A 288,358-nucleotide genomic window follows, 5' to 3' on the forward strand; every position below is an offset into this window, starting at 1 on the left:
CTCCTGGGCGCGTTGCCGGCTCAGTCTCCCCAAGGCCTCCTGCCTCAGCCGCAGCCGGGTGGTCAGCGTGACTATTTCTTCTTCCAAATGCCGGCAGTTCATTTCGCGGATCGGGTTGGAGCCGTCAGCCATGGCACCAGGGAGATCCGTTTCCCCGCGCTCCGCAGGCCTCCTTCCCTCACTCTCCAAAATGGCGCTCTGGCGTTCTTCTTCTTGCTCCGCCCTTCTGCTCGCCACTGGCTTCCTCTGCCCCTCCTTCCGGGGGCGGCGTCTTCTTCCAGCGCCTCCATACCAAGCCAGTATACGAACCCCTCGGGGGGTGGGCCATGCATCTGTCACATAGTAATTCAGGCAGGGAAGGCCCAAGACTCTTTGCGGTCTTTTCTTAAGACCTCCCATCTCTCCACGCCCTTCTTCTCCGTGCCAGCGGCCATTTCTAATGTCCATTTTACAGTCTATTAAATTTGGTCTTTTGCACATTTTCAAAAGTTGTAAATCCAAGGCACACAGAACCCAATGGCCTCGGGTCTCATCATCCTGTTCGTGACGCCAAAATTGGGTCACCCCTCACACCCAGGGCAGCGGGGTACTCGGTACCGGGCCGGTGTCCGGGGGAATGTGTGTCACAGCAGTGGTGACCCGGTCCGTGGCCCTGGGCACCCAGTATCAATGGCGGTGATGTTAATGGTGTAATAGCTTATTTGGATAGTTCGTGACGCCACTCATGGTGTTTGGCAAGTGAGATGTTGAGCCAACGCTGCATGCAGATCCACTGGGACTGATGGTATGGTGCAGCAAAGATGGTGTAGCTCTCCACAGGTGGAGCTGTAGTCCCAGGGCAGTGTAGGTGCAATGGATGAGGAGAGGCGCAGAATGGTATACAGGCTGGTACTCAGGTGTAGCGGTGCTGGAATAACTGGAGGACACCAGAGTATGCGGTTCCAAAGCTTTACTCACTGTTTGCAGTTCACACAAATGCCTGCCTCCGCACTGTGTTCTTCCGGTCAGGGCCCCAGCCAACCTCCAGGCAGGATAGGATTCTCCCCTCCACACTCCACCAATATGTACCTTACTGAACGACTCCTCCAATGCGCCTTTAGGTGCGAAGCACTCCAGTACTTAGTTACCCTGGAATGCCTCTCTCTAGGTGTTCCTAGTCTCTACTTGTATGACAGACAGCTGTAGCCTGCTTCGGGGACTCCTCTCTGCGTCCCGGCTCACTATCCAGTTGCTGTTGTGTCCCAAGTCTATGATGGGAGTAAGGCGTTAGTGGCTCACTACTCCTCCGGTGTCTGTTGCCGGACATAAAGATCCAATCAACCTCGGGGACCGGGCCCCGGCCTTTGCGCTCTGGACTGGAAGGGTTCTCTCTCTTTCTCAACCTGCATCCCACCATCCTTCTATTCTCCTTCGCTCCGATCTGTTCTATCTCTCTTATGGAATCTGTAGTCTCCAGTCTACGTCTCCTTCCTTCTGTTCCTTTCCCATGCCAGCTGGCTCAGGTCACTGAGGCAGCTGCAGCACTCCTTCCTCCATCCCTCTTCCAGGGATCCTCACTCCTGTCTGAGTGACTTCCTACTCCACTGACCTTCTGTCAGACTGACCTCTGACTGACCTGAAATCCTACACCTTCCCTCTCTTTTATATCTAACTCCACCCGCCTCCCCAGCATCTCCCGTGTTACGAAGCCAGGGACCACAAAAGGCACCCTATGACCTTTCCAGCATAAAGCATGGATGGGTCCCTGCTGAACTATCCTGTGTGTGGGGTGCAGGTGTTGGAATGTGAAAGGGAGTTCCCACCCTATCTGGATGGTGGGGTACCATACCTTAGGAGAAGGTGCAGTACCTCTGTGGCGACTGAAGCCTCAGGGGCGCCACAGTAGCAGTGCTGAAGATGTTGCAGGAAGGAGGCAAGGACACAACAGGGTGCAATTTCTTTACCTTTACTTTGCTTGGTAAATGCAGTCCAGGGTCCAGATTACAGATGGTACAGGAGCTGGTTAGCCTGGAAGAAACTCAGGAATCTCTCTGTGCAGATGGGTTGTGTAGACTCCTTCCTAGTGCTTACTTGAGAGACATGCAGTACTGTGGTACACTGAAGTTCCTCCTTTTTGTTTCCTTTTAGATCTACCTCGTATGGCAGACAGCTGTAGCCTTCTATCTCTTCTTTTGGCTCACCCGTTGCTGTTGTGCCTCCGAGTCTTAGGTGGGAATAGAGCATTTACAGCTTCCTATTCCTCTGGTTTCTGTTGCAGAACCATTAGTATCCATACAACCGTGGAGACCAGGCTCCAGATCATAAGCTCCAGCTGGGAACGAGCTCTCAACTCTGCTCTGTCCCCCAGCTTCTCTCTCCATGTCTACACACTTCAGCCTCTTCACACTAACTCCTCATTTCCCTTCCTGGCCCTCAGAGAGCACTCCTCCCCCAATTCTGGTTCAGAGCTCCCTCTGCTGGCCCGGAGTGGGAACTGTGTTGCATGTTATGGTTAACTGCCAGAGAGACCCTTCATTGCTTCCAAGCCTGACATCACCCTCCCTGGAGGAAGGCAATGCCACATATATGTGTATGGTTTTACTGTTATGAATAGGTCACCGTGGAGGAAAAACCTAAACAAGCTAAGCCCCAGAAAAACCAGAGAGGTTGGTAACTATGCAGATAGCAGATCCCTGATCCTAACCACACAACTAGCAGCAGCCGTGGAGCGTACCTACGATGAACCTAGACACCTCGTCACGGCCGGAGGACTAAATAAGCCTAAAGCAAGAAAAGGGGAAAACTAACTGCCCCAGAGCAGACCCCAAAGGAATAGACAGCCCCCACACATGTATTGACAGTGAAACAAGATGAAAACACAAACATAGGCAGGAAAATAGTCTGAGCAAACGATGGGGCCCAAACTAACTAGAAAGGATAGGAAAGGAAAGACACTGTCTGCAATCTGCCAAAAACCCTACAAAAATAATGTCCAACACTTCTGATAATAAAATTAACCCTGAAGTCACTAGACTTCTCCCACTATATCAGCACTCTGAAATATTCTGAGGCAGAGCAAAAAGAAGCCAATCTAATAAGGGACAAAAAGCAAATTGGCAAATACAGATAAGTAAGAGAGGAAATTCAGCACAGCCCCAGCCGGGGCTGGCTGACCACACAAAAAACTGAATAGACCAACAAAATCAAGAGTGAACATTAGCATAAAAACTTAGCTTGAGCTGACTGGAACAGAGCTGAGAACCAAGACTTGACAAGCCAGAAGGAATCACCAGCACCAGAATAGGGAGTCGGCTGTCTTAAATCCAGTCTGAGATTCCTGAGGTCCAATCGTCATCCTCTTTATCAGGTGGCAAATCTCTACTGATTAAATCAGTCTCACTACCTCCTGTTACCACCAGAGGGAGCCTGGAAGGAGAACTCACAACTGGTAGACCAGAAAATGAACTCACAACAGTTTACCCTTATTATGTCACATGGGAATTCATTTATTTCTATATCATAAATCCCCTGATTCAGCAGACAATATCCCTGTCTTGTGTCATCCAGACAGTAGTGACAGGAGGTCGCCCTGTCACATTACAAGCAGTGATTTAGTGACTGTGGTCAGAGCTGATGCTGATCGCTGCTGTATGTGGCTGTGAATCTTGATCCTACAGCAATCAGCACAGAGCTCTGGGACCACAGTGAGGAAATCACTGCACTCTGACCTGTTATTGCTGCTCTTACTTACCAGGTTCTGTGGCTTCACTTAGGCATATCCATTCTCAGGACAGTGCTAAGAGCAGCCATGATCAGGACTCAGGAGGAGACAGAGCTTTAGGCATTTTCCTGGCTGCCACTGTGCTGTAATCGGCCCCTCCCCCTCACTCTCAACTTTTATCCTGACTGCAGTGAGAAAGAGACAGGGGTGTTCAAGGGGCTTTGTGAGACAGACACTCCGGACTACAGAACAATGCACAGCATTATTCACTGCTGTACACCCTCTGGGCACTTCAAAAATGGACTGCAGATGCAGGGGGCCCCCTTTGCAGGTGGGGGCCCCAGGCAACTGCCTGGTCCAAACCCCGGCCCTGCCTGGTGTCGGCCATACAGGTTCCCAGGTACCTTTTATCCACAGAGGCACCCTACAGCCACTTCTCACACATTCTTCCACTGACCCCGGTCAGTATAACACACCGTTGTCAAGACCGTTACCTGTTGGATCGCCAAACAGGTTCTCGGATTCTTCTTATCCTCAGAGGCATCCGATAGATATCAGTTCACACACAGTCTCTTTCTGACCCCGGTTAGTATCACACGGTTTTCAAGACCGTTACCTGTTGGCCACGCAGGTTCCCGGATCCCTCTTACCGCAGAGGCATTCTGTACACATTTCTCTCTGACCCCGGTCAGTATCACACGGTTTTCAAGACCGTCCGCTCATTTTGGCTCGGACTCGCCAGCACGGCTTCCCCAGGCTATGCGACGTCCGAGCCGGGAACATGAGAGCTCTGTCCACACTGACAGACTCCTAGCACTCTCTCACACCTGTGCATCACACCTTCCTTAGATAGCCTGTAACCACTCCCAGTTACCAATCACATGGCTAGTCACATGTTCATGACCTCATCACAGGTCCTGCAGATTCACAACTACACACATATCTTCAGCCAAAAGGGGTACAGTGAGCCCCCTCACCACAGTGTGTGGTACATGGGTAGCCCGACCCTCCCAACTCTCAAAGCTAACCGTAGCCCAGACCCAAATGTGAACAACTACTTAAAAAAACACTCCGGGCTACATCACAGTGAGCTGCCATCCCAATGACATTTACCTTCCATTAACCACGCAACCACCAGTCACACCACTATATATATATATATATATCTGTATATTGCCATAAAAAGAGGTAGGCCAGACACATTTCTTGCACATAGGCTCCAAGCTGTCAGTGTCCACCCCTAAACTCAGTGGTGTATGAAATAACAAACTGAGCTGTATATACCTTTCTAGGTCCAGCGCTGACTCCACTGCTCCGGTGTTTCTTAACCCCTTTACCCCCAAGGGTGGTTAGCACGTTCATGATCGAGCCAATTTTTACAATTCTGACCACTGTCCCTTTATGAGGTTATAACTCTGGAACGCTTCAACGGATCTAGGCGATTCTGACAATGTTTTCTCATGACATATTGTACTTCACTTTAGTGGTAAAAATTTTTTGCTATAACTTGCGTTTATTTATGGAAAAAAAACAGAAATATGGCGAAAATTTTGAATATTTTGCAATTTTCAAACTTTGAATTTTTATGCCCTTAAAACAGAGAAATATGTGACACAAAATAGTTGCTAAATAACATTTCCCACATGTCTACTTTACATCAGCACAATTTGGGAAACAACATTTTTTTGTTAGGAAGTTATAAGGGTTAAAAGTTGACCAGAGATTTCTCATTTTTACAACAAAACTTACAAAACCATTTTTTTAGTGACCACCTCACATTTGAAGTCACTTTGAGGGGTCTATATGGCAGAAAATACCCAAAAGTGACACCATTCTAAAAACTGCAACCCTGAAGCTACTCAAAACTACATTCAAGAAGTTTATTAACCCTTCAGGTGCTTCACAGGAGCGGAAGCAATGTGGAAGGAAAAAATGAACATTTAACTTTTTAGTCACAAAAATGATATTTTAGCAACAATTTTGTTATTTTCCTAAGGGTAACAGGAGAAATTGAACCCCAAATGTTGTTGTCCAATTTGTCCTGAGTACGCTGATACCAAATATGTGGGGAGGAACCACTGTTTGGGCACATGGCAGGGCTCAGAAGGGAAGGAGCCCCGTTTGACTTTTTCAACCCAAAATTGGCTGGAATTGAGATCGGACGCCATGTCGCGTTTGACGAGCGTCTGATGTGTCTAAACAGTGGAAACCCCCCACAAGTGACCACATTTTGGAAACTAGTCCCCCTAGCGAACTTATCTAGATGTCTGGTGAGCACTTTGAACCCCTAAGGGCTTCACAGAAGTTTATAACGCCCGGGCGTGAAAATAAAAAATCATATTTTTTCGACAAACATGATCATTTAGTCCCCAATATTTTGTTTTCCCAAGGGTAACAGGAGAAATTGGACCCCAAAAGTTGTTGTCCAATTTGTCCTGAGTACGCTGATACCCAATATGTGGGGGGGAACCACTGTTTGGGCACATGGCAGGGCTCAGAAGGGAAGTAATGACATTTTGGAAAGCAGACTTTGATGGAATGGTCTGCGGGAGTCATGTTCCGTTTGCAGAGCCCTTGATGTTCCTAAACAGTAGAAACCCCCCATAAGTGACCCCATTTTGGAAACTAGACCCCCTAACAAACTTATCTAGATGTGTGGTGAGCACTTTGAACCCCCAAGTGTTTCACTAAAGATTATAATGCCCGGGTGTGAAAATATAAAATCCTGTTTTGTTCCCACATAAATGATCATTTAGTCCCCAATTTTTAATTTTCCAAAGAGTAACAGGACAAATTGGACCCCAAAAGTCGTTGTCCAATTTGTCCTGAGTACGCTGATACCCCACATGTGGGAGAAAACTACTGTTTGGGCACATGGCAGGGCTCGAAAGGGAAGTAATGACATTTTGGAAAGCAGACTTTGATGGAATGGTCTGCGGGCGTTATGTTCCGTTTGCAGAGCCCTTGATGTTCCTAAACAGTAGAAACCCCCCATAAGTGACCCCATTTTGGAAACTAGACCCCCTAACGAACTTATCTAGATGTGTGGTGAGCACTTGAACCCCCAACTGTTTCACTAAAGATTATAATGCCTGGGTGTGAAAATATAAAATCCTGTTTTGCTCCCACATAAATGATCATTTAGTCCCCAATTTTAAATTTTCCCAAGAGTAACAGGAGAAATTGGACCCCAAAAGTTGTTGTCCAATTTGTCCTGAGTATGCTGATATCCCACATGTGGGAGAAAACTACTGTTTGGGCACATGGCAGGGCTCGAAAGGGAAGTAATGACGTTTTGGAAAGCAGACTTTGATGGAATGGTCTGCGGGAGTCATGTTCCGTTTGCAGAGCCCTTGATGTTCCTAAACAGTAGAAACCCCCCATAAGTGACCCCATTTTGGAAACTAGACCCCCTAACAAACTTATCTAGATGTGTGGTGAGCACTTTGAACCCCCAAGTGTTCCACTAAAGATTATAATGCCCGGGTGTGAAAATATAAAATCCTGTTTTGTTCCCACATAAATGATCATTTAGTCCCCAATTTTTAATTTTCCAAAGAGTAACAGGACAAATTGGACCCCAAAAGTCGTTGTCCAATTTGTCCTGAGTACGCTGATACCCCACATGTGGGAGAAAACTACTGTTTGGGCACATGGCAGGGCTCGAAAGGGAAGTAATGACATTTTGGAAAGCAGACTTTGATGGAATGGTCTGCGGGCGTTATGTTCCGTTTGCAGAGCCCTTGATGTTCCTAAACAGTAGAAACCTCCCATAAGTGACCCCATTTTGGAAACTAGACCCCCTAACGAACTTATCTAGATGTGTGGTGAGCACTTGAACCCCCAAGTGTTTCACTAAAGATTATAATGCCCGGGCGTGAAAATATAAAATCCTGTTTTGTTCCCACATAAATGATCATTTAGTCCCCAATTTTTAATTTTCCCAAGAGTAACAGGAGAAATTGGACCCCAAAAGTCGTTGTCCAATTTGTCCTGAGTACGCTGATACTCCACATGTGGGAGAAAACTACTGTTTGGGCACAAGTCAGGGCTCGAAAGGGAAGTAATGACGTTTTGGAAAGCAGACTTTGATGGAATGGTCTGCGGGCGTCATGTTCCGTTTGCAGAGCCCTTGATGTTCCTAAACAGTAGAAACCCCCCATAAGTGACCCCATTTTGGAAGCTAGACCCCCTAAGGATCTTATCTAGATTTGTGGTGAGCACTTTGAACCCCCAAGTGTTTCACTAAAGATTATAATGCCCGGGCGTTAAAATATAAAATCCCGTATTGTTCCCACATAAATAATCATTTAGTCCCCAATTTTTAATTTTCCCAAGAGTAACAGGAGAAATTGGACCCCAAAAGTCGTTGTCCAATTTGTCCTGAGTACTCTGGTACCCCACATGTGGGAAAAAACTGTTTAGGCACACGTTAGGGCTCGAAAGGGAAGTAGTGTCGTTTTGGAATGCAGACTTTGATGGTCTGCTGGCGTCATGTTCCGTTTGCAGAGCCCCTGATGTGCCTAAACAGGAAAAAAAGCCCACATGTGACATCATTTTGGATACTAGACCCCCAAAGAACAAATCTAGATGTGCCCCCAACTAATCTAATGTAAATTAGTAGTGCATGGAGGTGTGGTACAATTTGAAGCAATCCTTCATACACAGGCCAGGTTTTTCGGGGCAGGTGTCGCATTGATAAGTGGTGTCCCTGCGTATTACTTTTTTGTAACACACTCGACACTTTTTTTGCGGCTTACCTTTTCTTGGGGTTGGCGGGACCACCCCCGGAAAATACTGACCTGGTACAATACGAGCACCTTCAGTTCCAGAAGTACTGGGGCCCGCTCCTTCCTGAGCGCCAAACATCAGGGCCTTAGCCACTACCTCCTGGAACTGAAGGTATGACGTATCGCTGGGGCATGCACATTGTGACAGCAGGAATGCATTGAGCATTGTCATTTGGACGATGTGCACGGCCAGCTTTTTATACCACACCTTGGCCTTCCTCAATGCATTGTACGGTTGGAGGAGTTGATCAGAGAGATCAAAGCCCCCCATGTTTTTGTTGTACCCCACTACACATGTCGGTTTGCGGACCTGTGTAGAGGTACCCCGTACAGTGCAGAGGGTACTGCCATCACCGTGTATGGTGGTCAAGAGATGGACATCTCTCTTGTCCTTGCACTTGACCACCAGCAGGTGATCGCTACATTGGGCTCTGCTCTCACCTTTTCGGAGCATCTGCCCAAGTAGCGTCTTCGGGAGGCCTCTCTGATTTTTGTGGACTGTACCACAGGCTGCGGTACGTCACTCAGAGAGGGATTTGTAGAGTGGGATGCTGGTATAAAAGTTATCAGTGTAGAGGTGATAACCTTTATCCAGCAGTGGGTGCACCAAATCCCACACAATTTTTCCACTCACTCCCAGGAAAGGAGGACACTCAGGGGGTTCAATCCGGATGTCCTTCCCTTCGTAAACTCTAAACTTGTGGATGTACCCTGAGGTACTCTCTCACAGCTTACATAGAGTTTGATTCTGTACCTGGCCCTCTTACTGGGCAGGTATTGACGGAATCGCAGCCTTCCCTTGAAGTGAACCAAGGACTCATCCACGCAGATGTCCCTTTGGGGCACGTACACTTCAGCAAACTTTTTGTTGAAGTGTTCGATGACCGGTCGAACTTTGAAAAGATGGTCAAAGTTGGGGTCATCTCGTGCAGGACACTGTGCATTATCAGTATAATGCAGAAACTTGTGGATGGCCTCAAAACGCGCCCGGGCCATGACCATTCGGAACACTGGAGTGTTGTATAAAATATCAACACTCCAATATTGCCGAATTTCTGGTTTCTTCAGTATCCCCATATGGAGGACCAGGCCCCAAAACTGCGTCTACAGGAGACCAGTTTGAAAATGATGAACGCGGGTTTTGCTCAAAAAATTGACGAGCGTACAAATTAGTTTGCTCCACCATGAGGTTAACAAAATCCTCAGAGAAAAAGACTTTGAAAAAGTCAATTTCTGTGAGGCCGGTGGTGTCAAACTTGATTCCTGATTCTGCCACAAAATCAGGAATCAGTGGCTCGTAATTTTCGGGGGGTGAGGTCCCTACGGGGAGCACTGGGTCAGCTGCGGGCATGGTGAGCGCTACCTCATCTTCTGTCCTGGAGCGTCTGCGTGGCGGTTCCGCAGGACCTGAGGAGGAAGATGAGGAGGGGGAAGAGGAAGAGGATGAAGAATCCGAAAAATAAAGAAAAGTGGGATCGCCATCCTCGCTATCAGTGTCGTATATAGCATATGCAAGTATAGCATATGCCTCCTCCATTGAATAGCGCTGTTGGGATGAATTTGATGACATTTTTGTGTAAATATGGTGCTTGGGTGTACACTTTATTGAAAACTGTATGTGTACGTGAGGGGGGGGAAGTGATTGGTGTAAACTTTCTGTAAAGAAAAAGCTGTGGAAAAAAGTCTAAAACAGCAGGCCCTAGCTGATAAGTGTCACTTATCAAAATTAGGCTGCTGGATGTGCGCACGGGGTGGCGCAAGGGGGGGGTGAAAAAAAAAAAGGAAAATGGCAGGCACAAACTCTGATAAGTGAACTGTGTCACTTATCAAAGTTTGCCAGCTGGGGGATGTGTGTGCGAAGTTGGCGCTAAGGGGGCTGAGAAAAAAAAGGGAGCACGAGTGTTGCTCTATGGACTGCGTCACCAATCAACGCTCGGCGGCTGCACAAAGGTGGGTGGAGGGGGTACAGAAAAGGGGGGATGGGGGATTGGGATGGATGAAGAGGGATTGGGCAGGGATCAACAGTTAGGGTTGTAGTTAGGTGGCACAAAAGGGGGGTGAAAGAAATGAAAAACGGCAGGCACAAGCTTGGATAAGTGACGTGTGTCACTTATCCAAGTTTTGCGGCTGTGGGATGTTTGTACGGAGGTGGCGCAAAGGGGGTTAAGGAAAAAAAAGCGAGCACGAGTGTTGATCGGTGAACTGCATCACCGATCAACGCTCGGCGGCTGCGCACGGAGGTGGCGCAAAAGTGGGGTGGAGGGGGGTAAAAATAGGGGGAAGGGGGATGGGGTGATTAGGGTGGATGAAGAGAGATTGGGCAGGGATCAGTTAGGGTCGTAGTTAGGTGGCACAAAGGGGGGGTGAAAAAAATCAAGGGGGGTCGAGGGGGGTAAAAAGGGGGTAAAAAGAGGGGGAAGGAGGGATGGGGGATGAAGATAGATGGGGGTGAAGATAGATTGCGCAGGGGATCAGGGATCAGGAACACTTACGGTTGGCGGTTTTTTCTTTCTTTTTTTTTCTTCTTTCTGCAGGGATTGTGATGCTACAAGTTGTGGCACCACAATACCCAGCACATGAGCTCTTGCTGCGTCCGACCTCTCTGCAGGAATCCTCAGCTAGAGTGAGGATCCCTGCAGACAGGTAAGACAGATCAGAGGCAGGTCAGGGGCAGGTCACAGAGCGGTCACATCGCTGCTGTGACCTGTCATTGGTGGGATCGAATGATTACATCGATCCACCAATCCCTGATCTGCCTGGTGACCATGGCAACTGCCTAGGATCAGAGCTCACAGCTCTGATTCCTAGGCAGGTCATGCCCAGGTCACCAGCAGGGTACAGCGGCGGTATAGCGCCGCTGTGCGCTGCAATTGGTGCGATCGATTAGATCGGCGATCGCGCCAATCCGGGGGGCTTTTTGCCGGTGCCTGGCATTGCCAGGCACCGGCTCTAGGATCAAGTACATCGGTACTCCGATCCTAGCCTAGCACATCATTGTTTCAGCCAAGCTGATTGTCTGAAACAATAAGAAATGCTGCGATTAGCTGTTCATAATTGAACAGCCAATCACAGCGCTCTGGATGCCGGGGGGGCGGGATCGCAGCCCGGGAGGCCGACGCCATCTTCTGTAAGGTGAGATGGCGCAGGAATTTTAATGCGATCACCACGACTTTAGTCGAGGTATCGCATTAAAGGGCCCGACGTACTATCCCGTCCACGGTCATACGGGCCCGGGTACCGTGGACAGGATAGTACGTCGGAAGTCAGAAAGGGGTTAATAACCTGCAGAGGTAACATCACATTAAGAGCACTGCAGCCAATCTTTTAGCTTAATGATATATAATCTTGGCACTGGCACTTGGCCAAGTTTATATATCATTGATCACGGATTGGGCCCCTACTTGTGCACCACCTATTTTGGAGTTGTGCCAACGTTTCTTCATTACTAATCTTTTAGCTTAGTGACTTGTGCTCAATAATTGACTACAGCGCTGTCAAGGTGACTTCCCTACTACAGCCGATCACATGGACAGTGATGGAGAGGCAGTGCTGTTCTCGCCTACCGAAAGCCTAAGTGATCATTTTTTTAAAACACAAATTTTATTTCAAATTTTCAAATTTTCATAGACATTGCTTCATTACACATGACAAGTCATTTTTCCAATAAACAGACAATAACTCAGCCTATCATCCTCCCTTTCAACCCTCCCTTAAACAAACCCTCTTCCTCTTACATTTTCAATGATCTCCCCTAGCAACTTCGCACACATGTTATGTCTAGACCACTTGTAAAACACAGATTGCCAGCATCGCCTCTGTAAAATAACACCACACATTTTTCCTTTTTAACTCCTGTCCCAACCAGGACCTTACACCTCGCCTTCGTTAGCCAACTTCAGTTTCCCCAAATTGTTTTGGATGTCTTCCAGTAGGTACCATTCTGTATATTTAAAGGGCCTTACTATTCTCCTTATTTCCTCTTCATCACATTGTCTTACTATGAAATGCCTCCATTTTTTAAAGAATTTACCCGTCAGACCCTCCTTGTGCCTTTCCGCCTCCAGCTGTTCGATTCTGAGTAAAGATTTAATCTGTCCCATCACCTCTTCCATCGACGGTACACTTCCCTCAAGCCATTTGGACAGTAAAGCCCTCTTACCTATCATAGCCAACCCATGAAACAATTTTGGTAATTTGGGCCTCTGTTCCTCCCCTCCTCTTACTACCTGTCCCTTGTTCCTATAATGAAAGATCCACAGCAATGGATCCATTTCAATTTCCACACTCCCCACTATTTGCATAAATGTTTGCAATCTTTTCCAGAATTTCTGGCTCTCTGGGCATTGCCAGATCCCATGGAATAGGTCTGTTTTTGGCAATTTACATTTGGGGCACTGAGTCACTCTATTTATCTGTTGTGTATTTGGGATGTTAAAACCATAGATTGCTCTATGCATCAGTCTATATTGAGTGTCCCTCCAACCTTCATTAATCACCTCCTTCCTCATCTTCATCCACCCCTGTAATATCTTATCCCCTGCTTCAGAGTCCCCCAGTTGTCTTGCCCATACTCTCCAGACTTGTTCTGGGCATATTGGAATCAAAACCTCCCTCAAAGCTTTATATAATGCGGAGATAGAATTCTCATGTCGGTCTTTCATAATAATTCTGTCCAAGTCATTCGTCACCTGTTCCATTCTAACATCCCTCAGTTGTGACATTAGCCCCTTTTCTATCTGTTTGTATTGGAGGATTTGAAATGTGGATAGCCCATATTTTGTCACGATTTCCTGGTATGTCAGCCATCTATTCTCCGCCTCATGTATTAGATCTGTCACCCTTTTTATCCCCTTGTTCCTCCATTCTGAAAATAGTTTGTTGTCTCTTCCCGCTGAGAAATCTGGGAACCTCCATATATCAAGATGTTTGGATATTCTCCAAGACAACTTGAATTTTTTCCTCACTGCTTTCCAGGCCATCACCGTATCTCTACATACCAGTGAGTGTTTAATGTTCCTTGGTATGTTGGCCAATGACGTGTGCAATAGTGCCCCTAAATCCCAGGGTTTACAAAACTCGCTCTCCAAACGTATGTCAGAATGCCCATTTGTCTTCCTCAACCAGTCTATGGTGTGCCTCATCAGGCATGCCAAATTATACCCTCTAATATTTGGCAGTTTAATGCCTCCTTGTTCCAAAGATTGCATCAATTTTTCCGTTTTAATTCTCGGTCTTTTCCCCCTCCATAGGAATGTCGAAAATGCTTTATTCAATCTATTTATGTCTGTGTGTTTCAACAACATGGGGACGGTCTGCATTGGGTAGAGTAACTTTGGAAAGCACATCATTTTCAAGAGATGATTTCTACCTAGCAAAGATAACGGTAGCCCTTCCCACATCTTCAATTCCCGTTCTATTTTCTGTATCAAAGGTTTGTAGTTTAATTCATATATCGATGCTGACGTACGTCCCATCTGTATTCCTAGATATTTAAGATGTGACTTTGCTTTTGGTATCCCACAGATTTCCCCCCTTGTTCCATCTGCTACCATTAATGGCATCTTTTGCCCACAGAGAAATAGTATTTCACACTTTGTTCTGTTCAATTTAAAACCTGACAAGCTCCCGAACTCCTCTATCTGTTTTATCACTTTTGGTAGGTCCCTCTGAGGATTGTTCATGAATAATATAATATCATCCGCAAATAGTGCTGAGTGCAGTCGTTCCTTCCCAACACTAATACCTTCGAAACAATCTCCTTCATTTAACAGTCGAGACAATGGCTCAATGGCAAGGTTAAACAGGAGAGGTGACAGTGGACATCCCTGTCTAGTCCCTTTGTTCAATGGGAAAGACTGCGACAGGAACCCGGGCGTTGCCACCCTTGCCTGAGGATTCGCGTATAATACTCCTATAAATGTACGAAAAGCTCCCTCTATCTCCATATTATCTAGTACCGTCTCCAGCCATGTCCACCCCACGCTGTCGAACGCTTTTTCAGCATCAAGCGTGACCATGGCTGGACATTCCTCCTTTCGAAGATCCATGTGTCTATTAGCATCCATTACCAACATGGCCCTCCGCACATTTGTCACCGCTGCCCTCCCTTTAACAAACCCCGATTGTGCCGGTGAAATTAAATTTGGTATTATCTCCGCCAACCTATTGGCCATCAATTTGGCCAAGATTTTAAGATCCTGATTTATTAATGAAATTGGCCTATAATTTGCTGGATTGTCTAGATTCTTATCACCCTTGGGTATCAATTTTATGTATGCAGTGTTGAGATGTCCCGAAATTCCACATCCTCCCAGTATTTTATTGTGCATTCTAGTCAAAACCGGCGCTATCTGCTCTCTCATTTCTTTATAAAATTCCCCATTGAACCCGTCAGGTCCCGGTGCCTTGTGTACGTTCAAATCCCTTATTACCGACTGTACTTCTTCTATTGTTATTTCCGCGTTCAATCTAGACAGCTCTTCCGAATTTATTTGCAAAAGTTTTATTTTTCCCAACAGATCACTTCCCCTGTCACCCGTCTCTTCCCCCCTGCTATATAATTTCGCATAATACTTCCCCAAAATCTCTGTAATCTCCTTTGGGTTTGAGGATTTGCTCCCGCCGATCTAGTCATATTAGTTATCAAGGTCATTGGTCGTCGTCCTTTCGCCAGATTGGCCAATAATTTCCCCGCTTTATTGCCAAATTTGTGTAGATCAACTTCCTGTTGTGATCGTATCAGATCCTCTCTTTTCCCCGCCCAAGAGTGAAATTTCTGTCTCGCTGCCTTCCACTCCTCTTTCGCACTTTGTGTCTTGTTTGCTAAGTACCACACGTATTTCTCTCTGAGGGCCTCACTTGCGTCTTGGTATTGTTTATGAGTATGCTTTCTAAGTTTAGCTACATGTCCCATCAATCTTCCTCTCAGTACTGTTTTTGCAGTTTCCCAGAACAACATTACATCCGCCGCATGTTCACTATTAGTTCTGCTATAATCATCCCACCATTCGATCAGAATTTTGGCAAATTCCTTGTCTCTAAGCAAAAACGACGGAAACCTCCACAGATAATCTGTCCCCCTCTGTATTATATCAGTGATGTCTAAAAGCACTGGGCTGTGATCCGATATCACCATATCCTCAATAACCACATCTCTAACCCTATGCATCAGAAGTTGGTCAACCAAAATGTAATCAATCCTGGACCACGCTTCATGAGGATGTGAATAGTGAGTGTACTCCCGGTCATTTGGATGATGCAATCTCCAGCTATCTTTCAAATTTGTGTCCTCCAAAAGCTTGGCCATTAGACCTTTTACCTCCCTAATCGGCCTACCATCATCCCTACTATATCTCTTGTCTTCCCCCCTTGAAACCACCGCATTAAAGTCCCCTCCAACCACCCTTTTGAGTTCTGTATCCTTTTCCAATTCCTGAGTGATGAAGTTAAAAAAAGAAGTTTGTTCATTATTGGGGGCATATATGTTATGTATACCAAATTCTCCCTGTGGACTGGAAAGCTTGATGTGGATATACCTCCCTTCTTCCTCATGGGTCTGAGACACTATCGTGTGGTTGAAATTTTTGTTGATCAAAATCATCACCCCTGCCTTGCGTCCCATGGAGCCTGACCCAACTACTTTTCCCACCCATAATTTCTGCATACGAAAGAAATCTCCCTGGGGTAGGTGAGTCTCCTGTAATAATGCTATATCCACTTTCAATCTTTTGAGGTGCCTCAATATCATCATACGTTTATGTGGTGACTTCAATCCTTTCACATTCCATGTCACTATTTTAACCATTATCCCAATTCCTCAAATAGTTCAAGTCGCCATGTGGTCTTTCATATGTGTGGTGTTGTGCTTCCTTCAAGCGTTCAGTGCGCTTATGCCGTTGCATTCCCTGTACCCATCTACCCTTCCTGTATCCATTAACAATTAACAACCCCTCAACTATCCCCCCCTTTACAATCAAACGTCTCTGCACTCCCATTTTTTCTGTGATGCTCCTGGCTCCGCTATTCCCCCTCAGCCATTTAATTAAGAATTATACGTAGTCTATCCCTCGTTAATTTGTTACGCAACTCACCCAGACAAGGCCTTCTTGGTCAGTAGTCGAGCCAACATATAGCACCCCCTCCCTCCTCTCCCATGCATAATATTTGTCATTACTGAACCCAGAATCCTTCTTCTTCCCAGCGTTGTGGATACCTCAACATCCAACAGAGAAGTTTATCAAATAAAAGTATAAATGCGAAAGAAGCCCGATCCCCCCCAGATATTAGTACTCCCCTACCCCTACCCCTCAGAGTAAGCAAAACCCCAAGATCAATAACATCTGGAGAGACGAGAGGAACCAATAAGAGGCCACTTCAACCCCCACTATCCGCCAATCTCTCCTCCCATAAATCCCTCAGTTCAGTCTTCAAACCCACTCCCCAGAATCTCTCTCAAGGCACTCCCCTGCCCTGGTTTCCCGACTTGTGTGGCGGCGATCTTGTGTGGGGTGGAGGGGGGTAAAAATAGGGGGAAGGGGGATGGGGTGATTAGGGTGGATGAAGAGAGATTGGGCAGGGATCAGTTAGGGTCGTAGTTAGGTGGCACAAAGGGGGGGTGAAAAAAATCAAGGGGGGTCGAGGGGGGTAAAAAGGGGGTAAAAAGAGGGGGAAGGAGGGATGGGGGATGAAGATAGATGGGGGTGAAGATAGATTGCGCAGGGGATCAGGGATCAGGAACACTTACGGTTGGCGGTTTTTTCTTTCTTTTTTTTTCTTCTTTCTGCAGGGATTGTGATGCTACAAGTTGTGGCACCACAATACCCAGCACATGAGCTCTTGCTGCGTCCGACCTCTCTGCAGGAATCCTCAGCTAGAGTGAGGATCCCTGCAGACAGGTAAGACAGATCAGAGGCAGGTCAGGGGCAGGTCACAGAGCGGTCACATCGCTGCTGTGACCTGTCATTGGTGGGATCGAATGATTACATCGATCCACCAATCCCTGATCTGCCTGGTGACCATGGCAACTGCCTAGGATCAGAGCTCACAGCTCCGATTCCTAGGCAGGTCATGCCCAGGTCACCAGCAGGGTACAGCGGCGGTATAGCGCCGCTGTGCGCTGCAATTGGTGCGATCGATTAGATCGGCGATCGCGCCAATCCGGGGGGCTTTTTGCCGGTGCCTGGCATTGCCAGGCACCGGCTCTAGGATCAAGTACATCGGTACTCCGATCCTAGCCTAGCACATCATTGTTTCAGCCAAGCTGATTGTCTGAAACAATAAGAAATGCTGCGATTAGCTGTTCATAATTGAACAGCCAATCACAGCGCTCTGGATGCCGGGGGGGCGGGATCGCAGCCCGGGAGGCCGACGCCATCTTCTGTAAGGTGAGATGGCGCAGGAATTTTAATGCGATCACCACGACTTTAGTCGCGGTATCGCATTAAAGGGCCCGACGTACTATCCCGTCCACGGTCATACGGGCCCGGGTACCGTGGACAGGATAGTACGTCGGATGTCAGAAAGGGGTTAATAACCTGCAGAGGTAACATCACATTAAGAGCACTGCAGCCAATCTTTTAGCTTAATGATATATAAACTTGGCACTGGCACTTGGCCAAGTTTATATATCATTGATCACGGATTGGGCCCCTACTTGTGCACCACCTATTTTGGAGTTGTGCCAACGTTTCTTCATTACTAATCTTTTAGCTTAGTGACTTGTGCTCAATAATTGACTACAGCGCTGTCAAGGTGACTTCCCTACTACAGCCGATCACATGGACAGTGATGGAGAGGCAGTGCTGTTCTCGCCTACCGAAAGCCTAAGTGATCATTTTTTTAAAACACAAATTTTATTTCAAATTTTCAAATTTTCATAGACATTGCTTCATTACACATGACAAGTCATTTTTCCAATAAACAGACAATAACTCAGCCTATCATCCTCCCTTTCAACCCTCCCTTAAACAAACCCTCTTCCTCTTACATTTTCAATGATCTCCCCTAGCAACTTCGCACACATGTTATGTCTAGACCACTTGTAAAACACAGATTGCCAGCATCGCCTCTGTAAAATAACACCACACATTTTTCCTTTTTAACTCCTGTCCCAACCAGGACCTTACACCTCGCCTTCGTTAGCCAACTTCAGTTTCCCCAAATTGTTTTGGATGTCTTCCAGTAGGTACCATTCTGTATATTTAAAGAGCCTTACTATTCTCCTTATTTCCTCTTCATCACATTGTCTTACTATGAAATGCCTCCATTTTTTAAAGAATTTACCCGTCAGACCCTCCTTGTGCCTTTCCGCCTCCAGCTGTTCGATTCTGAGTAAAGATTTAATCTGTCCCATCACCTCTTCCATCGACGGTACACTTCCCTCAAGCCATTTGGACAGTAAAGCCCTCTTACCTATCATAGCCAACCCATGAAACAATTTTGGTAATTTGGGCCTCTGTTCCTCCCCTCCTCTTACTACCTGTCCCTTGTTCCTATAATGAAAGATCCACAGCAATGGATCCATTTCAATTTCCACACTCCCCACTATTTGCATAAATGTTTGCAATCTTTTCCAGAATTTCTGGCTCTCTGGGCATTGCCAGATCCCATGGAATAGGTCTGTTTTTGGCAATTTACATTTGGGGCACTGAGTCACTCTATTTATCTGTTGTGTATTTGGGATGTTAAAACCATAGATTGCTCTATGCATCAGTCTATATTGAGTGTCCCTCCAACCTTCATTAATCACCTCCTTCCTCATCTTCATCCACCCCTGTAATATCTTATCCCCTGCTTCAGAGTCCCCCAGTTGTCTTGCCCATGCTCTCCAGACTTGTTCTGGGCATATTGGAATCAAAACCTCCCTCAAAGCTTTATATCATGCGGAGATAGAATTCTCATGTCGGTCTTTCATAATAATTCTGTCCAAGTCATTCGTCACCTGTTCCATTCTAACATCCCTCAGTTGTGACATTAGCCCCTTTTCTATCTGTTTGTATTGGAGGATTTGAAATGTGGATAGCCCATATTTTGTCACGATTTCCTGGTATGTCAGCCATCTATTCTCCGCCTCATGTATTAGATCTGTCACCCTTTTTATCCCCTTGTTCCTCCATTCTGAAAATAGTTTGTTGTCTCTTCCCGCTGGGAAATCTGGGAACCTCCATATATCAAGATGTTTGGATATTCTCCAAGACAACTTGAATTTTTTCCTCACTGCTTTCCAGGCCATCACCGTATCTCTACATACCAGTGAGTGTTTAATGTTCCTTGGTATGTTGGCCAATGACGTGTGCAATAGTGCCCCTAAATCCCAGGGTTTACAAAACTCGCTCTCCAAACGTATGTCAGAATGCCCATTTGTCTTCCTCAACCAGTCTATGGTGTGCCTCATCAGGCATGCCAAATTATACCCTCTAATATTTGGCAGTTTAATGCCTCCTTGTTCCAAAGATTGCATCAATTTTTCCGTTTTAATTCTCGGTCTTTTCCCCCTCCATAGGAATGTCGAAAATGCTTTATTCAATCTATTTATGTCTGTGTGTTTCAACAACATGGGGATGGTCTGCATTGGGTAGAGTAACTTTGGAAAGCACATCATTTTCAAGAGATGATTTCTACCTAGCAAAGATAACGGTAGCCCTTCCCACATCTTCAATTCCCGTTCTATTTTCTGTATCAAAGGTTTGTAGTTTAATTCATATATCGATGCTGACGTACGTCCCATCTGTATTCCTAGATATTTAAGATGTGACTTTGCTATTGGTATCCCACAGATTTCCCCCCTTGTTCCATCTGCTACCATTAATGGCATCTTTTGCCCACAGAGAAATAGTATTTCACACTTTGTTCTGTTCAATTTAAAACCTGACAAGCTCCCGAACTCCTCTATCTGTTTTATCACTTTTGGTAGGTCCCTCTGAGGATTGTTCATGAATAATATAATACCATCCGCAAATAGTGCTGAGTGCAGTCTTTCCTTCCCAACACTAATACCTTCGAAACAATCTCCTTCATTTAACAGTCGAGACAATGGCTCAATGGCAAGGTTAAACAGGAGAGGTGACAGTGGACATCCCTGTCTAGTCCCTTTGTTCAATGGGAAAGACTGCGACAGGAACCCGGGCGTTGCCACCCTTGCCTGAGGATTCGCGTATAATACTCCTATAAATGTACGAAAAGCTCCCTCTATCTCCATATTATCTAGTACCGTCTCCAGCCATGTCCACCCCACGCTGTCGAACGCTTTTTCAGCATCAAGCGTGACCATGGCTGGACATTCCTCCTTTCGAAGATCCATGTGTCTATTAGCATCCATTACCAACATGGCCCTCCGCACATTTGTCACCGCTGCCCTCCCTTTAACAAACCCCGATTGTGCCGGTGAAATTAAATTTGGTATTATCTCCGCCAACCTATTGGCCATCAATTTGGCCAAGATTTTAAGATCCTGATTTATTAATGAAATTGGCCTATAATTTGCTGGATTGTCTAGATTCTTATCACCCTTGGGTATCAATTTTATGTATGCAGTGTTGAGATGTCCCGAAATTCCACATCCTCCCAGTATTTTATTGTACATTCTAGTCAAAACCGGCGCTATCTGCTCTCTCATTTCTTTATAAAATTCCCCATTGAACCCGTCAGGTCCCGTTGCCTTGTGTACGTTCAAATCCCTTATTACCGACTGTACTTCTTCTATTGTTATTTCCGCGTTCAATCTAGACAGCTCTTCCGAATTTATTTGCAAAAGTTTTATTTTTCCCAACAGATCACTTCCCCTGTCACCCGTCTCTTCCCCCCTGCTATATAATTTCGCATAATACTTCCCCAAAATCTCTGTAATCTCCTTTGGGTTTGAGGATTTGCTCCCGTCCGATCTAGTCATATTAGTTATCAAGGTCATTGGTCGTCGTCCTTTCGCCAGATTGGCCAATAATTTCCCCGCTTTATTGCCAAATTTGTGTAGATCAACTTCCTGTTGTGATCGTATCAGATCCTCTCTTTTCCCCGCCCAAGAGTGAAATTCCTGTCTCGCTGCCTTCCACTCCTCTTTCGCACTTTGTGTCTTGTTTGCTAAGTACCACACGTATTTCTCTCTGAGGGCCTCACTTGCGTCTTGGTATTGTTTATGAGTATGCTTTCTAAGTTTAGCTACATGTCCCATCAATCTTCCTCTCAGTACTGTTTTTGCAGTTTCCCAGAACAACATTACATCCGCCGCATGTTCACTATTAGTTCTGCTATAATCATCCCACCATTCGATCAGAATTTTGGCAAATTCCTTGTCTCTAAGCAAAAACGACGGAAACCTCCACAGATAATCTGTCCCCCTCTGTATTATATCAGTGATGTCTAAAAGCACTGGGCTGTGATCCGATATCACCATATCCTCAATAACCACATCTCTAACCCTATGCATCAGAAGTTGGTCAACCAAAATGTAGTCAATCCTGGACCACGCTTCATGAGGATGTGAATAGTGAGTGTACTCCCGGTCATTTGGATGATGCAATCTCCAGCTATCTTTCAAATTTGTGTCCTCCAAAAGCTTGGCCATTAGACCTTTTACCTCCCTAATCGGCCTACCATCATCCCTACTATATCTCTTGTCTTCCCCCCTTGAAACCACCGCATTAAAGTCCCCTCCAACCACCCTTTTGAGTTCTGTATCCTTTTCCAATTCCTGAGTGATGAAGTTAAAAAAAGAAGTTTGTTCATTATTGGGGGCATATATGTTATGTATACCAAATTCTCCCTGTGGACTGGAAAGCTTGATGTGGATATACCTCCCTTCTTCGTCATGGGTCTGAGACACTATCGTGTGGTTGAAATTTTTGTTGATCAAAATCATCACCCCTGCCTTGCGTCCCATGGAGCCTGACCCAACTACTTTTCCCACCCATAATTTCTGCATACGAAAGAAATCTCCCTGGGGTAGGTGAGTCTCCTGTAATAATGCTATATCCACTTTCAATCTTTTGAGGTGCCTCAATATCATCATACGTTTATGTGGTGACTTCAATCCTTTCACATTCCATGTCACTATTTTAACCATTATCCCAATTCCTCAAATATTTCAAGTCGCCATGTGGTCTTTCATATGTGTGGTGTTGTGCTTCCTTCAAGCGTTCAGTGCGCTTATGCCGTTGCATTCCCTGTACCCATCTACCCTTCCTGTATCCATTAACAATTAACAACCCCTCAACTATCCCCCCCTTTACAATCAAACGTCTCTGCACTCCCATTTTTTCTGTGATGCTCCTGGCTCCGCTATTCCCCCTCAGCCATTTAATTAAGAATTATACGTAGTCTATCCCTCGTTAATTTGTTACCCAACTCACCCAGACAAGGCCTTCTTGGTCAGTAGTCGAGCCAACATATAGCACCCCCTCCCTCCTCTCCCATGCATAATATTTGTCATTACTGAACCCAGAATCCTTCTTCTTCCCAGCGTTGTGGATACCTCAACATCCAACAGAGAAGTTTATCAAATAAAAGTATAAATGCGAAAGAAGCCCGATCCCCCCCAGATATTAGTACTCCCCTACCCCTACCCCTCAGAGTAAGCAAAACCCCAAGATCAATAACATCTGGAGAGACGAGAGGAACCAATAAGAGGCCACTTCAACCCCCACTATCCGCCAATCTCTCCTCCCATAAATCCCTCAGTTCAGTCTTCAAACCCACTCCCCAGAGTCTCTCTCAAGGCACTCCCCTGCCCTGGTTTCCCGACTTGTGTGGCGGCGATCTTCGTGCCTTAGGGTTCTCCATGTGAGGCTCCTTCCCTTCCTCTCTCCTTTCAGTCCATTCGTTCCAGCCCTCCTCCCGAACCTCCCCCTCCCTCTCCCCGTATCGACCACCCCTCCTCTCCGGAGATTCACTTGTCAGGTTTCTGTCCTCCATCTCCTCCATCCATCTCTCCGCCTCTCTCAAGTCCTTTGTCACAAAAAAAGATCCATTTCGTTTTGTCACTCTCAGAAGAGCAGGATAGAGTAGCTGAAACTTTATACCCTTGCGGTACAGTGTGGTGCATATCTTGCTGAAGGACTTCCTTTTCCGGGTGACCTCTGCCGAATAGTCCCCAAAGATCAATATTTTATGTCTTTGAAGAGACAGTGGGGTCCTCCGTCCTCTAAATGCTCTCAACAACTCTTCTTTGTCCTTGTATTCCAAATATTTTATTATGACTTGGCGCGGTCTGGCTGATCCAGTCACCCCTGCATTACCCTCCTTCCCGTTCGCTCCCCATGCGCCCGTGTTTTCTCTTACAGGGCCCACTCTGTGCGCTCTTTCCACTCTGCACCTGTGTGTCAGGCCCAGCGCCTTGGGAAGCTCTGCTTCACAAATGTTATCCAGCTGCCGCATGGTTATTGATTCCGGTAACCCCACCAGTCTTAAGTTGCTTCTCCTGGAACGGTTTTCTAGATCTTCCAGTTTGTCTTTCATAGCCTGGGAACCCTCCTCCATCTCCTTCATTTTCCCCTTTAACGTTGTCACCTCATCCTCTGTGTTAGATAATCTTTTTTCCAGCTCTGCCACTCTGGCTCCCTGCTGTGTGACCTGTTCTTTAATGGGGGATAGCGCCACCCCCACCATGGCCTCCAGGGACTCCTTTATCTTGTCCGCCAGGTGTGCTGCCACTGCTCCTGCCAGGCGATCATAGTCTATGAGCACGTCCGCTAACTGGCTGCCCTGCTGGGCTGCCGGCTGCTCATGCTGCCTCCTCCCCTCCTCCTCCATCAGGCTCTGCTCACCTCCCTGCAGACCGCTGTATCCCGCGTCTGCCGCGCCCGCCGCCATTTTGTGATCTCGTGCTGCGTGATCTTCCCCAGCAGCTCCTGGCTTTAAGTGCTTGCCGCCGCTCCGGAGAAGGTACCGCTCCATATACCGGCGTCTCCTACTTCTTATCCCTCACTTGCCGCTGTCTCCCGCAGCCTTGGGGTGATCTGTGTCGGTCTTTGTAACTGAGGGGAGCGCGGAGCTCTGTCTCCTGCGTCCTCACATCACAGCGCCGGAACCAGAAGTAAGTGATCATTTTATCGGGTGGAGCTTCAATGTAACAGAGTAGAGGTCTCCGAAGAAACTTTCTGCTATGGCTAACCGAACGGTAGTTCTGTAAAATCCAAATGCTCTGAGAACAGGGAACTAAAAGGTATAAAATATTCAGGATCTAAGGTCATGAGTCATTTTTACTGTGAACATACACCAGCTATATTCCGATAATACTGTATATACATAGCCAAAATATGGAATGAAACAAGAACCCTAGTCCTTAGTAAGGGATACTCCCCAGACAATGCAAATAATGAATAGAGAACATTGGGAGCTTTAATACCCCGGTATAGAATGTCTGGATATAAACTAAAGCAGATCACTACTGTAGTCTTGTTTATCATAAAATACAAATTTTATTCATAGACAAGACAAGTTATAGTGTAACTACTGTATATCCATATAGAAATGACATTTATGAAAACAGGCGGGTAACTATACAACCATGGGGCAACAGTACAGGCAAGAATATAATATCAAAAAACGAAGGAAGCTATTAAAGAAATATAACTGTGTAATTTTATGTTTATATAGTGCAATCTCCCTATAGAAACCAGAAAAGGGAGAGAGGAAGGTAAATATGTCACCAACTGATGGACATGGAGTGTATGTACGCTCAAGATCACAGAACATGCAGGAGGTTTGTTAAGACAATGTATGACCCTAAGTGAGTAATAAACCCTCTAAAATTCATGTACGTGTAACTCCTTCCTTTTCTGATAACTGTCATGTCGGACGCTATTCACACCACAGCGTCCGGCAGGCAGCGGTAGTTCCATCTCCGTCCACTATAGCCTCAGTGGCGCCGGCTTGATTTTACTCAGGTTATTGGGGGTTAATCTAGCTGGAAATCAGGTGGGCTGTTTGGTCACGCCCACTGTCTTTAAATAGTTGTGCTGGCCTATGGGCGTCGCCGATTATAGCTTGTGTTTTATGCCAAGTGGTTCCGGTCTGGAGAGGAGGTGTTGGAAAGAGAAATTCGTAGCTGGTGGCGTATGATCCGTTGTTACCTTTTCGCCTTCCTATATTTATGTTTTGTTTTGCCCTGTTCACATTACGGTATTGTCCTGTGTGTATGCGGCGCGGTGCGGTTTAAGTTCTCCCTGTCTGTCATTACTGTGTGGGCTTTGGTGGTTTGACGACTCACTGGGTGGAGGGTGGAGGGTTCAGCTTAGGGCTGAGCAGGAGATAAGGAAAGGTTGGAGGCTCAGGCATTTGCACCATTAGCAAAAACCCTGGGTTGAGGGTCAGACAGGATTTTCCCTAGTTGGAGGGACTCCACAGGGGCCCCGGGTATTTCAGCCTTCTTTGACCTAAGCCCCGCGTAACATTATAATCGGCCGACAATATTTTGGTAGTCCATGGATTCCATGACTTCCATAAACCGCCAGTAGGCGGCGCTGTCCTTACAGGTCACCGAGTTGAAGGGGGCAGTTCAGCAGCAGGGCCTGGTTGTAGCTAATGTGCAAGCGGCTTCTGCAGGTGCAGGTGCAGAGCCGAAGATTCCGCTTGCCTGAATGATTTGCTGGGGAACGCAGCAAATTTGTCATCTTTCGGGAGGCCTGCAAGTTATACTTTCACATGCGCCCTGTCTCCTCAGGTAATGAGGCTCAGCGGGTGGGTCTGGTGTTATCCTTACTGAGTGGGGACCCCCAAGCATGGGCGTTTTCCTTACCAGCTGACTCTGCTACGTTTCATTCGGTTGAGAATGTTTTTTCAGCACTCGGGCTCATTTATGATGATCCCGACAGATTGGCTCTAGCAGAATCTAAAATCCGTGCCCTCCGTCAGGGGGAACGTATGGCGGAAGACTATTGTTCAGAATTTTGCCGTTGGGCAGTAGACACACAGTGGAACGACCCAGCGCTGCGGAGTCAGTTTATTCATGGGGTTTCAGGAAGAGTTAAACAGGCCCTCCTGATGTATGAGACTCCTGCATCGTTAGAGTCTGCCATGAAATTGGTTATTCGTATTGATCGCCGTTTGCGTCAGGGGGCGCAGGAGACGCTGCCCCTGGGGGAAAGCAGGGGTGCAAGTGTGGTTGCTGCAGGTGAGCCCACGGAACCTATGCAAATTGCTGGGGTATCACATGTTAAGCGTCGCGTTCCTGGGTTCAGGAAGCAAGGAGCATGTTTTTACTGTGGTAAAAGAGATCATTATGTAAATGCTTGTCCTGTGCTACCTAAGAAAGTCAACAGGCGGAAAACTGGTAAGCTCAGAGGGTATGGAGGAGGCCCAACTGAGCGTATGCATATCCTCCATGATGGTATCTCAATGTATGCTCCCTGCCAGGGTTATTATTGCGGGCAGAGGGCTACCAATATCAGTGTTTGTGGATAGCGGTTCCACCACCAATCTCATGGATGAGGAGTTTGCACGCACGGCCGGTTTTAAGATCGAAAAACTCCCTCATCCTATTCGTGTGGTTACCATTAATGCCGCTCCCCTCCCACAGGGGGAGATTACTGAGTTTGTAGCTGAGGTTAAACTCCACATTGGGGTCCTACATTCTGAGTGAGTTACATGTACATGGTGGTGTACATGTACATGTGGTGTACATGTACATGTGGTGTACATGGTTACATGTACTCAATAATCTCCCAGCACAAATGGTCCTGGGTTTCCCATGGTTGTCGAAGCACAACCCGGTGATTGACTGGAGAACCCAGGACATAGTCCAGTGGAGTGGTTTCTGCCAGGAAAATTGCTTGGCCACATGTGTGTCCGCCGTGAAGTCCAGCCTTCCGAAAGCATTGCTGGATTTTGCGGACGTATTCTCTGAGAGGGGTTGCTCAGAACTACCTCCACATCGAACCTATGACTGTGTGATTAGGTTAAAACCCGGGGCCAAATTGCCAAAGGCTAGGATGTTTAGTATTTCCGGTCCGGAGAGACAAGCTCTTAAAGACTAGACTCTTAAAGACTCTTAAAGACGCGGAGAGTCTAAGTAAAGGGCACATCCGGCCTTCATCCTCGCCTGTAGCAGCAGGGTTTTTCTTCATTAAGAAGAAAGATGGGGGGTTACGCCCGTGTCTGGATTTCCGGGAGTTAAACCAGATTACGGTCCGTGATCCCTACCCGATGCCTCTGATCCATGATTTGTTCAACCAGGTGGCTAGTGCGAAGTGGTTTTCCAAACTTGACCTCAGGGGGGCGTACAACCTCATAAGGGTCCGTCAGGGGGATGAGTGGAAGACGGCGTTTAATACCCCTGAGGGTCATTTTGAAAGCCTAGTTATGCCATTTGGGTTGACAACCGCGCCTGCTGTTTTCCAACATTTCATAAATGATGTATTCGCTCATGTGCTGGGGAAATTTGTGATTGTGTACCTGGATGATATCCTCATTTATTCGAGCGACCGGGACACTCATTTAGAGCATGTCAGGCAGGTGTTACAATTGCTCCGTGAGAATAAGCTCTATGCTAAGCTTGAAAAATGTGTATTTTTTGTTCAGGAGTTGCCTTTTTTGGGATATATTGTGTCCGCCGCAGGGTTTAAAATGGACGCCGCAAAGGTGCAAGCGGTGCTGCGATGGGAACGGCCTGATAATCTAAAAGTGCTCCAGCGGTTCCTTGGGTTTGCCAACTATTATAGGAAGTTTATTAAGAATTTTTCTACTATAGCCAAACCGCTCACGGACATGACGAGAAAAGGTACCAATCTCGCTGTCTGGTCTGAGGTGGCGGTGCGTGCATTTGAGCTTCTGAAAAAACGTTTTGCTTCAGCCCCCATTCTGGTGCAACCAGACGTATCTAAACCTTTTACTGTGGAGGTCGATGCGTCTGAGGTGGGAGTGGGGGCCGTACTGTCACAGGGCTCGTCCTTGAGCAATATGCGTCCATGCGCCTACTTCTCCAAGAAGCTGTCGCCTGCCGACCGGAATTACGATATCGGCAACAGGGAGTTGTTGGCCATCAAATTGGCTTTTGAGGAATGGCGACACTTCTTGGAGGGGGCGGTCCACCAGGTCACAGTCATCACTGACCATAAAAACCTGCTCTATCTGGAGTCGGACAAGCGTCTGTCTCCCAGGCAGGCTCGCTGGGCATTGTTTTTTACTCAATTTAACTTTCTGGTGACTTACCGTCCTGGGGCTAAAAACACCAAGGCGGATGCCTTGTCCAGGTGTTTTCTGGGGGGAGAACCTTGGGAAGATCCGGTACCCATCCTCCAGGAAGGTGTAGTGGTTTCGGCTCTCACGACTGAGATAGAGGCGGAGATTGCCGAGGCCCAGGAGGAGGTACCGCCAGGACTTCCCGCTAACAAGTCATTCATACCCCTTCATCTTCGTCTTAAGGTGTTGGGGGAACACCACAACTCTGTCCTGGCCGGTCATCCAGGGGTTAGGGGCACCTTGGAGCTGGTATCGCGCCGCTTCTGGTGGCCAAAGATCCGGCAGGACGTGGTCTCGTACGTGGCAGCTTGCATCACCTGCGCCAGGGCCAAGTCACCCAGATCCCATCCTGCTGGCACTCTACAGCCTCTGGGGGTACCTAGTAGGCCATGGACAGAAATCTTCATGGACTTTATCACGGACTTGCCTGCCTCGGCGGGGAACACGGTCATCCCGGAGGTGGTTGATCGATTTTCGAAGATGGCGCATTTTGTGTTGTTGCCTTCCTTGCCCAACGCGAAGACGTTGGCTCAGGTTTTTGTGCAGGAGGTGGTCAGACTACATGGAGTTCCGTCGGACATAGTGTCTGATAGGGGTACCCAGTTTGTGGCGAAATTTTGGAAAGCTTTTTGCTCACGATTGGGGATCAAGTTGTCTCATTCATCGGCATTTCATCCGCAGTCAAATGGTCAAACTGAGCGCATGAATCAAAATCTGGAGCAGTATTTGCGATGTTTTGTGTCTGACAAGCAAGAGGAGTGGTCGACATTCCTTCCCTTGGCCGAGTTCGCGTTAAATAATCACCGCCAAGAATCATCGGGAGAGTCTCCGTTCTTTTGTGTTTACGGGCACCATCCTCAATTTTGTACCTTGCGTCAGGGTGGCTCTGGGGGCGTCCCGGAGGAGGACCAGCTAGGAGTTCAACTATCATCGGTCTGGAGGAATGTGAAACAGCGATTGCTGAGCATGAGTGCAAGGTACAAACGAGTGGCTGACGCTAGACGCGTGCCAGGTCCGGACCTGTGTGTGGGTGATTGGGTGTGGTTAGCTACTAAAAACATAAAACTCAAAATTCCATAATTGAAATTGGGTCCAAGGTTTATTGGCCCTTTTAAGATTGCTGCCATCATTAACCCGGTTGCTTATCGGTTGGAACTTCCTGCGGTATACAAGATACACAACGTGTTTCATAGGGCTTTATTGAAAAAGGTGGTAGGCTCTGTGGACACGACGCCGATGCCACCTCCAGTCATGGTGGCTGGCGATTTAGAGTTTGAAGTCTCCAAGGTGGTGGACTCTCGAGTACTGCGCCGTACTCTTCAGTATTTGGTACACTGGCGGGGGTATGGTCCGGAGGAGAGGTCTTGGGTACCAGCCACGGACATACATGCGGATCGGCTGGTCAGTTCGTTTCACCGCCGTCATCCGGACAAGCCGGGTCCTATGAGTCTTGAGGGCCCTGGGGTCCCTCGTAGAAGACGGGGTACTGTCATGTCGGACGCTATTCACACCACAGCGTCCGGCAGACAGCGGTAGTTCCATCTCCGTCCACTATAGCCTCAGTGGCGCCGGCTTGATTTTACTCAGGTTATTGGGGGTTAATCTAGCTGGAAATCAGGTGGGCTGTTTGGTCACGCCCACGGTCTTTAAATAGTTGTGCTGGCCTATGGGCGTCGCCGATTATAGCTTGTGTTTTATGCCAAGTGGTTCCGGTCTGGAGAGGAGGTGTTGGAGAGAGAAATTCGTAGCTGGTGGCGTATGATCCGTTGTTACCTTTTCGCCTTCCTATATTTATGTTTTGTTTTGCCCTGTTCACATTACGGTATTGTCCTGTGCGTATGCGGCGCGGTGCGGTTTAAGTTCTCCCTGTCTGTCATTACTGTGTGGGCTTTGGTGGTTTGACGACTCACTGGGTGGAGGGTGGAGGGTTCAGCTTAGGGCTGAGCAGGAGATAAGGAAAGGTTGGAGGCTCAGGCATTTGCACCATTAGCAAAAACCCTGGGTTGAGGGTCAGACAGGGTTTTCCCTAGTTGGAGGGACTCCGCAGGGGCCCCGGGTATTTCAGCCTTCTTTGACCTAAGCCCCGCGTAACATTAACTCTCACTACATGATAGTATGATCATGAGTGGCAGAGGAGCCGATGTGAACGCAGATATCAACCATGACAAGACAGGTGGTGTCAAATCAATTGAATAGTAAAAAAAAAATCCTCTTACCTATATGTATTGTGATGCCTGGACATTACGCCAGGACGCTGACGCGCGTTTCGCTTCAAATTCCTCTGGGGGGCAGTGTGTTATGTGCTGCATGTACAGTTCAAATATCCCTCTGGGCCCTATCTGTCATGATCCAGTGTTGGATCTGGCGGTATTAAAAGCACAAAGTGAACTTTTTTTACTTTGGTTAAGTTCAAAGGTGTTTTGACTGTCCCCGGTGGTGGTTAGTGGTATTGCACCTTAGGTTAGGTTGCAATTAATTATGGTTCAGGTGCGGGGCTCTATAAATGGGTCTCAGGGTGTTCACTCACTGCTGGTGATATTTCTTGCTGAGTTGTTGGAGAGCCTGGTGGAAGGATGGAGCGGGTGAGGAGTCCTGTGCAGCTTAGCCAGGGGGGACGTGTTTCAGCTATGGTGTCTGGACGAAGGGCTGGCATGGCGTGGTGGGGTCGCAGTGATGGTGTTGGCGGGAAGTGTCTGCATGGACTGGTGGAGTGGCGACTATGGAGAGTGGCACTCACCATGTGGGACTTGGCTGCTGAGCTGGACTCAAGCATGCTTGACTTCGTGTCAGAAGCTGAACTCATCCTTGGGACTCTGGTACTGAGCAGCTGCAACTGGTGGTGGACTCTGCTCCGAGGCTGCACTAAGGTGAAGGATCCTGTTATGGTGATGGATCCAGGTGGAGGAGAAGATGCACGCAGGTGGTGGGCTCTGTTGCTAGGAGCGTACGCAACAGAGTAAAGCTAAGTGGTGTTTCCCCTGTATTGTCTCTTTCCCTCATGTGTGTTATTAGTGCAGTGGTGGGATTAGTTTCCGCACCGACCTATTCCCTAGTGAGGGTTTAGGTTCAGGGCGAGCTAGGGCGTTGAGGTACGCGTGCGGCGCCCGGTGCGAAACCGGCATAGGGAACGTTAGGAGTGCAGGGACACCTGCTCAGGGGAGCTTAGGAGGTCTCCACGTCCCCTATTCCCTATCGCAGGGCCCACCATTGTTAAAGTTACCCAGGTTTCCCCCCTTATTATTTAAATGCGCCTTACTGGAGGCGGTGTTTCCAGATATATGTATGCATGGCGTGTAATACCTAAATCCGCCAGGTGGAGGCGGCGTATCCACCTGCACGCTTTATTATTTAAATTCGCCCCACTGGAGGCGGTGTATCCAGGGTCACGTGTGTTATGGGTTCGCCTTGCGACATCATCTGCGTCCTGACACACGTGATCATGACTTTATCACAGGCCCTACAGTTTTTGTTTTTTTTTTTCTGGTGAGCCTTGGCCATGTAAAGACCGCTGAGTTATTGCTGCCGGGCCTCACTGAGGTGAGTGGGGAGCGGCAAGGTGTTTAGAGCCGCTGCAGCAGCAGTTATCACGGTCTGGGGCCTCTGCTCAGGTAACCAGGAAATCAAAATGGCGGCTTTGGCAAATGGCGGGTCTGGCAAAAGCCCCTAGAGTCGCTGCTGGGGAGCGGGACTGGTTCATGCATGCGGGCGCACCCAGGCAGGTGGGAGGAATGGTGCCCCACGGAGCTGCCTGGTATTCCCCGAGGTGAAGGGGTACGCCAATGTGGTGAGCTGACTGGTGTGATAGTCTGCGGGGTTTTACACCAAATCTTCATACCATCGAAGAAGCCGCCCTCCTGGTCGTTTGGAGGCGACCAGCGAGTGTTTTTCCTTCATTTCCCGGTCCCTTTCTCCTCCTGGTGTGTGCAGCAGGTGTGCTGCGGGGGAGTAGGGACAAATCTCTACCCTCGCCATTAACCAACCCTAGAAGGCGCAGTCCTCATGGTGAAAGGGTTGGAGGGTGGTGTCCCTTGGTGAATAGTGGGGGTGTGAGTGTGGTGACACAGGGGGACGCCTCTGTTGTCAAGTCCAGAGTGAGTTCACCAAGTTATGACAAATGTACGTGTGCAATAAACGTTCAGGTCCGGACCTGTGTGTGAACGAGCTTGTATGGGTGCCACCAAAAAACATCTTGGAAATGTGTTGTGGAGTCTGATCAGCTCTTAGCATACATACACATACATAAACTCGTTCCCCAGGTCGGCGCTGTGGAGATGAGTGGTTCCTCCAAATTGAACATGTATTGCCAATACCAGCGGTGTTTGTCATAAACCTGAAGTGTCAGGGAATGGTGGGGTGAACTCAGGGTCTGGGCGTCCCCGCTGTAGGTGTTTCCCTAATGAGGGGTGGTCTTGAGGGTCCAGAGGCCCCTCATTAAGGAGGGGGTACTGTCATGATCCAGTGTTGGATCTGGCGGTATTAAAAGCACAAAGTGAACTTTTTTTACTTTGGTTAAGTTCAAAGGTGTTTTGACTGTCCCCGGTGGTGGTTAGTGGTATTGCACCTTAGGTTAGGTTGCAATTAATTATGGTTCAGGTGCGGGGCTCTATAAATGGGTCTCAGGGTGTTCACTCACTGCTGGTGATATTTCTTGCTGAGTTGTTGGAGAGCCTGGTGGAAGGATGGAGCGGGTGAGGAGTCCTGTGCAGCTTAGCCAGGGGGGACGTGTTTCAGCTATGGTGTCTGGACGAAGGGCTGGCATGGCGTGGTGGGGTCGCAGTGATGGTGTCGGCGGGAAGTGTCTGCATGGACTGGTGGAGTGGCGACTATGGAGAGTGGCACTCACCATGTGGGACTTGGCTGCTGAGCTGGACTCAAGCATGCTTGACTTCGTGTCAGAAGCTGAACTCATCCTTGGGACTCTGGTACTGAGCAGCTGCAACTGGTGGTGGACTCTGCTCCGAGGCTGCACTAAGGTGAAGGATCCTGTTATGGTGATGGATCCAGGTGGAGGAGAAGATGCTCGCAGGTGGTGGGCTCTGTTGCTAGGAGCGTACGCAACAGAGTAAAGCTAAGTGGTGTTTCCCCTGTATTGTCTCTTTCCCTCATGTGTGTTATTAGTGCAGTGGTGGGATTAGTTTCCGCACCGACCTATTCCCTAGTGAGGGTTTAGGTTCAGGGCGAGCTAGGGCGTTGAGGTACGCGTGCGGCGCCCGGTGCGAAACCGGCATAGGGAACGTTAGGAGTGCAGGGACACCTGCTCAGGGGAGCTTAGGAGGTCTCCACGTCCCCTATTCCCTATCGCAGGGCCCACCATTGTTAAAGTTACCCAGGTTTCCCCTCTTATTATTTAAATGCGCCTTACTGGAGGCGGTGTTTCCAGATATATGTATGCATGGCGTGTAATACCTAAATCCACCAGGTGGAGGCGGCGTATCCACCTGCACGCTTTATTATTTAAATGCGCCCCACTGGAGGCCGTGTATCCAGGGTCACGTGTGTTATGGGTTCGCCTTGCGACATCATCTGCGTCCTGACACACGTGATCATGACACTATCTTAGCCAATGGAACGGAAAAGGAAACGGGCTCGACTGCGTACGTGTACATTGAGCACGTAGAGGTGGGACTTCCGCTGCCGGAACATTACTTCCAGTGTCTCGGCCATGATGCGTGTAGGAAATAATGTATTCCAGTGACATCAGATGACACGCGTCACCCCGTGGCGACACCTTCAGGAACGAGGGCGGACAGGAAGGATCGACAGCACACGCTACCCATGGTAAATAAATCACATTAGTATCATGTGATGCGTGTGTGACAGCCATGTTTAAGAAGGGGAAACTGGTGGGCAAAGTCCCAACACTTGACGATTTTCAAACCAGTGCATGGAAAGGGAATGGAAATGTGTTATAGTTATTATAAATAATACAGAATGGCAAAAACTAACATAAATAATCCAGCACCATTCCCTGTAATGCTGGACTCAAGCCCGAATTTACACTATAGAGGGGGGGGAGAGGAATTCTGATATAACAGTATCAATATAGTACAAATTAAAGAAATGGAATCTCAAAAAGCACCCCTTATGCCCATAATTGGCCACGGACACGTCACACACTTTGTAATGATTCAGTCCAATAAGTAGCTTCGTACAATTTCGGTGTCTGCGATAGTGCTGACTGATATGAGGCCCAATCTGTTCTTTACATCTAGACTCTTCTGTTTTTAAGTAAACCACTAGGTGGCAGCAACTTACTGACTCCTGTTTCATCTGTTTTATCACTGCTGATATTACCAGTTATCAAGATAAAAACAATGAAAAAAGTTAATCTTTATTTTTTTGTTACAAGTGCATTTACTTCCTTTTAGAAGATAACCAAACAAATTGATTTTATAAATATAAGCACTAGGTCATGTTCAGATCCACGTCAAGCACTCAATAGACTCAGGCCCCAATTCACCATTTGCGTTTTATTTTAAATCACTTTCCGTTTTTGGCATGTGATAATGGTTGGTGTCTTTAACATAAAATTCATTAAAAAAAATGCTGCAGGTGATTCATGGATTTGGCTTTTTTCCAACTGTTTTGCGACTTTTAATGCCAATAGTTGCAAAAATTGTGCCAATGATTTTGCGTACTCAGAAGTACACAAGGGGGGGATGGGACTGGAGTATGGTTGTGGCAGACTTTGTGACTTTTTAAAAAGTCGTACTTGATGAATCAACCGAAAACATCTGGGATCACCACACTCCGCCCATAAAGCAGAAAAAAAAGGCAAGCACATATAAAATAGACTCCAAAAAAGGCCAAAATAGTATAATGAATTGGGTGCAAACAAAATGGTGCAAAATGCACAAAACTAGACAAAAAAACAAGCACAAAGGCAGAGATGAATTAGGAATTCTGTTTCTAATGATGACTACAAATCACATATGAACAGAGAAATCCCAGCACTTGATTAAAGGGAGTCTCAAGCAATAGAAAACACAAGAATAAAGAGCATAACATTATCAATACATTCCTAAATACTTTTCATTAGCAAATCACACTTTTTTAGTCTAGTGAACTAATCACTAAAGCACATTAAAATAGCTGTCGTCTTGTTACCCTGACAGAAGCCTGCGCTAGAATGTAAGATCGTGTGCCTGTGAGCATGTGCAGTAAGAAACTCCATCTCTTTGTGATCTATCTGGATATTCTGATCTAAGGTGGAGTGGACACGTTGCGTTTTTGCTGCATATTTTCAATGCAGATTTGTCACAAAACCTGAAGGGTTTCCTGATACCAGAAAGTGAATGAGAATCCTGAAGTCTAAGACACACGCTGCTTATTTGTGCATGTCAATCCTTTCAGTGTTTTTTGCTGCAGATTTCACCCATACTAATGAGTGGGGAAAAATCTGCACCAAAATGTGTGGCGCCCCTGGGGTCCAGTCGCCACAGAGGTACTGCACCTCACCCAGAGGTGTGGTATCCCACCTTTCAGGTAAGATGGAGACACCTGACCTGGCTTTGACATTACTGCATCCACCATACACTAGGGCAGCAGGTGCTCCTAACTGCTGGCTAGGAAAGAGTGTTAGAAGGTGGGTGGAGTTTGAGGGTTGGAGCCGGAGAATAGAAGGGAGGTTAGGATCAGTCTTCCCATAGGGGAAGAAGGGGAAAGACGTGCATAGGCAACCTTCCCAAAGGGGAAGGTGGGAAGAGATACGATTGTGCAGCAGACCCCTGGCCTGAGGGGCTGCTAGTACAGATTGAAAGACAGAAAGTAGCTCCCTGAAGGGGAAAGGGATTTCCCAGAGGCACGGGTGGAGAGAGTGCACACTGTGAGGCTCTTTCCACGCTGACGGACATCAGGTGGGGGAAAATCCAGGTCACAGAAGGGTCTCGGCCCCTTAGCCTAGTGGAGTGTACAACAGGACTCAGCTAGCAAGCCAACAGCTGTGGCAACTTTAGGGGTCACAGCCAACTACCACAGTTATCTTCTCTGGAAAGACAGCCATAAAGGATCAAGGAAACGCTTTGGGTCACGTTATCCGATAGGATTTGCGGCAGCTGGCCTGGGACACTGACTGTGAGGTGCTGGAAGGGAAGGAAAATGGAAATCAGCACTGTGGAGACAGCCAGGGAAGGCATATACTGACAGGGAGTCTTGGAAAGGTGTTCTCTATCTGTTTGGAAGTTGGCTGGATCCCTCACCTGGAGGACATGGCACCAAGCAGGCATCTGTGTACACCAGAACTGTGAGTAAAGCCTTGGAACTGCACTTCACTGTGTCCTTTGAATTCTGGCTTCCACACTCACTCAGCACTGCTACATCCCTTGCTAACTACTACATCACGATCTTCTATAACATACATCTGCCCTGGACAAAGCTCTGCCTGTGGAAAGCTATTCCAACTCTGCTGCATCACACCATCAGTCCCAGAGGATCTACACTGCAGCGCTGGTCGCCTCTGATCAGATACCACAGTTGGCATCACAAACACATTACAAAAACTTTTTACCTTTCATCCGCTGTAAATATACCCCTTTTATTGGATGCCCAGGGCCACGGACTGGATCACCACCGCTGTGACACTGCCCCTTTAAGAAAGCGACCCGGTACCAAGTATCGCCACTGCCCTGGCAGGGCACTCCAAATGCAAGTATAAAACACAGCAAAAATGCACATTTTTGCTGCTGTATTTTTTCTTGCCAAGAGATATAGAAATGGTGCAGAAATTTTTGCATTAAGCACTTAACATGTGCACAGACACTAATACTGCAAATTACAGGGAGCTGAGGAAAGAAGAGGCTGCTCACACTGCTGTCCACCCTGTCTATCTGATCTTATACTGGATATAACAGAAGTGTTGAGATAAGAAGAGGTTGCTCACACTATTGCCCACCATATCTATCTGAGCTAATCATGGAGATACCAGGGAGCTGAGGAAAGGAGAGGCTGCTTACACTGTTATCCACCCTGTTTATCTGATCTAATACTGCAGATAACAGGAATGCTGAGATAAGAAGAGACTGCCCACACTGCTGTCCACCATGTCTATCTGATCTAATACTTGAAATACCAGGGTGCTGAGGTAAAGGCCCTGTCACACTAAGCGAGATCGCTAGCGAGATCGCTGCTGAGTCACTAGAACTGTGACCTTATAGCGATCTTACCAGCAAGATCGCTGTGTGTTACAGTGACCAGCGACCAGCCTCCCTGCCGGGTATCGCTGATCGTGCCCGAAATGTCTGGACATTTCTTTGGTCGCTCATGTCCCGCTGAGTCATTTGTATCGTCACGTTTGACACCTAGCCTAACGACCTCGTTAGGGACTCAGAAGCAAGACAAGGTGGGGATTAGCGTTCCCGACATCATCACAAAGGTCGCTATGACACACTAGTTCGTTGCTCTGTTGTTGGGTAGATTGGACTGTCTGACATCTCAATAGCGACCACATAGCGATGTGGCAACGATCCCTGTCGTGTCGTATCGTTGTCGGGATCGTTATAGCGTCGCTAGGTGTGACGGGACCTTTAGAAGAGGTTGCTCACACTGTTATCCACCATATTTATCTGATCTAATAATGGAGATGCTACGGGTGCTGAGGTAAGAAGAGGTTGCTCACTCTGCTGTCTTCATTGTGTTTCTCATCTAATACTTGTGATACCAGGGGTGCAGAGTTAAAGATAAGATGATAACACTGCTGTCCACCGTGTCTTTCTGATCTACTACTAAGGTAATTTATGGTTTTCTTCTTCCCAATGGCCTCACCAGCAACTACCTGTAATGTGTGAAAAAAATAAACAACATTTGTTCAATCTGTCTGTAGCACCTCCCAAGAAATAACAACTGCTTCAGTTGGGGCCACTGAAATTATTGGGCAGTTTTATATCCATTTGGCGTCCGTGAAACAAAGACGTGAATGAGACCTAAGATATTTCAGCTTTCTCCTATACTACACCCAAAAATACCAAATTAAGAAGATAACTTGAGTGTATGTTCAGGGGCATATACTAGACAATGCAGGGATAGCAGTCACATCTACATCCTGGTGTCTGATTAACCAAAAAAGTAATTTTGGCACAAAGAAAACACATTATTAAAAATGACACGTAGATTGGAGCCAATTTACAAATGTTGAAAATTATGGTTTAGGAGTTTTAAATTCAACTTGAAAATTAAATTGTAAGGAACTGATGTAATTTTGTAAAATAATATGCTGGCACTATATGAAGATTAGTAAAAGGGCAGATACACTGCCTTGACTGATCAAGGTAAGTGGGATCTCTTATTTTTCAAAAATTTGGAAATACGTTTACAAAGTCATAACTAGCATAGGTGTCATACATTTCATTCGCTGAGTTTGTTATTTACAGAAAGATTTAATTTAAGGCTGAGTTCACACGCGGCGTTTTTTTCGCGTTTCCGCGGCGGTTTTAACCGCGTGATTTTGCCGCGAAAACGCGAAAAATAAGCATCCCATGCATTCCTATGGGATTCCGCAATGCTGTGCTAATGCTGCGGTTTTTACCGCGGCGGAATCGCTTCGCGGTAAAAACCGCAGCATGCTCATTAATTTGCGGAATCGCGGCGATCCCGCACCCATAGGAATGCATTGTTCCGCTTATTTCCCGCATGTGGCTGTGCACACCATGCGGAAAGTAAGCAGAACAATTGCGGATGGTACCCACGGTCCGGAGGAGAGGAGACTGTCCTCCGGGCTTTGGGTACCATATCCCTGTAAAAAATAGAATTTAAAATAAAAAATATTGTTATTCTCACTCTCCGACGTCCCGCGCAGTCTTCCCGCTTCTCTTCACGCTCTCGTTCCCAGTAGTCCTTTGCGAAAATGCTCGCGATGACGTCCGTTCTCGCGGGATCGCGAAGTCTCGCGGTCATTCGCGCGACGTCATCGCGAATTACCGCGAGACGTCGCGATCCCGCGAGAACTGACGTCATCGCGGGCATTTTCGCAAAGGATTACTGGGAACTGATGCGCGGGACGTCGGAGGGTGAGAATAACACCGTTTTTTATTTTTTTTTACATTCTATATTTTACTACTGATGCTGCATAGGCAGCCTCAGTAGTAAAAAGTTGGTCACACTCGTCAAACACTATGTTTGACGAGTGTGACCAACCTGTCAATCAGTTCTCCAAGCGATGCTACAGATCGCTTGGAAAACGCTAGTATTTTTCAAGCTAATTACGCTTGCAAAATGCTAGTTTTTCCGCGGGAAAATCGCGGGAATTCCGGAATTCTCGCGGTAATTTCCGCAAGAGTTCCGGTACATGTGCACTTAGCCTAAAAGGAGTCTGCCATCCCCAAAATCAATATGAAAATATTAAATGTTCTAAACAGTGGTATAGAGGATAATCTCTCTATATGTGTGTGTGTGTGTGTGTGTGTGTGTGTGTGTGTGTGTGTGTGTGTGTGTGTGTGTGTATCACCAACCAATCACGGGATAATGTGGGATATTAGGGGTAGTAGTCCGGTAGCTCTGGCTGACGGGATGATGTGGGATATTAGGGGTAGTAGTCCAGTAGCTCTGGATGATGGGATGATGTGGGATATTATAGTGAATGTGGCTATGCGGAGTGGGTGGGGCTATACACTCAGCTTTCTATATAGATATAATCATTATAATTTGTTATAACTAACCGTAGTTAGTTATTATGCCCGGGCAGCGCCGGGCTCTTCAGCTGGTTCCCTTATAAAACTCATTCTAGAACTGTCCCTTTTGGTGGTGCTATATCTGAGAAAAATACTTTTAATTTGCATGCATCTTTGACATGGCCAAGAGTTTGGTGCACTTTCACTCCCCCTCATCTTGCACGTTGCAAGCCTTTCCCCACTTCTAGTTGAAAAGGTTCATTCCATAGAGCGAGCATTGTCTGAATTCAGCACGCTTGCACACTCATATACATGGACAATGCATGCGCACAGCCACGCGCACATAGGGTCGGTGCTGGACAACAGTGTGAGCAGCCATATTCAAAAAGAAAAAAGTATCCAGCTTCCAAATATACAAAAATTTATTCAAGGTATAAGAACAGAGATACACGGACATGCCAATGTGGCGGAAAGAAAAAGCAACGCGTTTCGAACATTACGTTCTTTTTCAAGCTACTTTAGAATGCACACCATGGGAAATATATACTCCCACCCACCAATCACAATTACAACACACATGGTGTATAATGGAAATAAAATTACATACCAAAAAACAAGAAAAAATCAAAAACAATTCAATACAAAACGTAATATAAATTAGACCAAGTAAATACATAAACAGTTCCAATGTGCAGAAATATACATATCAGTACTGAAACATAAGTTCTTTGCGCGCGTTCAGTCCATTTGGAACACAGGTTTGAAGCTGAAACATCCAGAAAGCTTCTCTCATCATAAGGCGTCTTTTAAGATCACCGACTCTTGAGGGAGCACATACTTTTTCAATTCCCATCACTTGAAACGAAGATATATTTCTTTGGTGTTGAAAAATAAAATGTTTGGAGGCAAAAGACATATTCCGATTAGAGCTGCCAAAAGAAATTATGTTGGTTATATGTTCTGAAATTCTTATTTTTAATTTTCTCGTGGTACAGCCCACATAATTCAATTTGCAATCCGTGCACATGATCATATATACAACATTTTTTGTATTGCAGTTAATAAACTGCTGTACATTTTTACTATCTGAAAAAGATTTTATTACCTGAGAATGTGCACAGGTCCTGTGTCTGGCTTCACCACATCGGTAAAATCCTGAATGTTGTAGCCAGGTGCGTTTATTGCTCTGGAAGTCTGAAAAACTAGGAGAAATTATATTACCTAATGTAGCTGCTTTTTTAGCAACTATGTGACAACCCTCCGACAGTATAGTTGACAATATGTCATCCTCATGTAAGATTCCCATATTTTTACGAATAATTAGTTTAATGGTATTAAATTGTGGACTAAAATTGATAGAACACACCGACTTTTTATTTTTTATATTGTCCATACTATTGTGGCCATCTGTTATATGTGAATTCAGTAAATCTTCTCTGTTTTTATTACTCACAATTTTTTTTGCCCGATTCAATGCCCAATGGAGATAACCCCTTTTTTTTTTAGTCTATTACAACGGGAGTGAATTTCTTGTGTCAGCATATGTGTATCACTACAATTTCTAAAAAAATATTCAGAATTGAGAGTCCTCAGTGGTTGATACCTTTTAATGGCTAACTGAAAAGATGGTAACACATTGCAAGCTTTCGAAACTACTCAGGTCTCTTCATCAGGCATTGACTAATACAACATCTGATACAATTTCTAGTAATCCTGGAGTTCCCCCACCGGAATTGCTTTTATAGTATGCTGAGGATGGCTACTCCAAGCATGTAAAATATTATTCCCCGCAAGTGGTTTACAATGTGTGGAGGTAATAATAGGAGAGCCTGGGACATTTTGCAATTTTAAATCTAGAAAAGAGATACACATGGAATCCAGATGGTAGGTAAAACGCAAATTAAAATCGCTCTTATTTAAGTACTCGACAAATTCCGGTATGGCAGACACACTGCCCCCCCAAATAAAGAGGGCGTCATCAATGTATCTGCCATACCAGAAGATGTCGGGCACAAATCCATTCTCTACAGTATATAGAAATCTTTCTTCCCAATATGCCATGACCAAGTTGGCAATTAAAGGCGAGTGTTTTCCCCCCATAGAACCTCCCTTACACTGGAGATAATAGTGATGATTGAACAAAAAATAATTGTACTTTGAAAGAAAACAAATTACCATAATAATGTAATCACTTAAATCATTGGAGTAATCACTATATTTATCCAGATGAAATTGGACAGCCTCAATCATAACATGTTGCGGTATGGACATATATAAAGAAATAACATCACATCCTAACCAATGAAAGTTTTTTTCCCATATAATTTTGGACAATTGGTTCAAAACTTCTTTTAAATCCCTCAGAAAACCCACTGTGTGAACGCACAGGGGCTCTAAAAGGGAATCAAGCCAATGGCTCAAATGTTCCATAAGGGATCCAATGCCCGACACTATTGGGCGCATCGGGAGAGGATTCACCCTTATCAGCTTTTTTTAATAGTAATTTCAGACATGTTTTTCATTTCTTTTAGCGCATTCCGCTGCTGAAAATTCAAATTACAGTTAATGTTATTATCATCAGATAGGGTGGACTGATAAAGTGATCTAAGATCACGCTCCATACTGCACTGGAATTTTTCTATACAGTCAACCCTAGAGTTGACTGCATAGAAATATGGATTTTTCGTTAATAAATATTGAGCCTGATTAACTGATTTGTTTGACTCCATACCTTCCTTGTTTAGTTCTTCAAGATTTTTTAACGCAAGTTGTTCCTTAAACATAAACTCACCAAATACATTAACAGGAATATTATCTCAATTACCAGCCTCACATATTTCTTCACTAAAAAAGTGTTTTCTAACTGTGAGGTTACGAATAAAACGATTAATATCCAAAAGTGTCTGGAAAAGGTCAAAGGTTTTGTCTGGTGCAAAGTTGAGACCCAGCGACAGAAACTGAAGCTGATCTTTAGTTAAATTACAAATAGATAAATTCAGCACTTTGGAAAAGTCAAAACCGTCTTTGAAAGAAGAAAAATAATTGTTGTCTGCAGTTACTTCTTGTTGCGGGTGGTCATCCTTGTGTGCACACCTGTGCTTATGCCCACCCCGCTTTTTCCGTTTTTTAAAAAATGTCTTTGCGGTTTTTTATAGTATGAATTATTTTTCACATGAAAATTTTCATTTGGGATGTTATCCTCATAATCCTCATAATACACTTCATCACTTCATTCATACTATTGTTCAACGATTCCGCGTCTGAGGAGCCGAATGACACATGTCGTTCCAAAGAATCTGTAGATCTGCCATGCTGTTTCAAAATGGAGCGAGGTGTAGATGTGGACTTAGGCTACTTTCACACATCAGTTTTTTGCCGTCAGGCAGGATCCGGCTATTTTTAGAAAAAACGGATCCGGCATAAATTTTGGAGAACTGTAGAAGCGGATGCGTTTTTCTGCCGGATCCGTCTAGCAGGTTATATCTGTTTCCTGGGGGCTGGCCAATTGGATCTGAGCATGCGCAGACATAAAAAAACGGATCCGGTGGCTGGATCCGTCTTTTTATGGATCCGGCGCTTTCCGGCGCCCATAGACTTTCATTGTGGCAAAAAGCCGGAAATGTCGGATCCGGCGCTTCCGGCTTTTTCGTCGGAGACAAAAAACGTTACAGTAGCCGTTTTTTCCAGACGTCGGAATGAGACAAGTAGCCGGATCCGGCAAAAAACGGATGAAACGCAATGCCATCCGGCGCGATCCGGCGCTAATGCAAGTCAATGGGGAAAAACTGGATCCGGCACTGCATTTCGCCGGATCCGGTTTTACAAAAAAAAGCCGGATCGCACCTGACGGCAAAAAACTGATGTGTGAAAGAGGCCTTAGTCCACCTTCCCCATTCATACACCTGATAGTCATTAACGTCACGTTGGAATTTGCTCTTTTTACGAGACATAATGGTATTTTCAAGTTTAGTTAAATTTTGCTCAATTTTCAACAATAAATCTTTGCATTTCTCAGGCTCCTTATCTTCAAACTTCTCCTTAGTCGAAGCAATTTCAGCCTGAATTTTTTTCAAATTGTCCTCCTCATGTTTCATAATCAATTGCATGAGTTTAACCGAGCAACTACTCAGGATTTTATTCCAGTCTTCCACAAATTCCTGTGAATAAATCATTGTCCGTATTTTCTTGAGACGTAACCCTCTGGGAATCATATGTTTTTGAACATAATTGTCCAATGTGGTGAAATCCCACCATACTTTTGTCTCTTGAATCATAAGCTTCTCCAATTTATTACCATTATCAGCAAAATCATTAGGGGACACCTCCCCATCTTCCACAGAAACAGCGGCAGAAAACAATTTAGTGGCTTTGAAAGCTCTGTCCGGACTTATGTTCAAAATGCTCTATATTAGATCATAAACGCAACCACCAAAAACAGACATATCACAGCCGGGGAAAAACGGGCAAAAAATGTCCAGCAATGATTCAAAAAAACTCTACACATTGATAAAATTAGCCCCAGGCAGAGCACGGTAAAAGACCAGAATGTGCAATAGAATGAAAAACCAATCACAATTACAACACACATGGTGTCACGGTCACGTGTGTCTGGACGCAGCGAGTACCGCAAGACGAACCCATATGACACACGTGACCCTGGATACACCGCCTCCAGTGGGGTGAATTTAAATAATTAGACGTGCAGCTGGATACACCAACTGGTGAATTTAGGTAATACACGTTATATATACAGTAGGCTGGAAACCCCGCCTCCAGTGAGGTGAATTTAAATAATAAAGGGGAAACCTGGGTAGCAATAACAATGGAGGGCCCTGCGATAGGGAATAGGGACATGGAGACCTTCTGTACTCCCCTGAGCCAGTGTCCCTGCACTCCTAACGTTCCCTATGCCGGTTCCGCACCGGGCGACGCACGCGTACCTCAAACCCTGACTCGCCCTGCACCTAAAACCCTCACTAGGGAATTGGTCGGTGCGGAAACTAATCCCACCACTGCACTAAACACACACAAGGGAAAATGACAATACAGGGGGAACACCACTTAGCTTTGCTCTGTTGCGTACGCTCCTAGCAACAGAGCCCACCACCTGTGTGCATCTTCTCCAACTGGATCCATCACCATAACCGGATCCATAACCCTAGTGCAGCCTTGGAGCAGAGTCCACCACCAGTTGCAGCTGCCCAGTAAACAGAGTCCCAAAGATGAGTCCAGCTTCTGCCAAAAAGTCCAGCATGCTTGAGTCCAACTTTTCTGCCAATAAGTCCAGCATGCTTGAGTCCAGTTTTCAGCAACCAAGTCCAGCATGCTGAGTGCAACTCTCAACATAGTCGCCACTCCACCAAGCCATGCAAGCACTTCCTGCTGACATCATAAACTGCGACTCCACCACGCCATGCCAGCCCTTCATGCAGACCACATCGTTGGATTCCACCAATCCACGCCAGCACTCCATGCAGACTCCATAGCTGACTCAACACCTCTGGCTGGGCTGCCCAGGACTCCCATTCAGCTCTATCTTTCACCCAGGCTTACTTGTGAATAATTAACTATCACCAACAGTGATCAAACACACCTGACACTCTTTTATAGAGCCTCACACCTGATTTATAATTACGTGCACTTAACCAAAGAAACTAAAGTATAATACCACTCACCACCACCGGGGCAACTTAGAACAAACGACACCACGTGTAATAATTCTAATGGCCACCGGGGCAATCAACCCACTTTGGCACCAAGCCAAAGGAAAAAAGTTCACTTTGTCCATTTACTTGTCAGATCCACCTTGGATCATGACACATGGTGTATAATGGCAATGAAAAATTTTCTTATTTTTTGGTATGTAATTTTATTGCTATTATGTACCATGTGTGCTGTAATTGTGATTGGTGGGTGGGAGTATATATTTCCCATGGTATTCATTGTAAAGTAGCTTGAAAAAGAACGTATTGTTCTAAACGCGTTGCTTTGTCTTTCCGCCACATTGGCATGTCCGTGTATCTCTGTTCTTATGCCTTGAATAAATTTTTGTATATTTGGAAGCTGGATACTTTTTTCTTTTTGATTCTTTCACGTGTGGCTTCACGGAAATCCGAGATTCCACGCACCACCACTAGCCGGGACAGGTGAGCTGGTTTTTCTTTCTATTGCGTGAGCAGCCATATTCTCCTTCTTGGCTCCTCTCTGTGGATGACACACTTCCAGGTGTCTTAGTAAGGGTGCAGATTCCGCACTGGGAAGCCAGGACGGAGAGGCACTCACCAACACTGTGTACCATAGGATTCAGGCAGTGCAAGTGCACACACTCACATAAGTGGGCTGATTTCAGAAAGTGTTCACTGTGGAAAGCTGGTGCTGTCAATCAGAGTGGAGGAAAACTCTCAAAATGCAAAATGAGGGGGTGAAACAATGCACCAAACTCTTTGCCACGCCAAAGGTGCACCAAATCAGCAAATTAGGAGTATAGTTTTAGACATCATACCACTAACAGCTACAGTGCTATCATGTTTTGTATAGGAGCTAAGTTCCTTACATCACTGTATAAATTGTTTAATTTTGATTTTAGGGATGATACACTATCTAAAAACTAATAAAACATCTTGGAATTTATGCATAAAATCTGCCCCTACAAAAATTGGCAGTGTTGTCCATAGGAAATTAAAGAGTACTGATTTAATTTTCAATCCTGTAATAAAAAAAAAACATTCTACAATTTGATCTGTAGATAGAGGCAACACTGACATTTCTACCTTGAACATTTGTTAATATTGGGCTTTGGTGTCCACTGAGAGAGCTTGAACCAGACGGAAGAGTCACTACTTTTTATGACATTATTTAATTAGTATATTAATAACCTTTACTGATCAGCTCAGAATCTGAAATAAAAAACCAGGAGAGTATAAAGCTGACTTTATCCTTCCTATATTGTTTTACAATGTTGTGCATGACATCACGAAGACTCGGAAGCATGAAGCCACCCACTACACAGCCCTGCTCATACCGCCTAGAGGCAATAGTGTGTTCATGCAGAATGCAACATGTTATGTCTAGAGTGTGTTTGCTGGTAACAGCAGATGTATACTATGAAGTAATTATGAAATTAATTTCTTTCTTATCGACATCATACTGTTAGTATTTCAACATTGTAGTACATAACAAAGGTCCCATTTGACGGAAGCCCAAATATAGAGTTTGTTAAATAGGTTGTCTCAACTTGACAATTCATTTTTGAAAAGGAAGTGCCCACGAAATGACTGCAATTATTGTGACACATGAATGCCAAATATTTAGTACATGGGGAGTGAACAGCTGAAGCTATTTTGCAACAGCTCTGTAGTGTAACTAAAAGACGGAGGTGCTCTCAAAGCATAGGAAAAACTAAAAGCACTCTCCAATACCGTTTTTGTCCTTGTCACCCAACACAGTCAGTGTCCTGAACCCAAATCCTTGGTCCCTGTGCAGCCAGTGTTCTGAACTTGAGTTCCTGGTCCCAATGCGGCCAGTGCCTGTACACTGTTCCTTGATGCCGCTGCGATCAGTTCATGAACGTTGCCTCCTGGTCCCAGTGTGGTCATGGCCTAAACGTTTTCCTCTGGTCCATGTGCGACCAATCCCTGATCCATTATCCTAGACCGGTGTGTCTGAAAATAAACCTAGTTCGTGTCAGCGAACCAGAACCCTAATGATGCAGCTGCAGTACTAGAATCTGCTTAGCAGTGGTACCTGGTGGCTACCTGCAGCCCAGCACGTCTCCATCATGAGGAGCGCCAGTGAACACCTGGTAGCCACTTAGCTACACTCTTTCCTAGGCAGGACTGGGCATGTGGCACAGTGGTTCCACAAACATAAGAAGCGTAACACTAATCTTGGACTCTCTCTATCCATGAGTACCATAGAAGCTTTATGGGCTGCCTCAGTGGCTTGCATACTTTGGGAAGGGGTCCCACATGTTTTAAAATGACATATGGGTTTGTCTTGTGATAACCTCCTTAAGAGTTGTTGCAATCTTTAACCCCTTATCGACCAGAAGTATTTTTGGTTTTGCATTTTCATTTTTCGCTCCCCTTCTTCCCAGAGCCATAACATTTTAGTTTTTCTGGTCAAAATGGCCATGTGAGGGCTTGTTTTTTTGTGGGACCAGTTGTACTTTTGAACAACACCATTGGTTTTACCATGTTGTGCATTCGAAAACGGGAAAAAAATTCCAAGTGAGGTAAAAATTGCAAAAAAATTACAATCCCACACTTGTTTTTTGTTGTTTTTTGTTTATGATTCTCCAGGTCATTATGAGTTCATAGACACCAAACATGTCTAGGTTGTCTTTTATCTACCATAAGTTGTGAAAAAAAATTCCAAACTTTGTTAAAAAGAAAAAAAAATGAGCCATTTTCGGATACCCGTAGCGTCTCCATTTTTCGTGATCTGGGGTTGGGTGAGGGCTTATTTTTTGCATGCCGAGCTGATGTTTTTAATGATACCATTTTGGTGCAGATACGATCTTTGGATCGCTCGTTATTAGAGTTGAGCGATACCATCCGATACTTCAAAGTATCGTATCGGATGGTATCGGCCGATCTTTAAAAAAAGTATCGGTATCGCCGATTCCGATACCGGAAGTCCCATTCAAGTCTATGGGACTTCCGGTATCGGAATAAGAAAAACCCTTTCCTGCCCTTGTACAGCCTCTCTGGGGTCTGTACGGGCCTTTCGGGGGGCTGTGCCGGCCTGCCAGGGGGTCTGTGCAGGCTCCGGTGGTCTGTGCCGGCCTGCCGGTGGTCTGTGCAGGCTCCGGGGGGCTGTGCCGGCCTGCCGGGGGGCTGTGCCGGCCTGCCGGGGGGCTGTGCCGGCCTGCCAGGGGGTCTGTGCAGGCTCCGGTGGTCTGTGCCGGCCTGCCGGTGGTCTGTGCAGGCTCCGGGGGGCTGTGCCGGCCTGCCGGGGGGCTGTGCCGGCCTGCCGGGGGGCTGTGCCGGCCTGCCGGTGGTCTGTGCAGGCTCCGGGGGTCTGTGCAGGCATCGTCCGATGGGACTACAAGTCCCATCGGGCGATGCCTGCTACCATGACAGTGATTGACACATTAGCCAATGATGGGACAGTAGTAGTCCCATCATCCGGTTAATGTGTTAAATGTAAAAAAAAAAAAAAAAAAAAAAAAAAAAATTACATGCTACATTCATACTACATACTACATACATACTACATATATACTACATGCATGCTACATACATACTACATATATACTACATGCATGCTACATACATACTACATATATACTACATGCATGCTACATACATACTACATATATACTACATGCATGCTACATACATACTACATGCTACATGCATGCTACATACATACTACATACATGCTACATATATACTACATACATACTACATATATACTACATACATACCACATACATACTACATGCATGCTACATATATACTACATGCATGCTACATACATACTACATATATACTACATGCATGCTACATACATACTACATGCTACATGCATGCTACATACATACTACATACATGCTACATATATACTACATACATACTACATATATACTACATGCATGCTACATATATACTACATACATACTACATATATACTACATGCATGCTACATATATACTACATACATACTACATATATACTACATACATGCTACATACATACTACATATATACTACATGCATGCTACATATATACTACATGCTACATACATACCACATACATACTACATACATGCTACATATATACTACATGCATGCTACATACATACTACATGCTACATGCATGCTACATACATACTACATACATACTACATGCTACATACATACCACATATATACTACATACATACAATACATTCATACAATACATACATAGACATACAGTACATATAACATAGAGTAACATACTTACCAATACTTGTCACATTGTTCCCCGAAGCCATTGTCGTCTACGGAATAAATATTAACATAACAAACCACAAAAATACTCACCCACGATCCGAAGCAGTCCACGAGTGTGTCCCACGACGATCTTGGGTAGAGAACTGCAGCATCAGCTGATGCTGCCGTTCTCTACGGGCTGCAGGAATCCAATGACGGAAGGTAGGTATCCTTCCGCACTGTATTCCTCCGCCACTTAAAAAAAAAAAGTCCCTAGTCTCACTTTATGCCATTGCTGTGTGGGAATTTCCCACACAGCAATGGCATAAAGTGAGACTAGGGACTTTTTTTTTTTAAGTGGCGGAGGAATACAGTGCGGAAGGATACCTACCTTCCGTCATTGGATTCCTGCAGCCCGTAGAGAACGGCAGCATCATCTGATGCTGCAGTTCTCTACCCAAGATCGTCGTGGGACACACTCGTGGACTGCTTCGGATCGTGGGTGAGTATTTTTGTGGTTTGTTATGTTAATATTTATTCCGGAAAGACAATGGCTTCGGGGAACAATGTGACAAGTATTGGTAAGTATGTTACTCTATGTTATATGTACTGTATGTCTATGTATGTATTGTATGAATGTATTGTATGTATGTAGTATATATGTGGTATGTATGTAGCATGTAGTATGTATGTAGTATGTATGTAGCATGCATGTAGCATGTAGTATGTATGTAGCATGCATGTAGTATATATGTAGCATGTATGTAGTATGTATGTGGTATGTATGTAGCATGTAGTATATATGTAGCATGCATGTAGTATATATGTAGTATGTATGTAGCATGTATGTAGTATATATGTAGTATGTATGTAGTATATATGTAGCATGCATGTAGTATATATGTAGTATGTATGTAGTATATATGTAGCATGCATGTAGTATATATGTAGTATGTATGTAGTATATATGTAGCATGTATGTAGTATGTATGTAGCATGCATGTAGCATGTAGTATGTATGTAGCATGCATGTAGTATATATGTAGTATGTATGTAGCATGCATGTAGTATATATGTAGCATGTATGTAGTATGTATGTGGTATGTATGTAGCATGTAGTATATATGTAGCATGCATGTAGTATATATGTAGTATGTATGTAGTATGTATGTAGCATGTATGTAGTATATATGTAGTATGTATGTAGTATATATGTAGCATGCATGTAGTATATATGTAGCATGCATGTAGTATATATGTAGCATGCATGTAGTATATATGTAGTATGTATGTAGTATATATGTAGCATGTATGTAGTATGTATGTAGCATGCATGTAGCATGTAGTATGTATGTAGCATGCATGTAGTATATATGTAGTATGTATGTAGCATGCATGTAGTATATATGTAGCATGCATGTGGTATGTATGTAGCATGTAGTATATATGTAGCATGCATGTAGTATGTATGTAGTATGTATGTAGTATGTATGTAGCATGCAGTATGTATGTAGTATGTATGTAGTATATATGTAGTATGTATGTAGCATGTAGTATGTATGTAGCATGCATGTAGTATGTATGTAGCATGCATGTAGTATGTATGTAGCATGTATGTAGTATGTATGTAGTATATATGTAGTATGTATGTAGCATGTAGTATGTATGTAGTATTTTTTTTTTTTTTTTTTTTTTTTTTTTTAACATTTAACACATTAGCCGGATGATGGGACTACTACTGTCCCATCATTGGCTAATGTGTCAATCACTGTCATGGTAGCAGGCATCGCCCGATGGGACTTGTAGTCCCATCGGACGATGCTTGCACAGACCCCCGGACATCAGCACAGCCCCCCGGCAGGCCGGCACAGCCCCCCGGCAGGCCGGTACAGACCCCCACAGGGTGCACAGCCCCCCGGCAGGCCGGCACAGCCCCCCGGCAGGCCGGCAGAGACCCCGGGCAGTCCACACAGCCCCCCGGCAGGCCGGCACAGCCCCCCGGCAGGCCGGCAGAGACCCCCGGAAGGCCCGAAATGACGGCGCATCATGATGCGCACACACCGCGCATCATGATGACGTCAGGCCGTCAATCAACTGAACTTCCGATTCCGATGCCGAATTCCGATATTGAAAAAATATCGGAAGTCGGTATCGGAATTCCGATACAGCAAGTATCGGCCGATACCCGATACTTGCGGTATCGGAATGCTCAACACTACTCGTTATTGCATTTTAATACAATGTCACAGCGACCAAAAAACCTAATTCTGGCGTTTTGACTTATTTCTCACTACACCGTTTAGCGATCAAGTTAATCTTTTTTTATTGATAGATCGGGTGATTCTGAACGTGGCAATACCAAATATGTGTATTTTTTTATTGTTTTATTTTGAATGGGGCGAAAGGGGGATGAACTTTTATTTTTTTATTTCTTTAATATTTTTAAAAACATTTTTATTTACTTTTGGTATGCTTCAATAGCGTCCATGGGAGACAAGAGGCTACCATCACCCGATCGGCTCTGCTATATACAGACGATGATCAGATCACCTGTATGTAGCAGATTTGCTGACTTGCTATGAGCGCCAACCACCGGGTGGTGCTCATAGCAATCCGGCAGTCTCCAGGAGACCTCTGGTTATCATGCCAACCGATTGGTGGCTTGCGATCACTTGACGGGGGTCACTGATGGGTGGATTTCCAGCCTGATAGCTGGAAGTGCTTGTTAATTGTCGCTGTCAGAGTTTGACAGCGGCATTTAACGGGTTAATAGCCGCGGGTGGACCACAATTCCACCTGCTGTTGTTCCAGGCACATGTTAGCTGTTCAAAACAGCTGACACGTCCCGGGAAAGATGTGGGTTCACTGCCGGAGCCCACATCAAAGGGAGGGAGTCCGACATCGGCGTAAATGTACACCCGATGTCAGAAAGGGGTTAAAGGGTATATCCGGGACTTTATGGAAAACCAAAAAATGTGCCTAACACTAACAGGCAGGTAATTGCAACTTACCTACCCGTAGTGCACGTTCTTCCCCAGAACAAAGAGGTCACAGACTGACTGCTCCTACCAGAAATTCAGCTGCCACTGCTGGCGGGAATTCCCACATCATTCTGATTGACAATCAGCTCCCCCAGTTAGGCAGCGGGGATCTGGCTATCAATCAGAATGACGTCAGAAGTCCACCCATCGACACAGCGTAGTGGAAAAAAAGCCTCCGCTCTGTAGATGTGACATCAGCAGAGCCTTCTGAATACTCGGCAGGAGCAGTCTGTGCTAAGGAAGAATGGCGCCGAGCACAACAAGCAATTACCTGCCTGTTAGTGCTTAGGTACATTTTTTTTTTTTATAAAGTCTCAGATATACCCTTTAGGCCAGCGTCACACTTGCCATATGAAAAATCGGTCTGATTTTCTCAGCCGAGAATCGCAGAAGGGTTCTCTGTATGGTGATCCGTATGCAATCCATATGCAATGCGATTTTAACATGAGCTCAAACTGCACGTGGAGAGCATACACACTACTGAGCATCATTTCCTTGTCTTGAGGCATTTCCACTGTGTGTTCCGGGATCCTGTATAGCGGGACTATGGGTAAGAGTGGCTTAATTATTACCTCATGCAATTTTGGACATCTCAGACTGCTGTTAGTAGTTTACTTTAGTTATTAGGATCTCCCTGTAATCACCTACATTTTTCTTAGGGACTTTAGGGTTTAATCCTTATCACACTTGCACTTTATCACCCGTTAGCGGTGAAATATTTATTGTTTACATTACCATTTGTATTCTTAGCGGCAGCCGTGATGTATTCTATTTAGATGAATGTATGCCGCCACTCTCCCACCTCCATACATGTATTTTGTCAGGCCCGGTTTTACATGTTCTTTGCTTGTCCTTTTCCACTCTTTCATGAACTCCATGTTTATGCCTTGGCAATATTATGAGATTGTATTTATATTTGAATAAAAAATTATATTTTTTACCTATTTTTGGATGTACACTCTGTCTTTATCGTATTCCAATATTTAGTGAATGTTCCTAGTTACTAATCCTCCTTAGGTCCCTCTGTAATGTACTCTGAGGACTATACAAGATGCAGTAATAATGGATTTTGTTCTAATTTGTATAGGATTTGAACAGTGCTTGTGTTTGAAGAAGAGGTCTTAGGGGTAAGGTTTCTCCTTGTGAAGAGTGACATACCCTCTCTGGCTTGTCAAGGTAAGGAGGCTTGTTCACCGTGCAATGCTCCTCTGGGAAATTTGATATGCAAAATGCCTCTTCAGAGAGAAAGAGGACTTGAACTCTATAACGCCATCTGTTGGAAGTAAAGATCCTACAAGTCACAATCAACCCTTTAACAAGTCTTGCAATATGACTTAGGATAAAAGCCAAATCAGAATCTCAGTTTGCAGCCACGGTGCTTCGGGCTATTGGCCTTCATCAGTGCAAAGTATGAGAACTGATTTGGCTAGGTGAGAGGCTCTGGACTGGGGTTAAGGGGTAAGGTATCTCCTTGTAGAGAGTGACATATTTACATACATGTGTGGAGAATGGACCAAAATCGCACCAGAGTAATGCATGCGACTAGTTTCTCCATACAGGAGGCATCTTGAAGCTGTCACCACCAACAAAGACTTTTGTACGAAGTATTAAATACATTTCAGTGAGCATGTTCAAATAGTTTTTCATTGTGTCATTTCTCATTATTACACATAACTTAATTTATGGACAATTATGGTTTGATTTTTTTGCTTGTAGGTATTGGGTGGGTTGTTACCGACATCTGGTGAGGATTTCACATCAATATCACCTTTAGACATATATTTAATTAGAAATTGGTGATGTGTTCAATACTTATTTTACCTGGTATATATGCCAAATCTGCCTACCAAAAAAAATTGCTATCATATTGAATTGTTTTTTACTTTAAAATGGAACTAATCTTTTAATATACAAAGTATTTTGATAAAACATAAACATTACAAAATTACAAAAACAACTTTGTGTTCCTTGTCTTTCTTTCAATATTTTACTTATGTTTATTATTTTGTTAGTATTATTTGAGATTTTTTTCTTAAACCAGTTTAGAAATGATCTCGTCTAGATATGTTCTTAGTGATCATTGTGTGCCACACCATTTGTACTACTACTACTACCACCAACATTAAGTTATGACATAGGTTAATATAGTGGAATAGTTTAATAGACATTTACAAAGTTATTAATAAAATGTCATTAGAAAATAATTATGCATGTATAGCTTGTATGTTTTCCTAATATTTTAAATATGTAGACAAAGGCTTCATTTTATAGTAATTACTATGTGACTCACATCTAGGACATTTTTGACATTTATGGCATATACACATGATGTGTCATAGATATATCATTTGTAGTTGGTCAACATATTTTAAATGTGTAAACAGAATTTTAGACAAGCATAACAAAATGACACATGGTAAATGTATTTTAAATAAACTCTATCCCCAACAAATATATATTTGCAACACAGACCATGAATTTCAAGAAAACAATAAGAACATAAATCAGCTAGGGCCATGGATTGCAGCCTGCTGCCATGGTATTGATCCCTCAATGGTCGTGAAGTAGACCACATATAATTCTCGGATCCTAGGATGTGAAGATCGAGACCTGGGTTGTGGACCATTTTGCAGGCTTCCAGAGCTTGATACATTACCCAAGGTTTTGGGTTTATGATTCTGAAGTTGGTTTGCGAGAAGCCATTGATCCATCCTGCAAGTACTGAAGGTCTTATTCTCAGTGTTTCTATCGGCTATGATATCTACAATTATAAACCGGTAGTGGCTGTCTGCCAGAGTCAACAATACTACCAAAAATAATGTTTATAATTGTAGAATCGTGACCGTGAGTTCTGTGGCTTCTTCACCCGGATGTGTTTGCCATCAAGAGCCCCAAACCAGTTATGTAACTGTGTAGAACCAAAGAAGCCATCAGCTGTCTCTAGCCAACTATTGACTGTGGCATCACATGCTGGTAAAGTTGTTCTCAGATTAGCCCAAACGTTGCCTGGACAAAACGGATATTTCACAAGCAAAATGCCTCCTAGTCAACTTGTTCTGTGTAACCTCGCTATTACCACTGATTAGCAGCTTTCTTTCAATATATAATGTACAGAGAAAGCTACCAGTAAGAAGAGGGATTTGGGGTTACACAAAGCTCAGCGTTCAAAGCACTGCTAGATCTGTAGCAGAGAAAACAGTGATTTTATCACAACTACTGCACCCAGAAAACTAAGGGATATGGTGCAGTAATCAGGGTCTCTGTCCTTATGTCATGCTGCTCTCAGATGAAGTAGCAAAAAGGTTATAGATTCCCTTTTAAAAATCGTGATTTGAAGGAGTAACAATTCAAAAGAGTCAACAGTATCCTTAGGCTAGATCATCAATGTAGTTGACAAACCACTCTATATTTATCAAAAATTCAAAAACATCAGAGCATTACACATTGTTGTAATGACTGTTCTTGTTGACAGAGCTATTATCGCCTGACCATGAGATAAAATACCTTGGTTTTGTAATTTGACCATATGTAAGCGATTGGCCAGAAAATTGCTTAAAGAGGTTGTCCACCCCCCTAACTCAGTTACTGTTTTTATCATAAATGCATAAGAATAATTCCTCTAAAGCAGACCTGGGCAAAGTGCGGCCCACGGGCCACATCCGGCCCTCTGGCTGTTTCATTCCAGCCCGCGGACCGAGACAGCCGTGGGGCTGAAAACCTGAGGTCCACGGGCCACACCGTGCCCACCCGCTCGCTGTCTCCAGCAGTGAGCATTGGTGGAGGAGGGGCCTCCGGCCACTTCCTCCACCAATCAGCATGTAAAACAGCTGATGCGATGACGTCATGTCCTCACGTCAGCTGTGTACCGCCGTAGAGTCAGCGCCTCGGAGACAGCAGCAGAAGCAGGGCGCCTGGGAACGAGACCGAGGTGAGTACAGTATGTGGTGTTTTGCTTTTTTTCATGTGTATGAATATGGGAGTGAACATGGGCTTTCAGCACATGGGGAGGCTATGGGGGTGTCATGCAGCACATGGGGAGGCTATGGGGGTGTCATGGGAGGCTATAGGGGTGTCATGCTGCACATGTGGAGGCTATGGGGGTATCATGCTACACATGGGGAGGCTATGGGGGTGACATGCTGCACATGGTGAGGCTATGGGAAGGCTGTATACTGTCATTCAATGTATGGGGAGACTGTGTTGGGCTCAATCAGTATATGGGGAGGCAGTGGGGGCCTCATGCAGTATGTGGAGAGACTGTAGGGCTCATGCTGTATATATGAAGGCTGTGTGAGACTCATGCAGTTTATGGGAAGGCTGTGTTGGGCCTCATGCAGTATATGGGGAAACTGGGGCTCATGCAGTACATGGGGAGGCTGTGTGGGGCTCATGCTGTGCATGGGAAGGCTGTGTGGGGCTCATGCAGTGTATATGGGGAGGATGCATGGGGCTTATGCTGCTCATGGGGGACTGTGTGGGGCTCATGCCATACATGGGGAGGCTGTGTGGGGCTCATGACGTACATGGTGAGGCTGTGTTGGGCTCATGCCGTACATGGGGAGGCTGTGTGGGGCTCATGCCATATATAGGGATGCTGTGTGGGGATCATGCCATATATAGGGAGGCTGTGTGGGGCTCATGCCATATATAGTGAGGCTGTGTGGGTCTCATGCCATATATAGGGAGGCTGTGTGGGGATCATGCCATATATAGGGAGGCTGTGTGGGGCTCATGCCGTATATAGGGAGGCTGTGTGGGGCTCATGCCGTATATAGGGAGGCTGTGTGGGGCTCATGCCATATATAGTGAGGCTGTGTGGGGCTCATGCTGTATTTAGGGAGGCTGTGTGGGGCTCATGCCGCATATGTAGTAGGCTGTGTGAGGCTCATGCTATGTATAAGGGGCTGTGGGGGGTTCAAAGATATATAGGGGGTGTCAGCATACTTAATTATGCTCAATGTTAAGTGATACAATTAATACTAATAAATTAATATTGGGTAGAATTAATTTCAAGCTATTGGTTCGGCCCTCCACAACAGTCATGGTCTCTCATGTGGCCCCTCAGGAAAATTAATTGCCCACCCCTGCTCTAAATAATTCTATATACCATATATTTTCTGCCACTCTCATGTAGCTTTGTGCCTTTTCGCTTCACTTCCTGTTCGGTGACAACAGCTCCACTCTCCGCATCTTCTGCTCCCTCTTGACTGCATTTCCCATTATCCTTTATGCTTGGCTACAATCAGCAGTGAGCACAATCCCTATAACACCACCTAAAACCATCCCACTCCTGCACCAGCATCACACACAACATCAGCATGCAGGCAAGTCACTGATTCAGTGCCCGGAAGTAACACAAAGCTCCAGAATACCAGCCCCCAAAAAATGAAATCTTAACAATGAAACAAAGATTGAAATTATTAAATGGCCAAACTAAAGACTCCTTATGATAAGCTGATGACAAGAGGTTCGTCCGGGGAAATACAGCGAAGCATATTTGTCGTTCCAAACGAGAACCCCCAGCAAATTTTGCAGATGTACGACAAATGTTATGAAACTTGTCCGGATGCTGTCGTAGGTCACTATAAAGACAGCAGGAGTAGCCTTTTCTGGCAATTTGTGACACAATGGGATGAACATACAATCTGCGACAAAATACCATGAAGAGCAAGAGGGCTTGGTCACCAGGACTTAATGGCACATTACGCATTTTTCTGGATAGCAAACAAACAACTTTTGGGAAAAGAAAATGATGTTTGAGCTATAATGAGTCTTTTTAACTGTTTAAGGGCCAAAGTGGGAAGATTTTACTTTTAAATCAGATGTAAAAACTGTGTGCGATACGGATGTTAGGAACGGATATGAAAAAACGGGCATACGTAACACAACATGGATGGAAAATATGTCAGTTTTTTTCTGGATGAAAAACGGATGCTTTTACATATACTCATGTAAACCTTGCCTTATATTCAGAGGATTTCCCATCCTGAAAATACAGATGGAAATTTTGATGCCATAAGTGCACATACCCAAGCTGACAAAAAATTGAGTACATGACATTTATTTTACAACTTTTTTATATCTACCTTAACAGCTTGAAGTGCTGAAAAAAAGACAGCACAAAGAAGAGGTAAAAGTTTACTACTATCCATTTTATTTATTTTTTACAAAACATTGGTGCATTATCAGATCAGCTTTAAGGTGGTAGAAAAATGTCTAATATGATAAATTTAGTATTTGCAATCTTAGCGTTAATTCTTGAGAGCAAGCATTATATGTCAATATTTGTAAATTTTCTCCAACATGTGAATGATTACTAAGTGTGAATAGGCATAATTACTTTCCTATTTACTCACAGCAAACATCTGGACACTGTAAGCTAAAAAGAACTGAAAAACATGCCAAGAACATGTCAACATTAATATAGAGAACAAATAACCTTCCTACCGTCTCATGCTATGGCCCATTATTCGTAAGAGTTTCTTATTTTTATTCACATTAATATGGGCTGAGACACATGTTACTTTATCAACAGTTGTCAGAGTGGAACTTTGGGTTAAATGTGTGTATCTTGATTCCTTAATCTTCTCCACTCCGAAAAATAACCCGTTCACAAATTATGTGATAAAAATCCATTATTTGTCCATTATTTGCTTGTAATATGATATGTATAGGTTGATCAGTTAACTCAGACATAAAAGAGAAATCATTTCCTGCATTTGTGTCATGTTTATTGTCACAAGGGTGTCACGTCCCACTGTAAGAACTGGAGTTAGTCACAAACATGCAGCTCCATTTCAGCTGCTTCTGATCTGGTCATTACCTCTTCCTATATAAACTGGTCAGACCTTCTTGCCCCTGCCGGTGAAAGATTCTTCTTCCTGTGCTGTGTGCTAAAGCTAAGTGGTTGGAGTAAAGTTGTGGTAGAAGTGTTCTGTGGTTTGCTGTAGTACATGTGTGTCTTTTTCTCATGTTCCCTGTTCTCATTTAGTTTATTTATGTATTTTACTCATTTATATAGTGCCATTTATTTCACAGCGCTTTACAGACATTATAATCACTGTCGCCATTGGAGCTCACAATCTAGCTTCCCTATCAGTATGTCTTTGGAATGTGAGAGGAAACCGGAGAACCCAGAGGAAACCCATGCAAACACAAAAACAACTCCTTGCAGATGTTGTCCTTGGTGGGATTTGAACCCAGGACTCCAGCCCTGCAAGGCTGCAGTGCTAACCACTGAGATTCCTCCCTGTCCCTATTTTCCTCCCTATTGTTGGTTAGTGCTTTTGTATGATAGAGTTTTTCTGTTATCCTTGTTTTGCCTTTGCTTCTTGTTTACATTACATTTCTGTCCCATGCCTTAGGGCCCCTTCACACAAAGCGACTCACCAGCGATCCCGACAAAGATATGAACTTGCAGGATCGCTGGTGTTTCGCTACATGATCGCTGGTGAGCTGCCAAACAGGTAGCTTCACCAGCGATCAGCACCAGCGGCGACAAGCACACGCATCGCTTTGTACCTTAGATACCAGCGCACTGGTGCAGGGAGCTGGTAACCAAGGTAAACAGTGGGTTTCTAACCGCCGCGCAGTGCTTAGAAACCCGCTGTTTACCTTGGTTACCAGCTCCCTGCATCAGTGCGCTGGTAACTAAGGTACACAGCGGGTTTCTAAGCGGCGCTTAAAAACCCGCTGTTTACCTTGGTTACCAGCTCCAGCTCGCTGATCGCTGGTCTCCTGCCTGCCACACACAGCGATGCGTGCTGGCCAGCGGGAGACCAACCATTAAAAAAATGTCCAGGGCTTTCCACAATGATCAGCGATACCCGGCAGGGGGGCCAGTCGCTGATAGGTGTCACACACAGTGATCTTGCTGGTGAGATCACTGTTGCGGCACAAAACTTGTGACTCAGCAGCGATCTCGCTTGCGAGATCGCTGTGTGTGACGGGGGCTTTACAGGTTGGGGAGGGGACAGATCAGAGGGGACAGGAGCATAATAAGGTTGGAGAGACTCAGGCGTCTCTACCTTCAAGAGCAACCCCCCCGGTACAGGGATAATTAGAGCCCTAGTTGCAGGGAAGGTTTTAGGCCCCCCTTCCTTACCGAGGACCGTCAGAGCGTGACATTTATATATTACCTAATATATGAAGAAACACACCAACCTGCTCCAAAATGTCCACCATTTAGATGCTATCCTCACTATGTCTTTCCATAATGATCCTGAGCCAATAGCCACTTTGTATCATAACATAATAACCCTGTCTCATATTCTGTTGCCCCCTCACATTATACTATGTGGCAAAACATCCCAATTTTTCTTTTGTAGGGACACTGACTCAGGGGAGTGCAGAAGGTCTCCACGTCCCCGTTCCCTATTGCAGGGCCCTTCATTGTAACGGTTTCCATGGTGTTTCCCTTAACTCCGTTTAAATTTGCCCTGCTGGACGTGGTGTATCCAGGTTCACGGGTGTATTAGAAATTCACCCTGCTGGAGGCGGTGTATCCAGTCACACGTGTCAGTACATTATCACCAACCCTAACATTTTTCTCTGGTGAGTCATGGGCCAAGTTCAGACCAGTGAGCAGTTGCTGCTGGTCCTCACTGAGATGAGTGAGGAGCTGAATGATGTTTTTAAGCAGCACCTGCAGCAGAATTATGGGTCTGAGGCCTACCCTCTGCCTCAACTAGAGGGTCCATTTGTGGCTTTGATGAAGATGCGCCTTGGAGTCCCTGCTGGGGAGCAGGACTTGCTTCTGCAGACGGACGTACCCAGGCAGGTGGCAGGAGTTGGTGTCCCCATGGTGCTGCCTGGTGTTCCCCAAGGTGAAGTGGTACGTCCCTGTAGTGAGCAGACTAATGATTTAGTCCTTGGCACTCATGCCGAAACTTCGGTAATATCAGAGAAGCCGTGTCCCCCTGGTCGTGTGGAGGAAGACGACCTGGGAGTGTATATTTCCTCCTCGCCCTCAGAAGGTACTATGTCAGCAGAGGTGATGGTTGGCGAGGTACCTGAGGGCATACCGGTGCTTGTTAACAGTGGAGCAGAAGTCAGTCCGGTGGATGCTCAGTTTGTCCAGACTCATGGTCTGAGGTGTGAGACGCCGGACAAACCCATAAGCGTCCAGGCCATTAACTCTATCCCACAAACGAATGTGTGGCAATAAACGTTCAGGTCCGGACCTGTGTGTGAACGAGCATGTATGGGTGGCCACCAAAAACATCCAGTGGAAGTGTGTTGCGGGGGTCTGGAATTCTCAGGTGATCGGGCCGTATCTGGTGTCGGCTATCCAGGGCCCGGAGACATACCAGCTGGAGTTACCCACATACTTGCCCATACACCTCTCGTTCCCCAGATCGGCGCTTTGGAGATGGGTGGTGCCTCCGGAACAGGCATTGCCAATACCAGCGGTGCTCGTTTGTCATAAACCTGAAGTTCAGGTAGTTGTTGGGGTGAACTCTGGATCTGGGCGTCCCCACTGTAGGTGTTTTTTTGGTGAAGAGCGGTCTTGAGGGTCCAGAGGCCCCTCACTGAGGGAGGGTACTGTCATGATCCAGGTTGGATTATGACAGATTTTGCACAAGTAACCTTTTTTTCCTTTAAGCTGTTTGCTTAAAGTAAGTTTTGCCCCTGGTAAGGAGTTGCAGGTGGTATCACTCACTTTTGGTGATATTGATCATTTCCAACCAAGTCTGGTGAAGGAAGGAACTACAGAGAGGAGTTCCTGGCAGCTCAGGGGAGCTCTGGTGTAATAGCTTCAGGTGGAAGCTGAATTCAGGTGTCGAGCTTCAGGGGTGAAGCTGAACTTTGGTGTCGTACTCTGTTGCTGGGAGCAATAGTAACAAAGCTAAGCTAAGTGGTGTTTTTCCCTGTTTGTTACTTTCCTTGTGTGTGTATTAGTGCAGTGCTGGGATTAGCTTCTGCACCGTCCAGTTCACTAGAAAGGGATAGGTGCAGGGCGAGCTAGGGATTTGAGGTATCCAGCTCGTCGCCAGGTGCGGAACCTGCCTATGAATCATCAGGAGTGTAGGGACACTGACTCAGGGGAGTGCAAGAGGTCTCCACGTCCCCATTCCCTATTGCAGGGCCCTCCATTGTAACGGTTTCCCCGGTGTTTCCCTTAACTCTGTTTAAATCCGCCCTGCTGGAGGTGGTGTATCCAGTCACACGTGACATTACAGTGAGGAGAGTTTTTTTTTTTATTAATATATCCTTGTGTGTGCTGGACTGTGGGGCCATTCTCGGAAGAGGGAGTTATATGCTATGTGGCCTGGGCTATATACCATGTGTGGCTGGGCTATACACCATGTGAGGCTGGGCTATATACCATGTGTGGCTGGGCTATATACCATGTGTGGCTGGGCTATATACTATGGTGCTGGGCTATATACCATGTGGTGCTGGGCTATATACCATGTGTGGCTGGGCTATATACCATGTGAGGCTGGGCTATATACCATGTGTGGCTGGGCTATATACCATGTGTGGCTGGGCTATGTTCTATGGTGCTGGGCTATATTCCATGTGGTGCTGGGCTATATACCATGTGTGACTGGGCTATATACCATGTGTGGCTGGGCTATATACTATGGTGCTGGGCTATATACCATGTGGTGCTGGGCTATATACCATGTGTGGCTGGGCTATATACCATGTGAGGCTGGGCTATATACTATGCGTGGCTGGGCTATATATTATGGTGCTGGGCTATATACCATGTGGTGCTGGGTTGTATATACCATGTGTGGCTGGGCTATATACCATGTGTGGCTGGGCTATATACCATGTGTGCCTGAGCTATATACTATGGTGCTGGGCTATATACCATGTGGTGCTGGGCTATATACCATGTGTGGCTGGGCTATATACCATGTGTGGCTGGGCTATATACCATGGTGCTGGGCTGTATACCATGTGGTGCTAGGCTATATACCATGTGGTGCTGGGCTATATACCATGTGTGGCTGTGCTATATATCATGTGGTGCTGGGCTATATATACCATGTGGTGCTGGGCTATATACCATGTAGGGCTGGGCTATATACCATGTGGGGCTGTGCTATATACCATGTGTGGATGTGCTATATACCATGTGGTGCTGTGCTATATACCATATGGTGCTGGGCTATATACCATGTGGTGCTGGGCTATATACCATGTGGTGCTGTGCTATATACCATGTGGGGCTGGGCTATATACCACGTGGTGCTGGGCTAGATACTATGTATGGCTGTGCTATATACCATGTGGGGCTGTGCTATATACCATGTGGGGCTGTGCTATATACCATGTGGGGCTGTGCTGTATACCATGTGGGGCTGTGCTATATAGCATGTGTGGCTGGCCTATATACCATTTGGTGCTGGGCTATATACCCTGTGGTGCTGTGCTATATACCATGTGGGGCTGGGCTATATACCACGTGGTGCTGGGCTAGATACTATGTATGGCTGTGCTATATACCATGTGGGGCTGTGCTATATACCATGTGGGGCTGTGCTATATACCATGTGGTGCTGGGCTATATACCATGTTGTGCTGGACTATATACCATGTGGGGCTGGGCTACATACCATGTGGGGCTGGGCTATATACCATGTGGGGCTGTGCTATATACCATGTGGGGCTGTGCAATATACCATGTGGGGCTGGGCTATATACCATGCGGTGCTGGGCTATATACAATGTGTGGCAGGGCTATATACCATGTGTGGCAGGGCTATATACCATGTGTGGCTGGGCTATATACCATGTGGTGCTGGGCTATATACCATGTGGTGCTGGGCTATATACCATGTGTAGCTGGGTTATATACCATGTGAGGCTTGGCTATATACCATATGTGGCTGTGCTATATACTGTGGTGCTGGGCTATATACCATGTGGTGCTGGGCTGTATATAACATGTGTGGCTGGGCTATATACCATGTGTGGCTGGGCTATATTCTATGGTGCTGGGCTATATTCCATGTGGTGCTGGGCTATATACCATGTGTGGCTGGGCTATATACCATGTGTGGCTGGGCTATATTCTATGGTGCTGCGCTATATACCATGTGGTGCTGGGCTATATACCATGTGTGGCTGGTCTATATACCATGTGAGGCTGGGCTATATACTATGTGTGGCTGGGCTATATACCATGTGTGGCTGGGCTATATACCATGTGTGGCTGGGCTATATACTATGGTGCTGGGCTATATACCATGTGGTGTTGGGCTATATACCATGTGTGGCTGGGCTATATACCATGTGAGGCTGGGCTATATACCATGTGTGGCTGGGCTATATTCTATGGTGCTGCGCTATATACCATGTGGTGCTGGGCTATATACCATGTGTGGCTGGTCTATATACCATGTGAGGCTGGGCTATATACTATGTGTGGCTGGGCTATATACCATGTGTGGCTGGGCTATATACCATGTGTGGCTGGGCTATATACTATGGTGCTGGGCTATATACCATGTGGTGTTGGGCTATATACCATGTGTGGCTGGGCTATATACCATGTGAGGCTGGGCTATATACCATGTGTGGCTGGGCTATATACCATGTGTGGCTGGGCTATATACTATGGTGCTGGGCTATATACCATGTGGTGTTGGGCTATATACCATGTGTGGCTGGGCTATATACCATGGTGCTGGGCTGTATACCATGTGGTGCTAGGCTATATACCATGTGGAGCTGGGCTATATACCATGTGTGGCTGTGCTGTATACCATGTGGTGCTGGGCTATATACCATGTGGTGCTGGGCTATATACCATGTAGAGCTGGGCTATATACCATGTGGGGCTGTGCTATATACTATGTGGGGATGTGCTATATACCATGTGGTGCTGGGCTATATACCATGTAGTGCTGGGCTATATACCATGTGGTGCTGTGCTATATACCTTGTGTGGCATTGCTATATACCATGTGCTATATACCATGTGGAGCTGTGCTAAATACCATGTGGGGCTGTGCTATATACCATGTGTGTCTGGTCTATATACCATGTGGTGCTGGGCTATGTACCCTGTGGTGCTGTGCTATATACCATGTGGGGCTGGGCTATATACATGTGGTGCTGGGCTATATACTATGTGTAGCTGTGCTATATACCATGTGGGGCTGTGCTATATACCATGTGGGGCTGTGTTATATACCATGTGGTGCTGGGCTATATACCATGTCGTGCTGGACTATATACCCTGTGCAATATACCATGTGGGGCTGGGTTATATACCATGAGGTGCTGGGCTATATACCATGTGGTGCTGGGCTATATACCATGTGGTGCTGGGTTATATATTATGTGGCTGTGTTATATACCATGGGGGTACATTTTAGATTATATTCTATGGGGGAGGCTGTTATATAATATGGGGGGCTACATTATATTCTGTGGGGAGGTGGGCTGTATTATATTCTATTTGGGGCTACATTATATTCTATGGGGGGCTGTATTTATTATATTCTATGGGGGGTGATTGCATCATACTCTATGAGGGGGCTACATTATACTATTTGAGAAGGCTACATTGTATTCAATGGGGGGCTGCATTATATTCTATGGGGGACTAGATTATATTGTATGGGGGCTTCATTATACTTTATGAGGGGGTTACATTATATTCTATGGGGGCTGCATTATACTAAATGAGGAGGGCTACACTGTATTCTATGGAGGGGCTATATTATGCTATATAAGGGGCTGCATTATATTCTATGGGAGCTGCAATATACTCTTTGAGGGGGCTGCCATATATTCTATGGAGGGGCTGCATTATACTATATGAGGGGGGCTGCATTATATTCTATGGGGGAGTTACATTATATTCTGTGGAATGGCTGCATTATACTTTGTGGGGTAACTGCATTATGCTCTAAGGGGTGGCTGCATTATATTCTATGGGGGGGTTACATTATATTGTATGGGGGGCTGCATTATGCTCTATGGGGTGGCTGCATTATACTATAAGAGGGGGGCTGCATTACATTCTATGGGGGGTACATTATATTGTATGGCAGGGCTGCATTATGCTCTATGGGGTGGCTGCATTATACTATATGTGGGCTGTATTATACTGTATCAAGGACTATGGGGAATACATTATATGAAGAACTATGGGGTGCATTATACTATGGGAAGTGAAAAGTACTACATGGATGACTATGGCGGTGCATTATGGCTGAGCACTATGAGGAGTGTATTATGCTATATAGAGGACTGAGCAGTGTGTTTTAATATATGGAGGACTATGAGGAGTGTATTATACTATATGGAAAACTATGGGGAGTGTATTATACTATATTGAGGACTGAGGAGTGTATTATACTATATGGAGGCCTATGGGGCACATTATATTATATGGAGGACTATGGGATGTAAACTGTAGATGTGCTGCTGATAACATGATACTGTATGGTGATCTGTTAGTGATCCATTAGTGATTGTTCTGTCCCCATCATTCTTTCTCAGACGGTAGAAAGAGGCCGGGAAACAAGTGTTGAAAGACTTCAATATTGTTGCTCACACTCATTTAAGGCCCTTTTACATTTAGCGATGCACCAGCGATCCAACCAGCGATCCGACCCGGTCAGGATCGCTGGTGCATCGCTAAATGATCGCTAGTGAGCTTTCATACAGAAAGATCTCACAGCGATGCAGCAGCGACGCAGCGCACGATACTTACCATTCACACACAGCGATCCAGACGTCCTCCCGCCCGCCTCCACGCGTCGCTGGACGTCACAGCAGGAAGTCTCAGCAGGAAGCGCCCGACGAGAAATGGAGCCGGACATTCTCGCGCGATCAGCGATGGACAGCGGGGGAGCCGGTCGCTGGTAAGTATCACACATAGCGATATCGCTAGCAATATCGCTATAACGTCACAAAACCAGTGACGTTTTAGCGATATTGCTAGCGATATTGCTTAGTGTAAAACCCCCTTTAGCGGCCTGAACTCAGCGCATGTAAATACAACAGAAATGCTTCTGTGTGATGTGCAATATGTTAGCATTTTGGGCCCCATTTTAAACTTTGCCTAGGGCCCCACTTTGCCCTGGATATAGCTAATTATATGATGAATAAATTGGCAGCACAGACCTGTCCCCTTACCCCTGACGGTTTTTGTAACACATGTTCATAATTGTGACCTATTCTGCAGATTTCTAGTACTTAAATATAATGTTTGTCAATGACAATTGAACAGTTGGTAAATAGTTAACAATAGTCTTTATGTTCATGTCCAGCTTAAAGCTGTTAGCAGAGCAGTAATAAGGGGGCATCTGGGCTATTTGGTACTAATTAGCTGCGAGGTGTAAAGAAGCTAAATGTACAAAATTAGTTTGTTATAACAATGTGGAGTGAAGTGTGTCTGTGCTGTTTCATGGGGTTTGGTGTAAAGTCTAGGATTGTCAGGGAATATTGTTTGTAAAATTACAATCTGTAATTAGCTCTGTAAAATACTGTGAATTATTTCTGCAGTTTTGTTCTGAGCACAGGGTTGAAAGCTCTTTATTCTCTTTATTTTAGTCACAGGAAGACAAAGATTCTGCAGAGACATCACATGACATGTACGAGGTCACTGCCATCCTACCTGGCACTATTAACTGTGGTAAGGCCTCCCTCCGCTCATTACTCTTGTTCCACCACCACATAGCCGCATGACTGCAGTATTCTTCACCTATGTCTGACAGTTCACTCCTGGCATAGATGTAGAATGCAGCGGTCATGGAACTATGTGGCGCAGCTAGCGGGGACTGTAGTCTGATAATAATCTGCTAAAATAATTCAGAATTTTTACCTAAACTAAATTACAAAGATTTTTTTTATTCCTTTAAGTTTATGAACAATTTTTCCCTTCAGAATACCCCATTTACCTAATTTCAACATGATTATATAGCACTCTGTGCCCTAGCAATAACGACCATGCATCTTACTTAATTATATATATTATTTTTAATTCTGAGCAAATAGTTTATAAAAGAGCTACATAAACAATGTGCTTTATGTCTACATAGATGTGAATTGTAGGTCCATGCTCTTACTATGAATACTCCACACTTGTGAAAAGGTCTTTGTTTCAGTGTCTTTGTTCAAGGATGCAAAATAAATGTACTACAAACATTCTCAGTCCTCAGCATTCTTCACATTCACCCACGGCTAAGATTAAGTCACTTGGGTGCATTCCCTATTCTCTTGTCTTTTGTTTCTTTGAACATAAAGTCACAGTTTTCTATCCCCTGTCTAGATCTGTGAACAAGATGGAATATGTGATAAGCGGAATGTGGTCATGTTTTCCCTCATGCTATCTCTGGCCCTGACACTATTTTCTTTCCAGTGAGATTAGACACATTGGAATGTAATTAAGGGTAGCTCCATTGGCATGTCTAGGAATAACCATTATTTCAAGGGTTTGTTGCCTGTTGAACTTTGCATCTGGCTTTGGTGTTAGATATTCTTTTTGTGTTTGTGAAAACAATTTCTTCATTGTTCTTTGGTCAGCTACATGGAGCGCCTGCAACATGTTGTAGTATGAAACAATTGCAAAGCTTTGTTTTTATAGAACCGATATAAGTACTCCAATTAAATAAACTTTACAGTTTTACAGAAAAGCTTAAAGGGGTGGTCCGAAACTAACATTTATTTTAATCGTAAACATCTGTCTATTTAATGTCATAATCTAATCTCTTTTCTATTATACTTTAATTAAAAATTCCCTTCCGTTCCCTCACTACGCTACCTGACTGCTTTATTTTTTTACCTATGTCCTGTTTGATGATGCTTTGTTTGAGAGCCCCGAGTGCATGCTGGGATACTCCAATGGGATGTCATCAGGGGGTCGAGGCTGCGGTCACTTTCACAGCCCATGCCTCCACCCTGAAAGAAGCATCATCAGTGACATTAGTTTCAGGAGCTGGTCTAGTCCCTGCTCTACTAAGTATACATCGGTTGTCAATTCCATCATGTGCTCTGTAGGATCTTGTGACTGCAAATTCTTTTTAATGCACAATAACAGTGTGCTAACTCACTATGATGAGAAGTGATGAATCTTTATATTTCATCCATTTTTGAGAAATTGATATGCAAATTAGGCTGAAAAGCTATTGTAGAGCTGAAGCCTCTGTAACCTCAGCTCTATTCCCTGCCCTTGTCCTGCTGACTGCTCCTTTGCCTGAAGTCACATAGAGACTGCAAGTCAAGCAGGAGGAGTCAGCGCTCAGCAGGAAATAGACCTGGAGGCTTCAAATCCACTGTGACGCTAATAACTATTTATGGACAAGTCCTGAGGCTTAGTAGTCAAGAGATCCGAGGTCAAAAGCTAGGAGGGTACGTCAAGACAGAGGGGTGAGACAAAGGCGTAGGCAGGTAACAGTCTGAGTTCAGAATACCAAGAAAGTAGCGGATCATGACAAAAGGGCAAGGCAGATGGAAGGTCAAGGGAAATCCAAGGTTGAGCAAGAAAGATCAGAATACAAGACTAGAAGCGCAGAGGAAACACACACTTCTTGAACAAAGCTACAATTGGCTGAAATCTAAGGCAGAGAGCTGGCTAAATAGCCAGGTACTTACTGTGAACAGGAAAGGAGACACATGGATGGAGCCCTGGAACACCCTGGTTCTGACTGGATGGCTAAACTGTCACTCAATATACAGTACTGACAACTAAGCACCCCCAAGCATCTGATTGGATTGCTGAGCTGTCAATCACCATACCCTATCCAAGATTGGATTACCAATCTGTCATTCACTGCATCAAGACACACTGATAAGAGGAATTGTGACATCAGTAGCCTTATTTGCATATCAGTTCAAACGCTGATTTCTCTATAACTCAAGAAAAGACTGGCCATGTAAAGGTATTGCTGGACTAGTCTTTGAAAGAGCCGCACGTGCACAGAAATAGTTTGGGGTGTGAAATTCTGTTGACAGATTCCCTTTAACATCTAGCAAACTTTAGAAAAACTAAAAGCAGAATGTCCTAGTTTACAGCCATGCTTCAAAAGCAGTAGCGTAGCTACCGGGGGGTGGCAGAGGGGGCAGTTGCCCCGGGCCCCGCGCTGTGAGGGGGCCCACCCAAATTTACACTTAACTGTATCTGGGGGAGAGAGGGAGAATCAATCATCTCCCTGCTCTGCCCCTATGTCCTCTTCTCGACCACAGGACCTGTAATGAGGTCACAGGAGGGGAGGAGTCGAGGTCACATGATCATGGGCCTCACTGACTGTATGCATTATGCAGGACTCTGCTGTGCTGGTTGTCATGGCGCGCTGGGATTGGAGCAGTAGCGTAGCTCTAATCTCTTCTGGGTGCACAGGACCTGTGATGAGGTCACAGGAGGGGAGGAGTCGAGGTCACATGATCAGGGGCCTCAGTCTCTGTGTATGCAGGACTCTGCTGTGCTGGTTCTCATGGTGCTGGATGAAGGGAAGTTTCAGTGTGGAGTCAGGAGGGGTTTACAGGGTTCATGTAGCAGAGCTGTGTGTCTATGAGGTGTATATACTGAGCAGAGTCACATGTGTTCGAGGTGTACGGAGAACAGTCGTGTGTGTACGAGGTATACTGAGCAGAGCCATATGTGTACGAGGTGTACGGAGCGGAGCCGTGTGTGTACGAGGTGTACGGAGAGGAGCCGTGTGTGTACAAGGTATACTGAGCAGAGTCACATGTGTACAAGGTGTACGGAGAACAGTCGTGTGTGTACGAGGTATACTGAGCAGAGCCACATGTGTACGAGGTGTACGGAGCAGAGACGTGTGTGTACGAGGTGTACGGAGCTGCATGTGTACGAGGTGTACGGAGCTGCGTGTGTATGAGGTGTATGGAGAGGAGCCGTGTGTGTACGAGGTGTACTGAGCAGAGTCACATGTGTACGAGGTGTACAGAGCGGAGCTGCGTGTGTGCGAGGTGTACGGAGCGGAGTCGCGTGTGTGCGAGGTGTACGGAGCGGAGCCGCGTGTGTGCGAGGTGTACGGAGAGGAGCCGTGTGTGTACGAGGTGTACTGAGCAGAGTCACATGTGTACGAGGTGTACGGAGCGGAGCCGCGTGTGTGCGAGGTGTACGGAGCGGAGCCGCATGTGTGCGAGGTGTACGGAGCAGAGCTGCATGTGTGCGAGGTGTATGGAGCGGAGCCGCGTGTGTGAGAGGTGTACGGAGCGGAGCCGCGTGTGTGCGAGGTGTACGGAGCAGAGCCGCGTGTGTGCGAGGTGTATGGGGTGGAGCCGCGTGTGTACGAGGTGTATGGAGTGGAGCCGCATGTGTGCGAGGTGTACGGAGCAGAGCCGTGTGTGTACGAGGCATAGAAAGCGGAACCGTATGTGTATGAAGTGTGCGGAGCTATGCGTGTACAAGGTGTGTGGTGGGGAGCATTCATACCTCCCAACCGTCTCGATTTTGAGAGAAAGTCTGCCCCATTCGGGAGCTTACTTTTCCCGCGGACACAAGAGTACACGGCAGAGCACCGAGGAGCACTTTAAAATTTGCACATGACGTTCCACCGAAAGTGACATGCTAGAAGCTGACCGGAAAAGAGGTAATTTCGGGAGGAGATTGTGACGGAACCATGGAGGCACCTCAGGGAATACTTCAGATCTATTACCGACAGCGTGGACAGCAGGATCGCCTTGGACTCGGGATGTCGGCCATGTGAGTGGATCATGATATGTCCTGCACTGGGAGGCTCAGGTGGGCACTGCAATGGGAGCCGGGCTGCTATAGTAACTTTATAGAATCTTTCTTTCTCTCTCTGTTTCTTTATCTCTCTCTGTCTTTCGCTCTGTTCTTTCTTTCTTTCCCCTCTTTCTTTCTCTCTCTGTTCTTTCTCTCCCTCTGTTCTTACTCTCTCTGTGTTCTTTCTATCTCTCTCTGTCTCTGTTCTTTCTTTCCTCTCTTTCTCTCTCTCTGTTCTTTCTTTCTGTTCTTTCTTTCCCCTCTTTCTTTCTCTCTAATCTTTTTTCTTTCTCCCTCTAATCTTTCTTTCTCTCTCGGTTATTTCTTTCTCACTCTCTGTTCTTCCTTTCTCTCTCTCTGTTCTTTCTTTCTTTCTGTTCTTTCTTTCTCTCTCTTTGTTCTTTCTTGCTTTCTCTATAATGTTGTCCCCTTCATATGGTATAATACAGCCCCCCCCAAAAAATAGAATCTATAGAATGTAGCCCCTTCAGAATATAATGCAGCCCCCTCATAGAGTATCATGCTGCCCCCCTCATGGGGTATCATGCTGCCCCCCTCATGTGGGGTATCATACTACCCCCCTCATATGGGGTATCATGCTGCCCCCCATCATATGGGGTATCATGCTGCCCCCTCCTCATATGGGGTATATCATTCTGCCAACTCATATGGGTATTATGCTGCCCCCCCCATACGGGGTATCATAATCATGCAACCAGGACTCACTATATAAATTTAAAAAAAAACTATACTCACCTCTCCTCCTCACTTCGACGCTGATTTAGGCGGCGGTTATGCTCTGATGTCAGGAGCTGCGCGGCAGTCAGACCGGCACACAGCGGGGACGTGATGAAGTGACGTCATCGCACACCCACTGTGTGTCAGAGGAAGAGGGCAATGATGGGAGAGGGAGCGTCATGTGACTCTCTCTTCCATTATTGCAGTGCGCTCTGGGGGGCTGCGCTGACGCCGCAATAATGGAATATATATTATTTTTGGCAACAGCGCGGTCATCTGCTGAGGTTCTCTGGTTAGGGGCCCACTCAGAAGTTTCGCCCCTCCTGAACCTAAACCCTAGCTACGCATCTGTTCCATAGCCATGGACATTAGAATTATCCATATAGCACCAAGATATTCAGCAACACTTTACAACTGAGCAGATACATTTACAGACAATAAAGACATTACAGAGTAACATACAGTTCAACAGTTACAGGAGTATTGAGGGACCTGCTCGCAAGCTTATAATTAATAGATTGTCCCCTCACACGCTCAGGATTGAAAAAAACAGATGAAAATCTGGCTTGTTGTTTTAAGGATCAAAGATCAGGATAACAGTGACTAGAAGATGCCAGCACATTACAAGGAATAGCCATCATTCAACAGTTTTGCACAGAAGATGTTCCTTCTCAAGATATTGATTTGTCATCTCAGGCATGTTCGTAGCTTCAAAGAGAACAACAAAGACAAGTGGCCATCATTGAAGCCCGAGGAAGACTCTCCAGCCTTTGAATTTGTCTCTAGGGATCACACATATAAATCTGCTGTGGTGACAATAACACTTGCATTATTTTTCATGATCTTCAAATCTTATAGCACCATCATTCATGTAGATAGATAATATAACTGATAGATATGTTGTGAGCAATGCTGTATGTCACATATTTTGTCTGATGCATTCCAGAAATGAAATTTCAATCATATTTGTGGAGCAAATCTAATTTAGAATGTCACGCAGCCAGTTCCTTCAATACAATAACTAGCCAAAAATATTTTAGTTGACAGACACGTGTCCTAACACTTGCTTCTTAAAAAGGAACAAGTGTAAATCCAGGTCACTATGATACATGCCCTCCAGCTCACCAGTCTTGTTTTAATATTTGTGTTCCATTATTATTGATAGTAAATATGCATTTTCTATGCCTAGTAATCAAAACGAATATCCAATCTGTATGCCAAGAACTAAGTGCAAAAAGCTAAATATATTTGAAAGGGTTGTCCTATTTGGACAGTTCCATTTTTTTTGCAGCGTTTCATAGTGAAAGCTGATTACAGGCTCTCTTGCTGAGCTCCCAAGCTAAAATCTGCCTGACAACCTGTTGAATTTTTTTGAATGTTGCCTGAATAGAAAACACCTTTTTAGTTATACAGATTTCGCTAAAATCTGTGTAATATAGTTCTACCTACTTGTTACCATATGTCTCATGTCCATCTACGTCTTATTGTTAAGTACATTAATATATTAGCAAAGGCATGTTTGTGTGGGGGTGTTAGTAAGGTCTGTGAATTAATTTAAACTGAAGGTCCTCTTTCCCCATGGACCATTTTTTGGGATTTATAGAGAACCCCGCCTTCCTGAGAGCATCAAACAGAGCCTGGACCTTTCCCAGATGACTTTCCCAATCCAGGCTGAAGATTATATCATCCAGTTATGCCACAGCCTAATTCTTATTGAGTGCAAGGATCCTGTCCATGGTCCTCTGGAAGATGGTCGGAGCTCCCTGTAGTTCTAATGGCATCCGGACATATTGAAGCACCCATCATGCATGGAGGAAGCCATCTACTCCTTGGCTTCTTGTGACATAGGAATTTGCCAATATCGCGTTGTTAGATCCAAGGTCGTTATATGCCTTACTGGCCCCTATCTCTAGAGCAGATCATTCACACGTCGCTTCAAATATGCATCAAATTGGAGCTTCCGGTAATCATTACAGAATCTTTATTCGTCATCGAGTTTTGGAACCTGAATAATTAGACTAGACCACCCGCTCTTAGATTCCTCAATGACTCTGAGATTCAACATACGATTCACTTCCTTGGGCCTTCGGCAGAGTCTTGACTACTGTGACAGCTTCAATGTTCCCATCTGTCTTAACCAGCAAACATGGAGTTTCAACGGGGTCCCTGTCTTGCCATGCCTTGATAAGATTGACGTGGTAGATCTGGTACACCTTACGTCATCCTGGTTTATGAACCTTGCAGTTTACTTCACCAAGCTTTTCTACCACCTCATAGGGGCCTTGCCATTAGGTGAAAACTTAGGGTCCCTGTTATGAATGGGAAACCGAGGAGGAAAAACAAGACAACAAGCTAAGTCTCAGAAAACTAGAGAAGTTGGTAACTATGCAGATTGCAGATCCCTGATCTTAACCGCACAACTAGAAGCAGTCGTGGAGGGGGTCCTACGTTGGTCCTAGACACCTCGTCACAACCGGAGAACTACATAAGCCTAAAGCAGGAAAAGAGGAAAACTAACTGCCCCAGAGCGGACCACAAAGGAAAGACAGCCCCCCACATGTATTGACGGTGAAGCAAGATGAAAATACAAACAAAGGCAGGAAAATAGGCTGAGCAAACGATGGGGCCCGGCTAACTAAAAAGGACCAATAAGGAAAGACACTGTCTGCAATCTGCCAAAAACAACCTATAAAAATATTGTCCAACACTTCTGATAGCAAAATTAACCCTGAAGTCACTAGACTTCTAAACCTATATCAGCACTCTGAAATATTCTGAGACAGCGCAAAAAAGAGGCCAATCTAATAAGGAACAAAAAGCAGATTGGCAAATACTGATTAATAGGAGTGGAAATTCAGCATAGCCCCAGCAGGGGCAAGCTGATAACACAAAAAACTGAATTGACCAACAAGCGCAAGTGTGAACATTAGCAAAAAACAAACTTAACTTGAGAAGACTGGAAGAGAGCCAAAGTCCAGGACCTGAGAAGCAGACTGTATCACCAGCACCCGGATAGGGCGTCGGCTGTCTTATATCCAGTCTGATACTCCAGAGATCCAATCGTTATCTTCCTCATCAGGTGGCAGATCACTACCACTTAAACCAACAGCACTACCTCCTGTCACCACCAGAGGGAGAAAGGAAGGGGAACTCTCAACTGGTGGAGCAGAAAATGAGTTCATGACAGGTCCCGTCTCACTTAGCGATGCACCAGCGATCCCGACAATGATACGACCTGGTAAGGATCACTGGTGCATCTCTAAATGGTCGCTAGTAAGCTGCCAAACAGGTAGATCTCTTCAGCGACGCAGCAACGATCCGGCGATCCCTGTAACAAACTCGCCGGTCGTTGGTACCTTGTTACACAGCAGCTTTTCAGACGATTCCCACCTGTGTCCCTGAGTTCAGCGTCACCAACGAGGTCGCTCATTGGCGTCAAACACAGCGATGCACACTGGCCAGAGGGACGCCGATGACGAAAAAATGGCCCAGGACATTCGAGCACGATCAGCGACATCCAGCAGGGGGGCCGGTTGCCGCTGTGTGTCACATGTAGCAAGATCGCTGGCGAGGTCGCCGTTGCATCACAAAATCGGTGACGCTTCAGCAATCTCGCTAGCGATCTTGCTATGTGAGAAAAGGGAATAAGCACAAGGACTCGGTCCCCAGGGCCAAACTGTCTCATCCAAGCTGACAAGTTGTAGACCCTGGATTGAGACTTTTGTTCTTGGAGGCAATGTTACTTTACATTAGGCATTACCTTCGAAACCCTCTCCTGCATCTGAGTGACGTGCTTGATGACGCTCCGGTGGAGCATGACTTCGGCTTCCCAGGTTTCCTTGGCTATATTAAGGAGACCACGTGGATGTCGGCCATAGAGGGGTTCAAACAGAGAAAATCCAGTAAGTAAAGGCTTGTGGAACTGTAAGGGGGACAACGAGACAGCAAGTACCTTTGTCCTGGGTCCGGAACTAGAGAGGCTGCATCCACTGTTCCCATGGGGAAGCATTGGTAAGTCGGACCTTCCCTGCTGCCTGAGGGAAGCACTAGTGAGGTGCCCCTTCCTGCTGACTAAGGAGGATGGAGAAAGAGGAAAGAGAAGCAGAGGAATTTGGCGCGAACGGAGGGCAGCGCACAGTCAGGTGAGCGGTGTGCTCCGCTCCCCGGTGAGCAGTGTGCTCCGCTCCCCGTCCCTACACAGAGTTAGTTCACCTATAACATTTGCTAAAGAATCAAACAAAACCCTCTCTAGACTTAAGGACAGAGGATATGCTAATTGGATGCTAAGGAAAGCTGATAATATTGTCAGCAGGATCGATAGACACACCCTGCTGAATGAATCTCCTTTGAGCCTTGTACACACTGGAGTTACTGCTAACAAGAAAAAGAATCGCACTGTAATAATTATGACCGTCCTATAGTTAGTTTTTCTACCATGTACAGTCCACAATTCAATAAGATAACGGACATTGTTAAAAAATATTTACCTATTTTACACAATGATAATAAACTTGGTCAAATTCTGGACAATACCCAGATACGATATATAGCCAGGAAAGCTCCTGCTTTGAGCGATATCTTATCCCCCAGTCTGTTTATTAGCAATAGTAGAACTAAAAATAATACTTGGTTGTCATATAAAGGCTTTTCCAAATGTGGACATCATCCCTGTAAAGTCTGCAACTATGTGGTTAAAACCAGCAGATTCACTTCTAGTGTTACTGGCATATCATACCCTATTCAGTCTCACATAAATTGTAATTCAGAAGGAGTAATATATGTTATTGAATGCGTTTTTTGTAACCTACAATATGTAGGCTGTACAATAGGACCTCTTAAAAAGAGAATTAGGAAACACTTGTCAGAAGCTACTAGTAGTAATTATAATATTTCAGCAGTTTCTTATCATTGTAAAACTGTTCATGGAGGTAAAACTGATAGTCTCAAAATTATAGCAATAGAGAAAGTCTATAGATCTACTAGGGGAGGTGATTTCAGGAGAAAATTATTAAATCGTGAATCCTTTTGGATTTTTAAATTAAATGCAAGAGTACCATTAGGTCTGAACAAACGACTTGATTTAATATTGCAATTAGATTGATATTTTCTTCTGTATATTTACATTCTACTTAGTCCTATTCAATTCTGGTTATTCTGATATTTTTTGTGATTGTTATTATATTCTTATGATATCTTTTTATTAGTTTTTTTTTTTTTCCTGTTTTTCCGACAAGTTTTTGTTTCAGCTCCACATTAGGCTGAGTGTTTGCAAGAGTTAACTGGTAGGGATACTCCCTATTTTCATTAATTCTTTTGTCCAACACCTGTGATTTACTAGTTTTTGTACTATTTGTAGTCGTCAGTATTGGTCTAGTGTGAACCATGAGTAAGACCCTCTAGGTCGAAACTCGTTGGTTGGAGACCACCAGAGACCCCATCTGCCTGTATGTCCTTATCCATACTTTTTTCTGTTCGATTTTAAGAATTTACAATAAATGATGTATTTTTAACTGAAGTCCAGCGCTGGAGTTTCCATCCTTTATTTTGCTTCAGTCAACACCCCTGATCAAGGTGACTCCGTGCGCAGGAGGATTATGGATCGCAACCGAGACTGGTGAGCTGACCTCCCTTCATTTTCCCTATCCTTCTATAATTACACAGAGTACCGGCGCTGTGGCAGGCCGTGCTGTAGCAGACCAGAAGGCCAGAAGGACAGGGACTGCTGTGTGGAGAGAAGCAGTGTGCCCAGCAACAATCAAGAGACAGAGACCACTGCAGAGTGTGCAGAGCCAGGTGTGCGCAGCAGAGCCAGGTGTGTGCAGCAGCAGCCAGGAAGAGAAGTGCGCCGTCCCAGGAGCATCAGCATTACACAGGCCTGCATTCGTACAGCAGCCTTGCCACCAGCAGCGGGGACCAGAGAGCGAGAGGAACATGCAGTGTGTGCCCGGTGGCTAATCAAGAGAATGGCGCCGCACGCTAAGTGTCCATGAGTGCTGCCCATGCGCCACATAAGAGGGATCTCATACAAGACTGATACTTGCGCCCTGACTTTGATAGTGAATATTTGCCCAGACACTTGTGACCTGACTTCACCTGGAATATAGTTGTAGAGCCACGTTGGGCTCTTACAGGACTGTGGCCTGTACCTCTGTCAGCCACTGCAGTTTATGGACTAGGCCCAGTGGAAGGTTACCGGAGACTGACCACGGCCGCCAAAAGATGGGGCATTGATGCCCACAGGACTTTTATGGAAAAGACACCGCGCCAGCCGTTGCCGGCACCATTGAGTTCTCAGCAGGAGTTACAGTTGGCGGAACTCCTAACACAAGTTATCTTTTTCTTGCACAGGTATATATGTTATGTGATATTGCATTGCATTGGCATTTGTACTTTACATATTATAATATTATACCCCCTTCTGTATGAATTATGTTTTGCCATTTTTTTTGCCATACTCACCATCTTCTTTCTGTATCTTGTCTACCCCCCATTAATTATTTCATGCTTTTATGAACCTTTGTGGTTCTTTTTAATCAATTGTTAACAATAAAATTTATTCATTTAATCATCAGTACACTGACCAACTTTTCATGGTCTTACCATGAGTCACAGGACTTGAAATGGTGTCTCACTTTCTCACAGTGCTCAGGAACTATTTTTATTTTTCAGTACTTAGAAGCTCCTTTCATTTTATGTCACTTGTTTTTAACGTGCCCCAACATCCACCATTTACTTATTACTAGATCTGGGAGGTTCACAAGTTTACAAGGGTAGATATGAAACAGATGCAGGAGCTCTTCATTGACAGGCAGAATCTCCTTTCTTCTTCCTGCACTGATTTCCTGTGGCTGTAACTGGATGATAACATTTAACTTCCTTTCAGATGCATACCAATAGAACTGATTGCAGCCAGTAAACTCAATAGCTCTGAAGCACCTATAACCGGGCACAGATTAGTCATTTTGGACAGTAGAGTAGGATAAAAACGTCGTTTATAATCATTCTGGTTATATTGTCATTATGGATGACATTGCTATTCAATCAAAAAACAAAACACATATAGATCGCTCCATAGATCTGTAACAAGATGGAATATTTATGAGAAGACAACAGTAGCACATCACTGGAAATTTCTCAGATAAGACCAAAGCTAGGTTCACTTTTCCTATGATGAAACAGAAAAACAGAAATCTACACGCAAGTAGACATTTTTCCTATATTATCTACCGTTGGTCAATATCTAATACAAGCACAAAAGGGGTGCCTGGACTGGGCCATCCCTATTCACTTCTGCTCACTAGGCCTCATACAACAGTAAGGGCAGTAATGCCCTGATGGCTACCCTGCACACAACCAGTAGCATTCGTTCACCGTTTAATGGATTTACCTCCTATCTTTGTCGCTGAGTTTTGATATCCACTCACTATCCAGATTCACCCCAAAATACTATAGATGCTGCATTTTCTGCCTCTGCTTTTAAATAGGCTATGAAAGTCCCTCCTGATTGTATGAGCTATACCAAGTTATGTAATTTGATAGCTGCAAGGCATTATAAAGAAGCCTACTGAGCCATACCTATTATTCTGCCTTCAGGCATGCTGACACGATGTGCAATCCAGCATACAGTATAAACCACAGCTCTGTCTTCCAAAATAAGCAGACTGTTCTCTGTAGTCTAACTTGTTTATTTGTGAAGAGTATAAAACATGCGCGGTAAAACTACAAGGAATACAAATAACATGCTTAAGTATTGGGCAGATGATCACACAGTTAACACAGATGCAGGAAGCATTTAGTGTGATGCAATTTACATAGAAAACACAGGTGTCCAATTATGTCTACTGAGCACTGACTACTATGCAGCTAATAAACTCTCTGCACAATACTGCATTCTAAGAAAGATTAAGCTTACCAGATATGCATTAACCGGATAAGGAATTCAAGTTGGAGAATTAAGATGGAGGACAGGTAAACACGTGCATCCTATGATATACACAGAAGCAAAATGGCCCTTCTTCATCCCAAAATACATTGCTTCCTTCCCACAAAGCACTGCTTCAATCCCATGTGCATTGCTTCTGTTAAAGGCACAGACTATATAATGCTATCAAAAACACTGCTATAAATTCAGCCACCACTAGATGGTGCTATAATTAACCCAGCACATAATACAAAACAGACTGCCCTATATCAGAGGGCAGAACACCTATGGTCATGTGACCCTTTTGTGGATAATGCAATCTTACGCCATGTGCAAAATGATGGCGGCCTTTTTTGTCAATTTGCGCAAAGCAAATTTTTAAAATTCAATGGGTTCAACTAACACTGAGAAATTCTATGTAAATTTGATTTGCATCAAATTGATTCACTCATCTATAGCAGCCATCAAATAATATTTGTATTATAAATATGATTTGCTGAATGATACAACCTTCCCAGTGTTGAATCAAGAAAAATATAAAATAAATGCTACTTATCCTGACAAGCAGAACAAATATGAGCATATGTTATGTTTCAAGGGAGTTAGGGGTAAAACAGGTATCTTTCATAACTTTCCGGATGTTGCACACCACAATTGTAAAGTGCACATACACATGTACATAAATAATGTATGATATCATGTACAAATTTGGGCACCCCTGGACAAAATTATTGTTATCATGAACAGTTAAGCAAGTTGAAGATGAAATGATCTCTAATGGGGCTAAAGTTAAAGATAACACATTTCCTTTGTATTTTAGGCAAAAAATATAATAAATAAATATACTATATACAGTATATATATTGTGGCAGGGCTAAGGGTCGTGTAATTGATGGGAGATATGTGCCTCATAAATGGCTTGTCTCTATAATGTAAGGCATAAGTAAAGCGTACCAGATATTATTGTTGTTGTTTGAAGGACCTGTGGTGAGGTCACAGTCAGGTGACCAGTCAGCTGCTGGGTTCGTGGGTGTGGCTACAGCCTTATAATGTGGCCTGCTCCTGAACCAGGGAGCTGTATGTGGGGAGGACTATACCTCCCAGCATGTGCTGAGACTCGCGGTCTGAGTCTGCAACCACGGACATTTATGTTTTGTTTGCTTAAGCTAGAGGCTATTTTTGGTGATACGCTGTTTTATGGTTTATGACAGAAATAAACCTCATGAACTTTGGAAGAACCTGTCTCCTGATTGTCTCCCGCTGCACCTGAGTGAGTCACATCCCTACAATATATATATACAGTATATATATATATATATATATCTTTTACGTTTTAAAAATTACAAAAGGGAAAATGGGTTGATGCAAAGGTTTGGCACCCTGCATGGTTAGTAGTTACAACAAGAAAACAAAGAATTACAGACTTTCAAAAATACTCTGCAATAAAAAATGGCAGCAATCAGCAAGTGCTGGATAACAAATACAGGGTATTTAGTCGATACATTTTTTTGCGCAAAAAAATGTACACCAAGCTGCTCCACCACGTCAAGGTAACCCCTAATAAAGCAGTCCCTATCTAATGTATTAAAAACCTGAACATGTGAACAGTGTCTAATATGAACAGGATTCAGACAGGCCGCTCCCTAGTATGGGCTTGTGGTCTGAGACAGCTCTTATGTGCACGCCACACAAGAGAGGGGTGGGGTCTCCCAAACCATGCTAAGCAAGGAAAAAACGGATTAAAAACATATGTGACATGCACAATGTGAACACGTCGAACAGACAATGCTCACACCACCCACCAACTGAGATACAACAAGAAAACACAGAATGACAGACTTGCAAAAATACTCTGCAATAAAAAATGGCAGTAATCAGCAAGTGCTGGATAGCAAATACAGGGTATTTAGTCGATACATTTTTTTGCGCAAAAAAATGTACACCAAGCTGCTCCACCACGTCAAGGTAACCCCTAATGATGCAGTCCCTATAATAATAATAATATTTATTTATATAGCGCCAACATATTCCGCAGCGCTTTACAGTTGAACAGTTTCAAACACAACAGTCATAAGTAACAACGTTAACAATACAATAATTAAAGCAAAATAAGACGACCCTGCTCGTGGGAGCTTACAATCTACAATGAGGTGGGGGAGATACAAAGCACAGGTTTGTATTTACAATGATGTATTTACAATGATGGTCCAGCCATCTTCAGGGGGTGGGGGTTAGATGGAGATAGTGAATGGGCTACACACACACACAAACATAAAATGATTTTGATTACTGAATGTGATAGGCCGCTCTGAACAAATGTGTTTTGAGTGAGCGCCTAAAACTATGCAAATTGTGGATGGTCCTAATATCTTGGGGTAGAGCATTCCAGAAGATTGGCGCAGCACGGGAGAAGTCTTGGAGTCGGTAGTGGGAGGTACAGATTAGGGCAGAGGTTAGTCGAAAGTAATTTGCAGAGCGCAGCGGTCGGTTAGGCCGATAGACAGAAATGACGGAGGAGATGTAAGGGGGTGCCGCACTGTGGAGAGCTTTGTGGGTGAGAACAAGTACTTTGCATTGTATCCTGTAATGAATGGGCAGCCAGTGTAACGACTGGCGAAGAGCGGACGCATCCGAGTAACGATTAGCCAGATGGACAACCCTGGCTGCTGCATTAAGGATGGACTGGAGAGAGTCGAGTGAGGGGGAGGCCAATTAATAGAGCATTACAGTAGTCCAGGCGGGAGAGGATCAGGGCGACAGTGAGGGTTTTTGTTGTTTCCCTATCTAATGTATTAAAAACCTGAACATGTGAACAGTGTCTAATATGAACAGGATTCAGACAGGCCGCTCCCTAGTATGGGCTTGTGGTCTGAGACAGCTCTTATGTGCACGTCACACAAGAGAGGGGTGGGGTCTCCCAAACCATGCTAAGCAAGGAAAAAACGGTTTAAAAACATGTGACATGCACAATGTGAACACGTCGATCAGACAATGCTCACACCACCCATCAACTGAGATACAACAAGAAAACACAGAATGACAGACTTGCAAAAATATTCTGCAATAAAAAATGGCAGTAATCAGCAAGTGCTGGATAACAAATACAGGGTATTTAGTCGATACTTTTTTTGCGCAAAAAAAAATGTACACCAAGCTGCTCCACCACGTCAAGGTAACCTGTCATGAACTCATTTTCTGCTCCACCAGTTGAGAGTTCCCCTTCCGTTCTCCCTCTGGTGGTGACAGGAGGTAGTGCGGTTGGTTTAAGTGGTAGTGATCTGCCACCTGATGAGGAAGATAACGATTGGATCTCTGGAGTATCAGACTGGATATAAGAGCCGACGCCCTATCCGGGTGCTGGTGATTCAGTCTGCTTCTCAGGTCCTGGACTTCAGCTCTCTTTCAGTCTTCTCAAGTTAAGTTTGTTTTTGCTATTGTTCACACTTGCGCTTGTTGGTCAATTCAGGTTTTTTGTGTAATCAGCCTGTCCCTGCTGGGGCTTTGCTGAAATTCCACTCCTATTAATCAGTATTTGCCAATCTGCTTTTTGTCCCTTATTAGATTGGCCTCTTTTTTGCTCTGTCTCAGAATATTTCAGAGTGCCGATATAGGTTTAGAAGTCTAGTTTTTTTGGCTGATTGCAGACAGTGTCTTTCCTTTTCTGTCCTTTTTAGTTAGCCGGGCCCCATCGTTTGCTCAGCCTATTTTCCTGCCTTTGTTTGTATTTTCATCTTGTTTCACCGTCAATACATGTGGGGGCTGTCTTTCCTTTCAGGTCTGCTCTGGGGCAGTTAGTTTTCCTCTTTTCCTGCTTTAGGCTTATGTAGTTTTCCGGTTATGACGAGGCGTCTAGGACCAACGTAGGAACGCTCCAAGACTGCTGCTAGTTGTGCGGTTAAGATCAGGGATCTGCAATCTGCATAGTTACCAACTTCTCTGGTTTTCTGAGGCTTAGCTTGTTGTCTTTTTTTCCTCCTCGGTTTCCCATTCATAACAGAATCACCAGCCATACCGCAGATTCTAGGGTACTCAAAAGCAGGAAAGAATTGTTAGAGAAAGAAAAAAAAAGTGTCAGAATTTTTTTTTTTAATTATGTATTTTTTCCTCTTTTTCTCTGGGGCCATAGGAGGATTTTTTTCCTAATGGAGATTAAGCAACTGTCTGATCGTGTGGAGCAGCTTGCTGCTGAAGTACAGGGAATTTCCACCTACCTTATTCAGTCACATGCTGCTGAACCCAAGATTCCTACTCCTGATGTGTTTTCTGGGGATCGGTCTAAATTTCTGATTTTTAAGAATAATTGTAAATTATTTCTTGCTTTGAACCCTAACTCATCGGGGAACTCTGTGCAGCAGGTTAAAATTGTCATCTCCTTGCTGCGCGGCGATCCCCAAGATTGGACTTTTTCTCTGACACCTGAAAATCCTATTCTGACTAATGTGGATGCATTTTTTCAGGCCTTGGGGTTGTTGTATGATGAACCTAATGCCGTAGATCAAGCTGAGAGAACCCTGTTGGCATTAAACCAGGGTCAGGATCCTGCAGAGTTGTACTGTCAAAAATTCCAAAAGTGGGCGGTCCTTACTACATGGAATGATAGTAAAAGATGTTATGGTGAGATTTCCTGTTCCCTCTGGTCTGGATGGCTCTCTGTCATTAGCCATTCAAGTTGAACGTAAAACTACACGGGAGGCGCTGCCACCTTTTGAACAAATGTCTGAACCTATGCAATGTGATGGGGTTTTGTCTAGGGCGCAACGTCGGGAGTTTAGAAGGCGTAATAAGCTGTGTTTTTTCTGTGGAGACTCCTCTCATACTATTTCTGTCTGCCCTAAACGAGAGAAACGTTTTGCGCACACATTTGCTTTGGGCAGTATACAACCCAAGTTCTTTTGGCAATTACTCTGATCTGCTCCTTGTCCACATTTTCCACTAAGGCTTTTGTGGATTCAGGAGCAGTTCTGAATCTGATGGATTTGGACTTTGCTAAACGTTGTGGTTTGTCCATGACGCCTCTGCAGACGCCCATTCCTTTGAGGGGTATTGATGCCACTCCTTTGGCGGAGAATAAACCTCAGTTTTGGACCCAGGTGATAATGCGAGTTGCCCCAGACCACCAAGAAAATTGTAAATTTTTGGTGCTACATAATTTGCATGATACTATTGTCCTGGGGTTCCCCTGGTTGCAAACTCATAACCCAGTTTTGGATTGGAAATCTGTGTCTGTGGTGAGTTGGGGTTGTCAGTGTGTTCTTAGGGACGCTCCTGTTTTCTCCACCTCTCCTCAGTCTCATGATATTCCTGATTATCTGGCTGATTCCTCTGATGTTTTTAGTGAGAGTAAGTCTGCGTCTTTGCCTCCTCATAGGATGACTGTGCAATTGAGTTGATGCCTGGGTGTAAAATTTCCCAAGGGTCGGCTTTTCAACTTATCTGTACCCGAACATGATGCTATGCGATCCTATAATAAGGAGTCGTTGGAGAAGGGTCATATTAGACCATCCTCCAAAGACATACTGATAGGGAATTTAGATTGTGAGCCCCATCGGGGACAGTGATGATGATGTGTGCAAACTGTAAAGCGCTGCGGAATATGTTAGCGCTATATAAAAATAAAGATTATTATTATTATTATCCTCGTCACCGTTAGGCGCTGTTTTTTTTTATGGCCAAGAAAGATGGTTCATTAAGACCGTGTATTGATTATCGTTCCCTTAACAAGATGACGGTTAAATATCAGTACCCGTTACCTCTGATGTCTGATTTATTCTCCAGAGTTAAGAGTGCCTGCTGGTTTACTAAGCTTGACCTCAGGGGGGTGTATAATCTTATTCGCATTAAGCACGGGGATGAATGGAAGACGGCGTTTAATACTCCGGAGGGACATATTGAGTACCTGGTGATGCCTTTTGGGCTCTCTAATGCCCCTTCTGTCTTCCAATCCTTTATGAATGATATTTTCCGAGACTTTGTGGATACGTTTTTGATCATCTATCTGGATGATATTTTGATCTTTTCTAGTGATTGGGATTCCCATGTGGAACATGTCCGGACTGTGTTCCAGATTTTGAGGGAGAGTTCCCTGTTTGTTAAGGGATCGAAGTGCCTCTTTGGTGTACAGAGGATTTCATTTTTGGGATTTATCTTGTCTCCATCGACTATTGAAATGGACCCGGCCAAGGTACAGGCCATTTATGATTGGGTTCAGCCTACTTCTTTGAAGGCTCTCCAGAAGTTTTTGGGTTTTTCTAATTTCTATTGTAAATTTATAGGTAATTTTTCTAGTATTGTCAAACCACTGACTGATCTGACCAAGAAGGGAGTTGATGTGCTGAATTGGTCTCCTGAGGCTGTCTCAGCATTTCAGGAGCTTAAGTGGAGATTTACTTCAGCTCCAATTTTACGGCAACCTGATGTTTCACTTCCATTTCAAGTGGAGGTGGACGCTTCTGAGATTGGTGCAGGAGCTGTGTTGTCCCAAAAAGACCCTGTGACTTCTAAGATGAATCCCTGTGCCTTCTTTTCTCGAAAGTTTTCCCCATCTGAACGCAACTATGACGTGGTGAATCGGGAATTGTTGGCCATGAAATGGGCATTTGAGGAGTGGAGACATTGGTTGGAGGGAGCTAGACATCAATTTGTGGTCCTCACCGATCACAAGAATCTGATTTATCTAGAGTCGGCCAAACGCTTGAATCCTAGACAGGCTAGATGGGCCTTGTTTTTCACGCGTTTTAATTTTGTGGTCTCTTTTCTTCCGGGCACTAAGAATGTTAAGGCAGACGCCCTTTCTAGGAGTTTCTTTGCTGATTCTCTTAATGTGACCGAGCCTACTATTATCCTAGGTGAAGGGGTAGTTCTTTCTGCCATTTCACCTGATTTGAGACGCACCCTGGAGGAATTTCAGGAGGATAAACCTGAGCGTTGCCCTATGGGAAGATTGTATGTTCCTGACCAGTGGAGAAAGAGAGTAATGTCTGAAGTCCATTGCTCTGCATTGGCTGGTCATCCGGGTATTTTTGGTACCAGAGATTTGGTGAGTCGGTCGTTTTGGTGCCCTGCCTTATCTCGTGATGTCAGGAATTTTGTACAGTCCTGTGGGACTTGTTCTCGGTCTAAACCCTGTTCTCGTTCTAGTGGGTTGCTGATGCCCCTGCCGGTGCCCAAGAGGCCATGGTACCATATCTCAATGTATTTTATTTCTGATCTTCCTGTCTCTCAGAGAATGACTGTTATCTGGATGATTTGTAATAGATTTTCGAAGATGGTCCATCTTGTACCACTCCCAAAGTTGCCATCTTCCGCTGAGTTGGTGCCCTTGTTTTTACAACAGGTGGTTCGGTTACACGGGATTCCTGAGAACATTGTGTCCGATAGAGGGGTCCAGTTTGTTTCCAGATTCTGGAAAGCCTTTTGTTCCAATCTGGGAATTCAGTTATCCTTCTCCTCTGCGTTTCATCCCCAGACCAATGGGCAGACTGAGAGAACAAACCAGACCCTGGAGTCTTATTTAAGATGTTTTATATCTGCTGATCAAGATAATTGGGTCTCATTTTTGCCCTTGGCCGAATTTGCGATGAACAATAGTGCTAGTTCTGCCACTCTCATGTCACCCTTTTTCTGTAATTTTGGGTTTCATCCTCGATTCTCTTCAGGGCAAGTGGAATCTTTGTCCTGCCCAGGTGTGGACACTGTGGTTGTGAGAATGCAGCAGATATGGGAACAAGTGGTGAATAAGTTGTCGCTCTCTCAGGAAAAGGCCCAACGTTGTTCCAACCGGTGTAGGACCATTGGTCCCCGGTTTAAAGTGGGTGATATGGTTTGGCTGTCGTCTAAGAATATTCCTATGAAGGTTGCATCTCCAAAATTTAAGCCAAGATTTATTGGACCTTATAAGATTTTGGAGATTCTTAATCCTGCTTCTTTTCGATTGGCTCTTCCAGTTACGTTCAAAATCCATAACGTATTTCACAGGTCACTGTTGAAGAGGTTTGTTGAGCCAGTAGTTCCTATGGCAGCACCTCCTGATCCTGTATTGGTTAAAGGCAATGTGGAATATGAGGTAGAGAAAATATTGGATTCTCGTTTGGTTAGATGGAGACTCCAGTATTTGGTCAAATGGAAGGGTTATGGCCAGGAGGATAATTCTTGGGTCTCTGCCTCTGATATTCATGCCAATAAATTGGTTCGTGCTTTTCACCGGGCCCATCCTGATCGACCTGGTGGCATGGATGAGGGTTCGGTGACCCCTCCTCAAGGGGTGGGGTACTGTCATGAACTCATTTTCTGCTCCACCAGTTGAGAGTTCCCCTTCCATTCTCCCTCTGGTGGTGACAGGAGGTAGTGCGGTTGGTTTAAGTGGTAGTGATCTGCCACCTGATGAGGAAGATAACGATTGGATCTCTGGAGTATCAGACTGGATATAAGACAGCCGCCGCCCTATCCGGGTGCTGGTGATTCAGTCTGCTTCTCAGGTCCTGGACTTCAGCTCTCTTTCAGTCTTCTCAAGTTAAGTTTGTTTTTGCTATTGTTCATACTTGCGCTTGTTGGTCAATTCAGTTTTTTGTGTAATCAGCCTGCCCCTGCTGGGGCTATGCTGAAATTCCACTCCTATTAATCAGTATTTGCCAATCTGCTTTTTGTCCCTTATTAGATTGGCCTATTTTTTGCTCTGTCTCAGAATATTTCAGAGTGCTGATATAGGTTTAGAAGTCTAGTGACTTCAGGGTTTACTTTGCTATCAGAAGTGTTGGACAATATTTTTGTAGGTTTTTTTGGCAGATTGCAGACAGTATCTTTCCTTTTCTGTCCTTTTTAGTGAGCCGGGCCCCATCGTTTGCTCAGCCTATTTTCCTGCCTTTGTTTGTATTTTCATCTTGTTTCACTGTCAATACATGTGGGGGGGCTGTCTTTCCTTTGGGGTCTGCTCTGGGGCAGTTAGTTTTCCTCTTTTCCTGCTTTAGGCTTATGTAGTTTTCCGGTTGTGATGAGGCGTCTAGGACCAACGTAGGAACGCTCCACGTCTGCTTCTAGTTGTGCGGTTAAGATCAGGGATCTGCAATCTGCATAATTACCAACTTCTCTGGTTTTCTGAGACTTAGCTTATTGTCTTCTTTTCCTCCTCGGTTTCCCATTCATAACAGTAACCCCTAATGAAGAAGTCCCTATCTAATGTATTAAAAACCTGAATATGTGAACAGTGTCTAATATGGACAGGATTCAGACAGGCCGCTCCCTAGTATGGGCTTGTGGTCTGAGACAGCTCTTATGTGCACGTCACACAAGAGAGGGGTGGGGTCTCCCAAACCATGCTAAGCAAGGAAAAAATGGATTAAAAACATATGTGACATGCACAATGTGAACACGTCAATCAGACAATGCTCACACCACCCACCAACTGAGATACAACAAGAAAACACAGAATGACAGACTTGCAAAAATACTCTGCAATAGCAAGTGCTGGATAACAAATACAGGGTATTTAGTCAATACTTTTTTTGCGCAAAAAAATGTACACCAAGCTGCTCCACCACGTCAAGGTAACCCCTAATGAAGCAGTCCCTATCTAATGTATTAAAAACCTGAACATGTGAACAGTGTCTAATATGAACAGGATTCAGACAGGCCGCTCCCTAGTATGGGCTTGTGGTCTGAGACAGCTCTTATGTGCACATCACACAAGAGAGGGGTGGGGTCTCCCAAACCATGCTAAGCAAGGAAAAAATGGATTAAAAACATATGTGACATGCACAATGTGAACACGTCGATCAGACAATGCTCACACCACCCACCAACTGAGATACAACAAGAAAACACAGAATGACAGACTTGCAAAAATACTCTGCAATAAAAAATGGCAGTAATCAGCAAGTGTTGGATAGCAAATACAGGGTATCTGGTTGATACGTTTTTTTGTGCAAAAAAATGTACACCAAGCTGCTCCACCACGTCAGAGCATGAGGCAGAGAGAGAGGCCAGAAAGAGTAAGCTTACCAGATATACATTAACCGGATAAGGAATTCAGGTTGGAGAATTAAGATGGAGGACAGGTAAACACGTGCATCCTATGATATACACAGAAGCAAAATGGCCCTTCTTCATCCCAGAATTCATTGCTTCCTTTCCGCAAAGCACTGCTTCAGTCACATAGTGCATTGCTTTTGTTAAAGGCACAGACTATATAATGCTATCAAAAACACTGCTATAAATTCAGCCACCCCTAGATGGTGCTATAATTAACCCAGCACATAAGGGAAAATAGGTTGATGCAAAGGTTTGGCACCCTGCATGGTTAGTAGTTAGTAGCACCCCCTTTTGAAAGTATCACAGCTTGTAAGCGCTTTTTGTAGCCAGACAAGAGTGTTTCAGTTCTTTGTTTGAGGGAATTTCATCCATTCTTCCTTGGAAAATTCTTCCAGTTTTGTGAGATTCCTGGGTCGTCTTGTGTGCACTGCTATTTTGAGTTCTAGCCACAGATTTTCAATGACGTTCAGATCAAGGACTGTGAGGGCCATTGTAAAACCTTCTGCTTGCGCCATTTGAGATAGTCTACTGTCGATTTTGATGTATGTTTAGGATCATTATCCATTTGCAGAAGCCATCCTCTTTTCAACTTCAGCTTTGTTACTGATGGTATTATGTTTGCATCAAGAATTTGTTGAAATTTCATTGAATCCATTTTTCCCTCTACCAGTGAAATGTTCCTCGTGCCATTGGCTGCAACACAACCCCAAAATGTGATTGATGCACCCCCATGCTTAATGGTTGGCAAGATATCCTCTTCCTGAAATTTGGTGCCCTTTTTTCTTCATATACAGTTGTGGCCAAAAGTATTGACAACCCTGCAATTCTGTCAGATAATACTCAGTTTCTTCCTGAAAATGATTGCAAACACAAATTCTTTGGTACTATTATCTTCATTTAATTTGTCTTAAATGAAAAAACACAAAAAGAATTGTCCTACAGCCAAATTGGATATAATTCCACACCAAACATAAAAAAGAGGGTGGACAAAAGTATTGGCACTGTTCGAAAAATCATGTGATGCTTCTCTAATTTGTGGAATTAACAGCACCTGTAACTTACCTGTGGCACCCAACAGGTGTTGGCAATAACTAAATCACACTTGCAGCCAGTTGACATGGATTAAAGTTGACTCAACCTCTGTCCTGTGTCCTTGTGTGTACCACTTTGAGCATGGAGAAAAGAAAGAAGACCAAAGAACTGTCTGAGGACTTGAGAAACCAAATTGTGAGGAAGCACGAGCAATCTCAAGGCTACAAGTCCATCGCCAAAGATCTGAATGTTCCTGTGTCTACCGTGCGCAGTGTCGTCAAAACGTTTAAAGCCCATGGCACTGTGGCTGACCTCCCTAGATGTGGACGGAAAAGAAAAATTGACAAGAGATTTCAACGCAAGATTGTGCGGATGTTGGATAAAGAACCTCGGCTAACATCCAAACAAGTTTAAGCTGCCCTGCAGTCCGAGGGTACAACGGTGTCAACCCGTACTATCCCTTGGCTTCTGAATGAAAATGGACTGTATGGTAGGAAACCCAGGAAGACCCCACTTCTTACCCCAAGACATAAAAAAGCCAGGCTGGAGTTTGCCAAAACTTACCTGAAAAAGCCTAAAACGTTTTGGAAGAATGTTCTTTGGTCAGATGAGACAAAAGTAGAGCTTTTTGGGCAAAGGCATCAACATAGAGTTTACAGGAGAAAAAAAAGGCATTTAAAGAAAAGAACACGGTCCCTACAGTCAAACATGGCGGAGGTTCCCTGATGTTTCGGGGTTGCTTTGCTGCCTCTGGCACTGGACTGCTTGACCGTGTGCATGGCATTATGAAGTCAGAAGACTACCAACAAATTTTGCAGCATAATGTAGGGCCCAGTGTGAGAAAGCTGGGTCTCCCTCAGAGGTCATGGGTCTTCCAGCAGGACAATGACCGAAAACACACTTCAAAAAGCACTAGAAAATGGTTTGAGAGAAAGCACTGGAGACTTCTAAGGTGGCCAGCAATGAGTCTAGACCTGAATCCCATAGAACACCTGTGGAGAGATTTAAAAATGGCAGTTTGGAGAAGGCACCCTTCAAATATCAGGGACCTGGAGCAGTTTGCCAAAGAAGAATGGTCTAAAATTCCTGCAGAGCATTGTAAGAAACTCATTGATGGTTACCGGAAGCGGTTGGTTGCAGTTACTTTGGCTAAAGGTTGTGCAACCAAGTATTAGGCTGAGGGTGCCAATAATTTTGTCTGGCCCATTTTTGGAGTTTTGTGTGAAATGATCAATGTTTTGCTTCTTGCTTCATTCTCTTTTGTGTTTTTTCATTTAAGAGAAATTAAATGAAGATAATAATACCAAAGAATTTGTGTTTGCAATCATTTTCAGGAAGAAACTAAGTATTATCTGACAGAATTGCAGGGGTGTCAATACTTTTGGCCACAACTGTATGCCTATAATCATTGACCAGGGGTGCCCAAACATTTACATGCCACTGTATACATAGAATAATATATAAGCCTACATTAATAGTCCCTTGGTGAGCTACCTAGTATGCTGGACAACAGGGGTGTAACTATCAGGGTTGCAGAGGTCGCCACCATAACAGGGCCCAGAGGTTGAGGGGCCTGCCGACGCCAACAAATACTCTAGATGGATGTGCATCCTCTTGCGCACATTCAGCTGAAGTTTATAGCGGCGCAGAAACCCATCGAGTCCTTGCGTGGCAATACTCGCTGCTGTCCAATCAGAGGCTAGCAGTTGACATCAGTGTGCACATGACTGAAGTGTATGGCAGTGTCGTCATGTGCTCCCGTCACTTGAGTGCTGAAACCAGCTGCCGGCTTCAGAAGAGGGCCCGCACGGCGATGGAGCAGAAGGAAGATGAGTACAATGTTTTTTTTTCTATGTGCAGTTTAATCAAGAAGATTATAATCCAAGAAACTGTAGCTTATCTTCCTGGACGTGAACAGCAGAGAAATATTCATGGAAGCTTGCAACGCAGGATACTTTGGATGGTGGATAAGCAGCCCCAATCAAGTTCCAAAGAAACTCAAGCTGTCTTGCAGGCTCAGGGTGCATCAGTGTCAGCGTAAATTATCCCTTCACATTTGAATGGAATAAAACACTATGGCAGGAGGGCCAGGAGGACTTCACTGCTGACCCAGAGACATAAAAAGCGAGACTGCAGTTTGCCAAAATGTCGTGAGTAAGCCAAAATTATTCTGGGAAATCGTCTTCAAAACAGATGAGACCAAGATAAAGTTTTTTGGTAAAGTACATCATTCTACTGTTTACTGAAAACCAAATGAGGCCTACAAAGAAAAGATCACAGTACTTATCGTCAATTATGGTGAAGGTTCAAATATGTTTCTTGGTTGCTTTGCTGCATCTGTCACTGGGTGCTTTGACCATCTACAAGGCATCATGAAATCTGAAGACTACCAAAGGATTCTGGGTTGCAATGTAGTGCCCAGTGTCAGAAAGTTGGGTTTTCTTCCTTAGTCATGGGTCTTCCAGTAGGACAATGACCCAAAACATATTTCAAGAAGCACCCAGAAATGCATGAAAACAAAGTTTTGGAGAGTTCTGAAGTGGACAGCAACAAGTCCGGATCTAAATCCCATTGAACACCTGTGGAGAGATCTTAAAATTGCTGTTGGGAGAAGTCACCCTTCAAATATGAAAGACATGGAGCAGTTTGCTATAGAAGACTGGTCCAAAAGTCTAGCTGAGAGTTGTAAGAGGCTTGTTGATGGTTTTAGAAAGAGATTGATTGCAGCTATTTATTCCAAAGGGTGTGCAACCAAACATTAAGTTGAGGGTGCCAACAATTTTATCTGGCCCATTTTTGGGGTTTTGTGTGAAATAATGTCTAATTTGCCTTTTCACAAATATGATACAGAAAATTGTTTGAAAAAAAAAATTGTAATAATTTTTTTAAATAAATATTTTTGAATGGCCTTCTCTTAACAATCATTTCAAGGCTGCGGTTATCCCGGTTGCTTGTGCACCTTTTTCTACCATACTTTTTCCTTTCACGCAACTTTCCATTAATATGCTTGGATACAGCACTCTGTGAACAGCCAGCTTCTTTAGCAATTAACTTTTGTGGCTTACCCTCCTTGTGGAGGGTGTCAATGACTGCCTTCTGGACATCGGTCAAGTCAGCAGTCTTCTCCATGGTTGTGGAACCTAATGAAACAGACTAAGGGACCTTATTAAATGCTTAGGAAGGCTTTACAGGTGTTTTTTGCTATTTATTCTAATTTACTGAGATATTATTTATACTTTTGGGTTTTCATTGGCTGTAAGCCATAATCATCAACATTAACAGAAATAAACACTTGAAATAGATCAGTCTGCTTGTAATGACTCTATATAATATATGCATTTCACTTTTTGTATTGAAGAACTGAAATAAATTAACTTTTTGATGATATTTTAATTTTGTGAGAAGAACCTGTAGTTCAAAGAGGTTATCATCATGTGAAGAAGTACTTGCATGCAAGGACCTTTCATTCCACAGAAATCACTGGCGTGTGCAGCTTCAATTCAACTTAGTGCAGTTAGAATATGTTCCCGTCACATGTTCACGTCACGGATTTGCCTATGGCAAATTCAATGTGTGTGTAGACTCTGAGATCAGTGGTTTAGCATAATGTATAAACCCATTATCATTTAATTGAGTTACAGGGTAAGTTTCTGTATAGAATCGTTACTTTTGTAGATTATTGTTTATGGTGCAAACAGAATTCTGCATTTTTTTTATTGGAGTGTGTAAATGGGGTATAAATATCCAATTCACTTGCACTTGATATAAAATGTTTGTCGATATAATGATGTGCTATGATACACTTACTGCACCACAATCTAATTTTCCTATCAGTATGCCTGTGAAGTGTAGTAGAAAACCTACGGACATATGAGAACATACAATTTCTTTGAAGATGTTGTTCTTGGTGAGATTTGAACCCAGGAACCCAGTACTGACCACTGAGCCACCGCACTGCCCCAAATTGTAGCATCATGTAACATTAGCATATCCTTCTGATCACCGGTCAATGTAATATCAAAACTTCCTTCTACTACTGGACAACATGGAATACCCACAACCATGGTTGTCAACCTGATAATTTATTTTTGACAGGACTACTTATTCAAAATTCACGAATATAGTGGGAAAACATAGATCAATAGTAAGATACTTCCATAAGGCAGAGAAAAAGTATGAAACACATTAGCCACATCAATACTCCAGGATTTTATGCATGGCATACTACTCTGCCCCCTTCAGACACCAAAGAAGACATTTGTACAACGCAGATTTCCTCATCGTCCCCATCTACAGGAAGCATTCATATTATTTTACTAGTAGACGTGTTTATAATGGATCAGGCACTAGGTGGATATATAGAATTTTGCAAATTAGGTGATGGATTGCAAGGGTCAACACACTGCTTTTTGCCTTCAATTGCCCTTGTGGGGCATCTGTGAATGGAACTTATGATGACATCTTTGTCTCTGTGGTTGTCAAATGTTGGTATCTGTGGCACGTACACTGTAAAGGGGGCTTTGTGGATATTACACTACTAGGTAGCTTCTAGCACTTATGAGGGACAGATGTAGTTGTATGCCTCCCTGATGTCCGATGGGATTGGCAGCATGTCCAATTTCAACTAAATCTGGGTGGGCTCCCGTGCCATTTTCATAACCAGCAAAGGGAAAGCTGATGACTGGGGGCAGATGTTTATGGCCTGGGAGCGTCCCAGGCTATTAATATCAGCTCACAAATGTATATTTAGCCTTTACTGGCTTATACAATGGGGGACCCCCAAAAAATGACATGGGGACCCCCTATAATTGATAACCAGCAAAGGCTATGCAGACAGCTGTGGGCTGATATTAGTAGCCTAGGAAGGGGCCTTTTCTGGGGCGACTGAAAGCTGATGTTTTTAGCCGGGGAGGGGGCAGTATCCATGGCCATTCTTCCAATGCCCCTCTGGAAGAAGCAACATATGCGAAACGGCGCTCATCGGGCGCGGGGGGAGCATCTCCAGCACCCGTCATTTCTGTGCACAAGTATCGCAGTGTTGTTTTCACCTCAGCTGCCAATTGCAGGTAACATTGATTTATACAAAACTTTTCGGACATAGTCTTTAACTTTATGCACTGAGCCCTTCTCTTGCAATACTTATCCTTATATGAGCATAAACGGCATCTAACCCTTGTTCACCACTATTTTGAACACTGTGTTCTTCTTTACATTTGGTCCATCCGTCCTCTTCACAAATAGGCTGCATCTTACAGTGCTTTGGGCACCTTTCTCAGTGGACTTAGCAACTAATATTGCAATTGCTGTGTGTATACTGGCCAATATTGAAAGATTTTCAGGAATTATGGATCTCAACTCTTGACTTTCTTCTTTAGGCCAGAGTCACACTAGCGATAAAATTGGACGAATGTAATGCGATAAAAAATCGCATTGCATTCGTCCCAATGTTATTCAATGGTGCTGCTCCCATCATGCGTTTTTTTATCGGATCCGTTCCTTGGACCGAGACAATCGCAGCATGCTGCGATTGTCACCGATTTTCGGATCAGATTCGACAATGCAAGTCTATGGATGCGATTAAAAAACGCATTGAAAACGCACCACACGTGTGACTTGCGATTAAATCGCAAGACTTCTCCAGGTCAACAGGAAAGAGCATCAGGCATTGACATTGGATGTCAATTTGATGCTTAGATGCAAATAAAATCGGTTCATCGCCGGAAAATGGGATGACAGACGGATCCCTGGACAAGAATTCTTTGTGCGATTTCATACTGTTAAAATGGGACCGATTTTTTATTCGTTGTGTGTGACTCCAGTCTTATGCTTGTTTTACCACGCACTGTGCACCTTATTTATACCAACTGATATATTTACTTACCAATTGTTGCTGGTTATTCCCTCCCTCCTTTTAATTTTGAGGCCATTTGACGTCTTTTTATTGTCATTCATTGTTTTAATTTGGTATATAATAAAAATATATTTTTTTTAATCTATCACACTTTCACCTCACTTTTTATCCTTCATGGCACCTACCATGATATATTATGCTTGAAATATATATATACATCTATTCTGTGTGTATATATTTATTCTATCTATTCTATTCTAACCTGTCACTCTGTGACTATACTGTACGCAGCAGATCATTTGCCGGTTTTTAAGCTATCTATTATATATACATATATATATATATATACTGTAAGGTAGCGCTTGTTATTCAGATAGGGGATACTCGCTAGGCCAGCTGATAAATCAGGTCCGCCACAGGTTTCTCAAAATAACTCAGTCCATTCGGTTTATTATGCAGCATAAACCATCAAACAGCAACAGAAAGTTCATATCAAATCAGCATAGCGTCCATGACAGAGCTCCGCTCTGTTAATCCTGTAGTCACACAGGCTTTGCTATGTCCGGTACACAGGCTCTCTAGCCTCACAGTTATATCCCTTGTTCGGGTTACCTTCTCATAGCTGCTTCTCAGTGCAGACGTTCATTCCCTCCAGGGAACTATCAGACATATGCCGCCATTATACACAGCCTCTCCACGTGCTGTCAGGAAGGCAACCACGTCAGCCCAGACGAGACCTTCCATACGGACCAACCGGGGCCAAGCATTCACTCATGTGACCTACCCTCCCCACCTTATATGGTCCATAGCCACGCCCACCGGATCACATGGCTATGACCTCATCACAGGTCCTTCAAGCATTCATACACATATACTTTACTATGGCGTTCTAGACACCCGCTCCTAGGTGGGTTTGTAGGTGATTGATCTCACCTGTCTCATCAATCACCTGAAGGCTTCTCCCTAATACATTGGAACAAAATATCAGCTCTGCTGATCAACATATAATCAAGCCTTCATCCCAAGGCCACCCACCTTGGGATACATAACGATCCTTTAGCACTCTGCTCCTGTTACCACTCTGGACATGGCTATCCGTCCTGGGACACCCACACAGCGCCCGCTAGCGGACACAGTGGTCACTACACCACAATACAGTATATATATATATATATATATATATATATGTGTGTGTTTTGAAGCATATTTTGTTTGAAAATGATGTGTAAAGGACAGAATTGCTGTATGTAAAAGCGCAAGTTAAAATCGCATTGCAATCGGATACCAATCGCACTGCATTCTGATGTAAATCAAGCTGTGAGAAATCGGATTGTACTCGCATGACACTCGCATCACACTCCTGCGACTCTTGGCAGGGAAACTTGAACTGATTTTTAATACGGTAAGGCCGGGATCACACATGCAGGAAACTCATGAGTCTTGCATCTTAATATCCGGCACTGCCGCTGGCACTCGGGAGCGGAGCGTGCGGCTGCATAGAAATACATGCAGCCACACGCTCCACTCCCGAGTGCTGGCAGCACTGCAGTGCCGGGTATTAAGAAGCGAGACTCGGCCGAGTTTCTTGCATGTGTGATCCCAACCTAAGTGTGATGCCTGCCTATGAGGGAGCATCATACTGAGTGTAGGTGCAATGCACTGAAGGAGCAACATACATTGTGTCTGGGCATCATACTGCATGTGTGTGGGTAATGCACTGTGGTAACATTATACGTGATTCGACTGGGTGCACTACTTGGGCATCATTCTGTGTCGGAGGGATCATACTGTATGTGGGGGGTAATGTGGGAAGATCATATAGTGTGGGGGTTACTGTCAGAGCTGTGGAGTCAGAGTCGTGGAGTCGGTGCTCATTTTGGTGGAGTCGGAGTCGGTATAAAATGGACTAATAAAGTGGGTACAGTAGTTCAATACAGAATGTGCTGAATATTTTTTCATAGGAATTTGGGAAAGTTATAAAATGTCCTATAAATGACTGTTCTATTCCTGATCTAAGGCTACATTCACACACAGCGTTTTTGCTGCGTTTTTTGAGGATACGTTTTTCAGCTGCAAAAGCATATCAGCTTTTTAAAAAACCGCATAACCTAAAAGGTTTTTGAGCTCATAGATAATGTTTTCAATAGCAAAAGCAGATTAGAAATCTGCTCTATCTATCCATTTATCTATATCTGTCTATCCATATCTTATCTGTACCAAAAAGAATAAAAGCCGGGTAGTACACAGACTAACACTCCTTTATTTTTAGCACCAGTCAGGTACACCTCATAGCTGCCCACAAGGACGCCCAGGACAGGCATTGCTCGTCTTCAGTAACAAATCAATATCAATTGATAGTTGGAATAAATAGACTGCATTCATCACCGCATCTTCTTAAGGTGCAGGCTTTATTTAAAAGTGTAGGGGTGTGCAGTATGCGCTTCTGCAGCAGCTGAGGTGTGCAGTATGAGGTTTCCCCCCCCAGGTTTGATCCTGGCTACGCCCATGGTGTGAATGTAGCCTGAGGATCTAGGCTTTGTCTTAGCTGAGATAAGTCAGTGCTGCACTCCAGAAGAAGCCCTTAAACAAAAGGAAGATCTTAAAAAGACTCTCAAAAGACGATTCATGTTTCTTAAAATGGATGCCTGCACACGTCACAGAGTGAACTATTTTGCCATCAATGTTCGATATGTTTGTGACAACAAAGAAATTGTTGCCAAGACACTGGCAGTAAAAGATACTAAAGCTCATCACAGCAGCCAGTTTCTTCAGGCCTTTGGCCTGTTTCACACATCAGTTTTTTCTGTCAGTCGAAATCCACCAAAATAGCAGAAAACGGATCCGCAGGCGGACTGACAGAAACGTGGGTCGGCGGATGTACGGATCCGCCGATGGTAAAAATTTAAAGGAACCGCGCCTGGGAAAAAAGCAAAAAAATAAAAAATTAATACCGCCAGATGTAGTGGTATCCGGAAGAGCATCTGCGGTGAGCGATCATCTCGCGGGATGTGGGTGACCGCGCGATGTGAGACCATGAAGGAGCAGATCGCGCGATGAGAGACCATGAGGGAGCTGATCGCGCGATGAGAGACCATGAAGGAGGAGATCGCGCGATGAGAGACCATGAGGGAGGAGATCGCGCGATGAGAGACCATGAGGGAGGAGATCGCGTGATGAGAGACGGTGTGAGAGATGTGGCTGGAGATCGGGTGAGGAATGGAGGAGGTGAGAGAGAGAGAGATAGAGAATGAGAGAGAATTTCATCCAGCAGCCAGACAGAATTGCGGGTTAAACCTGTACACAAACACAAAATAGCGGATCCGGGCACAGAAAAAACGTTGCAGGGTCCGGTCAGGTCAGCGGACGCCAAAATATTGGCGGATCCGCAGACATGCGGATGCTACGGATGGCCATCAGTCAAAATCCGCCGATAATGAAAGTGAATGGGGAAAAAACGGATCCGCAAACAAAAATGGCGGATCCGTTTTTTTCCAAAACGGCGGATTTTGACTGATGGTGACAAACGGATGTGTGAAACAGGCCTTAGTGGAAAAAGGTCTGCAAGATTACGAAAATTGGAAAATTGGAGAAATTGTTTTTTGCCGCCAGAACCCCTAAAATTGATTCCATCTTGAAGAGACGTGCTGGGAAAGGTGCAATTGTCAATCAAGCCACTCAGTGGGGCATGACTTATTTAATGATTGAGCGATTGCTTGAACTAAAACCGTTTCTTATAGATATGGCGAACCCTCAGGAAACCCTAAATGAAGGTCAATGGACAAAGGTGGCTGAACTGAAGGAATTGCTTAATCACCCATTTACCGTGACTAAAAAATTACAAGCTGAGGATTTAACCCCTTGGATTTTCATAAGGGAGTGGAAGGACTTGCTATTTTGCCTGTCCCAAAGAGGAGGCTTAATCGCAGATGGCATTTCTGCTTCAATGAAACGGAGAGAGACACAGCTATTGGAAAATAGAATTTTTCTTTCAGCTGTTTATGTGAACCCAAGTCATCGTATACTGCTTGATGATCAGCAGCTTAGTAAAGGAAAAGAAGCTCTGACTGAGGTAGTAGTTAGGAAGAGTGGCCTACAGGAGGACTGCCAGGCGCAAGAGGACTTGGGTCCTGACAGTGCTACTGCTGCCATATCTTCATCCTCATCAGATGAGGAGTTTGACTTTGACAAGTATTTGAATGACAAGGAGCAGGCAAAGCGTTGCCGCAAGGAAAAAGATTTCACTCCGTCTCCTATAGCAAGCAGATTGACCATATTTCAGCAAAATGTTTCACTTGCTCTCAAAGAAAAATTCAACCGTTCATTAAAACTGACTGTGCATGAGGCAATTCCTCTATACCCGGAAATTGTTAGAGATGTTGCCCATGTGGTTACGGCTTTGCCTCCAACCCAAGTTAGTGTAGAGAGGTTGTTCTCTGGCCTTAAAATTATTAGTTCAGATTTGAGTCATCTACAAAGGAGGATCTGATGGAGGTGATACTATTTCTAAGAACAAATTCATAGACTGCACAAATGTTATTTAGTATGTTTTTGTTGAAAACGTTTTTTTGCCACTTACATAGTTTATTACATAGTGTTTTATATATATATATATATATATATATATTATTATTATTATTATTATGCATTTATATAGAGCCATTTATTCCATGGCGCTTTACATGTGAAAAGGGGAAATATAGACAAGTGTAATATATACAAGAGTAATATACAAGTGTGGGACAAGGGACACACAAGTACATAAGGAGAGGGGACCCTGCCCGCGAGGGCTCACAGTCTACAGGGATGGGTGAGGATACAGTAGGAGAGCGCAGAGCAGGTCGTGCGGTGGTTCAGTAGACCGAGGATCATTGCAGGCTGTAGGCTTGTCGGAACAGGTGGGTCTTCAGGTTCTTCTTGAAGGTTTCCGTTGATGGTGAGAGTCTGATGTGTTGCGGTAGGGAGTTCCAGAGTATGGGGGAAGCACGGGAGAAGTCTTGTATGCGGTTGTGGGAAGAAGAGATAAGGGGGGAGTAGAGAAGGAGATCTTGGGATGATCGAAGGTTGCGTGCGGGTAGGTACCTAGAGACCATGTCACAGATGTATGGAGGAGACAGGTTGTGGATGGCTTTGTATGTCATGGTTAGGGTTTTGAATTGGATCCTCTGGGCAATAGGAAGCCAGTGAATGGCCTGGCATAGGGGGGAGGCTGGGGAATAGTGGGGAGACAGGTGGATTAGTCGGGCAGCAGAGTGTAGGATGGAGTGGAGCGGTGCTAGAGTGCTAGAGGGGAGGCCAGAGAGTAGGAGGTTGCAGTAGTCGAGGTGGGAGATGATAAGAGCGTGCACTAGTGTTTTTGTGGTTTCGTGGTTGAGTAATGAGCGGATCCGGGAAATATTTTTGAGTTTGAGGCGGCAGGAGGAGGCGAGGGCTTGGATATGTGGTTTGAAAGAGAGCGCAGAGTCGAGGATCACCCCAAGGCACCGGGCATGCGGGACTGGGGAAAGAGAGCAGCCGTTGACATTGATGGATAGGTCTGGTGGAGGGGTAGAGTGAGATGGGGGAAAGATGATGAATTCTGTTTTGTCCTTGTTCAGTTTGAGAAAGCGAGCAGAGAAGAAGGCTGAGATAGCAGACAGACATTATATATATGTACATATATCTATAATAATAAATGCCCTAAGCAACTTCCGGTTGTAACAACTTCCGTCCAGTTGTAACCGGTGACGTCACCGCACACCTCTTTCCATGTTAACCCTCAACACACACACTCCACTCACCTTTCACCATCTCCACTCACGTCCACTCACTCTTTCACTCCACATACGACCCTTTCTCTCACTCCGTCTCTCATACTCACGCCGTCATCGCCGCTGATCCACGATCCCCGACATCATCTTCCGCCGGCGCCATCCTGGATCCAGACGTCCTCCACGCCGGCGACATGTTCTTGCGGCGACGCCATTTTGGATCGGCGAAATCCCGCAATAGTCAAGATGGCATCGCTGCAAGAACATGTCGCCGGCGAGGACGACGTCGGGATCCAAAATGGCGTCGGCGAAAACTCGCGAGATTTCACCGACGCCATTTTGGATCCCGACGTCGTCCACGCCAGCGACATGTTCTTGCGGCGACGCCATTTTGGATCGGCGAAATCCCGCGATAGTCAAGATGGCGTCGCCGCAAGAACATGTCGCCGGCGAGGACGACGTCGGGATCCAAAATGGCGTCGGCGAAAACTCGCGAGATTTCGTCGACGCCATTTTGGAACCCGACGTCGTCCACGCCGGCGACATGTTCTTCCGGCGACGCCATCTTGATTATCGCGGGATTTCACGATACTCAAGATGGCGTCGCCGCAAGAACATGTCGCCGGCGTGGACAACGTCTGGATCCAGGATGGCACCGGCGGAAGATGTCAGGGATCGTGGAGCAGCGGCGATGACGGCGTGAGTATGAGAGACGGAGTGAGAGAAGGGGTCGTATGTGGAGTGAAAGAGTGGAGATGGTGAAAGGTGAGAGGAGTGTGTGTTGAGGAGTGTGTGTGTTGAGGGTTAACATGGCAAGAGGTGTGATGCTATCGCATCCTCCCGATGCGATAGCATCGGGCCATAATCTAGTATATATATATATATATAATCGATATTGCATAGTGTATTACATATTTAAAATTTATTACAGTTTTTTGTGCTCTAAAGTTGTATTCCAATAAATATATGTTATGTTCTAATATCTTGATTATTGGATCATAAAAATGATTAAATGTCTGAGGTTCACATTGTACTACAATAAATTTTTCACTTAAATATAAGCAATATACACTCACTGGCCACTTTATTAGGTACACCATGCTAGTAACGGGTTGGACCCCCTTTTGCCTTCAGAACTGCCTCAATTCTTCGTGGCAGAGATTCAACAAGGTGCTGGAAGCATTCCTCAGAGATTTTGGACCATATTGACATGATGGCATCACACAGTTGGCGCAGATTTGTCGGCTGCACATCCCTGATGCGAATCTCCCATTCCACCACATCCCAAAGATGCTCTATTGGATTGAGATCTGGTGACTGAGGAGGCCATTTGAGTACAGTGAACTCATTGTCATGTTCAAGAAACCAATCTGAGATGATTCGAGCTTTATGACATGGCGCATTATCCTGCTGAAAGTAGCCATCAGATGCCTGTTCTTAGCTGAGAGGAGTGGTACCCAGTGTGGTCTTCTGCTGCTGTAGCCCATCTGCCTCAAAGTTCGACGCACTGTGCGTTCAGAGATGCTCTTCTGCCTACCTTGGTTGTAACGGGTGGCAATTTGAGTCACTGTTGCCTTTCTATCAGCTCGAACCAGTCTGCCCATTCTCCTCTGACCTCTGGCATCAACAAGGCATTTCCGGCCACAGAACTGCCGCTCACTGGATTTTTTTTCTTTTTCGGACCATTCTCTGTAAACCCTAGAGATGGTTGTGCGTGAAAATCCCAGTAGATCAGCAGTTTCTGAAATACTCAGACCAGCCCTTCTGGCACCAACAATCATGCCACGTTCAAAGGCACTCAAATCACCTTTCTTCCCCATACTGATGCTCGGTTTGAACTGCAGGAGATTGTCTTGACCATGTCTACATGCCTAAATGCACTGAGTTGCCGCCATGTGATTGGCTGATTAGAAATTAAGTCTTAACACACAGTTGGACAGGTGTACCTAATAAAGTGGCCAGTGAGTGTATGTTGGAGTCGGAGTCGTGGAGTCAGAATAAGGGAAATTGAGGAGTCGGAGTCGCAGGTTTGGCTTACCGACTCCACAGCCCTGGTTACTGTGTGGGGGATCGTACTGTGTCGGGGTACACTGAGTGTGGGAGTGGGAGAGTGGGGGGCAATGTGGGAGAACCATACTGGGCACTCTGGGGGGATCATAGAGTGTGCATAAGTGGGAACATTGTGGATGGCATCATACTGTGTTGGTGCCATGCAAGGGGCATCACATTGTGGGAACACTGGGCTGCTTTGCTGGGGGCACACAGGCTAGGTCAGAAGGGCACCAGAGCATGACAAATTGCCGCGGAGCGATACGAGTCCATTTGGCTTATGCCCCTGAAGATACAGTGGTTGCTGGTGCACTATTATGGGAACCTAGGTCATTGTTATCCACTCAAGCATCTCTTATGAGAAAACCATTCAGTCAGTGGCGATGTCTGTCACCTTCAGCTCTGGCTGTGAGGGATGATACACTACAGCACTGCAGCTCCGAGATATGATTCGCAGGGTAATTCCATCACTGAGATTAGCCGTGCTCTCAGGCTCAGCCCTGATTTATGAGAGCTATTAGCATTTGCCTGCAGCATCTATAGCCGCCAAGATGGCGCTGCAGCTCCAGTGACGGAGACAGAGCGGTGTGGGACTGCTCGGCCTCTAGTGGTCGTCACTGCGCAGTGCTTATCCCACACAGGAGCGGCGGCGGCGCTGTTACCAGAGCAGGCGCCTGTGACTGGAGAAGTGCGGCTCTGTGGGAGCGGAACGCTGGGACTGGAGACAATACATCAGCTGGGGGGACGCCGAGCCGCCGTGTGCTGCGGAGGGAGATCCGGGGAGGTCGGGACCTGCGCCCCCCGTACTGCAGTCTGGGGATAACTTGGCTGGGTGGTGTCGGGGAGGGGGGGCGAGCAGTGAAGATGAATCGAAGTTTTAGTAAGTCCCAGACTCTGCGCTATGTGGCGAGCAGCGCCGTGGAGGTGAAGAGCAAGGTGAGGCTGCGCCGCCTGTGTCCCCGTCCTGGTCCTCTCTGCACCCGCCCGCTGTCCGGCATTGTCCGCTAATGAATGGAGGGACGGGAGCCGTCCGGTGCCCGCACTCCCACTGCGCTTTTGTTTCTTGTCTGGCGCTCACTTGGGGAATGTGAAGAATTCCTGCTCCGGAGTGCGGGGAACCTCGTATACGGTCCGTATGTGCGATCTGTATGTGACGATCCAGCGTGTGGTCCCTATGTATGGTGCACATGTAACTATCCAGTGTATGATCCATAGGTGTGATCCCTATGTAGCTATCCAGTGTATGATCCATATGTATGGTGCACATGTAACTATCCACTGTATGATCCCTATGTAGCTATCCAGTGTATGGGCCCTATGTAACTATCCACTGTATGATCCATATGTATGGTGCACATGTAATTATCCACTGTATGATCCATGTGTGATCTGTATGTGACTACAGTGTATGATCCCTATGTAGCTATCCAATGTATGATCAATACAGTGTATGGCCTAAATGTAACTAATCAGTGTACGGTCTGTATGTGACTATCCAGCGTGTAGTCCCTATGTATGGTGCACATGTAACTATCCACTGTATGATCCATATGTGTGATCCCTATGTAGCTATCCAGTGTATGATCCATATGTATGGTGCACATGTAACTATCCACTGTATGATCCATATGTGTGATCTGTATGTGACTACAGTGTATGATCCCTATGTAGCTATCCAATGTATGATCAATACAGTGTATGGCCTAAATGTAACTAATCAGTGTACGGTCTGTATGTGACTATCCAGCGTGTGGTCCCTATGTAATTATCCAGTGTATGATCCATATGTGTGATCTGTATGTGACTATTCAGTGTATGATCCCTATGTAACTGTCCAGTGTATGATCCCTATGTAACTGTCCAGTGTATGATCCCTATGTAACTGTCCAGTGTATGATCCCTATGTAACTGTCCAGTGTATGATCCCTATGTAACTGTCCAGTGTATGATCCCTATGTAACTGTCCAGTGTATGATCCCTATGTAACTGTCCAGTGTATGATCCCTATGTATGGTGCACATGTAACTATCCAGTGTATGGGCCCTATGTATGGTGCACATGTAACTATCCAGTGTATGGGCCCTATGTATGATCTATCTGTAACTATCCACTGTATGGGCCCTATGTATGATCTATCTGGAACTATCCACTGTATGGGCCCTATGTATGATCTATCTGGAACTATCCACTGTATGGGCCCTATGTATGATCTATCTGGAACTATCCACTGTATGGGCCCTATGTATGATCTATCTGGAACTATCCACTGTATGGGCCCTATGTATGATCTATCTGGAACTATCCACTGTATGACTGTCATGACTGGTCCTCATGTAGCTATGTGTAACTATCCTGTATATGACCCATATGTATGGTCCCTATGTAGCTATTCAGTGTATGGTTCCTATGTAGCTATCCAGTGTATGATCCCTATGTATCATTGTCATGTATGATCCCTGTTTATGTATCTAGTCCATTATCGATGTAACTGTCCAGTGTATGATCCATGTGTCCATTATATACATGCTGCGCTCAGGACTTGGCAAGACTTGTGTAATTGAGGCGTATTTTCAGATGTGGCTGGAATTGCAGCTTTAGTGGTGTTTGGAGCGCTTACATTGGGTTTGTTTTGCTCTGTGCAGTTTGCTCCAGTGTACTGGAGATTTTAGCGCCTATTCTGTATATAGAGGACAGTGCGCTCCCAGCAGTGTCACTATGTAAGTTGGGCATATATCAGAATGTAGAGGCGCTTAGGTTATTGCTGAGGTTGGTACATTACCCTGATGTGTGTAACCAGAAAGCCTCGCCAGCATTTGGCAGACACTCGGCTGGGGCTGCCACTTTTTCCATCGCTGCTTCTTGATTTTTATTATTGTGCTGCAGTCTAAATGAATACAGAGTTATATACTGGCGTGTGGACCGCAGCTGTCACTACATGGTTAAAATGAATCGGTTGCGCTACAAGAACGCTGTCTTAGAAACGAGCCTTAAAGGCTGGTAATATTGATGTGCAGAAAATATCGCCAATTTTGCTCGAGCGATTGGCTTTGGAGGCGCACTGCCCCTGTGACACGGCCATAACTGAGTTATTGGGGTGTATAGTATTTCTAGAGCAGGAATGGTCTTTTAATTCTGAGACCTGCCTGTGGATGGTGTGTGTCCTGGGGCTGGAGGGGGCGTTCTTCTGTGGGAATGCCTGGCCTAACAGCATGCACATGTTGTGGTCTGGAGATGCATGCTTGCAGCCGGGGACACTTGGCAGGCCGGTGCCTGGAGAAGGCCTCTGTGCAGCACTGCTGGGCCAGGAGAGGGAACAGTGTGTTGCCCCTACTCCCAGTAGATACATTTTGGCTTCTTTGTGACTGTAAAACAATTATTGTGAGCTGGCCTCCGATCATAAAGTGTGATTTTCAGGAGACCGGCCCACACCTCGGTGAGTCAGTAGGTTCAGGGTATACTCATCACTTGGCTTTCATCTCCCGTCCTGTTGGAACTTGCAGCTGGAGCTCGGAGCAGTTTTCTAGGCTCTTGCTTTCTTTATTAGTAAGGCAGAGTGATGTTTCCCATCATTAAATCGGTGTGCGTGATGGGACAGGCGTGACATCATGCACAACAAATCATCCGAAGTATGATGCGTTTTCCTGTCATTGATAGATGGAGCCTTTCCTGTATAAAACAAGAAACCTCGTCCTCTACGTCTTACCAAAAGACCTATTAAGTGGTATTGTGCCGTCCGACCCGGCATCCAATGCGCTGGAAGTCCTGCGTCCTTGTGGAAATGCTCTATGGCTCGTGCGTCGCACTAAAGATGGCTGTCTGCTAAAAACTTGTGGGGGGGAAAAATAAGGCATTATGTTAATAGGAAGCCTGAGGAGCTTATCCAGGCCCCCTGCTTGTGTCAGAACTAGGTCAAACTGTTTATATAGCTGTTCGGTATATTTTCCACCGCAATGTGCCGAGACTGGCGGCAAAGTCTTGTGACTTTCCTGAATGTTGCTCCTCCGAATCCCAACTTTGACGTTCTCCGATGACTTCCCCCTGCTCAGTCTGCCAGTATGGCTTGTAGTTTTAATTCCTCATTACAATATTCAGAAGCGGGAGCAAACTTTAGGCCAGGTTCACACCTAAAGGAAATGCTGCAGCTTTTCCGGCTGTGCATTTGTACAGGTAGAAGTCACAGAGGAAGCCCGTAGTAAGCAATTGGATGAGATTGTCGGCTCTTACTCACATGCTGCAGGAGATATTAAGACGGCATGTTCCAAAGTGACCAGAGCAGGGATTTTTTTGTTTTCCTTCCATATTTTCCTTATTTTATTGGTGGGAGAAGTTGATTACAATCTGATACCTGTGTTGCAGATTGTGCTGCAGGTCCCAATCCACCAGTGTGTGCCAGTTATAAAAACCTTGGCTCGTGCGTTCTGTCTGCTGCTTCTTACTCTCGTCTTTTCTGCACGTCTTCACCAAAGAACGCAATAACAATCCTCTGTGATTTGCATCCCTGTGGCTTTTTTTGTGTTTTGCCTCGTTTGTTAGATGCATTTTTGGTGCAAATTTAAAACCTCATTTTTGTGTCTAAAGAGCTTTCAGTCTGCATTTATGCATGAAAAAAACTATTTTTTTGTGTTTAGCCTCTGCATAGTCTTATATGTTCAAAAAAACACATCAGCATCTTTACACACAATGGGTATGAGTTTTCATGAATTCACATCCACTTTGCTTGGAAAAGATAAATGCTGGAGATTATCTGAACAAAGGAGAAAAATGCAGAATTTACTCTACCGATCGTGGCTTGCTATTCTAGTGCTCATGCGGTGATGCTTGCCTCATCCTCCTCTGGTCTCCGTACACTGGCTTCCAACACTGACTTGTCACGTCAAAATGTGGCTAGTACCGCCGATCACCGGCCGCAGCAATCACATGTGTTGATACATTTATTTCTTTACCTTCAGATGTTTAAGAATCTGCACCCAAATCCCTCTGAGTGGGGAGGATTTATTGTAGTGTATTCTCGGTGGATATTTTGCAGAATTATCTGAGAGCCTACCCTTACACTACTTGCAGTTGATTGGTAAATCATAGCTTTTTTTTTTTTTTTTTCTTCAGAAACGGCTCCACACCTGTTCATTGGTTGTGTCTGGTATTGCAGCTCGACTTCAGCGAGGTGACCGGAGCTGAGCTGGGATACTTCTTTATAAAACTGTGGACAGTTACTGTTATTGAAAGAAAGCAACCCCTCTAGTGATCCCGGACTTTTGGGATGTTGGGTTCGCACCGCTATAGATGCTTTTTCCGGAATGTCTGGTTTCCTCTTTAGTCACTTAGTTTCCCAGTTGCCTGTTTATGAATTCTTTGCTGATTTCCCGGCTATATTGTACACTCTCAAGTTGTTGTTATTTGATTTTCAATATTTGTTACTTTACTTCTTTCGTGCTTCCCCTAAATTTAAGTACCGTGGGATATGTTGGCACTATATAAATGAATATTCTTATTATTTTCCTTATGTACACATGTAGGTTACAAGTCTAAAGGGAATCTGTCACCTGGTTTTGGTGGGCTATTTAAGTGAGGTCTGTCGGGTCCGATGGGCGGTGTTTTGGATCTTTGCCGCCGTTCAGTTTTTTCATGAATAGGAGTAGGTATCCGCCATCTTTCGCGCATGCACTAAGCATTCTTGGCACGCGCAGTATGCTTTGCCCAACTGCGGGCAAAGCCAAAAAGCCTTACTGCACATGCGCCGGTTAACTATGCCCCGGAAGTATTTTGCTGTGTTGCAGGGCAAAGCATACTGCACGTGCACGAGCCAAGAATGTTTAGCGCACGCGCGAAAGATGGCGGACACCTACTCCTATTCATGAAAAAACTGCGGAAGGCGGCCAAGGATGGGGAGGCGGCAAAGATCCGAAACACCGCCCAACAGACCGGACCTCATTTAAATAGCCCGCCAAAACCAGGTGACAGATTCCCTTTTACCTCTATTGCAATATGCATTCAAAACACTTTTTTGAAACCCTATTAGTTTTGTACAAACTGGATTTGTTGGATCTGCTGCTGCGGATTTCATAAATAATAATGAAAAACACTAAGGAACTCTGTACACTGAGCCTACAACGATGTGACCGCTGCTGTCTGTGATTGGCTGCAGCGCTCATGTGACATCTTGCTACTGGAAGTCTAGTGGTAGAGACGTGTTGCTAAAAGCTACAGGGCACTTCCACATGGGTCTGAGCCTCTCTGCGTGTTACAGTAGCGGTAAATGAAAAAGAGCCATTCTTCCAAATCTCCTCCTCACGCTGGCCAAGTTGCATTGAGGCATATTGACCAATGTAATTAGCCAGTTTTCTAGCTGAATGTCTTAGGCTATGTGCACACGGTGAGGATTCTGCTGCGGATCCGCAGCGGTTTTGGCCCTGCGGGTCCGCTGCAGATTTAGGTGCGTTGTACAGTACCATTGTTTTCAATGGTAAACTGAAAAACGCTGTGCACATGCTGCGGATTTTTCCGCACGGTTTTTCTGCGGGTTACAATCCGCAGCATGTCAATTCTTTGTGCGGATTTCACATCGGTTTCACACCTTATCCATATGAGGTGTGAAAACGCAGGGCAAAACCACAGGTAAACCGCAGGTATTTTGTCCTGCGGATTTTTCAAAAAAATCCGCACAACCTAAAAACTACGTGTGCACTTACCCTTATGTTTGATCCGTGCAAAGTTTTGGAAATGGAGACCTGACTCTGGTTTATTGTACTATGTCATCCTAACAAGAGCAGTGACAATGAATTATATACATTGTCATAGGAAAGGGAAATGTGATGATGATGGCACGGCTATTGAACAACCACACAACAGTGTGAATACGTGTACGGTAATGCCCACAAGTAAACTTGTCCAATTGGCTCCTGGATTTATCAATCTCCGTTGTAATTTGTAAATGTATTGCCTAGACCAGGGTTTCCCAACTCCAGTCCTCAAGGCACACCAGCAGGTCATGTTTTCAGGATTTCCTTTGTATTGCACAGGTGAAGCAATTATCACCTGAGCAATACTAAGGAAATCCTGAAAACATGATCTGTTGGTGGGCCTTGAGGACTGGAGTTGGGAAACCCTGGCCTAGACCTCTTCAAGAACATTTTCGTCCTAATTCATTTGTGGGTTGTTTTTTTTTTTTTTTTTTTTTTTTTGGCTACATTCTTCAAAATGGTGCATGTGGGTTGTTGAATTTTGCATAAAATCAAAGATGCTAATTTTTTTTGTTCTTTACCAGTTTTTGTACCTTTTTAGAGAAAAAAAAATGGATTGCCGACTTTAAAATGTTGCACGTTATTCTTCAACTGTGCAAACAAAGTTGAACAGGTTTTGTTACGCCACCAGGGTCCTGGAGTTACAGTCATATGTTAAAGTTTGGGAACCCCTATTAATGTTAACCTTTTTTCTTTATAACAATTTTGGTTTTTGCAACAGCTATTTCAGTTTCATATACCTAATAACTGATGGACTCAGTTATATTTCTGGATTCAAATGAGGTTTATTGTACTAACAGAAAATGTGCAATCTGCATTTAAACAAAATTTGACCGGTGCAAAAGTATGGGCACCCTTATCATTTTCTTGATTTGAACCCTCCTATCTACTTTTTACTGACTTCCTGAAGCATTAAATTGGTTTTGTAACCTCATTGAGCTTTGAACTTCATAGCCAGGTGTATCAAATCATGAGAAAAGGTATTTAAGGTGGCCACTTGCAAGTAGTTCTCCTATTTGATTCTCCTATGAAGATTGACATCATGGGCTCCTCAAAACAACTCTCAAATGATCTGAAAACAAAGATTATTCAACATAGCTTTTCAGGGGAAGGATACAGAAAGTTGTCTCAGAGATTTAACCTGTCAGTTTCCACTGTGAGGAACATAGTAAGGAAATGGAAGAACACAGGTACAGTTCTTGTTAAGCCCAGAAGTGGCAGGCCAAGAAAAATATCAGAAACGCAGAGAAGAAGAATGGTGAGAACAGTCAAGGACAATCCACAGACCACCTCCAAAGACCTGCAGCATCATCTTGCTACAGATGGTGTCACTGTGCATCGGTCAACAATACAGCGCACTTTGCACAAGGAGAAGCTGTATGGGAGAGTGATGCGAAAGAAGCCATTTCTGCAAGCACACCACAAACAGAGTCGCCTGAGGTATGCAAAAGCACATTTGGACAAGCCAGTTAAATTTTGGAAGAAGGTCCTGTGGACTGATGAAACAAAGATTGAGTTGTTTGGTCATACAAAAAGGCGTTATGCATGGAGGCTAAAAAACACAGCATTCCAAGAAAAACACTTGCTACCCACAGTAAAATTTGGTGGAGGTTCCATCATGCTTTTGGGGCTGTGTGGCCAATGCCGGCACCGGGAATCTTGTTAAAGTTGAGGGTCACATGGATTCAACTCGGTATCAGCAGATTCTTGACAGTAATGTGCAAGAATCAGTAACGAAGTTGAAGTTACGCAGAGGATGGATATTTCAGCAAGACAATTATCCAAAACATCGCTCCAAATCTACTCAGGCATTCATGCAGAGGAACAATTACAATGTTCTGGAATGGCCATCCCAGTCCCCAGACCTGAATATCATTGAACATCTGTGGGATAATTTGAAGCGGGCTGTCCATGCTCGGCAACCATCAAACTTAACTGAACTGGAATTGTTTTGTAAACAGGAATGGTCACAAATACCTTCATCCAGGATCCAGGAACTCATTAATAGCTACAGGAAGCGACTAGAGGCTGTTATTTTTGCAAAAGGAGGATCTACGAAATATTAATGTCACTTATATGTTGAGGTGCCCATACTTTTGCACTGGTCAAATTTTGTTTAAATGCAGATTGCACATTTTCTGTTAGGACAATAAACCTCATTTGAATCCAGAAATATAACTGAGTCCATCAGTTATTAGATATATGAAACTGAAATAGCTGTTGCAAAACCAAAATTGTTATAAAGAAAAAAGGTTAATATTAATAGGGGTGCCCAAACTTTAACATATGACTGTAGAACTGCACCGAAAATCTGTGACATATAGAGGGGCATCTGGAAAGCCAAAATCATGCCCATATTTGTTGGCCAAAGAAAAAAAAATCAAAGCAAATAACAAAAAGTTTTTAAAGGTGCAAGTTAAATGATGAATTATTCACATACTTGAGTCATTTTCAGTCCAGACAAATGTGCAAACACTATTATGAATCATGGCCTTTAACTTTAATTGATGTATGGTAAAATTTGCATCAAAATTTTGCTAAAATCTCATCCACTTTGCTGGGACTGTAATATGATGTGGATTTGTCACCGGGACAGCATATCCACCATGTATGAGCCTGCCTCATGGTTCCTTCCGAACTCCCAAGTTGCATGAAGTCCCGGTCCTGCAGGGCTTGTGCATGTCTCTGATTTCATATGGAAAAAAAAATTGTATGCTTCATCATAGTGTATGATAAACATATATGGTACTCCGCTTCCAGCATGACTTCTGGAGAAAAATACCTGCACGTTATGACACTGTATGATGAATATGAACTCCCCTAGAAGCATAGCTTCAAGAGGAAAATACCTCCACATTGAGGCGCTGTGTGATGCCTCGTATCACTGAGTCACCCTTTGTGCCGAAGGTTTTTCTGTTATATTATTTTCCTGAAACGTGCAATTCTTGATGGATCTCTCCTTGCTGGATCATTCACCAATGTTCTCTGTCTCCTCTGCCTCACGCCATTGCTCAAGCACCCGATCATTTCAGAGGCGCTTAATGAGTAATGTCCTACAAAGTTCACAGTGAAGAAAAACCAGCTGAATGCATTAATTTTAACTTAAAGGAACCCTCTAAACATGTGGTATTTTCTTGTAACAATAAGGATTTACTTGAGCTGGCGGAAGAACAGCAGAAAGGCTGGAGGTTGCCCATCCCTAATCTGGAGTATTATTATCTTCTGTGTAAACATGCTCCATATTGTTCCATTTAGAGATTATCGAGCAGGTTCACATTTATTAACTTGTGCCAAAACCTGTGCATTATTAATGTTACTGTAACAAGTTAGAAAGTATCCCTGTTTGCTGTCCCTAAAACCACGAGACTTTTTTTTTTTTTTTTCTTCACTGCATGCCTGCCTGGACCTGTTCTTGTAATATTTGCACATTTTGCAGTTTTGAAACTGCACATATTTTTATTTTTTTTATCTACAGTCTAGCTTAAATTTTCCAGATGTGCAAACCTGAAATCAATTTCCAGATTCACTTTCAGAGGCCAGAAAGGTTATGCAGCATTTGAAGAAAAAAAAAGTTAAAACAAACCGCTCATACCGATCAGACGTTCTTGTGGTCCTCCCGGTGTTGTTGTTGTTGTTGATGATGATATTAGCCTTAAAGGGGAATCTGTGAGTAGGATCAGTACTCCTAAGCCATCTATATGGGCATGTAGGTCATAGGAAGCTGAATAAAGTACCTTCGTATCGTCTGTCTGATGTCTTGTTCCACAGAAATCCATGTTTTTGTTATACAGTCATGGTTGAAAGTATTGGCACCCATGAAATTGTTCCAGACAATGAAGAATTTCTCCCAGAAAATTTTTACAATTATACATGTTTTATTATATACATGTTTATTTCCTATTTGTGTATTGGAACTACACAAAAAGGGCAAATTGGACATAATTTCACTAACAACCCCCAAAATGGTCCAGACAAAATTGTTGGCATATTCAACCTAATATTTGGTTGCATACCCTTTGGAATAAATAACTACAGTCAACCGCTTCCTATACCCATCATCAAGCTTCTTACAACGCTCAACTGGAATTTTGGCCCATTTTCCTTTGCAAACTGCTCCATGTCTTGCATATTTGAAGGGTGACTTCTCCCAACAGCAATTTTAAGATCTCTCCACAGGTGTGCTATGGAATTTACATCCGGGCTCATTGCTGGCCACTTCCAAACTGTCCAGTGCTTTGTTTCTATCCATTTTTGGGTGCTTCTTGAAGTATGTTCGGGGTCATTGTCCTGCTCAAAGACCCATGACTTAAGAATCAAACCCAGCTTTCTGACCCTGGGTACTACAATACGACCCAAAATCCTTTGGTAATCTTAAGATTTCATGATGCTTTCCACACAGTCAAGACACCCAGTGGCAGAAACAGCAAAACATCCCCAAAACATCTTTGAACCTTTATTTTTGACTGTAGGTACTGTTTCTCTTTTTTGTAGGCCTAATTCCATTTTTGTAAACAGTGGAATGATGTACTTTACCAAAAAGCTCTATCTTGATCTCATCTGACCACAGTATGCTTTCCCAGAAGGATTTTGGCTTTCTCATGTACATTTTGGCAAACTACAGTCTATCTTTTTTATGTTTGTAAGCATTGGGGCCCTATTGGGTTTCCTGCCATAGCGTTTCATTCAAATGTTGACGGAGAGTTACGTTGACAGATGCACCCTGAGCCTGCAGGACATCTTGAATTTCTTGAAACTTGATTGGGGCTGCTTATCCACCATCCACACTATCTTGCATTGCATCCTTTCATCAATTTTTCTCTCCATCCGCGTCCAGGGAGGTTAGCTACAGTGCCATGGGTTGTAAACTTATTGATTATGTTGCGCAGCAGGGACAAAGGAACTTCAAGATCTCTGGAAATGTATTTGTACCCTTGAGATTGTTGATGTTGTTCAACAATTTAGGTTCCCAAGTCCTCAGATCATCCTCTTCTCGTTGTTCTCCATGCTTAGTGTGGCACACACAATGCAAAGATTGAGTCCATGTCGCCCCTTTTTATCTGGTTTTAGGTGCGATTTTACTTTTTTTTTTTTTTTTTCCATATTGCCCACACCTTTTACTTGCCACAGGTGAGTTTGTGTCAAGCATGTAATGCTTCTTCAAAGTTGTTTACCCATAATTTTGGAAAGCTGCCACCAATTTTGCCTGGCCCATGTTGGGGGTTTTGTGTGACATTATGTCCAATTTGCTGTTTTTTTGGGGGGTTGTTCCAATACACACAAAGGAAATACACATGTGTATATCAAAATGTGTAATTGCATTGCCATAATTTTCGGGAAGAAATACTGTAGTTTACCAACCCTTTCGGCCATGACCATACAGTGGGTACGGAAAGTATTCAGACCCCTTTACATTTTTCACTTTGTTTCATTGCAGCCATTTTGGTAAATTCAAAAAAATTAACTTTTTTTCTCATTAATGTACACTCTGCACCCTATCTTGACTGAACAAAAACCTGAAATGAAGAAATGTTTGCAAATGTATTAAAAAAAGAAAAACTGATATCACATGGTCATAAGTATTTAGACCCTTTGCTCAGTATATGAGTCTTCTTGGGAATGATGCAACAAGTTTTCCACAACTGAATTTGGGGATCGTCTGCCATTCTTCCTTGCAGATCCTCTCCAGTTCCGTCAGGTTGGACGGTCAATGTTGGTGGACTGCCATTTTCAGGTCTTTCCAGAGATGCTCAATTGGGTTTAGGTCAAGGTTCTGGCTGGGCCAGTCAAGAATGGTCAGAGTTGTTCCGAAGCCACTCCTTTGTTGTTTTATCTGTGCTTAGGATCATTATCTTGTTGGAAGGTTACCCTTCGGCCAAGTCTGAGGTCCAGAGCACTCTGGAAGAGGTTTTCATCCATGATATCTCTGTACTTGGCCGCATTCATGTTTCCTTCGATGGCAATCAGTTGTCCTGTCCCTGCAGCTGAAAAACACCCCAATAGCCTGATGCTGCCACCACCATGTTTAACTGTTGGGATTGTATTGGGCAAGTGATGAGCAGTGCCTGGTTTTCTCCACATACAGTGGGGCAAAAAAGTATTTAGTCAGTCAGCAATAGTGCAAGTTCCACCACTTAAAAAGATGAGAGGCGTCTGTAATTTACATCATAGGTAGACCTCAACTATGGGAGACAAACTGAGAAAAAAAAATCCAGAAAATCACATTGTCTGGTTTTTTTTTTTTTTTTTCCATTTTATTTGCATATTATGGTGGAAAATAAGTATTTGGTCAGAAACAAAATTTCATCTCAATACTTTGTGATATATCCTTTGTTGGCAATGACAGAGGTCAAACGTTTTCTGTAAGTCTTCACAAGGTTGCCACACACTGTTGTTGGTATGTTGGCCCATTCCTCCATGCAGATCTCCTCTAGAGCAGTGATGTTTTTGGCTTTTCGCTTGGCAACACGGACTTTCAACTCCCTCCAAAGGTTTTCTATAGGGTTGAGATCTGGAGACTGGCTAGGCCACTCCAGGACCTTGAAATGCTTCTTACGAAGCCACTCCTTCGTTGCCCTGGCGGTGTGCTTTGGATCATTGTCATGTTGAAAGACCCAGCCACGTTTCATATTCAATGCCCTTGCTGATGGAAGGAGGTTTGCACTCAAAATCTCACGATACAGGGCCCCATTCATTCTTTCATGTACCCGGATCAGTCGTCCTGGCCCCTTTGCAGAGAAACAGCCCCAAAGCATGATGTTTCCACCACCATGCTTTAAAGTAGGTATGGTGTTTGATGGATGCAACTCAGTATTCTTTTTCCTCCAAACACGACAAGTTGTGTTTCTACCAAACAGTTCCAGTTTGGTTTCATCAGACCATAGGACATTCTCCCAAAACTCCTCTGGATCATCCAAATGCTCTCTAGCAAACTTCAGACGGGCCCGGACATGTACAGGCTTAAGCAGTGGGACACGTCTGGCAATGCAGGATCTGAGTCCATGGTGGCGTAGTGTGTTACTTATGGTAGGCCTTGTTACATTGGTCCCAGCTCTCTGCAGTTCATTCACTAGGTCCCTCCGCGTGGTTCTGGGATTTTTGCTCGCCGTTCTTGTGATCATTCTGACCCCACGGGGTGGGATTTTGCGTGGAGCACCAGATCGAGGGAGATTATCAGTGGTCTTGTATGTCTTCCATTTTCTAATTATTGCTCCCACAGTTGATTTCTTCACTCCAAGCTGGTTGGCTATTGCAGATTCAGTCTTCCCAGCCTGGTGCAGGGCTACAATTTTGTTTCTGGTGTCCTTTGACAGCTCTTTGGTCTTCACCATAGTGGAGTTTGGAGTCAGACTGTTTGAGGGTGTGCACATAGAATCATAGAATCATAGAATCGTAGAGTTGGAAGGGACCTCCTGGGCCATCTGGTCCAACCCCCTGCTCAAAGCAGGATTCGCTAAATCATCCCAGTTAGATGTCTGTCCAGCCTCTGTTTGAAGACTTCCATTGAAGGAGAACTCACCACTTCTCGTGGCAGCCTGTTCCACTCATTGATCACTCTAACTGTCAAAAAGTTTTTTCTAATATCTGATCTGTGTCTCCTCCCATTCAGCTTCATCCCATTGCTTCTAGTCTTTCCTTGTGCAAATGAGAATAAAGTTGATCCTTCTACAATGTGACAGCCCTTTAGATATTTGTAGACAGCTATTAAGTCTCCTCTCAGTCTTCTCTTTTGCAAACTAAACATTCCCAAATCCTGCAACCTTTCCTCATAAGACAGGGTTTGCAGACCGGTCACCATTCTGGTCGCTCTTTTCTGAACTTGCTCCAGTTTGTTGATGTCTTTTTTAAAATGTGGTGCCCAAAATTGGACACAATATTCCAGATGAGGTCTGACCAAAGAGGAGTAGAGGGAAATAATTACTTCACGTGATCTAGACTGTATGCTTCTGTTAATACATCCTAGAATTGCATTTGCCTTTTTTGCTGCTGCATCACACTGTTGACTCATATTCAGTCTGTGATCTATTAGTATACCCAAGTCTTTTTCACATGTGCTGTCACTTAGCCCTATTCCTCCCATTCTATATATGCTTTTTTCATTTTTATTTCCCAGATGTAGTACTTTGCATTTCTCCCTGTTAAAAACCATTCTGTTAGTTGCTGCCCACTTCTCCAGTTTATTTAAATCTTTTTGAATCCTCTCTCTCTCTTCTCTAGTATTAGCTATCCCTCCTAGCTTTGTGTCATCAGCAAATTTAATCAGTTTACCCTCAATTCCTTCATCTAAATCGTTGATAAAGATGTTGAACAATACAGGGCCCAGGACAGAGCCCTGTGGTACCCCACTTGAGACATTCTTCCAACTGGATGTGCAGCCATTTACGACCACTCTTTGGGTCCGATCACTAAGCCAGTTATGAATCCACCTAACAGTTGCCTTGTCCATTCCATACTTAGTCATTTTTTCAATAAGGATTGTATGAGAGACTTTGTCAAATGCTTTGCTGAAGTCAAGATATACTATATCTACAGCATTTCCTTGATCCACCCAATCAGTAATACCATCATAGAAGGAAATTAAATTAGTCTGACATGACTTATTAGTTACAAACCCATGCTGACTCTGTTTAATCACTTCATTCTTATCCAGGTATTGACATACATGTTGTTTAATAATTTGTTCAAAGATCTTTCCTGGTATAGAAGTCAGACTCACCGGCCTATAGTTGCCTGGGTCCACCTTCTTCCCCTTTTTGAAGATAGGAACAACATTTGCTCTTCTCCAGTCTTCTGGCACTTCTCCTGTTCTCCAAGAATTTTCAAAGATTATGGAGAGGGGTTCAAAAATTTCTTCTGCTATCTCCTTCAGTACTCTGGGGTGTAATTCATCTGGACCTGGAGACTTGAATACATTTAGGTTAGCTAAGTGTTTCCTCACTATCTTTCTGTTTATAGATATCCTGGATTCTTCTATTCCCTTAATAGGACAGTGAATAACAGTTGATGTTACATTTCCTTTCTGAGAGAAAACAGATGCAAAATAGGAATTTAAAAGTTCAGCCTTCTCAACATCCTGTCTTACCATTTCATCATTTTCATCCTGTAAAAATCCTATAGCATCTTTGACTTTTCTTTTACTTTTGACATATCCCCAAAATCCTTTATTATTGCTTTTGACATCTCTTGCAAGCCTCAATTCATTTTCAGCTTTAGATAATCTGATTTGTGCCTTGCAGGTTCTGCAGACAGCATTATATTCTTCTTTAGATATGCCTCCTTCTTTCCATTTTATAAACATTTTTTGCTTCCTTTTTAGCATGTGCTTAAGTTCTGTGTTCATCCATCCTGGTTTCCTTAAATGCTTCCTATTCTTCCCTCTTTTCGGAATTGTTAACAACTGTGCTTTGAGAATACAACTGTGCTTTGAGAATACAACTGTGCTTTGAGAATACAACTGTGCTTTGAGAATACAACTGTGCTTTGAGAATGTGTCTTTTTATACTGATAACAAGTTTAAACAGGTGCCATTACTACAGTTAATGAGTGGAGGAAAGAGGAGACTCTTAAAGAAGAAGTTACAGGTCTGTGAGAGCCAGAAATCTTGATTTCTTGTTTCTGACCAAATACTTATTTTCCACCATAATATGCAAATAAAATGAAAAAAAACACAATGTGATTTTCTGGATTTTTTTTTTCTCAGTTTGTCTCCCATAGATGAGGTCTACTTATGATGTAAATTACAGACGCCTCTCATCTTTTAAAGTGGTGGAACTTGCACTATTGCTGACTGACTAAATACTTTTTTGCCCCACTGTATACCGCTTAGAATTATCACCAAAAAGGTCTATCTTCTCATCAGAGCAGAAAATCTTATTTCTCATAGTCTGGGAGTCCTTCATGTGTTTTTTAGCAAAATCTATGCGGGCTTTCATATGTCTTGCACTGAGGAGAGGCTTTCGTCTGGCCACTCTGCCATAAAGGCCCGACTGGTGGAGGGCTGCAGTGATATTTGACTTTGTGGAACTTTCTCCCATCTCCCTACTGCATCTGTGGAGCTCACCACAGTGATCTTGGGGGATCTTCTTTACCTCTCTTCTCCCACGATTGCTCAGTTTGGCTGGACGGCCAGATCTAGGAAGTCTTCTGGTGGTCCCAAACTTCTTCCATTTTAAGGATTATGGAGGCCACTGTGCTCTTAGGAACCTTGAGTACTGCAGAAATTCTTTTGTAACCTTGGCCAGATCTGTGCCTTGCCACAATTCTGTCTCTGAGCTCCTTGGCCAGTTCCTTTGACCTCATGAATCTCCTTTGGTCTGACATGCACTGTGAGGTCTTAAGGGCCTGTCACACTAAGCGATATCGCTAGCAATATCGCTATAACGTCACTGGTTTTTGTGACGTTATAGCGATATCCCTATGTCTGATACTTACCTCCGACCGCTCCCCCGCTTGTTATCGCTGATCGCGCGAGAACGTCCTGGACCGTTTCTCGTCGTCAGCTTCCTGCTGGGCTTCCTGCTGTGACGACGAGCGACGCGTGGACGTGGGCGTGAGGACGTCGGGATCGCCTCGTCTGACTGGTAAGTAGCTACCCCCGACCCCTGCGATGTCGCTGGTGAGATCTGCCTGTGTTGCAGCTCACTAGCGACCACTTAGCGATGCACCAGTGATCCTGACCACGTCATATCGCTGGTCGGGATCACTGGTGCATCGCTAAGGCCTGTTTCACACTTCCGTTTTTGTGTCCGCCAAACGGATCCATTTCCGTTTTTTTGACGGAAACTGATGCAAACGGATCCGTTTTTAAAAAAAGGATCCGTTTTTTTGACGGAAACCAACGGATTTTGACGGATTTGAAAAAACGGAAGTGTGAAACAGGCCTTAGTGTGACAGTACCTTTATATAGACAGGTGTGTGCCGTTACATATCAAGTCCTATCAGTTTAATTAAACACAGCTGGACTCAAATGAAGGAGTAGAACCATCTCAAAGAAGATCGCAAGGAAATGGACAGCATGTGACTTAAATACACTGCTCAGCCTGTGGTGCACAGTGGCGTTGGTGGATGCAACGAGTCATGATGTCCCAGATGAGCTCGATTGGATTCAGGTCAGGGGAAAGGACAGGCCAGTCCATAGCATCAATGCCTTCATCATGCAGGAACTGCTGACACACTTCAGCCACATGAGGTTTAGCATTGTCATGCATCAGAAGGAACCCAGAGCCCAGTCCACCTGCATGTGGTTTCAAAATGGGTCTGTGGATCTCATCTTGGTACCTAATGCAGCCAGGGTACCTCTGGCTAGCACATGGAGGGCTGTGGTGCCCTTCAAAGAAATGCCTCCTCACACCGTTACTAACCCACTGCCAAACCAGTCATGCTGGAGGATGTTGCACGCAGCAGAACATTCTCCGTGGTGTCTCCAGACTGTCATGTCTATCACAAGTGCTCAGTGTGAACCTGGTCTCATCTGTGAAAAGCACAGGGCGTCAGTGTCAAATCTGCCAATGGTCCTGCACGGTGTTGGGCTGTGAGCACAACCCCCATCTGTGGACGTTGGGCACTCGGACCATCCTCATGGAGCCGGTTTCTAACAGTTTGTGCAGACACATGCACATTTGTGGCCTTCTGGAGGTCACTTTGCAGGGCTCTGGCATTGCACCTCCTGTTCCTCCTTCCACAAAGGCTGAGGTAGCGATCCTGTTGCTGGGTTGTTGCTCTCCTACGGCCCCCTCCATGTCTCCTGGCGTACTGGCCTGTCTCCTGGCGTACTGGCCTGTCTCCTGGCGTACTGGCCTGTCTCCTGGCGTACTGGCCTGTCTCCTGGTAGCGCCTCCAGCCTCTGGACACTATGCTGACAGACACAGCAAACCTTCTTGCCACAGCTCACATTGATGTGCCATCCTGGATGAGCTGCAGTACCTGAGCCACTTGTGTGGGTTGTAGAGTCCGTCTCATGCTATCACGAGTGTGAAAGCAAAACCAAAATTCAAAGTGACCAAAACATCAGCCAGAAAGCAATGGTACTGAGATGTGGTCTGTGGTCCCCACCTGAAGAACCATTCATTTATTGAGGGTGTCTTGATAATTGCCAATTTCCATCTGTTGTCTATTCCATTTGCACAACAGCATGTGAAATTGATTGTCAATCAGTGTTGCTTCCTAAGTGGACAGTTTGATTTCACAGAAGTTTGATTTACTTGGAGTTATATTGTGTTGTTTGTGTTCCCTTTACTTTTTTGAGCAGTGTATGAGTGTCTGAGCAAAGGATCTGAATACTTATGACCATGTGATATTTCAGTTTTTTTATTTCTTACTAAATTTGCAAAAATTTCTAGATTTCTGTTTTTTTCCTGTCAAGATGAGGTGCAGAGTATACATTAATGAGAAAAAAATGAACTTTTTTGAATTTACGAAATGACTGCAATGAAAGAGTGAAAAATTTTAAGGGGTCTGAATACGTTCCGTACCCACTGTATGTAAATGACCTCTTCCAGGCTATGGGGAAAACGTTGCCTAGAGGATTACTCTACTTCCACAGCTAATTTTACATGAAGGGGGAGTTAGCGCCAGTGTGAGACAAATGCCTAACGCAGAACAGGAGAAATTAAATAGCTGGGAGAACCAATCCTTTCTAATATGGAGCGTGTTCTTAGTGGCGTGAATGCTGACAAACTCTTTGCAGCCTTTAGGCAGGTAATAAATCTCAGATAGTAATGATGTGTCTGAGCTGATTTATTTACTGCGGAGCTGAGGAAGGTTAGAATGTGAATGTTTGTCGTGACTAGGTGTATGCAGAAAAAAGTCATAGAAAAAAGAATAAACCTGATTATTTTGGATTAGAGGAGATAAAGTATATGGGGAGGAGAAAAACTGAACTTAAGCTTCTTGGCTCTCTCGACTATAGTCTTTAGGCCTCATTCAGACATTCGTGTATCATTGTCCAAGTACGAGTACAGACCTTGGTTCAAGGATATTCTGCAGGTCTCTGACCTGAATTTGACAGCCTTGTGTATGCCTATGATCCTGTCGTGTTTGGATTGGGAGATCTGAGGCGAGTCTGCACAGCAGCCCGTAATCAGACCATGATAGTGTAATGACCAGGCCAAACGGTCCCTGTTATCCACCCCCACACGGTGTCCACAGCCCAAGGAATGACACACCCCGGTCTCTGGGATAACAATTGCTTTTACTTCAGCAGGAATGGAAATTATAACGTGGAATAAATAAGGAACAGTCTCTCATGGGTAGTCCACGGCAATTACAGTTCACACTTAGATGCTGAGATGTGATTGGGGTCTGGAGCTTTAAGAGCACTGGACGGTGTCTTTTGGTATTTTACAGGAGGTAGACGCAGCTTTAGAGGTTACAGACCTGTACTTGGGGTTAGCTCCACAGTGTGTCATGGCACGTGCACAAGTACTTATAGGTGAATGTAGAAACTGTGGAGAATCCAGTCAGAAAGACTTTAGAATGATTTCTATACCGGTTAGAGGGAACCCAGGCTCTTAGACCTGCAGGAGATCTTGAGGTAAAAACAGCCTGCATGTGTGTTCTGCTCTTCCAGAAGGCATTCCTCAGACTCCAGAACATTCGAGACTTGCCTGGAAAACGGCTCCTCCTATTGACCATGTGACTAGGAGCTGGCCAATAGAACACCGAATTCACATCTCAGATCCTTACAAAACAGTAATTGAGTCATTGTACACTTTCACCATTAGATGGCACCAGAACACAGCAAATGCTTTGCATCTAAAATGGAGGTGACTGAAAATGGAGAATTACACCTGCCAAATAATGTAGAGGGCCAGATAGAGAGTGAGCTGTAGTGTACAGAAGCTACTCACAATTCAGTATTAAAGGGACGGACACACTCTGGACTTGCTCACTACAATAGACGTACATCTGAGTCCTTAGGAGGATGCACCTGTAGGTCTCATTCATACACTTTAAAAAAAAAAAAAAAAAACTCCCATCAAAGGTTTTATCCTCTTTATATTGCAGTCATCATATTATATAGCACGGTGTACTTACAATTGCTTATTTTTATTTTCAACCCAGTATTTCTTTTTCAATTTTTGTTACTCTTTGTAGAAACAGGAATTTTCTTTTCCCTGCACCATCTATTCCTCACCAACTTCTGACTCAGCTGCTCCCCCTCCCCCACCCACTAGGGACTTTGCAGTGGGCTATGAGTCGTGCAGGGAAAGTTGACCTCCTGTTTCTACATAGAGCTTAGGCTAAGTTCACACTTGCGTATGGCTGGTCTTCGGATGGCTGCGTACCTCCTCCCTTAAGCTGCGCCTAATTCCGCATGCGTCCTGAGTTGTCCTGCGCAGCTATCTTTAACATTGGGTACGCAGGGACATGTGTTAATGTTTCATTTCTGTGCGGTCGGCGGGCACGTCAAAACACTGCATGCGGACGCATCCGCCTACAACGCATATCCCTGCGTACCCAATGTTAAAGATAGGGACGCATGCGGTAGTAGGGGGAGCGTGTGTGGAGCTTATGGGAGAACATACGCAAGTGTGAACTTAGCCTTAGAAGGATTCAGCTAGTCAGTTTTTAGTCATGTCATAGACCTAATGGAAAAGAGAAGAATTTGTTGGGTAGAAAGGCAAATGAGAATTTGTATGTACAGAGTGCTATGCAATGTGATATATTAAGATGATAAAATCTTAGATGGGAGGAGGAGGAGTGCTTCTTTAACTGAATATCTGTAAATCCAACAGCCATGAAATAACATAGGAGCCCCTGTATGCCTGTGCAGGAGTCATGTCAGAGGTGGCTGAAAGGGCAATCCTAGCCAATTTTAGAAGTCTGGATGGGTGTGAGAGGCCTGAATATACTTTAGAAGCCCTTTTTTGTGGCATATATGGAGGCTTTTACACTAATCTTCTACAGTAAACTACATGCCTAAACATCACATTTTTTTGTGCTGCTTAAATATCTGATTTAAAAACCAAGTGCATTTATGTGTGGAAATTCCTCTTCCCCTCCTGTAACTGCTTCCATTAATGCAGAAAGTCTTTTGCACTGTATGTTAAACTGTGGCAGCAGGGAATTGCATCCATAATATCCACTAGTGAGATCAGCCATTGATGCTGAAGGATAAGGCCTGGCTTATAGTTCGGGAACGAGTTACTCCCTGGGGTTTTGCCACGAGGGTTTCCAAACTTCTCAAGTTGGTTTCTCAGTTCTTTTGCCAACATTTTTCATTCTGTTAAGATTTTTTCTTGACTGCACCTAATGATCCTAGATCAAACCCGTCCTTGAGACTATTGCTCTAGTCTTACCCCATTAAACTCAGCAGTTGGCATTGTGCAGTTGCTACAAAGGGTTTCTCCGGTCATGCATTGTGCACAGATTTATCAATCAGTCTGCCAAAAGTTGAAGCGCGATTCCAGAAAATTTCCATATTGACAAGTGTCTAGTGTTTCATTCCTTTTTGACCATTTTGGTCAATAATTTGCATTCTGTTTATGATGTCCTTAGGGTTGTTTTATATCTGTTCTTATTTGGAAAATGAGTCAGTGATGACTTCGATGGATAGTTCTACTACAGGATGTTATGGACTATTCGATATTCTTTGTTGCGACACTTACTAACTTTTTACTGGCTACAGACACTTGACTTTCACATTCTGTGACCTTGAGTTGGCATACGACTGAGTTTTTGTCGCTTCAAGGCATTGCCACCTCTCATAAAAGCTCTTAAAGTAGAATTAGTTGACTACAGAAACTTGATTTGTGACTTGTTTCTACAACTTTTTTATATGGATAATTGTGCAGAAAATGCCTGAGCCCTCTAATCAGTAGGGGTGTTTTCCGACCTGCGGCCATGTTGTGTATAGGTTAAACTGCAATTAAGTTTTTTGGTCTGAGCTAGGATATCCGGCGTTCCTCTTTAACAACAAGATCTCGTGAACTATGGACTACAGCTTCTTCTCCGTAGGCCACAATGAGCCGGCTTAAAGAAGCTTTTATTTATTTTTTTTTGCCTGTATATAGCTGAATGTTTGCTTGAACAAAGAAATGTTAAAATCTGAGTTTTTGATCTATTGTCGGAGGTAGACTTGGAGATATTTCAAATGACTTTCAGGCAAATTGTTGTAGCAAAACAGTGGAAAAGTCCAGCAGGATATTGGCATACAAATAAAGCGCTATGGGCGTCAGGAAGACCTCATGTAGGCTGCTGAATTAATGTTCTTTGCCTCCTAATTTAATAATGTAAAGCAGTACTTCACTACAAACCCTGCTAAGTGCAACAGATTCAGTCACCTCGAATAGAAATTTAGTGTGTTTTTTTTTTTTTGTTTTTTTTTAAGAAAAAGATCATTCAGAAAGGTACAGTTTGGAAAATACTTGGAAAACTACATCAGCAGCCAATATTTCTGCTTAAAGGGAAGGTGCCATCCCAAAAAAATTTTTTCAGCAATTGAAAAAATGTAAAGAATTAATTTTTACATTTTCTTCAAAAATATCATTTGTTTTTAATTTTGCAAAATATGAAAAATAATTTTAAAAAGTTTGTCATTTCCACTTGTTAACACTAGGGGGAGCAGGTACTGAAATCTGGCACAAAAACCTATGACATCTAGGAACACAGTGAGCAGCCATTTTGATGGGGCCTGCAAATTTACTGACTGTCTTTGCATGTAAAGTCTGGATCAGAACAGGCCATCAATCAGCAGAAATGTTTCCTGGATTTCTGTGGAGCAGACAAGCAGACGGTCCATCCATGTGTATAAAACACAGCACTCTATGCACAATCCCTGGCACCGAACAGAGCGCCCCCCCATAGACCAGCACACTGCTCTCCTGAAATACTCTGTGTAAGAAAAAGTCCTACTGAGAGCTGGAAGAGTCGGGAAGAAGTTCCACAGACGATCTCTTATCAAGCTGAGGTTGAAGGTTTATTCGGAGATACACAGCAAGACAGATACAGAATAACAGAGGAGCTGGAATATGCGGGCAAAAACAGGAATACAGACAGGCAGAGATTCGCTAGGAAGTCTGGCGATGATAAGGCTCTGTGCCCTGGCCATGGTGAGGCACAGTGGCATGATGGCGATGGAATGGCCCCGATCGACAGTAACAGGGGCTTCTTATACATTACCAGAACAAAGAAAGCTGCATTTTGCCGCAGAAAGGCGTTAACATTATAATTCTAAGGCGTTTTCATGGTAATCTACAGAAACGTGGTTTAGAAAAGAGAATATAATGACATAATACGAAGATATTAATTAACATTTCTTCAAGCAACACTAAAACCCATAAGTCATTGGTATCTATGGCTACTGTCCTAAAATCTTATCATTGTCTCCAGTCTAGGTCCCTAAATTCTTACATCCTGACATTTTAACTACTCTACTCTTCGCTACCACACTATCACGTATAAGCATACTGACCATATATTTGGTAACCTGTGACCCTATTGATTGATCCAATCTTCCTCTACGCACATCGGCTGAGGTTGCTAGGAGACATGATCTCATTTTCCATCCTCCATTTAATACATTTTATCAGCTCTTTTGTAAAAGTTGAATCTTCTCTAACTTTCAACAAAATGGCTGCTAGAGACAACATGGCCGCTCAGTATATTATGACTGACCATTCTCTTACACTCTGTGCTGCTGTCACCCTGCTCCTCCACCATATATCTCCCTCTGTGACCCCCCCCATAGACCAGCACACTGCTCTCCTGAAATACTCTGTGCTGCTGTCACTCTGCTCCTCCCACCATATATCAGGCCCCTGTCGCCTCGGTTTCACACATCGCCAGGACAGGATCTGAGGAGAGGAATGGGGTCTTCGGTCACTGAGGATGGCAGGCAGCAAGGATTGTGGGAGCAGGGTGACAGCAGCACAGAGTATTTCAGGAGAGCAGTGTGCTGGTCTATGGGGGGCACAGAGGGAGATATATGGGGGAGGAGCAGGGTGACAGCAGCACAGAAATCCAGGAAACATTTCTGCTGATTGATGGCCTGTTCTGATCCAGACTTTGCAGGCAAAGACCCCATTCCCCTCCTCAGATCCTGTCCTGGCGATGTGTGAAAGCGAGGCGACAGGCGCAGTCCGGGGTGACGCTGTGAAGCAGGCTGGGGGGAAATGTAGCCATACAGTAACGATAAAAATGAGACCCCTCTCTTCAGCTGCCTCACCAGCCCTCCCCTGACTGCACCTATTACCCCTGACCCGTGTGCAGGTGCTCAGCCAGAACCACCCTAGAATGGGTCCCCTTTTAGCAGATAATACTGCCATAGTGTTCTCACATAATACCGCCATATACTTCACACATAATGCCGCCATATAGTTCATACCACCATGTAGATCATACATAAAACCAGCAGGGTGACAGCAGCACAGAGTATTTCAGGAGAGCAGTATCACACGGGATAGGATTAGATACACGGCTCAGCAGGCAGCATCTCACAGGAGAGGATTAGATACACGGCTCAGCAGTCAGCATCACACAGGATAGGATTAGATACACGGCTCAGCAGTCAGCATCACACAGGATAGGATTAGATACACGGCTCAGCAGTCAGCATCACACAGGAGAGGATTAGATACACGGCTCAGCAGTCAGTATCACACAGGAGAGGATTAGACACATGGCTCGGCAGTCAGTATCACACAGGATATGATTAGATACACGGCTCAGCAGTCAGTATCACACAAGACAGTATTACAGATATGCCCACACTGGTGAAACTTCCAGCCCCCCCCCCCCCCCCCCCAATTATACACTAGACTATGGGCTGTATAAGTCACTGTCCTCCTCAGACAGCCATAAAAGCTGTCATAAAAAGGAAGGTGTCAGATTACTGGAGATCACTGGGGCTGTGAGTGAGGAGGCGGAGACAGAGCAGAAGAACACAGTAGAGCAGGAAGCACAGGGCCGAGCCTGGAGTAAGCAGGACAGAGGAGCATAGAGGAAAGTCACCCGCACTCACCACTCTCCATCCTCTGGCTCCAGTGAGCGCTTCTCTCCTCTGCTGACCACCTTCTTCATATCTACAGCCTCTCCTCACAACACAGGACCTGTTATGCCACAAGTGGTCCTGTGATAGAGGGAAAGTGGAGCTCAGCAGATAGCACTGGGCTACAGTAAAATGGCGCCCAGCCACACCTACAGCAGTGAATGGTGCAGCCCACAGGGGCGTGCCCAGTTCACTGCTAATGAGGCTGCAATGTGGGGTCGGGAGCCGTCCGCAGTCTCCTATGTCCAGGGACGGCCATATTTGCAGACTGTATGAGTCCTCCACAGATCTGCAAATCAAGATGGCAGCGCCCAGTGGCTACATTAAAACATTATTACAAACAAACCATAAATCCTGGTTAGTACAACATTTGCTGAAAAAACATGTTTTGTTACTTACTATTTTTTGCAAATTATAAAAAATTGCGGCACCTTCCCTTTAACGTTCAAGCAATCGTAGCGGTATGTTCACTGCGTATTTTTTCAAGTAGCCAATTTCCGAGCAGAAGACTTTTCACAACACTTTTTATCGTACCTTTTGTAAACCTGAAGTGTTTTGTGTCTGTCTGGGCGTTTTTTATTCAGTGTTTTCTAATACATTAATGCATTAACTTGAGTGTTTTTTTGTTTGTTTTTTTGCAGCGGTAAAGCTTACAAAATGTGCAATGACCGCCCAAGCGTCTTTAGGCTTCCCGTTGACTTGTATTGTAAATTGAGCGTCGTCTTGGCTGGAAAGATGTATGTCGCATCTTTTAGATACTTAGTGTTTTAGATGCTTAGAAGTTTTGGTTTTTTTTAAAGAAAAAACTGAACATGTGAACAAAAAATACCGTAATTTTTACAGAGTAATGAACAAGTTCACTTTTTTCAGTGTTTTACAGCAGAAAAAGACAGTGTGAACATATCAGCAGGGTTTGGGTTTATTTTGTTTTCCCCACCCACCCCCACTTTAGAAATCTTTTAATTTGTCTGACGTTAATTTTGAATGTATAAGGCCATCTTTATTAGAGCACTGCCATTATATACATCCAAAAGGATTCGACATTTTAGGTTTTAAGATATCTGACCATTTTGATCCCTCAGGCTTTGGAGCTGGAGAATATCCCTCTCCCGGCACTCATGTTCTTGGGGCTCACGTCACTGTTGCCACGTTCATACATATAAGTAATAGGAAGTAAGTGAGCGGCCAGCGCTGATGGAGTTTAGGGCTCACGTGAGCTCCGGAAACGCGTTTTGCGACATCACTGGGCTGGCCTTGGAGGTGAGTATAAGTGCTTTTATTTTAACGGGGCTAAACATGGAGAATGAGAAGGGGCTTTTAATAGACATGCATTGGTTAGCCATGATGATGACCTATCCTGTTTTTAACACTATGGAGCCTTAAAAGGGGTACATGAATATTGTCTAATATACTACAACGGGCTGTACTTTTACTAAATAAAATAATATTCTCTACTTATTAATTTTAATAAAAAATTAAAGGGGGTTATCAAGGACTTTTAATATTTTTACATATGGGGCTAAGAATTGACAGGCATGTAGTTGCTAATGAGCATAGGACCTTCTCTTCCTCTGCTCTGTCGATGGGGCTTCATTGCAGATGTCTTGCTCATTGACAACCGGGCAGTTAGGTAGCTGGGAGAACAAGGCAAAGAAAAATATCCCATCAGCTCAACCTGCCCATTGTTGTTCAATCTAATAAGGGTGCGGTGCACGAACAAAGACCACTGGCCAGGTCTGTAGTAAAAATGATCAGAAGCCCAGCAACCGCAATGGAAAGAACTCTAAAAACATGATCAGTAACTATTAACATTTCACAAGGGCAAACAAATTAAAAAGAAACCACTGTATGCATTAAGCCCCCGTTACACACTGCGATATCGCTAGCAATATCGCTGCAAAGTCACCGATTTTGTGACGTTGCAGCGATATTGCTAGCGATATCGCTGCATGTGATACTTACCTACGACCCGCTCCCCCGCTGGTTATCGCTGATCGCGCGAGAAGCTGCTGGATCATTCCTCGTCGGTCACTTCCTGCGGCGCTTCCTGCTGTGACGACGAGCGAAGCGTGGAGCCGGGCGGGAGGTCACAGGATCGCCGCGTCTGACAGGTAAGTAGCGACCCCCGACCCCAGCAATGTCGCTGGTGAGATTTGCCTGTGTGGCAGCTCACTAGCGACCATTTAGCGATGCACCAGCGATCCTGACCGCGTCATATCGCTAGTCGGGATCGCTGGTGCATCGCTAGGTGTAACGGTACCCTAAGTGTTTTGAGCACTAAGGCTCTTGATCATAGTTAGTTACAGATAAATGTGTTTTGTTTTTTGTTTTGTTTTTTTTTTTAGTCCTTTCTATTGCCAGGTAGCTGGGAGTCAGCTGTCAATCAACATGACATCAGCAGAGACACTGCCAACAGAGCAGGAGAGAATATGCTGCTCTGTCAACATGACATCAGCGGAAGCTGCGGGATTGCCGGCAGGAGTGGTCTGTGACTGCTCTGAGCTGGCAGAACAGGCAGGTAGTTAGCAGCTATCTGCCTGTAAGTTCTTAGCCTCATAGCAAAAGTATTAAAAAGTCCCAGGTACTGAACATCATCTAACTGAACGGGCTAGTTTAGAAATGATATTCTCTAAATCAATTACGTCTTGACTTGTTACAAAAATAATTGGGATACACTACTATGGCGTTACGTTAGCCACTGTTAATTGTATTCATAACTTGAATAAACCACATTCCATAACATATTACAGTAGGTTAAAGGGGCTCTCTAGTCACATCACATCATATTAACCACTGGATAGGTTTTCTGTATGATATCGGTTGGGGTATGACGCCCGACACCAGCACCAATTGGCTTTTATTTGTTACGGGGTCGGTCTGATGCAATCGCATATAATGAAACTTCTGACTACAGCCTCATTTAAGGTGTAGCTGATCATTGTGGGTGTTGAGTGTCAGATCTCCACTGATCTCATACTGATAACCTTCCCCTTTAGAAAGGTCATTAATCTGATGTGACCCAATAACCCCTTTAAACATTTAATAGTGTAGTAGCTTTTCTTTGGAGTCAGTGCGAACTAATTGATAATACTGAGTGTAGGAAGTTTGGATGACATGGTGGTTTTGTTAGGCTAGTTTCACATTAGCGTTTTTTTGCGCAGTGCATCGTGCGCATAAAAAACGCAAAGAAAAATGCAAAACAAAGGCGCTTTTTTTGCGTCATGCGTACGCTGATGCGTCAAAAAACGCAGCGTTGCTTGCTTTTTGCATGCGTTTGCTTTTTTATGCGCATGCGTTTTTCGGTGTGACATTTTTTTCATTGTCCAGACCACATTCCAGACTTGTTTACCTCAAAAACGCATGCGCAAAAAAACGCAAGTGTGCGCAAGACTATACGCACGCATGCGTTCCCATAGACTTCAATGTGTTGTTTTTGTGCATTCCGTGCGCATGCGTTTTTTTGCCGAGACAGGGCGGACCAAAAAATGCGAAAGAGAAAAAAACGCATGCGTACGAAAACGCAAGTGTGCGCAGGACCATGCGCACATCATGTTAAACATAGGTGCACGGGTGCACACGATGCGCTGCGCACAAAAGCACTAATGTGAAACCAGCCTTACCTTGCTGGATTTAGGGCAACATCTGCATGGAGGTTGTATGTTCTCCCGTGTTTGCTGGGGTTCCCTCCTGGTTCTTCAATTTTCATTCACCCTCTAAATAATTTACTGATTGTCTTCATTGGGGCTCACAATCCAAATTCCCAGAGTAATGCATAATTCTGCTGGTGCTATCGGTATCCGTGAGCACAATAAATAATACCGCGGGAATTAAATGCTTTTTGCTCGTGAAGAGCAGCTGGAGCTGATCCTCCAAAGTGATATTCTGTTTTCTCCTAGCAATCTGAAGAATTTATGAACTGAAACAGGATTTCTTTCTAATAGTTTGTTTTCAATCCAATCTGTTTAGCAATTAATTTCATGCTTCATTGAACGGCCATCCTGCCAGCGAGAAGATGAGGTATACTTTGCATATTGGATACCAATTGACTGCTAATCCATGCAACTCATAAGGCCGCTTTCAGCCAACATGTGAAATTTTACCGCAGAACCTGCACCACAGTCTATTAAATGTCTTAAGTGCTGATTTTGTTAAAAGGGGGTCACCCAAGTAGAAAACAACTGGAGATGTAATAAAAAAGAGCCTATTCTCCCTCCAGCTGATTGTTCAGTGGCTCTCAATTTTGGCGTCATGGCTCCTCTCTTTGATAGGTAGCACTGATGGAGAATCAGTGCTGGATTGATGGGGTGGGGGTGTAAGTGAACATTTTCCTTTTATCTCCCTTTTGTTTTGTTTTTATATATACGCTGATCAACCTCCCGCGTTTTTAGTATTGAGCTGCGGATTTCAATCATTGCGCTGAATGAATTCTGCTATGAAAATCCACAACTGTGAATGTCGCGGTTATTAAAATCCGCACCGACCCTTGAATCTGCTGCAGATTTCTTGTGCTGTGAGCTAATGGTTGTATGTTCACAATGCTATTGACCAAAACTGCTGCCAGCCTAACAAACTGCTTACCTCTGCCTATATTTTAGGACAGTTGAGAAGACCATAGAAGTAATATCCTTGTGTGACTTGTTCTGCGAGGTTGTCCGCTTCTTGCAGGTCAGACGAGTTTCGGCCAGTGAGCTAAGGGTTTGTACAATGAGGGATTGTTTAGACTAGAAAAAAAGTCCCTTTTCCTCTAGCACATGTGCCCTCCTATTAGATGCACTGTGCTCTTTATCTGCTTGTTCTAACAGAAATGTTTGTTTCAACAACCTCTGAATTATAGACTTTATCTGCTGTTTAATCTTGACTTCACCCTGACATCAGTGACTTGAGGAACTACATGTCAATGATCTGGCCATCTGTCACCAGCATAAGTCATAAAAACGGGGCCCTTGTTATTAGTTACCTTTGATTTTTAAACAGATAGCTTCCTGACCTCTATTCTAAAGGTACTGTCACACTTAGCGATGTACCAGCGATCCCGACCAGCGATATGACGCGGTCAGGATCGCTGGTACATCGCTAAGTGGTCGCTAGTGAGCTGCCACACAGGCAGATCTCACTAGCAACATCGCTGGGGACGGGGGTCGCTACTGACCTGTCACACCAGGCAATCCTGCGTCCTCCCGCCCGGCTCCACGCGTCGCTCGTCCTCACAGCAGGAAGCGCCGCAGGAAGCGGACGACGAGAAACAGTCCTGAACGTTCTCGCGCGATCAGCGATAACCAGCGGGGGAGCGGGTCGTAGGTAAGTATCAGACATAGCGATATCGCTAGCAATATCGCTATAACGTCACTAGTTATAGCGATATTGCTAGCGATATCTCTTAGTGTGACATGCTGAGCAGGGTGAACATCCGAGGAGCTACGTATAGGAGAGGCAGGGAGGAATAATAGGATGCTGTGATTGCTTAAGGGATCGAGACCTAAAGACCCGTGTTGTAGTATATATGCAGTGGTGACTAATCTACTGCGTGATCATCATGTAATCGATGGATAGGTGGCAGTGGAAAATGATTCTGCCCTCAATATCTAAACAGATGTTAGTTATATTGGAAAGTGTTCTTAAAACACCACTCCAACTTTTTTTTATTGCAGCGCTAGAGTAGTGCCAATAACGTAAGTTCTCTGCCCCAAGTCTTATATTTACCAGCTGCCATCTTCATCTATTCTCTGCACCGCTCCGGTCTGTCTTCTGCAGTTTGTGATTTGCCGCTTCGCTCCAGTGTTTGTTGGGCGATCGAGAAGTCACAACTCAATGTAAGTCTGAGAGCCAGATCGAGGTTCCCATAGACTTGCTTTGAGAGCCTGTGACCATTACCTCTGACTTACGTTCAATCAGAAGTTGCGGTCACAATATGGTGCCGCGGGACCGGAGTGCACCAGGAAGAGCTGTAGACAGCGGCTGGTAAATATAATACTAGGGTCGGGGAACCTGGATTAGTAGCACCACTCCAGCACTGAAATAATGGGGGGAAAAAACAAAACAACGGAGTGGTGCTTTAAAAAGAGTTTGGAATCTTAAAAGTGTTATTCATTTTTGGTTTTGTTATTTTGACCACTAAAGTAAATGCTTCTTTATACACTAGAATTATTTATACATTACTTACCAGAGATGAGCGAATCATTTTTTTTAAAGATTTCAATTTGTCAGATTGACCAAATCTTCCCAGGAAACTCAATTTGTGGTGAAGCAAAAGTATTGCGAGAGTCCAATTGCTCTGAAAAACATGTATGGCGCTATTCCTTTTTCTTCACACTCTAAGCTGCCCTAGTTCCAAGACTGCATTCACATTTTGCAGCTAACAGTTTTATTGCTGTGATCAAAACTGCAATGTTTGACATAATTTGAAATGCAAAAAAAAAGGCAAAACAGCATTTATGAAGGGGGAAAAAAAAGAAAATGGCTAATTGTGAAGGCAGCTTCACATTTTTTTAGATAATGTTTTTTTTTTAGGCTTTCTATCCCTACTTACATGGTTAGCCAGAGCTGTGACATCAAGTCACCATCAAGATTCACTGCTGCATGTCCTGCTTCTGCTTTTATACGGGCTATGATATAGCACAGCCAATCAGGCGGGACTACCATGTGGATAGTAACAAGGCATTATGGGGATGCCTGATCAAGGTCATGTGACCTTCCTTGGCTGATGCAATGTATAAAATGGCTATTAGGGGATTTGTGCAATGAAAATAGAAAATTGTTTGAATTTACCAAGTTCATCAAATTCCTACAAATTCAACACAAATTTTGAATTGAATCGATTTGCTCATCTCTACTACATGCCCTATTTGTCCTGTTTTGTAACCATTTGATGGATAGAATATAGTGGTTCTACATAAGCTTGGTATAAAACTATATATGACCATTAAAGCAGTAGTCCCATTTTAGTCATGCTCCTATATAGCATACCCTTGTGTATATACCATACATATGTGATGGATGCGGGCTCCACCTCGGGTGTTTCACTTATCCCCAGAATTGGGTGTCGGTGACCTACAGTGCCTACAAGTAGTATTCAACCCCCTGCAGATTTAGCAGACATTCGGAATTAACTTGGCATTGTGACATTTGGACTGTAGATCAGCCTGGAAGTGTGAAATGCACTGCAGCAAAAAAGAATGTTATTTCTTTGTTTAATTTTTTTTTAAATTGTGAAAAGTTTATTCAGAGGGTCATCTATTATTCAACCCCTCAAACCACCAGAATTCTGTTTGGTTCCCCTAAAGTATTAAGAAGTATTTCAGGCACAAAGAACAATGAGCTTTACATGTTTGGATTAATTATCTCTTTTTCCAGCCTTTTCTGACTATTTAAGACCCTCCCCAAACTTGTGAACAGCACTCATACATGGTCAACATGGGAAAGACAAAGGAGCATTCCAAGGCCATCAGAGACAAGATCGTGGAGGGTCACAAGGCTGGCAAGGGGTACTCCTTTCCAAGGAGTTGGGCCTACCTGTCTCCACTGTTGGGTGCATCATCCGGAAGTGGAAGGCTTATGGAACTACTGTTAGCCTTCCACGGCCTGGACAGCCTTTGAAAGTTTCCTCCCGTGCCGAGGCCAGGCTTGTCCGAAGAGTCAAGGCTAACCCAAGGACAACAAGGAAGGAGCTCCGGGAAGATCTCATGGCAGTGGGGACATTGGTTTCAGTCAATACCATAAGTAACGTACTCCACCGCAATGGTCTCCGTTCCAGACGAGCCCGTAAGGTACCTTTACTTTCAAAGCGTCATGTCAAGGCTCGTCTACAGTTTGCTCATGATCACTTGGAGGACTCTGAGACAGACTGGTTCAAGGTTCTCTGGTCTGATGAGACCAAGATCGAGATCTTTGGTGCCAACCACACAGGTGACGTTTGGAGACTGGATGGCACTGCATACGACCCCAAGAATACCATCCCTACAGTCAAGCATGGTGGTGGCAGCATCATGCTGTGGGGCTGTTTCTCAGCCAAGGGGCCTGGCCATCTGGTCCGCATCCATGGGAAGATGGATAGCACGGCCTACCTGGAGATTTTGGCTAAGAACCTCCGCTCCTCCATCAAGGATCTTAAGATGGGTCGTCATTTCATCTTCCAACAAGACAACGACCCAAAGCACACAGCCAAGAAAACCAAGGCCTGGTTCAAGAGGCAAAAAATCAAGGTGTTGGAGTGGCCTAGTCAGTCTCCTGACCTTAACCCAATTGAAAACTTGTGGAAGGAGCTCAAGATTAAAGTCCACATGAGACACCCAAAGAACCTAGATAACTTGGAGAAGATCTGCATGGAGGAGTGGGCCAAGATAACTCCAGAGACCTGTGCCGGCCTGATCAGGTCTTATAAAAGATGATTATAAGCTGTAATTGCAAACAAGGGTTATTCCACAAAATATTAAACCTAGGGGTTGAATAATAATTGACCCACACTTTTATGTTTAAAATTTATTAAAATTTAACTGAGCAACATAACTTTTTGGTTTGTAAGATTTATGCATCTGTTAATAAATCCTGCTCTTGTGTAAAGTTTGAAGGCTCTAACTTATTTGCATCTTATCAAACCTGCTAAATCTGCAGGGGGTTGAATACTACTTGTAGGCACTGTATGTCTCATCTAGTGAGGCAGTGCGTGTCTAATGGATATGTCACGATTGTCTATGGTGAATATATATTCAATGGTTCAAGAGGTGTTCTCATTTTAAGATCACAGAGTGTGCCATGAGTGTCTTGATATGTCTCTCACAGCTTGGCGCCACATCTTTCTCTAGAGGCCCCTACCCACCTCTTTTCTTTCCTGTTGCCGGGGACCACTGTCAGTGTCTGCTCTTCCTACTAATTTTGCTTGTGAACTAAGAACAAATTTTACATTGCATTAGATAATTGGCAACTTAAGGTTGTGTGCCATTATTATACCTGAGCTCATGGCGGAGGATATTATCATTGGCCATGATTTGTGGAGAGTTTGACCATAAAGCCTATTCCTAACAGATGAAATCTCACAGGTTTCCCAAGATTCTAGAAGATGTCTGTCCAACTTGATTTTTGTCCATTGCTATTCAGCAGTTTATTATTGAGAAATTGATTTATTGGTCCTGGGTTCAAGTCCCACCAAGGACAACATCTGCAAGGCGTTTGTGTGTTTCCTCCCACACTCCAAAGACATACTGACTCGGAAATTAGATTGTGAGCCCCAATGGTGACCGTGCCGATGTCTGTAAAGCTCTGTGGAATTATTGGTGCTATATAGGTGAGATAAATAAATTTGTAGGTGAATAATTAACATATCAAATACACACACATGTTAGAAGACTTAGATTAGTTGAATGATGGAAGATATAAAAATAAATCCATATTGATGCGCTGTAAAATGTTTTTTTTTCTATCTATAGTGTTCATACATTCCTTCTTCAATGATTTAGGTAGGTTGTAGACCTCTTCCCGGGCATAGGTTTACCTTCATGGCTACTTACTGGAATCTTCTTCAAACTTGAAAGGGCAGTAATAGGCTTACACTACAAAACAAATTGATATTCCAGATCCATGCCTGTTATGCCTGTACTACAGAAAGCCCTTGATCTAAGCCTTGTGCAGTACTATTATGTCATTATGAACAAGCGTGCCTTGAGGCCCCCTCGCCTCCCTACATTTTAAGAGCAGGTAGCGCTATTTTTTTTTTTTTTTTGGTGGCTTATCAAGTTTTGTGTATTTTTTTTCTTGCATAATCTGAGATATAATATAAATATATATTATATCTCAGATTATGCAAGAGGAAAATACACAAAACTTGTGATAAGCCACCAAAAAATGGCGCTATATACTCTTGAAATGTAGGTGTGTGTATATATTTATTTATTTTGTGTGTGTTTTGTTTTCAGGAAATTTTTAGATATGAATGACCCCATAGGGTAGACCTCGTATGCTTCTTTTAGATGATTTATTTTTTTTTTTTTTTCCCCCATTTACTTTAATTCGGCATTGAATGTGAGGCCTATTTGATGAACCATCATCCATCAATTCAAAGCGGAAGTTGCTAAATGATGAGGGATAGGTAGTAGTGATGAGCGGGTGGTGTTCTCAAATGTGTTTGAGTACCTGCAGCTGCATGGTTTGCGTCTGTTAGACAGCCGCAGGTGCTCAAACATATTATTCTAGCACGCCCCCTGCCGGTATCGCTGATCGCTGCAAGAAACCTCTGGACATTTTTTTGGTCGCTGATCGCCCGCTGGCCAGCCCGCAGGCGGGAGACCAGCAATCAGCTGTAAAATAATAAAAACAAAAAACATTAAAAAAAAGTTTTATTCTCACCTTCCGACGTCCCGCGCAGCATTCCCGCCTCTCTCCACGCTCCGGTCCCAGTAATCCTTTGCGAGAATTACCGCGAGACTTCGCGATCCCGCGAGAACGGACGTCATCGCGGTAATTCTTGCAAAGGATTACTGGGACCGGAGCGTGGAGAGAGGCGGGAAGACTGCGCGGGACGTCGGAAGGTGAGAATAACAATATTTTTTATTTTAATTCTATTTTTTACATGGTTCCATGGCATCAGCGCTAACGAACACAGCGATGCCGCGCGCGCGGCGTCGCTGTGCTAATTGGTGGTGAAGCTGTCTGTTTGACAGCTCACCAGCGATCACATAGCGACTTACCAGCAATCCTGACACGTTGATATCGTTGTCGGGATCGCTGGTAAGTCGCTATGTGTGACTCCAGCTTAAGTCAGATTACAGCGAGGTCTGAGACAAAAGTAGCCCATGTAGCCTAGGACATAGGCTAACATTGGGTCTGTGCTGTCTGTTTTCAACATGGACAAAAATAAGTTAGTATAAATGTACCCTTAAAGGGCATTTACAGTGCAAGATAATCGTGAATGAGTGTTTAAAGCTCGTTACAAGATCAACTTGCCGTTGATGAACAAGTAAAAGCTCTTTCATCGGGAGAAATGACCTTTTGTGGTGCATTAAGAAAAATTAATAGTTCTCTGGTTAATCGACTCACATTGACGAGAAACTATGGCCCATGCAGAGTGATCTAGTGTACAGTCGATTGTTCAGTGTGTATCGTTTGCTTTGGTCTACCTGTATAAACAGGCAGCCAAATGATCGCTGATCGTCAAGTTTCCTGATCGGTGGTCTGGTCTTAAAAATGGACCTTAAACGGCTTATAGAAGAGCTAGTAGCCAGCTGTCTGTGCATGGGGTCCTTTAAAATAAAGGTTCTCAAAGTAATGTATTCCCACTAGATAATGGGGTTATAAAGGATTAATTCCACACATTAATAGATCTGACAAGAAATGCCAGTCTTGCATATTTTACTTATTATGCTTAAATGGTGCCAGTAAAATGGAACCTGACAACTGATACATGCTGCCCAAACTATAGGCAGCATGTCTTCGCCCCTGGCTGTGTGATTGCAGCCATGTAGGTTTTTCTCTGAAACACAGCAGCATTTCAATCGCCAGGGACCGAGCCGCAATATTGATGCACGTATATGCAGAGGCTTGCCAGTCACTGTCAGCGGGTGGGGGGAGAAGCCACCTGGGACCCCCAAGAGTGCTGCTGATACATGCTGCCCGTGGATTGTGCAGCATGTATCCGCTGATATGTTACCGCTACAAACTGAATCCGCAGCGCTTTACAGACATTATCGCTGCCCCTGTTGGGGCTCACAATCTCAATCCCCTATCGGTATGGCTTTGGAGTATGGAAGGAAACCGGAGTACCCGGAGGAAACCCACACAGACACAGGGATTTGAACCTAGGACCCCAGCAGTATGGCTCCAGCACTGCCCATAGGTAACCTGGTGGAGGGGTGCCTATTGACACTTGCGTAAGGTTATTAGCCAAAAACTAATTTATCTATTTTTTGTCCCCAACTACCAAGCATGAACCGCTGTGATTCAGTTTTAGCTTTCAGCCCTGTGGTGATCTTGCCTTTAGGGACCAGCGTTCAATGTAACTTGCAGATGAAGAGATAATTATACCTAAGTGACACTGAAGGAAGCAAATGGCAGATTTGTGTTTTTTTGGTTTTTTTTGAGACTTTACTTCTTCAGCTCAGCAAGATTTACCATATATCTCAATTAGTCTGCACTTGATCTTAATGAGCTGTTTTGAAAAAGTTAATTAAATTCACTTTACTGTTTTTAATTGCGCAGTTACTTTGTGACGTTCTGTTTACTGTGGGGTCCTATTAAATGTATCAAAGGATCGGCATCTAATGTATGAAATTGCCCGTATGTGCGAACACCAATATAAGCAATATATGCCATATGATTTATTGTAAACTAAAGGGGGTGTTCAGGATTGGAGAAGCATGGCTGCTTTCTTCTGCTCATTGTGCCGCACCTATCTCCAGGTTCTGCGTGATCTAATATATAAAGCTCAATGTGGGTATGTATGTATTTCCGGGATTGGCATCCGCAGCTACAGTCACACGTCTGGACCCTGAGCGTCATAGGCTATGTTGTGAGGCAAAATTTTAACCCCACGCGTTCCAATTCACCAAACAATTTTGCCCCTCTCTACATAATGGGGAAAAAGTGAAAGGAAAAGTGTTGGAGGCAAATTGACAGCTGCCAGATGTGAACAAGGGGGACTTAAAGAATGAGAGCGATGGCGCCAAAGAGTATATACCGTACAGTTGCTAAGGTGGGGCCCTGACATGGGATACTCACCACACACGGGGATATGAACACACACACAAAATGCACCACACACTACCACATGCTTCAACACATATACCACCCTCGGCACACATTTCACCACACATACACCAACCTCGCCATATAAAAGTCGAAACACAAAAGTCGCCACTCAAAACTCACCACGCTGTCCCAGAGCTGTTTAAAAGATGAAAAATGAGCTGTGATTGGTTGCTATCCGCAACAGTTTTCTTTGTAGACAGTTGTGGTAACTGAGGCCTATTATTCTTATCATTTCTATGGTGTTATCGTCCTTCTGTAAAGCTGGAAATAACACAATATGTTACCGTGCCAACACAGACCACCCTCTGACACAGACTGCAGGGGGAGCCCAGTATCACACAGGATAGGATTAGATATACAGCTCAGCAGTCAGTATCACACAGGATAGGATTAGATACACAGCTCAGCAGTCAGTATCACACAGGATAGGATTAGATACACAGCTCAGCAGTCAGTATTACACAGGAGAGGATTAGACACATGGCTCAGCAGTCAGTATCACACAGAATAGGATTAGAGACACGGCTCAGCAGTCAGTATCACACAGGATAGGATTAGATACAAGGCTCAGCAGTCAGTATCACACAAGATAGGATTAGATGCATGGTTTTTATGTGCAATATAATCATTAAAATTTGTTATAACTAACCACAGTTGGTTACTATGCCCAGGCAACGCCGGGCTCTTCAGCTAGTATTGCATAGAACTGAAGGAAGCCGTGTGTGTTTATTGGGGGATGTTGTCCTGTTGGCTCATAAGGAGACGACCTCCTCCAGAATATGGACTCGAGCGACTAGAGGATTGTCCCCTGTCCCATTACTGGCACCTCCTTGGATTGGCAAATACTGTATTTACTGGAGCAACTAGGACTTTCCACTGCAGTAGCTCTTGCAGATGGACTGTAGTATTACATGGTGTCCATTCAGGTGAATAGTTGTCCTTCTAAAACAAGGACAGCTTGGGTCCACCAAAGCCTATTACTTGTCTTCATGAGACAACCCCATTTTAAGTGTAGTTCTTTACTCCTCATCGGGCTGCTGAGCTCATGTGCCTGCAACCCACCACCCAATTTTATTACTGTGGGCTTCGTTGATTACTTCATCCTACAGGTTATTTCAAAGAGAAGTAAAGCATGGAACAGACTGCTCAACATTTTACTTACCGTATATTATCTGTAAACAATACAATGAGCTTTACAATTGGAAGAACCCTTTAAATTATACTAGACCATTTAGTCGTAAACTTTAACTCTGTTAACTTTTATCATCGGTGTTTCTGTCAAATTCTGTTTTGAGTATTTTTTATATCTCTGAAGGCGTACAGAGGGAAACATAAGCACCTTGTCCTGGACCTTTTTACCGTGTAGCTAAGAAAGGCACTGTATCACTGCTGAGCGTTTATTCCAGATTAGCCAAGAAACCTGAATACAGTTGACCTGATTCTCATAGGATCAGTTCCCATGATGAGCATTTGGTGCTAGAGATTTTCTGCAGCAATGTTCCAGCTAGCTAATTTTAAGCTATTTGTATGTATAAGGTGTTTATTATTAATTAATTATTTAATATTAAAGTTTTAAGTAGAACAACTCTGTTTTGGATATTTGCTGTTCCCTAGCTCTGATAAAAGTTTGATAGTCATGTGTAGATTACATGCAATTTTCCTCCCTATAGAAATACAAATGCAGAGTTTCCATATTGAAGCATATGGAGAAAATGTGCAAATTAAAAACACATTTCTTGCATGAGACATTGACCTGTGGTGCACTTTCTTTTTCCTTAGTCCACAGCATGTCCATCATGACAGCGGTAAAACAAACGGCACAATGGGCATGAGATTTACCTAAGTCCCATCCAATTTGGTGGAACTTTAATATACTGAGTTTTCTGTGCATGAAAATACCACCAGAAAAAAATGCACCAAATTATCCTCATGGGAACTTGGCCTAAAAGGCTGATTCTCATGATTTGTCTTTAGGAACCTACCGCTACCCACCTTCCTGCTGTTTGGCAGACGCTGCGCTGCTGACAATTCACAATTGGAGCCTTCCACATGGCTGCACCGCTGCCCTAAACTGTGTGCACTGCCATGCTGGAAGCAGAGACAACGTTACCTCTGCAGCATCGGGAGACAGAGGCACTGAAGGTGGCCAGAGGCAGCCATGTTTTATAGCAGCGAGATTGCAAGGGCGCTCTTCTTGTTTAATAAACTAGCCACCTCTTAATTTACTGCTCCTCACCCTGGTCATTGCCGGTCACCAGTGCACTAGATACCTGCTTGAGAAGAATATTTTTAATAAGCGCTAAATTGTGATTTGTTTTTTTTAAGCACTTTGTATTTTCTACCTATTTATCTTAATCTTATTATGGCAAAGTGAAATCACTAATGAATATATATACTGTATATTATGCGCCTGATTTTGTGAAGTTACAAGATGCTAAAATAATCTGCTAAACATTTGGATTCAGCTTATGTCAGGATATGGTATGTGCTTAGTAATGGGAACACACAAGGCTCATTGTGCTCTGGAATGGTAACATTAGTGCAAACTTCCTGTCGAAAGACAACTGTGTATTAATAATTGCCCATATGAAATATACAGATGTGTCCTTCCCTACCTCTTGGCTCAAGCCATCTTGAGATGGAGAGGAGTGTAGCAAGATGACCAGCTTCGGGGGAAAAAAGGGAAAAACTTCACTGTGCCAAATCTTCAGAGTTGTATTTTTGCCCAAGTCTTCTCGTACTATATTTTTTACTTCCCGTGTATTTTTTTTTTTTCTTCTGTAATATTTTTTCCTTATGTTTTCTTGTTAGAAGCTTTCATGGTTAATGTTTTGGGCAATGGGGGGACCGAGATCGGACAAGGACTTCTTATCCTGCAGTAGCTGTCTAGTACATTGGGTCTAAGTGGTTGTAACCTTTTTGTGCTTGCTTTGGGTATGTGCACACTGGGTCTTCTAGATCCCGCCACACCTTTGGGCTTTTGAAGGGGAAGTTGTTTTTGGAAAATGACGGTGGTCTTTATCCTGAAGCGATGTTTGCCGGCATTTGTGCGGCAGTATCTTTTAATCTATAGTTAACAATACATAGAATGGACAGGTAGTTTTTTTTATTTTTAACTGCTTCAGGGTTTCCGACTTGACATAAGGACACTGCACAGCATTACGTTCATTACGTTCATTTTATGGGATGTTTGTGCCACTTTTTAAGGTGGATTCCAGGTGTGTGTGGGGGGTTTATGCGCTGTGGTTATTCAGGCAGCACATCTTGTATATTTTTTACACCAGTCTAAATGCAGGTGTGAGTTCATCCTAGTTTATCCGTGTTTCTGTACTATTGCCTACAGCGCTTCCTATTGTGCTCTGTTAATGTGTTTTGCAAAGGTGTGCGAGGAGCCTCATTGTGGTAGTTTCCATACTTAGTCCATTGTATCATTTCTTGGGTTCCTCTCGTACTCATCAGGACAAATACAATACAAAGCTTGTGAAGGTCTGTTGTGTGCATCTACTAAAATATTTACAGGGCTGCTTTATCTTTTTGTTAAAGCTTGGGTCATTAATGGCGCTTGGCTGCAGTGTGTGATCAATATGGAGGATAGAGCCTACATGCTTCATGTCCTCCTGGATATTAATCCTTCATATGTAAACCATTCACTTTCATGGAGCAGTGCAATGTGGTATGATTTTGTACCATGGAAATGTGTCTATGTGAAATCTACCTGCAAAAACGGATCATACCCCAAAAACGACTACCTCCATGGTCTGCACCAGATGAGCGCCCGAATAAAGGTGCCAGCTGAGGCTTTCTTCACATGTCCGTTGGTAATTAAGTATTTAAGACAACTGAATCCGCTACAAACTGAGCAAAAATGTGCAGTGGATCTGTTCACATACGACATTAGATACGGCCATCCTTTATGATCCGCTTCCCATGACTGCATTGCTAAAATAAATATAAAGCTGATCCAGTTGCTGTCAGTTTTTTGACCAGACAAAAAGTTGTGTCCTGAGGTTTTTGATCCAGCTACAAAACTGATTGCACTCGATCAACATTAAAAACGATTTCACAAGTTTTTAGAGGATACAAAACTGCGATCCTTGTGTTGTAATGGACTTGGTGATTTTTTTTTTGTTTGTTTTTTTTGTTTTCAGTACGGAGCGGAGTTTAGAAGATTCTCCTTAAATCGATATAAGCCGGGGACGTTTGAGGAATTCTACAACCTTCTCCTTCAGATCCACAACATCTCCAATGTCGATGTTATGCTTGGCTATGCCGATGTCCATGGTGATCTTCTTCCAATTAACAATGATGATAATTTCTGTAAAGCTGTTTCAAGTGCCAACCCGCTGCTCAGGGTATTCATACAAAAGCAAGGTAAGATGGTCATCCCTATTTTTTTTATGTTGTGGAAGTACAGTATTCCCATTTCTAGGATTTACTTCCTATTGTAGTCAAAGCATTAACGCTTCATCTTGATGTAAGTGCTAGTGTATAGTGTGCTACGTCTATATCTGTGTGTTCAGTGGTGTTATAAAACACTTACGAATGCTCAGAGGCAAACCAAGATTTTTATAGCATATAAATAGCATTGAAATGTTATAACTTCCCTAGAATCTTACCCGTAAAGTGTATGATCTTAGAAACTAGTCTTGGTGGCTCAGCTTTGGCATGTAGACCCTATGTGCACCATACAGTTGAATATGTTCTCTCAATTCCATGGTCTTAATATATCTTTATGTCCATTTTTATTTTGATTGCAGAATTGTCTTGTATTGGTATTCATAGATTTGATCATAGTCCACTATCTATACTGTAGAATTAGCAGAACATGTTATCAAAAGAAAATACAGAAATCTCTGAAATTGTGATTTATTACTAAAGGGGATCTGTCATTCGGATCAACCCTCCCAAACTGTCTATAAGGGCATATAGGTCATAGCAAGCTGCATAAAATGATACCTTGATATCTGCGATCTGATTTCATATTCCAGAAAAAGCCATATTTTTCTTAATAAGTATGTAAATAAATAGTTAAGATCTATGGGCCGGACATAGATCTCCCAGAGAGGTCTGCCCCAGAGCCATTTTAAATAAAAGGGGAAGTTTCCAGTGTGAAACATCTTACGGCAGAACTGTATATGATTAGCATTAACTCGGCACAGCAGAGCTGAACTTTCTCATTTCAAATACATTTGCCGGTGGTTTCTCATAGTACTTCATCTTCCATCTCAAAGGCAGCGAGTGTGGGGGAGGGTAGTACAGCTGAGCTAACAGCATTGGAAGAAGAGAGCTGCTGATGTGTTTGTAATAAGGCAAAGTTGGGTTCTGCTGTACTGTTATAATCATACACTGTTCTGCGCTGAGATCAGAGCAGACTGCCAATCATTACATGTCTCACACTGCTAATGCCCCCTTTCCTTTAAAATAAGCTCTGGAGGCAGATTGTTTCAGAGAGGTGTCCAGCCCATAGATCTTAACAGCTCATTTACATATAATAAAAATGTGGATTTCTCTGGAATAAGAGATCCGATATCAAGGTATCATTTTATTCAGCTTCCTGTGACCTGCATGCCCATATAGACTGCTTAGGAGGGATGATCCTACTGACAGATTCCCTTTTAACATTGTTTTTATTTTTTACAACTTCAGCCCATCTTCATTTTCATTGATAGGTCAACAAGTACACCACAAAAGGCCTTTGTGGAATGGAAGAAATGTTAACCCCCGTTTTAAGAGTTGATATACATGGGCAGATTTCCTGCCCAAAAGCAAAACTGAGGTTAATTCTAAGGGTATATTTCCACTCTCAGTATTGCCGGCGCTTTGGATGCTGCGGAAACCCTGCTCCTCCCAAAGCGCCACCCCCCTTTCTACGCGCGGTGATACTGCATGTGTTCATTGAACACGTGGTATCGCCGCATCGTATCCATAGACTGTGTAATTTATTTTGCGTAGACTAAGCGTCTACGCAAGATAAATAGACATGCTGCAGTCTAAAAAGACGCGCCGCATGTCTGTAATTTCGGGTGTGTCACCCGCATTCTTGCACGCATAGTGGAGACGGGATTTCATAAAATCCCCCCCCCCTCTATGCTGTAACATCTGGACGCTGCGGATTGGATGCTGCGGCTGTACGCAGTGTCCAATCCGCAGCAAATCCTGATGTAATCCTGAACGTGGAATCATAACCTTAAGGGCTTTTTCAAACCTTGGTAGTAATTTATCGCATGCATAAAATGCTCTGGGTTTCATGATTTTTTTTTTTTTTTTTTTTGTGTGTCTTGAGTTTTTGATCTGTGTCATCAGTTTGGTCAGTGTGTTCAGCTTATACCATCAGTTGGTCAGAATTTCATCAAGTTTTAGCAGAAAAATAAAATAGAACAAACTACAGGTTCTCAGTGCCTTGCGAAAGTATTCGGTTCTCTGGAACTTTTCAACCTTTTCCCACATATACTTCAAACCTAAAGATGCCAAATGTAATTTTTTTGGTGAAGAATCAACAAGTGGGACACCATTGTGAAGTTGAACGAAATTTATTGGTTATTTTACATTTTTGTGGAAATACAAAAACTGAAAAGTGGGGCGTGCAATATTATTCGGCCCCTTTAACTTAATACTTTGTTGCACCACCTTTTGCTGCGATTACAGCTGCAAGTTGCTTGGGGTATGTCTCTATCAGTTTTGTACATCGAGAGACTGAAATTCTTGCCCATTCTTCCTTGGCAAACAGCTCGAACTCAGTGAAGTTTGATGGAGATCGTTTGTGAACAGCAGTTTTCAGCTCTATCCACAGATACTCGATTGGATTCATGTCTGGACTTTGACTTGGCCATTCTAACACCTTGATACGTTTATTTGTGAACCATTCCATTGTAGATTTTGCTTTGGGATCATTCTCTTGTTGGAAGACAAATCTCCGTCCCAGTCTCAGGTCTTTTGCAGTCTCCAATAGGTTTTCTTCAAGAATGGTCCTGTATTTGGCTCCATCCATCTTCCCATCAGTTTTGACCATCTTCCCTGTCCCTGTTGAAGAAAAGTAGGTCCAAACCATGATGCTGCCACCACCATGTTTGACAGTGGGGATGGTGTGTTCAGGGTGATGAGCTGTGTTGCCTTTACGCCAAACCTATCGTTTGGCATTGTTGCCAAAATGTTTTGATTTTGGGCTCATCTGACCAGAGCACCTTCTTCCACATGTTTGGTGTGTCTCCCAGGTGGCTTGTTGCAAACTTTAAACAAAACTTTTTATGGTTATCTTGAGAAAAGGCTTTCTTCTTGCCACTCTTGCATAAAGGCCAGATTTGTGCAGTGTATGACTGATTGTTGCCCTATGGACAGACTGTCCCACCTCAGCTGTAGATTTCTGCAGTTCATCCAGAGTGATCATGGGCCTCTTGGCTGCATCTCTGATCAGACTTCTCCTTGTTTGAGATGAAACTTTAGAGGGACGGCAGGGTCTTTGTAGATTTGCAGTGGTATGATACTCCTTACATTTCAATATGATCGCTTGCACAGTGCTCCTTGAGATGTTTAAAGTTTTGGAAATCATTTTGTATCCAAATCCGGCTTTAAACTTCTCCACAACAGTATCACGGACCTGCCTGTTGTGTTCCTTGGTCTTCATGATGCTCTCTGTGCATCAAACAGAACCCTGAGGCTGTGTGCACACGATGCAGATTTGCAGCGGATCCGCAGCGGATTTTACCGCGCAGAAACGTTGCATATCCGCAATGTGATGTACAGTAGCCTTAAAATCAATGAAAAAAAAAAAAACGCTGTGCAGACGCTGCAGATTTTTCCGCGCGGTTTTCCTGTGGTACAAAATCCGCAGCATGTTACTACTTTTGTGCGGTTTTCCATCTCTCCTGTCACCAAATCCGCAGGGGGAAAACCGCAGTGGAAAACCGTATGAAAAATGGAAGAAATCCACAGGAAAAATGCAGGTCATTTGACCTGCGGATTTCTTCCATTCTGCGCGGAAAAATCCGCAGGGCCAAAAAGTCAGTCTGCACTCAGCCTGAGACTATCACAGAGCAGGTGCATTTATACGGAGACTTGATTACACACAGGTGGATTATATTTATCATCATTAGTCATTTAGGACAACATTGAATCTTTCAGAGATCCACAATAGACTTCTGGAGTGAGTTTGCTGCACTGAAAGTAAAGGGGCTGAATAATATTGCACGCCCAACTTTTCAGTTTTTGAATTTCCTCAAAAATTTAAAATAACCAATTAATTTCGTTCAACTTCACAATTGTGTCCCACTTGTTGATTGTTCACCACAAATTTACATTTGGTATTTTTATGTTTGAAGACTGATATGTGGGAAAAGATTGAAAACTTCCAGGGGGCCGAATACTTTCGCAAGGCACTGTACATATATTTTTTTACAGATCCATAGACTTTATTTTGGCATGTTTGATCTGACACTCGGATCAATATCGGGTAAGTCTCCATGCTTTAGTGTGGATCGCACAGCCTATGGAAAAAACTGAATGTGAAAAAACATGAATAGCACTTATACAGGTAAAACTGAAGTCTTTGTTTTAGGGCTACATGCAAAAAAGAAAAGTAATCGTCCATCATATAACTTTTTGCAAGTTTGTTGGGGATTGCTGCCAAGTTTACAGAGGGCAGTGATCAGTAAAGTGTTCAGCAGATTATTGACCTATGGAAAAATAACAGCGATCAGCTGCTTTTTTACTTTTTTTTTTTTTTTTTTTTTTCTTTTTTTAACTTGTGTTCTATGTATCACACCCATGGTGCTGGGTAATATTTGGTTGTTTAGATGAAGGTATGCTTATTTTTAGAGGGTCTTGTATGCAGAAATCAAGATTATTCCAAAAGGTGCATTGTTTTTTTTTCCCTATAATTGTACTATAGGAAGTAACCAGCTACTTGGTGAGTAGAAATGAAGATTAGATTTTATATTCTGCAGCATCCCTTTACTTAAGTGATTAACGTCTAGATAACTAGAGGCCTCTGCAGGCTTGGGTGACTCACGGACCACTTTCTGTTTAATTGGATGTGACGTTTGGATGGGTAAGGAGACCTTGCCATTAGGTTTTTTGATTTATGGGAGCTGCGCAGCATTCGTTTGAGGGTAAGTACCGCTCTGGTTCATTGTACGGTGCTCAAGGGTTCACAGATTGACTTAGTTTCCAAGACTTTTGTAGTCTTCTCACATCTTGTGTGGCTGTTGGACCCATCCCCCAATGTTTCTCCTAGAAGCCCTTTCAGAGTGACCTTTACTGGCCCCTTTACATGGAACACCAGTAATAAAGTTGACCTATAATGTGCTGTAATAGCCATGACATGGCATTTAGGTTTACTATGAATCCAGGAAAATTGGAAGTCTACAGAAGAGAACACCTAGAAATAAGTATGACCTCAAAAGTGATGCTTTTATTTAGGACTTCTTGTAGTAAGGTTGTGTTAATCAAATGGCCATAGCCTTTTGTGCCATGGGATTGAGCTTAATAGGGCTAGTGATGTTCAGATCATTAACTGAGGATTATTCTGAAATGCCATTATTATTTGCATCACTATAGAATAAATGAAGCAATTTATTAAAATAACTAAAGTTACCCCAAAATAAGATGTAGGCCATGTAGCATCTTTTGTTTTAATTAGGTAAAGAATTATTTGACGTTACCCCTTAGGCCTCTTTCACACTTCCGTTTTTTTGGTCAGTTGCCATCCGTGAAAAAATGCAAAAGACGGATCCGTTTCCGTGCCACCGGACCGTTATTTTGACGGATCCGTGGAAGTTGGAAATTTAAAGGAACTGCAGCCTGGAAAAAGAGAGATTCCTGCTGCCAGAACGGGATTTGGGGTTACATTTCTGGACAGGAAATTCTTCCGGGCATGCTCAGTGTGAAAAAGCGGAACCGTGCAGAGAAAAAGTATTTTGTTGTCCGTCCACTCAAGTCAGCGGACACCAAAATTTTGGCGGATCCGTCAAAAAACGGATCCAACGGATGACTATCCATCAAAATCCGCCGCTAATGCAAGTCAATGAGGAAAAAAAACGGATTTTTTTTTTTGCAAAACGGCGGATTTTGACTGATGGAAACAAACGGAAGTGTGAAACAGGCCTTAGGGTCCCGTTACATTTAGCGATGCACCAGCGATCCCGACAACAATACGACCTGGTCAGGATCACTGGTGCATCACTAAATGGTCGCTAGTGAGCTGCCAAACAGGCAGATCTCACCAGCGATGCAGCAGTCGGGGATCGCTGTTACCTGTCACACCGCAGCGATTCTGACGACTTCCGCTTGCGTCCATGAGATCTGCGAGTCGGCGCCAAACACAGCGATGCATGCCGGCCAGCAGGACGCCAACGATCAGAAAATGACCTGGGACATTCGAGCACGATCAGCGATATCCAGTGGGGGGGCCGGTCGCAGGTACATGTCACACAAAGCAAGATTGCTGGCGAGATCGCTGTTGCGTCACAAAATCGGTGACGCTTAGCGAGATCGCTAGCGATCTCTCTATGTGAGAAAGGCCCTTTAGGCCCGAGTAAATACTCATTGTAAAAAGTGACATGCCGGTGTAAGGAGACATATAGGCCACGCAGTGCTTCTCCGGGAAAATAAATATGGCAGGAAATTGTAGAAAATTTGTTTATACTAATTGTCTCTTCAGAGAGGAAGAGGACTTGAACTCGAGTCCCACATATTAAAAGTAGCAATTCTAAGGGTATGTGTGCACATTGCGGATTCATCTGCGGATCCCAGGAGTTTTCCATGCGGTGTACAGTTCCATGTTATCCTATGGAAAACAAAATCCGCTATGCACAAGCTGCGAAAAAATCTCCGAGGATATTTTCCGCAGTATGTCAATTCTTTGTGCGGATTCTGCAGCGTTTTTACACGTATTCCATTATAGAAATCCACAGGTGTAAAAACGCAGCCTAAATCCGCAGGTAAATCGCAGGCATTTTGACCTGCAAATTCTGCAGATTCCGCACGGAAAAATCCGCACCCGAATCCGCAACGTGTGCACATACCCTAAAAGTCAGTATCGACCCTTTAATCAGCCTTCCCATATGATGTAGCATAAGTGAAACCAGAATCTCCTTGCAGATGTGTTTTGGAGTCTTTCCCCTTCTCAGTGCAAAGCATGAGATCTAATTTGGCTAGGTAATAGACCTTTGACTGGGGGTGTAAGGGGTAACGTCTCTCCTTGTGCATTTGTAGCTATTCAAATATTTTCCCATGTGTAAAAAGAACCTGTCACAAGAAAAGTGGCAAGGTTTTGGTCGTCTATTATTCACAATGCTTGCCTGAATAAATTTTAGTTGCTTTTGGGTTTGTTGCTTATATTTTTAACATCCGCCATATGGTTCCATAGATATGGGCCTTTTTATTTAGTGATACATTTTATGGTATGTATCAAGGTTGTGTTGCTCAAAAGATAATAATGCTCAACAGTCTAAAGACACGCCACCGACAAGATTATTGAGCATGCTTTCACTCGAAAAAATAATTTCATTCATGAAGGATGAGCCTTATTGGACATACCATTCAGTCACTGAAACCCATTCACTGTACGCAAGTATCGGAAGTCATGGGTCATTAACAATAGGTTTTTGGAAAGTGAAAAATGTGCCTTAAAGATGATTTTGTCAGCAGGTTTTTTTCTAACCCTTCTGAGGACAGCATGATCTAGGGGAAGAGACCCTGATTCCAGTGATATGTCGCTTTACTTGTTTCTGCAGTTTTGATAAATTCTGTTTTATTTATTGCAGGTCTACCAGATCTCTGAATTCTGAGCTGTGTATAACCCTCAGGCTGAGTTCACACGTGGCGTTTTTTTCGCGTTTCCGCGGCGGTTTTAACCGCGTGATTTTGCTGCGAAAAATAAGCATCCCATGCATTCCTATGGGATTCCGCAATGCTGTGCTAATGCTGCGGTTTTTACCGCTGCGGAATCGCTTCGCGGTAAACGCAGCATGCTCATTAATTTTGCGGAATCACGGCGATCCCGCACCCAAAGGAATGCATTGTTCTGCTTACTTTCCGCATGTGGCTGTGCACACCATGCGAAAAGTGAGCAGAACAATTGCGGATGGTACCCACGGTCCGGAGGAGAGGAGACTGTCCTCCGGGCTTTGGGTACCATATCCCTGTAAAAAATAGAATTTAAATTAAAAATATTGTTGTTCTCACCTTCCGATGTCCCGTGCAGCCATCCTGCCTCTCTCCACGCTCCCGTTCCCAGTAATCCTTTGTGAAAATGCCCGCGATGACGTCCGTTCTCGCGGGATCGTGGGCATTTTCGCAAAGGATTACTGGGAACGAGAGCGTGGAGAGAGGCGGGAAGGCTGCGCGGGACGTCGGAAGGTAAGAATAACACCATTTTTTATTTATTTATTTATTTATTTATTTATTTTTTTACATTTTATCTTTTACTACTGATGCTGCATAGGCGGCCTCAGTAGTAAAAAGTTGGTCACACTTGTCAAACACTACGTTTGACGAGTGTGACCAACCTGTCAATCAGTTCTCCAAGCGATGCTACAGATCGCTTGGAAAACGCTAGCATTTTGCAAGCTAATTACGCTTGCAAAATGCTAGTTTTTCTGCGGGAATTTAAAATGCGATTTTCCCGCGGAATGGAATTCCAGAACTCTCGCGGTAATTTCCGCGAGAGTTCCGCTACGTGTGAACTTGGCCTCTCCCACAATATTGATTGACAGCTTTCTGAGTATCCTGTGCATAGGCAGAAAGTTGCCAATCAGTGGTGGGGGCAGGGTTATACTGTGCTCATGAACGAGTACATCTTGCAGGTTCATAAGATAAAATCACTGTCATCAGTAGATTATCAAAACTATAGAGAGCAGCCCAGTAAGTGACACATCAATGGAATCCATGTCTCTGCCCCTACATCATGCTTTCAGATTAGACGGCAATAGTAATTTAGATCTAATCTCAGACATTTATGGCATACTGCCAGTATATGCTGAAACCCCTGAGTAGCTTATTACAATGAGGATCGACACACACGGTAACCATCTTGCTTGATCTACTCCTTACTGAAGTACTGCAAAAGAGGGGACACAAGACCACCGCCCCGTTCTGCCCAACAGTGTATTATTCTTGGAAATCTCTTCTCCCCTATGCGCCACTCCTCTTCTATCTGACATGAAAAATACTTGTTAGTAATCGCACACCAGCACGTCTGTGGCCTCAGGTTTAGGGGCCTCAAGAATGGTATTTCAGACCACATGTTGCCCCCTGGGGATAGGGTTGCACACCCTTGATCTAAATAGTAGTAATTCTTTTCCTCAAACTTTAGTATACTCATTTTTTAGTAAAGTATCTTGATTTACTGAGCAGACTGACATTTCCTTAAATCGTTGCCTCTTCGTATATTCAGAGCTGTACTCTTCATAAATGTTATTTAGCCTTGCGTTTTTTTTTAATGCACTTAAATGTGTCATCACTTGTGTCTCCTAAAACGAGACTTACCCTAGTTCTGTCTCCTCCATGGGAAATGGAGTATGTTTCTGGAAAATAGTTAGCTGAAAGAGGCTGACTGCCTTCCTGCTAAGTAAAGGCGCTTCCAGAAGCCGCTGTGGCAGGCGGTAACTAAGAATCGAATTTAAACTATTAATCCTGTCGTGAAGGGACATCTGGAGTAAAGCTCAGAAACACCCGGGTGACACTATTTGTTACATTGTTCCGCACTCTACGAGATACTGTCTACATGTGTTACACCTGCTCATGTAATAGTCGCACACGACGTTTAAGAATCTTACAGCATACATAGTATTGTGTTATACCGGACATGGGGAAAAAAAAGGTACTAGGCAAAGGGTGTGGGTGACCGAAAATCCCACTATGGGAATAAAAGGGCTCTTATTTGCTGTGGTAGGAAAAATGTTGCCTATGACTTGTTTTTGTACATGCAAATCATTCCCTTCTTGAACGGTTCCTCTGGCCTTACGCATTTCCACAGCAACACTAATGACATTATGGCAACAGGTAAATGCAAGAAGGCAGTTCTCCCCATGCACCAGTCTTAGGATGGGTGAACAGCAGGCAGGCGCTGGTTCTTGTGGCTCCGGACCAATCCCCTAAAGAGCTTTGCCCATTACTTTTACATTTATGGCCTATCCTGCCAGCAACCATATGTGAACGGTTCTCCTCTGTACAACGATCAGCTCCGTGCATGGCTGGTACTGCTCCTGATCAGCTTCAATGCGCTAACTGACCTGCAGTACTCAGCAGCAACCACTACAGTGTGAAGGAGCTGCAGAGTTCTGTACACGGCTTACATCCGGATTCTGAGGGAGGGTGAGAAGTTGATCAGTTTGGGGTGCAGGGTGTGGGATTTCACAGGCTCTTATATTGTTGACCTAGCTAAAAGTAATGGACAACCCTTTTGAGCAGTGGCCAGTTCAAACAGGTTAAGCGCTGATAACGTGTTGGTAACAGATGAATAGTCTGGCTTGTATGTGGAAACATACTGGTACGTGCAATGAACGTATTCAGAATGCTCTGTGTAACCAGCAAAAAGTACCCTGTTATATACACAAGGCCAGTATGGCATATTAAAAAAAATCATAATGACATAACAGGAAACACCATATGCTGAAATTCCTCTAAACTACGATACAGTAAATGAAAAAAAAAAACAAAACCCTCTTTTCTGAAATGAGATATGATCTGATCCTTAAAGGGGTGATCCAATACCCTAATAAATACCTATCTTTAAGTCTTAACCTCTTTTGTAATTGGCATGTTTTATTAAATTGCCTACACTTCTCCCTATCTTGCAATTTTCTATGTGGGTTTTTTTTTTTTTTTAACTTTCTAAGAAGTTTTAAGGCTCAGATGAGTATTCCCAGACGGCTGGGGCTGCACTTGCCCTCCTGACACAGGACATCATTAGGGGTTGTGATGCGGCCACGTTACCACAGCTACTGTCACCGCTGTCCTCTGACATCTTGGTTTAGTATAGGCACGCAAGAAGTGACCACATCTTCAGCATTTGCTGCCGTTAGTTGCTGCTTCTAATACTGCAGTTTCTTTCCCTGCAACTGATCGTCATCAGTGGGTGGTGATAGAAGCAGTGCGAGTGACATCAGTGCCGCCTCCTGATGACTATTCATTTGAAGGCGTTGATGGAAGCAGGGTGAGTGACAGCAGCAACAGCTCGCAGCCTTTATCACCGCACTCAAATGAATTGTCATCAGAAAGCAGCACTGGTGTCACTCCCACTGCTTCTATCACCGTCCCCGATTACTTTTTGTTTTAGGGTAAGAGACTTCGGTAATAGAAGCCGTGACTGTGACTACGGCAGCGATTTGAAGGTGTAGTCCCTTCTTGATCACCTTTACTGAACCAGGATATCGTCCTAACGTCCTGTTTCAGGAGCCATGATGGACCCTGCAAATTAGAGACTGCATCTCAAACCACCTGTGACGTCCCATTTTTAAACTCCTCTTAAACGAATCGTCACAGGATGTAAAGTAGAAAAACACATAGGAGACTACATAGTGGGGAGAAGTGCAGAGAATTTAAAGGGAAACTTTTGCTATGCAATCTGACAGCACCATGAGGTAAGAACAGAAACCCAGATTCCAGCAATGTATCACTTAGTTTGTTTGTCCATTTCCTTTGTTGCATATGCAGCAGACCTCCGTTGTTGAGCTGTGTATAACCCTGCCCACTCCACAGCATTCTGTGTACATTGTATAGTGACAGAGCTGCCAATCAATGCTGGGGATTCGTTGGACTACCCTGCACGTGCCAACTTGTCCTTTTTAATGATACTCTCCTGCTGATAAAACACTGATTTATATTGAATCCGCAAAACACAGCCCAGTAAGTGAGACAAGATTTTGCTCCTTTATTATGCTGCTCTCAGATTATACAGCTAATCTCAGGACAAAGGATTGCTTGCAATATAGTCATGTTGTATTGAAGCTTCCAAGTAAATTCTAGAAACGTAATTACATAAGGAGTTATGGAGATAACATACCGTATATACTCGTGTATAAGCCGACCCCCCCCTAATTTTGTCACAAAAAACTGGGAAAACTTATTGACTCGTGTATAAGCCGAGGGTGCACAGTGTGTGGCCCCATCATGTTGCTGCCTCCCTTACAAAAAAAACAAAAAACTGTATACTCACCTCAGTCGCTACCCCCTGCTCATCAGCGTTGCGGGCTCTGCAGTGACTGTGCAGGCAGAGAGCGCGACAGCGCTCTCTGACCTGAATGTCACTGCAGAGGACACAAGACAGCAGAGTGCAGGGACAGGTGAATATGCCTCCCCCTTCCGTTTATACTCACCGGGTCCTTGTGCTTGTCTCTGCAGCTCCCCTACTTGTTCCATGTTGTCGGCGCTGCTCTCTTCCTGGTTCAGCGGTCACGTGGTACCCGCTCATTAAATCTGTGCATATTTAATGAGCGGGTACTATTTGACAGCTGAAGCAGGAAGAGAGCAGCGCCAACAGCATGGAACAAGCAGGGGAGCTGCAGAGAAGGGCGAGTATGATCTGACACCCCGCTCCCCCTCCCCCGCCGATCCCACCCGGTATATGACTCGTGTATAAGCCGAGAGGGGGACTTTCAGCCTAAAAAAATGGGCTGAAAATCTCGGCTTATACACGAGTATATATGGTATGTCCTAGCCGTACAACATGTTTATTTACGCAATCTACAGAACATGGCGAACGCCTTCCAGAGTCTCAATCTGTTCAAGCACCCCAGGGTGGGGAGATACATAGAATGGTCAGTCAAAGAAAAAAGAACCATCCGGCACTGTCCCTGAGAATGAAATACCTGCAAAGCCACTTATAACCGCTATCAGTGTGACACCTGTAACCCTTGCTGAACGGGTGCTCTATCCATGTGAAGAAAAAACATGAAATATCATAGTAGATAAAGACAGCAGGATGGCACTCACCGTTCTCTTGAAATGATTCACTTTATTTCATATTAATAAAGCATAGGCAATGGCACGGGAGAAATGCAAAAAGACGGACGACAGCCGTTTCGTGTACAATGCACTTCAACAGGTCCCTGTTGAAGTGCATTGTGCACGAAACGGCTGTCGTCCGTCTTTTTGCATTTCTCCCGTGCCATTGCCTATGCTTTATTAATTTGAAATAAAGTGAATCATTTCAAGAGAACGGTGAGTGCAATCCTGCTGTCTTTTTCTACTAAGATTCATAGAATGTCTAGTAGGAGCCAGGTAGCAAAGCCATGGTTGGTCTCAACGCGTAGCAGGGGCCAGACCAGATCACCTCCTAAGAAGAGTCCACTAAGGAGTTATGACCTATCTTAGATTTTGGTGTTTTTAGCTGCTCGATGTAAGTGGACCGGATTTAGGTCCAGCCAAGGTGGCGGGAAGGGAGTGACCCAAAGGAGATATATGCTCGTGTAAAGCATGGCCTATGGCTTTTTTCTTGGGAGGTCACAACAACATATTTTGTGGGGAGAAGTCAAGGAACAGAGGGGACCACTAGCCTCCTATTTGGCAGCCCCTCCACCACAAGCCAGGCCGTTCATCTGACTAGTAATTCTTGTATTTGTCATACTTTGTCTTCCCACTATTTGTTTGCATATCTGACCATTGCATACGTATACCTATTGGTTTTATGGTGTATTTGTCTAGTGTGCCCAAAAGGCGATTAAATATGTAATTTAACCTTGGGTTGCTTTTTTATCTTGATCCATGAATCCACACGTCTATATTCTCTGTATAACTTTCCATGCTACCTGGGTTGGTTTCTGGCCTGATATACCATAATACCATGAACGAACTGGGCTTATATCTAATGAGGAACTGGTGGCAGTCCTGCTGTGCTGTTTCACTGGTGCTAGTGAAACGGGCCTCTTAGACTGTCAGGGTTGTGAGCGATTGTGTTGCCTGGGCCCGTGTGGACAGGTAATGTCTGTGTAAAACTGTGCCACGCTGACCTTGCGTGTCCCCAGGGGTTTCTGAACATTACATTGGTGCAAGTGAGAGCATACTATGTGATCCTTTTGGATGTAATAATGACGTCAGGCGGAGTGGGGAGGTGCGGGTTCTTCACATGTCGTGGCAGCGGTGGGATTCCACATCATCTCTCTGGTGCCAGCCTTCACATGTGGTGGCAGCGATGGGATTCTGCTTGATCTTCTGGGAGGAGATGTGCACCATTTATTTATTTTTTTTAAGTGCTCAGCTTTCCGGGCATGCACATTGAATCTGTGTGTATGTCCCACCTTGTGCGCATGTTTCGAGCCGCTGAGCATCAATGCTGCGAGCGGGAAAATGGATGCTCTCACACTGTCATGTGGCCACTGACGCTCAGCTATGGAGCATGCGCACATAGGATATGAAGCTGGGACATACACCCAGATTCAGTGCGCATGCCTGGAAGGCTGAGCATCATTGTTCTGCTGGTAGATTACAGTGATGTAGGGAGCAGTAATGGGAGGGAATGCTAATGCGATGGGCATGGAGAATTTTAAAATGCATTTGATTGACTGTGACTGACAAGTTAGAGCTGCCCACCTCAATGACTAAAACAGACTGTACATTTGTGCTCAAAATTTCACATGCCCTGGCAGAATTTTTGTTCTCTTGGCCTTTTTTCCAGAGAATATAAATAACACCAAAACTTTATCTCCCCTCATGGTTAGTGGTTGGGTGAAGCCATTTATTGTTAAACTACTGTGTTTTTTGCTTTTTAAATCATAATGACAACCCAAAACATCCAAATGACCCTGATCAAAAGTTCACCTACCCTGGTGATTTTGGCCTGATAACATGCACAGAAGCTGACACACATGGGTTTGAATGGCTAGCAGAGGTAACATCCTCACCTGTGACCTGTTTGCTTGTAATCAGTGTGTGCATAAAACTTTAGGGAGTTTCTGGGAGCCAGACAGACTCTTGCATCTTTCATCCAGCCACTGACGTTTCTGGATTGTGAGTCATGGGGAATGCAAAAGAATTATCAACAGATTTACAGGAAAAGGTAGTTGAACTGTATAAAACAAGAAAGGAATACTAAAAGATATCCCATTGATAATGCCAGTCAGCAGCGTTCAAACTGTGATTAACAATTAAAAAATCAGGGGCTCTGTAAAAACAACCACGGTCAGGTAGAACAGCAGAAAAAAAGGCAGCATCGCTTACCTGCTCAGATCTTAGAACAAATGCACTACAGGGCCTTCATTGTGCGTTTGCATACTGGGCAGTCATCCCCTCCAGGAAAGAGTAGGTGGAGAGTAGCTGTTGATCCAGTATTTTGCACCTGTGTTGCTAACATCTTGCTATATGGGCTGGCTGCACCCTGTACTGCATTTGTTCTAAGATTTGGACAGGTAAGCGGTGCTGCCTTTTTTTTCTGCTGTTTTAATCTGAATTTTTGGATGTTTTTAGCCTTCTTTTGTGGCTTTGCTATTAGTTTAGTGTCACGGTCAGGTAGACCAACAAAAATTTCATCCACAACTGCCAGGAAAATTGTTCGGGATACAAAGAAAAACCCACAAATAAGATCAGCTGAAATACTGGACTCTCTGAAAACTAGCAGTGTGGCTGTTTCAAGATGCACAATAAGGAGGCACTTGAAGAAAAATGGGCTGCATGGTCGAGTCACCAGAAGAAAGCCATTACTGCGCAAATGCCACAAAGTAGCTCGCCTACAATACGCAAAACGGCACATAGACGAGCCTCAAAACTTCTGGAAGTTAATTTGGAGTGATGAGACCAAAATTGAACTTTTTGGCCACAACGATAAACATTACATTTGGAGAGAGGTCAACAAGGCCTATGATGAATGGAACACCATTCCTACTGTAAGGTGTGGAGATGGATTGCTGATGTTTTGGCGATGTGTTTGCTACAAAGGCACAATATACTTGGTCAAAGTTGAAGGAAAGATGAATGCAGCATGTTATCGGCAAATATGCAATCAACAGCCCGGAAGCTGCACATGACACGTACTTGGACGTTCCAACATGACAACGGTCCAAAACACAAGGCCAAGTCGACCTGTCATTGGCTACAGCAGAACAAAGTGAAGGTTCTGGAGTGACCATCTCACTCTCCTGACATCAATATCATTGAGCCACTCTAGGGAGATCTCAAGCGCACAGTTCATGCTAGACAGCACAGGAATTTACAGGAACTGGAGGCTTTTTGCCAAGAAGAGTGGGGTGCTTTATCATCTGAGAAAATAAAGAACCTCATCCACAACTACCACAAAAGACTTCGAGCTGTCATTGAGGTTAGAGGGGGCAATACACTGTATTAAGAAATGGGGTTATGTGAACTTTTGATCAGGGTCATTTGGATGTTTTGGGTTGTCATTATGATTTCAAAAGAGAAAACACAGTAGTTTGACAATAAATAGCTTCACCCAACCACTAACCATGAGTGGAGAAAATGTTTTGGTGTTAACATTCATATTCCTATTTTCTGAAAAAAGGCCAAGAAAGCAAAAATTCTGCCGAGTTATGTAAACTTTTGAGCACAACTGTATGTGGGACAATCATTGAAGTATAGAAAGTGATATTTTTTTTTTTTTGCTAAATACTGGCACGTTTTGCATGAGACAAACATGATAGTGATGCAATGTGCATCTCTAACAAGACATTAAAGGTTGTTTAATAGCAATAAAGAACGTGACCATGTAACGATCAGTGTTTTGTAAAGGGCTTTATAGGTGTCAGACTACCACTTTAATTGGCCTCTTAATAAATTGACCCCAGGCTCCATGACTCCTTATCTATTTTTTTTTTTTTTTTTGTGGTTGTAGGGACTGATATGAGGAATGACGATTTCTGTATAGCGCTGCTAATAAGCAACAGTGGATAGCTAATAGGCCGGGTGTTTGAGGTGCCCTGGGTACACAGACCCTGGCTGTGCTGTGTGGAGCTTTTGTAGGCAGTTAGTAAATGCTATGGTATCACTGGGGATTTGTCTTGTGGAAAGAAATCTACTATAGAGCTTTAGCTGGAATTTGCTGAGAGCTAGTTTCTTAAAACTTTCGTGCTCTTCTTAGCGACTGTTGGTTGCAGTTTTCGGTTTGTGTAACAACTTGTAAGGTTATCCTTCCTATTATTCAGACATGACTGCAGAAAGCAGGCGGCCAGTAATTGTATCATGTATTGTACAGAAGACGGCATCTTCTAAGGGTCTTTCCTTAGTAAATATTAACATTTCGTGGGAATCCGCTGGCCTGCGTTTCTCTGAAAACACATGCTGTACTAGTGTGAAGTACTAGAAATAGCAGACTCCGACGTCAGCCCGCTACATATGGTCTATTCATGAGCGCACGCTAGTTCTTGCTGGCTGGATGTTTCTAAGTATCAGGGTTCTTTAACTCTCACTGGAAAAATTATTGCTTTTGATGTGGTCTTTTGTAGAAAAAAAAGCATATTTTAATTTATAATCTGCACCGCATAACGCTATACAAAGATATTTGCGCAGGGGGTGGTTGAGATCTTGTATAATCTGATACGTTGCTGCTTGATAATACATTGAGTTTTTCTAGTCGCAAATCCAGAATTACGGCATTATTTGCGAACACCCGCTTGTTACAAAATCGGTAATGTTATTCATTCTGTACAGGACAATGTGGTCCTAGGATTTTTTTTTACTGATATCATAATTTTGTGACCCCCATCTAGAAGAGGGAGGTGTTTTTGTTGTTGTTTTTGTTGTTGTTGCTGTTTTTGTTGTTGTTGTTGCTATTTTTGTTGTTGTTGCTGTTTGTTGCTGTTCCCTTGCATTACAAGGGTTATCTCCTAAGAGACAGATATGGCATAGGTGCGGCATATCTGATGGCTATCTCCAAAATATGGATTCCCTATTCTGGCTTGTTTGTAACCACCAGCGATTGAAGTTTTGCTGTGTGTATGCAAGCTCTGACTATACATTGCTATGGGGGTTCATATACTTTGAATGCATTTGGAACTTCTATTTCAATGTATGGACAAAGCTGGTGCATTCTTAGCCACGTCTCCATTCAATGGTGTTCGTATGCAAGTCAGAACACTGGATCAGAAGACACGCTTTCTGGAGATAGGAGCAGGCTATATGTCTAGGACCTGTTCCCAGCAGATGTGTCATATGCCATATGTTTTTCATGATGAACTGTTAACTTTTAAACTATATTTGAAAAATCTCTCATGGTTGTGGCATCTCATGGTAGCAGGTATATAGATGGTCAGATGGGCATTTGGTGCTTATGGAGCCTCTACAGTTGCTCTGTTAGGGCAGTATTTGTCCTATTTGATGGGCCTCTGATATTGTAAGGCGTGTGTTTGTAGGCCTTTATTAGTGATATTAACTCCCTCCTAAGCCTTGAACTGATGTCTGACCACACCTTGGCTTAAATATAAAATTTACTGGCTGTGGTTGTCTATCACCTGAGCACAGGTGTCAGTTTAGTAAAAGAAATGATTAATACATTTTGTGAAGGAGGATTAAGGTTATATTTCCTTTTAATATCCTGAACCTGCAACGTACAGCCATCAATCTACCGAGCGTTGCTTTATTCATTATTTTAATAGTGCAGTAATCTTTGAGAGGCCTCAGAACCCTTCATAAGATCTTCTGTGCTGCTCTTCCAAGTCAAAGGCTATAGAAAAAGTAATGTCATAACTTTTAGCCTTAAAAATAAAAATAAAAAAACTTGCTAGCAACCAATGCTGTGGCCTTTGAGATACCGTAGTTGAATGGTTTCAGGTGGCGACATGAGAAAAGCTGCAGGAAACGTGATTTTGTTGGCTGCTGTACTTCCCCACTGCCTGCATTCCCTCCTGGTAAGGCCGCACCGCACTCTCATATGAACATGAGATTATTGGATAAAAGTAGTTTGATATTTGAGGAACCATTCAGTGAATCGTCGTCTGGTTGTGATATTGACGTAGCAATACACATTTTGGTCCATGTTGGCCATTAGAACACTGGTCCTTCAATCTGACCGTATAGGTTCAGTGATATTGGGCAACAAGTGAACACTCTTTCTGGAAATGTAATATACTTTAAAAGGAAGACCGTTTTTGGATGAAGGATCCATTTAATTTGACTGTCATATGAAACATTCAAACGTAATCAATTTTGGGATTTGGGTTTAGGCTGGATTAGGAGACTGAAATGGAGTTACTTTGTTTATGCATTATGCTATGGAATGGCGTCTTATTTGAAAGATGGAAAATTTTTATTTGGAGTTTTTCAATAAAAAAAATTTGATTTAAAAATAAAAAAAATATCCATCCGAGTCCGGACACTGGAAAACAGTGGCATCAAGCGTGGTAAAATCTTGCCCGTTGGCTCCTAATTTTGGCTTTGTTATTGTGGACCATCAGGGCGGCTCTTGCATTTTGTCCGTATGCTTTTATCAGTGTGATTTTAGTAGGAAAGGGCATACCTGACTGATTTGGGGCTTTGTTCCTCTTTTTCCCTGTCGCTTAGATCTTCTTCTGAGTAAATGTGTTTCCTACCTCCTCCGAGTCCTAATGAATGCAGTCTTTGCCTGCGGTACTCTTCCTCTCGCTGCTGACTTTCCCATACTCTTTAGGCAAGTGGAAATAAAATGTAGAGAGTAAAGTGTATGTGCACAGAATAGACATTTTCTCTGGTGTCACGTGGGATACTGGTGTTTAATTTCCACCAGCATTTTTTCTTTCACAACAATGACAGGTCATCAGACAGCTTTACCTTTTTCCTTCCTCACACAGGAGAAATAAATCTAGTTTTTATATTGCTTGGCAATCATGATCTCTCCTTCCCTAATAAATCGTACTCTGTGCAGGTTGCGTTATTTTAACATATTCAAATTAAATCCATTTTTACGGCCTCTAATGATGTAGAACTAAAATACACTAAAGCGTTTACAGAGGGATACAAGAAGATACAGCACTTATATAGGGACATAGCGCCTGCCATACATTACCATGTTAGATCAATTCTCCACGAGAAGCATTTTTACATAATACTCCATCTGATGGAGAATGACATGATTATTTTTTTCTTACTTCCTATTAGACCAGGAATGTCAAATACACAGAGGGCCAAATTTAAAAGCTTGGACAAAGTTGTGGGCTAACCTTGATATTTATTTAAAAAATGTCAATAATTGAGGAATATTTTCCTTATCAAATATAACGATTACCTTTTTCATACAGGTAATGCCCTTTTTGGGCTTCTCCTAAATGAACAACTCATGAAAAACTGTAGTCAGTCTGCATGTTAGGGCTCATTCTATCTACTAACCAGATCAATGACTTTATTTTGGCCTACAGTGACTGCAAAGAAGCAAATTGCTCTCGTCCATAAGCAATTCCGAATGAGCAGAAAGAAATGGTTATATTGTAGGTTCGTTAAAGGAAATAACGTTTAATAAAGGACATTTAGTAATGTTTTCCAATAAGCTGAGTGGTTTCCACATACTACAAATTACAATTGTAAGTAACACTCTTTCTGTTGTGGCAGCAGCTCGGAACACTGAGCGGAATGCTGGATATGGCTTGTTATGTTAACCTCTCGTTAATGGTGGTGAGAATGCATGAGACCATGCAGGAACCCCGAGGTCAGACACAGACTCTTAGTAATCTTATGTAAAGTCCCTGACTGATAGCAGGTCACTAGTGAACATGTTTCTGCCATTGGTGACCTTTGAAATACAATGCTGACGTAATTTTCTTACATTAAAAATAGAATGTTATCCTAACATTTTGTGCCCTGAATGTTTCCTTTATTAGACTATTAGAATGGTTGAGAAAATGCAAAATAGCTGACTCTTTTTTTTTTTTTTTTTTTTTTTTTTTATGAGGCGAAGAACTTATTGGCAGGTAGTTGCTACAACGTTCTCTCCTGGGCCAGGCAGTGATTCTGCTTTTCCTTTGACCTCATGTCAGCAGAGCAGCTTTCTTTCGCTCTCCTCTGTTAACATCATGCTGATTGACCGCCACATCCCCACAGTTGGGCAGCGGAAGTTGGCTGTCAATCAGCATGTCATCAACATGGATTCCCTGTCGACAGATCAGAGTGAAAAACAAGGAACTGCTCTGTTGACAGAACATCATGGGAAGCTGGAGAATCGCTGGCCGGAAGCTGAGCTGGAAGAGAAAGGTATTTAGTCGTGATGAGCGAGTAGACTCGTTGCTCGGGTGGCCTCCGAGTATTTTGGCGTGCTAGGAGATATAGTTTCTGTCGATGCAGCTGCATGATTTATGGCTGCTGGACAGACTGAATACATGTGAGGTATGCCTGTTTGTTAGGGAATCTTCACATGTATTCAGGCTGTGTGAAAGCCGCAAATCATGCAGCTGAGGCGACAAAAACGAAATCTCCAAGCACGCCAAAATACTCAGAGGACACCTGAGCATGCTTGGGAAATCTCAAGCAACGAGTATACGCGCTCATCACTAGTATTTAGCAACTACCTGCCAGTAAGTTCTTAGCGCAAAAGTTGCAGATAACGCCTTTTTTGAGGCTGTGGTCAAGCAGGCATAGCCAGAAACAAGCTATTTTTCATCTGTATGATCATCCGTACCTATTCACTGTATTCCCACCTCTCACAGACCATGAATTTATCATGTAGGGCGAGTGGAGCATTCCCTGAAGCTTGTGGCCAGGTGCCAACCATGCTGAATAATTCTTTATGGGTGTGAGGAGCATCTTCAGTCTAGAGGTTATAAAATGTAAAATTTTCTGATGAGTTTTACAGACTGTTTTTTTCCATTATCAGAGAGAATTCACTTTTTAGTGAATTACGGTATAATACAAATCAAACGGTGTATTACACTCCGGGCCAGCAGTGTTCATGATGCTCCTAAATGAGGTATCTGTGGGACTGAAGCTGGCCGAGATCAGGAGCTAGAGGTGTGCTTCAGCCATTCAGATCAGAACATGCTTTTACTCCAGTTGTACATAACAGGAAGGCTATGTGTTAAATAATCACTCCCATCAAAGGTTTTATCCTCTTAATATATTCTATCATCATATTTATACAGCACTCTGTACTTACAATTGCCTATTTTTTACTGTCTACTCAGCTAATTCTTCTCTTTTCTCTGCACCTATGGAGAAACAGGAAGTCTCTTGTCCCTGCATTTATCATTCCCCTCTTCAACTCCCGACCCAGCTGCTCCCCCCCCCTCCCGCCAGGGACGTTTGCAGTGACTTATGAGTCATGCAGTTAAGAGACTTCCTGTTTCTACATAGAGCTTAGAAGGATTTGGCTAGTCCGTTTTTAAATATGTGATGTCATAGACCTAATGGATAACAGGAGAATTACCTGGGTAGAAAGGCAAAATGAGCAATTGTAAGTGCACAGTGCCAATAATATGGTGACTACAATAAGTGAAAATGTTGGAAGTGCTTCTTTAAATATCTGATATTAAATGGCCAGCACCCTAAGCTGTCCATATACATAGGGATTTTTGTTTCCATGATGATGATACTGTTTTTGTCTTCTTTCCAGTAAAAAAATAAGTAAAATTAACCTATTTGCTGAGAATCCATTCCAAAACAGGTTTGTCAGGACTACTGTAATAATGAAAGCTGTGATGCTGGTGTGATCAGAGTCTTATTTAAATATTGGCTGTATAATGAAATCCAATTCAGTGTTTAAAGAAAAATTAAAGGGGTAGATGGGAATACCCCTTTTAAGCTGAAACCTTTGAAAGTTAGACATCCGCTGCTAAACTGGCAGCATTGAAGCTGTTTCAGGGTCTGAGGGTGGAGGAAGCCTAGTCTACTTAGTAGGTAAATGTTGATGGATCCTGATCACCTTCTATGCAATGATCGCTTACCATCTCAGGGCTTGTTCACACATTGCAGTTTTTGCCACTTAAAAGCACAGTGTTCTGTAGTACCAGCAAAGTAAATGAGATTTCTGAAATCTCGTGCACACTCTGCTTATTTTTTTGGCAGATTTAAACTTTCAGATATTTTTTCCCAACCTGCAGCATGTCAATTCTTTCATCATTTTCCCCATTCAGATGAATGGGAAATAAAACAAGTAATGGCTATTCAAAAATTCACATGAAGAAATTGTATTTTACGCAGTATTTTTCTTGCCAACACTTAGTATTTACAGCAGATTTTTCTGCTCCAAAAAAAACAATGTGTGCACGTGGCCTTACGGTGTCAGGAATGGGGAAATTTCAAATTGTTTCTGGCGTATATCTTTTGCTCATCCTCCATTAGAAGCCGTAGTGGTGCAGGTATCGTTAGTGCACACGTGGTAGCACGTGTATTTGTCTAGAGATGAAGCCCTTCTGTCCTATCGCTAGAGAGTGAGATTACTGTGTAGTTGTGTTGAGTTGCAATATTTGCCTTTGTCATAAGCATTTGTTGACTTTGTATGTAAAGGTGCTTTGAGGTCTGTGAGTATTATGTTCCCGTTCACACCCCCAAATGTATAAAGAACTAAAGCAGAACTGAAAGCGCGGGCCATGCCGTCACTCTGTGGCCATTAACAGACCAATCTAACCCTGGATGGAACCTAGCCCTCATGAATCGCCCCCCTCTGTGCCCAAAGGCCTCATGTAGTGAGGAAGGGATGGGTCTGTTTACCCATATGACCACTGCAGCCAATCACTGAAAAGAGTGATCTTTAATAACAGGTGAGTCAGTCTTATTTTTTTTTTTGCCAATTTTTTTCACCCTTGGCTTGGGTATGTGCACACATTGCGGATTCTCCTGTGATGTACAGTACAATTTTATCCAATGTAAAACAAAAACGCTGTGCACATGGTGCGGAAAAATCCACGCAGATTTTCTTCGGATTTGAATCCGCAGCACGTCAATTCTTTGTGCGGAATCCGCAGCGTTTTTACACCTCTTCCATTATAGGAATCCGCAGGTGTAAAAACGCAGATGAAATCCGCAGGAAATCTGCACTAAATCTGCAGGTAAAGTGCAGGTCATCTTGCCTGCGGATTTCGCAAAATCTGCACTGAAAAACCTCAGCAGAATCCGCAACGTGTGCACATAGCCTTAAGTTTTTTTTTTTTTTATATGAAGCACCAACGAGCGCTTTGGAAATCCTGTGTGCCACATCCAGGCTAGATATCTGTAATGCTGTTTTTTCTGCTGCTATTCCTCTGTTATAACACTGGTGACTTGAGGCCTAATGCAGAAGCTCCTCTTATGAAGGAGATGAGTGAGGGTTTGAATAGTTTCCAATGGAGGAGTTTTGGAAAGCAGAGCTGAGCAAAAGTGCTGCTGCAGCAAATATGTCATAAGGAAAAACAATTTACCGTCCAAGAACAACCTTTTCTCCCCATAGAGGAAGTGTTTACTATTTTCAGCTGTAAGATACTGTGATTTTAAATTTTTTATGTTCTTTTTGATTTTTTCATTAAAGGGGCTTTCCAGTCGCTTGTGTTCTTTTTTTTTTTTTTTTTTTTTTTTGTTTTTTTTCATAGGCTAGCTATAGCTAAAAATAAGAAAATGTATCGGTACTTCCTGCCGCTCCACTGCTGGCTTCCAGTCTGTGACAAAGCTGCATTGATGTCATGTCTCCAGTTCATGACCGCTGCAGGCAATCACTGAGCTTTACTGGTCTTGTGATGTCTACTCTTTCATTATACACACAATATAGAGACAATGAGACAATACATCACAAACTCTTAGGTCTTCGTTGAGTGCTATAGAGAGAGGCCTGCATGACAGGTCCTTTTGGGATGGGGTAAAATTGCTCACTACGGGAAAAGCCTTGCTTTTGTGTTTTGCCCACAATGTGCTTCTTCGACACAATAAAAATGAAGGTTTAGAATTCCTTCCACACATGGAGCAAATACAACTTTTAATATAAAACCCTTTGTGGCCAGAATATCGGTGCTTCAGAAGTTCTCAAGTCTGTAAAGTGCCTCCTATGTGTCCAGATGATGGAAGACATAGCTCGGTCGACACCTTGTCTGCATCTCGGGATGTGCGCTGAATATTTTGTGCTGTAACCATGAATAAATTTTTCAGATTCTTCTGTACCTTTGACCGCTGACACTCCAGATGTATCAGAAGGCGAATCGCATACAGCGACGTGCTCTGGGTCCTCCATGTCTCGATGCTTTCCTTGTCCTACTAGCAGAGCTGACGACACGTAACGGACGCGGCAGCAGAACAGCTGGAGTGCACATTCTTTGCATACATATTGTATTTGCGGCTGTGTTACATTCTTTGAAGCCAGGCTTTGACATACGGACTGCATAAATTGATAGCAAATGTTGTAAACTGTGGTGGAAGCATAATCGAGGGGCTGTTTTCTTGTGTTACTATCCTTGTAATCTGACCTTTATAGAACAGATGTATTGCTGGTTATGGTACCTGTGAACTTGGAGCTGTTTCGATGATGGTGCTGGTTTTGCTAACCACGGTGGGGTGCTGACGTCTCTCACGTCTGAGTGCTGCTGAGAAACAATGTTCCTGTAGAGAGTTATTTATTTGTGGTTTTTCTTTACATGTGATATCTGGTAGGAAAGGCGTAAAAAGTGTAGCGTAGCTTTGTGTCTTGTCTGGTCCGTATGCAATAATGTACATGTGAAGCTGCCGGCTTCAGTAATGGATGGCATGAGGTTATGTAGCATTCGGGTCACATGAAGTTTTCGGGAGTGCACAGAATAAGTGATTGACCTAACACCAGGACACTACTTGTATTCTGCATGATTTGGGATTGAAACCAACTTTTCGACTGTGGCATGTTTTCCATATAGTTACAGGATGTATTGTCGGGATAGAGAGAGAACTTTAAAGGGGTAGTTTTAGGAAGACAATCGTTGTTGTTTTTTTTGTTTTTTTTTTCCCCTTACTGTCATGACCTCTCGGACCCCTTCTATGAGCATGGATTTAAATAGCAGCCATGTATTTAAAGAGGTTGCCCACTACTAGTACATTGAAGGCCTATCCTTGGGCTAGGTCATCAATGTCTGATTGGCCGAAGTACAACACCTGGCACCCCCGCCGATTGGCTGTTATTGGTGTCGGTTGCTGCCGGCTTCTGATAGTGGCCACGACAGGGTACTACACAGTTGCCTCCTATTGATTTGAATAGAAGGTGGATGTGCAGTACCAAGCCTCGGCCACTACCGGAAGACAAAGCAGCTCGGCAAGTGAGTACTTCCATGCAGTGGCTGCCACTGATAACGGCTGATCAGCGGGGGTGCCGGGTGTTGGACCCTGGCCAATCAGAAATTGATGCAACTGACACCAACGAGGGCAAAGTTAAATGGCATATAGGGAATCTGTCAGTATCACCCCTCCTAAGCCGTCTGTGGGCATGTAGGCTATGAGAAGCTGAATAAAATAATACCTTGAATCTGAGATCTGATGTCTTTCCAGAGAAATCCACATTTTACTTATATACAGTACAGACCAAAAGTTTGGACACACCTTCTCATTCAAAGAGTTTTCCTTATTTTCATGACTATGAAAATTGTAGATTCACTCTGAAGGCATCAAAACTAAGAATTAACACATGTGGAATTATATAATTAACAAAAAAGTGTGAAACAACTGAAAGTATCTTATATTCTAGGTACCTCTTGAAGCTCATCAAGAGAATGCCAAGAGTGTGCAAAGCAGTAATCAAAGCAAAAGGTGGCTACTTTGAAGAACCTAGAATATAAGACATATTTTCAGTTTCACACTTTTTTGTTAATTATATAATTCCACATGTGTTAATTCATAGTTTTGATGCCTTCAGAGTGAATCTACAATTTTCCTAGTCATGAAAATAAAGAAAATGCTTTGAATGAGAAGGTGTGTCCAAACTTTTGGTCTGTACTGTATAAATGACCTCTTCCAGCCTATGGGGAGAATGCTGCCTAGAAAATAACTCTACCTCCACAGATTAGTTTACTAGAAGGGGGAGTTACCAGTGTGAGACATGTAACTAACACAGAATAGGAGAAATTAAATTTGTTTCCTTGCAAACACATTTTTGCAGCTCTCTGAGCTTTGGTCTATTTTAACATTATTCCAACCATGTCTGCCTGTGAGCTGGAAGCTGAGAGGAACCTGCAGATGTACCAGGTATAATCACACACAGTGATTATACCTGATCTCTGCAGTGAGAACAGGGAGCAGAGAGCGGCCATTACACGTCTCACACTGGTAACTCCCCTTCATGTAAAATAATCTCTGGCGGCAGTTATCTTCCAGGCACCATCCTTCCCAGATCCTGGAAGAGGTCATTTATATCAAGTGATTAAAGCTGATGTATCAAGAACACATCGGATATGAGACACACAGGAATCACTCTCCTCCGCATTCTGGCCATATTAATAGTTTACATAGGTCACATGTGGTGACAGATTCTCTATACAGCTAGATTCACTCTTCTGTGTGAATGTTAAGGCCCCCATACACATTAGACTAATGTCGGCCGAACCTGCAGATTATAGATGGGTTCGGACAACAGCCCAATGTTTATGGGGGACTCTGGCTGAACGATTAGTCAAAGTATCGTTCAACCATCAGCCATCTAATGCATCTATGAGTCTTTACCATCCAAGAGGAACAGTGTTTTGTTTTGTTTTTCTCCTAACCATGTAGGCTGTCCATCCTTTTTTTTTTTTTTTTTCTCTTTCATCAGCCGACTCTTAACAACATCCGTTAAAAATGTATGGAACAATGAAGTGCAAAGTCATGTCGTTAACAGCTACTACCATGTAGGAATCATAGTGATTAATGGCGCATAATTCCTTTAGATTACTCAGGCTAAATGCAGTGAGAGTATGTTTCTATATATAATGTAAAACAGTGGGGTCAAAAAGAAGTTACAATAAGTCATGTAATTTTTCATTTTCTTTTCTGTTTTTGGCTGAATTCAGACAGCTGTCCAAGCTTTTGGGTTGCTGCATGTGAGGTGCTCTGTGCTCGTCTGCATTTAGGATGGGTTCTGCACCTGGCGTCTATTGCATGTACAGTACATGTAAAACGCAGCAGACTGCATATTACAAATTTTTCCAGCAGTTCACTTGGAAAATTGTTTGTACACTTGTTGAACAGTAACACACTTGCACACTAACCTAAAATACATCCATCTGAACGAGACCTTCATATAATTCAAGAAAATCTGACTTGGCGCCATGGGCAACAGCTCCTGTCTTAAATAGTGTGATTGTGTTCCCCATATTTTTAGAAGTTGACGACTCTCCTTAAGACCCTCAACCAATCCTAAAAATGGGGCCCTGGATCCACCTGTTTGGTGTGCTGGCTGAGCATCCTCCATTATTTACTGACTGCCGTAGACGACTGAATGCTGTTTCGGCAGTGGGATCCCTCCCTCTATAGGTGATAACTTTCAATTTTGGTACAACTTATTTAAAGGGATTGAGAGAATGTGGCCTAGGAGCAGGAATTATTTAAAAAAATTATAATCACTCACCTGTTAAAAGTGGATCTGCCATTAGATCGCACAATGCAGACTCTGTACTGTGTATGAGGGCACCCAATTTGTCCCCACAACAGATATCGGTGGAGGAAGATTGGACGCTTGGATTTCAGCATGACCAAATCTTCTTACAAGCTGGGAACAAATAATCCTTTCAGTGCAATACAGAACTCAATTCAATGAAATATTAATCCTTATTTCAACAAGTGACAATTTTATATTTTTTTTAAACTTTACTCTGTACTGTAACGAACACTAACCAATTTCATTGACATTCCCCCCCCCCCGTTTTTATGTGATGCCCTTTCTTCTTGTCTATATTCACCCTGATTTTTAACTTATTTTATTTATCCTCTTAAAATTTAAGAATTTCATTAACTAGTTCTATAAACCATTGTTGAATACCAAAAGTGAGACTTGGGCCGGGTTCACATTGCATTTTAGCCTGCTGTCAGTAGCTCCGTAGGGGCTTACACCTGGAGCTCTGAAAAACTTGATTCGGCTCTATTCTCTTACGGGGCTGTTGACTAATGATGCAGATGGAGTCGCTGTATGCTATGTGGGACAGTCAACCATGTTTTGGTGCCCGCCTCAAATAGACAAGATACTGCTGAAAATGATGTCCGAAAGAGCACAAAGCCAATTGCACCATCGGCGTTTACTGCCAGATCCCATTTCCAGGTCTCCAGACATAAGCTCTAGAATAGGAAAAATGTGGTCAGACAATCCGTGCTGCGAATCACTAAAAACTCGGATTATTAATACAGTGGTCTTTATTCTACGCGTTTCAGAGTCTCTCAGAACTCCTTCCTCAGGAAAAAAAAAAAAAAAAGGTTTTGTCCTGAGGAAGGAGTACTGTAGACTCTGAAGGTGGTTTTTTTCCTGAGGAAGGAGTTCTGAGAGACTGAAACGCGTAGAATAAAGACCACTGTATTAATAATCCGAGTTTTTAGTGATTCGCAGCGCGGATTGTCTGACCACATTTTTCCTATTCTGAATCTTCTGTGTTGGTCCCTTGTGAATCTGTGGTTCTGCAGCAGCGAATCCTCCATTGCCTGTTACAAAACTCCATTTGGTGAGTGTATTACTTGCAATTGTTATCTGCACACCGGATAATGCACTATATAAAGTGTGTACGTAGCGTAATTGCACATATAACCGAATAATTACTGTACTCCATTTTGATTATGTACAGATGACCATGTATTCTCTCATCCAAGAGAATTGAGTTGATCCAATTCTCTAAGATGAAAAGAAGATGGAGAAAAAAAAATGTCTCCATCTTCTCCATTCTGTCATTCTGTGGAAATCGGACTGTACTCACATTTCATCATCATGCAGTCTGATGGTTTCTATGGACTCATTGAATTGCATTGTCAACTGTGATCCAAATATAATTTTATAATGGCGTTCGGGGCCGTATAAAATTATTAGCATAAACATTAGCCAACTATATTTATTCAAACATTTAACTTGCAGCTCCCCCCAACACACACAGTATAGTGCAGCTCCCCCCAACACACACAGTATAGTGCAGCTCCCCCCAACACACACAGTATAGTGCAGCTCCCCCAACACACACAGTATAGTGCAGCTCCCCCCCCCTCACACACAGTATAGTGCAGCTCCCCCCCCAACACACACAGTATAGTGCAGCTCCCCCCCCCTCACACACAGTATAGTGCAGCTCCCCCCAACACACACAGTATGGTGCAGCTCCCCCCCCCTCACACACAGTATGGTGCAGCTCCCCCCCCTCACACACAGTATGGTGCAGCTCCCCCCCCTCACACACAGTATGGTGCAGCTCCCCCCCTCACACACAGTATAGTGCAGCTCCCCCACACACACACACAGTATGGTGCAGCTCCCCCCCCCACACACACACACAGTATGGTGCAGCTCCCCCCCACACACACACACAGTATGGTGCAGCTCCCCCCCACACACACACACACAGTATGGTGCAGCTCCCCCCCCACACACACAGTATGGTGCAGCTCCCCCCCCACACACACAGTATGGTGCAGCTCCCCCCCCCCACACACACACAGTATGGTGCAGCTCCCCCCCCCCACACACACACAGTATGGTGCAGCTCCCCCCCCCCCACACACACAGTATGGTGCAGCTCCCCCCCCCCCACACACACAGTGTGGTGCAGCTCCCCCCCCCACACACACAGTATGGTGCAGCTCCCCCCCCCACACACAGTATAATGCAGACACAGCTCCCCCAAACACGGTACTGAGCGGCTCCCCACCAACACACAGTATATTTCAGGCGCAGCTCCCCCCAACATGGTATAGTACAGACCTACACACAGAGTATTGTGCAGCCCCTGCACTCACACAATATTCACCCCTCCTCCTTGTTCCCCACACTGCTCCAGGCTCTGCTTCGTCTCATCGGCTCCACTGCTGGTACAGTGTGGCTCATGATGAAGTGACGTCGTTGTGCGCTCGTTTCGTCAAAAGCAGAGGGGGAGTGATGGGAGAGGGTGTGTCTGACGCTCTTTGCTCCATCACTGCTTTCAACTGTATCGGCGTCTGATGCCAATAAGTTGAATGAGCGATGGGGGCGTCGCCGGGCCACATAGCGGCCGCGTGCAGTGCTGCTATTAGAATTAAAGTGCTCACGGCCCAAAAATTGGCAAAGTGGCTGCGGGCCGCACCAGATGATATCGCAGGCTGGACGCTCCCCACCCCTGGTGTAGAACAATGTTTCTTATCTTAACACCCTCATTTAGCTCTGAGAAATGAGTGTCATACAAATCCAGAGAACCCCAGTCCCTACCCCCATGGTAGCAACATACAGGCTTTCCATACTCCTCCACAATAGTGACACTCCGAGCCCCCATTACCAGTAATGATGACAGCCAAATCTTACCCACTAATCGGAGACCTTTTTGGCCCTCTCTCTTTATAATCAGAATAATACCATCTGGTGGTTCCCACCTCACCTCCCTTCAGTATTCTTTCACCAAGCACTCCCACCACATTATCTCAGGCAGCTCAAGCAAACCTGGCTGCATTCTCCTACTATACCATATTTATCTGTCCATCCTCGCAGCCAGTATATGCATACTTAGATGTGATCTTCTGTGCTGGGCCACTAACGGCACATCTGGAGACCTCCTCTTTATAGAGGTTTACTAGACAGACGTGAGCCTCACATTATGGACCCATGAACCAGAGTCGCAGGTTGGGGACCTCTGATGTAGACTGTGCTGATCAGATCTAATGAGACATGCTGAGAACACCCTTTATATTTGGTGAAGTATTTTTATTTGAACTCTCTTCATTTTTCTTTTTTTTTTTTTAAACCTACAGAGAGCGAGCCTATGCGCTGTGACCATTCAGATTGTGTTGGTGGGAAATGCTTCTTTACAAGGGTTCTAAAGGCCAACTTTCCTCAGATCAGTTATTATACAATGTAGGTTTTCCTGTGTTGACCAGATTGGCCGTCACTCCCTCCCCGCACATGGAATAAGCAGAAAAGGGGGAAGTTGGGTAGAAAAGGCAATGGGAGACGTCTTGTGACTGCGATTTTTGGAATGAAAACTAACCTGGTGAGACAAGTGTATGTAGCATAAATGTTGGTCTGTAGGCCATTCTGCACGCTCCTGAGACTGAGCGGACACACCACCCATGTGACTTTTTTTCTTGACATGTACTGTAAGTAGACATTTTTTTTTTTGTAATAACTGGAAAAGTCACATGTAACAGTAAAATTAAATTTCCACAATAAATGCACATACAGAAGGTCTTCAGACTCACGATGTGTGCGCAACTAAGACACACTGAATAGATTGCCATAAATGTTTGATTTGATAGTCAGGAGAGCTAAGATCAAGATAGAAAGAAACCTGTAGATTTTATTTATTTTTTTTTGTCGCTACATTGCAGGATGGGAAACGTTGTAAATCCTTGTTAGCTAGATTGATGTAATACAAAATGGTTCCAAAGACTTACCGTACCTTTTATGTAATGGTGGGGGAGCGTTATGTCCTATTTTGAAGCATTGGAAGGTTACATTCGTTGCTTCCTGTAGGTTATAAGTTTATGTTGTGGGGGGGGTTAGCTTTAGCAGACAGCAGTTGGTGTTATGCTGTCAGTGTTTAGCCAGTTCAAGAAAGGGCAATTTTACCCTATTCCTAACCCGGCGTATTTTCAGTCCTTTTTGTACACAAGTATTTTTAAGAGCTATAAAATAAAACCTTTACTCATTTAACTAATCCTTGCATTTCTTTTATGGGCTCAACGGAGCTCTAGAAAATACATTTTCACATTTTGTTCCCATTCCATAACAATTATTATTTTTCTATATATCAATTGTATGTGTGTGTGTGTGTGTGTGTATGTATGTGTGTGTGTGTGTGTGTGTGTGTGTATATATATATATATATATATATATATATATATATATATATATATATATATATATATAATAAAATTTTTTTTTTTTTTTTTGTAATATATTTTTAGCTCTGTGTTTTCCGGCATGGTTATTAAGAGTGATTTGGACTGGCAGCATTTTGTCTTTAAACATTGCGCACACACCCATAAGGTCGTAAAAGACTTTGGGAAATATTTCAATACATTATTTGTTTTTAAATATCTGATTTCACCTGTAACTGGTGTTGGCATACAGTGGGTACGGAAAGTATTCTGACCCCTTTAAATTTATCCCTCTTTGCTTCATTGCAGCCATTTGGTAAATTCAAAAAAGTTCATATTTTATATCTCATTAATGTACAGTACACTCTGCACCCCATCTTGAAACTGAAACATCACAGTGTTAAATATTCAGACCCTTTGCTCAGCATTGAGTAGAAGCACCCTTTTTAGTTAGTACAGCCATGAGTCTTCTTGGGAATGATGCAACAAGTTTTTCTCACCTGGATTTGGGGATCCTCTGCCATTCTTCCTTGCAGATCCTCTCCAGTTCCGTCAGGTTGGATGGTGAACGTTGGTGGACAGCCATTTTCAGGTCTCTCCAGAGATGCTCAATCAGGGCTCTGGCTGGGTCAGTCAAGAATGGTCACAGAGTTGTTCTGAAGCCACTCTTTTGTTATTTTAGCTGTGTGCTTAGAGTCATTGTCTTGTTGGAAGGTGAACCTTCGGTCAAGTCTGAGGTCCAGAGCACTCTGGAAGAGGTTTTGATCCAGGATATCTCTGTACTTGGCTGCATTCATGTTTCCTTTAATTGCAACCAGTCATCCTGTCCCTGCAGCTGAAAAACACCCCCTTAGCATGATGCTGCCACCACCATGTTTCACTGTTAGGATTGTATTGGGCAGGTCATGAGCAGTGCCTGGTTTTCTCCACACATACCACGTGGAATAATCACCAAAAAGTTCTATCTTTGTCTCATCAGACCAGAGAATCTTATCTCTCATAGTCTGGGAGTTCTTCATGTGTTTTTTAGCAAACTCTGTGCGGGCTTTCATATGTCTTGCACTGAGGAGAGGCTTCCTTCGGGCCACTTTGCCATAAAGGCCTGACTGGTGGAGGGCTGCAGTGATAATTGACTTTGTGGAACTTTCTCCCATCTCCCTACTGCATCTGTGGAGCTCAGCTACAGTGATCTTGGGGTTCTTCTTTACCTCTCACCAAGGCTCTCCTCCCACAGTTGCTCAGTTTGCTTGGATGGCCAGGTCTAGGAAGACTTCTGGTGGTCCCAGACTTCTTCTATTTAAGGATTATGGAGGCCACTGTGCTCTTAGGAACCTTGAGTACTGCAGAAGTTCTTTTGTAACCTTGGCCAGATCTGTGACTTGCCACAATTGTCTCTGAGCTCCTTGGCCAGTTCCTTTGACCTCATGATTCTCATTTGGTCTGACATGCGCTGTGAGGTCTTATATAGACTGGTGTGTGCCTTTTACAAATCAAGTTTAATTAAACAGCTGGACTCCAATGAAGGAGCAGAACCATCTCAAGGAGGATCACAAGGAAATGGACAGCATGTAACTTAAATGAGTGTCTGACTAAAGGGTCTGAATACTTATGACCATGTGATATTTCAGTTTTACTTTTTTAATGAATTAGCAAAAATTTCTACTTTTTTTTTTTTTTTTTTTCCAGTCAAAATGAAGAGGAAAAAAAACTTAGTTTCATTGCAGCCATTTGGTAAATTCAAAAAAGAGTGAACATTTTAAAGGGGTCTGAATACTTTCTGTACCCACTGTATTAGCACCAGTGCTGCATCTTTTAGGACCCCAGCATCTCATGGTTGTTCTTGGCACTTGACGGTAAACCCTGGGGGCAGAGAAAGAAGCACTGTTAGTCCTTTCTATATTTAATATATCTTTTTTTTTGTTTTTTTTTTATTGGAAGCTTTAGTAATCGACATACTCAAAAGAAACATTCTGCAGGCAGACTGGATAGAAAATGGAATATCCTTACGGATAATATCCAGTACATTACCATACTTAAGAAATATAAAATCAATAAAAGATCACCAAAATGATACAAGATGGGAAGGATTCCACATTTACTAATTTAATCTACGCCTTTATAATATCCAGTATTTAATATGGAGTTGATCTAGGTTGTTTTTTTAGGTCTTCTAAGATACCCCCTGTAGTATTTATACATTGGTTGCTCAGTGTGATGTACACAGGAATCAATGGCTGATATGGTAGTAAGCCGTCTCTACCTTCTGCTTGGGGAGACTGGCTGTGGATTACAGCCAGCTCTCCGCTCCTGCAGCTGTATGATCTTGTGCAGCTGCTTACTCTGCAGTGACATTTTAGAACCTCATCACAGAGTCACATATACTACATACCACCCTTATGGTGTTTCTACAGTATAGTCATTCCGGAAGTAGTTCATACTGTAATGTATAACCACTATAGTTTGTCAGTTCTCTTCCTGTAATCGACCTTATTGGGATGATGGTGATAATGGTTACTATATATTCCATGATTCTGTTTTGAAGCTGAAATTTGCAACAATATGGTGTTCAGGAATGTTTCATAAAGACAGATGAATTCCATTTAAGATTTTATGGTTTATCATGATGTCTGAGCACTCACTGTTTTCCTACACTGGTTTATTTTGGGATAATTGAAGTCTTACATAAACAGACCATTTTCCTGTGCGAGTAGGGCTGTGGCTACTGAAGTACATCTTGTATGCAATCCTCCACATTCTTGTGTAAGGGTTTGGGGCCTCCGATCATTCTTATTTTCACTTTATTACATTTTTCATCTTGTTTGGCAATAAATGTGTGTTATTTCAGACTTAGTCTGTTCCCTTGCAGCATTTGGCATTCCAGGGACAGTCATACCTTCTTAGCTTGGAAACACCTGGTCATGAAGAGAGGGTTTGTTGACAAGTGACCCTGCCTAGATATCTTACAGGATATGAAAGTATTTTTTTTTTTTTTTTCCCCTGATCAATGGTGGTTAATAGGAATGTGTTCAAACATTTAGGTTTCAAACGTTAGGGCTGTAGAAGTCTGTAAGCCAAACCTCCGACCCTGACTCCGACTCCTCGATTTCCCTGACTTCCGACTACTGAACATGTATATAAAGTGCAGCACAGATTCATCTCAACTAAGGCCCCTTTCACACATCAGTTTTTTGCTCTCAGTTGCAATCCGTCGAATTTTGAAAAAAAAAACGGATCCTGCGACTGACATCGCTGGATCCGTTTTTTCCTCATCGACTTGTATTAGCGACGGATGGCCTCATGTTTCATCCGTCGTTCGCTGGATCCGTCGAAAATTGTCCGTCAGCCGGAGACAACAAACAAAGTAATGTTTTTTTGTCTCCGTCGAAAAATCGGATAGCGACTGATCCGTCACTGTCCGTCGTTTGTTAGAGTGGAAGCCTATGGGTGCAGGATCTGTCGTAATCCGTCAAATGACGGAATCCGGCGACTGATTCCGTTTTTTTAACGGAGCATGCTCTGATTACTATCTCCACCCCAAACTATCTTAATTTATAATTCTTTAATAAATTATTTCATTTTTTTAATAAAAAGCATTCCTCCATTTATTTAATAAGGTCCAATACTTTGGGTAACAAGGTCCAATACTTTGGGTAACAAGGTCCAATACTTTGGGTAACAAGGTCCAATACTTTGGGTAACAAGGTCCAATACTTTGGGTAACAAGGTCCAATACTTTGGGTAACAAGGTCCAATACTTTGGGTAACAAGGTCCAATACTTTGGGTAACAAGGTCCAATACTTTGGGTAACAAGGTCCAATACTTTGGGTAACAAGGTCCAATACTTTGGGTAACAAGGTCCAATACTTTGGGTAACAAGGTCCAATACTTTGGGTAACAAGGTCCAATACTTTGGTTAAAATAGAAAAACTGTTTACAAAATGGATCAGACGAAAAACGGATGCAAAACTGATGCGAAAGATCCGTTTTTTTCGACGGATCCGACTAGTGGAAAAATGGATCAGTTGCATCAGTTTTTCACAATCTGCAACGGATCCGTCGAGCCAACGTATTGTGAATAACGGTAAAAAACTGATGTGTGAAAGGGGCCTAAAAGCCGAGATCGATCAGGAACAACAGACATTTATAGGACATTTTGTATCTTTCCCAAATTCTTCTGAAATCATTTAGAGCACATCCTGCATTGTAGTACTGTACCCAATTTATTTTATTTATTTTGGAGTTGGTTCATTTTATTCCAACTCCACCAAAATGGACACAAACTCCACGACTCAGACTCCACAGCCCTGTGTTCAAGTATGAGTTCTTGGAATGTACACCACTTCATGATTATATGCTACAAAAGGCTTCTAATTATTTGGTTTGGTTATTTCAGATACTTTTTCATTACGAATCGTTGCATAAAAACTGAAACTGATACAGGCATCAGGACAAATTTTACTTATGATTTAAACTTCCTTTGCTGAGAGCAGCATAATGTAGGGACTCTGATTGCAGAGATGTCATTTACTGGGCTATTTGCCGCAGTTTTTATAATATACTGGTAACTGATTTTATCCCTAGAGGAATAGTATACCTGCCGCCATGTAGTCTCTGTATACGTGAGCTCTGACCCCTCCCCCACCACTGATTGGCTTCGTTCTGCCTATGCACAGTTTACACCGAAAGCTGCCCATTTGTGTTGAGGGCTGGGTTATACACTGCTCAGTGGTTTTATCAAAACTACTGCAAGCAGCACAGAAGTGATACTGGAAATGGGGTCCTGACCTTATATCATCCTGCTCTCAAGGTAGCAAAAACCTAGTGCCATATTCCCTTTGAATGGAAAGTTTACTGGTACATGTCTGGCTTCTTTGTGCTGTGATTTATAGTGCCCTGCTGATCGCTAGAACATGGTGGTGGCAGCGCTCCTCTGAGAGATATATTCCTTCATCTTCTAACTCACGCGATCAATGTATCACCGAGAACGTGGTCAGAATCTCCCATTCACTACAGTAGGGATACATGCAGAGTAGACAGTTCTGTTGAACATTTAATTTTTTTTTTTCTTTCAAGGATATGGTGTGTATTCCTTTTTTGAAATGAAAACGTGAAACCTGCCCAGAAGCCAATTCTAATGCGTTCAATAGAAAAAACTATTTTATTGAAATTACTTGAGATTGTCAAAGTTATGCTGAAAAATACTAATTGGCAAAGTGTCTTATCGAAGTGATTTTTTTTTTTTTTTTTGCGCGGAATGAAGCTGGGAACCACATCAGGTAGCTATAATAGATAAGCCCCATAAATGGGATGAATATTTGTGCTGACCTTCACATTTCTATGCAGATTCGCAGTTTGAACTGTACAGGTTAAGCTTCTGACTTCTGCTGTGGATTCTCTACCAATTATAAACCGCCTAAGCGTGCAGGTGATGTGAAGATTTCAAACGCCACCAGTTCTGCGGTGACTGTATTCCACTCATCACTAACGTGACAGTTGCAGACAATCACTGGCCTCAGCGGTCACATGCCCTGTATGCATATTTAAGTACTAGGACCTGTATTTGGCTGCAACAGTTACATGAACGACGTATGGCACAAGATCGTTGCAGGACTGGTGTGGACCACTGCAGGTGAGGGGGTGAGGATAATTGAAGGAAAATGTACCTTGAAACCAGAATATGCAAAAATAAAACTGGAATCTCTCAGGTCATCCATTCAGAGTCTGTATTTTGTGTTCTGAGAGGTTGTGGGTGAAAATTAATCTTTTAGGCACAGTTAACATCATGTGAAGAGCTTATGTTTGGCATATAAGTCTATAAAAACTTTTAGTGAATGCACCAAATGTATCCATAGACTGACCTGACGGAGCCCAAAAGGGCAGTCTTCTGCATTGGGCTGTTGTACAATGTGCTACAAGAATATTACAATTTACAGAAGTTCTAGAAGTATAGGACCTGGTCAAGAGATGTGTCTCAGTGCTTGGCAGTAGTCACCAGAACATGGGCATCTTGGTTAGTTGTCACATTGAGATGACACACTCCAATCAGACAATTGATATTGGTATTTAAAATTTCAGAATTTTATTTTTGCAGTTAAAGGGGTGAGCTGCTCCTGACAATGGCCAGTTGCAGGTCTTGCCGTAAACAAATTGTAGTAGTGCGTCATGTACACTGCTTAGAGTTGACTCCACTTTCCAGTGGTCAGAAACGTGACCTCAGAAGTTCGATTTTTGGATAGTTGCGGTCACAGACTAGAGTCTCAGCCTTTTCTTTTATTGAGACTCTGCCGAGACACTCGTGGGCATTTGATGACCACTGAAACCAGCAAGTGTAGCTGAATTCTAGTCATGTGTACATTACATATTCTTAAGATTTGGCCAGCTGTAGGTCTGGCTGAAAATACCTCCGTGTTTTTTTGTTTTTTTTTACCCTCCGTCAAGTGTATTTGCCAGTTTGCTGTTTTTGGCATGCTCTTAAAATCTGCTTTTCCAGTGTCGATGAATAAAAACTGATACTGATACATCTGTCTGTGTGTTTCTGTTGTGCGTGGTTGTGGTTTTGTTTTTTCCCTTTTTATTAAGTTGTCCAGAACAAAGACAGGCTGGCCACCTTGGTCTGTGCTAATCACCAAAGAGCTGCTTGATGTTCTTATCTGTGATCCAGAGTGGAGAAGGCTTCCATACTGGAGGAATTTATTCATTCTGTTGCTGGGCCTGCTCAGTCACAGATTCAGTCCATGACACTTTATAGCTTGACCATGTATTTTGTAGACGTGTGTTTTAAAGCTGGTTACGGTACATGCAGTGCATGTAAATATGCCGAACTTGCTGATTTTGGCATAATTAGCCAGAATGTCTGTGTATAGCGGCCTGCATCTGTATGGGGCAATCAGAGACTACAGAGTTCATCCAAATATATATGCCCAGTCTGAGGGTTTGAGGGCCAAGATGACGATGATAAATCTGTACTTAATGGCAATAGATGCATACTTATAACTGGCATGTCCCTAAAGCAGAGTAGTTTTTAAAAACCATTTAAAAGTTTTTATGTAAACTGATGGCGCACTGGTCTCCAAGTGGTCTTTTCCAGGGGATACAGTGGTTATGCCAGAGGGGTCACTTCATACCTGCCATGACTGGCAAAAAAAAGGAGAAAACAAGTATCTGTCTGCAGTTATGCACTGATAGGTGATGGGGTGACAAACGACCCCACCAGAATAGCTGAATACAGTTGTAATGTTCTCGCCCTAGTTATGTTAAGGCAGCAGTGTGTGCTCCAGAGCTGCTGTTCCTATCTAGTGACATATGTAGAATAAGAAGGATCATTCAAGAACATAAAAATAAAACCAACCTGAATTGATCAGGGATTTAGGAGGAGACGATCGTTCGCTCATCTACCTAATGTGTAGGGCTAGCGAAAAACTCAAAGCTTAGCCTTGGTCTTCAAAACAATACTAATATCTTCTAGAGGATGTGCTTTAAGGGAGATATAAACGCTTACCACACCCTGACTCATCCCTCATCTTGGATTTCATTTAGTTGATCCTGTTCTCCAGGTTCTTACACATTGAACTCCAAAGCTTAAATATCTTAAAGAAGGTGATTGTGTAATTTCAGAAAGACTTGAGTCGTCCTTATCTTATTGGCCGTTAGACATTCATTTTGCCTGACTCAGTCAATAATGTATAGGGAACGTTGTACTAATGTTCCCCTTAGGACAAGCCCCTCATGCATATTTCCCTCCTCCTGACCTGCGACAAGAATGCATGGGACTTGCTGTTTCTTAAGGCCCCTTAACATTTAGCGATGCACCAGCGATCCAACCCGGTCAGGATCGCTGGTGCATCGCTAAATGATCGCTAGTGAGCTTTCACACAGATCTCACAGCGATGCAGCAGCGATACAGCGGGCGATACTTACCTTTCACACACAGCGATCCTGACGTCCTGCCTGCCTCCACGCGTCGCTCGTCGACGCCAGCAGGAAGCCCAGCAGGAAGCGCACGATGAGAAATGGAGCCGAACATTCTTGCGCGATCAGCGATGGACAGCGGGGGAGCCGGTCGGAGGTAAGTATCACACATAGCGATATCGCTATAACGTCACAAAATCGGTGACGTTATAGCGATATCGCTATGTGTAAAACCCCCTTTAGTCCAAGGCAGATACTCTGAAAATCAGCTTATCATAAAGTCTCCCCCCTATGGTGAGTCTCTGGGCTAGGGTTACGCAGCGACCTGAAGATCATTGTCTCATTGCAACATCGCATATGATTATTGTCAGTGCAGTCACATTGCAACTTGTGCCTCAACTTTAACACTATCATATCAAAAGTTCAAACTGTTTGCACTAGACTTTGCCCTCAAACACTTCAATGTAGTCCTGTTCACATGCTTCCTCACTGCTCTGAATAGTCACTTAAAAAGGTTATCCACTACTAGGACAACCCTTCTTAATCAGAATGTTTGGCCCTGATAACATAATAAAGCCTATACTCTCTTCCTGTGCCAGTGCTATTCCCATGGTGTCGGCACTCATTCTCCCCGGGGCTCTCGTGTGGTGTTACGCCGGCACCCAGTCAGCACTGGCCTCACTGTTTCCACCTTCGGACAAATCGGACATGAAGAGGAAGTCCGGGCTGCAGCTGACCCCTGCCTTCCTCTTCATGTTTGATTTGTCCGATGGCGGAGACAGTAACGCCAGCGCTGATTGTGCGCCGGTATCACAACACCGCACAGTGGCCCCGGGGAGAGCGAGTGCCAATGGCACGGGAGGTGAGTAAAAGCTTTATTATGTTATCTGGGCCAAGCGATGGGTATGAGAAGTTGTCCAAGTACTTAAGACTAGTGTACTGCTACTATTAATGGTGCACTGCTACTATTGTAGTGTATATAATGGAATGGCCACTACACTGCACGGTGAATGGAGGTTTGCTGTTTGGCCCCATTCACATATTACATTTAGTTGATCCAAGCTGGGGTAACCGCTGATAGGTGAGTGCCTAAGGCCTGGCATCCCCAACTGATCTGATATTGATAAACTAAGTATGGTTGTGCAATATTGGAAGCCTGAGAACCCCTTTTAAGGCTATTCTTGTTTTTTTTTTTTTTTTGTTTTTTTTTTAAAAACTTGTAGTTCTTAAATTGAAGCTAAATCGACACTCTGACAGGTCTCCATCTTGCAGCGCTACATTTTTTGATTGCAGCTCAGCCCATCCACATAGCTTTGGTGCACTAAAGCTCATTTCCACAGTATTTGACTCAAAATCTGCATTTTTTTAAGATATATTCTAGACCTAATTGAACAAGGTAACAATGTACCTCTGAGGCCATGAAGCTTTGTGTTGTAAGCTATGCTAAGCATGCCCTAGATGCATCTCATCTGCAGCCAGGCTGGTTGTGTCTGGAGGGCAGGGCTGTGTGGGCTGCCGCTGCACTTTTCTCTTCATGAAGAGCTGCTTCTTGTATAGGCTTGTAGAGTGCTGCCTAGGTCCTACAAGTATGTACATCAAGCACTGTGGGATTGAGTTAAATACATTGCAATTAAAATGATCCCAAACAGAACATCTTTCATACTGTCTCTGCTGTAAACATGACAATCCTGTGGGTGCCTCCTGAATTATTCAGGGGGCATGAGTTCTTTTACAAAAATAGAAGTTACAGGCACTAAAGTAAATATAAAAGGCTTTTAGATTTCCTTGTATTATGTGAGCATCAGTCCTAACAAAGTTCATTTTAATCAACAGATCTTTGAATAATAAGTTCCACCATTGGATGGGTTTAAATAAAATATTCCTGTGCAGAGATAATCTTATAAATGTGTACTGTGTAATGGCCGTGTCTGACCGTACAGGAACATGTTCTGATCATACCACAGCTCCTGGGCAGGGGAGGAAGCAAAAGAGAGTATACAGACATTACAGCAGAGGATCACAAATGATTGTCTTTCAGGTAAAGCATTGCTTATAAGGAGGCGGTGAAATGCTTTGCCTCACAAAAAGAATCATTTGCAATCCTGTGCTGTAATGTCTGTATACTCTCCTTTGCTTCCTCCCCTACCCAGGAGCTGTGGTATGATCAGACCATGTCCCTGTATGGTCAGACACGGCCATTACACAGCACACAGCAGGGGCACATTTATAAGATTATCTCAGCACAGGAACATTTTATATAACACATCCAATTGTGATCTATTAATTAAAATGTACTTTTTGTGGGAAATTCCCTTTTTAGAGAAGCACTCCCACTACATGTTTTATTCAGTAAATGGTTGCTGACACAAATCATTGCTTCACTGTTTGATCATCCCCCGATACCATATGGTGAAATTCTTATCCTTAAAGCCCATCTAGACGGGTCCATTTCGGCACATTAATGAGTGCCGACAGACTATATATGTAAGTGGTTGACAAAAACTGTATGGGAAAGATTAATACCATCATTCCGTCCACACAGCATCAGGTTTGCTTCACATCCACATTCACACTGGGCAATGTGCTACCCACAATGATTTATATAGTTGCATAAAGGATCCAATCGCCCAGTGAACTCTTGGACGAGGACTTATCTGCTGTATTACCAGAATAGCATTTAGAATCTGCTGGTTATAGCCAATGGTCATTAGGTGGTCTGTTATTTTTCTTCTCCATCGTTTATTTGTAGGCAAGCGATAGAATAGCTTCTTATGTGCTTAACCGCTAGCAGGTCTCTGATGAGTTCCTCATACTAGTGATACATTGCTGACCGCTGATCACCAGGCTCCGGTGCTGCTGGAGGCTGCGTGGAATTCCAGTTTTTCGGAAAGCCAGCTGGAAACCTGCCTCAAGCAATTCATTGGACTGGGCAGGTGCCGGTGCTGCGGAGTGTGGGAACCTTTCTGCTCTGGCTCACAACATCTGTGTCCTTTTTTCCAAAGCTTTTTCCACTGACTGTTTTTCTAAAAGGGAGGGGAAAAAATAAGGCAAAACTGGAAATCTGAGCTGCTTCGTTATTGTAGATGGTTCTAAACAGTCTGCAGTAAACTGTCTTTTGCAAACATAAGTTTAGGGTTTCCTACGCACCGCTTTTATTATGCATATTTTTCAGCATGTATAACAGAAACCATTGGAAATTACACAACTTTTGGGGTTTTTTTTTTACAGTGTTGATGCATTTTTGTTGCTGGGAAATGTTTATCTCAGTGGGAAAAGAATTGACCTGCATAAAAAAGCACTGTTAATCAGTAAACTTCAGAAATGTCATTCCTTCTGCGATTACTGTAAAATGCTACATTTGTTCCCCCACATACAAAAAAGCGACAAGACTTGTTTACACGCAGAATTCCTATTTTTTTTCATATGTGAAGCTTGGTCAAATCTGAACAATCTACAGCTCTAAGAAAATTTGCACTGCATTAGGGCATTTTTTTAACTGCAGTTTTTCCCCATTGAGATAAAAATTGTTTAGCACCAATAAAATCATTAAAAAAAATGCATGAAATATACTCGTAACGTCCACTGCAGTTTTCTGGCCATAGCAGAAAAAAAAAGCATAAATAAAATGTGAGCATTACCCCTGCCAGGGCTTGTCATTGACCATTTGGCTATGTCACAGATAAATCTGTGGTATCTTACTACTGTGGGGGGGTAGAGGGCAAAGATACTGGTTATATCCAACCGGAAAAAAGGAGTCACAAACTGCGCACTGATCTAAAATATCCACATGTTATCAAATGCAAATTAGAGAAAATTCCAAGAAAGTTTCTTAAGCGGTAATGTTTTTCCTTCTGGAGAGTTCCAAGCCTGGCATTTGAGACTGAGGAGACTTATATATGCCATGCATGCTCCTCTGGGAAATTTAATATGCAAGTTGCCTCTTCAGAGAGGAAGAGGACTAGAACTCTAGCACCACCTATTGGAAGTGGCGATCCTAAAAGTCAATATTGACTCTTTAACAAGCCTTGCAATATGATTTGGGATAAAAGCCAAATCAGAATCTCAATTTGCAGACAGTGTTTCGGGGTGTTGCCCCTCATCAGTGCAAATGAGATCTGATTTGGCTAGGTGAGAGGTTCTGGACTGAGGTCTAAGGGGTAAAGTTTCTACTTGTGGAGAGTGACATGAGTTGATGTTGAATTTTAGGATTGCTACTTCCCAGGTGGCGCTAGAACTCTAGCCCTCTTCCTCTCTGGGAAATTAAACATGCAAATTGTTTCTTTCAGAGGAGCATTGCATGGCTTAGAAGTCTCCCCATTCTGACATGTCAGGCTTGATTTGTCATACTCCACAAGGAGAAACGTTACCTTTTTAGATCCCAGTCCAGAGCCTCTCACCTAGCCAAATCAGATCTCGTACTTTGCAGTGACGAGGGGCAACAGCATAAAACACTGATTGCCAATTTTGGTTCTGATTTGGCTTTTATCCCAAGTCATATTGCAAGGCTCGTAAAAGAGTTGATGGTGACTTTTTGGATTGCTGCTTCAAGTAGGTGGCACTAGAGTTCTAGTCCTCTTCCTCCCTGAAGAGGCAATTTGCATAAGAAAGTTTCTACAAATTCCTGCCGTCAATGATTTTTCTTCCCCTCCTGAATCTTCCAGAATTACAACCTAGTAACTATAGTGCATCCAATAACCGGGAGTGGAATACTGTTATAGCAGACGTTCCCATCCTCAGTCCAACTCTTCATAGAATCTGTTTACAATAAATCACAATAGGTTAGAAGGAGTTTGTCTTTGCACTGTCGACAAGATTTTAGACATACCGTATATACTCGTGTATAAGCCAAGATTTTCAGCACTTTTTTTTTGTGCTGAAAATGCCCCCTCGGCTTATACACGAGTCATTCAGCAGTTACTAGCGGGGGAGCGGCGGCAGGAGACGGTGGCTGCGAAGTCATACTCACCCCTCCCGTGCCTCGCTGAACGTCCCCTGCATCCTCCTTGTCCCAGCGCTGACAGCTGCTTCCTGCCTTCAGCGGTCACATGGTGCCGCTCATTAAGGTCATGAATATGGACGCCCTTGGGCGTGAAAGCATATTCATGACCTTAATGAGCGGTACCATGTGACTGCTGAAGGCAGGAAGAAGCTGTCGGCGCTGGACAACGGAGGATGCAGGGACGTTCAGCGATGGTACAGCAGGGTGAGTATGAAGGGGGAGGACTGGGGCAGCACGGGGGCTGCACAGAGGGCATTGGATGCACGGAGGAGGACGGTGGCAGCACAGAGGAGGACAGGGGCTGCACAGAGGGCATTGGAAGCACGGAGGACGGGGGCTGCACAGAGGGCATTGGAAGCACAGAAGACGGGGGCTGCACAGAGGGCACTGAAAGCACGGAGGATGGGGGCTGCACAGAGGGCATTGGAAGCACGGCAGAGCACGGGGGAGAACAGGCAGCTGAGCCATACATAGAAGGTGTTGCCGAGCGACGCGTACTGGGAGGGGGGAGAGCCACACAGAGCAGGACAGGGATGAGGGGACAATGTACACCCGGCTTATACTTGAGTCATTAAGCTTAGCCAGTTTTCTGTGGCAAAATTAGGGGCCTCGGTGTTGTGAATTCACTTTCTGGCCTACCTCTGGTTACTAGTGAAGGTAGTGGAGCTGGTTATATTGACAGAGGGGTCGCGAGTTTTCTTTCTGGGCTCCCTCTGGTGGTTACTGGAGGTAATGGAGCTCATCTAATTAACAGAGGCCTGCCACCTGATAATGAGGAGGATGACTGGAGATCTGGAGTTTCTGACTGGATTTAAGACAGCCGACTCCCTCTATCCCTGCTGGTGATTTTTTTCCTGCCTCCTGAGGTCTTAGTTTCCAGCTCAGTCCCTGCATGCTCAGCTAAGTGTTCTTTTGCTATTGTTCACATTTGATCTGGTTTTGTCTATTTCAGTTTTGTGTGGTCAGCCAGCTCCGGCTGGGGCTGTACTGAATTTCCATCCTTGTTACTGCTTGTGCCAGTTTGTTTTTGTCCCTTATTAGATTGGCCTCATTTTGCTCTGCTTTCAGAATATACCAGAGTGCGGATATAGTGGGCGAAGTCTAGTGACTTCAGTATTTTTCTATCAGACGTGTTGGGCATTTTTTGCAGGGTTTTTTGCGTGATTGCAGACAGTCTTTCCTTTCCTGTCTAGTTAGTGTGGGCCCCATCGTTTGCTCAGTCTATTTTCCTACCTGCGTTTGTGTTTTCATCTTGTCTCACCAACAATATATGTTTGGGGGCTATCTATATTCCTTTGGGGTCTGCTCTGGGGCAGCTTAGATTTCCCCTTTCTTGCTTGAGGCTTATTTAGTTCTCCGGCTGTGTCGAGGCGTCTAGGATCATCGTAGGTACACTCCACGGCTACTGCTAGTTGTGTGGATAGGATCAGGGGTCTGCAATACGCTTAGTTACCAACCTCTCTGATTTTCTGTGGCTTAGCTTGGTCTTGCTTTCCTCCTCGGTGACCCAATCAGAACACCTCTGCTTATACTCAGGTCGGCTTATACTCGAGTATATACGGTATATCCCAGTGTAGTAAAATGATGGTTTATTTTGACTCCTTTTTAAGTATAAAGTTACTTTGCACTTCGAAATGCATCAAAATACACTGGGATATACAGCTCTGGCAAAAATTAAGAGACTACTGCAGTTTTATAAAAATCAGCTTCTCTACGTGTCTGACAGCCATTCCATTCCAGTGTCAGTTGAATTCCAACCAGAGTACACCTCATTCTGCTTAATGTGCTTCTGATTAGGTGATCACCTGAACCAAATCTTATTTAGTGAAGGAAAGTATAAAAACTCTACCGTGGTGTTCACAATCCTCTTGCAATAGGACAACCTGGATGGCAAAACAAGTGCTAGTAATATCCCAAAAGTAATAGGAATGAAAAAATAACTTTTAACCATGCGAAAGAAGTTGAAAAATCTTGAGTGAGGAAAAGAATGGCTCAATTATGTCTTTACTAGTAGAGGGGATACAGTGAGCGTCATGTTGCCTCCATCATTAAAATTTCTAAGACGGCAGTCCATTACAACAAGGTCAAGCAGCAGACATTGGGGACTACAAAGCTTACAGACCGGCAGAGGGCGAAAACGACTCTCGACTGACCGGGATGATCGTCACCTTTAGTGCTTAGAAATTTGAAGACGTTGCCAGTAGTTTATAGAATAAAAGAGCTATTTACATTTTTCTCAAATATACCTATAAAGAGAAAAATCAGACAAACTGAAAATTTTGCAGTGGTCTCTTAATTTTTGCCAAAGCTGTATGTCTTAAATCCTGTCGTCAGTGTGGAGACTATCCACAAACCCTTCTAACCTATTGATGTCTGATGATCACTGGCTGACCCGAGGATCTGATGCAGCTGATTTTGTACTATATGCTGTTTTTTTACGGATTAAACAGGTGAGTTTAATCTGAGCATAAAGCTCTCACTATATTTCTCGGATAAGGCCCTATTTTGCGCTGATCTCTCCTACAGTTTTCCTTGGATACAATAAACCGCAAACACGTCATTCCCACACAGTGGGGCTGGAGAGGTGGTGCGAGGTAGGTAAAGACAAAAAGGTCATGGATGCTAAGGCTGGCATGATGTGAGGAATTACATTTCTCTTACATCGTGTGCTTACAGTGCCTTGCGAAAGTATTCTGCCCCCTGGAACTTGTCAACCTTTTCCCACATATCATGCTTCAAACCTAAAGATACCAAATGTAAATTTTTGGTGAAGAATCAACATCAAGTGGGACACAATTGTGAAGTTGAATGAAATTTATTGGTTATTTTAACTTTTTTTGGAAATTCAAAAACTTAAAAATGGGGCGTGTAATATAATTCGGCCCCTTTACTTTCAGTGCAGCAAACTCACTCCAAAAGTTCATTGTAGATCTCTGAATGATCCAATGTTGTCCTAAATGACTAATGATGATAAATATAATCCACCGGTGTGTAATCAAGTCTCTGTATAAATGCACCTGCTCTGTGATAGTCTCAGGGTTCTGTTTGATCCACAGAGAGCATCATGAAGACCAAGGAACACAACTGGCAGGTTCGTGATACTGTTGTGGAGAAGTTTAAAGCTGGATTTGGATACTAAATGATTTCCAAAAGTTTAGACATCCCAAGGAGCACTGTGCAAGCGATCATATTGAAATGGAAGGAGTATCATACCACTGCAAACCTACCAAGACCCGTCCGTCCCTCTAAATTTTCATCTCAAACAAGGAGAAGACTGATCAGAGATGCAGCCAAGAGGCCCATGATCACTCTGGATGTACTGCAGAGATCTACAGCTGAGGTGGGATAGTCTGTCCATAGGACAACAATCAGTCGTACACTGCACAAATCTAGCCATCTAGAAGAAAGCCATTTCTCAAAGATATCCATAAAAAATATTGTTTAAAGTTTGCAACAAGCCACCTGGGAGACACCCCAAACATGTGGAAGAAGGTGCTCTGGTCAGATGAAACCAAAGTCGATCTTTTTGGCAACAATGCCAAACGATATGTTTGGTGTAAAGGCAACACAGCTCATCACCCTGAACACACCATCCCCACTGTCAAACATGGTGGTGGTGGCAGCATCATGGTTTGGGCCTGCTTTTCTTCAGCAGGGACAGGGAAGATGGTTAAAATTGATGGGAAGATGGATGGAGCCAAATACAGGACCATTCTTGAAGAAAACCTGTTGGAGACTGCAAAAGACCCGACACTGGGACGGAGATTTGTCTTCCAACAAGACAATGATCCCAAACATAAAGCAAAATTTACAATGGAATGGTTCACATATAAACGTATCCAGGTGTTAGAATGGCCAAGTCAGTCCAGGCCTGATTCCAATCGAGAATCTGTGGATAGAGCTGAAAACTGCTGTTCACAAACGATCTCCATCAAACCTCACTGTGCTCGAGAGCTGTTTGCCGAGGAAGAATGGGCAAGAATTTCAGTCTCTCGATGTACAAAACTGATAGAGACATACCCCAAGTTGTAGCTGTAATCGCAGCAAAAGGTGGCGCAACAAAGTATTAAGTTAAAGCCCCGAATAATATTGCACACCCCACTTTTCAGTTTTTGAATTTCCTCAAAAATTTAAAATAACCAATAAATTTCTTTCAACTTCATAATTGTGTCCCACTTGTTGTTGATTCTTCACCAAAAATTTACATTTAGTATCTTTGTTTGAAGCATGATATGTGGGAAAAGGTTGAAAAGTTCCAGGGGGCCGAATACTTTCGCAAGGCACTGTAGTCAGGGACGTGTACTTTAATTAAAAACAAGATTGCCAAATCCTCTATGTGAATGAAGCAGTTGGGAGACTGTATGACTACATCTGTTGCCTGTCTGTAGGAATTGTGGCAAATACGCTTTACCACTGTATGTACACAGGGGACTTTGGGGCTCCCCTTATTGGGAGAGGTGAGACCCCTAAAAAATAGAAGATCCCTGCGTGTGTTGCGGCTGTCGAGCCGCTGCCGCGAATCGAACATGGTATTCGAGCACACCGAAGATACTCTATTAGCACACGTGCATGCTCTGATAACACTTTATCCGGGCACACTTGTTCATCACTACGAGGGACATCTCTCATCTCCCATCATCTGACTGTAAGAAATTAGTCAGTTTGTTTCAGAATCCTGTGGTGTAATCTGGAGAATCGGCCTCGCTTTCTACTGTATAGTAAAAATGTATCGTCCCTGATCTAAACGTTTCATACAGTTGAAGAAGCAATTCTAATGGCTTTTGCCTAAATTATAATACCCAGCAGATAGAATAATGGACAGATCATTATATTAGTTGCTCAGTCAGCTTTCAGATTTGCAAGCCAATAAATTATTTACCTGAGCTTCTTTAAAATTGCATTATCACTGGGTTGTTAGTTTTTGTAAGGAAATATGAAAGCGTGCGTGGGAGAGAAGCAGCTAATCCTCTTTTATTGTGTAGCTAGGGAAACCAGTAAGGTAGGTATCAGACAGGCATTATTCATGAAGTCTATGTTCTCCAATCTGCTAATGGCACCATATCACTCTAAGGGTGTGTGCACACGCTGCAGATTCTGCTGCGGAATTTTCTGTGCGGATTTTGCAAAATCTGCAGGTAAATCCGCAGGTCAAAAGACCTGCGGTTTTCCCCTGCTGTTTGACACCTCTACAATGGAGCATGTGTGAAACCGCTGCGGATTCCGCACAAAGTGACATGCTGCGGTTTTGAAACCGCAGCAAATCTGCGTGGAAAAATCTGCACCGTATGCACTGCGTTTTTTTTTTTCCATAGAAAATAAAGGTACTGTACACCGCAGCAGAAACTGCTGCGGATCCGCAGGGCCAGATCCGCTGCGGATCCGCAGCGTGTGCACACACCCCAATACTGGCACACTATAAAGGGGCAGAGAGGTAGAATACTCACCTGCTGCAGCGGTATGATAAACCACGAATGCAGACAAAACTAGAAAATATCCAGAACTACCTATAATAGTAAATGAATAAACAGGTGCAAGTTGTTCTTTTTTTCTAATTAAAAGAATGGGGGACAGGGTTCATGGATTTTTGAGTTGTGCACTAGGGCGTTTACCTCCAAAAGTTAAGAAATTGGCCAACAGTACCAATATTAGTAAATTAATACACACATATATACATTTCTATTAGTTACAATACACTAATACTAATCAAATATTGCTAAACATGTACAGTGGCATGTAAGTTTGGGCACCCCTTGTCAAAATTACTGTTATTGTGAACAGTTAAGCAAGTTTGGAGATGAAATGATCTCTAAAAGGCCTAAAGTTAAAGATGACACATTTTCTTTGTATTTTAGGAAAAATATATATAAAATATATACATGTCATTTTTCTACATTAAAAAAATGCAAAAGTTTGGACACTCTTGGAGATGTGTGTGTTCAGATAACTTTGACCAAGGTTTCAGACCTTAATTTGCCTGTTGGGGTTATGGCTTGTTCACCATCATCATTAGGAAAGGCCAGGTGATGCATATTTTCCAGCTTTATAAAAACCCAGCCTTCTCCAACCTTGCTCCAAAAGAAGCAACCTTGGGTTCTTCTAAGCTGCTGCCTAGCAGTCTGAAAATGGTGGAAACCCACAAAGCAGGAGAAGGCTATAAAATGACAAAGCGTTTTTAAGTTACCCTTTAGTTAAAAATGTAATTAAGAAATGGCAGTTAACAGGAACAGTGGAGGTCAAGGTAAGGTCTGGAAGACCAAAGAAAATTTCAGTGAGAGCTGCTCGTTAGATTGCTAGAGAGGCAAATCAGAACCCCCGCTTGACTGCAAAAGATCGTCAGAAAGATGTAGTAGACTCTGGACTTTGTGGTACATTGTTCTACTGTTCAGTGACACCTGCACAAATATGGTCTTCTTGGAAGGGTCATCAGAAGAAAACCTCTCCTGCGTCCTGACTATATAATTCAGTATCATAATTATGCAAAAGAACATCTAAACAAGCTTGATGCATTCTGGAAACAATGCTGTGGACTGATGAGATTAAAATAGAACGCTTTGGCTACAATGATTAAAGGTATGTGTGGAGAAAAAAGGGCAGAGAATTTCAGAAGAAGAACATCTTGCCAACCATTAAGCATAGCGATAGATCAATCAAGCTTTGGGGTTGTGGTGCAATGGCACAGGGAATATTTCACAGATAGAGGGAAGAATGGATTCAATGACATTTCAACAAATTCTTGATTCACACCTAACACCATCTGTAAAAATGCTGGTTAAAAAGAGTATGGCTTCTACAAATGTATAGTGATCCTAAACACTTGTTAAAATCCACAATAGACTTCCTCAAATGGCACAAGCTGAAGGTTTTACAATGGCCCTCTGTCCCCTGATCTGAACCTCATTGAAAATCTGTGGCTTGACCTCAAAATAGCAGTGCATGCAGGCTCTTCGGGGATATAGAATCAATCCCCTGATGACAGCAAGCTGTCTGAAACATATTCGGGAGGCTTAGGATTGCATTTTAATAGCATCAGTGAGATGTGTGGTAATACAGCAATATAGGATAGTGTAGGTTGCAGTCACACCAAACTAATCCTGATACCATAATAATGTGATTGAGAAGAATGGGACACTGAATCTAATGGGGACTTCAATGATATACTGTATTTTAGGATTATAAGACGCACTTTTTATAAGACTCTGAAATCTCATCTCCCGAGATCTTGGTGCCATGATTTCCATCTATACATACGCTGCCCCGTTTGCCATTTTCCCAAAGTCCACCGCACAGGAGACCATGGAACTGCCGGGGCTCTGGCCTTTCACAAAGTGTCAGCAGAGCCCCGGCAGCACCAGAGACAACGCGGCAGCACCGCCGTACACCTGCAGCGGCGCGCCGCACCGCACATCGGAAAACCCCCCTCATCCCAGCCTGCGGCTTGCAGCATCACCCCACTCCTGCCTCCTCCGCAGCGACCCTGGGACCCCGCTTCACCCTCGATAAGCAATAAGATGCATGGATTATAAGAAGCACCACCATTTTATTAAAAAAATATTTTTCCTATTTTTCTCCTCAAAATTTGGGGTGCATATTATAATCCAAAAAATATGGTAAATGAGAGAAGTGGGTATTACACCAAAGTGCCCTGGAAAACATACTGATTCATGCAAATTTTAGATTATTCCTCTTAATAGTAAAGTTATATTTTAACAGTCTTTAGATAGGGATTTTTTTTTTTGCCTTTTGACAATTTGTGATTAATGGTTATTGACCTACGCTGACTTTGAACAGCATTTTTCTGTATAGACTTTTGCATCAGCCCATTTTCTGTTTTCTAATCTTTAGAATGTAAAAGATTGGAAAAAATGTTTAAAATTTTTGCTATCTTTAACTTCAGGCCTTTTAGAGAGAATTTAAGCAAGTTGAAGATTAACTGTTCACAATAACAGTAGTTTTGACCAAGGGTGCCCAAACTTTCACATGCCACTGTAAAGGTACTGTCACACTTAGCGATGCACCAGCGATCCCGACCAGCGATATGACGCAGTCAGGATCGCTGGTGTATCGCTAAGTGGTTGCTAGTGAGCTGCCACACAGGCAGATCTCACCAGCGACATCTCTGGGGACGGGGGTCGCTACTTACCTGTCACACTAGGCGATCCTGCGTCCTCCCGCCCGGCTCCACGCTCGTCTCTCCACAGGAAGCCCAGCAGGAGGCTGACGACGAGAAACGGTCCAGCCTGTTCTCGCGCGATCAGCGATAACCAGCGGGGGAGCGGGTCGTAGTTAAGTATCACATACAGCGATATCGCTAGCAATATTGCTATAACGTCACAAGTTATAGCAATATTGCTAGAGATATCGCTTAGTGTGACAGGCCCTTTAATAAATTAAGTAGTCCACATTTCAAATAGTCTGTCTGGTTTGTCATTATTTGTGATTTTTGTATAGCGCCATCAAAATTGCAACAGACAGCGACAGGAAGAGTCACAGAAAGGCAGAGAAGTGGAAGTCCTTTGCCACATCCCATACTGATGGCCTCTTCATTATGAACAATGCCCTTTGGAACCAGATGATGTGTGCCTCTCGCCTCCCTTACTTGTGCCTGCAGTTGTGTGGCATTCAAAACCGTTTACATCAGCATGGTGTGCGTGCTATACAACCTGCAGGGAGTACCTGGTCACACCAACAGGCAAAGCCTCATTGTCTTGCATGGGCCAGCGAGCACCTATGCTGGATAAGGGACCAGTGGACCCAATGCTGATCGCTGATAAATGTTGATTCACGCTGAGTAGAAATGATGGCCGCCAACGATGTTGGAGACTTCATCGAGGGCGCTATGCTCTCAGCCACTGTCGTCATACAAGCCTTTGGTGGTGGTAGTATTGTAGGCAGGTGTGTCTAGTCAATACAGAACTGCCCTACAATGAATGATAGTGACAAGCCCCTTCTACTTGAATAACCTCATTAATATAGTCATTGTGCCTATGCATAAACAAAACATTTCTCTTCATGAATGACCGCACGGCCCATCAAGGTCACATCTTTGGGGAACAGCTGCTGGAGACTGGGGTACCTGTACTTTCTTCAGACCTGAATCCCATGCAAAAAGTATGGGATCAGCTGAGCCGCCGTCTAGAGGCTCGTAACTCTGTACCTGAGAACTTCAATGACCTGAGTGCCGCCGTTTAAGGGTATGTGCACACGCTGCGGATTCTGCTGCGTTTCCACAGCGTTTTTGGCTCTGCAGAAACGCAGCAGATTTTGCTGCGTTGTACAGTACCTTTATTTCCTATGGAAATAAAAAAAAGCTGTGCACATGCTGCGTTTTTTTCCGCGCAGTTTTGCTGCGGTTTACAATCCGCAGCATGTTAATTGTTTGGTGCAGAAACGCTGCGGTTTTACACCTCATCCATTATGAGGTGTAAAACCGCAGGGCAAAAACGCAGATAATCCGCAGAAAAACCGCAGCACTTTGTCCTGCGGATTTCCTGCGGTTTTCTCTACAAAATCCGCAGAGACTAAAAACTACGTGGGAACATACCCTCAGAAGAGTGGATTGCCATGCCTCAGCAGACAATAACTTCACTTGTGAACAGTATGAAACATTGCTGACAAGCTATGTAATTGATGCTCAAGGTCACATGACAAGTTATTGAGACATTGACTTTTTTTTGCTGGGGTATACCCACCACTGCTGTTGGCTTTTGTTTCAATACAATGTTAAAATGAATGTTGTCTTTTAAAACTTCAGCTTCTCTTGCAAAAAATAATCCTGCATATGGCTTTGATGAAAAAAGTGAAGGAAAAAACAAAAACCCCAAAATTAAAAAAGATTGTAAGGATTGTTGTGGCGGACCATGACTGAGCAAGTATCAGTTGCACAGTGTCTGTGATAGTGCCTCTTAAAATAGCCTATTAAAGTGACATGACCAATATAAAGAAATAAAAATGACACTGTCGGGATTCTCCGGTGTCGCCGGCCAAGGTAGGCAGGCGCTCGCATAACCACAAGTACGCAGTTTGCGTACTTTGGCCACATTCCAACTAGACACTCTCAGCCTTGTTCAGTTCACTTGTATTGAACAAGGTCAAGTATGTCTAGTCGGTACGTGACCGCATGTATTCAAATCCAATACTTGGGGTCATGTGTCTGCCCGAATCCTGACTTTGTGTGCACACTGTAAGGAACCTGAAGTCTGGAGTCCTAAAGTGACTGCAGCCTTTCATCAGAAGACAGGAAAACCTCTTTAATTTGCTGAAATTAAAGAGAATGAACATAAAGCAAATCACACCAAATATTGATTTATTTTATTTTGTTCATTCACTTTGAATTTTGCTAATAGGTGAAAACAAACTATTAGCACTGCTTTAAAATATAGATATCTTACCTTCAAGCATTTTTTCCACACCTGCCTAGAATGTTTGCACATGTAGGGTTGTTTGTGTATCTGTGTATCTATAATCACAAAAATGAGTACACCCATCACATGTTAATATTTTTAGATCTATTCAGGGGACAACACTGATGATATGACACTTTGATACACATTAATGTTCAAATCGCTTGCAACAAAAGTGAGTACACCCTTAATTAAAAATGGCCAAATTTTGCACCTTTAGCTATTTTTCCTGGCTGGTGTCATGTGACTCAGTCTTAGAAGATCTCGGGTGTGCATGGGGAACAGGTGTGTTACATTAGATGTTATCGCTCTCAAACGTTTTCATACTGGTCACTGGAAGTTCAACATGGCACCTCATAGCAAAGAACTGTCTGAGGATTGCTGCTGTACATAAAGATGGCCTAGGCTATAAGATTGCCAACACCCTGAAACCGAACTGAAGCTTGGTGGCTAAGACGATATAGCAGTTTAACAAGACTGGGTCCATTCAGAACAGACCTCGCCATGGTGGACCAAAGAAGTTGCGTGCACGTGCACAGCGTCATATCCAGAGGTGTTAAGTCTTTTCAAAATAGATGCATTCCTAACCCACCTCTTCAACCTATTGCTAACGTCCGGTACCTTCCCTTCTGCTTTTAAACATGCCACAATCACGCCTATCCTTAAAAAGCCAACCCTCGACCCAACGGCTATGTCCAGCTATCGGCTAGTATCACTGCTCCCATTCGCTTCCAAACTCCTGGAGCTACACGTCCACGTTGAACTTTCCTCCCACCTCTCATCTAACTTGCTCTTTGACAATCTACAATCTGGTTTCCGCCCCCATCACTCCCTGACTAAAATTACTAACGACCTACTTAAAGCCAAAGCAAATGGACAATACTCTATACTCTTCCTTCTAGACCTGTCCTCTGCATTCGACACAGTTGACCACTTTCTCCTACTACAGATCCTTTCCTCCTTTGGCATCAAAGACCTCGCCCTATCCTGGATCTCCTCATACCTTTCAAACCGCACATTCAGCGTCTCCCACTCCCACACTACCTCCTCATCCCACCCTCTCTCTGTTGGAGTCCCCCAAGGCTCTGTTCTAGGACCCCTACTCTTCTCAATTTATACCGTTGGCCTGGGTCAACTCAAAGTCCCATGGATTCCAGTACTACCTTTATGCTGATGACACTCAGATCTACCTCTCTGGCCCAGACGTTGCCTCTCTGCTGTCCAGAATCCCGGAGTGTCTATCAGCCATATCCTCCTCCTTCTCCTCTCGCTTCCTCAAGCTCAATGTGGACAAATCTGAACTCATCATCTTTCCTCCATCTCACAGATCTTCCTTACCTGACCTATCTATCACAATTAATGGCATCACACTTTCCCCAGTACTGGAAATCCGCTGCCTCAGAGTATCCCACCAAGGACAACATCTGCAAGGAGTTTGTATGTTCTCCCCGCGTTTGCGTGGGTTTCCTCCCACATTCCAAAGACATACTGATAGGGAATTTAGATTGTGAGCCCCATCGGGGACAGTGATGATAATGTGTGCAAACTGTAAAGCGCTGCGGAATGTGTTAGCACTATATAAAAATAAAGATTATTATTAACACTTGATTCTGCCCTGTCCTTCAAACTGCACATCCAAGCTTTCTACCTCCTGTCGCCTCCTGCTCAAAAATATTTCCAGAATCCGTCCTTTCCTCAACCCTCAAGCTACTAAAATGCTTGTGCACACCCTCCTATCCCGCCTCGACTACTGCAACATCCTTTTCTGTGGTCTCCCTGCTAACACCCTCCCTCCTCTCCAGTCCATCCTTAACTCTGCTGCCCGACTAATTCATCTCTCTCCTTGCTACTCCTCCGCTTCTCCCCTCTGCAAATCTCTTCACTGGCTTCCATTCCCTCTGCGTATCCAGTTCAGATTACTAATACTGACCTACAAGGCCATCTATAACCTGTTTCCTCCATGTGTCTCTGAACTAATCTCCCGATACCTTCCCTCACGTAATCTACGGTCATCCCAAGACCTCCTTCTTTCCTCCACACTTACTCGCTACTTACCCAACCGCCTCCAAGACTTCTCCCGAAAAGTCCCCATTCTCTGGAATTCTTTGCCCCAACATGTCCGACTATCAACCACATTCAGATCCTTCAGACGGAACCTGAAAACTCACCCTTTCAAGAAAGCCTGCAATGACCCCGCTACCTCCTCACCACTACTGGAGCTATCACCTCAACCAACACCGGAACTGCTGTAGCCCACCAACCTACTGTCTTCTTCCCCACCATCCTGTAGCATGTAAGCCCGAAAGGGCAGGGTCCTCTCCCCTCTGTATCAGTCTGTCATTGTAAGTTTGTTTACTGTAAGTGATATCTGTAACTTGTATGTAACCCCTTATGTACAGCACCATGGAATCAATGGTGCTATATAAATAAATAATATGAGTGATGCCATTATTTCTTCAGAGGTTTAAGGGATGGCAGTGCTCAGACCATACAACGCACACTGCATCAAATTTGTTTGCATTTCTGTCATCCCAGAAGGAAGCCTCTTCTAAAGGTGATGCATAAGAAAGCCTGCAAACAGTCTGCTAAAGAAAAGCAAACTGAGGACATGGATTACTGGAACCATGTCATGTGGTCTGATGAGACCAAAATAAACTTATTTGGTTCAGATAGCATAAAGCACGTGTGACTGCAAACAAGCGAGGAGTGCAAAGACAAGTGTCTTTCCTATAGTCAAGCATGGTGGTGGAAGTGTCATGGATTGGGTCTGCATGAGTGCTGCCAGCTGTTGGGAGTTAATTGAGGGAACTATGAATACCAACATGTACTGTGACATACTGAAGCAGAGCATGATTCCCCCCAGGGCAGTATTCCAACATAACGACCCCAAACACATCCCCAGGACCACCACTGCTTTTCTTTAAAAAAAAAAAAAGAGGGTGACTGTTCTGGACTGGCCAAGCATGTATCCAGACCTAAACACTATTGAGCACCTGTGGGGCATCCTCAAACGGAAGGTGGAGGAGCGCAAGGTCTCCAACATTCACCAGCTCCGTGAAGTCGTCATGGAGGAATGAAGGAGGATTCCAGTGGCGACAAAGAGACGTAAGGCAGTGCTTGAAAATAAAGGTGGCCACACAAAATACTAACACTTTGGGCACTTTTGGCCATTCTCACTTTTGTTGCCAGCCGTTTAGACATTAATGGCTTTGTGAATTATTTAGAGGGCACACCAAATTTTACACTGTTATACAAGCTGTACACTGACTACTTTACATTGTATGAAAGTGTCACATCTTCAGTGTTATGCCCTGAAAAGATATATCGTAATAAAATATGTACAAAAATGTGAGGGGTGTACTCTTGTGATATACAGTATGTCATGCAAACAGAACAGGATAAGTCATAATCTTATAGGTAAATGCAGTATATAATTATGCCTCCCCCGAACTGTAGAAATCGTAAAGATCTGACGTGAAGCTTTAAACATTAGGGCTTGGCTTATAAATTGCTTCTGTTAGACTCAGTCTGTGTGAGGTGCTGATGGTTCCTGATGGTCTAAATGGTACACGGTTTAAATTGACTATGGGGAAAAGCTCTGTCTAATCTTGACACTGCCCAGTCATTTGTAGTTTAAAGGGTTGACACATCTGTATTGGCCTAACTCCTAAGCTGTCTGAAGAGATTTTCCTTGGATGCAATCATGCCTTTGAAGTGTTTTCCAGAACTGTCAATTAGTGTTTGGTTCCCTAAGTAAAGTCCATAAACTAGTGCATGGTGGTGAACGCGTGTCCCTCTAAAAACCTGACATTCTGTGGAAGAATATTTATAGAAACTGATCCAGCAAATTTTTGTATTTACCATGTCAGCTTTGCCCTAAAGGAATGTCATAAAAATGACTCATTATTTAAATCAGGTTCTTTTTATTACATTTATGTTTTTAAAAATTTTGGGAGGTTGTTTTTTTTTTAATGATTTGTACTAAAATACAAACTTCACAATCTCGCCATTCTCATATTTGGCATGTTTAGACTCATTTCTTGTCCTTTTCAGCAGGCTCATTTTCATCAGAGGCAAGCTAACAATGACAGGTAATGCTTCTGTAGACAACAAAATTCACCATTCACATAGATGTCCCTGTTGACCCTGATACTCTTATTAAATGCCAGTGTGAAAATTACCAGATTTCACATTTTTATTTATAATATAAAATGGATTTTGAAATGTTTAACCCCTTCAGACCTGAGCCTGTTTTCACCACCATGAATGGGCCAAATTTTACAATTCTGACCAGTATCAATTTATGTGGTAATAACTCTGGACCGCGTCAGTGGATCCCATTGATTCTGAAGCTGTTTTTTCGTAACATATTGCACTTTATAGTGATGAAATTTCTTTGACTTGCGGGAAAAAAATTGGAAACTTGGCAAACATGTTGAAAATTTTGCAATTTTCTATTTTAATTTTTATGCCCTTAAATCAGAGAGTTGTATCACCCAAAATGGTTAATAACATTTCCCACTTGTCAACTCTACATCAGCACAACTTTTGAAACATAATTTTTTTTTTTTTTGTTATAAGGGTTAAAAGTTGACCAGCGATTTTCTCACAATTTTTAAAACCATTTTTTAGTTTTGAAGGACCACATCACATTTGAAGTGACTTTGAGGGGTCTATATGATAATTAAAAATATTATAAAACATGGTAGAACAAGATACAAGTTATATATAAGCTGAGAAATGCTTCGTCCAGGGGTGGAGAAGCATTTCTCGGTGAAACGCGCGTTGGGTGTGGTGGGTTCCGGGTGTTATTCAGGTAACTTTACCTAATTATATCATATTTGTAGTGAAGTGTATGGGGGCTAATATACCATATTTGTTATTGCTAACAATACGCAGCGCTAACATTATTATCACTGGATATGAATATACATAAATTATGTTGCGCTATGTGATTTATTTTGTCTATTGACTATACTTAAAAGATGTTAGCAATCTAGGGTTATTTTTTTGTAGCCTTGTGTCACCATGTGCTGACAATTGATTACGAAGTGTGTACTATGATTATAATTTTATATCCTGTGACTATATACAGTTAGGTCCAAATGCAAGCACCACACATCAAATCAACTCCAGGCCTTATATCTGCTTAATTGAGAGTGACATAACGAAGGGATTACCCACACCTGTCCATGAAATAGCCTTGGAGTCAATTGTCCAATTACTTTTGGTCCCTTTAAAAACAGGGTGGCACATGTTAAGGAGCTGAAACTCCTAAACCCTTCATCCAATTTTAATGTAGATACCCTCAAATGAAAGCTGAAAGTCTGAACTTCAACTGCATCTGAATTGTTTAGACCTCATGTGACTGAAGTGTGTCAGTGGTTCCTGCATGATGAAGCCATTGATTCTATAGACTGGCCCGCCCGTTCCCCAGACCTGAATCCAATCAAGCACATCTGGGACATCATGACTCATTCCATCCACCAACGCCATGCTGCAAAACACTGTCCAGGAGTAGAGATGAGCAAATTTGTTCGGATTTTGACCCCAAATCTGATTTTGACATATTCGGGCCATATTAGAACACTATTCGTGCCAAATGTTTGTATTTTGATCAGTTTCGAACATATTCAGTAATTTCTATTCCCATTGACTCTTCAATAGCTGAATGCAAAAAAATAAATTAATGGCACAAGGCGTGTAAAGCAAAAATGAGAAAATTTTATTTATAATGTCACATTACATAAAACCAATCAAGTACATAAATAATGCCTCAAACTCTAGAAGTCGCAGGTAGTAAACACACTCAAATCATTAAAATAACTGCTCACTGATACATCTGATAGCCATATTAGATAAACACTGACCTGTTGTAACAATATTACCTACAGTCCATATTAATAACAATGCCTACAATGCATCACTCGTTTTCTAGCAATAGTGCCTGGACCATGGGATAATAAAAACTATTCGCGCATGCCCCTGGAAGAACAGGAGAAACGCGCGTCGGGGTGGGTCGCAGCAGCAGATTAGAACACACATTCAGGTATTATATTTATTGCACTTTTGCTGGCATTGTGATAGTTTTTGATTCACTGCGAATAGTTTTTATTATCCCATGGTCCAGGCACTATTGCTAGAAAAAGAGTGATGCATTGTAGGCATTGTTATTAATATGGACTGTAGGTAATGATTGTTACAACAGGTCAGTGTTTATCTAATATGGCTATCAGATGTATCAGTGAGCAGTTATTTTAATGATTGAGTGTGTTTACTACCTGCGACTTCTAGAGTTTGAGGAATTATTTATGTACTTTATTGGTTTTATGTAATGTGATATTATAAATAAAATTTTCTCATTTTTGCTTTACACTCCTTGTGCCATTAATTTATTTTTTGGCATTCAGCTATTGATGTATTACGGAGTGTGACCTATGGTGGTGTTTAGGTCATAAGGACTAATATGTATCCCATTGACTCTTATTGCAAAAACAATATTCGATTCCGATCATATTCGGAACCGAATCAGAATAAGTTCGCTCATCTCTATCCAGGAGTTGACTGATGCTTTAATCCATGTCTGGGAGGAGATCCCTCAGGAGAACATCTGCCGCTACATCGGGAGCATGCCCAGGCGTTGTAGGGAGGTCATACAGGCATGTGCAGGCCACACACACTACGGAGCTTCATTTCCTTGTCTTGAGTAGAGATGAGCGAATTTGTTCGGATTCGGTTCCGAAAACAATCAGCATCGAATATTATTTTGACAGTATGTGTTGAACACAGCCAAACGTCATTAGTCAATGGGAACAGAAATTACCAAATATGTTCGGAACTGATCATTAAACATACATTCGGCACGAATAGTGTTCGAATATGGCACAAATATGTCAAAATGAGATTCGGTCACAAAAAACAAACAAATTTGCTCATCTCTAGTCTTGAGGTATTTCCACTGAAGTTGGATCAGCCTGTAATTTGATTTTCCACTTTGATTTTGAGTATCATTCCAAATCCAGACCTCCATGGGATATTAATTTTGATTTACATTGATTATCTTCCTGCTTTATTGCTCTCAACGCATTCCAATATGTAATGAATAAAGACTTGCAACTGATATATTTCAATCAGTGATGTCTAGGATGTGGTATTTTAGTGTTCTATTTATTTTTTTGAGCAGTGTAGAAAAGTAGTTGGGAAAGGATAGAGCATTTTTAATACAAGTATATTATAAAAAAGTCTTTTAGGGGGAAAATTGCTTTGGCCTTTGGACCATCCCTTTAAAATCAATCACCGCCAGAACTAGTTGTAATGTACCCTAGGCCTTGAGGTTTATATTTATGGCACTTGCCATGTGGGATAAAATAAATGTATAGTTTAGGCCAGACCTGGGCAAAGTGCCACCCGTGGGCCACATCCGGTCCTCTGGTTGTTCCTGTCCGGCCCGCGGATCTAGACAGCCAAGGACATGGGGAGGCTGTGTGGGGCTTTCATGCTGGACAATGGGGAGGCTGTGTCCTGGACTTAGGGAGGCGGTGTGGGGGTCTCACTCTGTACATGGGTCATTGGCATACTTAATTCTGCTCAATTTTAAGTGATATAATTAATATTAATATTGAGCCCAATTAATTTAAGCCTATTGGTTTGGCCCTCCACAACACTCACGGTCTCTCATATTGCCCCTCGGGGAAAAGTTTATTGCCCATGCACAGTTTAGGTGGTTGCAGATGAGACAATACCAGTTGTGTATATTATAGAGAAAAATATTTTTATTTTTTTTCCCATCAAGCAAAATTGTTTGGGGGCATTCTTTATTTTAAAATGCCACACTTTAAGATCTTAACTTTTTTTTTTTAAATAAACCTTTCAAAGGAAAGTTGAACATTTAACCCAGGCATCTTCAGAAAAAAAAAAAAAACCACTCTTCACTAATTTTTTTTTTTTTTTCTTTGTATTTTTGGTGTGCAGATTTGAAGCAGCTTTTTGTCATGCAATAATTTTTAGTTCAGAAATACTGGACTTCTACACTTAAAATATAATCCTGAAACCAGCCCCTATTAGCAGAAGCCTATGAGAGTCGATTTGCCAATAGCAAGAAACATATGATCTTTACACATTATAGTAAATTTTACAGTGTCCAAAAATGAATAAAAATGATGCAAATTCTAAAACTGCTATAAATATCCAGGTCGGTGTTTTTCATGGCAGTCTTGATTAGGAGATGGGGTGGAGTCAGACAACCGGATCCATTAAGAGGTGGATGTCTCTTATTGACTTGGGAGCGACTGAAAAACTGCGCGCACTTCTGTGCGTCAGACTGAAGTAAGATTTGTATGCACGGCTGATCACGAATTAGACAAGTGGGCGTCACCACACCCTGTCCTGCCTCAGTTCCTCTCATTGTCAGAACTGGACAAAACGGATAGTGCCAAAAATCGCTCATTTTTGGTGCAACACTGCATTTTGTAAAATTTGCGATTGTTCAGTGTTTGAAACGTTTCATATGAACATGCGCGAGTTGCCTCCTGAGACCCTGGATTGTCAGGCGGTTTTTTTTTTGTTATCCCATGTGTCCATGTTCACTAAAGAGATGACTATTGGGAAGGAGCCAATAGAAGTTTGCATTTTATCTGTACACCCCCTTTTCCAGCTCATATACAAGCTTCATCCCATGTATTAATGTGCTGGCATGGCTGTGTGGTCTCTTTGTACTAGTGACATGACTGGACCTGACAGATGAACTGATAAAATCTCTGCTAACAATGACATTCTACTCTGTTCTATTAACCTTTGTAAACTGTATATTCCCGCTTTTCGCGGCAGGTTTTCTTCAGTTTCATTCTATTTTTTTTTTATTTAGAATTTCTTTGTTTTTCATGGTTTATAATATAATTATGTTCTCCTGGTCATGTGTCTTTTTACTTTTAAACAGAACCTGTCACTTTATAAGTATGTCCCTTTTCCCTGGTGTAAATGTCACTGTTTTCCTGGTGTTTTCCTTATGCCCCCGTGCTGAGATATGGCCTCTTCTGTGCTGTATATAAATGTAGGCCTCAATTCATCAGTGTTTTTTTTCACAAAAATCTGGTGTAAAACGCTTTGATAAGGCGCAATTTTTGGCGCCACTTGAAGTCGCACTAAAATTTTTCAACTTTTGGCATTTTTCTGTCATTTTTGCCTACCTCTACCAAAATGAGCAGAACAGGGGCTTGTCACCACAGTTTGTCTAATTTAGGAGCAGCTATGGCACCCCTTATGCCAGATATTTGATGCCAGTCTATCACTGGAGTAAGATTATTGATGAGGTGCACACCACTTTTCAGATGCGCCAGATTCATTAAGAGCCGTGCATCTCATAAAGACCAGCATTATTCACACCAGTCTTGATTAATTGAGCACCTATTTTTTTTGTTTTTTCAGCCAACTGGGTGTGGTCTTAAAGAATATTTCCATAGATCAGTCAGGGACCCCTTGGCTAAACATAATAAATTTACATATAGGGAAGAAGGAATGGAGAAACACACACCAGATCAGGAGACCGGCGACCTGTACAGGTAGATACGTTATAGGAAATCACACGTCACCTAAGTATTTTCATGATTTTAAAACTGGTGAAGTTCTGTAGATTCACCTTAATCTGTAAAGGGGTGTGTAAAAATAAACAATGTAATGCTGTCTGCATCGCACGCCTGTCTTTATCTCTTCCTGCGGAGGCAGTGTCGGTGCAACGATCCGTTGGAAGAGAAGTCTGGCAAGGTACAAGGTACTTGGGCCATTGTACGGAGGAGCGACTTGGGATTGGCAAAAGGGGTACGTGTGGTGTGATTTTCGTTTTTTTTTTTTTTCTTCTTTTTTGGTGAAATCTAAACAGGTAGACAATCCCTTTGAGATCCTCCCCATGATTAGAGGCTTTTAGCAAAGTCTACTTGTGAATACAAACCACCCCATGTAGAAACCCTTCTCTCCTTTTAGAGAGCAAAATACTCCTACAATGTGACCTCCCATTATAGCTGGAAATTAGTCTCCCAAAGCTCCCTGCATCTCCCATATCTACATGATGGGCATCGTTTGGGCACGCGCTGGCCAATGTCTGCAAAGTCTCTAAAGGTCGCTCTGCAGGTTACTTGCAATGGGCTAATGCAGTTATTTATGCTCTTAAAGCTTGGAAACTCTTAGGCTGCACAGACAAAAGAAGAAGAAACTGCGTACATGTTACTGACAGACAATGAATTACAAGAGAATGTGTCCAGTAACACCGCAGGGTAAACTCAGGACTGGCATGGGTTCAAAAGTGGGTGAAAAATGGTACAGTGGTATGTAAAAGTTTTGGGCACCCTGCATGGTCTGTAACGTGTAGCACCTGCTTTTGAAAGTATCACAGCTTGTAAACGCTTTTTGTAGCCAGACAAGAGTCTTTCAAGTCTTGCTTGAGGGATTTTCATTGATCCTTGGAAATTCTTCCAGTTCTGCGAGATTCCTGGGTCATCTTGCATGCATTGCTATTTCAAGGTCTAGCCACAGATTTTCAATGATGTTCCAATGTTTAGCATCCTTATCCATTTGTAAAAGCCATCCTCTTTTCAACTTCAGCTTTTAACAGATGATGTAATGTTTGCATCAAGAATTTGTAAAAATGTAATTTACTCCATTCTTTCCTGTACCTGTGAAATGTTCCCCGTGCCATTGGCTGCAACACAACCCCAAAGCATGATTGATTCCCCCCCCCCCCCCCCCCAAGATTGTTTGCACTATCATGACCAGGCCAAATTTTTTTGTGACATATTGTATTTCATGATTTTGGTAAAATTTCCTTGATATGACTTTTGTTTATGAAAAAAGGAAAATTTGTCAAATATTGCAATTTTCAATCTTGTTTTTTGTGCTCTTAAATCAGAGTTAGTTAGGTCCATATATATTTGGACAGAGACAACATTTTTCTAATTTTGGTTCTAGACATTACCACAGTGAATTTTAAACAAAACAATTCAGATGCAGTTGAAGATCAGACTTTCAGCTTTCATTTGAGAGTATCCACATTAAAATTGGATGAAGGGTTTAGGAGTTTCAGCTCCTTAACATGTGTCACCCTGTTTTTAAAGGGACCAAAAGTAATTGGACAGATTAAATAAAATGTTCATTTCTAGTATTTGGTTGAAAACCCTTTGTTGGCAATGACTGCCTGAAGTCTTGAACTCATGGACATCACCAGACGCTGTGTTTCCTCCTTTTTGATGCTCTGCCAGGCCTTCACTGTGGTGGTTTTCAGTTGCTGTTTGTTTGTAGGCCTTTCTGTCTGAAGTTTAGTCTTTAACAAGTAAAATGCATGCTCAATTGGGTTGAGATCAGGTGACTGGCTTGGCCATTCAAGAATATTCAACTTCTTAGCTTTAATAAACTCCTGGGTTGCTTTGGCTTTATGTTTTGGGTCATTGTCCATCTGTAGTATGAAACGACGACCAATCAGATTGGCTGGATCTGAGCGCACAGTATGGCTCTAAATACCTCAGAATTCATTCTGCTGCTTTGGTCCTGTGTCACATCAATAAACACTTGTGACCCAGTGCCACTGGCAGCCATGCATGCCCAAGCCATCACACTGCCTCCGCCGTGTTTTACAGATGATGTGGTATGCTTTAGATCATGAGCTGTACCACGCCTTCGCCATACTTTTCTCTTTCCATCATTCTGGTAGAGGTTGATCTTGGTTTCATCTATCCAAAGAATGTTCTTCCAGAACTTTTTCTCCTTCGCCTCATTGGGGGACACAGAGACTGTGGGTGTGTGCTACTGCCGTCTGGAGGCCGACACCAAGTATACAAAAAAACAAGTTAGCTCCTCCTCCGCCGCATACACCCTTGCCCCGATAGCGGGCGGAAACCAGTTTTTGCTTAGTGTCTGATGGAGGCATACGCAGTCTGGGTCTCTCCAGACTATTTTTTTTTTTAACATTTTCTTACAATGAAGAGGAGACAGGGGCGACGGACCCTATTGAAAGGGTCCGATCTCCCCCAAACATCAACGGGCGAGCACGCGCGAGTATCCCTCCGCGTATCCTTTCCCGCACCGAGGGACATCTCTGGGACTTTTCCCCAGACATCTATTTTTTCTTTTTTATTTTAAAGAAGATATGACAGGGGCAACGCATCCTATTGAAAGGATCCGATTTCCCCAAACCATCAACGGGCGACCACGTGCGAGTGTCCCTCCACGTTCTTTCTCCTGCGACGTGGGACAATAGGCCAGACTTAGCCCTGTCCACCCCTAGGTAGCGAAACCATGGGCTTTCACAGAGGCACAAGACTAGTCTGTGCGGCCCCACGGCTACACCAACGCCAGGTGGCGGTACTGCGTGGTGGCGGACGGTCCCTCTCCTCGCCCAGCCAAGGCGGACGGAACTAGGGTGCCTGCACCGTCCGAAGATATGGGTTACCTCAGGGTAAGCAGGGCTCCTGGGCAGCGGGAGGTTCCCAGGCCAGGGCTGCGGCGTACTCTCCAGGGGCTGGAGCGGCTCCCCTCTCCTGCCTGCAGGCAGAGCAGGAGGGCTTCCTCGGCACGGCAGGGGCAACGGCGTGTTCCCCTTCTCCCTTGCCACGGCCCTCTGCAGCGGCCGGGCTGGGGAAGGAGCGCGCGTGGCTGAGTAGGCGCCGTTTAGAGCGCCAGTTCCGGGGCGAGGTAGGCCGCGGGGAAGAGGGCTCAAATTTAGCCCGCGGCTTCGGCCTAGGCCGCGGGGAAGGCCCGCCCCCCGGTGCGGCGGGAGGGCAGGGCCGAAATTTAGGCGTCGGCCTACGACGCAGGGGGAAGGCCCGCCCCCCCAGCGTGACGTCAGATCCGGTGCCCGCCCCTCGACGCAACGTCAGATCAAGCGCCGCCCCCGGATACTGGGCGGGTGTTGGATAAAATGGAGGCCCCTGCGTCAGAATGGGGTAGGCCGCGGTCAGGAAGCATCGCAGCCTACCCAGGGAGACCAGTAGCTGGGAGCGAGCAGCAGCAGCACAGGAGCACGGGGAGACAGCAGGAGCTTGGGTAAGTGCGACCCCGTCTTGGCCACACTAGGGCAGGTTGTCCTCTTTCTCCTCATACCCCTGGATGCCATAAGAAAAAAAAAAATATAGAAAAATGTTTTTTTCTGGCCGTTTGTTCCGCAGTATGTCTGGAAAAGGGAAGAAACACACCTTCCTTTATACCGCATGCATTTCCTGTGGGGCTGTGTTCACGCGAGCGCAGACTATTAAGATATGTGAGGCCTGTAGTTCCGAACACGCCCAGGAGCCCTCCCCGCCAACGGAGCCCAGGGGGTCGGTGCCCCCGGAATGGGCGTTATCACTGTCTCGGTCTATGGCTTCACTTACGAAGGCGATCGAGACCCTTCAGGCCCCAGATAGGGGTAGAGACAACGGCTCTCCGGTTTGGGAAGGTTCATCCACCTCACATGAGCCGCCGGCCTGCAGGGGCCGTACCCTCTCTAAGGAGACGTACAGGGAAAGAACCCATATGGCGTCTCCTCCGGTGCTTCGGCATCTGTGAGTGCGGCGTCTCGCTCTCCATCACCATTATCTGAGAGCGAGCAGAGTTTGGATGAGGACAGGCAGGAAGCCTTGGATCTGAATATTCATGGGTGTCGGGAGACAGTAGACAGTCTCATTGAGGCCGTCAATCAGACTCTTGGTATTGAGGAGGATGTCTCCCTGACCGCAGGGCATAAAATATATTTTAAAAAGGCCAGGCGCCCACATAGGGTGTTTAGCACTCATCCAGAATTCGAGGACACGGTGCAGCGGCACAGGGAACGCCCAGACAAGCGTTTTTCAGGGCAGAAAACGCTAGAGACAAGGTACCCGTTTGCACCAGAGTTCTGTAAAGAGTGGGCAGAATCTCCGATTGTGGATCCCCCAGTGTCACGCCTGGCTTCAAGATCGTTGTTGTCGGTGCCTAGTGGTTCTTCCATTAAGGACCCCACGGATCGGCTCATAGAGGGTCTAGCCCACTCGGTGTATGAGGCATCGGGGTCAGCGCTTTTGCCTTCGTTCGCAGCAACATGGGTGGCCAAGGCCATGATGTCGTGGTCGGAGTCTTTGAACAAAGTCCTGCAGGACAGAGACTTGCCGGTAGAGGTGTCTGAGATAGCAAATCAGATCTCGATGGCAGGAGACTATCTAATTAATGCATCCTTGGATGCGGCTAATTGCGCGGCGCTAGCCACAGCAAACGCTATCGCCATTAGGAGAGCCTTGTGGCTAAGGCTATGGCGGGCCGATTCGATTTCTAAAAAGTCGTTAACATCTCTGCCTTATCAGGGTAATCGGCTTTTTGGAGGGAAGCTAGACAAGCTTATTTCAGATGCCACAGGGGGAAAGAGTAGCTTTCTCCCACAGCAGAAGAGCAGACCGCCCTTTCGTCAGCCACAGGCGTGCTTTCGAGCATTTCGCGCCCCAGGATGGGCATCAGCGGCCGGTTCTACTGCCCCGGCTCGTCACAACCAAGACAGAGAGCGCCAGGTCACGTATAGAGCCAACCCTCTGGGGAGGATGCGGGGCCGTCCACCCAGGTCAAGGGGAGCTAGGTCCCAAAGGCCCTCTACAAAATGACTTGAGGCATCAGGTACCCGAGGACAGCAGAGTAGGCGGTCATCTGCTCAGGTTCTGCCACGTCTGGGTCAAGGTGGCACACGACGCATGGGTGGCGGAATTGGTGTCATTCGAGTACAAAATAGAGTTTATCGGACACCCTCCAAGGAGATTTTTTCAATCCCGTCTTCCCAAATTGCAATCCCAGGCAGAGGCATTGCTAGGGGCCATCAGGATTCTTCGGTACAACAGGGTCATTATCCCGATACCAGAGGGCGAAGAGGCCCAGGGATTTTATTCCAACCTGTTCGCAGTCCCCAAGAAGGACGGAACAGTAAGACCGGTTTTGGACCTAAAGCTCCTAAACAGGTTCATCAAGGTCAGGCACTTTCGGATGGAATCCCTCCGGTCAGTGATATCGGCCATGGAGCAGGGAGAGTATTTGGCATCAATCGATGTTCAGGATGCCTACCTGCACATCCCTATTTTTCCTCCACATCAGAAGTTCCTTCGTTTTGCAATAAATGGCCGGCATTTCCAGTTTGTGGCTCTGCCGTTCGGGTTGGCCACGGCACCCAGGGTTTTCACGAAGGTGATGGCGGTCGTTATGGCCATTCTTCATTCTCGGGGCATAGTAGTGCTGCCATACTTTGATGACCTGTTAGTGAAAGTACCGTCTTTTCAGGCATGCGAGGAGAATGTCGGCATCACGCTGGATACCCTATCCCGCCTGGGATGGTTAGTCAATGGGAAGAAGTCATGTCTTACCCCGGCTCAGAGGATTCCATTCCTAGGGATGATCTTCGACACTTCCCAAGGGTTGGTAATTCTCCCTCAAAACAAGGCCCAGGCGCTCCGGCGGGGGGTTCGGAGTCTTCAGCGGCCAGGCCCTCACACGATTCGATTTGGGATGAGGGTGCTAGGGAGGATGGTAGCAGCAATAGAAGCAATCCCGTTTGCGCAGTTTCATCTTCGCCCCCTGCAGCATGCTTTTTTAGCAGCATGGGACAGGAGTCCTTTCTCCCTGGATCATCAGTGCAGGTTGTCCCTTCAGGTCCGGCGGGCACTGCAATGGTGGACGCGCGACTCCTCTCTCCTTCAGGGGAAACCCTTTCCTCCAGATCAATGGCTGGTGGTTACAACCGACGCGAGTCTTATCGGTTGGGGAGCAGTGTTTCGTCATCACACAGCACCGGGGCAGTGGTCTCCCCAGGAGGCCCTTCTGCCGATCAACTTGTTGGAGATTCGAGCAGTGCGGTTGGCGTTGCAGCATTTTCAGCACTGGCTAGTGGGTCGCCCAGTCCGGGTCCAGTCAGACAACGCCACGGCAGTGGCGTATGTGAATCACCAGGGAGGCACGCGCAGCAGGGCAGCCATGCGCGAGATAGAACACGTACTCCGTTGGGCCGAGAGGCACCACTCAGTAATTTCAGCGGTCCATATACCAGGCTTGGAAAATTGGGCAGCAGATTTCCTGAGTCGGCAGGGGGTCGTGGCCAGAGAATGGTCCCTGCACCCCGAGGTTTTCCAGCAGATTTGCCAACGGTGGGGAACTCCGGACGTGGATCTGATGGCTTCCAGAGAGAACGCCAAGGTAGACAGGTTTGTTGCCCGGTCTCACGACCCGCGAGCGATTGCAGCGGATGCGTTGGTTCTTCCATGGAGCCAGTTTCGGCTCCCGTACCTGTTTCCCCCTCTGCCTCTTCTCCCGAGGGTAATCAGGAACATCAAGAGGGAGAGGGTTCCGGCAATTCTGCTGGCCCCAGACTGGCCCCGTTGAGCCTGGTACGCGGATCTGGTACAGCTCCTCGCAGACGTGCCATGGCGTCTACCGGAACGGCCAGACTTACTGTCCCAGGGGCCGATCTACCACCCGAACTTAGGGGCCCTGTGTTTGACGGCATGGCCATTGGGTCCTGACCCAGGCGGGGTTTGGGCGTGAGGTGGTAGCCACGATGATTAACGCCAGGAAGCCGGCCTCAGCGAGGATCTATCATGGTACTTGGAAGGTTTTCTTTCTCTGGTGTCGAGAGCACGGGGTTGCGCCTTTGTCCTTCTCGGTTCCCAACATTCTGGCCTTTCTGCAGTCAGGCCTGGACGCAGGGTTGGCTCCGAGTTCCCTGAGGAGACAGATCTCGGCTTTGTCTGTTATGTTCCAGCGAAATATCGCTAGCATTATGCAGGTCAAAACTTTCATTCAGGGAGTCTCGCATCTAGTGCCCCCCTTTAGAGCTCCCTTAGACGCCTGGGACCTTAATCTGGTGCTGGGGGCCCTGCAGGAAGCTCCTTTTGAGCCATTGCAGGAGGTCGGATTGCCATACCTTACCAGGAAGGTCGTGTTTTTGGTAGCGATAACCTCTATTAGGCGGGTCTCGGAGCTGGCAGCCTTATCCTGTAGAGCACCGTTTCTGACCTTTTTTAAGGGTAAGGTAGTCTTGAGACCACCTCCGCCGTTCCTGCCGAAGGTGGTGTCCTCGTTCCATATTAATGAGGACATCGTTTTGCCTTCATTTTGTCCAGCTCCAGTACACAGAGTTGAGAAGGCGCTCCACACGCTGGACCTGGTGAGGGCCCTCAGGAGGTATGTGTCGAGGACAGCGCCTTTTCGCCAGACAGATTCGTTGTTTGTGATCCCTGAAGGGCGCAGGAAGGGGCTTGCAGCCTCACGGTCGACCATAGCCAGATGGATTCGCCTTACTATTCAAGAGGCTTACCGTATTAGAGGCACGCCGGTTCCACCTGGAATAATGGCGCACTCGCGACAGTGGGCGCCTCTTGGGCGCTTCGGCAGAGCAGGTATGCAAGGCGGCAACGTGGTCAAGCCTGCACACGTTCTCTAAACATTACAACGTACATACGCAGGCTTCGTCGGATGCGAGCCTGGGTAGGAAGATTCTCCAGGCAGCAGTGGCACACCTTTGAACAGGTAGGCATGTGGTGTAGATTGATGAGTTGTTCCCACCCAGAGACTGCTTTGGGACGTCCCACAGTCTGTGTCCCACAATGAGGCGAAGGAGAAACAGGGATTTTTGTGAGTACTCACCGTAAAATCCTTTTCTCCGAGACGCTCATTGGGGGACACAGCACCCACCCTGATAGCCAGTTGGCTTTTTTGTTTATTTTTGATGGGTATAAACCCTTATTTTGTAGGGTGGTCCTTTTTTTTCAGACATATAATTTTCTGCGGTAGAGCTAAATTGCTGTCAGCTTTTCCGACGGCTTTGGCACTAAACTGGTTTCCGCCCGCTATCGGGGCAAGGGTGTATGCGGCGGAGGAGGAGCTAACTTGTTTTTTTGTATACTTAGTGTCGGCCTCCAGACGGCAGTAGCACACACCCACAGTCTCTGTGTCCCCCAATGAGCATCTCGGAGAAAAGGATTTTACGGTGAGTGCTCACAAAAATCCCTGTTTTTAGATTTATTTTTTTTTTAGCAAAGTCCTGTCTAGCCTTTTTATTCTTGATGCTTATGAGTGGCTTGCACCGTGCAGTGAACCCTCTGTATTTACTATCATGCAGTCTTCTCTTTATGGTAGGTTTGGATATTGATACGCCTACCTCCTGGAGAGTGTTGTTCACTTGGTTGGCTGTTGTGAAGGGGTTTCTCTTCACCATGGAGATTATTCTGCGATCATCCACCACAGTTGAAACAATTGACCAGCGATTTCTCATTTTCACAACAAAATTTCCAAAAACATTATTTTTTAGGGCCCACATTACATATGAAGTCACTTTGAGTGGCCTATATGACAGAACAGACCCAAAAGTGACACAATTCTAAAAACTGCACCCCTCAAGGTGCTGAAAACCACATTCAAGAAGATTACCACCCCTTCTGGTGTTTCACACAAATTTTTGAAATGTAGAAGGAATAAATGAACATTAGATTTTTTTTTCACAAATTTTCCTTTAGACCCAATTTTTTTATTTTCACAAGGGTAAAAGGAAAAAATGGACCCCAAAACCTGTTGTGCTATTTCTCCTGGGCATGCCGGTACCCCATATGTGGGAGAAACCACTATTTGGGCGAATGGCAGGGTTCGGAAGGGAAGGAGCGCCATTTGAGTTTCTGAATGAAAAATTTTGCTGGGATTATTAGCAGAAGCCATGTCGTGTTTGGAGAGCCCCTGAGGTGCCTAAACAGTGGAAACCCCCCCCACAAGTGACACAATTTTGGAAACTAGACCCCTCGGGTAACTGATTTAAACTTTGATGCTTTGCAGAAGTTTATAACGTTGAGCGGTGAAAATAATAACAAAAAATGAAGTTTTCCCACAAAAATGTTATTTTAGCCCCAATTTTTTTTAATTTTTTTACAAGGATAGCAGGAGAAAATGGACCAAAAATTTGTTGTGCAATTTCTCCTGATCACACAGATATCCCATATGTGGTCGAAAACTACTTTCAAGGCACCGTGCACATCTCAGAATGAAAAAGGCTCTATATTGGAGTTCACATTATGCTGAACTGGTTTGAGCAAGCCATGCCACATGGACCGAGCCCCTGAGGTGCGAGAACAGCAGAACCCTGCCACCCCCATAAAAGAGCCCATTTTACAAACTACACCTCTGAATGAATGCATCTATGGGTGCAGTGATCATATTGACACCACAGGTGTGTCACAGAATTTTATACCATTGGGCAATGAAGAAAAAAAAATTACATTTTTGCCACCATTTTTTTAGCCCCAGATTTTACATTTTCTGATAAATGTAGAAATACCCCATATGTGGCTGTACAGTACTTACTTAGCCATACAGCGAGACTCTGGAGGGATAGAACACTATTGGCAAATAGAGCTCCATCCCTCCCGAGTCTCGCCGTATGGCTAAGCAGTACCTTTATACCAGCGGCATCCTGGAGCACAGAATTTTTTAGAATAGTTTACTTGACTCCATATACAGAGCCTCTAAGTGCTAGAAAAGCAGAATCCCCCCTCCAGTGACCCCATTTTGGAATTTATACCCCTTTGGGAATTTATCTACAGGTGTAGTGACTATTTTGACTCCATGGATGTTCCCTAGAAATAAGCAGCAGTTCATGTTGCCGAGTGAAAATGGCAAACTTCCGTTGTAGTGACCAGTACGTTGCAGTCACCAGTACATTATGCCCAGCTTATGCTTCTGGAGACATGCACCCGTAAGTTAGGCGGGCTCTCATCACTACAGAAATGCCAAACATGTGGACATTAACCCCTTCACTACCAAGGGTGGTTTGCACGTTAACTACCGGGCCAATTTTTACAATTCTGACCACTGTACCTTTATGAGGTCATAACTCTGGAACGCTTTCATGGATCCTGGTGATTCTGACATTGTTTTCTCGTGACATATTGTACTTCATGTTAGTGGTAAAATTGCATTCAAATAACTTGCGTTTATTTGTGAAAAAAACGGAAATTTGGCGAAAATTTTGAAAATTTCGCAATTTTCCAACTTTGAATTTTTATGCCCTTAAATCACAGCGATACGGCACCCAAAAAACTTAATACATAACATTTCCCACATGTTTACTTTACATCAGCACAATTTTGCAACCAAAATTTTTTTTTGCTAGGAAGTTATAAGGGTTAAAAATTGACCAGCGATTTCTCATTTTTGCAACACCATTTTATTTTTAGGGACCACTTCACATTTGAAGCCACTTTGAGGGGTCTATATGATAGAAAATACCCAAAAGTGACACCATTCTAAAAACTGCACCCCTCAAGGTGCTTAAAACCACATTCAAGAAGTTTATTAACCCTTTAGGTGCGTCACAGGAATTTTTTGAATATTAAAAAAAAAATGAACATTTAACTTTTTTTCACAAAAAAAATACTTCAGGTTCAATTTTCTTTATTTTACCAAGGGTAACAGGAGAAATTGGACTGCAAAAGTTATTGTGCAATTTGTCCTGACTACGCTGATACCTGATATGTGGGGGGGAACCACTGTTTCGGCGCATGGCAGAGCTCAGAATGGAAGGAGCGCCGTTTGACTTTTTCAATGCAAAATTGGCTGGAATTCAGATCGGACGCCATGTCACGTTTGGCGAGCCCCTGATGTACCTAAACAGTGGAAACCCCCCCAAGTGACCCCATTTTGGAAACTAGACCCCCCAAGGAACTTATCTAGATATGTGGTGAGAACTTTGAACCCACAAGGGCTTCACAGAAGTTTATAACGTACAGCGGTACAATTAAAAAATCATATTTTTTCCACAAAAATGATCTTTTCACCCACAATTTTTATTTTTCCAAGGGTAACAGGACCCTAAAAGTTATTGTGCAATTTGTCCTGAGTACGCTGATACCCCATATGTGGGTGTAAATTTGGGCGCATAGCAGAGCTCGGAAGGGAAGCAGCGCCATTTGACGTTTTTGGCTAGAATTGAGATCGGACACCATGTCGCGATTGGAAAACCCCTGATGTACCAAAACAGTGGAAACCCCCCACAAATGACACCATTTTGGAATCTAGACCCCCCAAGGAACTTATCTAGATGTGTGGTGAGAACTTTGAACCCCCAAGGGCTTCACTGAAGTTTATAACGTACAGCAGTACAATTAAAAAATCATATTTTTTCCACAAAAATGATCTTTTCACCCTCAATTCTTATTTTTCCAAAAGTAACAGGACCCTAAAAGATATTGTGCAATTTATCCTGAGTACGCTGATACCCCACATGTGGGTGTAAACCACTATTTGGGCGTATGGCAGAGCTCGGAAGGGAAGCAGCGCCATTTGACGTTTTTGGCTGGAATTGAGATCGGACACCATGTCGCATTAGGAAAGCCCCTGATGTACCAAAACAGTAGAAACCCCCCACAAATGACACCATTTTGGAAACTAGACCCCCCAAGGAACTTATCTAGATGTGTGGTGAGCACTTTGAACCCCCCAGTGCTTCACTGAAGTTTATAACGTCCGGGCGTGAAAATAAAAAAATCGTATTTTTTCCACAAACATGATCTTTTAGTCCCCATTTTTTTATTTTCCCAAGGGTAACAGGAGAAATTGGACCCCAAAAGTTGTTGTCCAATTTGTCCTGAGTACGCTGATACCTCATATGTGGGAGAAAACTACTGTATGGGCACACGTCGGGGCTCGGAAGGGAAGTAGTGACGTTTTGGAATGCAGACTTTGATGGAATGGTCTGCGGGTGTCATGTTGCGTTTGGAGAGCCCCTGATGTACCTAAACAGTGGAAACCCCCCACAAGTGACCCCATTTTGGAAACTAGACCCCCTAATGAACTTATCTAGATGTGTGGTGAGCACTTTGAACCCCCCAGTGCTTCACAGAAGTTTATAACGCCTGGGCGTGAAAATAAAAAAAACATTTTTTTCCGCAAAATTATATTTTTGCCCCCAATTTTTTATTTTCCTAAGGGTAACAGGAGAAATTGGACCCCAAAAGTTGTTTTGTAATTTGTCCTGAGTAGGCTGATACCCTACATGTGGGGGTAAAACACTGTTTGGGCACATGGCAGAGCTTGGAAGGGAAGGAGCACCATTTGACTTTTTCAACGCAGAATTGGCTGGAATTGAGATCAGACGCCATGTTGCCTTTGGAGAGCACCTGATGTGCCCAAACAGTGGAAACCCCCAATTATAACTCCAACCCTAACCTCAACACACCCCTAACCCTAATCTGAGCCCTAGCCCTAACCCTAGCCCTAACCCTAGCCCTAACCCTAACCCTAGCGGGAAAATGGAAATAAATACATTTTCTTTTAGTTTTATTATTTTTCTCTAACTAAGGGGGTGATAACGGGGGGTTTGATTTACGATTTATGGCGGTTTTTATGTTTGGCAGCTGTCGCACGCTAAAAGACGCTTTTTATTGTAAAAATAGTTTTTGCATCACCACATATTGTGAGCTATAATTTTTCCATATTTTGACCCACCGAGTCATGTGAGGTCTTATTTTTTGCGGGACGAGTTGTCGTTTTTATTGGTACCATTTTCGGGCACGTGACATTTTTTGATCGCTTTTTATTCCGATTTTTGGGATGCAGAATGAACAAAAACCAGCTTTTCATGAATTTCTTTTGGGGGGTGCGTTTACACCGTTCCGCGTGCGGTAAAATTGATAACGCGTTTTTATTCTTCGGGTCAGTACGGTTACAGCGATACCTCATTTAGGTCATTTTTTTATGTTTTGTCGGTTTTTTGCAATGAAAACAATTTTATATAAAAAATAATTATTTTTGTATCGCTTTATTCTGCGAGCTATAACTTTTTTATTTTTTTGCGGATGATGCTGTATGGTGGCTCGTTTTTTGCGGGACAAGATGACGTTTTCAGCGGTACCATGGATATTTATATGCGTCTTTTTGATCGCGCGTTATTGCACTTTTTGTTCGGTGGTATGATAATAAATCATTATTTTTTGCTTCGTTTTTTATTTTTTAAGGGGTTCGCTAAAGGGGTTAACTAATGGGACAGTTTTATAGGGCAGGTCATTACGGACGCGGCGATACCAAATATGTGTACTTTTATTGTTTTGTTTTTTTTTTATTTTCAAAAAATGGATTTATTGGGGAATATTTTTTTTTTTTTAACTAATTTATTTAGCGATTTTTTTTAAATTATTTTTAACACTTTTTTTTTTTTTTTTTTTTTTTTTACTTTATTACCTTGTCCCAGGTGGGACATCACTGTCCTGTGACAGATCGCTGATCTGTCACATCACAGATCACTGTGACAGATCAGCGATCTGTCACAGGCACTGCTGCAGACTTCCTCATGCCTGCGCTTTGCAGGCACTGAGGAAGCCAGCTTCCTCAGGCCCCCGAAGGCCCCCGTCGCCATCTTGGATTCGGGGGCCTGGAGGAAGGGAGTCCCCCGCAGCAGCGCTGCACATTGCGCTGCCGTGGGGGGCTCAGGGAAGCACGGAGGGAGCCCCCTCCCTGCCGATGCTTCCCTTTAACCCCCGGTACACCGCGATCGCGTTTGATCGCGGTGTGCAAGGGGTTAACGTGTCGGGGGCGGTCCGTGACCGCCCCTGACACATTGTGCCGGGTGTCAGCTATGATAATTAGCTGACACTCGGCCGCGATCAGCGGCGCTCACCACGTGGGCGCCGCTGATCGCGATGACGTAATATTCCGTCCATGGTAATTAGGTCCATGGTCACATGGACGGAATATTACGTCAATTGTAGGTAAGGGGTTAACTGTGGCTTAGGCACACTGGGGCTCAGATGGGAGAGAGGGGCATTTGGATTTGGGAGCACAGAATTTGCGGAATTTCTTTGGGGGGTGACGGATATTTCTTTTTCAGAGCCCTTTGTACTAGTAGTAACGTGGAAGCCCCCTATATTTCCATTAACAAATGACAGACCTGAGTGGGGACATGTTTTTTTTTTTTTTTGTGGATTGGGTTGATTTTTTTTTTTGGGAACATTTTGCATAACATTTTGGATCACATTTATCTATGTTGAGCACTTGCATCGGGGTTTACTTTAAATCTGAGTGACGTAATTAAGATGAAACTGCCGAGGGAACCATTCACTATAATGAGGCAGCAGAGTTACCCTGGACTCAGTCTGGCCTCTGTTCAGCGGTGTCCTTTTTATTTTTTCCAGAGGTGCACAAAGCTGTGGCCGACTGCACCTTCAATGATGCCTAAAAAGACTGACACCCTGGATCACAGGCCAGTCGGCTCCACAGTGCCTTCATCTGCTTCATTATAATGAATCTTCTGCTGGGGTTCCGTCTGAATCATGTATTTCAGAGATTTACACAGAAACCCTGGTGAAAGCACTCGGTGTAGAGCACAGGATAAATGTGCACCAAGCCTTAGTGCGATCTTTTGGAGGCAGAATGAAAAAAATCAACAGCAGGTGAAGAATTGGTTTTATTTTTTTTACGCCATTTGTAGTGCAGTATAAGTAATTAGACGACTGTATTTTTCGGGTCAGTGCGATCACAAAAATTCGATTTATAAACCTGTTATTACTATGTGTGCTGTTGCACACTAAAAGACGCTTTTTTTTATCAAAATTAATTTTTTTGCATTGACATATTTTGAGAGCTATAATTTTTCCATATTTCTGCTGACAGTCATGTGAGGGCATATTTTTTTATGGCACGAGTTGACGTTTTTATTGGTACCATTTTCTGGGCCCATTACATTTTTTGATCGCTTTCTATTCTGATTTTTGGGAGACAAAATAAACAAAAAATAGCAATTCAACAATTTTTTTTTTATGGTAAAATTGATAAGGCAGCTTTATTCTCCGCATCAGTACGATTACACTAATACCGCATTTATATTTTTGCGCTCTTAGGCTAGTTTCACACTTGCTTTTTTTTGCAGCGCGTTTTTCCCGCAAAAAAACGCATTGAAAAAACGCATACAAAAGCATACAACTGCTGCGTTTTTTTCAAGCATTTTTATGAGCATGCATGAAAAAAACGCAGCGTTTTTATGCGTTTGTATGCGTTTTTAGTGCGTTTTTACCGCGTTTGCGTTTTTTTCCAACATTAGGTGGCCCCTCACACTAACCCAAACCATGACTTTACTAACCCTAACCCTGACCCTAACCCTAACCCTGACCCTAACCCTTAACCAAATCATACTTAACCCTAACCCAAACCCTAAACCCTAACTAACCCTGACCCTAACCCTGACTCTAACCCTAACCCTAACCCTGAACAAAACCATACTTAACCCTGACCATAACCCTAACCCTGACCCTAACCCTTAACCAAACCATACTTAACCCTAATCCTGACCCTAACCCTGACCCTAACCCTTAACAAAACCATACTTAACCCTAACCCTGACCCTAACCCTGACCCTAACCCTGACCCTAACCCTGACCCTAACCCTTAACCAAACCATACTTAACCCTAATCCTGACCCTAACCCTGACCCTAACCCTTAACAAAACCATACTTAACCCTGACCCTAACCCTAACCCTAACCCTGACCCTAACCCTGACCCTAACCCTTAACCAAACCATACTTAACCCTAATCCTGACCCTAACCCTGACCCTAACCCTTAACAAAACCATACTTAACCCTAACCCTGACCCTAACCCTTAACCAAACCATACTTAACCCTAATCCTGACCCTAACCCTGACCCTAACCCTTAACCAAACCATACTTAACCCTGACCCAAACCCCAACCCTAACCCTAAACCCCTTAACTAACCCTAACTCTAACCCAAACCCCTAAATTCCATGGTTAAAAAAAAAAAACGCATATGCAAAAAAACGCATACATGAGCATGCCAGTGCGCACATATGCGCATCCATAGGCTATAATGGCCATTTTTAGAGCAAAACGTGCGCATATGTGCGCATGCGCTTTTTTGCAGGGCCAAAAAATGCAACATGCTGCGTCTGGAAAATACAAACGCACACCCCAAAAAAACGCAGCGCATGAAAATCGCATACATGCGCTTACAAGCGCGCAGGTATGTGCACCCATGTTAAATATAGGGGAAAAAACGCATGCGCACATATGCGTTTTTTTTCCAGCGCTAAAAAACGCAAATGTGAAACCAGCCTTACACAGTAAAAACTATTTTATAGATAAAATTGTCTTTGCATCGCTTTATTTTTTGTTCACTAAAGGGGTTAAGTAATGTAACCATTTTATAGCTCAGGTTGTTACAGATGCTGCGATACCAATTGTGTACTTTTTTTTCTTATTTATGGGTACAATATATATTTTATTTTGTTATATTTTTTTTTTTATTTAAATCTTTTTACAACTTTTTTTCGTTGTTTGTTTACTTGGTCCCACTATGGGACTTTAACGTTCTGCAGTCTTATAGCCTGTCAGCCCTGTAGACACAAGTTCGTTAGAGTGACTGCAGAGTGCAGACTTACTGGTTTTGACCGGACAACCCCTTCAACTGTTCACATTAACAGTAATTTTGACCAGGGTTGCCCAAACTTTTATATATCACTTCATGTATTTGGAGTCATCCCCTAATTCCATTCTATCTTGAGACCCAAAACAGTAAGACCTGATTAGTATTCTATATTACAAATGTGTTTTCATTCTATTTTTGTCTCCTCTTTTGCAGAAGAAGTTGACTACAACACCTTCGGGTCTGCAACATTGAACAGAAAGAAGAAAAATGCTTTGGTGGCATTACGGAATGACAGCCTTCGCCATAAGAAGCCACATATCAACATTAGCATGCCTCATGACTTTAGACCAGTCTCCTCCATCATTGATGTGGACATACTTCCCGAGACACATAGACGTGTGAGATTGTACAGGCATGGATGTGAAAAACCTCTGGGATTCTATATTCGTGACGGAACTAGTGTCCGCGTTACCCCTCATGGCTTGGAGAAAGTCCCAGGGATATTCATTTCTAGAATGGTCCCAGGCGGATTGGCGGAGAGCACCGGGCTGCTAGCTGTGAATGATGAGGTTCTAGAAGTCAATGGCATTGAGGTAGCTGGAAAAACTCTTGACCAGGTGACAGATATGATGATTGCCAACAGTCACAATCTAATTATTACGGTTAAACCTGCAAACCAAAGAAACAACGTAATCCGGAGTAGCCGGATGTCTGGCAGCTCTGGGCAATCGACGGACAGCACAGCTAGCCACCACAGCTTGCCATCTGCTCACCTATTACAGAATTTTAACCCTGATGACATGGAGAGTGACGATGATGCTGACATAGTCATTGAAGGTAGCCTTGAGCCACGCAACATTCCCAAATCTCACAGCCTACCTTCTGGCAGCCTTTCTCGAATCAATGGCAGCAGCCTTAGCAACCGATTAGAAAGAGACTTGGCTCTTAACCATTCAGGCCGGGAGAGTAATGGAAGCATCCACAAAATTCTGAGCAGTCTAAAGGCTGACCCGAGGAACAGCTTGGTGATACCCAAGGGTGGTGTCGAGGAGGATGGCACGGTCATTACACTATGAACAATGACTGGTATCACAGTCTGTCAGTGTGATCATTGGCAGCAGGGTACACGTCTTAAAGGAGATCGGTTTGGCGCTGGCTTTGCCTGTGACTGATGTGGAGCAGTTCGATGGTACATTGTTTCCTAGCTATCTTTTTGAGTTTCATGCTAATACTGGAAAGTGATTTGCTTGGGTGCTGTTTTGTGCCTGTGTGAAGCCACCTTTCCGCCTCCGCTTCTTCACGAGGCACATTACCAAAGCTTCTCTCTTCATAATGACTCTACACTAGTAGCAGACAGCTCATTCTTTGGTTAATAGCGGCAGGGCTCTGTATTGTCAAACAGTAAGTTGAATCTGGTTTTTAACAATCTGAAGCCACTCAGTATTTCTGTGGTACGTTCATCATGTGGTCTTCTGTAACTTTCCTAAATGCTTGTGTTACAGAACATATAAAATGTAGGTTTCCTTCCATATCCAGGTTTCTAACAATAAATTTTTTCAGTCTTGGGACAGAAATCAGCACTCCAGCTGTTACAGAAACTACAACTCCCAGCATTACCCGACAACCACAAGCAATAAGACAGCTGTCGGGACATGTTGGGAGACCTAGTTTCACAGTGTGCCCAAGATTTCAGATCTCTGGTCTAGGAAGTCTTCAATTAGGAAGAAGTGCAAGCTGCCTCCTGGTTCCTTGGCTCAATAGCGCCACTTGCTGGACAACCGTGGTAACTCTTAGAAAACAATCATGTTTGAGCTAAATACAGAAAAACTGCTCCTTGCACCACACGTGTTCATGCAGTTTTTTTTAATCTTTCTGTGAAATATTGTAGTTTGTGAATCATGTGCTGCCTACATCAGATCTTGTCTTGTTAACACCATTCCTGAAATGATGGATTGATTCTTGTGCTTCCACTATTTTACAAGGTGTTTTCATATACAATAAATATAAATGCCATATTGTTACACTGTAAGATTCGGAAAATGGCCAAAATATTTGTTTGAAACAGAGACTGTTCTCAAAGGATCCCAGAAATGACATTTTTCAACAATGTTACAATTACTTAGTAAAATGATTTCTCTAATTTTTCGTTACAACGGAGAAAGACAACGTGCGCGATTCACTTTATAATAAACAATCCGCAATGGTACCATCATCTTTTTAGATTTTTTTTTTTTTTTTTTTTTTGCTTGTAGGATTTAATTTACCACTAAATATCGAAAAAATTCCATTTTATTTTTTTACACTGTGTCATTGCCATAACCCAGAGAATTTGCCTTTAAAAAAAAAAAAAAAAAAAAACTGTGGGTAGAAAACAAGGACTAATCCTATACAATACATTCCGGTTTGTTTGTTTTTTGTTGTTCTTTTAATTTAAGGCCTCAAATGTAAATGAATACATGAATAGTAACCAGTGTTTTTATACATTTGTATTTTAAAAGATGTAAAATAAAGTCGGAACGCTAACTTTTATCGGTCATGATTTGTGTTTATATGTATATAGTATATAAAGCTACATGTGGTGTCTGTTTTAAAATAAATGTTAATTGCATAATTGTCGGGTTTCTTAAAAAAACAAATGCATAGTTTAGGATCTATAAGCTTTTGTAAATACCTTCCCCAAGCGCTGTGTTGTTATGGGCCAGTTTCAGATGAATGTATTACAAATGCTAGTCTGGATCCGAACTGATGGCTTCATAGGTCCCTGTCACTATAGAGAGGGGTCATTCTAGGGACTTGCATTCGTAATCTGGTCATAGCTGTGCTAGTCTGAAAGTGTGTCTGTGCGTGGATCTGTCACCAGATTTCACAATACAAACTGAATTAATAAAATAGATCTTAAACCTGATGAGCATGGGGTACGTACTTGCTATAAAATTATTTCATCCTGATATTAAAATGTGTATTTTCTATGTGTGGTTCTACAAGGGGGGCCATTTATATGGATACACCTAAATAAAATGGGAATGGTTGGTGACCCAGATCGGCGCAACAAAAATTGGAACAGGACCCTCAGTTTACACAGAACATTGTTCAATGATAAGGCAAACTTTTTTGGGTGGGCCATTTATATGGATACACCTAAATAAAATGGGAATGGTGACAGTTTTCTTGTGTAGGGTGTCGTGCATTGACATCTGCTGCAATGACCCGGGTACTGCGTTCACCAGACATCAACACAATTTCTGTCCACTCCTCACGTGTTAACCTTTGCGACATGTCAATGGCTGTAAGCAAAGAGAAACTTGTAAATAACTCATGAAAGAATAAAGTTAGGTTAAAACCAAGCACACCGTTGTTTTTCTTGTGAAATTCTCAAGTTTGATGCGTCACATGACCATCTTCCCATTGAAAAAAAATAAAAAATAAAGTTGGATCCAAAATGGCAGACTTCAAAATGGCCGCCATGGTCACCACCCATCTTGAAAAGTTTCCCCCCTCCCATATACTAATGTGCGTGCCACAAATAGGAAGTTGATATCACCAACCGTTCCCATTTTAGTTAGGTGTATCCATATAAATGGCGCACCCTGTAGTTGGTATTAATCATACTTTCCTAAAGTTACTTGCTCACTATTCAGGATATTATGATTATCCTTAATCAGCTTGGTGTCTTGGAGTAGCCTTCCCGGGTTTGTTTTTAATGCATCCTGTCACTAGTGTGTAATGTGTGTAATTCAGCTAATATTTAGAATGGTCCTTTTTCTATATGAAAATTCATGAATTCCTATTCTGCGTGTAGGCCACTATGACTTTTTGGGAATGGCAAGGCGTTGTTTCTCTTAAGGAGGGGGAGAACCACCAGAACTAACTGTATGTACTATACTATTGAATTTCTCCACGGTGGGGATGAGGCGTGTCAACATTCTATCACTGAAAACAAAAAACACAAATATCCTAAACTAAAGTAAAAAATAAACTGCAAATAATGCATAAAGGTAATAATAGTAAGGGTATTTAGTAAACATAATTTTAATCAAAATAATGTACAAGCCATCCCGCCACGTCTCGGCAACCCTTGTGGGACAGTCCAACTCTAGTATTTTCACTTGCCTTGCCAAGTGACGTGAATGTGAACAAGGATCGAGCAACTGAACCATTAGTAAAAGCTTAGGCCAGACAGGATCGTTTTCCCAGCTCAGAAAGAGGGCGGTCACACCCTTATATGCACAGAATGCACAATGAAATTAATAAACTGGAGTCTGAACTGAAAAAGTAAATTAATGTGTATGCACAATGTATGTGCATATTATCACATGACCATTACACAGAGAAAACAAAAAACACAACCTAAACTAAAAAGTAAAAAATAAACTGCAAATAATGCTTAAAGGTAATAAATAATAAGGGTCTTTAGTAAACATAATTTTGATGAAAATAATGTACAAGCCATCCCGCCACGTCACGGCAACCCTTGTTAGCTGAATAGACTGTTAGCTGCTTTTTTCTTGCTATAATACAAATTCTAACAGTCTATTCAGTAGGACTATCAGCTTTGTATCCACCAGACTTAGCTGATGGTCCCAACTCCATTCATAAGGCAAGAAATCCCACTTATTAAACCTGACAGGGCACACCTGTGAAGTGAAAACCATTTCCGGTGACTACCTATTGAAGCTCATCAAGAGAATGCCAAGAGTGTGCAAAGCAGTAATCAAAGCAAAAGGTGGCTACTTTGAAGAACCTAGAATATAAGACATATTTTCAGTTGTTTCACACTTTTTTGTTCATTATATAATTCCACATGTGTTAATTCATAGTTTTGATGCCTTCAGAGTGAATTTACAATTTTCATAGTCATGAAAATAAAGAAAACTCTTTGAGAAGGTGTGTCCAAACTTTTGGTCTGTACTGTATATCAAGGTATCAAAGCACCGCCATCATGGGTCGTCAGTATTCCCAGATATTCACAAATATCCAGTGCTTAATATAATTTAATCAAATACAAGTAAAGCATAAATTTGCCAGAGCAATCGTAGATCAATGGAGTCTATAATATAAAAATGCCAAGTAGTGAAGAGATACACTAGAAGCCATGTGAAAAGAACTCAAATATCCTTAATGACAATGAAAGAGCCCAGTAATTCAGAACCCTCCAGCTCCCAGGGGTAAAGAGATACAGGTGAAAGAAATATATATTGGGCAAGGTTTTTACCTGGCAAGATAGTGGTGGCGTCCCCTCACCCCGACGCACATTTCGCCGTCTGCTTCTTCCGGGAGCGTGGTTTACACAGGTGTTTTTAAATACCAAGGCAGCCAATGGCGAAGACTGTACCCAGATGTGTGGAGGCGTGTCAACGCCATCTTTTGGCAACAAGCGCTATACAGGTACTGCACTCATCAAGAGCGAGTGTATGGAGCCGAGCCAGCCCCATTTCTGACTTGATGGCTGTTATTCAACAATCCTCTGCCTCTAATAGCAGCGAGTGGAGCAGAAGCCCATCCCCCACCTTTGCTCAACACAGCTGTGAAGTGCTGATGAGTCTCTATGGGAGCCAGGGGTCTGCTGAAAACTGCTGTACCTACCAAGACAGTAATCATATGAATACCAGCCTGTTTCCCCTTTAATTACAAAAGTTATTTTTAAATGTGGTATTACTGTATAAGTCTGATTTATCAAAATTTAAATTATCCTTTTTGATAAACACCATAAAAAGGAAAAAAAAATGCCCCAATTGCAATTTTTCTGTTGCTGCATCTTCACCAAAAAAATGCAACAAAAGGCAACCAAAGCTTTGTATTTACCCCAAAGTGGTATAAATAAAAACGTCAGGTCGAGCCACAAGAAAGACCTCACAAAGCTCAATCAACCAAGAATGGAAACAGAATGACACAAGCAATTTATTTATTTTTTTATGCTTTACTATTCTGTCATTGTACTAACCTGGAGAATCGCATCTATTGGCAGAAAAAGAAGTTATCCTGCCCTTCCTTCAAGAGCCATAAGGACCACTTCTTGAAAAGTCTTCCTGAAAGAACAGTAAGTATGAGTTTCAGAAAGCGCCATTGACCATTATGAAAATTGTGAGATTAGCAATTTTTTCTTTTTAAAGGGAATCTGTCACCACATTTGACCAATCTAAACGATTATTATGGGCATACAGGCTATAGAATGGTGAAAACAGTCCTTCCTGTATGCCTCATACCAGATGTCCTGTGGATAAATCCTCTTTTATCACTTTATATATAAATGACCTCTTCCAGACTCTGGGGAGGGCGGTACCTGGAAGATAACTCTGCCTCGAGAGCTTATTTTACATGAAGGAGAGTTACCATTGTCATGTGTGATGGCCACTCTGCTCTCCTGATCTCACTGCAGATCTGTGTGTGAGTATACCCGACACATCTGCAGGTTCCTCTTAGGCCGGGATCACACATGCGAGTAACACGGTCGAGTCTCTCATGTTACGGCACTTGGGAGTGGAGCATGCGGCTGCATGTATTGCTAGGCGGCAGCACGCTCCGCTCCCAAGTGCCGGCGGCAGTGCCGGGTATTAACATGTGAGACTCGGACGTATTTCTCGGATGTGTGATCCTGGCCTTGGCTTCCATCTCAGAGGCAGACAGGGTTGTAATATTGTTACAATGCTACAAAGACAGCTGCAAAAAATGTGTTTGCAAGAAGACAAATTTAATTTCTCCTGTTTTGTGTTAGTTACTTGTTTCACACTGGTGACTCCCCTTACTGTAAAAATAATGATAAAAGACTGACTGGCACTTTCAAGCTAGTGTGAACTGGTGCATTCTAGGAGCAGCCACCTCCATATACAATAAACAAAGAGCTGCACTCTAGTGCTAAAGCATATCAATATGAAATAGACGCTAAGGACTCTTTCACACATCAGTTTTTTGTCATCCGTCACAATCCGTAGTTTGTTTTTTTTTAAGAAAAACGGATCCGGCGACTGATGCCGCTGGATCCGTTTTTTTCTCATAGACTTGTATTTGCGACAGATGGCCTCACGTTTCGTCCATCATTTGCTGGATCCATCAAAAAATGTTGTCCAGCGGCCGGACACGATGCACAAAGCAACGTTTTTTGTGTCCATCGAAATATCGGACAGCGACTGTTCCGTCGCTTGCTAGAATGAAAGCCTATGGGCGCAGGATCCGTCGTCATCCGTCAAATGACGGATCCGGGTCTTTTAATTGAGCATGCTCCTGACATGTTAAAACACCAAAGAAAGAATAGATATATACACAGAATGAATGAATACTGTATATGTCACGCTCGCGCCTTGGCTGATTGGCAAGTGTCACAAACCAGACTACCCTTGAAGGGGTGTGACTATGACAGCTACCTCAGTCTTCGCTGGAGCCTCTGATGGTGAGGTCAGGCTTGTGCAGCAAGTAGCTGCCAGGTGCCACTCCAGGGTGGTGTCTGGCTGTGGCTGCTGATCCCACTTGGGGACAAGGTACTTGGACAGGTACGGCTGAGACACAGGACAGGCGGGCATGGCTTGAGACACAGGGCAGGATGGCACAGGAGAGACAAAGGGCAAGCAAGAATGGTATATGAAGGAACAGGTAGAGACCTGTTTACACAGCGTACGGATACAGGCAGGAAGAGTGAAATATGAAGGAACAGGTTTTGGACCTGTTCACACAGGAGATGCAGGTATGGATACAGGCAGGAGGGCGGAGCAAAGCTGAACCTCAAGGTCTGTGGAGAGAAGCTGCAGCAAGAGGTTCTGCAGCAGCAAGAGTGGAGCAAAGCTGAACCACAAGGTCTGTGGAGAGAAGCTGTAGCAAGAGGTTCTGCAGCAGCAGAAGAGGAGCACAGGCAGAACAGAGCGGAACCGCTAGAGTACGGAGCACAAGCAGACAGGGAGGATACCAGGAAAGACACAGCAGGGAAAGGAACCACAGAAAAGGAGACTGACAGACCAGGGGTAGGACAGAGTTCAGACAACGCATAGGTGTGAGACAAGGTATAGGACTAAGGAGACATACAAAGCAAGGCTGGACCAAGACAAGGAGTAATGGCACCGGGACCAGGATATTCTGCCTCCTGGAGGGCGGACAGAGAAGTACTAGGCTAAGTACAGAGACACGGCTAGGACAAGGCACAAAGACCATGATATTCTGCCTCCTGGAGGGCAGACAGAGTACCAAGCAAGGCAAGGGGAAAAAACCTCCACGGAAGGAGATACACAGGAGAGTACCTGGCAGGCTCAGTAGCATGATACTGAGTTTAGACATTGCTCAGGCAAGGTTCCAGTGGGTGGGGCATCCCTAAATAGTAGAGGGCTCTAGGTAATCAGTCAGGGACACATCAGCCAGGTGCACCCTGACTCCATAAGAAGCAGAGAGTTCAGGCGCCCCCCCTATACACACAGTCAGGAAACATGAACACAGCAGACAGGAGACAAGGCAAGGAACTGGCAGTAAACAGAATTCACAGCATGGCAGTGAGCAAGTTGGTGAGTGGGGAATGGGAGGCCATGCAGCGATGATATATATATATATATATATATATATATATATGCCGCTAAATCAATTGCCGGCTTCATTAAAGTCATTCCCGAACCAGACATGATATGACACATGATTTACATATAGTAAACCATGTCATATCAAAACAACTTATATATGTCAGTGTGTCATCAATTTAGTAGTTTGTATTAGGAAAAATGTGGAGCTCTAGGAGTTAAATTTAAGGTTATAATCGTGGAAAAAATTGGGCTCCCGCGCAATTTTCTCCGCCAGAGAGGGAAGCCAGTGAGTAAGGGCGGATACTAATAGCCTAGAGAAGGACCATTGGCACACAGAGTGCAATTTTTTTTGTTTATATAAAATAAGCTCCACAGAGCACATTATCACACAGATCAGTGTCCACCCCAGAGCTGGGAAGAGATCATTTATATAAAGTGATAAAAGATGATTTCTCAAACACCAGGCATCTGATATGAGATATACAGGTAGGACCTTTTTCAGCAGTCTATAACCTTTGTCTCAAAATAATAGGTTAGGTAGATCAAATATAGTGACAGAATCCTTTTAATAAAGACTGTAATATGAAAAAAAAAACCCTTTTGCCAGCCCAAAATCATCACTTTGTAATTGTGTTGCAAGAGATTCAATGTATGCCCATACAGTTTCAAACTAGCCAAATAATTCTGTTAGAGATTGGTAATAGCTTCTAAATAGTTAAATATCAGCGATTTGAGCCCGCTCTGATCACTGCTGTATAACCCACCATGTATGGCGTGGGTTCAGCTCGTGTACTATACCCACACGCAAAATGTGCTATATATACATCATGTCAAAGATATTTTCCAAAAAATATGACATAGTTGTCATGGGAGATTTCAACTATCCAGACATTTGTTGGGAATCTCTCTCAGGCAAAACTAACAGGTCAAGGAAATTCTTATCCTCTCTTGCTGACAACTTTTATCTTCCAAAAGGTAGGGGAGAAAACAAGGGGAACTGCTACCTTGGATCTAATCCTTAAAAACAGGGAGGAAATGGTTGAGGAAGTAAAAGTGGCTGGGACTCTAAGAGGTAGCGACCATGCTATTTTAGAATTTTGGATAACTAGAGGAGGAAGACTTGTGAAGACTCAGACTTCAAGGTTAGATTTCAGAAAGGCAGATTTTAAGGGATTCAGAAAGAGAATTGGAGGGATCCAATGGCTGGATATCCTTAAGGACAAAAATGTCCAGGAAGGATGGGAAATCTTGAAAAATGAAATTATCAAAGCACAATTAATTCCGAAAAGAGGGAAGAATAGGAAGCATTTAAGGAAACCAGGATGGATGAACACAGAACTTAAGCACATGCTAAAAAGGAAGAAAAAAATGTTTATAAAATGGAAAGAGGGAGGCCTATCTAAAGAAGAATATAATGCTGTCTGCAGAACTTGCAGGGCACAAATCATATTATTAAAGTTGACAATGAATTGAGGCTTGCAAGACACGTTAAAAGCAATAATAAAAGATTTTGGGATGTGTCTAAAGTAAAAGAAAAGTCAAAGATGCTGTAGGATTTTTACAGGATGAAAGTGATGAAATGGTAAGATAGGATGTTGAGAAGGCCGAACTTTTAAATTCCTATTTTGCATCTGTTTTCTCTCAGAAAGGAAATGTAACATCAACTGTTCTTCATTGTCCTATTAAGGGAATAGAAGAATCCAGGATATCTATAAACAGAAAGATAGTGAGGAAACACTTAACTAGCCTAAATGAATTCAAGTCTCCAGGTCCAGTTGAATTACACCCCAGAGTACCGAAGGAGATGGCAGAAGAAATTTTTGAACCCCTCTCCATAATCTTTGAAAATTCTTGGAGTACAGGAGAAGTCCCAGAAGACTGGAGAAGAGCAAATGTTGTTCCTATCTTCAAAAAGGGGAAGAAGGTGGACCCAGGCAACTATAGGCCGGTGATTCTGACTTCTATACCAGGGAAGATCTTTGAACAAATTATTAAACAACATGTATGTAGGTATCTGGATAAGAATGAAGTGATTAAACAGAGTCAGCATGGGTTTGTAACTAATAAGTCATGTCAGACTAACTTAATTTCCTTCTATGACAGAATCACTGGGTGGATCAGGGAAATGCTGTAGATATAGTATATCTTGACTTCAGCAAAGCATTTGACAAAGTATCTCACACAATCCTTATTGAAAAATTTGCTAAGTATGGAATGGACAAGGCAACTGTTAGGTGGATTCATAACTGGCATAGTGATCGGACCCAAACAGTGGTCGTAAATGGCTGCACATCCAGTTGGAAGAATGTCTCAAGTGGGGTACCACAGGGCTCTTTTGGACTGAAAGTCCCCCTCTCAGCTTATACAGGAGTCATATACCTGGGGGTCGGCGGGGGAGGGGGAGCAGGGGTGTCAGAGATCATACTTACCTCCACTGGCACGGTCTCTGCAGCTCCCCCACTTCTTCATGGTCACCCTTCCTGCCTTCAGCGGTCGCATGGTACGGCTCATTAAACTCATGAATGTGCGCATATTCATGAGTGTAATGAGCGGTACCACGTGACTGCTGAAGGCAGGAAGGGAGGCCGTGGAGAAGCAGGGCTGCCGCTGCAGAGACCGCGCCAGGGGAGGTAAGTATAGCGATAGTCACCTGTCCCATCGCTGCTCACTGCTGCATCCTCTGTGACATTTAGGCAGCAGGGGGCCCAGTGACGTGGTTAGTGCACGCTGCACCCTCTGCTGCCTGAATGTCTCTGACAGACGACATGGCAAACAGCGGTGAGCAGCGATGGCCCCCAGACAGGTGAGGTCCTGAGCAGGAGAGGTGAGTATGGCATTTTTTTTTTTGTTGCAGCAGCATATGGGGACATAATATATGGAGCATTTTATGGGGGCAGCATATGGGGCATAGTCTATGGGGTTGCATATGGGGGCATATTGTATGGAGCAGCATACGGGCACATAGTCTATGGAGCATTTTATGGGGGCATAATCTATGGAGCATCTTATGGAGCCATAACCTTTATGGAGCACTATATGGGGCATATTCTATGGAGCATCTTGTGGGGGCATTATTCACCTTTGTGCAGCGTTATATGGGGTGTATTTTGTATGGAGCATCTTATGGGGCCCATCATGAACTGTATGAAGCATTATATGGGGCTCCTGATTCAATATGGATATTCAAAAACATTTAACCTACTGATGTCTCAATTAATTTTACTTTTATTGGTATCTATTTTTATCTTTGAAATTTACCAGTAGATGCTGCATTTTCCACCCTAGGCTTATACGCGAGTCAATACGTTTTCCCTGTTTTTTTGTGGCAAAATTAGGGGGGTCGGCTTATACACAAGTATATACGGTAAATAAACTGGAGCAGTGGGCAGCAACTAACAGAATGGTTTTTAACAGGGGAAAAATGCAAAGTACTACATCTAGGCAATAAAAATGTGTTTGCTGGGCGGGATTCAGTAGGGAACACTGCATGCACGCACTCAAGAATTAAAGGGATAGCTGCCGAAGCAGCACACTGGTAAGCTGCCCGAGGGCCGGAGCAAGTGACATCACAGGTTATAAACAGCCTGTGAGCCAGAGGTTCCCCACCTCCTGCTTTAGCCTTTCCCTCTCCTCAATTATGGGGGTAAAAAGAAAAAAGTAAGTCACAAGTATTAGTTTCTACTTCATTATAAACGAGGGTTTTGGGTTTTTTTCATAGCATCTGTTCTTTCTCCGACACTTAATTCATAATCTTTAATTGTCTATCTGGTAATATTACTAGTGAATATCGAGAATGTTCAGTTTCTTCCATAGATTTAATGTTTTCATTGTTTCTGGCTCCATCTAGTGGCCAGAGTCATAACCGCAGTGTTATTCTATTTTACTTTCATTTTGCTTCTATTTTTTTCCTCCGTTCAAAATGTATTCTGGGAAAGTTGCAAGGCACCCTGGTAAGTATTGCAACAGATCATGGTTAGTCCAGCCCCATTTTCCCACCAGTTCTCCATTTTCTCTCAGCCTGCATCCTGGACGCATCTCATTTCTCTTCCCCCTTTGCGACAGCATCGCTGGTATGTAATTATGCTTCCTACAACTAATTTCTGTCTCAGATCAGCCTGCTCAGTTTCCCCTCTTCAGCTAGTAGTGCATATGTTGATTCTTAATGCATTATGTATGATAAGTATCCCTCATGTACCCTGTATTGACTCAGTGTATATATATTTTTTTTGTTTGTAGTTTCACCGCATTAATATATCACCACATTCAATAAAATACAGATTCAAACTCCCTGTTCCGGCGCCGCCATGTGCAGACGCATGTGAGGGAGCTCCTGCTGACCGCCGCAAACACTCTGCATTTACACAGAGCCCTGACTCACAAAAGGTACTGGGATAATCATGGGACCACCTGGGACCGTCCGCAACATGGATCGGTTTGTCACGAGAGGCGCAGGGAAGGAGCAGAGGGAGGAGGAGGTCGGAGGAGGCCTGCAGCGTAGGAGCACAGTAATGGCGACAGACACAGGCACAAACAGGGCAAGCACATGAGGAGATAGAACAGGAGGAGGAAGCCCCAGAGAAAGAAGGAAATTTCAGCCAGGTGGAGACAGGAGGCACACTGGAAACGCAGCTACATGCCCATGGCTCATTAAACTTCAAACAGCTAGCAAAAGAAATGGCATCATAACTTGCTGAAGACTTTAAGCAGGCAGTGGCTGACATGATCCAATCTACCACTAAAGAGCTGCAAAGCAAGATGACTCATCAGGAGCAGAAACTGCAGGAAGCCGAGCAGAGAATCTCTGAGGCGGAGGACAAAGTTATTCAGCTAGAAAAACAAGTCCTTTAATTTGGAGACTATTCAGCAGAGGTGACACGGAGAAGAAGGGCATTCAGCGAAGCATGCACTCTGTTGTTTAAATGCAACATCAGATTCCAGCTAAACTACCCAGCAATGCTGCGTTTTAGGACAAGAGCTGGTGTGATGAGGTCATTTACAGATACCAAGGAGGCCATGAAAATTATGTCCCAGCAGCAACCTTCATCTGGCCAGCAATCACCTGATAACACCAGCCCTCTGAGAGAGGAGTCGGGGAGATGCTGAGGACGAGAGGGGGAGACCCTATCCGTATAGCCTGAGGTCGGATTTGCATTTGGAAGGAGATGATGAAAGAGAGACAATGGCTAAGGAACAAAGAACCCCAATGACAAGGGCGTTCAGGAAGAACCAAACAAGACAATACTTAATGATCTAATGCTTAAAGATTGTGTCAAGATTTATCCTTGGGCCACCATAAGTGAAAAGTATGACTGGAATACCTCACATGATAATATGAAGATGGAAGGAAGAAATTTTTGCGGTCCAGGTTGAGCTACAGAAAGACAACTTACACTCCCAATCACCTAAAATAGGAAGACATTCAATAATAAGGGATATCATCTGTGAACCACATGGTGGTGTACAAAACTTACAAATTTACAGGTATATTCACCCAACCGGGTCAATATCAGACGGAACTATGTATGTTCAAGGAAGACTACAGGTCAGCTGGTGGAGAGATCCCCCCTTCTCCCATTTCTTTTTTTTTTTTTTTTTTCTTTTTTTCCCATCTTATTTCTTTTCACAGGTTCTGGTGGACTGAATGGAGAATTTGGGGTGTTGATTTCATTGGTCTGCAAGCTGATCATACTGGCTGACGGCCAATTTGTGACTTCCAGGTTTATGGACATTGTGAGGTTTTCACAACAAAAAGACATACATAAAGTTGGGATAATGATGATCAGATGTGATATATATATTAGGTAGAAGACAAGATCTTCATTGAATGTTGATGGGAGTATTTTGTGTTAAATTAAGATATCTTCCAGGGGGAAGTATCATACAAATGCTAGGCTCACATTGGGAGATATTGCTTGGGGGGATGAAGGGGGTGGGAGTAAAGTATTTTTATACCTCTCTGACATCAAAAAGGAGAGATGGAGAAGGACTTTAGGATAATATGGTTGTGAATATTAAGATGTTAGGAAATTGATATGATAAATTAAGGGAAATAGATGTTGATCTAAGATTTCAGAGTTTCAAGGTTACATGAGGGTCAGGGCTCAGATAGAGAATGGATATAAAATAGGTACAACATGATAAATATGGGATAATAGGCGGGCGGGAAATTATTTCTCTTTTGGTTTGGATAATGGCAGTAAAAAGAGGAGTCAGCAAAGAGGTTATAATATGGAGAGAGGGTGAGATGAGAAGGGGGGGGAAAGGGAGGCAGGGAAGTTAAAGTTCATGAGCCCACTGCTATTGTACTAATTACTGACTGAGATGACATTGACTGGCACTCCATACCTGAGAGGGAGAAGCTTCACACGTCCTCGCAGAAGAAACCATTTTGCAAGTAAAAATGGTTAGATTAATAACATGGAATATAAAAGGGTTGCGCTCACCACATAAAAGGATGATGATGCTTCGTCACCTGAAAAGATTGAAAGCAGATATAGCCTTGCTCCAAGAGACACACTTGGGTAAAGAAGACTTTTTTAGAATGAAGAAATTATGGGTGGGAGAAGTTTATGGTTCTAGCTCGGTAGACAGAAAAGCAGGAGTCCTAATACATAAAGCATTGGCACACAAAGTTTCATCCGTAGAAATGGACCAGGAGGGTAGGTTAATCCATTTGAAATTAGAGATAAATAATGAAAGTATTACCTTGTACAATACACTGCGTTCCAAATTATTATGCAAATTGGATTTAAGTGTCATAAAGATGTAATTTTTTGTTTTTCAAATAAACTCATAGATGCTATTGTGTATCAGGGCTCTTTGGATCACTGAAATCAATCTCAAACGCCTGTGATAATTAGTTTACCAGGTGAGCCCAATTAAAGGAAAACTACTTAAGAATGATGTTCCACGTTATTAAGCAGGGCACAGGTTTCAAGGAATTTAGGAAAGAAAACGGATCTCTCTGCTGCTGAAAAGCATCAAATAGTGCAATGCCTTGGTCATGAGATGAAAACATTAGATATTTCCCAAAAACTTAAACGTGATCATTGTACTGTTAAGAGATTTGTGGTTGATTCTGAGCACAAACATGTTTGTGCTGATAAAGGCAGAATGAGGAAGGTTTCTGCCAGGCAAGTTCATCGGATTAAGAGAGCAGCTGCTAAAAAGCCATTACAAACCAGCAAACAGATATTTAAAGCTGCTGGTGCCTCTGGAGTCCCTCAAGGTGTAGGATCCTTCAAAGGCTTGCTGTGGTGCATAAACCTACTATTCGGCCACTCCTAAACAGTGTTCACAAGCAGAAATGGTTGCAGTGGGCCCAGACATACATGAAGACTAATTTTCAAACAGTCTTGTTTACTGATGAGTGTCGAGCAACCCTGGATGGTCCAGATGGATGGAGTAGTGGATGGCCACTATGTCCCAACAAGGCTGCGACGTCAGCAAGGAGGTGGAGGAGTCATGTTTTGGGCCGGAATCATGGGGAAACAGCTGGTAGGGCTCTTTAAGGTTCCTGAAGGTGTGAAAATGACCTCTGCAAAGTATATAGAGTTTCTGACTGACCGCTGTCTTCCATGGTATAAAAAGCAGAAATGTGCCTTCAGGAGCAAAATCCTCTTCATGCATGACACTGCACCATGTCATGCTGCAAAGAATACCTCTGAGTCACTGACTGCTATGGGCATAAAAGGAGATAAACTCATGGTGTGGCCACCATCTTCCCCTGACCTCAACCCTATAGAGAACCTTTGGAGTATCATCAAGCGAAAGATCTATGAGGGTGGAAGGCAGTTCACATCAAAACAGCAGCTCTGGGAGGCTATTCTGACTTCATGCAAAGAAATACAAGCAGAAACTCTCCAAAAAATTCACAAGTTCAATGGATGCAAGAATTGTGAAGGTGATATCAAAGAAGGGTTCCTATGTTAACATGTAACTTGGCCTGTTAGGATGTTTTGGAGTTAAATAGCTTTTTTGTTCGGTGAATGTGACCTCCTAATGCTGCAAATTCCACAAATGAGCATTTTCAGTTCTTTAAAACATATCAAATGTTTAGAAATTCTACTGTGCCTAATAATTTGGAACAGTGCAATTTGAGTTTTTATTCATTTTGGAGATTATACTGTTATCATTGGGAGGTTTCTTCAATAAAATTCGATGCATACTCTAACGGGTGATTACTTTTATTAGACTGACTGTCATTTGTACCGACTATTTAGGAAAATCAGAGAAAAATATCATTTGCATAATAATTTGGAACACAGTGTATATAAGCACCGAACATAAATCAAAAGAAATTTTTTATGTCCTTACGGAACAAAATACTGGCTGATAGTGGCAACAACATAATTATAGGAGGAGATTGTAATGAGGTGCTTAAGGAGGAAGAGGACAGGAAAGGGAGCTTAATAAGATTAATTCCAGGAGAAGGGAAGAGATATAGGGGGAAAAAGGTTATTTGGAAGATATGATATCGAATTGGCAGCTGAAAGATGCGTGGAGAACGTCACACCCTATGGATCGGGAATTTTCACATTACTCTCATGCACACAAGACATGGTCGAGAATAGACATGTTTTTTGTGTCAGATAAGATACTACACAAAATCTGTGATGTCAATATTGAGGACATGGTGATATCTGATCATAGTCCTATGTCTCTTGACTTAGCTGACGCACATCAGAAAGGGACGGACTATCTATGGCGATGTTAGGAACGGCGGAACGCACTAAATAAAAAAACTAATAAAGTGCGTTCGCCGCTCGGGGTCCACCGTGCAGTAGGTGATATAACCGCTGCTAAGTGGTGGCAGGAGCAATATGGCGGAGGTGCGCACGGTGTTAAACTTCACCCAGGTGTGCAGAGCAATCTCTGTTGAGTCACAGAGATGACAAACACAAGACAAATACAATAGGGCTGAGCCTGTTAAAGTCACAGTGCTCAGAATAGTTGCACACACCGTATCAGGTCACAGGAGCAGAGCCAAGGACAGCGGGACTGCGTCCCTCTAGACCTACCGTATGCGACGTCTTAACTGCGGACTCCAAGGAGTGCTGCTACTGCAGCGCGGCGTGGGACACTGCCGCTACACGACAATGCTAGTATGCAAGCGCAATGTCGGACGCTAGCAACTGTGGATGATGAAGCAGAGGCGCGCTGGTACTAAACTCAATCCCTAACCACAAACATAATATCAGAGGGTAGGGGTTTCAAATGAGTCATTCACCTAAATCATGCTTCCATCCTCATTCACACAGCAGCAAGTATGAGTATACTAGCGCATGGCAGAACAGCCATGCGCGCCTCTTATAGCAGCCGGGACCTTCCGGAAGCCTCCAGATCTCCGAGCTGGACCAATGAGATCTGAAGCAGGACCTGAGCACATGACTCGTCTCATGAGCATGCTCAGAAGATGGACAGAAGGACTTAGCCTCTGGAGAGATTTGCTGCAAGGCAATCTCCTCTGCAGTAGTGTTAGGAGTCAGATTTCTTCCTCTCCTATGATGAAATGTAGACCCTTACATTCTGCAGTTTTCCTGCGCTTCATCTGCTGCAGAGGAGATTGCAGAGGAGGCAACTCTCTCCAAAGGCTAAGTCCTTTGTTCCTTCAACTGAGAATGCTCATTGGAGTTCGGGAGTCAGGTGCTCAGGTCCTGTGTCAAATCCTATTGGCTCCTCCTGGAGTCTTGGAGATTTCCGGAAGGTCCCATTTGGTATAAAAAGCACGCATGGCTGTTCCGCCATGCGCTAGTATTTCATACTTGCTGATGGATGCTTGGACTGGTTAATGACTCATTAAATACCCCCTACCTTGGTTATTACGTCTGTGTGAGTGATTGAGTTCTACCAGTAGCAGCGCCAGCGTGCCTAGCTCCATCTTAGTCAGCAGCTTAGCGTCTGCATTGCGCCAGCGTGTTTGCAGCGCATTGCCAGCAGCTCAGTTCTTGCTGCGCTGCAGTTGCAGCTTACTTTAGCGTCACGGTAGGTCTAGACGGAGTAGTGCTGTCGTCTAAGGCTACGCCTGTGACCAGGAATACCGTGTCTGCATTGCTGGGGTCTGTGACCTTGAACAGACACAGCGTTTTCTGTATGCTTTTGCCTGCAGCTCTGTGAATATAACAGAGTCTGCTTCAGTGCACAGTTGGTGCAGTTTAACCCTGTGCACATAACAGCCTTAGTGCTCTGCCTCTTCTAGCAGCGGTTTTTCCATCCACCACACGGTGGACCCCGAGTGGCGAAAGGCACTTTATTTATATTTTTTATTTAGTGTCTTCCGCCACTCCTAACAAGTAGATAAACAGCTGGAGACTACAGAATGTGAGGGTCTGGAGTCCTGCAGAGCCAACGCAGGAATCTGACGCCTAAAGGTACTGTCACACTTAGCGATGCACCAGCGATCCCGACGTGGTCAGGATTGCTGGTACATCGCTAAGTGGTTGCTAGTGAGCTGCCACACAGGCAGATCTCACCAGCGACATCGCAGGGATCGGGGGTCGCTACTTACCTGTCAGACGAGGCGATCCTGACGTCCTGACGTCCTCCCGCCCGCGTCCACGCGTCGCTCTTCTCCACAGCAGGAAGCGCAGCAGGAAGCTGACGACGAGAAGCGGTCCAGGACGTTCTCGCGCGATCAGCTATAACCAGCGAGGGAGCAGTCAGAGGCAAGCAAAAACCAGTGACGTCATAGCGATATTGCTAGAGATATCACTTAGTGTGACAGGCCCTTAACAGGCGATTCCCAGGAAACATGACAAAAGAGCAGGATTTTGTGAAACGGATGGGGGAATGGTGGACAGAGTTTGCAATGTATAATGAGGAGCACAAACCTAACCCTAGACTATATTGGGAAACAGCGAAGGTGGTGATAAGGGGAAACATCATGGCTTACACGCAGAGAATAAAAAAACGAATAAAAGAGCAGTACTTAGCAGCAAGCAGCGAAGTTAGGAGCACCTATACAAAATATAAGAACTCACTACTGGATGAGGATAAAGATAAATGGATGCGGGCCAAAGACAATTTTGAAGAATGGGCGGAAAAAAGAGAGCAATTACACTGTGTTCCAAATTATTATGCAGAAAATATTTCCTCATATTTTCTCTAAATTACCTATATGAATTGCAGTCATTGTTATTTTCCAGTCATCTAATATTCTAGTATAATTGCAATGTTTTTGAACAAACTGCCTATGAAAACAGTATATTTTTAAAAATAAGAAACACTCAAAATGCATGTTCCAAATTATTATGCACAGCAGAGTTTTCAACCTTTTTATTTTGAACAAAAAAATGGTCAATTGTGAAATTATAAGCATTATCAGCTTATTACAAAATGAAATCAAACAGTTTTCAAGTCAAAACTTTATTCTAGGTTATGTTACATTTGCACATAGGACCCCTTGTTCGAAAGAAGCTTCTGAACTCTCTCGTCCATTGAATTTGTCAGTTTTTGGATGGTTTGTGCTTCAATTGTTTTGCATGTGGACAGATTACCCTCCCAGAGCTGTTGCTTAGATGTGAACTGCCTTCCGCCATCATAGACACTCCTTTTGATGATGCTCCAGAGGTTCTCAATGGGGTTGAGGTCAGGGGAAGATGGTGGCCACACCATAAGTTTGTCCTCTTTTATGCCCATAGCAGCCAGAGATGCAGATGTTATTTGCAGCATGAGACGGTGCATTATCATGCATGAAAATGATCTTGCTGCGGAAAGCACGGTTCTTCCTCTTGAACCATGGCAGGAAGTGCTGTTTTAGAAACTCCACATAGATTATGGAGTTCATCTTTACCCCTTCAGGGATCCTAGAGGGGCCGACAATCTCTCTCCCCATGATTCCAGCCCAAAACATTACTCCACCTCCTCCTTGTTGGCGCCTTAGCTGTGTTTTCATGGGGTGTCCATCAACCAGCCATCCTCCACTCCATCCATCTGGACCATCGAGCCTTGCATGGCATTCATCAGTGAACAAAACAGTTTGGAAGTCCGTCTTCATGTATCATTTGGCCCACTGGAGCCGTTTCTGCTTGTGTGCAGTGGATAGAGGTGGTCGACAGGATGGCTTACGTACAGCTGCAAACCTCTGAAGGACCCTGCATCTTGTTGTTCGGGGGACGTTGGAGGCACCAGCAGCTTCAAAAACTTGTCTGCTGCTATGACAAGGCATTTTTGCAGCTACCTTTTTAACCTGACGCAATTGCCTGTTGGAAAGAGTCTTCAATTTTTCCTTATCAGCACGTACACGTGTGTGCTGGGAATCAGCTACATACTTCTTGATTGTGCGATGATCACGATGAAGTGTCTTGGCAATGTTGATTGTAGTCATGCCTTGACCTAAATACTCCACAATTTGTTGCTTCTCAGCACCGACACATCCTTTTTCTTTCCCATTTTGGCAAAAAATGTAGGCTGCTTAATAATGTGGAACAGCCTTCTTAAGTAGTCTTGCCTTTATTTGGACACATCTGCAATTGCTTTCAGTGATATAAAAAGCCCTGACACACATCACCATCAATGAATTTAAATGACAAACAAAAAAATTCTAACCTTATCACTACTAAACTCTTTTTGCGTAATAATTTGGAACACAGTGTATATATAAATCACTGGGAGGTAGAATTAAATAGGTATGGTGACAAAGCAAGGAGAATACCGGCTAATTTGGCTAGGGGAAGATATGTGGGTACATCTATAATGGCAATTAGAGATAAAAAAGGACAACGACTGACTAATCCCAAAGATATAAACAGAGTGCTGGGCAAATTCTATGCTAGGTTATACAAGGATGAGGATCATCAAGATGTAGCGGGGGAGACATCGCTGGGTAGAGTTGATATCCCTAAACTGATGGAGGAGGAATTACAGGATTTAAATGGTTGCATCATGGAGGAAGAAATTAGTATGGCAATAAAAGGACTGGGGGCCAATAAGGCTCCAGGTCCCGATGGATTTAATGGTTCATTTTATAAGGCGCTGAGTGAGAAAATGGTTCCCACGCTTAAAGATTTATATAATCACATTTTGCAAGGGGAAGCTATGTCAGAAGGGATGAATACGGCCTACATAAAGCTTCTCCCAAAGGGAGGGAAAGATTTGGAAGACCCTTCGGGATAAAGACCGATATCATTAATAAATCAAGATGTTAAACTTCTCTCAAAAATAATGGCAGACAGGCCAATTACAGGTCTGCTGGCTGCTCTCAATCAGAGACAAAGGTGCAGGACCCTGACAAGCAGTGCCTGCTTCATCAGAAGCCTCATCCTCTCCTGAAATGCAGAGCCTTCAGAGTAAAATCTATGCCAGATCGCAAAAGCTTCCTGAAAGAGAACAGTATCTGCTACAAGTGCTGCACATCCACAACTCACCTCGCCAAGGATTGTAATGTCAGTGTAAAATGCACAGAATGTGGCACCACAGACCATAACACTGCCCTACACCCTGGCCCAGCTCGATGGAGTGCACAAAACATGCCAGCTGAAAGTGAACATAGCGGGGAGGAAAGGAGCACTGATGCAGCTACGCCAAAGATTACTTCACAATGTACTGAAGTCTGTAAAAGGACAATAGACAGTAGGTCTTGTTCAAAAATATGCCTCGTCAGAGTGTACCCAAAGGGTCATGGAGACAAAGCTGTCAGATTGTATGCTATCTTGGATTATCAAAGTAATCGATCCTTTGCTAGATCAACATTCTTTGACCTATTCAACATCAAAGCACCAAGCATCCCCTACTCTTTAAAGACGTGTGCAGGTACTGTGACAACAGCAGGTAGAAAAGCCACTGACTACCAAACTGAGTCCTTGGACAATTCTGCCTACCACTACATACAATCATCGAGTGTAATAAGATCCCAGACAACAGATCTGAAATCCCTACACCAGATGTGGCAATCCATCATGCTCACTTAAAACGCATAGCACACCTTATACCGGAACTCGACCATCAGGCACAGATAATACTGCTGTTGGGAAGAGAGATCCTACAGGTTCATAAAGTAAGAAGTCACGTCAATGGACTCCACAATGCTCCCTATGCCCAAAGGCTAGACCTAGGATGGGTCATAATAGGAAACGTATGCTTGGGACGTATGCACGTCCCATCTTCTGTGGCAAGTATGCTAACAAATACATTGGAGAAAGGACGCCCATCTCTGTTTCAACCTTGCAACAACGAGTTCCATGTCAAGGAACTACCACACAGCATCCAACTACCCAATCATTTAATAGACTTTACTCATGACAGCAGTACAGTGTCAGGAAGCTAAGAGGATCAGTTGGGGTGCACAGTCTTCCAGAGAACTAAACAAGACAACCAAGTAGCAATGTCGGTAGAGGACAATTTGTTCTTAGAGGTAATGGACAAGGGACTCTTAAAAGATGAGACCAACAGCTGGGTCGCACCTCTTCCCTTCAGAACCCACAGAACACATCTTCCAAACAACAGAAATCAGGCATTAAAATGTTTCTCCTCTCTTAAACATAATCTGCAGAAGAAACCAGAGATGAAAGATCACTTTTTCTCCTTCATGTCAAAGATTTTTGACATGCAGAACTAGCTTCCACTCTCAAAGACTCTGAACAATGCTGGTTCCTACCCTTGTTTGGAGTATACCACCCTAAGAAACCGGGCCAGATTAGAGTGGTGTTTGACTCCAGTGCTAAGTTTGATGATATCTCCCTGAATGATGTTCTATTGACAGGACCAGACCTCATAACAAACTGCTGGGAATACTTATGCGCTTCCGTAAGGATTCCATTGCTTTCATCACTGACATCCAGCAAATGTTCCATTTTGTCCTTGTGAGAGAGAGAGACAGGAACTTCTTAAGATTTTTCTGGTACAGAGACAATGATCCTACTAAAGAGGTCACAGAGTACCGCATGAGTGCACATCTTTGGCAATAGTCCTTCTCCTGCAGTTGCCATTTATGGACTCAAGAAGGAGAAACAGAATACGGATCAGATGCCAGACAATTCATAGAAAAATACTTTTATGTTGATGACTATCTGAAAGCCATGCCTTCAAATGAGACTGCCATCAGTCTTCTCAGGAGAGCCCAAGAACTGCTTGCTTGCTCTAACCTCAGGCTTCACAAAATAGCCTCAAACAGCCAAGAACTCATGAAAGCATTCACTTCACAAGACTTGTGTGATGGTCTCAGAGACCTGGACCTGGGGTCAGAACCCATACCAATGCATCGCAGCCTCGGGATTCTCTGGAATCTACAGTCAGACACTTTCACCTTTCAGGTCAGCCAGGAAGAAAAGCCTTTCACACGCAGAGGTGTCCTGTCTACCATCAACAGCCTGTACGATTCTTTAGGTTTTGCAGCTCCTGTTACTATACAAGGCAAAGCCATTATAAGAGACTTAACTAAGGAAATATCTGACTGGGATGCACCTCTGCCACCTGATAAGAGAATCCAGTGGAAAGTATGGAAGAACTCTTTAGCAGCCCTCTCCAACCTGAATGTGCCAAGACCATACACCCCTGTGCCGTCTACAGAGATACAAAGCCAAAGACTGTATGTATTTGCAGATGCTTCTGTCAAAGCAATTGCTGCTGTTGCGTATCTCAAAACTGTGGACTCCAAATGTCAGAGCCACATTGGATTCGTTATGGGGAAGGCCAAACTTACTCCACAACCAGAGCACACCGTACCAAGGTTAGAACTTTGTGCTGCAGTCTTAGCCGTTGAGTTAGCTGAATTCATCGCATCCGAGATGGATATCGACCTGACACAAGCCAAGTTCTACTCAGACAGCAAAGTGGTCCTGGGATACATCCACAATTAAACTAGACGATTCTACGTTTATGTCAACAACAGAGGGCTACGAATTAGATCAGTTCATCCAAATCAGTGGCATTACTTTCCCACGGACCAAAATCCTGCAGATCATGCTACTAGAGCAGTTGACGCAAGTCGACTAGGAAGCACCACATAGCTCTCAGGACCAAAACTATTGTACACTGAGGAACGTTGTCCAGACACCTTTGAACTAGTAGGAGAAGACTCAGATGCTGAAATCCGCCCTCAGGTGTCTACACTTCATACAATGACTCCAGCTACTCTCCTCACCCAGAAAACAGGACTATCCAGTGCCCCTCCAGGACGATTTGACGCTAAGAACCTCAACAAGCGCCAATGAAGACAGGTACAAAGTCTTGCCAATACATTCTGGGACAGGTAGCGCAAACAGTATTTGTCTACCCTGCAGCCACGGACAAAGTGGCAATCTACCAGACCTAATCTGAGGATTGGTGACCTCGTCCTTGTGAAAGACTGTCAGGCCCATCGAAACCAGTGGCCACTTGGACTAGTGACTGCAACATTCCCGAGTAAAGATGGCAACGTCCGCAAAGTCAAACTGAGGATGGCCAAAGGGAATGAACTTAAGACATTCTCCAGAACAGTAACTGAGCTGGTCCTATTGTTGCCTTCGGAGAATAAGAATAGTGATATCCGTTTGATGCCAGACGGGGAGTGTTCTGTCTCCGACACTTAATTCATAATCTTTAATTGTCCATCTGGTAATATTACTAGTGAATATCCAGAATGTTCAATTTCTTCCATAGATTTAATGTTTTCATTGTTTCTGGCTCCATCTAGTGGCCAGAATCATAACCGCAGTGTTATTCTATTTTACTTTCATTTTGCCTCTGATTGCGTCCACTTTCTCAGTCTCTGGACTTATGGAACCCCCGCCTACCCGGTGTCCCAGGTAGTGGACCTTGCTTATGCCCATCTGGCACTTTCCCGGCTTGATGGTCAGACCTGCTTGGTGAATACGCTTGAGCGCCTCCTGGAAGTGCTGAAGGTGTTCCTCCCAGGTGGAACTGAAGACTGCAATGTCATCCAGGTATGCCACTGCGTACTTCTCCAGTCCCTGAAGCAGGTGGTTGACCATCACTTGGAAAGTGGCAGAGGCGTTTTTCATGCTGAAGGGCATAACCGTGGACTCGTACAGTCCAAAGGGGGTGATAAAGATGGATCCTTCCTGTGCCCCAGGGCTCAGGTGAATCTGCCAGTATCCCCGACTCAAATCCATGATGGATAGGTGTTATGAGCTCATTTTCTGCTCCACCAGCTGGGAGTTCTCCTTCCGTTCTCCCTCTGGTAGTGACAGGAGGTAGTGAGGTTAGTTTAATTTGTAATGGTCTGCCATCTGACGAGGAGGATAGTGATTGAATCTCCGGAGTATCAGACTGGATATAAGACAGCCAACGCCCTATCCTGTTGCTGGTGATTCAGTCTGTTTCTCAGGTCTTGGACTTCAGCTCTGCTCCAGTCATCTCAAGTTAAGTTTGTTTTTTTGCTAATGTTCACACTTGCTCTTGTTGGTCAACTCAGTTCGTGTGGTCAGCCAGCCCGGCTGGGCTGTGCTGAATTTCCACTCTTCTTTATCTGTATTTGCCAATTTGCCTTTTTGTCCTTTATTAGATTGGCCTCTTTTTGCTCTGTCTCAGAATATTCCAGAGTGCTGATATAGTGGGAGAAGTCTAGTGACTTCAGGGTTAATTTTGTTATCAGAAGCGTTGGACATAATTTTTGGTAGGGTTTTTTGACAGATTGCAGACAGTATCTTTCCTTTCCTGTCCTTTCAAGTTAGTTTGGCCCCATCATTTGCTCAGCCTATTTTTCTGCCTTTGTGTTTTCATTTTGCTTCACCGTCAATACACGTGGGGGGCTGTCTTTCTTTTGGGGTCTGCTCTGGGGAGTTAGTTTTCCTCTTTTCTTACTTTAGGCTTATTTAGCTCTCCGGTTGTGACGAGGCGTCCAGGACCACCGTAGGCACGCTCCACGACTGCTTCTAGTTGTGTGTTAAGATCAGGGCTCTGCAGTCTGCATAGTTACCAACCTCTCTGGTTTTTTGAGACTTAGTTTTCTAGTCCACGCAGAACTGGGTGGTCCGATCCTTCTTGGGCACAAGAACTACAGGTGAGGCCCACGCGCTATTGGACCGTTGAATCACCCCCAGCTGCAACATCTCATCGATGTCTTGGCGCATAACCTGCTGCACCTCCTCAGAGATCCGATAAGGTGTTCCCATAGTGGGGCATGAGTCCCGTTGTCCACCTCGTGGACCACTAACTCCGCCCTTCCAGGTCGGTTGGAGAACACGGCCCGGAAGGGTTAAACATGGTCCGCAGCTGCAACCACTGGAATTCGGATAGCGAGGCGCTTACCACCATGTCCTCGATGGACCCACCGGCCTTGGCTTGGGCCAGCATGTACAAGAGGGGGTCTTCCTCCCTGTCCTCGGGCAGGTTGCAGACCGGTATAATGCAGGCTTTACGTTCGTGATGAGCCTTCATCATATTGACGTGAAAGGCCTTGCGCCTACCCTGAGCGTGGTTAAGCATGACCACGTAGGTGACTGGGTTGAGCTGTTGATGGATGACGTACAGGGCTTCCCAGGCTGCCTGAAGCTTATCCTTTGCTCCGGGGACCAGCACCCACACCTTTTGACCCACCTGGTAGGTCCGGTACGGGTCATTCTGGTCGTACCAGTGCTTCTGGTCAGCCTGAACCTGCGTCATATTGTCATGCACCAACTGCGTCAAGGTCTGCATCTTGTCACGGAAGCGCATGACATAATCCAAGATGGACACTTCAGAAGGGTTCGGCTCATCTTCCCAGGATTCTCTTGCCAACCCAAGGGGTCCCCGAACTCGCCTGCTATACAGGAGCTCAAAGGGGGAGAACCCCGTCAAGGCCTGCGGAACTTCTCAGTAAGCGAATAGCAGGTGTGGGAGGTACCGCTCCCTGTCGCGTCCTTGGGTGTCAACCAGCATGCGAAGTATCATTTTGAGGGTACCATTGAAGCGCTTACACAGGCCATTAGTCTGTGGGTGATATGCACTCGATACCAGATGCGTCACCTGCATTTTCTTACAGAAAGCCTCCATTAGGCTAGATATGAATTGGGTCCCTTGATCGGTAAGCATCTCCCTGGGAAATCCTACCCGTGAAAAGATGGTCACCAGTGCATCCGTCACCTTATCCGCCTTGGTTGAGGACAGAGCTACTGCCTCTGGGTAACGGGTACTGTAATATACCACAGTGAGGATGTATTGCTTTCCAGAGCTGCTGGGGACGGCCAGTGGGCCCACAATGACCACCTCGTTTCCCTGGAAAGGCTCCTCTATAAATGGCAAAGGGATCAGGGGAGCCTTAATAGCAGGCCCCGCCTTCCCCACTCTTTGGCAGGTGATAAAGGAGCTGCAGTAGTTGGTTACATCTGTCCCCATCTTGGGCCAATAGAAGTATTGAGACAGCCGGGCCTTAGTTTTGCTGACCCCCAAGTGTCCAGCAAGTGGAATCTCATGGGCAAACCGCAACAGCTCACCCCTGAATTGATAGGGGACGACCAACTGTCTTTCCCTCAACCACTCCTTTTGGGATTCTCTGGGTACTGTCTTCCGGTACAATCTTCCTCGTTCCCAGAACACCCTCTCCTTATCAGTCACGGAGGTGGGCGTCTCGGCGAGGTATCTCAATTTCTCCAGGCTCGCATTTGAATGCAGAGCGGCCTGGAACTCCTGGCTGGAGGCAGCCAGAAGTGACGTCAAGGTCCCCTCCTCACTGGGACCTGCTCTGGGTTCACCTCTGGTTCAGTCACTCCTGTGGCGAAGGAGGGTCCAGAAGGCAGGGCGTTACCTGCGTTCCGGGCACTCTGACTGCGGGTGACAGCGGCTATGTAGGCTGTCTGCCCAGGGATTTCTAAAGACCCATCAGCCAGCGCTGCTATGGGCTCCACCTCCCCATCCACCCCCAACACTTCAGGAGCAGGGCTACTTATGGGACAGTTAACTTCCTTGGTGGCACTGGTCAGTTGCATGGCATCACCTTCCTCACAGTTCCCATGCACCTCCCCATTTCCATTAGCACCGTCGCTTGCTCCTGCTAGGGATTCCTCAGCCTTCTCACTCTGTAGAGTGATGTGGCTGAGCATTCCTGCACCTGTGGACACATCAACCTTTGCAGAAAAATGGTTATCAGGTTCAGCTGGCACATTTACATCACTATCAGCATCATTCCTATGGAAAAAATGGTTATCAGATGCATTATTACTCGATAATGCATTGTCAGGTAACACATTCAGTTTCCCATCATCATCATCAGGGGTAGCATTACCCGTATTATAGGATTGGGGAGGGGTGTCAGGGACGTCATATGCAACCATCCTCCCCAAATCGGTCCCCAATAAAACATCAGTTGGCAAGTGTTCGGACACCCCCACTTCCTTCACCCCGCTCCCGGCACCCCAATCGATGAAAACCCAGGCCATCGGCAAAGGACAGCGGATGCGCCCAATCCCACTGACAGGGTTTTCCCCGGAAACATCTCTTCAGGGGCCGCCAGTTCAGGTCGGATGAGGGTTCATTCAACCCCGGTGTCCTTGAGGCCTCTAGCGAGACGGGCCACCACACGGACGTACTCCACATTATCATCGGCCTTCCCAACCACCCCACCCACCAAAAGAATGGCTGCATTAGGCCCGGAGGCCTTGGCTGGGGGGTTCTTCTGCCTCTCCAGAGAGGTGGTGGTGATATGCCCTGTCCGTCTGCAGGTAAAACACTGGCGAGGGTCTGATGCGGGCCTGGCGTTGGCAATCGGCACATGGCCTCCGGTGTGTCGGCTGGCAGGGGCACTAAGGTTGTTTGCAGGCCTACCCCCTCTCCAGCTGGTGGTGACTGGCTTCCACACCTCCGGTTTACGGTTGGCCTCATAGGTGTCGGCAATCTGCGCTGCTTTGTCTGCATTCGTTGGCTCTCGGTCCAGGACGAACTGTCAGATCTCAGCTGGGCAAAGATGTAAGAACTGGTCTTTGATCATCAGGTCCCTCAGCAGCTCAAAGGAGGTCGCTGACAGTCCTTGGATCCACTGGTCAAAGTGGGTCCTGAGTCCTTGCACCACATCGTTATAACTGTCGTGTGGGCCACGTTGGGGGTTCCGGAACTTCTTGCGGCATACCTCAGGGGTTAGCCGGTATTTGATGATCAGCGCCTGCTTGATGGCCTCATAGTTGTCAACTTGGTCTTTCGGGAGAGAAGCAAACGCCTCCCAGGGCTTTGCTTTTTAGCCCTGGGGTCAAGTACCTGGCCCAATTCTCCGCAGGCAGCTGGTACTGTCTGCAGGCTTTCTCAAAGGCCCGAGGAAAAGTGTCCAAGTCCCCGTCCTTCTCCATCATGGGAAAATGCTCTGGCCGGGGCTTCGAAATCTGAGCGCTGTTGGGCTCACGGCTCTGGGCGGTGGAGGGTGTCCCTCCCACCCGGACCATCTCCAGTTCATGGGCTCTCTCAGCTTGGCGCTCGGCTCTCTCAGCCTCCAGCTCGGCTCTCTCCAGAGCTTGCTGGATCAGCTTCAGACATCTGTCTGTATCTTCGACGGAGAGGTGTTCCAAGGCCGCCTGCAGGTAGGGGTCCAATCTGTCAGAGTTGCATGTGGGGCCATCATTCGGTGGTTGGACCTCGGCTGCAGCACCATCTCTGCTTGGGCCGGCTTCTGCTCCCGCTGGGCTCTGGGCATTTTCCAGTTGCACCAGAGCCACGACCAGTTGGTCTCTGGTTTTGTTCGTGGTGTCAATACGCCTCCACCTGCAAAGGGCAATAAGAGCGTCCTTCTTATGCTGCTTATACCACTCTTCTCCCATTGCGGCCAAATAAGATAGGATAGAAAAACAAAGAGAAGGAAGGGGGTAATCGCAAGTACACACAATTGTCTCAGGACTACTAAACACTGAGTTACGTTCTCTAAACTATTGCTGCAGGGTCCTCGGAAGAACCGTGCAAGTTTTAGTGAGAGGAATGATTGCTCAAGCCAGATCACTATTGCTCTATTATCCCACCGCTCTGCCACCAATTGTCAGGATAAATGAGAGAGGAGACCTTTGGCCCGCACACGACTATCACATGCGCAGGGGGGCTTATCTGAGTTATCCCATCGTTGCCACCAATGTGATGGGAAAACCGCAAACAAGGCTATTGACCTATCATTTTACCGCGGGGCTTATTTTAGTTATCCCACTGCTGCCAACAGTATGTCATGAACTGCAGGGATTTATGTATATCCTACTCTCTTGTTCCGCTTTGGAACTTGCAGCTCTCCCGCAACCCCCTTACCCTCAGGTCAGTCAGGGAACTGCACCTAGGATAATTAGTCGCCGTTCAGGCCAACTGGATGTGTACTGGCTATTAGGCATGCTTGTTGTGAGTTCATTTTCCCCTTCACCATTGAGGTCTGATGAACTCCTTCTTCTGGTGAAGGAAGGTAGTGAGGCTGATTACCAAGCACCTGAGCAGGATGATGATGACTGGGTGACTGGAATTGCTGACTGGATATAAGGCAGCCGACGCCCTTCTGCCTTGCTGGTGATTTCTGAGAGGGATTCTAGGAGACCAGTCTGATTCCTGCTCCTCAAAAGCTAAGTTTTCTGCTCTGCTTTTTGCATTTGTGTTTTGGTTTTGTTTTTCCTTGTTTTTCTGGATTTCTGCCATTCCCTGCTGGGGTGTGCTGAATTCCTTTTTGCTCTGTCTTCAAAAAATACCTGAGTACTGATTTAGTCTTTTTGAAGCCTAGCGTCTTCAGGGCTTTTTTCCCTATCAGTCGGTTGGCTCTTGTTTTGATAGGGTTTTGGCGGATTGCAGACAGCAGCTTTTCTATCCTGTCCTATTTAGTTAGCTTGGGCCCCATCATTTGCTCAGCCTATCTTTCTATCTGTGTGAGTGTTTTTTCATCTTCCTTCACCGTCATTATATGTTGGGGGCTGCCTATTGCTTTGGGGTCTGCTCTGGGGCAGTTTAGATTTCCCTTTCTGTCTTTAGGCTATTTAGTTCTCCGGCTGTGATCCAGGGGTCTAGGGCACCGTAGGAACCCCCCACGGCTATTGCTAGCTGTTGTTGATAGGTTCAGGGGTCTGCAATCCGATAGCTGTCAACTTCTCTGGTTTTCTGGACTTAGCTAGTATTTCTGTTTTTGCCTCCTACGGTGACTCATTCATAACAGAATCACCAGCCATACCGCAGATCCTAGGGTACTCAATAGCAGGAAAGAATTATAAAAAAAAAGTGTGTATATTTTTTCCTCTATATCTCTGAGGCCGTAGGGGGAATTTTTTTTTCTCTCAATGGAGATAAAGCAATTGTCTGATCGTGTGGAGCAGCTCGCTGCGGAAGTGCGGGGAATTTCCGCCTACCTTGCTCATTCACATGCTGCTGAACCAAAGAGCCCTACTCCTGATGTGTTTTTTGGGGATCGGTCTAAATTTTTGAATTTCAAAAATAATTGTAAATTATTTTTTGCCTTAAAGCCTAACTCATCAGGGAGCTCCGCGCAGCGGGTTAAAATTGTCATCTCTTTGCTGCGTGGCGATCCCCAGGATTGGGCGTTTTCTTTGAAACCGGATGATCCTATTCTGACTAATGTGAACGCATTTTTTCTAGCCTTGGGGTTGTTGCAGATTTTTGATGTTGCATAATTTGCATGATACCATTGTTCTGGGGTTTCCCTGGTTGCAAATCCATAATCCAGTTCTGGATTGGAAATCTTTGTCTGTGGTGAGTTGGGGTTGTCGGTGTGCCCTTAGTGATGCTCCTATTTTCTCCACCTCTCCCCAGTCACATGATGTTCCTATTTGGCTGACTTTTATGATGTATTTAGTGAGAATGAGTCTGCGTCTTTGCCTCCTCATAGGAGTTATGACTGTGCAATTGAACTGAGCCCGGGGTGTAAATTTCCCAAGGGTCGGCTCTTCAATTTATCTGTACCCGAGCATGAGGCTATGCGATCCTATATTAAGGAGGCATTGGAAAAGGGTCATATTAGACCATCCTCTTCACCCTTAGGTGCCGGGTTTTTTTTCGTGGCCAAAAAGGATGGTTCATTAAGGCCTTGTATTGATTATCGTACCCTCAACAAAATTACTATTAAATATCAGAATCCGTTACCCCTGATTTCGGATCTATTCTCCAGAGTTAAAGGTGCTTGCTGGTTTACCAAGCTTGGCCTCAGGGGGGCGTATAATCTTATCCGCATTAAGCATGGGGATGAATGGAAGACGGCGTTTAATACTCCGGAGGGACATTTTGAGTACCTGGTGATGCCTTTTGGGCTCACTAATGCCCCTTCTGTCTTCCAGTGCTTCATGAACGACATTTTCCGGGACTTTGTGGATAAATTTTTGATTATCTATCTGGATGATATCTTGATCTTCTCCAAGGATTGGGATTCTCATGTGGAACATGTTCGGACTGTGTTCCGGATCTTGAGGGAAAATTCCCTGTATGTCAAAGGATCGAAATGCCTTTTTGGGGTACAGAGGATTTCATTTTTGGGATTTATTTTGTCTCCGTCAACAAATGGACCCGGCCAAGGTACAGGCCATTTATGATTGGGTTCAGCCCACTTCTTTGAAGGCCCTCCAGAAGTTTTTGGGTTTTGCTAATTTTTATCGGAAATTTATAGCAAAATTTTCTAGTATTGCCAAGCCATTGACTGATCTGACTAAGAAGGGTGCTGATGTGTTGAATTGGTCTCCGGAGGCTGTTTCTTCCTTTCAGGAGCTGAATCGAAGATTCACTTCTGCCCCGGTTTTACGGCAACCTGATGTCTCACTCCCGTTCCAGGTAGAGGTGGACGCTTCTGAGATTGGTGCAGGAGCTGTTTTGTCCCAAAAGGATCCTGTAACATCTAAAATGAATCCCTGTGCTTTCTTTTCCCGAAAGTTCTCTCCATCTGAACGTAACTATGATGTGGGGAATCGGGAACTGTTAGCCATGAAATGGGCATTTGAGGAGTGGAGACATTGGTTGGAGGGAGCTAAACATCAAGTCGTGGTCCTCACTGACCACAAGAATTTGATTTACCTGGAGTCGGCCAAACGCTTGAACCCTAGACAGGCTAGGTGGGCCTTGTTTTTTACACGTTTTGATTTTGTGGTCTCTTTTCTTCCTGGCGCTAAGAATGTCAAGGCTGACACTCTCTCTCTAGGAGCTTCTTTGCTGATTCTCCTGTGGTGACCAAGCCTGCTACCATCTTAGGCGAAGGGGTAGTTCTTTCTGCCATCTCGCCCGATTTGAGACGTGCTCTGGAAGAGTTCCAGGAGGACAAACCTGAGCGTTGTCCCTGTGGAAAGTTGTATGTTCCTGACCAGTGGAAGAAGAGAGTGATGTCTGAAGTTCATTGCTCTGCATTGGTTGGTCATCCAGGTATTTTTGGTACTAGAGATCTGGTGAGTCGGTCTTTTTGGTGGCCTGCCTTGTCTCGTGATGTCAGGAATTTTGTGCAGTCCTGTGGGACTTGCTCCCGGTCTAAACCTTGTTCTCGCTCTAGTGGGTTATTGATGCCTTTTCCGGTCCCCAGGAGGCCATGGACCCATATTTCAATGGATTTCATCTCTGATATGCCTGTCTCTCAGAGAATGACTGTTATTTGGGTGATTTGTGATAGGTTCTCTAAGATGGTTCATCTTGTACCACTCCCTAAGTTGCCATCTTCCTCTGAGTTGGTGCCCCTGCTTTTGCAACAGGTGGTTCGCTTGCATGGGATTCCTGAGAACATTGTATCTGACAGAGGAGTTCAGTTTGTGTCTAGATTTTGGAGGACTTTCTGTTCCAAGCTGGGAATTCAGTTGTCCTTCTCCTCTGCTTTTCACCCTCAGACCAATGGGCAGACGGAGAGAACAAACCAGACCTTGGAGTCGCATTTGAGATGTTTTATTTCCGATGATCAGGATGATTGGGTTTCATTTTTGCCCTTGGCCGAATTTGCTTTAAATAATAGAGCTAGTTCTGCCACTTTGATGTCACCTTTTTTTTGTAACTTTGGGTTTCATCCTCGATTTTCTTCAGGGCAGGTGGAGCCTTCTGCCTGCCCAGGTGTTGACACTGTGGTGGAGAGAATGCACCAGATCTGGGACCAAGTGGTGGATAAGTTATCTCTCTCCCAGGAAAAGGCCCAGGATTTTCCAACCGACATAGGACCATTGGTCCCCAGTTTAAGGTTGGTGATATGGTTTGGTTATCATCAAAAAATATCGCTATGAAGGTGGCTTCTCCTAAGTTTAAGCCTAGATTTATTGGACCTTACAAGATTTTGGAGATTATTAATCCGGTCTCTTTTCGTTTGGCTCTTCCTGTCACATTTAAAATCCATAATGTGTTTCATAAGTCCTTGTTGAAGAGGTTTGTTGAACCAGTTGTTCCTGGAGTGGCACCTCCGGACCCTGTATTGGTTGAAGGTAACATGGAATATGAGGTAGAGAAGATACTGGATTCCCGTCTGGCTAGACGGAGACTCCAGTATTTGGTTAAGTGGAAGGGTTATGGTCAGGAGGATAATTCCTGGGTCTCTGCCTCTGATATTCATGCCAAAAGATTGGGGCGTGCCTTTCATCTGGCTCACCCTGATCTCCCTGGTGGCGTGGATGAGGGGGGTTCGGTGACCCCTCCTCAAGGGGGAGGTACTGTTGTGAGTTCATTTTCCCCTTCACCATTGAGGTCTGTTGAACTCCCTCTTCTGATGAAGGAAGGTAGTGAGGCTGATTACCAAGCACCTGAGCAGGATGATGATGACTGGGTGACTGGAATTGCTGACTGGATATAAGGCAGCCAACGCCCTTCTGCCTTGCTGGTGATTTCTGAGAGGGATTCTAGGAGACCAGTCTGATTCCTGCTCCTCGAAAGCTAAGTTTTCTGCTCTGCTTTTTGCATTTGTGTTTTGGTTTTGTTTTTCCTTGTTTTTCTGGATTTCTGCCATTCCCTGCTGGGGTGAGCTGAATTTCTTTTTGTTCTGTCTTCAGAAAATACTTGAGTACTGATTTAGTCTTTTTGAAGCCTAGCGTCTTCAGGGCTTTTTTCCCTATCAGTCTGTTGGCTCTTGTTTTAATAGGGTTTTGGCGGATTGCAGACAGCAGCTTTTCTATCCTGTCCTATTTAGTTAGCTTGGGCCCCATCATTTGCTCAGCCTATCTTTCTATCTGTGTGAGTGTTTTTTCATCTTGCTTCACCGTCATTATATGTTGGGGGCTGACTATTGCTTAGGGGTCTGCTCTGGGGCAGTTTAGTTTTTCCCCTTTCTGTCTTTAGGCTATTTAGTTCTCCGGCTGTGATTGAGGGGTCTAGGGCACCGTAGGACCCCCCATGGCTACTGCTAGTTGTTGTTGATAGGCTCAGGGGTCTGCAATCCGATAGCTGCCAACTTCTCTGGTTTTCTGGACTTAGCTAGTATTTCTGTTTTTGCCTCCTACGGTGACTCATTCATAACACACGCTGCAGCGAGGGAATTACAAATAGCTTATAAAACCCGTTCCGTCACTGCCAGCTTTACTCACCTAGCCCAGAACACACTTCGCTGCCACCAGCTCCGATTCCTCAATAGAGGGGTACAAAGCCAACACAAATTAGTAGTATAATTAACTTCAGGCACTTGCAAATTCGGTATAGCACAAGGAGAAAACGAAACTAGTAACTTTATATTTTACTCCAAAAAACGGTAGGCAGTGTTTACAGAAGGTATAAAAAGATATTACAATGTGAGACAAATAAAGTATGTACAAGACAATTACAAAAAAAACAGGGATTAAAGGAAAGAAACACTCACATGTTGCTTAGATCATTTCCAGCTGACCATGCTGTGCGGAGGAGGGACAATACATCCCAATGCATGAGATTCGTCCTGTATCTCAGTTCCAGGCAAGGAGTGACTGCAGACTGAGTGACAGTAACTTATACTTCTGGGCTTGTGACATCACTAAAGGTGTTGAGTTAGCAATGCCCTCCCCCTTTCTCTGAGTTGCAACTTGGTTAAGAAAACTTCTTGGCTACATAACTGGGATGGAGAACCTAGCAGAATAACACCAGAACTATCACTCATCTTGTCTTGGAATTAGCTTCCTTTCAACTCTAAATAAGGCATGCCTATTCAACTCGGTTCAGGATGAATCCGTTTCTCGGATTCCGTTGAAGCTGGAGGCTGGAAAAACACACGCTAAAAGGCTCTGTCGAAGCACGTCCCAAATATGTAATTTTCATATTCCTGACATAAACTGGCATCGCGTTATGTCCGGATGGTTAGATCTGTGCTATCTGAAATCCAAAGCACATGTTGGAAGACAAAGGATTGTATTCTGCTAATTACTACATTCCTGAGGGAGGAGGGAGTATAGTGTTACAGGCTGCAAGTGAAGAAGCTCCCCGGGTGCAGGGGGGTCACAGCTGCAGTTGCTGACAAGGGGGGAGGAAGGCTTGTCTCTGTGCAACTATGAATGCAACAGAGTCCAGTGTGCGAATGGAAAATTCTAGAAGGTGTGTTATTAAGGAAATCACACTGAATACATATAGAACAGGGAGCCCCACATCAAAACCAGGTCTCTCCTGCCTGGCCTAAATTGGTTCTGGGTATCAGAATTGGCATCAAAGTGGACAAACAGCCAATTTTCACAGGTTTGAATAAGTAACTGATGTTTTTAAGGGGTTAAATGACTTTGGGCCACTGATGTCACACTATGAATACACAGATAGTGATGCCCCGCATCAAACCCAGGTCCCTCCAGCCTGGCCCAAGTGGGTTCTGGGCATAAGAACTGGCATCAAAGTGGGCAAACAGCCAATTTTCACAGATTTGAATAAGTAACTGATGTTTTTAACGGGTTAAATGACTTTTGGCCACTGATGTAACACTATGAATACACAGAAAGTGATGCCCCGGCATCAAATCCAGGTCCCTCCAGCCTGGCCCAAATGGGTTATATATATATATATATATATATATATATATATATATATATAAAACTGAGTGTATGTGTGTGTATCAAGCCACGCCCACTCCACATAGCAACCAATCACTAAGCATCTTTCATTTCACCAGAGCTGTTTTAAAAAAGAAGCTGAGCTGTGATTGGTTGCTATGAGCAACAGTTTTCACACTCCACAACACCTCAGCAGACACTGACCAGGTGGGAGAAATCTAGCATCCCCCGTAACATAAACTCTCAGCCATTGTCTGCCCCCAAGAAAGGAGCACAGAGCACATGACAGGAATTAATTGCCACTCTTCTATTACTGCCGTGCTCTATTGTTACCGGCATAAAAAATCGCATCATCAGCGGCCACACACATAATGCTGCACAAAGGTTAATAATGGCTCCATAAGATGCTCCATAGAATAATATGCCCCATACAATTCATGATGGGCCCCATATGATGCTCCGTACAAAATACACCCTATATAATGCAGCACAAAGGTTAATAATGGCCCTAAAAGATGCTCCATAGAATAATATGCCCCATATGCTGCTCCATAAAGGTTATGGTCCCATAAAATTCTCCATAGAATATGCCCCATAAGATGCCCCTTAGATTATGCCCCCATAAGATGCTCCATAGATTATGCCCCCATAAGATGCTCCATAGATTATGCCCACATATGTCGCTGCTGCTGCAAATAAAAAAAATTACATACCTCTCATCGTTGGGGGCCAGGTGTCGGGTCCTGAGCAGGCGGGGACACCGGCACGCTATGGGGGCCAGGTGCCTGTGTCGACGCTGGCTCAAGACCCAGCACCTGAGATAATCACCTGCCCCCGGTCCATCGCTGCTCACCACTGTCTGCTGCATCCTCTGTCAGTGACTTCAGACAGCAGAGGGCGTGGCGCGCACTAACTACATCACCGCGCCCTCTGCTGCCTGAACATCACTGACAGAGGACGCGGCAGACAGCGGTGAGCAGTGATGGACCGGGGACAGGTGAATATTGGATATACTTACCCCCTCCTTGCGTGGTCTCTGCAGCCCCGCCGCTCCCACGATCTCCCTTCCTTCAGCGGTCACATGGTACCTTTCATTAAAGTCATGAATATGCGCATATTCATGGATTTAATGAACGGTACCATGTGACCGCTGAAGGAAGGTAGACCGTGGGAGAAGCGGGGGTGGCTGCAGAGATGCACCAGGGGGGTAAGTATGATCTGACACCCCTGCTCCCCCTCCCCCGTATAAGCGTATTATCCAAGAGGGGGAGTTTCAGCCCAAAAAAATGAGCTGAAAATCTCGGCTTATATGTGAGTATACAGTTGTGGCCAAAAGTATTGACACCCCTGCAATTCTGTCAGATAATACTCAGTTTCTTCCTGAAAATGATTGCAAACACAAATTCTTTGGCATTATTATCTTCATTTAATTTGTCTTAAATGAAAAAACACAAAAAGAATTGTCCTAAAGCCAAAATGGATATAATTCCACACCAAACATAAAAAAAGAGGGTGGACAAAAGTATTGGCACTGTTCGAAAAATCATGTGATGCTTCTCTAATTTGTGTAATTAACAGCACCTGTAACTTACCTGTGGCACCTAACAGGTGTTGGCAATAACAAAATCACACTTGCAGCCAGTTGACATTGATTAAAGTTGACTCAACCTCTGTCCAGTGTCCTTGTGTGTACCACATTGAGCATGGAGAAAAGAAAGAAGACCAAAGAACTGTCTGAGGACTTGAGAAACCAAATTGTGAGGAAGCATGAGCAATCTCAAGGATACAAGTCCATCTCCAAAGACCTGAATGTTCCTGTGTCTACCGTGCTCAGTGTGATCAAGAAGTTTAAAGCCCATGGCACTGTGGCTAACCTCCCTAGATGTGGACGGCGGAAAAGAAAAATTGACAAGAGATTTCAACGCAAGATTGTGCGGATGTTGGATAAAGAACCTCGACTAACATCCAAACAAGTTCAAGCTGCCCTGCAGTCCGAGGGTACATCAGTGTCAACCCGTACTATCCGTCGGCGTCTGAATGAAAAGGGACTGTATGGTAGGAGACCCAGGAAGACCCCACTTCTTACCCCGAGACATAAAAAAGCCAGGCTGGAGTTTGCCAAAACTTACCTGAAAAATCCTAAAACGTTTTGGAGGAATGTTCTCTGGTCAGATGAGACAAAAGTAGAGCTTTTTGGGCAAAGGCATCAACATAGAGTTTACAGGAGAAAAAAAGAGGCATTCAAAGAAAAGAACACGGTCCCTACAGTCAAACATGGCGGAGGTTCCCTGATGTTTTGGGGTTGCTTTGCTGCCTCTGGCACTGGACTGCTTGACCGTGTGCATGGCATTATGAAGTCAGAAGACTATCAACAAATTTTGCAGCATAATGTAGGGCCCAGTGTGAGAAAGTTGGGTCTCCCTCAGAGGTCATGGGTCTTCCAGCAGGACAATGACCCAAAACACACTTCAAAAAGCACTAGAAAATGGTTTGAGAGAAAGCACTGGAGACTTCTAAGGTGGCCAGCAATGAGTCCAGACCTGAATCCCATAGAACACCTGTGGAGAGATCTAAAAATGGCAGTTTGGAGAAGGCACCCTTCAAATATCAGGGACCTGGAGCAGTTTGCCAAAGAAGAATGGTCTAAAATTCCAGCAGAGCATTGTAAGAAACTCATTGATGGTTACCGGAAGTGGTTGGTCGCAGTTATTTTGGCTAAAGGTTGTGCAACCAAGTATTATGCTGAGGGTGCCAATACTTTTGTCTTGACCATTTTTGGAGTTTTGTGTGAAATGATCAATGTTTTGCTTTTTGCTTCATTCTCTTTTGTGTTTTTTCATTTAAGACAAATTAAATGAAGATAATAATACCAACGAATTTGTGTTTGCAATCATTTTCAGGAAGAAACTGAGTATTATCTGACAGAATTGCAGAGGTGTCAATACTTTTGGCCACAACTGTATACGGTATATGGGCACTAGACTATGGGATGGAGGATGTGTGATGGGTATATGAGCACGGGACTATAGGATGGAGGATGTGTGATGGGTATATGAGCACTGGACTATGGGATGGAGGATATGTATGATGGGTAAATGGGCACTGGAGTATGGGATGGAGGATATGTATGATGGGTATATGGAAACTGGACTATGGGACGGAGGATGATTGATGGGTATATGGTCACTGGACTATGGGATGGAGGATAATCATTATAATTTGTTATAACTAACCACAGTTAGTTACTATGCCCAGGCAACGCATATTAGCACCACTCCTGGTTGCAAACTGTATTTTCCCCAGATATGGATTACTGCATAGGACAGAACGCTGGACAGGTATGGTATATTGTTGGTTTTTTTTATTTATTTATTACAGGAGATCGAGGGCGTCGCATGGATTAGCTGGATAATAAAGATGGCAAACTGTGTTTAGTGTTTTATTTCATTAAAATACTTTATTCTGGCTGTGTCTTTATTGAACCTGTAAAAACTATAGGATTAGTAATGGATAGGTGTCTTATAGACGGCTCTCCATTACTAAGCCGGGCTTGATGTAACCTTCTAATACAAAGGTCACATCGACCACCAAACTATTACCCCACTTGCCACCGCTACAGGGCAGTGGGAAGAGAGAGGCTAAGTGCCAGAATTGACGCATCTTAAAGATGCGCCATTTCTGGGGGGGCTGAGAGCTGGTGTTTGTAGCCGGAGAGGGTCAATATCCATGGCCCCTTTATAGGCTATATCAGCCTACAGCTGTCTGCATAGTATTTTCTGGAGATTAATTATAAGGAGACCCCACGTCATTTTTTTGGGGCCCCCCTACTTTAATAGCCAGTAAAGGCTAAATATACAGCTGCGGGCTGATATTCATAGCCTGGGGAGATCTATGGGTATTAACCCCTTTCCAGGCTAAGAACTTCAGCCTCGTGGCTTTTCTTCTGTCTAATCTATCTATATATAATGTGTGTATTTTGACAAATATTTCCTTTGAAAACGATCTGTAAATGATATAGAAAATTGCCCTATGTAGCAGCTCATGTTAAGGGTATGTGCACACAGTGTGGATTCTGCCGCGGATTTTTCCTCACAAAATCCGCAGCTCTTGGCCGAAAACGCATGTGCGTTTTTGATGCGTTTTTGACACGGTTTTATGTGGTTTTGCCTGCGGATTTGTATGCGTTTTTGTAAGCTAAATAAACATGTTATTTAAGAAAAGAAAAAAAAATTGTGATGTCATTTCTGTCCAACCTCCTCATTTACATTGGTCCAACCCACACTAGATGGCTAGATAGATAGAAGGATAGATAGAGAGGATAGATATATGGATAGATCTATCTATCCATCCATCTATAGATATATCCAGAGATAAATCTATAGATTTAGCCATAGATATATCTATAAATAGCTATATAATTTTTTTTTTAAAAATTGCGTGGGCTCCCGCGCAATTTTCTGCGCCAGAGGGGGAAAGCCGATGGCCAGGAGCTGATATTTGTAGCCTGGAAAGGGGGTAATACCCATGGCCCCTTCCCAGGCTATAAATATCAGCCCACAGCTGTCTGCATAGCCTTTACTGGCTATTAAAATAAGGGGACCTCCCCCAAAAAAATGACGTGGGGTCCCGCTATATTTTATAGCCAGAAAGGCTACACAGACAGCCGCAGGCTGATATTCATAGCCTAGGAAGGGGCCATGGATATTGCCCCCCCGGCTACAAATATCAGCCCGCAGCCGCCCCAGAGATGGCGCATCTATAACATGCGCCAATTCTGGCACTTAGCCCCTCTCTTCCCAATCCCGTGTAGCATTGGGATATGGGTAATAAGGGCTTAATGTCACCTTGCTATTGTAAGATGACATTAAGCCCAGTTAATAATGGAGAGGCGGCAATAAGACGCTTATCCATTATTAATCTTATGGTAAATAAGGGTTAAAAAGCACAAGAATAAAGTATTTTAATGAAATAACGCACAACATGGTTTTCATATTTTTATTGCATGCCCAGATCCAAGCGACGCCCTCGGTCTCCTGTAATAAAAAGTAAAAAAAAATAAACAAACCGTATACTCCCTGTCCGACACAGTCCAATTAATAACGAGTGTCCCACGACGATCTCCCCTATAGAACAGTGACATCAGGTGTCACTCATTGACAGTGTAGCAGGCATAGCACGATGGGACTTGTAGTCCCATCGGATGATGCTTGCATACACATTCACATATACACACACACCACTGCAGAGCCCCCCGCAGAGGCCCGATGACCCCCCCGCACACACACAGGCCCATACACGCACACACAGTCACTGCCCACACACCATACACGCACACATTCACCGCCCATACTCTTCTCCCCTCCCGATCTGCAGCGTTTCACCCGCAACAAAACTGCAGATCTTTTTTAGATCTGCGGTTTTGCTGCGGAAGTGCCCGACTCAATGCAACTCAATGCGTGCTTAAACGCTGCAGATCTGCCCAAAGAATTGACATGCTGTGGAAATGAACCCCCGCAGCGTTTCTGCGCGGATTTTTCCACAGCATGTGTGTAGGGGGAAGAGTTTCCACAGCGTAACCGGGCCGGAACCAAGGAGACTGTTACCAGGTTTCCTAGGGGAACTATTTCCAGGGAACATAATTCGAGGATGGACCAAGGACAGTTCTAGAAGGAGTGGGGGCGGAGCGAGTATAAAAGAAACTCAGAACGCCAGCAGGGGGCACTCTACAGAGCGGGAGAGAAGGAGCAGGAAGCCTGGGTGGCGCCAGAGGGAGCGAGCGTCTACCAGAGAGATTGGACAGGGACTCACCGGTATTAGGGAGCAGACGGCACCGAGCAGTCCAGCAGGGGGACGCCGAGCGGACGACCACGCTCCCGACACTCAGACCTGTGGCTGCGGCCTGCCTGCTGACATCCGCGGCTGCCGCTGCCCGACTCCAGGCCACGGCTGCAGCCTGCCCGCTGCCACCCGCAGCCGCCGCTGCCTGACTCCAACCCTCGGCTGCGGCCTGCCCACTGCCACCTGCGGCTGCCGCCTGCCCACTGACATCTGCGGCTGTCGCTGCCCGACTCCAGCCTGCGGCTGCGGCTTATACGTTCAGGTCCCCAGCCACCGCCATCTCGCATCCGCCAGGAGGCCCAACACTGAGTAACACTTAAGGGGCCTGCTGTGCCCTCTTTCCACCTGGGTGTAGAAACACCAGAAGCTTACGTCAACTCCTCGTCGGGCTGGGCCCAGCGGCTGAGACGCCGAATAGACATCTACAACCACTCTGCCGGACGTCAGAGAAGGATAAGTGACACGTTGTAGTTAACTAGTTGTAGTTCTCAGACTTATAGTCGGCCATACCGCGGCCTTATAGTTACCGGTTCCGATCAGGTAGTTAATATTGTGTTATCTGTGTACTATTGTTTGCATCTCTGTGAGGACAACTGTTGTCAGCTTGCTAGTTACTCAAATAGCCCATATATAAAAGTTGCATTTAAGCTTGTTCCGTCTCCGTCTCATCACTGCATCCTGCGTACCTGCGAATCCTACATTTGGCGTAGTCGGCAGGATGCAGTCTCCGAGCGTGAGTGGAGATGCTGCGGACCAAGGGGGCAAGGGAGGCCCCCCGGTCCAATTTATCTTTAGGGGCTATGCTGAGTAACCTGGGGACAGCGAAATACCTTTATCAGGGTATTACAGATCTTGGAGGAGACCCATGTAGACCCAACGGACGTTGGAGAATTGAGAACCTGGCTATTCAGCCGTATGCAAGGGGACGGGGAGATGGTCACCCAATACATGAACCTCCTGCAAGAGTTATACACAGCCATTGAGCGAAAGGACGGTGTAGGCGTAGGACCCATTGACATAACCCTACGTGTCCTCTTAGTGACCGGGCTCCGAGACCCCCTGACTAAGCAAGCATTGCGGGAGCGGGTAAGGGTAAACCTGCGTATTGCCTTCTCCGAGGTAGGGAGTGAGGCACGCGCCCAGGAACAAGAACAGGGGGTGACAGTCCCCGTGGGGAAGGTCCGGAGCACTGAAGTCTCCATGAACGCCATCGGTGAGCCCCAATGGGTGGAAGAAATGAAACCAGAGCTGAAGAGCATTAGGGGCGAATTGGCCGAAGTGAAGAGAAGGGCTGAGACTACCAGTGGCCGGCCTGGGCCGGGCGCGGCACCCTGGGGCCCTCGTAATCCCAGAAGCAGCCAGGCCCCGCTGCCCGTGGTGTGCTTTGAATGTGGTGAACTGGGCAGTGTGCTCCTTAACGAACCAACGCAAGAGGCTTTGAAACAATGGGGCCCCCGCACTCCCCAAGGGCAGGTCTTCCAACAGCTGGTGCGAGGGGCGCGGGTCCAACAGGACTTCCAAGAGGGGGAGGTGCAGGGGAGAGTGATTTCGCCTGTGGCCCCTCCGCCAGGAAAGACGGTAGTAGCCCTGTCCATCCGGGCCCATGTACCTCTGGAGGGAGTAGAGGTGCAGGTGGAGCCATGCTTCTCAGAGCACCTACCCCCCGGGTCCTGGTGGCCCACGCTCTGGCTAACGTGAGGAAGGGGACAGCCCTCGTATGTTGTGTCAACCTAGAAGATCAAGACGTCGTCCTATAACCACGTGCCAAAATGGCGAAATTGGTGAAACCTTTGGAGGAAGTGCTCCCATCCCCGGCGTTACAGTTAAAAGAGAATGCGGGGGACCCATGGGGTGTAACTGTACGTTCCATCCAAACCGCCGGGTCCCTGCCTGAAGAGAAGGGCCAAGCCATCTTAGAGAAAATGCGAGCAGAACTCTCTGGCCTAGCCCCAGCCCAAATACACCAGGTAGAGGCACTCCTGGGCCAGTACTGAGAGGTATTCGCCAGCCACGAAGACGACTTCTGGTGCACCACGGCAATCACGCACGGCATTCCCACCGAAGGAACGGCCCCCATCAGAGAACGATACCGGCAGATTCCCCCGCAGCTATACCAAGAGGTAAAAACACTACTGTATCAGATGCTGCGGGAAAGGGGTTATCCAGGAGAGCCAGAGCCTTTGGGCGGCCCCCATTGTGTTGGTGTGAAAGAAAGACGGCACCTTGCGGTTCTGCGTAGATTACCGAAAGTTGAACACCTGTACCAGCAAAGACTCTGTGATGTCACCGGGTGACTGGATAGTCCGCCTCCAGCAGGGCGAATTTCTATGACACCCGTGACCCTGGATACACCGCCTCCAGCAGGGCGAATTTAAACAATGAAACGTGCACCCGGATACACCGCCTCCAGCAGGCGAATTTCAATAGTTACACGTGTATATGGATACACCGCCTCCAGCAGGGCAAATTTACAGAGATAAGGGAAACACCAGGGAAACCGATACAATGGAGGGCCCTGCAATAGGGAATGGGGACGTGGAGACCGCCTGCACTCCCCTGAGTCAGTGTCTCTACACTCCTGGCAGTCCCTAGGCAGGTTCCGCACCTTGCGACGCGCAGAATACCTAAAAACCCTAGCTCGCCCTGCACCTATCCCTTTCTAATGAATTGGACGGTGCAGAAACTAATCCCACCACTGCACTAAAACACACATAAGGAAAGTTACAAACAGTGAAAAACCACTTAGCTTTGCTCTGTTGCTATTGCTCCTAGCAACAGAGTCCAGCACCTGAGTGCAGCTTTCCTCCTGAATAGCTGTTACTTCACCAAGGCTCTGTCAGAGCTGCAAGGAACTCCTCACTGTTGCTCCTTCCACACCAGGTGTTAGGCGTCAGGTTTCTGCATCTGCTCTGCAGAAATCCAGAGCCTCACATTCTGCGGTCTCCTGCTGTCTTTCTACTGCAGAGGAGATTGCTTTGCAGCAGACCGCTCCAGAGACTAAGTCCCTCCGTGCTCCTACTGGGCATGCTCACGAGACGATCTCCCATTGGAGATCGGGAGTCATGTGCCCAGGTCCTGTTCCAGATCTCAATGGTCCATCTCTGAGATCTGGAAGGTCCCGCACGGCCATAAAAAGCACGCATGGCCGTTCCGCTATGCGCTAGTATAGACTATACTTGCTATGTGTGAATGGTGATGGATGTATGATTCTGGTGACTGACTCATTTGAAACCCCCTTCCTCTGATAATTCGCATGTGGATAGGGAATTAGTTTAGTAGTCAGCGCCAGTCAGTGGTAAGCCTTAAGCCACTGTGCTCACCGCACCGCTACGCTAGCGTCCGACATCTCGCTTGCTTTCTGCTTTGTCGTCGAGCGGCAGTGTCCTACGCCGCGCTGCAGTTGCAGCCCTCCTTGGCGTCCACAGAAGCGACGCCGCACACACGGTAGTTCTAGAGGGACGCAGCTCCTCCGTCTTGGGTCCTGCTCCTGTGACCAGATACCGTGTGTGCATCTACCTGAAGCCTGTGTCACTAAGGCCTCTTTCACACATCCGGTGTCAGGGGTCCGGCGGCGTGCGGCGAAAAGTCGGGCCGCCGGATCCGTCCTGCAGCGGTGACACCGGATGTAGATGCGGTGCCTGATGCGGCTTGGATAACATTTAAAGGAGCCGCAGCACCGGGGGACGAGAGCCAGCCGGAGAGAGACCGGGGGAAGAGAGAGCCAGCCAGAGAGAGACCGGGGGACTAGAGAGCAGCCAGAGAGAGAGCGGGGGACAAGAGAGCAGCCAGAGAGAGGTATGGAGCCTATGGAGAGAGAGAGAGGGGAGAGCGAGAGAGAGAGATGCGCGCCGGGCACTTGTGGGGTTAAAACTCACAGTGCCCGGGCATGCGCTGTTTGAAAAGCCGTTCCGGCGCTGCAAAAAAACGTAGCAGGGAACGTTTTTTGCAGAGGCCGGACGGCGCATGTTTGCCGTATCCGGCAAAACCCGGAGGTGCCGCATGTCCATCCGGCACGATGCGGCGATCATTACATTCTATGTGAAAAAACCGGATCCAATTCCGGATCCGGTTTTCACAATTTTCGCCGCATCGTGCCGGATTAAAAAAAACGGATGTGTGAAAGTAGCCTAACAGGTTCAGCGTTTGGTATGTTTTTGTTGCGGCACCTCTGTGTGTGAACAGAGGCCGCTCTGCGCACTCCGGGTGAAGTTTAACCCGTGTGCATCATACCGCCATATTGCTTGTCTGCCACCACTTAGCAGCAGTTATACCACCTACTGCACGGTGGACCCCGAGCGGCGAACGCACTTTATTATTATTTTATTTAGTGCGTTCCGCCATTCCTAACATCAGGACTCTGACTGAGCTGCAAGGAACTCTTCTCTAGCTCCTTCCTCCACCAAGGATGGTTGGAAATGACCAATATCACCAACAGTGAGTGAGACCACCTGACTCTCATTTATAGGCAAGAGCCAGAGCAATCACACCTGCTAGTGATTCCCGTGTAATAATACTAACCATCACCGGGGGCAAAACTAGAACTAAAGACACCACTGTGTAATGACCCTAATGGCTACCAGGGGCAAAACTAACTTTAAGCAAACAGCTTAAAGGGAAAAAAAAAGGTTACATGTGCTTTTATCTGTCACAATCCAGCATGGATCGTGACATACCCGCTCCCTCATATAGAGGAGTCCTTATCGGCCCTGGGGAAGGCAATGTACTTTTCTACCCTGGATCTAGCCAGCAGGTACTGGCAGGTGCCAATGTCAGAAGGAGATCGCGCTAAGACCGCTTTCATCTTGCCCATGGGACTGTTCGAATTTAATCGCATGCCTTTCTGGCTAGCCAACGACCCTGGGACCTTACAATGGTTGATGGAGCGATGTCTGAGAGACCTCAACTTTGAAGCCACTTTGATATACCTGGATGACATCATCATCTACGTTCCCACGTTGGAGGACCACTTGCTGCGGTTGGGGCAGATGCTCGGCCGGCTGCAAAAGTACGGGTTGAAGGTAAAACCCCAGAAATGCCACCTGTTCCGCACGCAGATTGAATATCTAGGGCACATCGTCTCCACTGAGGGCGTTAGACCGTCTATGGAGAAGGTTGCCGCAATACAGGGGTGTCCTACTCTAGAGACGGTAAAAGATGTATGAGCCTTTCTGGGGTTGGCCGGATATTACTGTCGCTTCGTAAAAAACTTTGTCCGCCGGGCACGAGGCCTGCAAGACCTGCTGAAAGGGGCCCCTGCTGGAGCCAATAGTTGGAAGATCCAATGGCGTGAACCACAGGAAGAGGCCTTCCGAGACCTCAAAACTGCACTCTCATAAGCCCCAGTGTTGGCTTACACGGATTTCTCGCAACCGTTCATCCTACACACCGACAGACGCTTACACGGACTGGGAGCTGTATTGTCACAAGTGCAGGACTGTTAGCGTGGCTGGTCTGGAGCCGGAATCTCCAGGAGTGGACCCTCTGTACCGTGGCACCGAGGGGCCCCGGGCGAGCTGCCAGGTGAAACTGACCCCTATACAGGGACGGTTAGGAGCAGGCCCAGGGGTTCGAGTACCACGGTAGCCGGTATCGAGAGGGGCGACTCAGGATGGACTGGAGTAGGATTGTGGAACTGAAGAGTAGATGACAGAACAGAGCTGGAACACAGGGGACAGGAGTGGAGTAAGACTGTAGACTGGAACGTGGAGGCACGGAACTGTAGATGACAGGACAGAGCTGGAACACAGGGGACAGGAATGGAGTAAGACAGTAGAGTGGAACGTGGAGGGGTGGCTGGAGCAGGAACACAGGAGACAGGATTAGAGGAGGACGGAAGGACTGGAGCAGGATGGAACTGTAAAACCGGAGGCAGGGCTGGCGTAGGACAGAAGGGCTGGAGCAGGATGGAACAGGAACACCGGAGGCAGGACTGGAATAGGACGGCAGGACTGGAGCCGGAAGGAACAGGAACACCGGAGGCAGGACTGGAGTAGGACGTCAGGAGTGGAGCAGGATGGAACAGGAACACTGGAGGCAGGGCTGGAGTAGGACGTAGGGAGCACCGGAGGCAGAGCTGCGGAATACAGCAGGGAACTCGGATAACAGGACTGAGAGGCTGCTGCAGAGAGCAGAAGAGTACAGGACTGCAGGACTGCAGAGAGCACACGATGAAGCGAGGCCCAGTGTGCTAGGAAACACAACGATCAGGCGCCTCCCTCAGGGGGAAGCGGCCTGATATGCCCCTGTCTGGTCTGCCATTGGTCAGGGGGTGCTTCTGGGTCAGGGCATAGCCGGAGCACAAGAAGCAGAAGGGAGGCGCGGCTTATGGCACATGCGCATTGACGCCGTCAGCCACGCGCCTGTCAGAAGTGACCGCCGTGGCTGTTGGGCGGCGAGGGGCTGCGGCGTGGGAGCGATGGCCGGGTGAGTATGCAGAGACGGCGTGACAAGGACGGCCGGGAAAGAGTGATCACTTACAGTAGCCGATCACTTCACGACTCCGAACGCAATCCTGACATTTACAGCTCCTTTAAGCTTGAGCTTCTCGTGGTAGTGTGGGCCATGACGGAGCGGTTCGAGGAGTACCTGGCAGGCTCTGAGGTAGTGGTACGGACTGACAACAACCCAATGGCTCACCTCGACAATGCCAAACTGGGAGCCTTAGAACAACGGTGGGTGGCCCGGATGGCCAAGTTTAAATGCAAAATCATTTCCAAACGGGGAGCGGAGAATGTACATGCCGATGCCCTCTCTAGAATTCAACGTACGGCTCCTGGGCGAAGCCGAGACGAAGAGTTGGAAGGAGTGGAGACACGGTTCTCCCTAGCCCCCGCCGAAATCACAGCTGTGATACGACAACAGTCCCACACGGGACCCACTAGGGGCATGTTGGAACAGTCCTGGGATGAATGGATCCAACAGCAGCAAGAAGATGGGGAAATTGGCCCTCTGCATCAATGGGTAGCAGCGAGACAGCTGCCCAACAACGCCCAAAGAAAGACATTGACTAGAGACACTCTGCTAATGCTACGCCAGTGGGAGAAGCTGATAATCAAAGGTGGATTATTGTACCAGAAGACAGTGTTGCGCACAGAACCAACGGTAGCATGGCAGGTAGTAGTACCCGGAGCCCGGCTCACTGAACTTGCTTGCGAGGCTCATGAAAAAGGAGCACATTTTGGGGCACAAAAAACTTTTCAGTGGCTACAACAGGTGGCCTACCATCCCCGGTTTACAAGCCGAAGTGGAGGGAGTCTGCCAGGCATGCCGCCTGTGAGAACTAACTAAACCACCTGAGCAACAGGCTCCTGTACAAACGATAGTAACAACAGCACCCCTCGAACTCCTGATGATAGACTATTTAACCATCGGCCCAGCTCACCAGGGGTACGAGCACTGTCTGGTCATGGTGGACCATTTTACCAAATTTGCCGTGGTAACCCCAGCCCGGGATCAGACAGCAGAGTCGGCCGCCTTTGCGATCTGTAGGAACTTTATTCAGGTATACGGCTGCCCCCAGCGAATTCACTCAGACCAAGGTGCGTGCTTCCTGGACAAAGTGATGGAAGAACAAATCCCAAACCACACCATACATCCACAAGGGAACGGGGCCTGCGAGCGATGTAACCGGACCTTAATTCAAATGTTGCGTACCCTAGAGGACGACCGAAAGGCCCACTGGCCCGAATACATCCCAAAACGGGTCTGGGTATATAACAACCAGGTACACCGAGTCACCGGCTTCACCCCATATTCGCTACTTTTTGGCCAAGAATGCAAAGGAATCACCGAGGTGGAGTTGAACCCAGAGGAGGAACACCATGGACAGGAGTCTCCTTATAGGTCCGAAATCGACTACAAACCCTGCACCAAATCGTCCATACAAAACTTCAGGACCTGGAACATCCAGGGAAGACTCCGTCCCAACCCACCGAATTCCAAGCGTCCGAGATCAGCGCCCCCAAAACAAATTGGGACACCGCTGGGAAGAAATTCCCTACTGAGTACTGCGACGAGTAAGCCCAGATGGGCCAGTGTACGAGATACAATCTGAAAAAGAGGGGGACCACCCTGCCCGAACAGTACATAGCAATGTGTTGCAGCCCTGTACGTCTAGTAATTAATGTTGAGTGACACCATCCGATACCCTAAAATATCGGATCGGATGGTATCGGCCCGATACGAAAAAAGTATCGGGTATCGCCGATTCCGATACCGGAAGTCCCATTCAAGTCTATGGGACTTCCTGTATCGGAATAAGAAAAACCCTTTTCTGTCCTTGTACAGCCTCTTGGGGGTGTGTACGGACTGCCGGGGGGCTGTACCGGCCTGCCGGGGGTCTGTGCTGACTGTCCGGGGGTCTGTGTGGACTGCCGGGGGTCTGTACCGGCCTGCCGGTGGTCTGTGCCGACTGTCCGGGGGTCTGTGCAGGCTGCGGGGGTCTGTGCCGACTGCCCGGGGGTCTGTGCAGGCTGCGGGGGTCTGTGCAGACTGCCCGGGGGTCTGTGCGGACTGCCCGGGGGTCTGTACCGGCCTGCCGGGGGGCTGTGCCTGCCGGTGGTCTGTACCGACTGTCCGGGGGTCTGTGCAGGCTGCGGGGGTCTGTGCAGGCATCGTCCGATGGGACTACAAGTCCCATCGGGCGATGCCTGCTACCATGACGGTGATTAACACATTAGCCAATGATGTGACAGTAGTAGTCCCATCATCCGGCTAATAATGTGTTGAATGTAAAAAAAACAAAACATACTACATACATACTACATGCTACATACATACTACATACATGCAACATACATACTACATACATACTACATACATGCTACATACATACTACATACATACTACATGCTACATACATACTACACGCATGCTACATACATGCAACATACATACTACATACATGTTACATACATACTACATACATCATACATACTACATACATGCTACATACATGCAACATACATACTACATGCATGCAACATACATACATACAACATATATACTACATGCATGCAACATGCATACTACATATATACCACATATATACTACATGCATACTACATGTATACCATATGCATGCAACATACATATATACTATATATATACACTACATGCATGCAACATACATATATACAATATATATACTACATGCAACATACATACTACATATATACTACATGCATGCAACATACATACTACATATATACCACATATATACTACATGCATACTACATATATACCACATGCATGCAACATGCATACTACATATATACTACATATATACTACATGCATGCAACATACATATATACTACATGCAACATACATACTACATATATACTACATATATACTACATGCATGCAACATGCATACTACATATATATACTACATGCATGCAACATACATACTACATATATACTACATATATACTACATGCATGCAACATGCATACTACATATATACTACATATATACTACATGCAAGCAACATACATATATACAACATATATACTACATGCATGCAACATGCATACTACATATATACTACATATATACCACATGCATGCAACATACATATATACTACATATATACTACATGCAACATGCATACTACACATATACCACATATATACTACATGCATGCAACATACATATATACAACATATATACTACATGCATGCAACATGCATACTACATATATACCACATATATACTACATGCATGCAACATACATTTATACAACATATATACTACATGCATGCAACATACATACTACATATATACTACATATATACTACATGCATACTACATATATACCACATGGATGCAACATACATATATACTGCATATATACTACATGCATGCAACATACATGTATACAACATATATACTACATGCATGCAACATACATACTACATATATACTACATGCATGCAACATACATACATATATATTACATGCATGCAACATGCATACTACATATATACCACATATATACTACATGCATACTACATATATACCACATATATACTACATATATACAACATGCACGCAACATACATATATACAACATGCATGCAACATACATATATACTACATGCATACTACATACATACTACATGCATGCAACATACATACTACATATATACCACAAATACTACATGTATACTACATATATACCACATGCATGCAACATACATATATACAACATATATACTACATGCATGCAACATGCATACTACATATATACTACATGCATGCAACATGCATACTACATGCATGCAACATACATACTACATATATACTACATGCATGCAACATACATACTACATATATACCACATATATACTACATGCATGCAACATACATATATACTACATATTTACCACATGCATACTACATATATACTACATGCATGCAACATACATACTACATATATACCACATGCATGCAACATGCATACTACATATATACTACATATATACTACATGCATGCAACATACATACATACTACATATATACCACATGCATGCAACATGCATACTACATATATACTACATGCATGCAACATACATATATACTACATGCAACATGCATACTACATATATACTACATGCATGCAACATACATACATACTACATACATACTACATGCATGCAACATACATATATACTACATACAATACATTCATACAATACATACATATAGACATACAGTACATATAACATAGAGTACATACTCACCATCACTTGTCACTTTGTTCCCCGAAGCCATTGTCATCTATGGAATAAATATTAAAATAACAAACCACCAATATGCTTACCCCTGATCCGCAGAAGTCCACGAGTGTCCCACGACGATCTTGCGTGGAGAACAGCAGCATCAGCTGATGCTACCATTCTCTACGGGCTCCAGGAATCCAATGACGGGAGGTATGTATCCTTCCGCACTGTATTCCTCCGCCACTGTAAAAAAAAAGTCCCTAGTCTCATTTTATGGCATTGCTGTGTGAGAAATTTCCCACGCAGCTTTTGCATGTAGTATATATGTGGTATATATGTAGTATGCATGTAGTATATATGTAGTATATATGTAGTATGTATGTTGCATGTAGTATATATGTATGTTGCATGCATGTAGTATATATGTGGTATATATGTAGTACAGCTCCAGGCTACAGCTATGGGGGCATCCTTTGCCCCATCATATGCCAACCTGTTCCTGGGGCTGTGGGAGAGGGACCTCCCCCTGTCAGATGGGGGGTCGTCAATGGACCGCATTCCCTTTTGGGTGCGGTACATTGACGACATTTTCCTAATCTGGCAGGGAAACTCTTTGCAGTTAAGTGAATTCATGGATGGCATCAATTCCAATGATCGCAACATCCATATTACTTATCAAGTACACACTATTAGAATTGACTTTTTGGATGTTACAGTATGGCGCAATTCTGATGACGTCCTTCAGACTACCATCTTTAGGAAGCAAACATCAACTAATATGTTACTTCATGCGTCTTCTGCACATCCAAAGTCACTTATTAATTCCATTCCCACTGGCCAGTTTCTGCGTCTACGCAGAATCTGTTCTGATGACTGTGATTTTGAAAAACAGGCTCTGGATCTTTCAGCTCGATTCTGTGAGAAAGGTTATAGTAGACGATCCATAAAGCGTGCTTACAACAGAGCAAAACATTCCACAAGACATTCTCTATTGTATAGCCAAAAAGTGAAAAGATCATCTCAGAAAATCAGATTCATTACTAGCTACCACTCTCAATTTGCAGGAATGAGACATTGTATTCAGAAGGCCTGGCCCATCCTCCAAACCGATTCGGTTTTGAAGCAAATCCTCCCTGAGGTACCTAGTATAACCATGAGGAAGTCCAAAAACCTCAGAGATCATCTAGTACACAGCCACTATCATGGTGAACTGAAGCCCAATATTTTTGGTAGTGGTGGTCCTAGGCGTGGTTGTTTTCCTTGCGGTCGGTGTGTCGCCTGTCCAAATATTGAACGTACTGATTCCTTTTTTAATTCTAGTGGCACCAGGACATACAACATCAGGGGACATATCTCCTGCACTTCACGTTATGTGATTTATTTTGCTTTGTGCCCATGCAACTTAATCTATATAGGTATGACGACTTGCCAATTAAAAGTACGTACCCGGGAACATATTCTGGGTATTCAGGCGGCAGCCGACCATGATGATCCAACCACGCTTAGGACACTTCCCCGGCATTTCAAATTGCACCACGGATGTGATGGCTCATTACTCAAGGTTAGAGGTATTGATATCATTGAGACAAATATCCGTGGGGGAAAAACCAGCCAAAAATTGTCTCAATGCGAGACAAGATGGATCTGGGCACTAGATACTGTTCACCCTAAGGGCCTAAATGAATCAATTAGCTTTGTTCCATTTTTATAACATCTTGACTGGCTTTAACATACATAGTCTCCTTGTTACATTGCAGTTATGCGTTGTTGTTTTCATATTATTGTACTAATATTTTAATCTTTTATTATTCAGCTCTGTTCACCATTTGCAATCCATGAGGCATGAATCGTCGGAGGATTTGGATACGCCATGTGATATCAAGATTTTTGCTAGGTTGTGTGATTCACCCCCTTTTTGCATTGCATTATCTTATGATACACGATATCCCATGCAAGTGGCATTCTACTTCTATTTAATTAAATACATTTGTGGACATATTGTACTTTCTGTGTACATAGGAACTGTATGTGTATGGTATTAGGACAATTATGCCCATGGTGGCAAATAATGGCATCTATTATTGAAGTAATTGTATTTCTTTTTATATATATTCTTTAATAACTGTGTATATATTAGACCATGATCCATCATTAAATTTGTGTATACATGTACATTTAGTTATAACTGTGTTTATTTCATCTCATTTCACTGAAATTAATATTATTATTTTGAATAACTTTATGATTATCTTGTTGCGGGTGCCGCATGTATATTTTCATCTTGCATGTTTTATTGCTAATATCTCTGATCACGTATCCTTATCTTTTGACATATGGCGATTTTGTCAGTCTATACAAACCAAGTGGCATTTACATATATACATCTAACGGACAATGTACTCAGTATCCATTACTATTAATTGCTTCTCCGTTTTTGAGCTAGCACTATTCATCACGCCATCTCATGCCGGCACGCATGCGCCCTGTTGCTTCCGCGGCGCCCGGTGTCTCTCGGCGTCTCCACTGATCTGGCAACTAGTCACGCCTTCTGTGATGTCGCTGGTCAGCTGACGCCGACGCCGCCTGGCGTACTCGGTTGCCACGGTGGCATATGCGTCACCAGAGGCGGCCTGGTTATGACGTGGATATACTGAGGCATATGTGTATCTCCATGGTAACCGGGATTCCTAATCACATAGCCGCTATTATGCGACCCTGATTGGTCACATGAGTCACATGATTGGCATACTTGCCTGTGATTGGTGGACACAACATCAGGGGGGACACACACTAGGCGGGTTGCCTCTTATCCTTACCAGGTATGACTTTAATACTTCACATTCTCATTACATTGTGCTATCTATTATGGATGCATGTCTGGTGATGTGAATTTCATGAGGTCTATTGGGGGATGTGCAATTTTGCTATGAGCAAGTATAATCACATTTAACCTTGCTGACAGGCACTATATAGTTGCTTTATACTTCTTTTTTTTTCCCCCTCCCGCTACATGTGTGTCCTTTGGTGTTTTTCTGCATGCACAAACAGACTTGGATTTCCCATGTCACTGTGTTTTTTCACATGCTCTGGTCTTATTGATTGTTTAATAAATTATATTTTGTATTATTATATTCTTTTGTGAGATTTTTGGTCGTTTGTTTTTTCTTTATATTTATGCATGCAACATGCATACTACATATATATACTACATATATACTACATGCAAGCAACATGCATACTACATATATACCACATATATACTACATGCATGCAACATGCATACTACATATATACCACATATATACTACATGCATGCAACATACATGTATACTACATATATACTACATGCATGCAACATACATGTATACTACATATATACTACATGCATGCAACATGCA

At 44.2% G+C, this 288,358-nt stretch overlaps 1 protein-coding gene across 1 annotated transcript; it reads left to right on the top strand.

Moving 5' to 3' along the window:
* Window positions 1-106,788: 106,788 nt before the first annotated feature.
* On the top strand, window positions 106,789-233,689 carry PARD6G (par-6 family cell polarity regulator gamma). The gene is made up of 3 exons (XM_073566153.1): window positions 106,789-107,181; window positions 148,848-149,070; window positions 231,374-233,689. The coding sequence occupies exons 1-3, from the start codon at window positions 107,110-107,112 to the stop codon at window positions 232,234-232,236; spliced, it is 1,158 nt and encodes a 385-aa protein (XP_073422254.1). The 5' UTR covers window positions 106,789-107,109; the 3' UTR covers window positions 232,237-233,689.
* Window positions 233,690-288,358: the final 54,669 nt, after the last annotated feature.

Source organism: Dendrobates tinctorius, unplaced genomic scaffold (genome assembly GCF_039654945.1).
Source record: "Dendrobates tinctorius isolate UK_male_01 unplaced genomic scaffold, ASM3965494v1 ptg000004l, whole genome shotgun sequence".
Lineage (NCBI taxonomy): Eukaryota > Metazoa > Chordata > Amphibia > Anura > Dendrobatidae > Dendrobates > Dendrobates tinctorius.

What these genes read in the sequence shown, in the direction of transcription:
- PARD6G (XM_073566153.1), top strand. Translation starts at nt 107,110, where the DNA reads ATGAATCGAAGTTTTAGTAAGTCCCAGACTCTGCGCTATGTGGCGAGC. An exon ending in CCGTGGAGGTGAAGAGCAAG is followed by an intron (nt 107,182 to 148,847) that starts GTGAGGCTGCGC and finishes TTTTGTTTTCAG; the next exon opens with TACGGAGCGGAGTTTAGAAG. An exon ending in GGTATTCATACAAAAGCAAG is followed by an intron (nt 149,071 to 231,373) that starts GTAAGATGGTCA and finishes CCTCTTTTGCAG; the next exon opens with AAGAAGTTGACTACAACACC.